The 288,358-nt window shown below is 44.8% G+C and overlaps 2 protein-coding genes across 4 annotated transcripts in view; both read right to left on the bottom strand.

The window, feature by feature from the left end:
- ADAM12 (ADAM metallopeptidase domain 12) overlaps positions 1 to 10,150 on the bottom strand; it is a 395,851-nt gene extending 385,701 nt beyond the window's left edge. The window contains exon 1 of one of the 2 annotated variants that reach the window (XM_067709072.1): positions 10,105 to 10,150. In XM_067709072.1, the coding sequence (XP_067565173.1) occupies positions 10,105 to 10,135 (31 nt within the window). In that variant the 5' untranslated portion in view covers positions 10,136 to 10,150. Of the gene's footprint in view, positions 1 to 8,235; positions 8,746 to 10,104 lie in introns of those variants that run through there. The other variant, XM_067709071.1, reaches the window with a different exon arrangement.
- Positions 10,151 to 58,007: 47,857 nt separating this feature from the next.
- Positions 58,008 to 285,651, bottom strand: C16H10orf90 (chromosome 16 C10orf90 homolog). 2 transcript variants are annotated; one of them, XM_067709070.1, is made up of 8 exons: positions 284,868 to 285,000; positions 137,729 to 137,820; positions 127,949 to 129,071; positions 86,716 to 86,900; positions 84,426 to 84,603; positions 62,351 to 62,414; positions 58,258 to 58,357; positions 58,008 to 58,169 (listed from the first exon to the last, which is right to left on the bottom strand). In XM_067709070.1, exons 1-8 carry the CDS (start codon positions 284,872 to 284,874, stop codon positions 58,131 to 58,133), a joined length of 1,788 nt encoding a protein of 595 aa, XP_067565171.1. In that variant the 5' UTR covers positions 284,875 to 285,000; the 3' UTR covers positions 58,008 to 58,130. The 2 variants fall into 2 exon arrangements, with proteins under 2 accessions (XP_067565171.1, XP_067565170.1); XM_067709069.1 differs by lacking the exon at positions 137,729 to 137,820 and having other exon boundaries at positions 284,868 to 285,651.
- Positions 285,652 to 288,358: the final 2,707 nt, after the last annotated feature.

The following is a 288,358-nucleotide window of genomic DNA, read 5'->3' as shown; positions in this document are numbered from 1 at the left end:
TTGCACCAGTGCAATATCAAAAAGTAGGGGAAAACAGATATTTATCCACACAGGAGTGTACAATTTATGGTTTAACCATTCAATTAAAAGGAATGAAGCAAGCACATGTATGAGTAAGAATAAGTCTTTAAAAACACACTGATTTTTAGAAAAGTGAGTTGCAGGACTTCCCTGGTGGCGCAGTGATGAAGAATTTGCCTGCCAATGCAGGGGACACAGGTTCGAGCCCTGGTCCAGGAAGATCCCACATGCCGCGGAGCAACTAAGCCCATGTGCCACAACTACTGAAGCCCGCATGCCTAGAGCCCACGCTCCGCAACAAGAGAAGCCAACACAATGAGAAGCCTGCACATCGCAACCAAGAGTAGCCCCCGCTCGCTGCAACTAGAGAAAGCCCGCGTGCACCAGTGAAGACCCAATGCAGCCAAAAATATACAAAAATAAATAAAGCAAGTTGAAGAAGTCTGTTGTATACGGTAGGGTACCATTTATATAATATTTAATACATAAATAATATCAAATATTGATTAGAGATATATGTATACACACATATATATATATTCTACCAACCAATTTCAGAATAGTGGTTGTCTTTTCAGAAAGAAGGTGAAGAACTAGATGGCTGGAGAGAATCAGGAATGATTGCAAATAAGCTTTAACCTTTAACATCTTTAAATTTTAAAAATTCTGAAGCGTCTATAGTAAAACTTGGTTGGCAACAGTATGGATATGTAACTTATTCTGTGTCTTTTTTTCAACTTTTACAATATTTCACATTTTGTGAAGGAATGGATAATGGGGCCAAAATTCTTTTCCATGATCATATCTCAAATTATACTGAAATTGGCTGAATACATTATTTCAGTTTAGAAATTTTGCTTAGCTTGCCTCATTTCAGGAATACATGTGTTCCATCAACCAAAGTGCAGCTGCATTTTAAGGTATAACCTAGACTCTTAAGTTCTGACGCAGGTTCCCGAGAACACCACCAAACCCCCAGGATTTAAGAAAGTAAAACCAGGTTCTCTGATGACATTCAGATCCATGTGAACATAGATCTCATGAGAAATGCTCCATCCCATCCTGGCTTTAATCACAAATATAGCAAAACACAAAACAAGGAATCTTTTGGTCAAACCACAGGCCAGTATTTCCCACACCCTGCCAAGAGAAGATGTCAGGGTATACCAACAACAGTTCTAAGAATGGATCACCTAAAGGGATCAGGGAGGCCAATGTTTCCAGGACTGACAGAAGGTCCAGAGTTAATCCAATGAGGTTGCCCAATTCTTTAAGCAGTTGCCTAGAAACTGAGCTCTTAGTGTCACCTGGGGATGACATAAAAGCTTAAAGGATAAAAAATATCAATATGATGCTGAATTATTTGGCTTCTCCATCTCATCGATCAATTGGAGGCAAGGTATACTGAACATTAAATAAAGCACAAGACACCAGGATGAAGAACGAGCTGGGGTAAATATAAGGACTGAAATGGCAGCCTGTCAGAAAGCATGATATTCAAGGCACACATTTCAACTGGCAAGTAAAGTTCATTTGAACCGCGTTATCATTCCGTTTCAAAGCAAGCTACGTCACAATCTCATTGCTATAAACATTATAGTTATTTCAAAGATAAAGTATATAGATGACAAAATGTTTACTACGCCTAGGCTAAGACCCAGTCCCCGTCATGAGAGCGCCTAGAGATGGTCCTGCATCGGCCACTTAGCAGACACTCAACCATCCGAAGCCATGGTTTCCTCCTCTGTAGAGTGAGGGCAATAACAGGACCAACGGCAAGATTCTTCCCCAAGGACTGAATGAGACAGTGCATGCAAAGATCTTGCAATAGCTCCTGGCACCAAAGCACTCAACAACTGCCTTTTTAAGTAACCGTGTGCTGGTATGAAAACTTTAGGTTTCATAAAATACTACAGAAACACACATAAAGAAACAGCTACTACAAGTGCACAGAAACTATTTCCCAAAACATTCCGTATAGATTATATCAACTTCACTTTCTCAAACCCAGAGAGCTGATAATTAAAGGACTGCACACATTGCAGAGCTGTTTCATACAGCTTTCAGTGGGCACGCAGCCAAAGGACTATAGGCCTGGCCATTTGGTACAGAAGGAACATCTGAAGATGTTTCTCACACCTGTCTTTATAAATCATAGATAGTGCGGGAACAGTTTAGCTTTAAGAGGCCTCTGGAACATACTCTGATACAAAAAAAAATTTTTTTTGCAACTGTAATGAATTCATTACAGCATCATCTACACCAGAAAGAAATATGCTTAGCTTCTTTAGATGATGTCGTTGCATTCCTCAGGAGAAAAAAAAAAAATCCTTACAGCTTCCACAGCTGCAACATCTATCCAATTAGGTATATGTTGACTTTGAGTATTTATAGATTTTTAAAAGAAAGTTTTGAAACATTTAAAAATGGATGTAATTTTTGTTTCCACAAGGAAGGAATAGAAAAAGCCAAATGACATGTGAGAGAGAGGGAAAAAAAAACCACGTCTGTGTACAGAGTGCCGTGTAAAAGCCTGGGCTGACTTTTAAATGTTTATGGCAGACTCACAGGTGTTTATCAGCACTCCCTCCTGAAAGCCTACAATATAAATAATAACATAAAAATAATTTTAAAAAAACAAAGAATTGGAGAGAAAATAGCAACAGGTAAGAGAAAGCAACAAGGCTTTAGAAGAGGTAAGACAAGTGGTTACCTACTCAGCAGAGGAGAGAGAACTGGAAACCTGTTGCCTGGAGAAGAGAGAAGCCATCTAGAAGGTGAGACGGATGAGGAGAACCTTGGAAAGACTTGGAGATGGGAGGCACTGGGCACCTCTGATGGTCAGTACAGGCTGGGCTGAAAGACCATCCAAGGAAAAGTTAGAGCTGTAGGTCCCTTGCAAAGCCAGCACAGCTAGGTGACTGCCCCTCCCACTTCATCAGACAGGAGATGTATTTTCTGCAGACACTAAAGCAGAGAAATTCTGTACACGAGGATGCCCGGCATAGCTGAGAGTGAAGAAGTGGCTTAGGTCCTCAGCAGGGGGCTGCAAAATTCTTCTTTGGGGAAACTGACCAGCCTACGAAAAAGACAGTCAGTGATGTATGGAGGTCCCCCAACCCAGTGAAGGACGACCAGTTACTAAGCCCGTCTTTGAAGCACACAGAAGTTTCAATCAGCATTTTAGCGTCTCATTGTTAAATGTAAACAGACAGCCAAAATACAGACATTTGAAGAAAGCCAGAGACTATAACAAACAGGAGTGGGGGAGGATCTGAGAGCTGATAGTGAGAATAAAGTCAGCCAAACAATGTTTAAAAAGTAAAAGTTAATGCATGCCAAGAGTTCACCAAAACCTTACATCCATTATATATATATATATATATATATATATATATATATATATATATATATATGAACAGAACCTTATTTTAAAAAAAGGAATATTCATGGAACAAGAAACACTTCTTGGAAATTAAATATGTAGTAGCAGAAATAAACAACTTGAGTAGCAGGGTTGGAAAGTGAAATTAAACAAACTCTCCCAGAAAGTTGAACAAAGAAGACAATTAGAGGATGTTTTCAGGAGGTTGGGACATTCAGCTAAGAGCAGTTTCAGAAAAAGCATGACAAAAACGGTGAGGAAGAAATCACTGAAGAAATAATAAAAGAAAGTACACTAGAACTTCACAGCATGAAAGTTCAAACAGAAAGTCCCAGCACAACTACTGATAAGAGCTTAGCTAAAGCACATTATCATGAAATGTAAAAGTACTGGGGATTAAGAGAAGATGAGAAAAGCTTAAGAAAACAGACTACATATAAAGGATTAACAATCACCATGCTATCAACTTCCCAAGTGGCAATGGGCATAGAGACAATGAAGGAATGCCTTGTAAAATAGTGAGGAAATACAGGGCTTCCCTGGTGGCGCAGTGGTAGGGAGTCCGCCTGCCAGTGCAGGGGACGCGGGTTCGTGCCCCGATCCGGGAGGATCCCACATGCCGCGGAGCAGCTGGGACCCGTGAGCCATGGCCGCTGAGCCTGTGCGTCCGGAGCCTGTGCTCCGCAACGGGAGAGGCCACAACAGTGAGATGCCCGCGTACCGAAAAAAAAAAAAAATACTGAGGAAATATGATTTCCATCTTGAAATTTTATTCCTAAATAAACTAACAATCAAAGGTGATATATATTACCACCTTTAATATATATATCCGGGGTGAAATACATATATGTGTGTGTGTGTGTATATATTTATATGTATAAAATTGCTGATTTGCATATATATATTTGCATGCAAGACACACATTCTAAACTTCTTTCTTACTCATAAAACTCTGTTTCGATTGAAACACCAAAGTATACAACTAAAATTATTTACTTTTCTATCTTCCCATGCAGCAAGCAGTGGCCCTGTGTCACAGTCTAGCCAAGAGAAAATCTGCTACAAAGGTTTCTGGAAATACTTTTATTTTCCCAATAAGATAGATTTGCTGACTCTGCTTTTTGCCTCTTTTGCCTTATTACGGCCTAGAATGCAGATATAATGCCAAAATGCACAGCAGCTACCATAAGACCATGAGGCATTAAGCATAAAAGCAAAAGCCAACATGTAAGTATGGCAGAGACACAAGCAAAAGTGAAAGCTCGGGTCCCTAGTAGTATTACTGACCCACTACACCAGCTACAACACCGCTTACTTCACAAACGCTTGGGATGTAAAGATTAAAAAAGTCCCCTACACCCGAACCTTCAAGCTGCGAACTTTCAAAGACACGAACGTGGGTTCCACTAAGGTCAGGTGTGAGTGAAACTGCAGCTTGCCCTCCGTCTCCTATTGCTGACAATCCTTCAGCTCTACCATCTCCCACCTCCTCTCCCTCCTCCAGTCAGTAACTCTCCTTGCCTGTTCACTCGATGCCAGCCCCTGGATGCCAGCTGTTGTACTGTACCACTGTACTTTTCAAGGGACTGTACTGTAAGATTAAAAATGTTTTCTTCATATTTTGTATTTATTTTTTAAAGTATTATTTGTGTGAAAAGTATTATAAACCTATTACAGTATGGTACTATATAGCCCATCGTGTTAGTTGGGTACCTAGGCTAACTTTGTTGGACTTATGAACAAATTGGACTTACGAACGCACTCCTGAAACGGAACTTGTTCGTATGTACGGGACTTACTGTGGTCAGGTTTTCTGTTACTTGCAATGGAAAGTATTTAATCATTCCTAACAAGTTATCAAAAAAAGTTATCTCCCACATGCCCTTTTAGGAAGTTACTAGAAGATGTGCTCCACAAAAATAAGGCATAAACTAAATAAAGAAAGTTATGGTGCTCAGAAAACAGGCGATCCAACACAGGAAGGATGTAAGAGGAGCTTCCAGCATCTTGGCAAGAGAGTAGTCCTGAGACAACACTTGACATGCAAGCCTAAAAAGTAACCAGTTCACACTGGAGCAGGAAGAAAAGGGCTCCAAGAGAGATAATACCAAGAAAAATAAATAGTGAATAGATTACCTGATGTGTTTGATCATATTGGAAGTTTACCAATTCTCCCAGAGGGTTTGGAGGTAGAGATTGGTACACAAGAAACAAAGCAAAACGGTAAAAAAAAAAAAAAAAAAAAAAAAGCAAAAACAAAAACAAAGCAATGATTAGCTCTAGGAAAAACAAAAAGTTGAAAGAGGTGTGAAATGGAATTACAGAACACTGTGTGGCTCAACCATAAGCAATATTTGCTTCATGGTACAAACATTAAATATTGGTTTTTTATTATGGCGGTTTTATACTGGAAAGTCAGAAAGAAGAGAAGCCAGTGTGGATGGAGTCGTGAGCATGGGAGAGAGTGGTGAGACAGGAGATAACAGAGGAAAACAGGAAATACGTTATACTGAGGTTTGGATTTTCTTAAGAGCCCTAGGAAGCCACTGGAGAGTTTTAAACAGGAAACCAGCATGATCCAACTCATGACTGAGACTGATGACTTTGGCTGTGGTGCTGGGAAGAGTACATTGAGCAGGGACAAGAGGGGAAGCCAGCAGATGAGTTAGGAGGCTACTACACTAGGGATAAGAGGCTCTGCAGAAGAGATCAAAAGAAGTGGGAAAAAAAGCAGCCAAGGCTGGGGAAGGCCCACTTGAAACAGGGGGAAGTGGGTAGATGAGAATACATTTTGGAGGGTGGTGGCTTGTGGAGGGAAAGGAGAGACTCAGGATGACTTTCTAAGTATTTGCATGAGGCATCTGGAAAAGGCAGAGGATGTTATTACCCAGTTGGAAAGATGGGGGCACGGGGTGGAAAATGGATTCAGGAGTAGAGAGTTTGGGATCTAGGGTTCTGTTTTGGACCTGTTAGAGCTGAGATGCCAATGAAGGGTAACATGCAGAGAGACAAACCCCAAAATATGCTCTGTCTTAAACAAATAGTAATTCCTCCCTTTTTCTTGCCAACACAAAGAAATGTTTCATTATATGCTGTGATTTGGTGCACTGATCGATTTAAAACTCGATACCGAGAATCCAAGGATAAACAAGCAGATATCCTGGGATATCACAGCATGTAACCCATTCTAAGTGATTAGGCTTAACCTGCTTTCTATTTTGAGTCATATCCATCCTAAGGAAAAACTACCTCTACCAAAGCTGCAGTCATAAAATAAGAAGTCCTTCCTCCATGAAATAATTTCCCATTATTAGCTTGATTTAGTAAACATTTTCCTCTAAAAAAAAAAAGTATTGTTCATGCTCAGTGAACTTCCGTTTATGTGTACACAGCATGTGTCAAGGCCAAGGCCACCTCGGGCACACTTTGAGATTGTTTCAGGTTTTTAAAAGTTCTTTCTCAATAAATACTCGAAAGGACCCATTTGTACAAAAGTCTTTCAAAACATTTTTGACAACTATTATTTTCACTTGCAGGTCAGAGTTTTCTAACTAAACAGTCAGCAGTATTCTTTCTTGGCATTCTCATTGCTTCTTCCTTCCTTTGAGCAATCTTTTTACTTAATCATTAATTCCCAAATTGGTCTTCATTGCCCTGTGGATTTTATCGAGATCTGGGTTTTAACCACATTACAGTAGATGCGGTGGGGTATGGAGGTGGGGTGGTGTGGAGGGCAGCAGTGGCAATTACAAAATTAAACGTACCATAAGGTGGTAACGGTTCGCGATTGAGGCCAGCTGTTGAAAAATAATGCCTGTTACACAGAATCACAGAAATTTAGAGCTGGAGGCCAAGGCAAGTCTTTCATTGGTAGGTCGACAGCGCCTCTAGCGGCAGAAAGACGGCGGTGGCGGTGACGGCGACCGGCAGAAACTTCCGAATTTTTAAAAAGGCACCTGCTGTTTGAGTTCTCATTGTGCAAAAAGAAAAGATCCACAGGTACCCATTTAAGGGGATACAACTTGGGAAAACCTAGATCTATAAAACAGCTATAATAGCCACACTTCGGCTTAACGTGGAAATGAGTTGTCGCTTTACACAAGGTTGATTTAAGCGATTATTTAGCTGAGAACCTGACGGAGTGGCGGGAAACAAAGATTCTGCTCAAATCTAGCCGCCACTGACAACTACGCAGGTATCCGGAATTAGAAAGAGAGGGAAAGAAAATTAAAGAAGTAGGCAAGAGAGTCCATTTTTAAAATGGAGAGCGCCGTGGAACGCCGCAGGCACACCTGCGGGCACGGGGATGGCTCACCTGCGCGGTTACTGTGCGTCCCCCCAAGTGTATCCGAGGGGGAGCAGGGGTGCACAGGAAACCTCATGGAGGGCTGACCAGTCAGAGATGGTGGGATTCACTAAGGGACAGGGCAAGATGACCCAACGCGCATCATCCCGGGCGACACGTGTAACTGTCAAGACAGATATCTTGGCAAATGATCCCCGAGATGGGAGGACACGCGGCAGCGGCCCCGTGGCTGGGCCACCCGGGCTACGCGCTGGCGGCTTCCAGGCCCGGAGCCAAGTGCTCCCTCCTTCCCCCGGGAATTGGCACCTGGGGTGGGGGCCGGGCGGGGCGGGGGTCCCCTCCGAGCCGGGAGCCCGAGCCCGGGGGCTCCGCAGCTGCGTCCCCGCGCGCCGGGTCGCGGGACAATCCCGCCACTCGGCGTCCCCCCCAGTGCGGCGCGTGGTGCCCCCGGAGGGCGAGTCCCCAGCGGGCGGGAGGGGACAGCGGGGGACCGGCGGGGAGCCGCCTGGGCTCGGCGACTTACCTCGGGCCGCGCGCGGCGCCAGCAGAGCCCCGGCCAGGGCGAGCAGGAGGGCGCGGGCGGGGGGCGCGGGCAGCGGGCGCGCTGCCATCGTCGCCGGCCTTCCGTGCAGCAGCAGCTCTCGGGGCCGGGCGGCAGGCGCTGCACCATCCCCCGCGGGCGCCGAGAGGGGGCCGGGCGTCGCGGCCCGAGGGACTTCCTGCTGCGGGGAGTCAACTCCGAACCCCTCGCGCAGCGCCCGGCCGCTGAAGAGCTAGTCTAGGCTTTCATTTTTTTAAAAAAGTTTTCCCCGGCGCGTGTGTGTGTGCGTGTGTGTGTGCGCGCGCGCACGCTGTTCTGGCACGAGCCAGCCTTGACCGTTGCAATAAACGAGCAAACTGTCCGAGTTGGCCCGGGGACGAGGAAGATCGTTAGGGAGAGGAGGCAGGCCTGTGAAATGGATCCACAGCCAACAGTCACCGTTCTCATCACCACGGAACAAATTATGGTCTCCCCCGCACCCCCGCCCGCCCGCCCGCGGCGTCCCGCGGGTCCTAGAGACCGGTCAGGGGCCCCCGCCAGGGTCCCGCCCAGAGCCGGCTCTGGCCCACCCCCGGGGCGGCTCGGGGCAGGGCGCCTCCCGGGCCGCGCGCCCCGGCGGCGGCACAGACGTGGCTCGGTGGCGGCGCGGGCGTCCGGAGCGCACACATCCCCGCCCCGGGATGATGTGGCCGCGGGGCCCCAGGCGCCCGGCTGCCAAGAGCACACGCGGCTGCACCGTCCAGCTTTCCAGTCTGAGGCTGGAAATGATGACTCGGCTGCTCGCTCCCGGAACGCGGGTAGCAGGTCGGCAAGGCTGTCCGCCGCCCAGGAGGGCGTCCCCGGGCCCCGTCTCCTAAGCCCCCAAACGGATATCTCGTGCGAGAGAATGAACTTGGACCTGCAGGCACGCGACGTCTGGGCATTCTGCTTTAGATGCACTGCTTTAGGTTTTATGTTGATAGACTGGCTCAAGTTTCTCCTCCATGGCAGGACCCACAAATAAAAGCGCGATTTCCCCAGACTCTCCTGATCGTGAGAAACGTCTGCGTTTGTCTGTTAAGAATACAGAGTCCCAGGTGCCCTCCCACGTCCTTGAAATGAGCCTCTACAGGCCGCGGGGCCGGGGGCCACCCGGTGTTTGGGAAATACCAGTGAAGTGAATGGAGGGCCTTACCTCCCAGTCCTAGTTCTTGGCGGTCTCCTCCTCTTCTGCCTAGGAAGGCCTCAAAGAGACATAATAGCAATTTTAACAACGGGACTTGCCCTCTCCGAGACCGCGGGAAGCAGCAAGGAGAGGGCTACACAGAGTACAGGAGGGGGTCGAGGATGGGTGGCCCCCACCTTGTGGAACCACCATAATCTCCAGGCGTGGCCACCTAGCAGAACCCTAAGGGCTAGGGAAATATTAACACCGCCACTCAGGTTAATCAGAATCTCCTGCCATGGGCGGAGCCGGAATAGTTTCCAAAGCCCCAGGTGATTCTCATGTGCAGCATGGCGGGAGAACCACCTGCAGAAATCTGTCCTGTGACCTCTCACCGATTTCTGAGGGAAGCCCCATTCCAAGAGGTGTTTAGACAGCATCTGAGGGAACTCTCTTCCTCACCATCTCTTTTTACTGCAGAGTGGCTTTTCTCCTATCTTCCTCCCACCCCCCAGGTTTCTGCAGTGTTCCCAAGGACCAGCTCAGCCCCTCTGAACAACATGCAGGCCTTTTTTTAAAATAAAAAAACCCAAAAGCCAGAGGCACTGGCCCCAGGACCCCCTTCTCAATGCCAGGACATCTCAGCACTCCATCTGGAAGCCAGGCCTGGGTCCAAGCCCCAGTTTAAATCCAGCCCTACTACTCACCCCTCTGCCTCTCCTTTCTTTGTTCATTCATTTGCTCAATCAGCAATTAGCAACGCTCTGTTAGGGACTTGGGAAACCAGACGGATGAGAACTACCTCTTGCCTTCAAAGACTCTTCTGTCTGGTAGGACAAACGGATCAATCACAACTATTGAATGGTGTGAGCTGCTCACTTGGCCTCTTTCATAATCATTAGGTTGTTTGTTAACCACTACGTTATTTATTACACATTCATATAATCGGAGTACTGTGATGGAGTGCTTCCCGTGCACTGTTTCATTTTAAAATCCTGAAGATCCAGATGAGGAAATTGCAGCGTCTAGAGGTTAAGTAGTTTTCCTGTGGTCACAGCACTAAGAAGTAGGTCAGAGCCCACACCAGATCTATTTGCAGATGCAGCCTGTGTCTTTAGTTCTGATTTCCAAGCTTCAGGTTTAGCATCTGTTAAGTGAAAGTAAAACGCAAACCTCCCAGGTGGTAGTGAGCATTAAATGAGCTACCACGCCTCCCCAAGCCACTGGATTCCTGATGGTTGTTCAGAATTCAAATGCTCTGGCATTTACACTGGCGATCCCTCTTACAGAGGTCTGGGAAGGACAGTTGCAGCGAGTACCCAGGTGATTCTGATGCTCCGGTTCCACAGAACTTTCAGACACTGCACAAGAGCATTTTAAATTGTTTCCTTTGAGATCAATGAGGGAGACTCACTTTAGGATGAGCCCAGCTGCTGGCCTCTTGAATCTTTCTGACGGGTTAAATTGTTTACTCATTAGTGGAAGTAATACGCACTGTGCACTGGACCGGGGGCTTTATACACTGTCTCTCCTAACGGTCCATTTCTTTTTCTCCTTTAATATTCAGCTCTTGACGATAGAAGTCCAATTTTTTTTTAAAAAAACCTGGAAGCTGCAAAGCTCTCTCCAAAGGGCTAAATGTGCCCCCAAGACTGTCCTTGGTTTGTTTTTGACTGAATGAAACAAAACAGTCAATGCAGAGGGAAAAAAGAAAGATAGGGAAGAAAATCCTATCCACTAGCCCTAGTTTCTCAACCTTCTAATCCACCATCTCTGCGAAGCAAGGAGCCTGGGCTGACACTCTATCCATAATGACTTCATGACCCTCAGTAACAGCCAGCTAGGCAGAGGGCGGATCCCATGTCCGGCAGATGGCCGGCCTCTGGCAGGGAACTCTGCCTCCGCCCCCGCAGGAAATGGAAGCTGACATGGCATTCAATACTGGATTGTTGGGTAATGGCATGAGGTCAGAGGCCAGGGTCTGCTCATTAAAATTTCAGATAGATGGCTTGTTGTCTTTTCCTTTCCAGAAAAATTGCCCTTTGCCATACCGTTTCCTGTGAGCTATTTTTGCCCCGCAGCCTGGTCATTCACAATGAACCGGGCACTTATTTCTCACCCAAACTCACATTAACTCAATCTGCTTTGAGTCCAAGCAGGTGAAAAAATGGAGGCAAATGTTCCTAAGGCAGGACGTTACAGGCAGCCCCTCCTGATTTCTGCTGTAAGGGAAGGGTCAGCCTCCTTGCCGCTCTACCTAGTGATGGAGCTGCAGACACAGGCTCGCAAAACAGCTTTTATCTCTCCAAGCACGGTTACCAAGGCTTGCTGCAAAAGTAAACAAACACAATCGCCCCATGATTAAGATTCTTGGAAATCGCTTTAATTCCATCTCTTGGGGAGATTGAAACTCATGATTGTCTCAGCCTATAATAACATGAAGCCCACTTTTGTTTTCTTAGATCTTCTCACTTCAAGAGCCTATTATGTCTTCACCTCTAGAAACTTGCCCCCAAAGAGCCTCCTCTGGACAGATTAACCCCTCTTGGCTCTGATGCTTCCATTATTGCACAGAACCAGTGCTTAAGTAGCCCATCTGAACTCCAAAGGAAGAATGCTCTTGGGGGGGGGGGGATCAGGGACTCAAGGATGCTCAAGCTAGAAGGGACATGGAAGGTCACTCAGGCTGGCTCCCTTCCCCCATCTATACTTATCTGTGTCACCCTGTCAACTGACCATCCAACTTCCCCTTACATGCCTACTGTGGTACGGAACACATTACCCACCAGGAGCGCCCATTTTAAGTACCGCAAGTGATTGACAACACCCAAGAGGAACAGAGAGCCACATGGCCAAGTTGCCAGCTGCTCAGATAGCCCCTTGGCTGCACTGGTCCATCCACTCCCACCATCACTAGGACAGGCAGAATGAAAGGACAGTGCTCGGAGAAAGGCAAACAAGGAATCTCGAAAACAAACATACCTCACAACAAGAATGATCAAATATTTGTAGACCCTCCTTCATTCAAGAAATAAAGGTTCAGCTCCTTCCCTTTTCATGCAGGCTGGGCTTAGACACTCATTCTAATAAATAAAATAGGGCCAAAGTGACCGTGTGTGAGTTTGGAGACAAGTCCTGAAAGGCATGAGTGACCCAGATCACTCACTGGTGGTGGGAGGAAACCAGCTGCTGTGTGGTGAGGACACTCAGGCAGCCCAATGGGGAAGAAATGAAATGAGGAACTGAGGTCTCCAGCCATCGGCCACGTCAGCTCACCATCTTGAAAGTGGATCTTCCAGCCCTGGTGGAGTTTTCAGATGATTGTAGCCCAGGGCAGCAACTGACTGCAACCCCCAGAGAGCCCCGGAGGCAAACCCATCCAACTGAACTGCTCCTGAATTCCTGACCCACAGAAACTGCATGAGATAATGACTTTTTGTTGTTTTGAGCCACTAATCTGGGGGATAATTTGTTATTCAGCAGTAGAGGACTAATGCATATTTAATAAAACAAGCATTCCATTACTGTTTTTTCTAGCTTCCAAGGATTGCTGATAATTTCAATATCAAGGGAACCTCCCTTCTTGTCTTTGAGCTTTGAATAAGAGTTATAGATAGGGTGGCCATAGGTCCCAGTTCTATCCTAGCATAATTGTCAGTGGTGCCCCCCATTCACTTTTACAAGGGTCCTGGTTTACTAACAGATTGCCCTGTCATCCTATCTGTAGATACGTGTGTCTTCTGTATGGTGTTTTGGGGGCAGAAAGGGGAGACAGGCACATAAGCTTCATCCTACATCTTGACTCTCTTCCTTCTAGGGATGACGGTTGAATGAGTGACTGAACTCACAGTGATGGATAGTACACCTAACCATGCCAACAGTGATGACAACCAGAGCGAGCTCTCCAGCAGTATATGGAGTTTCACAAGGTTCTCTGAGTATTTTCACTACATGGTTGGCCAGTCACGCAGTGATCTGATCTAAGCCGCCACTGCCGGAAGTTGTAAGACATTTTTTACCAGGTGCCAAAGGACTTGCAGGCGTTTGCTGTTGACTGTATTGTGAACACATCACCGAGAAAACGTGATGAAAGGTCATGGAGGAAGAGACCCACCAGAGAAAAGCAAAGATGCTCCCACTGTCCAGGCTGTGGCCACTCACTTGTCATCTGAAAAGATGCCTGGGCTCCCGGAAGCCAGGAGAGCTGGGATTTGGGGTGGGGGATAGTGCTTTGGAGACAAGCCAGGGCCTCCACACCTCCCCATCTCCAGCAGGTTTTCTCCCTGGGGAGGCCAGCCTTATTGTACAATAACTCCACGGGAGCCCACTCCAAGGCACGCAGACATTTATGAAACCCTTCTTTACCTGACCTCTCCTGTGACAAATTAGGCCATTTGCCTCTCATTCTGTGCCCTTGAAATTGGGCAGTGACTGGCCAGCGGCCCCTCTTCACGTATTTGAATGCAGTTCCCATTTTGTCTTTACTGTTTTAGGCACATCAACCCCAATTTCTTTAACTTGCCTCTTGGGTCCTATTCTTACTCTCTTTAATCATGTTTTTTTGCTCTCTTTTGGATCCTCTCCAGTTTCTTGATTTCTCTTAAACTGCGGAGGCCAAATGTGCCCGCAGAGCTCCAAGAAGGATCTGCATGGGGTCGAGGGAAGCAGAGGGTGGGTTTCCTGCATCTGGTTTATTGGGCAGAGCGGGGCGTGTCTCTCTGTAGTTGAGACTTTTAAATTCTCTTCGGAGGCCTGGACTGGTTTCTACTTTGGGGCAAAGGAGCAATTCTGGGTGGCTCTGGGGAGGCTGGCTACTCTGATACCGGCGTGTTTGGCCCTCCATCCCTCCGTCCCTCCGTCCATCCATCCATCCCCTGCATGGCCCCGCTTCTTCACCGTAGCTATTTCAGTCCAATTCCTGGACCTCAATTTCCCACGCTTCTTTGATGGACACTTTCAGGCAGGGCTCTTGTCTGCCATTAACTTCTTGATGGACTCAGGCAGAAAAGCCAACTCCAGTTTCTAGAGCCTGGGGTCCATTGCTCCTCCTGCAGGAAGCTCCGGTCTAGGGTCTGATTGTCACATTTTTCGTTACCATCACATCCTGACTCAGCAGGTCCCCCATTACCATCAGCCTACCGACACCTAGCAGTGGGGCAAGTACACCACTGCTTGCCTGGGTATGTGCATTGCTGGCATCCCTTTCCCGCCACTATTCTGAAGCAATACTCACAAGCAACTTTTCAGCTTTCTTTGTCCTCGGCTGGGCTGAAAACTAAAGAAAAGAAGTTGAGCAAACATCCCCAGAGCTCCTTCTGTATCCTGTGCAGGTTAGAGAGATAGACAACGGCCCCCATTCTCATGAGCCCCTAGCCAGTGATGCAGAGAAGACCTAAAATGATCACAACAGAGAGCATCTGTCCTGCATCTACTTGCCCCAGGCCTCCAGGATCTCATCAACCCTCAGCAAATCTTGCTAATTACTCTTCTTTTAAAAGAGGAAACAGAGGCTCTGGAAAGTGACTTGTCCATAAATGCAAAACTTGAAAGTGGTACAGCTGGAATTGCACACTGGGTCCTTCTGACTCCAAGGATCCTGTCTCCTTTCCTCCCTGCTGATTCTGGCCCAAAACACAAGTCATATCTGACCCCTTCCTTTCTCTCTCCCTCAACCACATCCTTCTAATAAGTTATCACCTCCTGTTCGTTCAACCTCAGAAATCCGTTCTGAGTCTGACCCCTCCAACCCCTGCCCCTGGGCCCCAGGGTGGGGGAATCATGGTACCTCCCTCAGTGAGAGTCACAGGCTCCTGGAGCTGGGCTGCTGTCATTCTATTTTTAAATGAAAGTATCATATGATATCACTTATATGCAGAATCTAAAAAAAATGTTACAAATGAACTTATTTACAAAACAGAAACAGACTCACAGACATAGAAAACAATCTTATGATTACCAAAGGAGAAAAGTTGGGGGGAGGGATAAATTAGGAGTTTGGGATTAACATATACGCACTACTATATACAAAATAGATAACCAACAAGGACCTGCTGTATAGCACAGGGAACTCTACTCAATATTCTATAATAAGCTAAATGGGAAAATAATTTGATAAAGAACGGGTATATGTATATGTATGGCTGAATCACTTTGCTGTACACCTGAAAGTAACACAACATTGTTAATCCACTGTACTCCAATATAAAATAAAAGTTAAAAATAAAATGAAAAATGAACATCTGACAACCTTCACTGGATCCTCATTGCCTTCAGTAATATATTGAGTCTCCTTCATGGGATATCCAAGACTACCTGGGATTTGACCACAGTGTTCCTAGCGTCATCTTTCTCCCAGCCCTGATACACAGCCCCATCCTTCAGCCACATGGGGCCGCTCAACATTTGAAAAGTGTTTGACCCTGCACGGTTTTCCATATGCTTCTCTCAATGTCAGAATGTTCTTCTCCCCCTTTCTACGAACTGATTCATTGTTCAAGGTCCAGAGAGGTACCATTTCCTCTGTGTTGTCTTTTCTATGACTCCAGACAAAGGGGGGCCTTCCTCTTTTTGCCTGCACGGTTCTGGGGATCCACTGCTGGCCTTATTGTTGTCTGAGCTTGCTCGCCTTACTAGACAGGGAGCCCCTTGGCGGCTGGCCTCCTTCACTGGCTCACTGTTATACCTGATATGCCCAAGCCCAGCCCCGAGCCTGGCGAAGAGATGGGACGGCAATTTCTGGCTGAGTAGATAAATGAACCAGTGTGTGACCACGTTCCCACTTGGGTCTTTACTACTTTTCCTCTCTATACGGCTTTCCACTCCAGGCTCAAGAACAGTGATTCCCTGCAAGTGTATTTATTGTTGCGGTCTAAGAAGGTGAGTAGGCAATATTTCATTTCTTTCCCAGCCAATAACCAGCATCTCCCAATAACCTCTATAATTATTCCAGTTAAGACCCATTACCACTGCAAATCAAGTTAGATCTGATTTCCACAGAGCTTAGCAATCTGCACCAGGACATGCTTTGTTTCCTAAAATCTTCGATTTTTAACTAAGTCTTTTACTTCTGGTACTATTTTCAATTTAATAGAAACAAAATAAAATTCTCTTCAAACTCCCAACAACTTCAAACTGTGTTTTGTTCTGGTAATCAGACAATGGATAAGGATTGTGGTTACTTGGAGATATTGCCAACAATGGAAAAAACAAAAGCATGAGTCAGAATAATTTAAAACCAGAAATGTGTGTTGGTAATAATTCAGAAAGTCACATGGAAGAGCCTGGGTCACAAAATCAAATGTGATGGTTTTTTAAAAATCATAATCTCATATATTAGAGAGCCGCTTGCACCTGGGAGAGTGCCAAGAAGCCTTACAAAACCTAGTCTTGGGAAAGCAAAATCCTGCACCATCAGGAAAATGCTGTCTCTCTTGAGACAGGATGTAGACAGTCTCATGTGCTGTATGGAAAAATGAGCCACCGTGGTAAGGAAGCAACGTGTCATTAAAGAGGAGACCATTGAAGTAAGGTAAAAGCCATCCCTGCAGCCTAATCCTTTAGGCTCCTTTCCAGCAGCACAGAGGGAACTGCAGCATCGCTCTGGGCGGGGATGATGTGGGATTGGATCCTGTGTCCAGCTGCAGTGCCTTGGAATACCAGAAGCATTACCCAGAAGTATGGTTTTGCTATTCAAAGCCAGCTACTTCCCTACCTATCCACAGAGGGGGAAAAAAGTCCCCTGCTTATTCATCCTCAGGCAGCATGTTGTCCCCAAGCCTACAGTGGGCTTTCTAATGACCATCGGGCTTAAATCTACCAGCTTGGTCCCGATGACCAGCACCCATGATCTCCATCCTAGAGGTGGCCAACCCGGAAAAGCACATGCATGAGGTCAGCCAAGGTACAATAGAGTATCTGATGTCCCCCTCCCCACAGATGGTCCTTTAGGCATTATCAGAGCAGGTACCACAGGTCTAAACATGCAGTCTTTCTGGAGCTGAACCCCACTTCCTTCTTCTGCTTAGATTTATGGCAATTGACCTATTTTACAGCTCTTTTACTGACCTACTTCTGAGTCCTGTTTTGGAAAGTGGCACAAAATTTCTCAGATCCCTGGTAAAGAAAAAGAGGAAGAAACATAGGTATAGGCGCACATGTACACACACCCCAGAAATCAAGGCTGCAGTAATTTTCCTCAAAAGAGCGTTTTGGTGTGTTTTTTTTTAAACTTGTCAGAAAGCACTTGAAAAGTGTCAACAGTTCTTTCAGAAGTAAAACAATATATAAGTTAATGAATTAGATGCTTATTTTCTGGTAAAATACCTATAGGGTAACCTCAATGGCTGCTGATGGAAAGCCTCATCTTAAAGATGCCAGGAACTAGGGCTTCCCTGGTGGCGCAGTGGTTGAGGGTCCGCCTGCCGATGCAGGGGACACAGGTTCGTGCCCCGGTCGGGGAAGATCCCACGTGCCAAGGAGCGGCTGGGCCTGTGAGCCGTGGCCGCTGAGCCTGCGTGTCTGGAGTCTGTGCTCTGCAACGGGAGAGGCCACAACAGTGAGAGGCCTGCGTACCACACACACACACACACACACAAAAAAAGTTTAAAGATGCCAGGAACTGATGTGTTAGTCCAGGAGACTGGGCGATAAATGGCCCCCTAAAATCGCCCCTGCTTAAGGCCACTTAAGCAGAGGTTGCATATCTGAGTTGTAACCCCATGGTTAGCTGCTGGGATAAAAATTGCCTATCTTTTTTATAAGAGAGAATTATATTCTGGATAGCAGATGACCAGACATCCAGTCAGTCCCCAAGTGCTAGTTATAGGTCTACCAACAATGATGATATGAGAACGGCTATTATCATTGATTGAGCTCTTCTTATAACCAAACACCTCACACATATCATTTTATCAACTTTCATATTACCCTGTGAGGTATATTTTAGTTTCCCATTTTACAGATGAAAAACTAAGGCTCCGTAAATATTCAAGACCTCACAACTCCTAAGGAGTAAACCCAAACGAGGCCTCAAATCCAGGTCTGCCTAATTCCAGAGTCTGCATTTTCTTTATCTAAACCAGATTGTCTCTTATAAAAGCAGATTCCACCAAGATTTGGACTTAAATCCTGTGATCATCCCACTGCCAGTAAGCCTTTTGGTTTCTGTCCCTTATCACCTATAAAATGAGAACGCTCTTTAACTTTGATTGATTTTTAGGTCAATTAAAAATGGAAAGATATTAAATGCAATGTGGTATCCTGAGTCTGATCCTGGAACAGAAAAAGGACATTAGTGGGAAAATTAATGAAATTTGAATAAAGTCTGGAGTTAACAGTAACGTACCAATGTTGGTTCCCTGGCTCCGCCAAATGTACCATGTTATTTTAGATGTTGACGATAGGGGAAACTGGTAAAGGGTATACGAGAACTCTCTGTACTGTCTTTGCAACTTTTCCGTAAATCTAAAATTATTCCAAAATTTAAAATTTTTTTTAAAGGAGGACATCTAAACAAATAAAACAATTAAAAATCAGTTTTTCTTCTTTTGTGGTTTCTGATTGTTGAGATTTGCACCAAGTATTATTTATTGTAGGCTGAACAGACATGTGGACTAACATTCTCCAATTATATATCAATGCATCAGGATTAATAAGTTCATTTAAATAAATCTATTTAAAAGTGATAATGCAATGAAGTTTTTTTCCTTCTTTATTTTCTTAATCAATGAATGCCCAAAGTGGAACTACTAACCAATGTTAACATTTTTAACATTATAAAGTGGTGTCAAGAGCTAAGTGGAGGGCTTCCCTGGTGGCGCAGTGGTTAAGAATCCACCTGCCAATGCAGGGGACATGGGTTCAATCCCTGGTCGGGGAAGATCCCACATGCCATGGAGCAACTAAGCCCGTGCTCCACAACTACTGAGCCTGTGCTCTAGAGCCTGTGAGCCACAACTAGTGAGCCTGCGAGCCACAACTAGTGAGCCTGCGTGTCACAACTACTGAAGCCCGCGTGCCTAGAGTCCCTGCTCTGCAACAAAGGGAAGTCACCACAATGAAAACCCCACGTACCACAATGAAGAGTAGCCCCCGCTCACAGCAACTAGAGAAAGCCCAAGCACAGCAACAAAGACCCAACGCAGCTAAAAATAAATTCACTAATTTTAAAAAATTGGATATATTAAAAGAAAAAAAGAGCTAAGTGGAGAAAAGTGTGTATAGTATACTACCATGTATCCATGAAGATGTGATATGAATGTATGTGTATGTGTATAACGTTATACTATTATTATGTTGTTTTTTAAAAGAACAAAAAACCATAAGTATTTTAAACTTATTCCATATAAGGGCAAGAAAGGATCATGACAGAGGGGAAGGAATAGGTGAGACTTCTTTGAATATACTTTGATTTGTAGATTTTATTTTGAAACTGTAAAAACTATTCTTACATAATTATAAAACAAATTGAAATGTTCAAAAAAGGAGTCCCTAAAAGTCAAAAGCAAAATGAACAAATAAACCTAGCTACGTATTGGCTTGTGGCATGACTTCTAAGGTAGAAACTAGGCCATGTGACTTTAAAATTTGACCATACATCCTTAAGACACACCCTAAGAATGAAAAGAACATACGAAAGATAAAACAACTGAAAGGGTTTTTAACAATCATATTATTGACTGTAGGGTTAGGGTGGTGATTCTGAGATTTAAGATTGATGGCATCAAATAAAATATCCTCTAAATTCTAACTGAAGTAATCTTTAAACTCATTACATGTTTTATTTAAAATTTTTTTTCTAGTTTTATTCCCTGAAAAGGTCTGGGAACAATGACCAACCCATCACTGATGAATGCTTCTAGTATCTAGACTGTGGTCTCTATGTACCATCTCATATTAAATGCAACCAGGGCTCCTTGGAGAAATGGCCAATTCCAGCTGTGGGCCAAGAAATGTATCAGGCAAGCCTGGAAAGTCTTGTCGTATGGAAAGAAAGGAAGCTAGTGAGTCACTAGAGTCATGTCACAAGGACCCAGAAGCTAACCTGACAAGGCTCCCATCAGTCAGAGACGGGGCAGTTCGAGCATCAGAAACAATAACTGAGTGAGTTGAAACACACCAATGTGTGTGTATTTATGAATTCACTAGGACAGATAAAAACAAGCAAACAAACAACATCTCTTTAGTGTCTCAGGATGCTAGGGAACCAACGCACTATTTTGAAAATGGGTTAATGAAGAGAAAGATTAAAGCATTTATCCTGCTTTCTGTATAAACTCTATCTTGGGATAGTCATATGCTTGATAAGGAAATGGCCCTCTTTATAGAAGTAGACACCAAGTAATAAATGAAGAAGAAACAACAGAATTAGTGTGTCACCATCTTGCAACCCCGAAGGAAATGACAGATCTAGGAATAATCATTGGAAGCTACTAATGAATGTCTCAAGGAGAGATGACCAGACATTGTGTGTCTTGATGAAAGCTTACAAATACTATGTTTAAACGTAGCCAAGTAAATTTTTTTTAAAGTATAAAGAGCAGAGAAACATATTCAAAGATACCCTGGAGATGCAGCTAGTTAAATCCGAACTGTGGGAAACTAGAGCAATGCTAGTCAATATGGGTTCACAGACTGGCATCAGCATCACTTGGGAGCTTGTTAAATGCAAATTCTCAGGCTCTACCCCAGAGCCACTTATCCTGGGCTGGGGCCCAGGGATCTGTATTTTAAGAAGCTTTCTAGGTGATTCTTTTGCATGCTAAAGTGTGAGAAACACTGATATGCAGGACAAGGCTACTTCAACAAAGAACTGCAAGAAAAATAAGGGAAACATATGGATTCAAAAAGAATTTTTAAAAATAGCAACAATATGCAGTATGTGAACTTTGGCTCCTGACTTGAACAATCTGTAAAACTCTTTTATAACAGAAATGTAGAAATTTGAATATTGAATTCATACTCGATATTAGGAAGCTATTACTAACTTTTAAAGGTATGATAGTGGTCTTGTGGTTATATTTTAAGAGAGTTCTTTCTTTTAGCAATATGAACTTAAACATTTGTACATGAGATGATGTCATATTTGAGATTTGTTTCTAAATAATTTGGGGACGGGAGGTGGAAAAGTAGATGAGGTTATAACAGAAACGAGATTAGCCATGACTTCATAATTATTGGGACTGGGTGTTGGGTACATGGTAGTTTGTTACACTATTCTCTCTTTTATATTTTTAATATTTTAAACTTTCCATAATAAGATGGATTTTTTAAAAAGATTAATTCAGGAAAACAATATAGCAAATATAACAAAATGTCAACATTGTTAAATGGCTTGATGGATGTACTAGTGTGGTTATTATATTTTTCTTTCTACTTTTCTCTATGCTTGAAAATGTTTATAATTAAAAATAAAAAAATTCATTGGAAAAAACTGAAATAGGTTTTCACACTTAAAAAATGTGGGAGTCACCATGGAAAACACTGACATATTTGCTTCAGCCATTATTGACGTTTTTATGTACAGATACTATATTAGAAAATTTCAGATGTTATTAGCTTAAATGTTATTAACGCCAATTTAAAACTGCAGGAAGTGAGGTCCAGGAAGCCATTGTCCAGGGCCACTGTCATGTGGATGAGGTCAGTCCCAAGGTGCTCTCTATCCCCTGTGTGCTCTTCCTAGAACTATAACATTTACATTTAAAAATAAAAGCTTTTTTCCCCCAACATATTGTTCCTAATTCCTACAAACTTGGGGATCCTTTGTGTGTTCTTTGACATTAAGTGATCACATTCTGTTTTTTGTATTTGTTACTTGATGTTTGTCTTTAAAAAATTTTATTGAGTTATAACTTAAATGCAGTAAAGTGTCTAAATATTAAGTATACAGATTCATGAGTTTCATGTATGTATGAAACCCATGTACTGCCACCTAGATAAGGGTGTAGAATATTTCCAGCACTTCTGCCCCATGTAATGACTATGCTGACTTCTACCACCATAGATATAAATAGTATCCTAGCGGGTGGTCTTTTGTGTCTGACTTCTTTCACTCATCATTATGTCTGTGAGAGTCACACATGTTGCCTGTGGCAGTAGGCACATTATTTCTTTTGTATTGCTGCATAGTAGTCCACTGTATGAATAGGCCTCAATTTCTTCATCCACCCTATTTGATGAAAATTTGTGTTGCTTCCAGTTTTAACTATTGTGAATAAACCAGCAATGAGCATTCTCGTAAATGTCACCTGGTAGGTATACGCACACACTTATTGTGGGTGTAAGCACAGGAGCGGAATTGCCGGGTCATAGGAATATGACCATATATTTACCTTTAGTAGGTAAATGCCAAGGCATTTCCAACAAAGTTGTACCAACTGTTACCCTCACCAGCAAAATGTGAAAGTCCCAGTTGCTTCATATTCACAGTGATACGATTGTCATTATTTCCAACTTTGTGATATCACCCTGTTTTGGAAACCTCCTCTGAACGGACCTGTGTTCTCCTGCAGAATTAGCGCTACCTCCTCTGGCCCCACAGCATTTTTGCCATCTCTGTCACAACTCGTAGCACCTCTGGCAGAATCCTTTGTTTCCTGTGTGTGTCCAGATCCCTCGAGGACAGGGCAGTGTCTTATTCTTTTTGGTATTCCAGGATTTAACACAGGGCCTGGGACACAGTCATTGCTCAATCAATGTTTGATCCAGTGAAGGAGTGAATGAATGAATGACTCAATCAATTGATCAGGCAATATTCTTAAGAGCCTAAAACCTACTTACCTGGGAGGACTTGGCACACATTTTATATAAACAACTAAATTCTTTGGACCATGGGAACATATTTCCATAGCTGTAACACACAGGGAGAGTTTGGCCCAAAAGTCTCAGAGCTCTCAGGGATTGGGAAACATTTTCCATCCCCAAGGCCACATTTGCACCGGGCCTGGAGTCACAAAGGAGCAGAACTCAGGTCCCAGGAGGAAGCTGCCCTGGTTGGCACAGAGCTTCAATAATGTGGATCTGTTTTGAAAAGTCCACCTCTTCCCCTCCAGCCACCATGTTGCCATGATCACAGAAAACAGCATTTACGCACTCTTACGTTATCAATACTTGCCAAGACCAGCAATCTTCTCTGTATGGAGGCTTGATGGGATGCAAATACCATGCCTGCCCTGGTTCTGTGTCTGAGTTCAGAATTCCCAGCAGTGACTTCATGGTCCAAATGCACACGCCAAGAGGAGGATGATCACGGAGATGTGCTTTTGGTCTGTAATAGACACGTCCACCTGAAGCTCGCCATTTGCATAATGGGGGATTGAGAATCCACTGCTGTGTTAAAATCACCTGGGTGCCTACATAGATAATTGTAACCACCGCCAATTAAACTGAAAAGCCCATCTTTCAGGCAAATATTTGCTTTCATTGAACTTCAGCAAAATGACTGCACCAGTGGGCTGACATCTGTGACTCTGGCTGTGAGCATTTCTGCATGTAGGGACTACTACAGAATGAAAACACAGACAGCTTGAGTGCTGAGAAGAGGAGAGCTAGGAGAGAGACTGAGGAAACGGAGATGAATGTAATTCCAGTCTCATCAGTGTTTCTTTAAGTCACACCAGCCTGGAGGTGAGAACGAGGCTGCATTCCACACCGCATTGGACTGCATTTATGTGTGTCTTTACTGCATTTCCTAGGCTGGCTCTCATGCCCACACAAGGGCACAAGACTCAGCCCTTCACTTCCAGGGGGCCCCTAGGACTGTCACACGCGTGCTTCTGAGCAAATGCCCTTGGCCTCCACTTCCCCCACCCCAGCACTGCCTTCAGCCCCGTCTCCCTGGAGCTGTGCACAAGCAGACGCCAGAAGGGCTGTGTGACCACTGCTGTGACACATGACACCAGTCTCCCCTGGGAATTTTAGAGAAGCTAACACTTGCCAGTCCAGGCTGAAAACAATCTATGGTTGTGGAAGTGTTCTCATACTTCCCTTCCCCGCTCCCACAGGGAAAGGAAACCCTGTGTGGATGGCCCTCACTCCTCCAGCCTGCTGAGGGTAGTTGATTTCTGCCGGGCAGATTCCTGGGTTTTTTGTTGCAGGAGGAGAGGTGGAGCAGGAGAGAGGCCAGCAAAGGAGGAAAAGGCTGGGCCTCCCTGGTGGTGCAGTGGTTGAGAGTCCGCCTGCCGATGCAGGGGACACGGGTTCGTGTCCCGGTCCGGGAGGATCCCACATGCCACGGAGCGGCTGGGCCCGTGAGCCCTGGCCGCTGAGCCTGCGCATCCGGAGCCTGTGCTCCGCAACAGGAGAGGCCACAGCAGTGAGAGGCCCGCGTACCGCAAAAAAAAAAAAAAAGAGGAAAAGGCTTCCCCCTGAAACTTGTCAATATGATTTGGAACACCCGCCATCCCCACCTGCCTATGAGTTTGTTTGCGGCTCTTGAACCCCGTTTTTGAAAGCGACCCCAGCCGTAGGTCACATTCAACATGCCTCTTCTCCTAGGTCTTGGATGGGAACAAATCTCATCACAAGGCCCATGCTCTTAGAGAAGCCAGGCCTCCCTAGGAGACCTGTGACTGGGGGGGCTGGCTCCTCCCCCAGAGTGAGTTCCATGCAAGAGGTCAGTGTCCCAGCAGTGAGTGAGGCTGGGGGGTAGGCTGCTCAGGAGAAAACATCCAAGAAGGACTTCATCCCCGCAGCTCTTCCTGCCCACTCAGGCCGGGTCCTGCAGCCAGGGCGGTGCACACATCACAGGAAGGCCAAGGTTGCAAGAACTGTCTCCTGCCTCCAAGGACAGCTTTGCCCAATCAAAGCTCCAGTCCCAGTCAATTATTCAGATACGTTTGGATGGCATCAGATGGCCTGTAAAGGTCTGTTCCATTTTAAGCCAATTAGACTGAGAGTGTATGCTGTTTGGATGCACAGGTACACAACCGGGTAAAGGAACTTGTACGCATGACTGATTACAAGGGAAACCATGGTTGTTTGAAAGATGTTTCCAAGTTCATGAATGCCCTACTTTCCAGAAAAGGTTAATGACATGAAATAATGCTAATTAGTAGTTACAGGGGGGAAAAAGTAAGATTTAAATGATATAACACATATAAATTCTGTGTGTTTCTATGACCTTTCTATTTATCACTCTTCTCTCACTCTCTAGCTATGTAACTAACTAAATATAAAAATTGATGGATGTATTGTACAAGGGGAGTACAGCCAATACTTTGGAATAACTATAAATGGAAAATCACCTTAAAATTGTATAAAAAGTTTTAAAGAAAAACATTGATAGAAAATACACTAAATAGTCACGCTGGTTATATCTGGTTGATGGAATTGTGGGTGACTTTTTTTTTTTTTTTTTTTTTGCGGTACGCGGGCCTCTCACTGTTGTGGCCTCTCCCGTTGCGGAGCACAGGCTCCAGACGCGCAGGCTCAGCGGCCATGGCTCACGGGCCCAGCCGCTCCGCAGCATGTGGGATCCTCCCGGACCGGGGCACGAACCCGTGTCCCCTGCATCGGCAGGCGGACTCTCAACCACTGCGCCACCAGGGAAGCCCATGTGGGTGACTTTTGTTCCCTTATTAAACTTTTTTACAATTTCAAATTTTTCTTAAATTATATTCAGTTAGACTTAGCTATGTAACAAATGACTCCAAAATTTGGTTGCTTGAAATAAGAAATAGTGAGTATTATGTCTCATGACTCTCTGGGTCAGTAGGGTGTTTGTTGGGTGCAGGCTGGCTTGCTGGGTCTCTATGGCTGGCTGGTAGGTAGGGTGGGTCAGGATAGCCTAGCATGGCCACATTTGAATTTCTGGCAGCTAGCAGATTGCTTGGTCTCGGGGCTTGAGCTGGGCTGGGCGTCTCTACATAGAGTCATCTTTCATTCTCCTGTGGGCCCAGGCTCATCACATGGGGGTCTTGGGGGTCCAAAGAGTAGGAGGAAAGGTCCTACTGTGCAAACTCTTCTCAGACCTCCGCCTGCATCACCTCTGCTCCTGTCCATTGGCCAAAGAAAGTCACACACCAAACCAGCAGGGCAGGTGAGACTTCTGAAGGACTGGCACGTGGGGTGGGAGTTGGGGGTGGCCATGTGGGAAAACATGCCTGTCACCGAGATCAAAGACGTTCCTTCTTAAAGGAAAAAGCGGAAGAAAGTTTGGCCAAGAGATTTGGAATTTTGCTTGAGAGTTCAAGAAGCCAGAGGTTTCTAAGAAAATTAGATATTCACAGAAGTGATGGGCCCTCTGTAGCCAAACTAGACTATTATTGATTTTACAAAGTCTAAGAGATGGTGGCCACTCCTTCACCTCATTGAACTTTGCTCCCTTTTCAAGGACTTATTTTCATTAATTAAAAATAAACATTTGCGGGAGGCAGGACTCAGTCCCATGATCTTCATTGCCTGCAAAGAGGTTACAAGGCAGAGGAGGATTAAGCTTGCAGACGGATTAAGTTTGCTAATCAACAGACTTTAAAACAGGGAGATTGTCTTGGATTTGTTGGTGGGCCCAGTGTCTGTAAAGGCAGTGGATTTGTTCTGAGAGATGAGAGGGACAAAGAGGCAGGAGAGATTCGAAGTGGCTTTGAAGATGAGAAAGGGGGCTGGGAGCCGAGGAGCGTGACCGGCTTCTAGAAGCTGAGAATGGCCCTCAGCTGACGGCCAGTAAGGAAACAGGGACCCCAAGGGACCCCCACCACAGGACACTGGATTCTGCCATCCACCTGAACGAGATCACGAGCGGATTCATCCCCAGAGCCCCCAGAAAGGAATGCAGTCCTGTAATACCTTGACTTTGCCCGGGGGAGACCCCTACCAGACGTCTGACCTACAGAACTGTAAAGTCAAATATTTATGTTGTTTTAAGTTTTTGGTTATTAGTTACAGTGGCAACAGAAAGCGAACACAACGTTCACGATAAAAATTCTTAAACTAGATGAAAGTACAAAGAAAAAAAAGCAAAAACCACCTCGACTTCTATTATCTCTAGATAATCACATTTTAGTCCAGAGATATTTTTATACATTTAGCTAAGTAGACAGGGCTGCACTGAAGCGCTGGGAAAGCACCTCTGAAAGGCTATCCTCTTATCTGGGTCTGATCACTCTCCTTCAGGAGATGCCTTTTTGAAAACTGACTTATGACTTCCCTCTGAAAAAGAGCCCCCGTCGCTATTCCGGAAAAGAACTGCGCCAACCAGATTTTCCTAGAACAACACCCCGACACCAGAAAACCACAGTCCAATGACAGCGGCATCCATACAGTCACGACCTTGAAGGCTTTTTTGAAAGATGGAGATCATTCTAATCTGTGACAACAACCCGCTGCGGAAGTGAAATTCGCTGACACAGAAATACGCGCGTTTAATTACTACCAGCTCACACGCACGTCTCGGCAGAAAGACAGCCGTCATCAGGTACGATCTGCCAGTCTTACAGGTTCTCGAGCCATGAGCCACAGAGCGTTTTCTGGTCTGCATTTTCTTATAAAAACTTGACTTCCAAACAGCTGCTTAAATGGGCAGCAGACGGTTGGGTGGGGAGTTTGTTTTCCTCCTCTGAGCCACCGGAAGAGAGTCGGGGAACTCTCTGCCAGGGCTCCCTTCCAGGCCAGGTTTGCGTATCTTTGCCAAGAGCTTCAGCCCTAGAGGCCACTTTTCCTCGCTCTCTCTCCAGGAGAGGATGGGAACTTCAGCGTCTCTGTTCATCGTAGTTGGAAGACTTTCTATCCTGGAGTAATGAACCAATTCCTACTCTGGTCTCCAGACTCGGGGGGCGGGGCGCGGGTGGGGGTGGGTCATGCTGGACATCACTGTCCTTCTGGGACGTTTCGCATCTTCCCAGGCAGGGGAGATAGCAGACAGCTGCCCGTGGCCCTCGCTTTCTCTGGGGCGTGTCCGCGTGTCACACTGTTTGCAGACAAAGTCTGCAAGTGTCAAATGCTTCCTCTCATCCTCTTTCCTCAACTCTCCAGATCCAGCCGTAATTCCACCTGGGCACTCTGTCTGCTGCCCTTTCAAACATCAAAGAACAGCGGCTCTGGCCCACATGACGGTTGTTTTTGCTACTCTTGAATGGCTCGAAACTTTAAAATGTCACTTCCTTGCAGATCTCATTCGGTATAAATGAAACTGATTTTAAAGTTTAAACTTGCACTTGGAAATTTATTCCTGGGGATTGTGTCTTTTTTTGCCTTTCAGAGGGCTCACCCCTTGGATCCAACATCCTGACACAGATGTAGAGGGCTTGCTTGCAAATCCTTGAGACTCCTGCAGCTTCTAAATCTTTCCAATCTGAACTTAGAGGCATCCCTGAGGACATTCAACTGCTGGGACCTTGTGTTTGGCATTGAGAATATCTATGTTTCATGATTTTCTTTTCAAGCAACTGTTATGGTTCTGTTCATTTTAGAAATGATTGTTTTTTGTAAGATTGGACGAATCATATTAGAGAATGACCAATTTCTTCACATCCTGGCCTGGCATCCACCAAATTTGTGTCAGCAGGTCTTTCTGTTCTGCGCGGGGCCATTGGCTACCTGTCGTCTGCTCAGGAGTGAGAGCCTGCATCCCCGTGTTTATCCTGGACCCCGGCAAGAAGGATAGCAAAGAATAGCATTCCGATTTCAAAGTCACGGCTGCATCAGGCCATGTTCACATACAGTTGAACATCCACTGAGCAAACCAAAGGGCTAGGCTCAGGACCTTGGGAGACAGCGGCCCCTCCCAAGGACACTAAATCAGGTCATTAAAGTACCCTTGAGAAGAAGGGTGGGCGCAACCAAAGAGGCCTACGTAGCCTAGAGTGAAATGAAAATGAAATCATGACCATGCACATGATTCTTAAAGAAACATTTTCCCCAGGTCAGTGACCACTGTTTCTGAAAACTGAACTTTTTGTAGGTGGGCCTTTCCTATCAGGGTACTGATGGCCCTGGTTATGGTGAACTTGCCCCGCCACCAACACGCTCCACCAGGATTAATGGCCCATGAGTCTCCACGTGCACTTTTACCTCCAAGGCTTGGCTCGCAGGTTTATTTCATAGGGTCACTTCCAGGGGGCGCAGTACCTTCCAGAATGCTGTATGGAGAATGCTTCTGAGGCTGCAGGTGGATTTAGTGGGAGAGGAGGCAGCCGTTGGTTATGGAAGGGCCTTGGGCAGGGAATGAGGAGAAAGGCAAGTCCTCTCTGCTGTGCTCCTGGGGGGTGGGAGCCCCTCCCTGCTCGCTGGCCCTGGCAGACGGGTCTCCCGGCAAGCGTGGCTTGGGACTCAACGGTTCTCTCTGGCCTCTCCTTCCCAACAGGACCGCTGAGCCTGGCCTGCAGACCAGGTGGCCTCCCCATTTAGGGGGGGCTCTTTCTGGGGGCCCCCGAGCCTTTTCAGTATGATCCCCCTACACACACCCCACCCAGCCAAACCATCAGTCACGTGTTGCCATTTATTTCCCCGTTGTAATAAGTTCTTCACACGTGTGATTTTGACACATATATAAGGTTTCTTCACATGGATAGACTAGTTTTCACTTCTCTCTTGTTGAACATTTGGCTTATTCAGATTTTTTTCTCTTAAAAAAGAATACTGTAATTAAATTTTTAAAATAACGCCCTTTTGAAATTTAAAGGAGTTTCTTAGAATAGAATCCCAGAAGTAGGATTATTAGTTCAAACTAAATGTATATTTTAAAGTTTAGATATGTATTTCTAAGCTGATTTCAAAAGAATCAACTTAACATCTTATTGTCTAGCCAGTAGTTATTCAATTATTTTAAAAATTTGAGAGGTAAACAGTTGTGAGTTATGTCTTAGGACACAACAATAAGTTATTTTTTATCTTTTTTTTGTTTGTTTGTTTGCGGTACTCGGGCCTCTCACTGTTGCGGCCTCTCCCGTTGCGGAGCACAGGCTCCGGACACACAGGCTCAGCGGCCATGGCTCACGGGTCCAGCCGCTCCGCAGCATGTGGGATCTTCCCGGACCGGGGCGCGAGCCCGTGTCCCTTGCATCGGCAGGCGGATTCTCAACCACTGCGCCACCAGGGAAGCCCCAACAATAAGTTATTTTTATCTAATTACAATGGTAGAAAGTTTGGAAAATATAGAACAAAAAAGAGGGAGAAAATAAAAACAACAGATGCCAAGACCTTCAACGTGGCGGAGGAATGAGACGCGGAGATCACCTTCGTCCCCACAGATACATCAGAAATACAGCTACACGTGGAACAGCTCCTACAGAACACCTACTGAACGCTGGCAGAAGACCTCAGACCTCCCAAAAGGCAAGAAACTCCCCACGTACCTGGGTAGGGAAAAAAAAAAGAATAAACAGAGACAAAAGGATAGGGATGGGACCTGCACCAGTGGGAGGCAGCCGTGAAGGAGGAAAGTTTTCCACACACTAGAAGCCCCTTCGCGGGCGGAGACTGCGGGTGGTGGAGGGGGGAAGCTTCGGGGCCGCGGAGGAGAGCACAGCAACGGGTGCGGAGGGCAAAGCGGAGAGATTCCCGCACAGAGGATCAGGGACGACCGGCACTCACCAGCCCGAGAGGCTTTGCTCACCCGCCGGGGCAGGCGGGGCTGGGAGCTGAGGCTCGGGCTTCGGTCAGAGCGCAGGGAGAGGACTGGGGTTCCGGCATGAACACAGTCTGCAGGGGGTTAGTGCGCCACGGCTAGCCGGGAAGGAGTCCGGGGAAAAGTCTGGACCTGTCAAAGAGGCAAAAGACTATTGTTTCCTGGTGCGCGAGGAGAGAGGATTCAGAGCGCAGCTTAAAGGAGCTCCAGAGACGGGCGCGAGCCGCGGTTAACAGTGCGGATCTCAGAGACGGGCATGAGACGCTAAGGCTGCTGCTGCTGCCACCAAGAAGCCTGTGTGCGAGCACAGGTCACCATCCACACCCCCATTCCGGGGAGCCTGTGCAGCCCGCCACTGCCAGGGTCCCGGGATCCAGGGACAACCTCCCAGGAGAACGCACGGTGCGCCTCAGGCTGCTGCAACGTCACGCCGGCCTCTGCCGCTGCAGGCCCGCCCCGCACCCCGTGCCCCTCCCTCCCCCCGGCCTGAGTGAGCCAGAGCCCCCGAATCAGCGGCTCCTTTAACCCCGTCCTGTCTGAGCGAAGAACAGACGCCCTCTGGCGACCTACACGCAGAGGCAGGGCCAAATCCAAAGCTGAGCCCCGGGAGCTGTGAGAACAAAGAAGAGAAAGGGAAATCTCCCCCAGCAGCCTCAGGAGCAGCGATTAAATCTCCACAATCAATTTGATGCACCTGCATCTGTGGAATACCTGAATAGACAACAAGTCATTCCAAATTGAGGAGGTGGACTTTGGGAGCAAGGATATATATATTTTTTAACTTTTTCTCTTTTTAGGAGTCTGTATGTGTATGATTCTGTGTGTGATTTTTTTCTGTATAGCTTTGCTTTTACCATTTGTCCTAGGGTTCTGTCTGTCCAGTTTTTTTGTTGTTAGCACTTGTTGTCATTGGTGGATTTGTTTTTTGGTTTGGTTGGTCTCTTCTTTCTTTTTTTCTGTTTTTTTATTACTTTTTAATTATTCTTTATTTTTTTTTAATAACTTTATTTTATACTTCTTTCTTTCCTTTTTTTCCCTTTTCTTCTGAGCCATGTGGCTGACAGGGTCTTGGTGCTCCGGCCGGGTGTCAGGCCTGTGCCTCTGAGGTGGGAGAGCCAAGTTCAGGACATTGGTCCACCAGAGACCTCCCAGCTCCATGTAATATCAAACGGTGAAAGGTCTCCCAGAGATCTCCATCTCAATGCTAAGACCCAGCTCCACTCAACGACCAGCAAGCTACAGTGCTAGACAACCTATGCCAAGAAACGAGCAAGACAGGAACACAACCACACCCATTAGCAGAGAGGCTGCCTAAAATTATAATAAGTCCACAGACACCCCAAAACACACCACCGGACGCGGTCCTGCCCACCAGAAAGCCAAGATCCACCCTCATCCACCGGAACACAGGTACTAGTCCCCTCCACCAGAAAGCCTACACAGCCCACTAAACCAACCAAAGCCACTGGGGACAGACACCAAAAACAAGGGGACCTACGAACTTACAGCCTGCGAAAAGGAGACCCCAAACACAGTTAGGGCAGCAAAACGAGAAGACAGAGAAACACACAGCCGATGAAAGAGCAAGGTAAAAACCCACCAGACCAAACAAATGAAGAGGAAATAGGCAGTCTACCTGAAAAAGAATTCAGAATAATCATAGCAAAGATGATCCAAAATCGTGGAAATAGAATGGAGAAAAAACAAGAAATGTTTAACAAGGACCTAGAAGAACTAAAGACGAAACAAACAATGATGAACAACACAATAAATGAAATTAAAAATTCTCTAGAAGGAATCAAGAGCAGAATAACTGAGGCAGAAGAATGGATAAGTGACCTGGAAGATAAAATAGTGGAATAACTACTGCAGAGCAGAATAAAGAAAAAAGAATGAAAACAATTGAGGACAGACTTAGTGACCTCTAGGGCAACATTAAATGCACCAACATTCGAATTATAGGGGTCCCAGAAGAAGAAGAGAAAAAGAAAGGGACTGAGAAAATATTTGAAGAGATTATGTTGAAAAATTCCCTAATATGGGAAAGGAAATAGTCAATCAATTCCAGGAAGCGCAAAGTCCCATACAAGATAAATCCAAGGAGAAACACGCCAAGATACATAATAATCAAAGTATCAAAAATTAAATACAAAGAAAAAATATTAAAAGCAGCAAGGGAAAAACAACAAATAACACACAAGGGAATCCCCATAAGGTTAACAGCTGATCTTTCAGCAGAAACTGTGCAAGCCAGAAGGGAGTGGCAGGACATATTTAAAGTGATGAAAGGAAAAACCTACAACCAAGAATACTCTACCCAGCAAGGATCTCATTCACATTCGACAGAGAAATTAAAATCTTTACAGACAAGCAAAAGCTAAGAGGATTCAGCACCACCAAACCAGCTTTACAACAAAGGCTAAAGGAACTTCTCTGGGCAGGAAACACAAGAGAAAGAAAAGACCTACAATAACACACCCAAAACAATTATGAAAATGGTAATAGGAATATACATATCAATAACTACCTTAAATGTAAATGGTTTAAATGCTCCCACCAAAAGACGTAGACTGGCTGAAAGGATACAAAACAAGACCCATATATATGCTGTCCCTACTTCAGACCTAGGGACACATACAGACTGAAAGTGAGGGGATGGAAAAAGATATTGCATGCAAATGGAAATCCAAAGAAAGCTGGAGTAGCAATTCTCATATCAGACAAAATAGTCTTTAAAATAAAGACTATTACAAGAGACAAAGAAGGACACTACATAATGATCAAGGGATCGATCCAAGAAGAAGATATAACAATTGTAAATATTTGTGCACCCAACATAGGAGCACCTCAATACATAAGGCAAATACTAACAGCCATAAAAGGGGAAATCAACAGTAACACATTCATAGTAGGGGACTTTAACACTCCACTCTCACCAATGGACAGATCATCCAAAATGAAAATAAATAAGGAAACACAAGCTTTAAATGATAAACAAGATGGACTGAATTGATATTTATAGGACATTGCATCCAAAACAACAGAATACACTTTCTTCCCAAGTGCTCATGGAACATTCTCCAGGATAGATCATATCTTAGGTCACAAATCAAGCCTTGGTAAATTTAAGAATACTGAAATCGTATCAAGTACCTTTTCCAACCACAACATTATGAGACTAGATATTAATTACAGGAAAAAAATCTGTAAAAACTACAAATACTTGGAGGCTAAACAATACACTGCCATATAACCAAGAGAACACTGAAGAAATCAAAGAGAAAATCAAAAACTACCTAAAAACAAATGACAATGAAAACACGACGACCCAAAACCTATGGGATGCAACAAAAGCAGTGCTAAGAGGGAAGTTTATAGCAATACAGTCCTACCTCAAGAAACAAGAAACATCTCAAATAAACAAACTAACCTTACACCTAAAGCAATTAGAGAAAGAAGAACAAAAAAACCCCAAAGTTAGCAGAAGGAAAGAAACCATAAAGATCAATAAGAAATAAATGAAAAAGAAATGAAGGAAACAATAGCAAAGATCAATAAAACTAAAAGCTGGATTCTTGAGAAGATAAACTAAATTGATAAACCATTAGCCAGACTCATCAAGAAAAAAAGAGAGAAGATTCAAATCAACAGAATTAGAAATGAAAAAGGAGAAGTAACAACTGATACTGCAGAAGTACAAAGGATCATGAGAGATTACTACAAGCAACTCTATGCCAATAAAATGGACAACCTGGGAGAAATGGACAAATTCTTAGAAACGCACAACCTTCCCAGACTGAACCAGGAAGAAACAGAAAATATAAACAGACCAATCACAAGCACTGAAATTGAGACTGTGATTAAAAATCTTCCAACCGGCTTCCCTGGTGGCGCAGTGGTTGAGAGTCTGCCTGCCGACGCAGGGGACACGGGTTCGTGCCCCGGTCTGGGAAGATCCCACATGACCCGGAGTGGCTGGGCCCATGGGCCATGGCCCCTGAGCCTGCGCCTCTGGAACCTGTGCTCTGCAACGGGAGAGGCCACAACACAGAGAGGCCCGCGTACTGCAAAAAAAAAAAAATCTTCCAACAAACATAAGCCCAGGACCAGATGGCTTCACAGGTGAATTCAAACATTTAGACAAGAGCTAACACCTATCCTTCTCAAACTCTTCCAAAATAGAGCAGAGAAAGGAACACTCCCAAACTCATTCTATGAGGCCACCAACAACCTGATACCAAAACCAGACAAAGATGTCACAAGAAAGAAAACTAGAGGCTAATATCACTGATGAACACAGATGCAAAAATCCTCAACAAAATACTAGCAAACAGAATCCAACAGCACATTAAAAGGATCATAAACCATGATCAACTGGGGTTTATCCCAGGAATGCAAGGACTCTTCAGTATCCGCAAATCAATCAATGTTATACACCGTATCAACAAACTGAAGGAGAAAAACCATTTGATCATGTCAATAGATGCAGACAAAGCTTTCAACAAAATTCAACACCGATTTATGATAAAAACCCTCCAGAGAGTACTCATAGAGGGAACTTACCTCAACATAATAAAGGTGTTATATGACAAACCCACAGCCAACATCATTCTCAATGGTGAAAAACTGAAACCATTTCCACTAAGATCATGAAGAAGACAAGGTTGCCCACTCTCACCACTATTATTCAACATAGTTTGGAAGTTTTAGCCACAGCAATCAGAGAAGAAAAAGAGATAAGAGGATTCCAAAATGGAAAGGAAGAAGTAAAGTTGTCACTGTTTGCAGATGACATGATACTATACATAGAGACTCCTAAAGACTCTTCCAGAAAACTACTAGAGCTAATCAATGAATCTGGTAAAGTAGCAGGATACAAAATTAATGCACAGAAATCTCTTGCATTCCTACACACTAATGATGAAAAATCTGAAAGAGAAATTAAGGAAACACTCCCATTCACCATTGCAACAGAAAAAATAAAATACCTAGGAATAAACCTATCTGAGGAGACAAAAGACCTGTATGCAGAGAACTATAAGACACTGATGAAAGAAATTAAAGATGATACGAACAGATGGAGAGATATACCATGTTCTTAGATTGCAAGAATCAATATTGTGAAAATGACTATACTACCCAAAGCAATCTAATGATTCAGTGCAATCCCTATCAAACTACCAATGGCATTTTTCACGGAACTAGAACAAAAAAATTCACAATTTGTATGGAAACACAAAAGATCCCAAATAGCCAAAGCAATCTTGAGAAAGACAAACGGAGCTGGAGGAATCAGGCTCCCTGACTTCAAACTATACTACAAAGCTACAGTAATCAAGACAGTATGGTCCTGGCACAAAAACAGAAATATAGATCAATGGAACAGGACAGAAAGCCCAGAGATAAACCCACGCACATATGGTCACCTTATTTTTGATAAAGGAGGCAAAAATATACAATGGAGAAAAGACACCCTCTTAAATAAGTGGTGCTGGGAAAACTGGACAGCTACATGTAAAAGAATGAAATTAGAACACTCCCTAACACCATACACAAAAATAAACTCAAAATGGATTAAAGACCTAAGGATAAGGCCAGACACTATCAAACTCTTAGAGGACAACATAGGCAGAACACTCCATGACATAAATCACAGCAAGATCCTTTTCGACCCATCTCCTAGAGAAATGGAAATAAAAACAAAAATAAACAAATGGGACCTAATGAAACTTAAAAGCTTTTGCACAGCAAAGGAAACCATAAACAAGATGAAAAGACAACCCTCAGAATGGGAGAAAATATTTGCAAATGAAGCAACTGACAAAGGATTAATCTCCAAAATATACAAGCAGCTCATGCAGCTCAATATCAAAAAAACAAACACCCAATCCAAAAATGGGCAGAGGACCTAAATAGACATTTCTTTAAAGAATACATGCAGATTGCCAACAAACACATGAAAGAATGCTCAACATCACTAATCATTAGAGAAATGCAAATCAAAACTACAATGAGGTATCACCTCACACTGGTCAGAATGGCCATCATCAAAAACTCTACAAACAGTAAATGCTGGAGAGGGTGTGGAGAAAAGGGGACCCTCTTGCACTGTTGGTGGCAATGTAAATTGATACAGACACTATGGAGAACAGTATGGAGGTTTCTTAAAAAACTAAAAATAGAACTACCATACGACCCAGCAATCCCACTACTGGGCATATACCTGGAGAAAACCATAATTTGAAAAGAGTCATGTACCACAATGTTCTTTGCAGCTCTACTTACAAAAGCCAGGACATGGGAGCAATCTAAGTGTCCATCGACAGATGAATGGGTAAAGAAGATGTGGCACATATATAAAATGGAATATTACTTAGCCATAAAAGAAACGATATTGAGTTATTTGTAGTGAGGTGAATGGACCTAGAGTCTGTCATACAGAGTGAAGTAAGTCAGAAAGAGAAAAACAAATAGTGTATGCTAACACATATATATGGAATCTTAAAAAAAAAAAAAGTTTCTGAAGAACCTAGGGGAAGGACAGGAATAAAGACGCAGATGTAGAATATGGACTTGAGGAGAGGGGAAGGGGGAAGGGTAAGCTGGGATGAAGTGAGAGAGTAGCATTGATATATATACACTACCAAATGTAAATAGACAGCTAGTGGGAAGCAGTCACACAGCACAGGGAGGTCAGCTCTGTGCTTTGTGACCACCTAGAGGGGTGGGATAGGGAGGGTGGGAGGGAGATGCAAGAGGGAGGAGATATGGGGATATATGCATATGTATAGCTGGTTCACTTTTTTATAAAACAGAAACTAACACACCATTGTAAAGCAATTAGACTCCAATTAAGATGTTAAAAAAATTTTTTAAAAAGAGTTCGCATGCCACAACTAAGGAGCTGGCAAGCCACAACTAAGGAGCCCACGAGCCACAACTAAGGATCCAGCGAGCCACAACCAAGGAGCCTGCAAGCCGCAACTAAGACCTCACGCAACCAAATTAATTAAATAAATATTTTAAAAAGTAAAAAATAATCATAAAAAATAAAAACAACATATGAAGGTCACTAGGGGGAGAAGGGCATGATTTCTTTAACCTCCTATCAAACAGTTCAGAAAAAAGTACACAGTTTTAAATAACGTGTAATATTATGTATATAATAACATACATTATACACACGTCATTCATATAAAATATAAATTGTGTACATCTGAAACATACATTCATTTAAAATTATATACAAATTACACAATGTACCTATTATACACACATGAAATTTTATACAATATAAAGTTATATATTATTTTATAGAGAGTTATAATGTGTGTGTGTGTGTGTGTGTGAGAGAGAGAGAGAGAGAGAGAGAGAAAGAGAGCACAATAAAGCAACCATTGGCAAAATGGGAACAGCTGGTGAGCCTGGGTGAAGTGATGTGAGAATTCTTTATACTATTCTTGCAATTTACCTATAAATGTGATATTATTTCAAAATAAAACATTAATAGATTTTGGGTAATATACTTTCAGAGGTTTTTTTTCTTTGCATAAAAACTCCATTTTCTGCCAATTTGGAATTCACATGATTTAGTGTTTTTAGCAGCAGGCTGCGTAACATCCCATCTACCATCAATATGTTGCCATGACCTTTATAGATCATCTTATGAATGTAAGCAATTTCTTTCCTGTGGAACTTTCAAGTTGTCTCCAATTTTTCACGATTAAAAATATTTCATTAAGTGTCCCTGGAAGAAATCTATAGTCACATCTTTGGTAAATTCCCTTACTGAGAAAGGTTGCTAACACAAATTGGCAAATGCCCCGGACAGGTTTCTGCTAATTAACTTCACCACTCGAAATGCAGAAGAATCGCTTCGTCAATTGCCAGAAACAGAAGCTGCTTAAAGCAGCCCAAGACGGAAGCAGGGTCTCCGCTGGTGCTGGGGGGAGGGGGACCCTCAGGGGCTCCAACTGCAGGGAGTGCAGCCTGGCATTTCCGACCCGGAGGGCCCGGAGCTGCCATCTGAGTGTGACCTTCTGCAGCCGTCTCCCCCCACCCGCCTCTCGGCAGCCTGGCAGCTCCGTTGCAAAGCTCTGAGTTTTGATTCCCTCCACTGCCGCTCCAAGGGAGTCTTTGGCCCGCACTCCGGGCCTTGTAGTTTAGCTGCTCCTCGTGTGAGGGCAGGTGGGCAGGGGGCTGGGCAGGGGACAGATGTCTTCGATCTGGGCAGGAGCAGGGAGGGGGTGACCCACACCTTGGAGTCACATTGTTCCCTGTGAGTTCACTACAGTTTTTGTTCAATCTTGAAAAAAAAGAAGGAAATGTTGACAGGTTTAGCTGTTTCATCGTTTTATAAGCAGTTAGGGTAGGGGTCCCCCGAGAAAGAGAAGCAGGCATGGATTTCTTGACATACGAGAAGCTGTTTTTGGCCTAAGCCACTTTGTGATCTAAGCCTGGCCACAGTGCTTGCCCTTGAACAGCTCGTGGTAATCAGTGATCTCAAGGGAAGTCAGGGAAAGCAGGAACAAGGGAAAAGTAGTCAAGAAACAAGAGGTCAGAGATAAAACAGTCCTAGCTCCTCCTCAAGGGACGTACGTGACATCTGACCCAGTCTCTGAGTTCTGCAGGAACTCAGGCCCCCACTCAGGGGGAGGACGGAACGATGGTGCTGACCCTCCAGACTTCACTCAACCAAAGATTGGACTCTGTTGACCTTCGCCCCAATTCTAGGCTGAGTTCTCCCCTGCTCAAGCCCCTTCACGAACATGCACGAACCCTTAGCTTAAAAGTTCCCCAGCTTGCTGTTTGGGGGAGACACTGCTTTGGGAAAGACCCCTGGTGTTCTCCTTACTGGCTGCAAATAAGAAATCCTTCCTTCTCCTAATTGTGGTTGTGTCTTTTGGCTCGACACCCAACAAGAGGTAAACCCGGTTTTCAGCTAACAGTTTTAATGGCATTTCTTCGAATACTCGTGATGTTTAGCATTTGTGCGAGTTTCATGACCGTTTCCCTTTCTTCTGTAAAGGGCCCGTCGGTGTCCTTTCATCATATTCCTATTAGAGTGTTTTTTCCTTCATTGACCTGCATGAAGCCTTCGTAAAGGCTATTACCCTTTGTCATGTAGCTCAAATATTTGTCCCACTTTGCTATTCACCGTTTATATTTTGCTTACAGTGTCTTTTGACATTCAACAGTTTGTCATTTTGTACAATCAAATCTGTCTTTTTTTTTTTTACTACAGCTCAACATTTATAGAAATGCTTCTTCCTTTGCCTTCATCTGAGAGGTTTTGCCTTCCACATGCTTATACATTATGTATCTATATGTTTTCTTCCAGCCACTTTGGTTTTCCGCCCTGCATCCCCTCTGGTTTACCCCCATGGTACCCCAAGGAGGCACTCGATCCATGAGTGATGGCTGTTGACTCGAATGAAGGGTAATGAAAAGTCTCTCTGGTCTAATGACTTTTGAACATTATTTGCGAGGCTGCAAATGAGAATTCAAGAAGTCATGTCCTCAGCGATACCCTAGTGCCTCTCAGAGGATCTGGCTAATTGAATTCAAACCATATGTGGGAGCTGCCCTTCCCAGGGCGACGTGCTCAGAGGCAGTGGGAATGAGATTTTTCCAGATCCTGGGAGCCCCACAAGAGGAGCAAGTGAATCTGGAAGGCAACAGCTTCCTTCTTTCCCTTCAGAGATTTGGATTATGTTGTGCATCTTCTAACAGCAACCATTTCTGAAAATTCATAGAGTTGATAACACGCGGCGCTGTCAGCAAAGAGCAAAGTCAGCTCATTGTTTTAAAGTGGAAAATGGTCCACACGCTCAAGGCAACGGGTCGACTGTTACTACTGATCTTTTCACGATGTCTTTGAGCGCATACATGGGAGACCACAATAGCATCCCCGTGGTGGGCCTTACAGTGGTTCCAGGACCTTAGATCCTATTTTTAAAAGTGCCCACAGAAAACAAAAACAAAACCAGAAACCATGTAGTACATTTCTAAAGACATACTACTCCTACAGTGTCCTCTGCTTTCTCAACTTTGGGGAGCAATCTTTGGTTTGAAATCTTGCTTTTTTGACAGAATTATTGATTCTGTCTTGACTCCTTGACTACAAGTTCATGAATCATTACAAATCAACAACTGTAGAACGGTCTCTTTCACCAACATCAGGAAAAAGGGAGCTTGGGTTTTCTAAATAAAGTGTCTGGAGAAAACCAATGTGTGTATTGCACAGATTATGTTGTTAATAATGCATTTTTCGGTGAAGTTAACATTTTATGGGTTATTAATAATATATGGATTTAGGAAAATATATATTTCTACAGAAAGAAGGGAAAGTTATAAACCTTGAATCTCACATCTTTGTAACAGTGCAGTTGTGACCTATATTTGATGAAAGGTTGCTGTTACTTTTTATTGAGAATTAAGTTCCTTCACTGATGTAAGCTGGAGGTTTCAGAATCCAGAAGTTTGTTTCCACTTCTGGTCAAGACTGTGCTGACGGTACCTCCTCGCTGCCTTACCCATCGTGCACGTCACTCACGGCTCTGAGCACCGTCAATGCCAAAACGTCGGCTTTGAAGAATCAAGCCAGGGCATGTGAATGTCACTTTTCTACGTGTATATAGAGGAAGTCTCTCTCACTTCTCAGAATGTGATTTAAACTTGGCAATTTCTGTTTAGAACTTGAAAAGGGTCTGTCTGTCCTATTACCTTCGACTTTGAAGAGAGACTTCGTGCAGTGTTCACTTTCCCAGATGGAGCAAGACACAGAAGGAAGAAAAGTGAGGAACAGCTGGTGAGGTCCAGATGTAATGGAAAAAAGTAAGCCCAGATGGCTGATAATCTTCAAATGAGAACATCCTGACACCCATGGGTGCCCAGCTCTCAGCCAGGTACTGGGGAGGAGAAGCAAGACATACCCCCGCCCCTGGGGTGCTTTCAGTCTGTCTGAAACATCACATTTTTTCCCAGGTCATGAGAAAACGACTTAATTCTTCCTTACTCTGCCACACCTAACATCTCACTGCTAAGGATGCAAATTTCCAAGGCAAATATTTTCTAATTTTATTTCCCTGACGCTGTGAGGAATCTTATACCATAATTAAAGTCTGCTGGAGTTCAGAATGTGCTATCCCAAAATACGGCAAACTGAATATTTTAAGTGGAAAGAATTTGAGAAATGGCTGGTGCAGGTGCTTCCTCCCTGAAGCATCATAAGAACCTCATGGGAGAGATGCCCTCTCTGTACCCAGAGGAAAGGAGCATCCTTATCTCAGAGACGGACACCAAGGGGAATCCGAATGAACAGGCCTCACTAAGTTCCCCACAGCTTCCCACCCTTAGCTCAGATCCTCTGTCCTACTACATTTTCCCATGACTTTCACTCTTCATCAAAGCTAATAAAAGGCTCAGGGTTAACCATTTCATTAACTGTTCCCCTTTTTTTTTTTAAACATCTTTATTGGAGTGTAATTGCTTTACAATGGTGTGTTAGTTTCTGCTTTATAATAAAGTGAATCAGCTATACACATACATATACCCCCACATCTCCTCCCTCTTGCGTCTCCCTCTCACCCTCCCTATCCCACCCCTCCAGGTGGTCACAAAGCACCGAGCTGATCTCCCTGTGCTATGCGGCTGCTTCCCACTAGCTATCTATTTTACATTTGGTAGTGTATATATGTCCATGCCACTCTCACACTTCATTCCAGCTTACCCTTCCCCCTCCCTGTGTCCTCAAGTCCATTCTCTACGTCTGTGTCTTTTTTCTTCTTCAGCCCCTTGGTTCTTCAGAACCATTTTGTTTGTTTGCTTTTTTACATTCCATATATATGCATTAGCATACGGTACTTGTTTTTCTCTTTCTGACTTACTTCACTCTGTATGAGAGACTCTAGGTCCAACCACCTCACTACAAATAACTCATTTTCGTTTCTTCTTATGGCGAGTAATATTCCACTGTATATATGTGCCACATCTTCTTTATCCATTCATCTGTCGATGGACACTTAGGTTGCTTCCATGTCCTGGCTATTGTAAATAGTCTGGCCTTACATTTAGGTCTTTAATCCATTTTGAGTTTATTTTTGTGTATGCTGTTAGGGAGTGTTCTAATTTCATTCTTTTACATGTAGCTGTCCAGTTTTCCCAGCACCAGTTATTTAAGAGGCTGTCTTTTCTCCATTGTATATTTTTGTCTCCTTTATCAAAAGTAAGGTGACCATATATGCGTGGGTTTATCTCTGGGCTTTCTATCCTGTTCCACTGATCTATATTTCTGTTTTTGTGCCAGTACCATACTGTCTTGATTACTGTAGCTTTGTAGTACAGTCTGAAGTCTGGGAGCCTGATTCCTGCAGTTCCATTTTTCCTTCTCAAGATTGCTTTGGCTATTTGGGATCTTTTGTGTTTCCATATAAATTGTGAATTTTTTTTTGTTCTAGTTCTGTGAAAAATGCCATTGGTAGTTTGATAGGGATTGCACTGAATCTGTAGATTGCTTTGGGTAGTAGAGTCATTTTCACAATATTGATTCTTCCAACCCAAGAACATGGTGTATCTCTCCATCTGTTTGCATCATCTTTAATTTCTTTCATCAGCGTCTTATAGTTTTCTGCATACAGGCCTTTTGTCTCCTCAGATAGGTTTATTCCGAGGAATTTTATTCTTTTTGTTGCTGTGGTAAATGGGAGTGCTTCCTTAATTTCTCTTTCAGATTTTTCATCATTTCCATATAGGAATGCAAGAGCTTTCTGTGCATTAATTTTGTATCCTGCTACTTTACCAAATTCGTTGATTAGCTCTAGTAGTTTTCTGGAAGAGTCTTTAGGAGTCTCTATGTATAGTATCATGTCATCTGCAAACAGTGACAGCTTTACTTCTTCTGTTCCTATTTGGATTCCATTTATTTCTTTTTTCTCTCTGATTGCTGTGGCTAAAACTTCCATAACTATGTTGAATAATAGTGGTGGGAGTGGACAACCATGTCTTCTTCCTGATCTTAGAGGAAATGGTTTTAGTTTTTCACCATTGAGAATGATGTTGGCTGGGGTTTGTCATATATGGCCTTTATTATGTGGAGGTAAGTTCCCTCTATGCCTATCCTCTGGAGGGTTTTTATCATAAATGGGCATTGAATTTTGTCAAAAGCTTTGTCTGTATCTATTGAGATGATCAAATGGTTTTTCTCCTTCAATTTGTTGATACGGTGTATCACATTGTTTGATTTGCATATATTGAAGAATCCTTGCATTCCTGGGTTAAACCCCAGTTGATCATGGTGTATGATCATTTTAATGTACTGTTGGATTCTGTTTGCTAGTATTTTGTAGAGGATTTTTGCATCTATGTTCATCAGTGATATTGGCCTGTAGTTTTCTTTCTTTGTGACATACTTGTCTGGTTTTGGTATTAAGGTGATGGTGGCCTCATAGAATGAGTTTGGGAGTGTTCCTCCCTCTGCTGTATTTTGGAAGAGTTTGAGAAGGAAAGGTGTTAGCTCTTTTCTAAACGTTTGATAGAATTCACCTGTGAGGTCATCTGGTCGTGGACTTTTGTTTGTTGGAAGATTTTTAATCACAGTCTCAATTTCAGTGCTTGTGATTGCTCTGTTTATACTTCGTATTTCTTCCCGGTTCAGTCTGAGAAGTTTGTGCTTTTCTAAGAATTTGTCCATTTCTTCCAGGTTGTCAATTTTATTGGCATAGAGTTGCTTGCAGTAATCTCTCATGATCCTTTTTATTTCTGCAGTGTCAGTTGTTACTTCGTTTTTCTTTCTTTTTTAAAAAAAATTATTTATTTTATTAATTTATTACTTTTGGCTGCATCAGGTCTTTTTTGTTGCGCACAGGCTTTCTCTAGTTGCGGTAAACGGGGGCTACTCTTCATTGCAGTGCGCAGACTTCTCATTGCGGTGGTGTCTCTTGTGGAGCACGGACTCTAGGCACACAGGCTTCAGTAGTTGTGGCACATGCGCTCAATAGTTGTGGCATGTGGGCTCTAGAGCGCAGGCTCAGTAGTTGTGGTGCACGGGCTTAGCTGCTCCACGGCATGTGGGATCTTCCTGGACCAGGGCTCGAACCCATGTCCCCTGCCTGCATTGGCAGGTGATTCTTTTTTTTTTTTTGCAGTACTTGGGCCTCTCACTGCTGTGGTCTCTCCGGTTGTGGAGCACAGGCTCCAGACCTGCAGGCTCAGCGGCCATGGCTCACGGGCCCAGCCGCTCCGCGGCATGTGGGATCTTCCCGGACCGGGGCACGAACCCGTGCTCCCTACATCGGCAGGCGGACTCTCAACCACTGCGCCACCAGGGAAGCCCAGCAGGTGATTCTTAACCACTGCACCATCAGGGAAGCCCGTTACTTCTCCTTTTTTCATTTCTAATTCTATTGATTGGAGTCTTCTCCCTTTTATCCTTGATGGCTAATGGTTTATCAATTTTGTTTACTTTCTCAAAGAACTAGCTTTCAGTTTTATTGATCTTTGCTATTGTTTTGTTTCTTTCATTTATTTCTGTTCTGATCTTTATGATTTCTTTCCTTCTGCTAACTTTGGGGTTCTTTTGTTCTTCTTTCGCTAATTGCTTTAGGTGTAAGGTTAGGTTGTTTATTTGAGATGTTTCTTGTTTCTTGAGGTAGGATTATACAACTTCTTATACATCTTGTAAGAGGGATTATAAACTTCCCCCTTAGAACTGCTTTTGCTGCATCCCATAGGTTTTGGAACATCGTGTTTTCATTGTCATTTGTTTCTAGCTATTTTTTATTTCCTCTTTGATTTATTCAGTGATCTCTTGGTTATTTAGCAGTGTACTGTTTTCCTCCATGTGTTTGTATATTTTACAGATTTTTTCCTGTAATTGATATATAGTTTCAGAGCATTGTGGTTGGAAAAGACATTTGATATGATTTCAAATTTCTTAAATTTACCAAGTCTTGTTTTGTGACCCAAGATATGATCTATCCTGGAGAATGTTCCATGAGCACTTGAGAAGAAAGTGTATTCTGTTGTTTTTGGATGGAATGTCCTATAAATATCAATTCAGTCCATCTTGTTTAATGTATCATTTAAAGCTTGTGTTTCCTTATTTATTTTCATTTTGGATGATCTGTCCATTGGTGAGAGTGGAGTGTTAAAGTCCCCTACCATGATTGTGTTACTGTCGATTTCCCTTTTTATGGCTGTTAGTATTTGCCTTATGTATTGAGGTGCTCCTATGTTGGGTGCATAAATATTTACAACTGTTATATCTTCTTCTTGGATTGCTGCCTTGATCATTATGTAGTGTCCTTCTTTGTCTCTTGTAATAGTCTTTATTTTAAAGACTATTTTGTCTGATATGAGAATTGCTACTCCAGCTTTCTTTTGATTTCCAATTTGCATGGAATATCCTTTCCCATCCCCTCACTTTCAGTCTGTTTGTGTCCCTAGGCCTGAAGTGGGTCTCTTGTAGACAGCATATATATGCATCTTTTTTTTTGTATCCATTCGGCCGGTCTACGTCTTTTGGTTGGAGCATTTAATCCATTTACATTTAAGGTAGTTATCGATATGTATGTTCCTATTACCATTTTCTTAATTGTTTTGGGTTTGTTACTGTACGTCTTTTCCTTCTCTTGTGTTTCCTGCCTAGAGAAGTTCCTTTAGCCTTTGTTGTAAAGCTGGTTTGGTGGTGCTGAATTCTCTTAGCTTTTGCTTGTCTGTAAAGATTTTAATTTCTCCATTGAATCTGAATGAGATCTTTCCTGGGTAGAGTAATCTTGGTTGTAGGTTTTTCCCTTTCATCACTTTAAATATGTCCTGCCACTCCCTTCTGACTTGCAGAGTTTCTGCTGAAAGACCAGCTGTTAACCTTATGGGGATTCCCTTGTATGTTATTTGTTGTTTTTCCCTTGCTGCTTTTAATATTTTTCTTTGCATTTAATATTTGTTAGTTTGATTAATATGTGTCTTGGTCTGTTTTCCTTGGATTTATCCTGTATGGGACTCTCTGTCCTTCCTGCACTTGATTAACTATTTCCTTTCCCATATTAGGGAAGTTTTCAACTATAATCTCTTCAAATATTTTCTCAGTCCCTTTCTTTTTCTCTTCTTCTTCTGGGACACCTATAATTTGAATGTTGGTGCATTTAATGTTGTCCCAGAGGTCTTTGAAACTGTCCTCAATTCTTTTCATTCTTTTTTCTTTATTCTGCTCTGCGGTAGTTATTTCCACTATTTTATCTTCCAGGCCACTTATCCATTCCTCTGTCTCAGTTATTCTGCTATTGATTCCTTCTAGAGAAGTTTTAATTTCATTTATTGTGTTGTTCATCATTGTTTGTTTGCTCTTTAGTTCTTTTGGTTCCTTGTTAAATGTTTCTTGTATTTTCTCCATTCTATTTGCAAGATTTTGGATCATCTTTACTATCATTATTCTGAATTCTTTTTCAGGTAGACTGCCTATTTCCTCATCATTTGTTTGGTCTGGTGGGTTTTTACCTTGCTCTTTCATCTGCTGTGTGTTTCTCTGTCTCTTCATTTGTCTTAACTTACTGTGTTTGGGGTCTCCTTTTCACTGGCTGTAGGTTCGTAGTTCCCATTGTTCTTGGTGTCTGCCCCCAGTGGCTAGGTTTGGTTTAGTGGGTTGTGTAGGCTTCCTCGTGGAGGGGACTGTTGCCCGTGTTCTGGTGGATGAGGCTGGATCTTGTCTGTCTGGTGGGCAGGAACGCATATGGTGGTGTGTTTTGGCGTGTCTGCGATCTTATTATGATTTTAGGCAGCCTCTGTGCTAATGGATGGGGTTGTGTTCCTGTCTTGCTAGTTGTTTGGCATAGGGTGTGCAGCACTGTAGCTTGCTGATTGTTGAGTGGAGCTGGGTCTTAGCATTGAGGTGGAGATCTCTGGGAGAGCTTTTGCCCTTTGATATTACGTGGAGTTGGGAGGTTTCTGGTGGACCAATGTCCTGAACTTGGCTCTCCCACCTCAGAGGCACAGGCCTGACACCCGGCCGGAGCACCAAGACCCTGTCAGCCACCCGGCTTAGAAGAAAAGGGAGAAAAATGAAAGAATGAAAGAAAAAAATAAAATAAAATAATGTTATTAAAATACAAAATAAAAAAATATTAAAAATTTAGAAAAAGAATGAAAGAAGGGAGCAAGCAAGCCAAAAAACAAATCCACCAACGATATTAAGTGCTAAAAACTATACTAAAAAAAAAAATCCAGACAGAACCATAGGACAAATGGTAAAAGCAAAGCTATACAGACAAAATCACACAAAGGATACACATACACATTCACAAAAAGAGAAAAAGGAAATATATATATATATCTATATATATAAAAAAAGGAAGAGAGCAACCAAATCCATAAACAACTCTACCAGTGATAATAAACTCTAAACACTAAACGAAGATAAACGTAAAACAGAAATAAATTAGATGCAGAAACTAAACCCCAAGTCTACAGTTGCTCCCAAAGTCCACCGCCTCAGTTTTGGGATGATTTGTTATCTATTCAGGTATTCCACAGATGCAGGTGCATCAGGTTGATTGTGGAGGTTTAATCCACTGCTCCTGAGGCTGCTGGGAGGGATTTCCCTTTCTCTTCTTTGTTCGCACAGCTTCTGGGGTTCAGCTTTGGGTTTGGACCCGCCTCTGCACGTAGGTTGCCTGAGGGCGTCTGTTCTTCACTCAGACAGGACGGGGTTATAGGAGCAGCTGATTCGGGGACTCTCGCTCACTCGGGCCTGGGGAAGGGAGGGGTACAGATGCGGGGCGAGCCTGCGGCGGCAGAGGCTGTCATGATGTTGCACCAGCCTGAGGCGCACCGTGCGTTCTCCCGGGGAAGTTGTCCCTGGATCACGGGACCCTGGCAGTGGCGGGCTGCACAGTCTCCCCAGAGGGGGGTTGTGGAGAGTGACCTGTGCTCGCACACAGGCTTCTTGGTGGCAGCAGCAGCAGCCTTAGCGTCTCACGCCCGTCTCTGGGGTCCACGCTGTTAGCCGCGGCTCGCACCTGTCTCCGGAGTTCATTTAGGCGGTGCTCTGAATCCCCTCTCCTCGCCCACCCCAAAACAATGGTCTCTTGCCTCAGGCAGGTCCAGACTTTTGCTCAGACTCCCTCCCAGCTAGCCGTGGCGCACTAGTCCCTTCAGGCTGTGTTCACGCAGCCAACCCCAGTCCTCTCCCTGGGGTCCGACCTCTGAAGCCCGATCCTCAGCTCCCAGCCACTGCCCGCCCTGGCGGGTGAGCAGACAAGCCTCTGGGGCTGGTGAGTGCTGGTTGGCACTGATCCTCTGTGCAGGAATCTCTCCACTTTGCCCTCTGCACCCCTGTGGCTGTGCTCTCCTCTGTGGCTCCAAAGTTTCCCCCCATCCCACCCCGTCTCCGCCCACAAAGGGGCTTCCTAGTGTGTGGAAACTTTTCCTCCTTCACAGCTCCCTCCCACTGGTGCAGGTCCTGTCCCTATTCTTTTGTCTCTGTGTTTTCTTTTTTCTTTTGCCCTACCCAGGTACATGTGGAGTTTCTTGCCTTATGGGACCTCTGAGGTCTTCTGCCAGTGTTCAGTAGGAGTTCTGTAGGAGTTGTTCCACATGTAGATGTATTTCTGATGTATCTATGGGGAGGAAGGTGATCTCCATGTCTTACCCCTCTGTCATCTTGAAGGTACTCCCAATTGTTCATTTCCTAATGAAGGCTCCCATGGCATGGAAAACTGAAATAAATTTGCTTTCTCCTATTAATCTGTCTTTGTCAGTTTAATTTTCCGGCCCAGCCAGGGACCCTAAAATCGTCAAGGATAATCTATTCCTCCTGGTCTCTTCATTGTCAGTAATGTTACTTAAAATGTTAGTGAAATGCCAAAGTACGTCTGCACCTTTCATTCTTAGACACATGTGCACACGTGCAGCATGGTGTCAGCATGAAGAGCTCGAACATTCTGGAGGGAAGTTGGCATGGTTCAGGACTCAGCCCAACCCACCCACATGAAATTACCTGGGCCACTTACACCGTCCTCCCCCGCTTACTCCACTTCCTCATGTAAAATGGAGATTATTCCGGGGGTCACACCACACTCGTGGGCTTTTCTTAATTCAGAGACCAGCTCAGAGGAGGGAGGGGAACAATTTAAACAGCAAGGGGTGATGCCCCAGGCCTCTGCCCTGCTGGGGGACCAGATGGGAGGTGGGAATCTCTGGTCTCGCCTCACTGTGCTGAGTGGGATTCTAGTAATTTTAAAAGAAACTTTTTGTGTGTATCACATCCCCTAAACATGCTGGTTTCTTTAGTTGCTCAATCGATCTGTTTCAGAGCATGGAGAGAAGTTAGTCTGCCTTCCAGATAGATAGCACTTAGGGATTTTTAAGGGTGATTTTAACACCATAACAGTCCATTCTTATCTGACTTAGAAACTGTCTCCGTCCCCTAGCCCACACTCATGCACACACAGACCACCACTCCACCTCCTATTAAAAGGAAGCCAGTCCAGTCAGAAGCCTACCCACCTACCCGCCCATGTGAAATGTTAATGATTTGTCAATGTGTCTGTTCATTAGCCTTGAGACTTTTTTTCCCCCAGGAAAGAAAGGAATGGTGACATCTCAGAAAACAAAAAGAGACCCTGGAGCAACTTGAGCCCTGAAACCCACTCTCTCAATATATTTCATGAGACAACAGTCTTGAAAGCCAAGCTCTGCGGGGGAGGAGAAGGTAATTTTCAGAATTCCTTGGGTTTCATTAGCATGGCAAGGGCTCCACCTAAGAGACTTGATCTTGGAGATTATCTATCTATATGTCAGAGGCAGAGGAAATCTAGAATACGACATAGAGGAGAAATCCACTTCCTCTAGTTTGGACAGAAGAAGGGCTTTGTTTCTCCAGCGTGTTTCCAGACCTTTCCATGGGGCATGCAGGAAGGTGTTGGGAAGTTCCTGTATGCTCCATGGGTAGACAGGGAAGCTAATGGTACTGATTGGCAAACTAGCAAGGGAGTTATGCCAGTGAGAGCAAAGTGCCCTTGTAGACAAGGGATGCAAGCACCGGGACTGGGGGTCTAGGGGAGTCTCCGTGTAAGCAGATACGTTAGGGGTCCCCGGAGAAAGAGAAGCAGGAATGGCTTTCTTGACATAAAAGAACTCATTTTGGCCTAAGCCACTTTTTGATCTCAGCCTGGCCGCAAGGCTTGCCCTTGAACAGGAGAAAAGTCAGTCAAATAAGATTGCAGTGATAAAACAGAGTCCTTGGGCCTCCTCAAGGGATATACATGACAATATATCTTTGAGTTCTGCGGGAACAAAGGCCCCCAGGACAGAATGATGACGTTGACCCTCCTGACTTCAGTCAACTAAAGCTTGGACCTGTGGACCTTTGCCCCAATTCTAGGCTGGATTCTCCTCTGCGCAAGCCCCCTCATGCACATACTTTTAGCTTAAAACTTCCCCAATTCTGCTGTTCTGGGAGACTCTGCTTTAGGAAGGATCCCCAGTGTTCTCCTTACTTGCCGCAAGTAATAATAAATCCTTCCTTCTCCCAGTCTTTGGCTCGGTTGTGCCTATTGGCTTGACACCCACCAAGAGGCAAACCCGCGGCTCAAGCTCAGAGAGCTCACCTGCTATGGACCTGGATAGCAGATGCCGGTAGAACAGGCAAGGAACAGCGTGGATGCAGAGGACAGCAAGGGTCCTGTCTTAGTCTACTCGGGCTGCCATATGAGATACCGCATACCGAGGGGCTTTTCTAACGTAAATCTGTCACATTTCTGGAGGCTGAGAAGTCCAAGATCAAGGTGCTGGCAAGGTATGTTTCACTTCAGGGTCTCTTCCCTTGGCCTGCAGGCGGCCGCTCTCTTGTTGTGTGCTCACACGACCTCTTCCTTGTGCCCTCGGAGACACAGAGTGCCAGCCCTCTGCCATCTCTTCTTATAAGGACACTAGTCCTGCCGGATCAGGGCCCCACCCTCGCGTGACCTCACTTAGCCTTAATTATTTCTATAGATGCTCCATCTCCAAATACAGCCACAGGGAGTGAAGGCTTCACAGAGTGAGTTTGTGGAGTTACGAACATTCAGTCAGTAACGGGTCCATTGCTATCTGAGGACCTGAAAGCACATCTGAGACTCTGTTTGACTCATCTCTGAGTTCTTCCCGTGTGTATATGAGACTACATGTTAATAAACTTGTTTGTCTTGGTCTTCTTAGTCTGTTTTTTGTTACAGAGCCCTGAGAACCTAAGATGGATAGAGGGAAAATGTCTCCCTGTGTGACACGTGGTTAACACTCAAAAAAAAAAAAAAATTCTAAGCTATTATTTTTAGAAACACTTGGATGGGATCCTGGGTTCAGCAGTTTTCTGTTCAAGCTCTCCTCTTTTCTGTTCGGAGGATGCTCACTGTCGACCAATCCAAGACCACTTCGTGGGGGGCGGGGGCTGGGAGGTAGAGGAATCTTGCTTGACTGCTAATTGAGAATTAGGGTTGAAACACCCCAATCTGAAACAAGTTCCGCAAAAGCATATATCACCAATTAGGATCAATTTCACCATCTAGAAATATTGATGTCTACACACCCCAGTTTAATCCATGCACAAATCTTTCTTATCCATCGCAGAGACGCAGGCTTAGCCTTGCTAATGAAATGTCACGGGCTACCAAAAACCCAGAAAAATATCCTGGATTATTTTGTCATTTTGATTTAATAAACGTTTCAACTGAGAGAGAAAGACTTGCACTTGCAATTATGTCAGCATGTAATAATTAAATCTGGCCTAAGCAGCCTCCAGGTATATTTTTAAACAAAAACAAACACAAAACTTCTGTACGTGAGCTTTTAATGGTAAGCACACACTTGGCAACACATAACCGTTAAGTGGATCATTGCTAATTCCTTCAGTATCCGTGTAATAACAACAGTCACGAGGAACCACAGTGGATTTAACACACAGTGTGGGTTTATTTCTTTATAAATAGGCAGCAGTGAAAAGATTTATAATTTCCCTCTTGCTGACATCAGTGGGCAAGTAAGGCAGGCGGCCCCGTCGGCTCTGATGAAAAGATATCACACGTCGTATCCAGTTAACATGGGTAACGGTTGTAATATCTTTCCTCTGATGTCAGTTACAGCTGTTGCCCCATTTCAGGCATGTCAGCAAAGTTCAGCTATTTGCACAAAGGGAGGATGTTCTGAAAGTCATCCACAGGACATTTTTCCTATGTCTTTCACGCTTGGCGTTGTCTCATCCAAAAGATTTAAAGAAATCCTTAATTGTTTTTCCCCAGCTGCAAGTCAGACCCCAAAACTTCTTTCTCTTCCCTTTTAAGCTTTGATAAGAACAAGCCAGCCTTTTTGAAGGTCCTAGAGGCAAGGCAAGTCTCCCCACCCCCGACCCCTTTGTCAAGGTCCTGATGTGTGAAGATCTGAGAGAAAGACCACTGCTGAAGTCACGTTTCCAGCTGCAGTCTGGCAGGTGACAGCAGCCGCCCTGAAGCGGATGTGAAAACCTTCTTAGAGAAGCAAGAGAAACGGGAAGGATTTCAACGCCTGCCCCGCTACGCACACCCCAGACAACTACCTCAGACAGTCTCTTGGGGTCCCAGCATCAGAACTCTGCCTGAGGCAGCCGACGGACTTGAAAGAAACCCTCCATTTGGGGGGGCAACGTGCCAATATCGTCACTATGCTCCATGTGGAGAAAACATCTGCGTGGAGGAGCCCTCCTCTCCCAGACCAGCAGCCCGACGGTGGGGAGACGGGCCGTGGATTCTCAGGGAAGCTTCTGACAGCCTGCTCTCCAGAGAAGTGGGGGACATCGTGTCCACGGGGGACAGAGGAGGCTGGAGCGACTTCCAAAGTGTTTCAGCCCTTGGGGTGGCTCGTGCAGCTCAGGGACAGCCGATTCCAAAAGGTTTCTATTTAGCTAGACATTCGTGGGTCATTACCAAGTACTGATGAAAGTACAAATACAGTGAACTCTGTAACGGAGAACCATCTGCTGATAGACTCATTTTAATCACTTCACAGGTCATCTCCTTTGCTTTTAATGCACATGCCCACACTCTCACACAAACCCACAGTGAATCCTTTTTGTTTTTGCCATCACGTTCTTACTTCCTTAACCCAGAACCCGCCTGTCCCTGCTGTCAGAGTCCCTCCAGTGGGGCGAGGTGGCCGCACATCCCCTTCCTCTTGTTCTGCCTCATGCTCAGACCGTCGGCCACTTGATGTGGTTGGAGACCAGGTCCATGGCCTGCAACTTTTATACCGACAAGTGCTGACGTGGGAGGACTTCTGAGGGAATAGGATTTTCAAACGCTCTTCAACAATTGGTTGTTTCGCAAATAGTTCTTTCAATGAGCCTTGTTTCATCTGAGCAAGCATTTGCTGACTCACCCAGGGAGCACACAGCTTCCAGGAAGTTGGATTGGCAATAGACGCTGGCTAAAAAAAACCCAGGCAATTGTTTTTCCATTATTCCATTACCAGCTGGCAGAGAGGACAAATCACCAAAAGAGGCATTTCTCCTTCGACGTGAAGTCATGGAGACCACAGGAAGGCAGGCTGGTGCTGGGACCGTCTGGTCTGTCCATCTCAAATGTTGCCTGGTCCGAGCTCACAAATACCAGCTACAAAACTTTAACTCCTGCTACTTGCATTATCATTGAAGGATTGCTCCATGCCAGAACCCAAACAAACTTAGTGGTAAAGAAATCGGCTCTATGGGCTTCCCTGGTGGCGCAGCGGTTGAGAGTCCGCCTGCCGATGCAGGGGACGCGGGTTCGTGCCCCGGTCCGGGAAGATCCCACATGCCGCGGAGCGGCTGGGCCCGTGAGCCATGGCTGCTGAGCCTGTGCGTCCGGAGCCTGTTGCTCCGCAACGGGAGAGGCCACAACAGTGAGAGGCCCGCGTACCACAAAAAAAAAAAAAAAAAAAATCAGCTCTAGGACAGAATTTGATTATTGAAGTTACAATGATAAATTCTACTTAGAATTTCAAAACCCTAGTCTTTCCCGAAGGCTGATTTTAATACGAGAATCCAGCACGTGGGTGACCAATTCCTGACAGAACTAGAGGGACAGCTATTATGATTCAAACCTTTACTTCCATATTTATTATAACATTATTATATTTCTGTTACAACCTCATTATAACAGAAAAGAAATGCTGGATACCTGAAATTCACTCATCAGCATTCAAAAACAAAAAAAACAACAACTACAATAATAGAGAAGAAATCAGTCGAGCGGAAACCAAAACTTTAATGTTCAGCCTTGTCCTGAGCTGGCTGTCCAGAGGGAAGCCCGGCTCAAGCCAGACAGCGTAGATTCCTACCCACTACTTACTTCAGGCACCTTAGCTAAGACCGGCCTAAGAAATACATTATTCAGTGGCATTTAATCTCAGGTGGGCTTTTTGATTTAAACACTTGGCATCAGGTCTGCAAAGAGGGGGAAGCCCTTCGTGGACACTGTTGAAAGCTGGCTCCGTTGAGGCATTCTGAGATATTCAGATGTTAGCTCACATAAATCCACTTTTTAGAAAGTGTCACAGAACTGTCTAGAAGTGGTGGGCCCTGAATTTAAATTATTGGTTAGGGAAAGCTTTGGAAACTCTCTGAAGATATTAAAGAAAAATAAGAAAAAGGTGTGGCAGGACAGCTACCCAAGAAAGACTGCCCTAAACTAATATCAGATTCGGTGAAAAAAAAAAATCCGGAAGAGGCCTAGTAACTTCACAAAAGCCGAATTAAGCTTAAGGGCAAGCCTAACCATGCTGTTGAAATTGTCTCTAAGAGTGAGAAGAGCTTGAGAGACAACACTTTGCAAAGCGTCCGGTTTGTACGACTGATTTTTGCTGTAGCAACGTCTACAAATTCAACAGTCTTTTTGGTGCACCTTCTCAGTGCCAAGCTGAGGGGTTATGAGAATGAACAACTGCTGGCTCTGTGCTCAGGGTTTATCAGGACACTCTACTTCCACGTCTATGTACCTATGACAGGACACACTCAGGCTATTTGCTTTGGGCCAGGTACCCTTCTAAGCACTCAGCTCACACTTATTCCATTCCTATAACAAACCTATCTCCATTTGATAGATAAGCAAACTGAGGCAAGGTTAAATAACTGGCCACACCAGTCAGTTTATCATCCCACACCTCCAAAGGCAGCCTTTTTGCCTTCTCTGTTAAAATGGATCCAGGCCCTTGCAATGTTTCCCCTCTACCTGCTGGCACACTGCCATGCTTTGCCAGTAGAGGGAGCGGGGGAGACACTGCAGGAGGAGAAGGGCATGGTTCCCACACCAGGGACAGTGGCTCAAGGTCCCTGCAAACGTGCACCCCCCCATCCACCCACCCGGTTCCTGCAGGTCAAGCTACCGGCGGCACTCGGTGGCCAGCTGCCTACGCCAGCACCTCCCTCAGGTGGTGCTGTAGCAGAGTGCCTCCAAGGAGACAGTTTCCAACAATATCTAGATCTTGGCCCAGGAGCCCGGGGAGTACCTGTCCTCAGGGCAGCCCTGCTCCTTTAACTGCTATTCCCACCTGTTCTCTTTACTGCTCAGTAGCCAATCCCGCATCGCTCCAATCCTCTCTTATGGTTTATAACCATGTACATTAAACTTCCCTGTTCACGTCGCTGTGAGGTTCCGCTCTCCTGAAGGGGTCCAGACTGATACCCTTGCCTACAGCCACAGAGCAGGCCGCAGTGCAGCCAGGACATGAATCCGGAGTCTCCACTCACAGTTGGCATGTGGTCAGATCATCTTGCTGGGCAACACGGCACAGGTTCTGATGCCACGTGCACCCAGAGTGAAGTGCCCATCCATACCGAGGGCAGGGCAGAGGAGACGCGACAGGAGAGAACTCAGGCTGAGCTTTCAAATAGTTTTCCAGCAGATACGCAGAGGAAAGGCATTCCAGGAAGAGGGGATGGTGTATGCAGCCGTGGGAGGAGGGAAAGGGACAGAAGTGTCACCAGGGCTCCTGCCTAATCCCCTAAACCGCCTTCTCATTCCCGGGGAGATTCCTGGTGAGATGTGGGGACCTCAGGATCCTAACCTTGCTCTCAACAACATCCCGACACCTCTCAGGCCAGCTCTCTGGGGAAAACCTTCTCCCCAGGCCTCGGGAAGAACAAGGGCCCTGACCTGGGGGCTGTGATGGTCAGAAGGCGGTGGCACAGGCGCAGGTCAGAGGTCCCCACTGGACCTTGGTGACATTTCTCTCTGAGCACCATCTGTACTGTCTGCTTGGTTCATAACACAGAACACGGAAAAGAGCAATACTTTAATTTTTGTAATAATTGCATTTATTTCCATTTTTGATAAAGCTATTGCTCTTCACTCCCCAAATGCACATTTATAAATAATGGACATTGTAATTGTTTGGAGGAACAAACGTTAGAGTTGGAGCCATCAGGCCATTTTCAGCAACACAGCTCTTTCTGGGGGCTGGACGGTTTACGGAAAACACTGAAGTTACCTACAACTTTTTTCAGCCAATTCTGCCCTCATGGCTTCCATGGAAATAGGCTCTTCTGCTAAACGAAGGCAGGTCCTGGGAGTAGGGTGGGAGTAGTGAGGGCTGCTCTGATCACCCCAGGTCACAAAGAAACAGGTCACTTGTCCCCAGCCCCTGGCAGAGCGCCCGCCTAGTTCCAAAGTTTGCCTTCAGTATTACATGACACACACACCCAGAGAGGTTGCAAACATACTGTGTGATATTCCCAAATTTGGAGTTTGCAGAACTGGCAGAAGTTGAGATTGGTATTTTGAAAGTGATGTATTTTAGGTCCTAGAAATTCGATGAAAAAAAAACCCCCAGCTCCCAGGGATCTAAGCCCGCTTGAGCACAGAAGACCTTTCTGCCTGAGTGGAAATGGTAGGGGGAAAAACCAGAAGCAAAAGATAAAATTCAGAAGTAAAAAAAAAATGAAGGGACCGTATCGAGTGGGTTCAGTTGAGTTGATTACCCCACTGCGGTCTGATGATCCATTTCCTCAAGGGTTTTTGTTTCTGCTCGGTTTGGGTCAGCAATTCGGGAAGCTATGCTTTCCTTTATGAAAAAAAAAAAAATCAAAAGTAAAATAAGTATTTCACGTCATGAAGATAATGCTAAGTTTAATGGCTTATCCAGCGTTTGAAGTCGTCCCAGGTCCAGGTAGAGGGTCAGCAGGGCAGCCTGTGGTTAGACTGCATTCCTTTGAAGGAGCTGGTCCAGTAATTGCTAGGGAATTAGAGACAAAGAAGTCAAGTTCAGAGTCAGCATCTGGGCACCACACACACGTCACACCTGCTGGCGGCCGGGCCATTACCTTTTTGAAGACTTCGGCCCGGAGTCTGTTACTCTGTAAGATCACCCTTTTCTTTTGTTCTTCTTTTTTCTTTCTAACTTCCGGCAAGTTATTATAGATTCTGAAACAGATTCAGAAAACATTCTGAATGGTAGCGAGATAGCGTGTGTCTGCTGTGGATCTGTGTCCTCTCTTGTCAGCAGGCTCTTCCATTTCAAAGGGACGATCAGCTGCATATGGGCCACCTCGCATCTGTGAGACCCCAAGACCCGGGGCTCCCCTGACCATCTCCAGATGGGACTGCCCAGGCAGGGGCCACGCAGCAGATGGAGCCCCACCCAGGGCAAAGCTGGAGAGGCCGGGTGTTTAATCAGAAGTCACTTTTCTTGTCTCTCCATCTTCTACGATAATTAACCACTTGCTTGTAAAATGAGAGATTCTAGACCTACGCTTCGCCACTCTGAGCGTAAACTTACCTTTTACCAAATACCTTTTTGCCACTCAATTTTTGTCTCCCTATGACTTAGAAAAAGAGCAGCGAATCAATGGAAGTAGCAGGAATTGTACTGGAATGACACACACATAAAATATGTGTGTGTCTGCCTCTTTACCTACTGCATTCCTAATTAAGCTGTTTCCAAATACCTCTCAGGCATATGTATTGATATTATGTTCTTGTCCTGGTGTAAAATTAGCAGCTTCCAAGACACAAGCAGGGCCTGAGGGACCCTTCTTCTGGGCCCTTTCTTCTTACTTCCCTACAGAAATTGTTTATGTACTGATGCCAAACAAGATTTCTGCTGGAATCCACAGACACAGAAGAGACACTGTAGCCTGAGCTTTTGGGGTGCTGTACACGTGGCACTTGGATTAACATCTCTTGTTTTATTTTCTCTCATGTTTGAAAGCCAGACAAAATTTGTTTAACATGTTGCCCTCTTAAAATAATAATTACAAACTATACAAGTATTGATGATGACAATATTAGCAGGTGACACTGTCTTGGTTATAGGGCACTAGGCTAATAATCTTTTTATGAATTTACCTTTTAAAAATTTTTATCTATTTATTTTTTATTGAAATATAGCTGATTTACAATGTTATGTTAGTTTCAGGTGTACAGCAGTGATTCAGTTATACATATATATTATTTTTCAGATTCTTTTCCTTTATAGATTATTACAAAGTATTGATTCTAGTTCCCTGTGCTATATAGTAGGTCCTTGTTGGTTATCTATTTTATATATAGTAGTGTGTATGTGTTAATCCCAAACTCCTAATTTACCCTTCCCGTCCTTCCCCCTTTGGTAACCGTAAGTTTGATTTCTATGTCTGTGGGTCTTTCTGTTTTGCAAATAAGTTCATTTCTATCATTATTTTTTAGATTCCACATATAATTGATATCATATGATATCTGTCTTTCTCTGTCTGACCTACTTCACTTAGTATGATCATCTCTGGGTCCATCCATGTTGCTGCAAATGGCATTATTTCATTCTTTTTTATGGCCGAGTAATATTCCGTTGCATATGTAGACCACGTCTTCTTTATCCATTCATCTGTCAATGGACACTGAGGTTGCTTCCATATCCTGGCTACTGTGAATAGTGCTGCTGTGAACACTGGGGTACATGTGTCTTTTCGAATTATGGTGTTCTCTCAATATATGCTCAGAAGTGGGATCGTTGGGTCATATGGTAGTTCTGCTTTTAGTTTTTAAAGGAACCTCCATACTGTTCTCCATAGCGGCTGCACCAATTTACATTCCCACCAACAGTGCAAGAGGGTTCCTTACTAGGCTAACCATCTGACATGAATTTCCCGGGTAGCCCTCACGACAGTTGGAAGAGACACCGTCCAGTGTCCTGCTGTTATGGGAGTGAGGAACCCATCCCCAGCGAGGTCAGGAGGCCAGTGGCGTCCCTCGGCTGGTGAATGAGGGGCTGGGAGTCCAGCCTCGGTCTGTCTGACTTCATGCAACACTGTTCCCCAATCATGTAGTGTAGAGTGACCTGGGAATTGCTGGCACATGGCACAGTGCCTGGCACACTGAGGGCATCGACATGATCTAAATGAACACACGATTGCCACATCGAAGAGCAATGCTAGAGGGGACCAGGAGAAGTCTGTCAGGGTCAGCAGGAAATCTGACATGTCCCAAAGCCCCACAGTGGAACTCCTTCTGGATCCACAGACACGCACCTTCCCGATCTTGACCATCTGATCTTGTGGGGAGTTTAGGATAAAAATTCCCAGGCCTCAGCCCTGGAGCTTCTGCTGCAGTATTTTCTTAACATCCTCAATAAATTATGGCACGTCTGTACAATGGACCACTCTGCATCAATGAGGAGAATCACCCATGTCTTCTGACATAGAAAAAGACCTCACAGACACAAAGTAAAAGAAGCTACAGAAAGATAATATTGCATATAGCATGATCCCATTTATGGTTAAGAATTAGATAACTAGTAATAGTTATCTAATTAGATACTAAATAGTTCTCTAATTTGTACGTCTAAATAGACGTACAAATAAACGTCTATTTTCAGGCAGAGAGAAAGGCCTGGAATGATATATAGGATGCTGATAACTGCGGTGTCCCTGGAGAAAGTACAAGGCTGGGAGGTGGGGCAGGAGGGGGGCCAGTCAGTCACGAGGGACTTCAGCTCTCTCTCTTCTGTTTGAATTTTTTTTAATGAAAATGTAATTTAATAACATAACTGATAACAAAGAATACAAAAGAAAAGGAAGCTCCAGTGTGATTCTGTGGGTGCATGAGGTCTGAGAACCGGGGTCTGAGCCCACCCAGGGCACAGCCCACAGAGCAGAGTGGAAGTCCCGTTACTGACCGCATCTGAGGAGACCTGGCTTCCAGCCAGGGAAGCCATGGTGTGGGGAACAGCATCACTCTGCCCATCGGTCCTCTCAGAGCCTCAGTCTCCTCTCAGTAGAATGATATGGTGATGCTCTGTCCACGAAGGCTGCTTTGAGATCTACATTTTAATTTCAGGTCTCCATAAGAGCAGCTCTGGACTCAGGGACCAGGAGGGGAAGACGTGGCTGCATTTTCCACCAAATGGAAAAAGGAATACTTTGGGCGTGACGTATACACAACTTCGCACTTCCGCAACGGCAGGTCTTGAAACCCAGTGGCCCTTTAAAAACCCAGTTAGAAAGCTGCGCAGTGGGTCATTAATGGGATGCTCCCCTTTCTCCTTTTACTGTTTTATTTACAAAGAGGTTCCCTGCAGATAATCAAAGTTGGCTAATCGTCACGGAAACAATACAGTCATGGGGAAGCAGAGATTTTGCGCGGGGAGTGGGGAGAAATGTATTCTCCCTATTTTAACGGCTTCTCTAAGCTGTGCTATCAATTTGGTTAAATTGTTATAGGTCCTCCCAGTACTAGATACTTCATTATAAACTAATGGCATTTTACTTGGATGAACTTGGCAAACTCTGTCAAGTTACTACATTTGGGTTGGGAGGCCAGGTCTCAGAAAGAATGGCAGCCTTTGTGTGTTGGTGAGAACGAGTGGGCGTCTAGAATAGCAACCAGCCAAGCAGGACAGGGAGAGTTTGCGGGCAGCAGGGCCGCCAAGCCCGCCGGCGATGCGGTGCCAAAAAGGCCGGCTCGTGGCCCTCTGTGGCTTCGCTGGCCCCACGCGCCATCGGCCTCCAAGCCTGGATGCTTTTCTCCAGGCTCTGCCACTGTCAAGGCCCTCAGGAGACCTAGCTTCTCTCCTCCTCATAAAATTACCTGCAAAGGTTCACAGTGACAAACAGCACCTGCCCAGAGCAACGATGGGAAAGTGCAGAAGCATTCCTGTTATGAGTCTGGGGATCTCTTAGAGACCAATTACAGGACTGGCTCAGAATCCAAGACCCACCACGTTCCTAAGGTTTTTCCAAGAACGACATTAGCATTCAGAGGCGCGATTCAACAACTCCACTTCTTTCAGCCACAGCTTTTCAAATCCACGGCCAAGAAGACCTCAGAGCTTAAACGTGGACCTAGAAATAGTGGCCCAGCTGGACAGTGCCTGGATCCATCAAGCCATCCCTCCTCCCTCCTCCCCCACTTTTTTTGACCGCACACAATATAATCGAGTACCTTTTAGATCGCATATGCATCTCCTTCTCTGAAATGTACCTTTCTTTCGGTTTGAACAAGTTATCTGGGAAAAAAAAAAAAGTGGACAGAGGATTAATTTCGGAAGGTACAGATGTTGCACATTTCTAGAGAAACATCGTGGTGGGCTTAGTTCACTCTCTGTTATCCATCCTTAATCTAAGCCCAGTCTGTTACAAACACAGCAGGACTCAGTAGACACACACACCACGCACAGTTGTATTGAAATCAACGAACAGTTAAACATGGGCATGAAGTTCAAGGTTAACATCTAATCGACTTTATGGTCAGTGACTCCTTTGCATGCCGCATTTAGCAATAAAGAGTCAGAGTTTACTGGGGTAGTGCCACTGCGGCACGAAAGTGTGTTTCAGTGTCGCTCTGGGTGCAGGGCCCTGGGTGTGAGGTCATCCCATCCACAAAATATCTCCACACTAGGTGTTTGGTGCCTCTGAGGACAAGGAAATCTCCCACAATTGCTAGAACACTTTCAGAGCAGGGACTTTCACTCACAATTGTAGTCTCCATCAGGGATGCCCGGCCTCTGCATCCTTTCTAATGGAGGGATTAGCCCTTTCCAAGCTCAGAAAATGTAACGGACAACGTAAGAGTGATGTCTGCCTAGTGCCCTTTAAGAAAGTACACGGTGGCTAAAGATGACTGTGAGTCTGGAATTTTTTTTAATGAAAGTACATACTGCTCATCACAAGATGTTTACAGATGGCACGCTTGAAAATGGTCTGTGCTTTTTCAAAAACAGTGTATACCTTTCTGCGATAACTCTGAAATCCCCATGAGACTCAGCCCTACGGGTTAGCCAAGAGGCTGGCACCCAGAAATATTGCATGGGGGTGCTTGTTGCATGGGGATGCATCTGAGCAGCTGCCACACATACTGTCTGCAACCCCTGGACGGTAACCAGCTCCCCTGCCTTCATTCAGCACAAGCAGACAGGTGACTCGATGTCCTTCAATCAGGGAGTTGCAGAGTGGGCCCCCTGTGGCCCCCAGCCAAGACTCCACCATGTTTCTATGAGTCTCCCCCACCTGGGCCTGTCCCCCCTCGCTCAATACTCCAGCAGAGCCACCGAAGATTTCTCAGGCTTGAGAATATACCGACTTTTCCAGGAATATACAAGAAGGTGGGATAGAGGCGTGGATGCGAAGACATCTCTTCCCCTCTGGGGAACTGTAACACAGCTACCGATTTACAAGATGGAAACAACACAGTGGCTGAACTTGAATTCTGTCTGGTTAAAAACATAAAAGAAAAAGGTGGCGCCATTATTCAACTTCAGAGACAAGATTCAAAGGAAAAACAGAAGAAAAGAGAAAGAAATCAGAAGAGTTTTCCCAGGGAAGGGAAAACGTCCCCAGTGTTTAGAAAGGCACTGGGCCGTGTGAACCAGGAGAGTCAATGTCTCCATGAAGACTGATCTGCAGAGACGCCTCCCAGCGCCCGCCCTCTGCTCACCCTCCAGACAGGGCCCGGCCAGAGCCCAGGACCTCAGGAAAATCCCAGCAGCATTCCAAAGAAATGGGCTGTCACCTTAAGGCAGTCAGCGTCTTGGACAAGCAAACACGCGTCCGCCTGAAGACCCCCACTGAGGCAGGGAGAAGGAGCCTCCGACAGAGACTCCCCCGCTGGGTCTGCACCAGCATTCCTCAGGAGCCACTCAGGATTAGGGGAAGGGTGACGTGAACAGATGCACGGTACCCCAAGGGAACAGAAACGTTACAAAGTGCATTTACAATATTTCCATAATCTCAGTTCAATCGTATGTGGTCTCCCCTCAGAAGTTAGTTCTGTTTTTGTTTTGGTTCGGTTTGATTTGTTTCTTTTGAGCACCTGATACCACAATGAAGCTCTGGTCTTACTTCCAAGAGGAAACAAAAGCAAACGTGAGCTATCTGGCACCTCCACTGTTTTGTTTTCTGAACTCTTCTCCGCCCGCTGTGTCTCAGCACAAGTTTCAATTCTGGGCCCAGCAGCCCACGTTAGGTGCAAAACAAGCATGTCTGTATCCAAGAGGGCCTGCCCCAGCTGGCGGGCTCCACCCCGCACCTCGCTGGTTGCTGTTGATTCTGAGTTTTCATAACAGCACCAGGCCCATGTGACAGATAGTGGGGATGCTTTCTGGATGGGATGGAAGAGAGGAAGAAAGCGAGGCTCTACCTTCCTGGAGGAAGTTGTTTGAAATAATCAAGTGTGTCGCTAATGGCTCCCAGCCTCGCTGGAGTAAAAAGAACCCTATTTGGCACTTTGAGAGGGAAAGCGGCAGGAAGAGGGGAGGGGGCGGGGTGACACCTGACGGTCAGCATTACTACTTATAATAAACAGCTAGTGTTTATTGGATCGCCATAGATCTTCACACCAACCCTGTGACATACTCATATTTCTTTTGTATTTTAGGGTTGGAAAATCAAAGTTCAAAGTGCCAAGGGTTTCCTGCTCAGGTTTATGCAGTGAATGAGTGAGTGGCAGAGCTGGATTTCGGTCCAGATCAGTCCAGCCCTGTCCACACATGCCCTCAACCTCAGAACACGGCCACCAACCCGTGGTTGCAGATTTCATCTTTTGGTCGCCCTGACACGTGTTGGTCCATTTCCCAGGAGACCAATCCAAAATCCCTTTCTCTTCTTCCTTCTTCCTGCCTCCTACATTTAATGAGCCACTACTATGCCTCCAGGAAATGCTCAGAAGAAAATAAAAATGATAAGATCTTGCCACCATGAGACTTCATTATTGAAGAAGGAGTCAGATAATTAACAAACCAGCTACAAAGTATCAGGTAGGTGCTGTGATGAAAAAGAATCATGGCCACATGGTCAAGGAGGACCAGGGTGGTCAGGAAGGCTCCTCAGGGAGCAGTTATTTAAACCATGACCCAAATGACCACAGGAGCCAGCCATGGGGGCCAGTAGAGGGAAGAGTGAGGAAGGATCCGGGACACAGTGCATACAGTGTGAGGGAGGGGGCATGAGGGCATGAGAAGGCAGGCCGGGAGTAGAGGTAAAGCAAAGACACTGTGGTTCTCCACCCAGGTTATACACCTTACCACCGCCTGCAGAGTCTAACCACGATTCCCACACGTGGGCACTGGAACCTGAACCAGAATCTCCAATGATTCTAGGGGGCGCCATGTAATAGGGAAGAACGAATCTGACTCCATATCAGCAATGTTTCTTTTACTTTAACCTTTGTATTCCATTGCTTTTGCTCTGAGTTAAGAATGTTGCCTATAGCCTGAAATAGACAGGAAAACCCATTCTCAAGGCTCTGACCTTTAAGGGTATAATACTTTTCTGTTCATATAGAGATGAAAATTTGCAGAACAGAGACTAACATTTGTCTTGTTGGAGGTTTACAGGAACATCGTGACCTGACCTACACCGACAGCTGCAAGAACAAAGGATTCCAACACCAGGAAATCTGCAACAACCAACCACACCCCTCCCTCAGGTTGCCTTTAAAAAGGCTTTGCTGAAACCCTTTGGGGAGTCTGGGCTTTTTGGGGGCATGAGCCGCCGTCTCCTTGCATAACCCTGCAATAAACCTTTCTCTGCACTAAATCTCTATGTTTCGGTATTGTTTGCCCTAACTGTGGGTCAGGCACACGAACTTGCATTCTGTAACAGCAGGCGACAGGAAGCATCAGTGTTGGGTTTTGCAAGCCTACTAAGGAGATCTGCAAGTCTGTTGAGTTTTCCTCCAGAGTAAGAGATGGAGAGCCAGGTGGGTTTTTTTTTTTTTAAATTTTATTTTATTTATTTTTATAAGCATGTTCTTATTAGTTATCTATTTTATAAATATTAGTGTATACATGTCAATCCCCATCTCCCAATTCATCCCACCACCACCCCCCACTGCCACTTCCCCCCTTGGTGTCCAAACGTTTGTTCTCTACATCAGTGTCTCTAATTCTGCCCTGCAAACCGGTTCATCTGTACCATTTTTCTAGGTTCCACATATATGTGTTAGTATACGATATTTTTCTCTTTCTGACTTACTTCACTCTGTATGACAGTCTCTAGATCCATCCACGTCTCTACAAGTGACCAAATTTCATTCCTTTTTATGGCTGAGTAATATTCCATTGTATATACGTACCACTTCTTCTTTATCCATTTGTCTGTCGATGGGCATTTAGGTTGATTCCATAGCCTGGCTATTCTAAGTAGTGCTGCAATAAACATTGGGGTGCATGTGTCTCTTTGAATTATGGTTTTCTCTGGGTATATGCCCAGTAGTGGGATTGCTGGGTCGTATGGTAGCTCTATTTTTAGTTTTTTTACGGAACCTTCATACTGTTCTCCATAGTGGCTGTATCAATTTACATTCCCACCAACAGTGCAAGAGGGCTCCCTTGTGTCCACACCCTTTCTAGCATTTGGTGTTTGAAAATTTTCTGATGATGTCCATTCAAACTGGTGTGAGGTGATACCTCACTGTAGTATTGATTTCCATTTCTCTAATGATTAGTGATGTTGGGCACTCTTTCATGTGTTTGTTGGCCATCTGTATGTCTTCTTTGGAGAAATGTCTATTTAGGTCTTCTGACCATTTTTGGATTGGGTTGTTTGTTTTTTTAATATTGAGCTGCATGAGCTGCTTGTATATTTTGGAGATTAATCCTTTGTCAGTTGCTTCATTTGCAAATATTTTCTCCCATTCTGAGGACTGTCTTTTCGTCTTGTTTATGGTTTCCTTTGCTGTGCAAAAGCTTTTAAGTTTCATTAGGTCCCATTTGTTTATTTTTGTTTTTATTTCCATTTCTCTAGGAGGTGGGTCGAAAAGGATCTTGATGTGATTTATGTCATGGAGTGTTCTGCCTATGTTGTCCTCTAAGAGTTTGATAGTGTCTGGCCTTATCCTTAGGTCTTTAATCCATTTTGAGTTTATTTTTGTGTATGGTGTTAGGGAGTGTTCTAATTTCATTCTTTTACATGTAGCTGTCCAGTTTTCCCAGCACCACTTATGGAAGAGGCTCTCTTTTCTCCATTGTATATTCTTGCCTCCTTTGTCAAAGATAAGGTGACCATAGGTGTGTGGGTTTATCTCTGGGCTTTCTATCCTGTACCGTTGATCTATATGTCTGTTTTTGTGCCAGGACCATACTGTCTTGATTACTGTAGCTTTGTAGTATAGTTTGAAGTCAGGGAGCCTGATTCCTCCAGCTCCGTTTGTCTTTCTCAAGATTGCTTTGGCTATTTGGGATCTTTTGTGTTTCCATACAAATTGTGAATTTTTTTGTTCTAGTTCCGTGAAAAATGCCATTGGTAGTTTGATAGGGATTGCATTGAATCATTAGATTGCTTTGGGTAGTATAGTCATTTTCACAATATTGATTCTTGCAATCTAAGAACATGGTATATCTCTCCATCTGTTCATATCATCTTTAATTTCTTTCATCAGTGTCTTACAGTTTTCTGCATACAGGTCTTTTTTCTCCTTAGGTAGGTTTATTCCTAGGTATTTTATTCTCTTTTTTGCAATGGTAAATGGGAGTGTTTCCTTAATTTCTCTTTCTGATTTTTCATCATTAGTGTACAGGAATGCAAGAGATTTCTGTGCATTAATTTTGGATCCTGCAACTTTACCAAATTCATTGATTAGCTCTAGTAGTTTTCTGGTGGCATCTTTAGGATTCTGTATATATAGTATCATGTCATCTGCAAACAGGGACAGTTTTACTTCTTCTTTTCTAATTTGTATTCCTTTTATTTCTTTTTCTTCTCTGATTGCTGTGGCTAGGACTACCAAAACTGTGTTGAATAATAGTGGTGAGAGTGGACATCCTTTTCTTGTTCCTGATCTTAGAGGAAATGGTTTCAGGTTTTCACCATTGAGAACGATGTTTGCTGTGGGTTGTTGTATATGGCCTTCATTATGTTGAGGTAGGTCCCCTCTATGCCCACTTTCCAGAGAGTTTTTTATCATAAATGGGTGTGGAATTTTGTCATAAGCTTTTTCTGCATCTATTGAGATGATCATATGGTTTTTATTCTAAAATTTGTTAATATGGTGTATCACATTGATTGATTTGCATATATTGAAGAATCCTTGCATCCCTGGGATAAATCCCACTTGATCATGGTGTATGATCCTTTTAACGTGTTGTTGGATTCTGTTTGCTAGTATTTTGTTGAGGATTTTTGCATCTATACTCATCAGTAATACTGGTCTATAATTTTCTTTTTTTGTACTATGTTTGTCTGGTTTTGGTATCAGGGTGATGGCGGCCTCATAGAATGAGTCTGGGAGTTTTCCTTCCTCTGCAATTTTTGGGAAGAGTTTGAGAAGAATGGGTGTGAGCTCTTCTCTAATGTTTGATAGCATTCACCTGTGAAGTCATCTGGTCCTGAACTTTTGTTTGTTGGAAGATTTTTTACCACAGTTTCAATTTCATTACTTGTGATTGGTCTGTTCATATTTTCTATTTCTCCCTGGTTCAGTCTTGGAAGTTTATACCTTTCTAAGGATTTGTCCATTTCTTCCACGTTGTCCATTTTTTTGGCATAGAGTTGCTTGTAGTAGTCGCTTAGGATGCTTTGTATTTCTGTGGTGTCTGTGGTAACTTCTCCTTTTTCATTTCTAATTTTATTCATTTGAGTCCTTCTCCCTCTTTTTCTTGATGAGTTTGGCTAATGGTTAATCAATTTTGTTTATCTTCTCCAGCTTTCTTTTGATTTCCATTTTCATGGAATATCTTTTTCCATCCCCTAACTTTCAGTCTGTATGTGTCCCTAGGTCTGAAGTGGGTCTCTTGTAGATGGCATATATATGGGTCTTGTTTTTGTATCCATTCAGCAAGCTTGTGTCTTTTGGTTGGAGCATTTAATGCGTTCACATTTAAGGTTATTATCGATATGTATGTTCCTATTACCATTTTCTTAATTGTTTTGGGTTTGTTTTTGTAGGTCCTTTTCTTCTCTTGTGTTTCCCACTTAGAGAAGTTCCTTTAGCATTTGTTGTAGAGCTGGTTTGGTGGTGCTGAATTCTCTTAGCTTTTGCTTGTCTGTAAAGCTTTTGATTTCTCCATCAAATCTGAATGAGATCCTTGCTGGGTAATCTTGGTTGTACGTTCTGCCCTTTCATCACTTTAAATATATCATGCCACTCCCTTCTGGCTTGTAGAGTTTCTGCTGAGAATTCAGCTGTTAACCTTATGGGAGTTCTCTTCTACGTTATTTGTCGTTTTCCCCTTGTTGCTTTCAATAATTTTTCCTTGCCTTTAATTCTTGTCAATTTGATTACTATGTGTCTTGGTGTGTTTCTCCTTGGGTTTATCCTGCCTGGGACTCTCTGTGCTTCCTGGACTTGGGTGGCTATTTCCTTTCCCATGTTAGGGAAGTTTTCGACTATAATCTCTTCAAATATTTTCTCGGGTCCTTTCTTTCTCTCTTCTCCTTCTGGGACCCCTATAATGTGAATGTTGTTGGGTTTAATATTGCCCCAGAGGTCTCTTAGGCTGTCTTCATTTCTTTTCATTCTTTTTTCTTTATTCTGTTCCATAGCAGTGAATTCCACCATTCTGTCTTTCAGGTCAGTTATCCGTTCTTCTGCCTCAGTTATACTACTATTGATTCCTTTTAGTGTATTTTTCATTTCAGTTATTGTATTGTTCATCTCTGTTTGTTTGTTTAATTCTTCTAGGTGTTTGTTCTTTAATTCTTCTAGGTCTTTGTTAAACATTTCTTGCATCTTCTCAATCTTTGCCTCCATTCTTTTTCTGAGGTCCTGGATCATCTTCACTATCATTATTCTGAAATCTTTTTCTGGAAGGTTTCCTATCTCCACTTCATTTAGTTGTTTGTCTGGGGTTTAACTTGTTCCTTCATCTGGTACATAGCCCTCTGCCTTTTCATTTTGCCTATGTTTCTGTGAATGTGGTTTTCCTTCCACAGGCTGCAGAATTGTAGTTCTTCTTGCTTCTGCTGTCTGCCCTCTGGTGGATAAGGCTATCTAAGAGGCTTGTGCAAGTTTCCTGATGGGAGGGACTGGTGGTGGGCAGAGGTCAGTAAAACTTTAATCTACTTGTCTGCTCATGGGAGGGGCTGGGTTCCCTCCCTGTTGGTTGTTTGGCCTGAGGCGACCCAACACTGGAGCCTACCAGGCTCTTTGGTGGGGCTAATGGCAGACTCTTGTAGGTCTCATGCCAAGGAGTACTTCCCAGAACTTCTGCTGCCAGTTTCCTGTCCTCACGGTGAGCCACCCCCTGCCTCTGAAGGAGACCCTCCAACACTAGCAGGTAGGTCTGGTTCAGTCTCCCATGGGGTCACTGCTCCTTCCCCTGGGTCCCGATGCGCACACTACTTTGTGTGTGCCCTCCAAGAGTGGAGTCGCTGTTTCCCCCAGTCCTGTTGAAGTCCTGCAGTCAAATCCCACTAGCCTTCAAAGTCTGATTCTCTAGGAATTCCTCCTCCCGTTGTCAGACCCCCAGGTTGGGAAGCCTGACGTGGGGCTCAGAACCTTCACTCTAGTAGGTGGACTTCTGTGGTATAAGTGTTCTCCAGTTTGTGAGTCACCCACCCAGCGGTTATGGGATTTGATTTTATTGTGATTGCGCCCCTCCTACCATCTCACTGTGGCTTCTCCTTTGTCTTTGCATGTGGGGTATCTTTTTTGGTGAGTTCCAGCGTCTTCCTGTCAGTAATTGTTCCGGAGTTAGTTGTGATTCCAGTGCTCTCACAAGAGGGAGTCACCACGTGGGGTTTTAAGCAGGGGATCTGATTTGAATTCTTAAAGGCCGACTCCAGCAGCTGTTCAGAACACGCGCCAACTGGGTGGAGAAAATTCAAACGTGGCAGCAGGGAGATAGGTCAGACCATTGCAGCCAGGTAAGCAAAAGATGACAGCAGCGCTCAGCACAGCTGGGAAGTGGGAGGACTCAGGACTCACCTACACTCACCGAACATGAGCCATGAGAGTTATGAAGGTGGAAGAGAAAACCAGGCTTTACGCGGGAGGGATGGATTGGGAGTTTGGGGTTAGCAGATGCAGACTATTATATATAGAATGAATAAACAACAAGGTCCTACTGTATAGCACAGGGAACTATATTCAATACCCTATGATAATCCTTAATGGAAAAGAATATGAAAAAGAATGTGTATGTATGTGTGTGTGTGTATATACATATATATATATACACACACACATATATATATCTCACTTTGCTGTGCAGCAGAAATTAACACATTGTAAATTAACTATACTTTTTAAAAAGAGAAAGAGAGAGAGAGCAGGACCATGGGGACCAGCCTGCAGCAAGAGACAGCTCTTCAGGGAATCATACAGCAGGACCTCATTTCATAAGATGGAAACCATCCTGCACGCACTTTGCTCAAAAATACAGTGAAAGCTCATCTATCAATTCCCTTTTCATGGAAATTCTACCTTTATAAAATTAAAGTGACTGGTGAGAACAATTTTCTGCTAGCTTATGGGTCTTTTCTGGATTTTCCTTGAAGCTGTACGTGTTCTAATTCACTAACACAGAGGAAAGAACAGCCCTTGTATTTTTACCTCCTGTTTTATCATTCAAACACAGCAGGGGTTTTCCCCACCCCCCAAGCAAATTACTAAGGTAAATTGCCTATTTCTGCCTTCCTGGAAAACTCTTCTTCTTCTTTTTTTTTTTTTTTTAAACTTGAATCTCTTGTGTCTGGCTTATCATCGTATCCAAACTACTGGCCTGTTGCTAACTTCGCGTGGCAAAGGCCAGACACACTGAGCCCGATTCAGGTCAGCAAACAACGAGCTACCGAGAGTCTGGTGCTCCCGAGGCTGTTCTTGGGGAGCAGCTGAGTCAAAGCCAAGTCCTGACATCCCATTAATCTCTATAAACACACGCGGGTGTTTATTACAACCCTCACATCACACACGTGCAAACATGCATGCACAGATGGGGACAGGTGGCCTCAACATCCAGGCAGCTAGCTGACAGTGTCAGCAGGAGGCAGCAGGGATCCCCCAGACACCAGCATGACTGGTTGTTTATGAGGCCAGAGCTCATTTTCCTCCACACAGAGTCGTTATCTACAGCTGATGGCAAAGCTTCATTTTCCCTATTGAACAAGTCATCTAAATGATAATCAGGTTCACACTGGATTTATTAGTGCAGTGCCCTCGCAGAAGCTGATGTTCTGCAGTCACCCTGAGCACTTTGAAGCGTCTTTTAGAATTTGCTTCCCCTAGCTTAAAAACACCAAACCCAAGAGATGCCTGTGGGAGAGAATCCAGCCGGGAGCCAACAAGCCAGTTTGGAGGGTAGATGCCAAGTCTACACTGGCCGGCATCTTCTAGGAAAGACAGGGCCTCCCAAAACGAATGGAAATGGGATATGTTTTAGGGAAGAAGATCTCTAGAGGATTCTTCTCCTGAAAAGGGGCTCCAATACACGTGTATTCGAAGGTCACGAGGCTGTTCATTATGTCAGTTTCCAAGCCAGGGAGCAGCTGGCCCTCCTGCCTCTGGAATAATTACATCATGGCCTTCAGGAGTTACATCCAGTTACTTGCACATCATTTCCATTCAGCTCACCTCGCTGGGACCTCCAATTTGCTGACGTGGGTAGCAGCCGAGTGGCCTGCCTTGGACCAATTAACCCTCCAGAAACTAAACGGTGTGCATTACACTGTAGAAAAGCGAGTTGAAGACTCATAGGTTGTTTGCCTTCAAAATGCTCTTGTGATGATAAAGTCTTGTAAACATCCTCGTTCTTCTGAAATCCCTTCTATCCTTCTGTGGGATCCTGAATGACAGTTTGTGGATGAGCAACCCATTCCAGGGGCCTGGAAGGCCGGCGGAGGCTGCACGTTTCATTTATATAAAGATAATGCTCAATTCCCATTCGGACACAAAAGAGAGATACTAACGTCACAGTTCAGAGAGGCAACGAGCCTCTCCGATCCTTCAGGTAAAGGCATACAGAATTAAGAAATGAAAAATCAACCAGAGGTCTGTGGGGAGATCTACTCCTCTTTTCATGCTCAGGTCAAGAAATGAGATGGACCACAGGCTCCTGGTTAAGATGAGTGAATAGTGCTCTCTGCAGAGAGCTTGGCTCCTGCACAGACAGACTTATCCTTGAGTCTAGAGCAGGACTGAAGCCCGTTTCAGGGCTTCCACGAACAGATAGGGCGCTGGGAGCTAAAGGATGGATTTGAGGAAGGGTCTGCCCTTGGCTGACGGGGCCGGTGATGAGAAGGATCGCGGGCTTGCCAGTCTGCCAAGCGCACTGGCAGCCCACGAGCCTCCCTGCAGGTCCTCGTAATAGAATCCTTGATGCAACACAGGCAGATGAGGCCCAGGGACCGTGGCTTCAGCTCCTCCACCTAGAGGAACCAGATCCCCAAGTGAAACATCTCTGCTTCAAAGGAGACTTAATACAATCCCCGGTGCCATCCTACTCTCTCTCTCGGACCAAAGAGCTCCATCGCAAGCTGCTTTCCCCCCTGCCCCCCAGGGTCTTCTCCTTTATGGTTCTAGATTCACTTTACTTGGCTGTCAGCCTGGCCAACTCTGTTCCCAAGGAGCCACCGAACAAGCTGATAGCATGAATATTCAGCTTACCCCACTGTCTACAGCATCAGAGATTCACAAACTAACCCAGATCCCTACTCAAGACCAGACACTCACAAATTGAACCCTCGTCAAGGGCTCCCATCAGTTGCCTAAAACGTGCATTTTTCTGGGGCCAGCAAAGCGATGCACAGCATTTCCCACAATGAGCACACTGGTGAATTTAAAGGCAAACCAAAGGAGCTGGACAACTCCACCTAGACTGTAAGACGTAATGACCCCTGTTCTTAGTGACCTCACTACACACGGCAGGAAATTCACTGTTTCTGCTTCATGAAAATAATACGAGCATTAGTACATTAAACATCATGCTTCTATGATGTACTTTTTTAAATTAATTAATTTTTTGGCTGCATTGGGTCTTCGTTGCTGTGTGCAGGCTTTCTCTAGTTGCGGGGGCTACCCTTCGTTGCGGTGCGCGGGCTTCTCATTGTGGTGGCTTCTCTTGCTGCGGAGCACGGGCCCTAGAGCACGGGGGCTTCAGTAGTTGTGGCATGCAGGCTCAGTAGTTGTGGCTCACGGGCTCTAGAGCGCAGGCTCAGCAGTTGTGGCACATGGGCTTAGTTGCTCTGTTGCATGTGGGATCTTCCCGGACCAGGGCTCAAACCTGTGTCCCCTGCATTGGCAGGCGGATTCTCAACCACTGCGCCACCAGGGAAGTCCCTATGATGTACATTTGATGATGCTTCCTTTGGCCCGCCTGACCCTCCATACCATGAAAAAAGTGTCCATTTGGGATCCGAGTCTGCAGGTCTGGGTCAGTCTAGGCCTCAGCTCGGTGCTCTGTGCCCTGGGACAGGCCACTCAAGCTCGCTGACCTTCTGTACCTCCTCTGCTTGGTACGGGGACAGTATCTGCTTTAAAGGTCCTTGGCAGGTCTCATGGGATGGTTCGTATGAAAGTGCACTTTAACCGTGGAGATGCCAGTGACAGCAGCAATGGTAACTGGCACCACTCTCCGTGAAAGCAGGTCTTCCGTCTTTATAGATGAGCAAACTGAGGCCTTGCCGTTCAGTAGCTTAGCCTAGGTCTCAGAGTAAATAGGTAAGAGGCCTGAGAATTGAGTCACTGATGGAATCAATGGACTGTTTATTCTCTGCACAAGACAGATGGTTGTGGTTCTCAAAGTGAGGCTAATATTTTCACGTAAATGCTAATAACATCTGTGTGGCTTCTGCTTCCCTTTCCTCCCCTGAACCGGCAGCCTCAGCATCACTTGGGAACTTGGTACAAATACAAGTCCTTGGCCCCGCCCCAGGTTAGCTGGACCGGAAATTCTGGGGCTGGACCAGTGGTCTGTGAGTTCACAAGCCCTTTAAGTGATTCTGATGCTTGCTCACGTTTGCGGAACACTGAGAGAAGGTAAGAGTGATAAGGAAAAAAGCCAAGTCCCTACGTGGGTTTCCAGGATTTGAGGAAGGATCGCCAAATAAGGATGCCCAGTTAAATTTGCATTTCAGATCAACAATGAAACATTTTTTTTTAGCGTAAGTTGTATCCCGTGCAATATTTGGGACATACTTAGGCTGAAAGGTGTTTTGATGCTCTGAAATGCAAGTTTAACTGAGCCTCCTATACTTTCATTCAATGCATCTGGCAACCCTATTCTGAGGGAATGGAGAACCTCTCTTTGCCATGGCAACAGACAATCAGATCCCCAGCCCCAGAGACCCCAGTGGCATAGTCTGATTCAGCTGCCTGTGTCACTGTCCTAGTTGCACAGTTAGCCCTCCGGCAGCTTATTGCTTCCTCTAGCCATTTTCTCAGCTCTTGGTATGGACAACGCCACCCTCCCTGGTTATTTCACATTATGACATTTGTGAAGTGATTTCCAAAGGGATTTTGACTGGTTCCTCTTTCTCTGTTGGACTCTGTGCTGGGTGACAGCATGATGGCACTGTTACAGATGCCAGGGGAGCCCACGTGGAGACAGGTCCAGGGCCTGTCAATGGACAAGCTTCCAGTGAGGCAAGCTGGCCACAGACTGTGAAATCGGCACCACAAGCCCACTGCCCAGAGGTTCCCAGGGTCCTCAGTCATCATCTTCTGGAATTGCTGGACCAAAGGGATTAAGATAGGAGAGTAAGACCTCCTTCTCACAGTCCCAGATTCCTGTGGGAAATGGCAGATTGAAACTCCAGTTGGGGTTTCTTTGGCAAAACATGGTAGATATTTTTATAAGCAGACATTCCTAGAGCTATATTTCCAAAGTGGAGTCTCAAGAGTCAGGTAAAAGCATTCCAAGGTCAAAGAAGTTTAGAGAACTTATCAGTGCCCTTGACATACATGAGCATTGTAAACCTCCCAGAGAACACAGCATACAAAACAGTCTGAAGGGATTGGTCTCCCTCGGGAACGCATTTTGGATAGTCTAGGCTCAAGGATGCTGGGGAGAGAAGTGACAACTGCAGAATGTTAACGGTTATGATTCGTTCTCAGTTTTCAAAGTTAGTATTTGTGGCTACAGAATAGGACTTCATATATATGGATATATAAAATCTGGCGCACTTTCGCCACATTTTCTTAAGAACGTGTGTGTTTGAACAGCAAGTTTAAATCACCCATATAAAGGAAGCGTGACAATGGCTCAAATCGCACTTCACCATAAAAGAGCAACATCTAGAACATGTCTGAAAGGCTAGCTGTTGATGTGAGATTCACTGCTCCAATTTCAGGGTTTCCCAGCATTATCTAGAGCAGGGGTCCCCAACCCCCAGGCTACAGACTGATACCGGTCCGTGGCCTGTTAGGAACCGGGCTGCACAGCAGGAGGTGAGTGGCGGGCGAGCGAGCAAAGCTTCATCTGTAATTACAGCCGCTCCCCATCGCTCGCGTTATGGCCTGAGCTCCGCCTCCTGTCAGATCAGCGGCGGCATTAGATTCTCATAGGAGCGCGAACCCTGCTGTGAACTGCGCGTGCGAGGGATCTAGGTTGCGCGCTTCTTATGAGAATCTAACGTCTGATGATCTGAGGTAGAGCTGAGGCGGTGATGCTAGCGCTGGGGAGCGGCTGCAGGCACAGATTATCATTAGCTGAGAGGTTTGACTGCACAGAGACCATAATAAATCAATTGCTTGCAGACTCATATCAAAACCCGACACAGCAAGATCCTTTTTGACCCACCTCCCAGAGAAATGGAAATAAAAATAAACAAATGGGACCTAATGAAACTTCAAAGCTTTTGCACAGCAAAGGAAACCATAAACAAGACCAAAAGACAACCCTCAGAATGGGAGAAAATATTTGCAAATGAAGCAACTGACAAAGGATTAATCTCCAAAATTTACAAGCAGCTCATGCAGCTCAATAACAAAAAAACAAACAACCCAATCCAAAAATGGGCAGAAGACCTAAATAGACATTTCTCCAAAGGAGATATACATATTGCCAGCAAACACATGAAAGAATGCTCAACATCACTAATCATTAGAGAAATGCAAATCAAAACTACAATGAGATATCATCTCACACCAGTCAGAATGGCCATCATCAAAAAATCTGCCAACAATAAATGCTGGAGAGGGTGTGGAGAAAAGGGAACCCTCTTGCACTGCTGGTGGGAATGTGAATTGGTACAGCCACTATGGAGAACAGTATGGAGGTTCCTTAAAAAACTACAAATAGAACTACCATTTGACCCAGCAATCCCACTACTGGGCATATACCCTGAGAAAACCATAATTCAAAAAGAGTCATGTACCAAAATGTTCATTGTAGCGCTATTTACAATAGCCAGGAGATGGAAACAACCTAAGTGTCCATCATCGGATGAATGGATAGGGAAGATGTGGCACATATATACAATGGAATATTACTCAGCCATAAAAGAAACGAAATTGAGCTATTTGTAATGAGGTGGATGGACCTAGAGTCTGTCATACAGAGTGAAGTAAGTCAGAAAGAAAAAGACAAATATCGTATGCTAACACATATATATGGAATTTAAGAAAAAAAAATATCATGAAGAACCTAGGGGTAAGACAGGAATAAAGACGCAGACCTACTAGAGAATGGACTTGAGGATATGGGGAGGGGGAAGGGTAAGCTGTGACAAAGCGAGAGAGTGGCATGGACATATATACACTACCAAAAGTAAAACAGATAGCTAGTGGGAAGCAGCCGCATAGCCCAGGGAGATCGGCTCGGTGCTTTGTGACCACCTAGAGCAGTGGGATAGGGAGGGTGGGAGGGAGGGAGACGCAAGAGGGAAGAGATATGGGAACATATGTATATGTATAACTGATTCACTTTGATATAAAGCAGAAAATAGCACACCATTGTAAAGCAATTATACTCCAATAAAGATGTAAAAAAAAAACAAACCCATCAGTGACAAGTGACAATTGGCAAGTGACAATTAAGACGGGACACAAGCAACACACTTCGGGTGTCACTGTCTCCCATCACCCCTAGATGGGACCACCTAGTTGCAGGAAAACAAGCTCAGGGCTCCCACTGATTCTGCATTATCGTGGATTGTATAATTATTTCATTATATATTACAATGTAATAATAATAGAAATAAAGTGCACAATAAATGTAATGTGCTTGAGTCATCCCGAAACCATCCCCCCACCCCCCAGTCTGTGGAAAAATTGCCTTCCACGAAACCAGTCCCTGGTGCCAGAAAGGTTGGGGACCGCTGATTTAGAGAACCACAAAATACCGTGATTTATAGATGATGAATAAACTTTCATTCTGGTTGCCAAGTAGATTTATATCCTTAGTGTCACTGCAAGGTTTATTACTGAACTGCACTGTGGGATAAAAGGGAAATCATTTGGAAAATAAAATCCAGGCAATTGGGAGAGTTCCCATAAAGACATTTTCCCTTAACATTCTACAATTCTGTGTTTAATTATTTTAATTAGAATAAAATAGGTCTACTTCTAATCAACAGACATAGAGTGATCTTTTTTTCCCTCGTTTCTTAGAAAAAGACACAACACGAAACCTTTATCATTGGTCCGAGAAGGACACCAGTAATAGTGTACGTGCAAATATCTCTGAATTAGGGAAACAGTCTTTTAGCTAAATCATGCTTCTTGTTTTCTTTGCAGACTGATGAAGTAACAATTGACTTTTATCTGATAAGCGCATTTAAAATTCCTTTGTGAGTAATATTGGGAGAACTAGGCCCAAATATTTATTCAGAAGATTGATGGAAAAACATTCATGAGATCAGATCAGCACTAACAGGGGCGGTGTGGCCAGTGCTAGCTGCGTGATGAACAGCACATTTTTATTACTGCAATGACTTCCCCAGCCATCTCATATCTGCTGGGTCACTTTTCTAGCTACATGCTCAGAGAATGCAAATTAATTTTAATACCTGCTCCAGCCAAAAATCATCAGCGAAAGCAGATCAGCCGGAGAAGGAATTCTGCAGTGCCTTCAGGAGAATTCCGCTCCTCTGCTGGTCTGTGAGTTAAATGGCTGTGCTTGGCTCACCTTGGGAAGTACGGATAATGCAATTCAGATTAAGTTAGTCTGCTTTGCTACATGCGGCAGAGCTTCCCAGAGTGACCTGGTGTGGTGTGTGCCCACTGGCACTTAGAATCCAGGGAGGTTCTTCCGGCACACTCACATGGCTGTAATCCAAAGTGAAAAGGTAAGAAGGTAGACCGTGTAGAGAGATACAAGAGACAGGAGTGCTCCCGTGGAAGAGGTAGGGAGGTGGAGACTGGGTGGGAGCAGTCAGGGAGGGCTTCCTGGAAGAAAGGTTTTCCTGAAGCCATCTTCCTGATGGGTTTCCTACACACTCACAGGTTAAGACGACAATCTGGAAGAGCCAGGAGGACCACGCCAAACATTAGAGGGGACATAAACTGAGATGGAGGCAAGCCAACCCGAGCTGCGTTTGAGCACTGCCCAGCTTTCCTAGTGGCTGCAGCATTGAGTACAGAGCAGCGAGCAGCAGTGATTCCCAGTGAGCAAAGTGCTCAACTGAGAAGTGAAAGTCAGCACACAGCCCAGGTCATGCATTACAGGAGTCACGGGAAAGAGCCTTGGGGGTAAGATAGTAAGACAGAAGCTAGACTTGAGATGGACTGGGGGGGTTAGGCAGCATGTTGCAGGGCAGAGAGGAAGCGGGACAGACAGGGCTTCTGTCAGGTAGTTTGGGGGCACTGATGGTGAATGTTCCCGGAGATAAAGAAGGACAGCCAATGAGACCAACTGGGACAGGTAGGCAGGTGGGCAAGCTAGGCTGGGAGGGGTCTGGGCTGCAGGGTGAGCATGGAATCCAGGGAGGCTCAAAAGCTGAAGGTGGTGCGGCCCCGGCTGGGGGAGTCGCAGTGAGGGCAGGATCACGCCACAGACTGGTCACCAGGAGATACTGACTGAGCCCCTACCTACGGGTGCTGTACCACCTACTAACTGCAGGTGCGAAACTGCCTACTACCTGGGGGTGCTGTACCTGATGCTTCCCACGTGCTTTCAGCCCATCCTCCCTCAAATGCATCCTGCCGGGCAGAAGCAATGACTGACTCTGGAACTCTCTAATTCCAGGTTATGGTCAGCCTTTCAACATGACCAATCCCTCCCCCCGGGACCCCAGGAGCTGTGCAGAGACTATGGGGAAGCCCCACCTATGTCCCAGGTAACTCAGGGGACATGGGCAGGTGGAGCCCTGACTGGGGAAGGAGAGAGAGGCCCACAGGTTAGAGAGTCAGTACCTCAGACGCTGAGAACACAGGCCGGCCTCCCGCCCTTCCCCCAGACTCCTCGAGGCTCATCTTCTCCCCATGACTCGGCAGTCACCAGTCCCACCGACCCCATCACCTAGGAACCGCTGCGTCCGTCGCCCTTCGGCACTCCACTGCCTTGCCCTAGACTGCCTTCCTCACGTCTTGCCTGGAGCTACATAGCCTCAGCTTTGACGGCAGAACAAGGAGAAACCCAGAAGCAGCATATACAGTGCCTGGCAGCCCCCTGGACTCCCCTTCGGCGCTTCTGTCTCCCCCTCTGCTCCCCACCCCCATTGTACGGTCCAGCCATAGCTGATCTGAGCACCCAGCGACCTCTCCCTACAGTGCTTCCACACCCTCCCCCAGCACATCCTGCCCTCCCCACCCTGCCCCACGACGCACCCTCATAGTCTCTCCTCATCCTAATGCAGTACGAGGTCTCCTCCGTCAGGACCGTATCCCAAGGTGGGAGCGAGACCACCACCCGTGGTTTGCCATGGCACTTAGCAAATTCCAAGGTCATTGCCTCTTTACCTGTGTGTTTTCCCCAAGAGGTGGGGAGGTCCCTGAGACCAGGGACTGTGGCTGGCACACAGTGGGTTCTCAAGAAGGGTTTGCTAAGAGATGGGTGAAGATGTTCCTCGTGTCACTGCTGGAGCCAAGCCCAGGTGGCCCAGGTGGCTCCTGGACAAGGAAAGAGGCCAGGCATGTGTTGGCTTTGGGAACTCAAGCTACAGAAGATGAGGTATTAGGACAGGCTGGGGCTGTAGGCAGGACCTTTATAACGCTGCTTCCCAGACTCGCTCTGGTCCCAGCTGGTCCTGAAAATCCCCCATCTCCACACAGGGAGCCAACTGAAAACTCACACACGTGAGCATGCACACGCGTGTCCGCACACGTGTGTCACTGCCCCTGTGCGTTAGAGGCTGCTCAGGATTCATGAGCCAACAGGAAGCCGAGCCGGCCCTCTGGCCCTCACTGTAATTGTCCTGGATATCAGGTGCGCACTTTCCCGGCAGCCCCTCCGCAAGTGGGTGTTTGTCAGCTGCCGGAGGTCCCACCCGAACCTCTCAGGTCTGTGCCAGGCGGGCCCTGATCAGAGGCAGCTATCTCAGCTCGGAAAGCAATCCGAGTCTCCCCTCTAACAGATGTCTTGACACTGTAGCCGGAGCTCGTTCACGAATATGATTTATTAACTAATTTAGCATGTAAGAAAAACATCTGCATCTTGCTTTTATCATCTTGCCAGCAGACAGGCTGAAGACAAGATGTGTACTGCAGACTCGATTAATGGAGCCTTAAGCACTCCCTGCGCTTGTCCAGAGCTCGCACAAGGCTCTCGTTTCAGAAGTTGTCTGATTGAGCCGACCTAACACAAACAAACATGAGAGTAAACCTCTCATCAACCATAAATACCGCGGGGATCGGAAGAGCGGCCATAAAATCGTGCGCTGAAGCCTGCCCAGAGCATTCTAGTCAACAGGACCGTCTCGGAATTTGGGTAATAAAAAGGTGCCTCGGTTATTTAAGACTGGGTCTGATCACCTTTTATTATATACATGATTTTAAGATTTTCATTCAAAGGAATGTGAACATGTAAGGATAATATCTGTTTGGGGCAAAACATCACCACAGGCTGATGGAGTGGATAGAACTGTCTCCCCAAAAAGATATGTTCAAGACCCCTCCCTTGTATCTGTGACTTGATTTGGAAATAGGGTCTTTGCAGTTGTATGCAAGTTAAAATGAGGTCATACTGGATGAGGGTGGACCCTACTCCAATGACTGGTGCCCTTATAAGAGGAAATTTGGACACAAAGACACACAGACACAAGGGAGACAAAGGCGGGGATTAGAATGACGCATCTATAAGCCAACCAATGCCAAGGAATGCTAGAAGCTGCCAGAAGCTACCGGAGCGAGCAGAGGGGCATAGGATGGATTCTCCCTCTGAGCTTCAGGAAGGAATCGGTCCTGTGGACACCTGGATTTTGGATTTCTGGCCTCCAGACTACGAGAGAATCAAGTTCTGTTACCTTAGCCACCCACCCAGTCTAGGGTCATTTCTTCCAGCAGCCCTAGGAAATGGATACAGATGACCGAGGCAGCTTCCCTCTGATATTTGAGATGATGATATTCCAGGACACTGAGGCTCACGGTGTGGCACGGCCGGAAGGCAGCTGGCCCAGGGGACGAGCAGGAATGGCCCCACGCATAACAAGTTCCCAAATGTCCACGCGTCTCCATTTTTTTCTACACAAAGTGACGGGAGCTGACCGAAAAGGAAGACTCTTAGACGCCATTTTTTGTGTATACGTATGTTGAGCTCTAACGTGACACTGTTTTATATTTGTTGACAACACATCTGTTTATCTAACCATTTTCATCAAGCAGGATCTTCAAAAACGTGGAGGCCAAGTGGCCCACACACCACGGGCACCCTGGCAGCCCTCCCCAGAACAAGCCTGGACACTGAAGGCCCTGGGGGGAAGCCCGGTTGTAACTGACACTTGGTGCCTCACGGCAACCTGAGAAATCTGTACCCGAACCCAGATTGCGCTCTGTTGAGCCAGAAACTAAGGAGCCGCCAGAGAACACACCCAAATAGTCTATAGCTGCCAATCGGCTTCCAAAGCCGATGAGAGACACATTTTCAAGCAGGGAAAGTCTTTGCACGTGTATTTTGTTGATTTCCTTTTCTTAGCATCCTGGGAAGTGTTACTGGGGCTGAGGAGCAGGTGTGCTACTAAATCCTTCACCGTGAGAAGGATGCATTCAAGTTTGCCCTTTCTGGGGTCTCGGACGACTCCCCCAGCAGAACTGCGGGGGGCAGAGGGGGACCTAGCCTGCCCGTGGTTAACAGGAATCCTATTCCAACCCCTCTGTCCTCTGTCCCCCCCATCCCCCCTGTAAGATCTTGGTAATATTTGCTAAGCTGCATTTTATTGAATATGGTTATTTCCCCAGAGGACTTTTATTCAGAATTAGACCCATGATTTCACCTCCTGGGGGCCGGAACATTTTCCTAGGAAGAAAGATCTTGTTCGTCTATCCAAAGAAATAAAACGGAGGTTTCCCCAGGCCTCCAGATTTTAAGATTTGAGTTGGCAGGCCATCAGAATGTGCTCCCATGTCCCCATCTGTGCCCTTGTCTCTTCTTATTCTCGCTGGTTTAATAGTCTGTTTATAAGCTCCACGAAGAAAGGACGGAGGCCAGCCTTGCTTACTGCACTCTCCCCAGCTCCCAGCACGGAGCCTGGCCCAGAGAAGGGGTCTGGCCACGACTTCTCCAGTGAGTCAATGAGCGCTGCCCTTGCAGGGTCAGTGCGACACCAGCCCCCTGGCGCTTGGAAAGCTGGCCATCCCTTCTCTGAGCTCACGGCAGGAAAGGGGTTTCAAGATGATGAATGTTGATATAGACAAGCTGGAGTCAACCTCTCACCCCGAGACCTGTTTTGCAATCTATCAGGGGCAAAGGGCACCTCTTGCAAGTATCTGTTAAGAAGCCAAGAATCGGAGCCGGCTACCCTGGGCTGCTGCTTTCCCGGCTAAAAGGGTAAATTTGGGTCCCAAGTTATCTCTGCTGAGTCCAGTGCCCGTACACAATCTCTCAGGACGGGCTGGCTTCCGGGGCAGGCTGTACGACCCTGAGGTTTGGGTACTTGGGCGAACATGAGTCCTGCACAGGGCAGGGGCACCATCTGGACCACCGGCCTGGGTGAAGGTCGCGGCCCCAGGATCTGGCAGTCTCGCCAGCCCTCCCGAGCCACCTGTAGCTTACCGCTAAGAGGGTGGGGAACGGTGAACTGCTTCTTATTGGCGCGGACAGGAAGGAGACTCTGCTTCTGGCCCAGGCTCTCCTTCTGCTGGGCTTTTCTCTGCTGTACCATGTGTTCTAGCTTCTTCAGACGTTCTTGCGAGCGAGAAATGAACTGAGGTTTGCGGACTTCCAGGGCCTCCTAAGAGGAGCCAGGAAAGCATTTTCTTTTTAAGAGAGATGACGCAGAAAGGCAACACACCTGTCTGACTGGGTCGAGAGGCTGATGCATCAGCACATCCCAATTTTCTCCCAACACCTCATGGAAAGATGGCAACAGACACGCTGGTAACATAGGTCTCAGTCAGCACCAGGGGCCCCACTGCAGCACGACTGACAGTCACCAGCAGCAAATTGTGAGTGCAAAGGCACACCTCCGCCCGTTCCTTCTCCTCCCTGTCAATTAATCCATTTCCAAAATCTGAATGCCCTAAATTCCATATTCCAAAGCGACACAGGTGGGAGAGGAATGGAGGCGTTCCGAGTCAGCTGCTTCTGCAGGGAGCTGGATGCCTTAAGAAGCACAGAACCAGATCCTCCTCCCAGCATGAAGCATGTGTCTTTTCAGGAGAAACAGTAATCATAGCTAACGGAAACAGCTTCTCCTCCCAGGAAGAAAGAGCCGGCAGGAGAGCTCTGCCTTTGCAGAATGGTTCTGCAAGCTCCATAGGGGAGGTCAGAATTCCCGTATTTCCTCTTCGGCCTCAGCTCTCACCGCATCCACCACTCCGTGCATGGACGAAGCCCCTAACACAGATTTACTGAAAAGGAATAACCACCGCTGACGCACTCTGCTCTGTGCTAGACACTAAGCTCAATGCTTCATGTGTATTTGTTGGCTGAGAATCCCCGCACTGATTCTGGAAGGCAGATACATTTATCCCCATTTGACAGAGGCAAAAACTGAGGCTCGTCGTCATTTGGTAGATGGCCTGGCGACCCTCAGCTGGGGGTGTCCCATGCTTTTCCCACCCTGCCTTTCACTGTCTTAACCTATATTCCTTACAAACCGCTGTTCAAGTTGATCCCCTGCCTGGAGTACCACCCCCAGCTACACCCATCGGCTCAAGTCTCGGTTCTCCCAGTAAACTTCCAGGTCTCCCTGTTCAGCCTGAGCCTACTGGTCCTTCACGGACCACCCCGCGTGAGTGATTCATGCACATGTATTGTCATGCTAGGCTGTGAGCTCCCGGATGGCAGGTGCCCTGTCTCCTCCACATCGCATCCCTTACAGCCACTGCCCAGCTCTGCAAATAGCAGGTGCTCGGCACAGGCCCTCTGGAGGTGCTGCCACAGCGTAAACGTCCTCTGCCTCATTCCTCTCCCAGCCCTCGGGGAGCTCAGGGTTTCCAGGGAAAGGGCGACGCGGGCTCCATCCGTGTCGTGTTCGCGCCCCTAGCTGCTGTGCCCGGAAAGGAGTCTCTTGGCCAGTTGGCCTCCAAGGTGCCAGCCCCAGGTCCCAGGCACGAGTCACTGGGGCCTGGAGAGATGGCCCCTGGGGACGGCCTGTGGGCCCAGGCGTGGCTGCTGCGCCGGCTGCCCGCCCTGAGGATGGAGGCTTAAGCTGCTTTGGGAGCACGTGAGTCTCTTACGGTGGGACCACCTGGGGGACAGGGGCGCAGGGCCGGCAGGTGGGGCCTGCTGCACACCAGCAGGGCTGCTGACACGCATCGTGTGTCCCCCAGAAGGCGTAGCTGGCTTGCTCCGGATGGTCTGTCCTTCTAATCTTTATACCTACGTATTTTTTGAACTTTAAAAAATGTGTACATATTACTTCTACAATTGGGGAAAGACACAAAATGAGAGGTTCCATACCCTTGAACTCAAGGCCATGACTCTGGGACTTCCTTAGTCTTTCAAAGGCTTATGTTCTTATCTGAAGATAGGGCTGTAGGGACTCCAGCCTCACGGGGGTGCCATGATGATGCAAGGCCCTGACGCCCATGAAGTGACCCTCTCCGTGTCTGGGTACCAGAAAGTTCTCAACAAATGCTGTCATTGCTCCAATCACGGTCACTACTGATGTTATGCGATCCCCATCCTAGCCCGGGGGAGTAGACATCATCATCTCCTGACTCACATGGTGGAACAGAGGCCCAGAGAGGTTAGGGGACCTGCCCAGAGTCACACAGCCACCAGGAAGCTGAGTCAGGTCTCCAGCCTCAGAAGCAGAAGTGAGGTCATGTGCCCACAGGCTCCCCGGGAGAAGTCTCCCCTGGGCGGGAATCACGCCGGGACGCACGGAAGGCCTTACCTGCAAGGTCAAGGAGCTTGTGGGCATTTGCAGGCTCTTGGAACAGTCTTCCGGCAGTTCGTGGGTCTCTGGTCCCTGGGGGGTTTCTGGCTCAGTGGGTGCTGGCTCGGGCTCGGGCGTGGTGGGCTGCTCACTCTTCTTGCATTCCTTTATTTTAACAACCAAGTCACAGCACGTGTAATCTCCTGGGAGAGAAGATTAGGATTCCATTTAGAGAGCGCCCAGTGATTTTCTCCTGGTTCCTCAAGGCCATGAGACACAGAAGACAATTTTGAAAATAGAAACACCAGTGGGTTATTAATGGGCCTCGTTAAGCCCACGAGATCACGCCTCATCACAGATGCCCAGCTGCCCTGGTCACGGGGAGGCATGTTCGTAGGCAGCCAGACCTTGAGACTGGCTAGTGATGCTGTGGAGGTATTCCCTTGGCTTCTGACGTTCAAAATGCCTTTGCTCCCGATGCAAAGAAACTTTTTCTATTCTGCGCTTCCTATTACGTGTGTCCTGTACAATTATTTCAGTTGGGTTGTTTGGGGACCATGTATTAATTTACCTTATCTTTGCTACGCTAATGATGTAAGACAGAGGAACGGTGTTCAATTATCTATCCCTCCCCTTCATCTACCAGAGACTAGCCCTGGCTTTACATTCATAATTGGAACTCTCTCTGTCTCAGCGCGGGACTGGGCTCCATCCTGAAGCCATTTTGACATTCCTTTGGTGGAAGAGATCAGAGGATGAGTTCATGCCACAGCATTTCGGGCAGGGTTGCCTTGGGGGTGGTGAAAGTGGGCGATTCATACGTATTCACTTAGCCCTCACTGACCCACTGCTCCACTTGGAACACAGGGTCTGTCCCAGCCCACTCTTCCCATCTGGGCTCCCTGACTCCCCTCACCACACGAGCCCTAATCACAGCCTTACCAACCCTCTCCGGTTCTGAGACTCACTGGTGGTGCCCTCACTCCTCGTACACATGCCTTCCCATCTCCACGAAGCCCCTTTGGTGCCCACCCAGTGACCTCCTACCTCTAGGCTGAGTTTTTCAGGAAAACGCCCCCTCCTGCCTCCTCTGTGTACCTGCCGTGGAGCACACTTCACACACTCAGCGGCATCAGTGGGCCCGTCACAGGATGCTTTAACCCCTTGAGGGCTGGACCATGTCATGCTCACCATGCCTCTCTCCACACTGCCAGCCCAGGTGCCCAGAAGCAGCTAGTTCTGTTGGGCGTGGAGAGGTGGCCACAGGACGCATCTCCACGGTCCCATGAATGTCCTAACTGACCCCCCATCATAACCTCTGCCATTCACACCCAGATCCTCTGTGGTCTGGACCAGCTGTCCTGTCTCCACCCCAAATCCATCAATGTTCCCTACTACCTACAAGCCCTACAAGGAAAGCAGACTTCGCATGGCTTGTTCATGGTGGGTGTTGCCCTCCAGCCACCAATTTTGATGCTCTACCAACAACATGCTGCTTACAGGTTCGCAAATCCTTCTCCTTGTTCTTCTAAGCATTTGCTCCAGTTTTTTTCTGGAGATTTCCCTGTTGCTCCCCCATCCCTGCTTCAGGCCTAACCACTAACCCAGATATCTGTCTACCAACCCCCTACGGCTAGAGCTAATTACACTTTCTGTGGTACTGTTTCCATCTCTTGTGAACCTTTATTCCAGCTCACCCTATACTCGGGGAAGCCATGGTTTCCTCCCATCCTTCCCCTCCACAGATCCAGTGACGCAAGGGCAGTCCTAACACACTCATCTTCTCCATTACTCATGACAAAGCTTTGTCCATTATCTTCAAAGACTCTACTACTGTGGCCAGTCCTCCCCAGCGGCATGGTCTGTACTCATCTCTAGCCAGTCTCAGCCTCCCTGCCTGGCCCTCTCCCATCCGGCCTCCACATTGTCCAGGAGACAATCACCTTCAGAGCAAATCTAATTAGGTCTCTTCCCCTTCAAGGACTTGGCCCAGGCTTCAGTCCAGACTCTTTTAGTGGATTTATACGGACTTTCCAACTCGACCCACGGGACCCTGGATTCACACTAGCCCCCCCTCCACCCCTGCACTCCGGTCCCCTGGACCCCTAATGAGCCATGCTCTTTCCATCCATTCTTTGTTTTGTGTGTGCTTTTCCCTCAGCCTGCAATGCTCTTCACCTTACGGTCTGATTTTTAAACCTCTAATCAGCTTTCAAGTTCTTTCTCAAAATCATTTCCTTGAGGAAGGTGTCTCTGTCCAGCCCCTCCTTGCAGCATCTGGAGCTGTCCTCCGCTTCCTGATGGCTCATCACAGGCACAGTTACAACCCCGATGTCTCCGGTACCGGACTGAGAGCACCTGGAGGGGAGGAAGCACTGTGCACAGTGCCTGGCACACAGTAGGTGTTTAATAAATGCTTCTTTGATGGTATACAGTGGGTATTCAATACATACTCCTTTAATGTACTGATGAATAATGAGCTAGAGATTCACTTGGGTTTCAGGAAAAAACGTTTTTATCAATTACCATAAATATGTTAACTTTTATAATCCAAAGCTCTATAATCTTTTCCTTTCTGTCCTTATCCACAGCTCTTCGGGAAAATCTTTAGAGTGGTAGGAAATCTAAATTTTCCTCTGTTATAACTGGGCACCACAGATCTTTTTTCTATTTTATTCCTATGTTTTTTTATATATCAATGGTCGCTGCAATATTCGTAGGGGTCAGCCACTTGGCCTTTAGAGAAATGATGGCCTGGTTTGACTTCTGTGAGAGGCTGAGACGGGGACCTATCTTCAAGGCACTGTGAGGTCAGTGCACTCTGTTTGTTGAGAGCCTGGCACATGTGGGGTCTCCACGCCCCGGCCATTATCCTGGCCAGTCAGTTACTGAGGACCACCCTCAGTCTGGCGCACCCGCTGCCTTCAGGGCAGCCACCCCAGGTCTCAACTCTTCCCTAACGAGGCCCGAGAACCTGCCGGGCACCTGGGAGTGGCCTTCTTCTCAGCTTCAGGCAATGCTGGCCTCGTGCACAGTAGGGCTGGGATTTCCTGACCCATGCAGTGCTGTCTTCTCGCTGCTTGGGAGGTAGAACTTGCCCACTATTTAAACCTGCTGGTCCTGCTTCTTCTCTGCTTGTACAGTTGGAGAAAAGGCAGATTCCTAAAGGAAGCTCAAGTGAACCAGGGCCCAGGAAGACCCTGCACCATGTTCCCTATGAAGATTAAGGAAGAATCATCTCAACCCTATACCTCCCTCGCTCCTTACCTTCCAGGAACTCTCTTTCTGTCTGAACACTGCGGTCTTCCTGCAGAGATGTGCATAAATCTTGGAAGGGGCAAAGGGACCCAGGTAAAGGGAAGCTGAGTTTCGGGACGCTTTGCTGTTGACTCTTTGCGGGTTCAGAGAGGTCACTAGACTGACAGCTGTTGCTTGGAGAGCTAGACCCATCAGGAAGGGGATCTTTAACCAGCTTCTGTTCCACTGGGGAAGCAGACACAGTCACGTGTGCTCCCTCTTGTTGCTTCTCGCGGCTTCCAGAAAATACTTTTGGTTCTACTAAAAATAAAATGAGAATTGTGCTCAAAACATCTGATGAGCCCGCGTCTAACGTGCTGACTTCTGCACGCCACGCTCTCCCAGAGACAGGCAGATGGGCTGCAGTGCTGCCTCGAGGGGACAGGCGTCATCGATGCCGACGTGCATGTGCTCACCCAGCAACGACATGTGGTCACCAGTTCTGGCCAGATGTCCCCGGGGTTCACTCGGGAGCCCCTCTACATGCACTGCTCTCATGCACGTGGCTCTGAAGAGACCGTGCTCCCTGGTACCCTTAGGAGCTCAAAAGACCTTCCAGACGGTAGATAATTGACTGGGTGGTTTAGCACCTTGACTCTGGAGGAAGATACCTTGGGTTCAAATCCCCCCTCCACCACTTATATGCTATCTGGCCTCATCTATAAAATTGAGATAATACTATAACAAGGTAATAATGTTAAATATTATGTTTAATTTTAATATATTTATTTTTATAATAAATTTACCTATTTAAATAATAAGTAATATATTTATGGAATGTATATAATCGTATTTTATATGATAAACAATGTAAGCATATTATTAATATAAATACTAAATGTTAAAATCAAGGTAATACTATAACAAAATAATGATCCAGCTAAGGTGTTTAGCACAGTACCTGATACACAGTAAACATTTAATAAATGTCCATTATCATTATTATTCCAGAAACAATGATGCTGGGTTACGTCCTATGGCAAGTGCAGATGCAGGATGTAATTTATCAGCTGTCTGTGCTCAGCTCTAATAACGCAGTGGGTCTAAAAGGTGTACAACGTGTTGCTTGTTGCCACATTGTAATATCAAAGGTCTGGAAACCACCTTGTGCTCATCAGCAGGAGACCGTTAAATAAATTACAGCACTTCCCTGCTTCGCAGCAGCGAAAAAGAATAAGACACACGCTCCTGGGTAGAGGGGGAATCATCTCTAAGATTCATTATCAAGTGAACAGAGTGTGGACAGTGTGCCAGATCCGCTTCCCCAGTCAGTGCTTATCTGCTCAGAACATCTCTGGAAGGACCCCAAAGACCCTGGGAACTGGATTGTCTTGGGAGAGGGCAACTCAGGACCAGGAACTGGGGGCGGAAGAGAGACTTGCTTTTCACACTTTGCCTGTGTGGTACTCTTTGCTTTTGCTTTCTTTCTTTTTCTTTTGGAATACTCTATAAAGTTTTAAAAGTTATTCACTTTAAACAAGGCAGTGACTCTTGACCAGGTGTCATCTCTTCCCTATGCTGAGGCCACCTAAGGGGAGACAGGCACGGCTGCCAGTGGGGGTGGGACACATCCAGACCTCCTGCGTACGGGGGGCAGAAAAAGGGTCCTGGGAACCACTGGAATAATCGAGATTCTTGGAAGATTCTCATCATATTTTCTGAGATGTCTTGTACACAAAAAGGAAACGAGCCCATGACTACCAGGCACTGATGAGAGTGGTGACTTCTCTTAAAATGCCAGTTGTCTGCAATTCCTTCCAGCCTCTCTGTCCCTGAGTCCTGGCATCCCAGCCAGTGAGGATAGGCTGAGCATGGTGAGGCTGATGCTTGGAGGGGCTGGGGTCCCACAGGTTTCCTTTCAACAGCCACAACCTCCATTCCCTTCTCTAAAACGCGATACCCACTGGGTTGATATTCTATAGCTCAACTACTCACTAGCTAAGCTAGTCAACTAGCTCCAGCAAACTCACCTACTCAGAGCTGAGCTAGGCTCTAGGACGTAAACCAAAACCAACCAAAAGATCTGCCCAACAGCCATGAATTCCCTCTATTAAACTCTCATCTTTGACTCAGAGACGAGCTCCTCGGACCATTACACGGTGCTTCTCTGTGCTCCTCCAAAGCTCATTTTTTGTTGTGAAATGTATTATATTTGTAATTAAAGATATTAGAGCACCTGTGAGCCTCCTAGATTAAGAAGCAGAACTTTCCCTGGGCTTCAGCTTTCCTATCTGAGCCCCTTCTGGATCATACTCACCCAGACAGAACCACTTGCCTAAATTTCGTGTTGCCTGACTCACTGCTTTTGTCTATAACGTTCCCACCTATGTAAGTATCCATAAACAATATCCTTTCAATACCAAAAATCTGAATAGCGAGCACAAAGCCAGCTGTTTTAAGGTAAAGACATCACTGTATCCATTAGGAAAAAAGCTTTCAGGAGAAGAGAGTTCAGCATCTCAGGGCCATTGCTTCCCTGAGACTTGATGGGGTGTGATTCTGGGGAAGGTAGTGATGAGCCGTGAATGAGTCCTGAAAACGAGGGGCTGACCACAGTCAGGGCGTCAGGCAGGGCCGGCGGGCAGCAGTACAGTCAGGGCAGCGGGCCGTGCTGGATTTTCTGTTCCTGACCTCACCATGTCCAACTGCAGACCTCAGGGCGAAGTTCCAGCAGGGCGCTTCTCTGCGCTGAAATGTGGGCCCTGAGCTGCCCCAAGTGCAGGGCAGGGAGGGGAGAATGGAGACCTCACCGACACAGCATCAAGACCAGCCAAGAAGAGACTTGAATCTGGGGCCAGGCAAGGGCACCCCCAGCACACGCAGACCCTTAGCACAAAATGAGGAAAAGCTGCCCGAGCCTCAAGACAAGGTGCCTCCACGGGCCAGAAGTGTCACAATGAGCCCATTTGATAGAAAAAGACCCTTTACTGCTTCTTTCCAAGTACTGAGGTGATACATAATCTTTCGTGTTCTCAGACGAGCCCCACCCTGTCACACAATTCTAAAACTGTGGCAATTCGGGCTCACGATAGGAAACGCGCAAGTGGAGGGCGGTTGCTAAGCAGCGGACCAGCACAGTCGCCAGACTCTGTCAGTGGAATCGCAGAGGATGAGCGAGAAAACCATGAAACCCACGCACAGTCCCAGAGAGCATAGCTGTGTGGGGACCCTGAACAGCCCAAGGCAGGTAGATAACATAGGCAACACATCTTAGAGTCATTTATCTCCAAGTTAGCTTAGAGTTGTTACAGGTGTTTTGGTGTCAAAACTGAAACCAGCTCTCTAGAAAGATCTTCTCTTAGGGTTTGGGTCTCAGCTCCGTACACCTTCCTGCCTTCTAACACCAGCCAATCAACCAAAGAGATGTTTCCAAGCCCAGTGGGCTTCCTTGAATCCAAGGCCACATCTTCTCCCACATTTTAATGTTTCGGGAAGTTATATTTTCTCCCCTCAAACGCTAGACCATCTTACAACAGACTGTCTTAGAAATAACAGTAACTGAAGCTTGTGTTGATATTTCTGGGTCATCGATAAAAATACCAGTTTCTAAATGCAACTACGGTGGGTCTCAGGCTCTCCTAAAAATCTCATGTTACTTGCCACTACCCTGAGTGGCCCCAGACTGCCCTCCACCCATCACCACCTTTTTAAAGCTCCTGCATCTAACTTTTATGTATAGCTTACCTACCTGATCTTCCTGCCTCACCTGTGCGCTTTCCTCCAGCAAACCCCATAACTGTGCATCTCACTGGAAATCAAAGAAGTGAGCTGGAGAGGACTGTGTATCCATCAAGTGGAAAGCCACTCTGAACAGCGCCCGGGGGTGAATCGCGGACCCCCTCACTTTAGGCAGGATTTTGCTGTCCCCAATTTTGACACAGGAGGACACAGGAGGGACATGGGAGGCTGCTGCTGAGGGGAAAGGCAAGATATTCTCTGCTCAATACATGCTAATTCGTGGACACAGATATCGCTAAAGAGGAAGGAAAAGGCGGTAACCCTGGGTACTCAAAACACACACAATTTCTTCAGCAGGTGAAATTCTCTCCCCTTTTAACAGGAGAGAAATCCTCAAACTACCTGCAATTACAGTACACAGAAGATGACATAAAAGAGTCTGTTGATGACCCATAGAGAAATAACCAACAGAGAAAGCAAACGACAAGCTTTTACAATGGACGAGGCTGGTGGGTACCTTCTCTGCTTTTTAACTGGTCAAGGCTTCATCTTCTGGCAGCAGATGAAAACTTGATTTCCTCATGGAAAGAGGTGTCCACTTGGTACCCTGCCTCCCACCCGATCTAGACTTCTGTTTAAAATCAGCCAATAATTGTTTCAGCATATTTCTGTTAAATTTCTACACAGAGATGTTGCAGCCCAGGCAGGGAGTCAGAAAGGGGGGAAAGAGCGGGGGCAGCAGCAAATGAGATAAACGGCTCCTGAGAGGAGAGGAGAGGATCGGGAAGAGAAGCTGTGTTTGGGAACCTGCACGTCCCAAAGCCCATCCACTCGGCCGGAGCAGAGCTGGAGCTGGCGCCTTCAGGAAGAGAAGAAAATCAGGGGAACAGACAGCAACTTGAAGATCAGACAGCAAGGACGAAGGGGCGTCCAAAGGCAGCGGGGCCAGCGGAAACACACGAGCGAGTCCTTTCCTTTCCAGGAAACGAGACTTCCTGTCCATATGAGCCCTTCCTAGACAGTAAACAGGTTTCTTCTGCTGTAAGCGGTAAATATTTCTCCCTAAAGAAGGAGACCTAAGTGGGGAGGGGCGACGGCCAAGAAATAAAACCGACTTGGGAAAAGTGGTGGCAGTAGCTCCAGACCTCTAAAAGGAGCCTTCCCTTTTTGGAACCTGGAGCAGATAGGGGCGGTGGGGGGTGCCGACAACTGCTGTTAAGATGTCAGTACGGTGTTAGGACAAAATAGGCAAGCCCTGCCATTGGAAGAACGCTGTATTCAGAGGGAAAAGGGGGAAGATGCAGTATGTTCATTGTTATTGTTCTAGGGTCAAGTTTCAAGATACCATGTGGGTTAAAGCCACTGTGGAGAACTGTATGGAGGTTCCTTAAAAAACTAAAAATAGTTACCATATGATCCTGCAATACACACACACACACACACACACACACACACACACACAGAAAATGGAATACTACTCAGCCATGAAAAAAGAAGGAAAAGCCATTTGCAGCAACATGGGTGGACCTGGAGATTATCATACTAAGTGAATCAGAGAAAGAAAAATATTATATAATATTGCTTATATGTGGAATCTAAAAAGAAAGATACAAATGAACTTACTGACAAAACAGAAAGAGACCCACAGACATAGAAAACAAACTTATGGTTACCAAAAGGGAAAGGGGGAAAGGTATGAATTAGGAGTTTGGGATTAACACATACACACTACTATACATAAAACAGATAACTAACAAGGACCTACTGTATAGTACAGGGAACTCTACTCGATATTTTGTAATAACCTATAAGGGAAAAGAATCTGAGAGATATATATATATATCTATATCTGAATCACTGCACTGTACACCTGAAACTAACACAGCATTGTAAATCAACTATACTTCAACTTAAAAAAAAGATAATACGTGGGGAGTTTGCACACAGCTTTCATGTACAGTAAAGGGTCATTCATGCATTGAGAGTATCTAGAATGGACACTGAGAAACTGGACGGAGCTCTTTTTCCAATTATGTTATTATCCTACAGTTTTAAGACTGTAGAACAAAAATCTCAAAACATACAAACAAATATTTGGAAGGCAAAAATAAAACCCACACATACATACACACATGCACACATGAAAACACACACAAACCTGCCTGTTTTCTAATAAATGAATTACCTGGACTTTCTTGCAGGTGATGAGAGACACAAGTCCCAGTCAATGATTAGATCACACCTTTCTACCTGACACCAAGGAAACAGTCCCAAAGTATCAGTTGTCCCATAATCCTTTATCCCAAAGCATGACTCAGATTCCTGAAGCACAGAAAACACATTTTAAGCTTTTCTCAAAACTTGCTGCTAAGTTTCCAAAAGTGACTATTTGAGGTGATAATTTTTTTCAGTAAGGCGTATTTCCTTTTAAAAATCATTTTGTAAATTATAAAAGCAATTAATTATCACTGTCAAATTTGAAATATTAAAAAAATAAAAATCATTGACAATCTGTCACTCATAAAAATGTTCACAGTGGTTTTCTTTGGGAGGTATAGCACATTTCTAGTCGAGTAATGCACGGCTGTTTCCCCCTTTCGTTTCCATTTTGGGTACAGCTGATAACTAGACAGGACCACCCTGTGCCATACCAGTGGTGCACAAAAGCACGGGTTCATTATCACACTGTTATTTGGGAAATTTATTGCTGTTGATGGCCACCTTTCCATTCTGTTTAATAATTCTGTCAGGCTTTCATCTCTCCTCCTCCTCTGGCTTTTCCTGGGTGCTCTGAGAATAACCAAGCAGGTTATGCTGCACGGTAAAAACTGATAAAAAAAATCAAACCGACCTGCCAGGGGTCAAAGGGAGCAGCAGAGAAGAATCTTAGTTAAGGCTCCTGCAGAGTGAAATGCCCACTCAGAGCCAGGTCTCATCCCAGAATCGTGTGTGTGTGTGTGTGTGTATGTGTGCGCGCGCATGTGTGCGTGTGTGTGTGTGTATTACCTACTCTTTCAAAGAAACTGCTTGACCTCTTTATCTTCAATTCAACAGCTATCCACTGAGTACCTACTATATACCAGGTACTGATACAGAATGCTTGGGATGCAGCAGGAAAAACAGTAAAATTCCCGACCTCACATCAAGGACTGCTTGCTCCAGCCCCTCCTACAGCCAATGACCATCATTTCCATCCAGCTCCCAACCAATGACATCACCTCCACTCCTACGGCCAGTGACCATCACCTCCACTCCTACTCCCCTCCCAACCAATGACATCACCTCCACTCCTATAACCAGTACCATCACCTCCACTCCAGTCCCCACTCCTACAGCCACATTCCATACCCGAAATATACCCATACCCAGAGCTGCCTCTCCCCTGAACCAGTAAATTAAAACCTCCTACTCTCTGACGAGATCCAACAACTCTTTCAGCTCACAGAATGCTCTCTCCATGCCTTTAACATCATCACTGAAGACCTTAAGTCCCCACCACCTCTGGTAGACTCGGCTGGTTGCCTACTCAATATCCATTCTTATCTTTTTTCTTAACTTAGAGAATCCTCGTTTTGTTCAAGATGATAATGGGCCCAGCTAAAAAATCACACTTTGCTGTGGTGTGCTACTGCTCCAACCAGTGAGATAAAAGCAGAAGTCCTTTGGGAGAACTTCCGGGAGGGTCTCAAGAGGGGATGTTCAGCTGGTATTCACTGTGGATGTGGACGTGATGGCTGGAGTCCTGGCAACTATTCTACAAGCATAATGATGAGGGTCACACCTGAAGGAAAGTGGAGCAGAAAGCAGAGGCGTGAGCTCCTGAGGACACTGTGGGCCTGCCATACCTGCCCCAGATTGCCCACCCCTAGATATCTTTTTTTAAAAACTGAAGTACAGGGCTTCCCTGGTGGCGCAGTGGTTGAGAGTCCGCCTGCCGATGCAGGGGACACGGGTTCGTGCCCTGGTCCGGGAAGATCCCACGTGCCGCGGAGCGGCTGGGCCCGTGAGCCATGGCCGCTGAGTCTGCGCGTCCGGAGCCTGTGCTCCGCAACGGGAGAGGCCACAACAGTGAGAGGCCCGCGTACCGCAAAAAAAAAAAAAAAAAAAGAAAAAAAAGTACAAGTACAAAGGGAGAGAGAAATTAGGAGTTCGGGATGAATAGATACACACTACAATATACAAAATAGGTAAACAACAGGGACCTACTGTATAGCACAGGGAACTATGCTCAATATCTTGTAATAACCGATCATGGAAAAGAATATATATATAACTGAACTGCTTTGCTGTACACTTGAAACTAACACAACATTGTAAACTAACTACAATTTTAAAAAGGTACCAGTGGAAACGTAATGACTAGAACGAAGATCCAAACCTTCTTAAAAACTAGGAAAAAATTATAAATAAAAAGCAATGAACACATATGTTAGAGATGAAGAGATATAGCAAATATAACCAAACAAATTATGCATTTATGACAAAGTTGGCACCAGACATCAGTCTTTCCATGAATACAAATGGACTTAACTCGCTTATTAAAAGAAAAAGCCTTTCATTACAGTGTGCAGGGCAGGGAACTTTGGCAATGCCCAGCAGAATCCCATGTGAACTTACTTTTCAGCCCAGAAATGCCTCCACTAGGAATCCACTCTAGTGGGCTCCCAAGATGGTCCACAGACCTGGCCTGCATTGGTGGCCAGTTTGCTCTGGTCCTCTGTCGGCAAACAAGCCAAGGGCAAAAGGCACAGATCTAAGGACGAGGGCTCAGTCCCCTGGGGAATAAAGGCCCTACCACAGAATCAACAGACATCACTCGGACAGACCAGGCCTAGAACCGCCAAACAGCTCATTCTGGCTCCCGCACCGAACTGAGGGTGTTGTCGCCTGTTCTGAGAAGTCCAAATGACCGAACGATGAATGAAGCCGCTGTGTGGGAGCTGACTAATGGAGCCCAGAGGGGTCTTCTAGCTCATGAGCATGTCAAAGTGATGTAGAAAAGGCTGATTTGAAAGCCAAAGGGCAGCAAAACACAGAATGTGTTAGTATCTGTAATGAGACTAACACTTCCAGGCAGTTCAGGGAGGCCTCTGGCTAAACCAGCAATTGGGGGCTCATCCACAGTAGCTTACGGCCAGATGAAAGCCGTGATCCCCTTGGGCTGATCTGACGTGAGCCCCCGGGTGGTCCGCACACAGGCACATCCTGACATTCGCACGTTTTAGAGCAACAGCCCACGACGGCTTCCACGCTCAGAGGCTAAATGTTGCCGTATCACAATGCAGCCCCCAGCAACGGCACGGCTGTCATCCTTGTTTGGACTGCCTGTTCTCCGGCCATCATTTGAATATACACTGCGTTTCCCCTTCTTTTCAAAAATGAGGAGAAAATGGGCCTATGAATCTGCTTGGGACTCATTTAATATAATTAAGATGAAGATAGAAATCATCAGGTGTTAGAAGAAGCAAATCTTTAACCTTAACTCAGCGGTCACTGGACGTAAGCCAGAAACTGGTTGATTCCGTGCTGAGTTGTGAAGGAAATGAACAAAATTAATGAGCCAATTTGAAGTGCTTAAAATGATCAAAGTCTGGGCCCAGAGAGTGAGCTACAAAATCAGGGATTTTAGAATACTCTTGAGGGCTCTGATCCCAGAATTCCCTTTCTCAAAGTGTTTTCCTGTACACAGTCAATTTCCACGTGTGGTTTCAGGACTCTGGCTGTAAAGAATCCCCTATTTCTTTGCTTTGTGGTGCTGGGCCAGGAGGAGAGGCGATCGCCTGACATACGATACTTCCACTTCCCGCCTTCCCAGGTCAGGCGGGTTCCTCCCTCCAACCCCAGCCAGACCCTCATTTCCACTCCAGGATCTGGAAACCCCATTTGGAGAAGATATAAATACCTCCGAGGGTTCCACGTCAGAAAAGGAAGTGAATTCCAAGGCTGCGGGATTCCCGTGGAAAAGGCTCTGGGTTCTCCTTCTCAGCGCTATTGCCACCCGCTGGAAGCACTTCCTTGCCGGGCTGACGGCATTCTTCTGGTTTTCTCAGATGCTTTTTACAAACCTCAATCATGTCAACCCAAACTCAGCTGGAAACATGTGGCCCTGTGTGCATCTTCTTCTAAGAATGCTGCACCCTTTGAAGAACTATTTTTGAAAATCAGAATTGGAGAGACTCCCCAAGGCCTCTGCAGAGAAGCACAGGCCACGTGAAAATAGTAACAAAGAATAAATCCAGCAGCCAAGAGAGCCTGAACCAGAGCCTGCCAGGACGCAGTCTATACGCAGAGGATGAGACCCTGAGGCCAGCTGGTTTTCTCCGTCTCCATCTCCCAAGACTATGAGGCGTGTACAGCACATGTTCTTTCATTCCCCACCCTCTCCCCCCAAAGGCCATCATCTCCCTATGAAATAAACAGGTGGCGTTGCACCCAACAAGTGCTCACTCTCCAATCCCTCGGGTTTCACGTGGACTTCCTCACTTATTTACTTCTTGTCAGAAGGAACAAAACATATTTAGTTTATGGGCTTGTCCCAAGAAGCCACTTAGGTACGGAGAAACGGGAAGATATTGAATTGTTTCTCATTGCTACAGTGAGTATGTGTGTCTGGCAGAAGCATCTCCCTTATATCCGAAAGAGGGGAGGGATTTCTTTGCAAAAATAAACTTGTCACCTTACTGAAAAATCATTATTTTGGAGCAAAGTGGAGGAGGCAAAAATCACAAAAAATTACAAGCTCCTTCTGAACCAGTATCTAATACACGAGCCTGGGGAACGGAGAGAGGCCCCATGTATTTTTATTCTTTCTAGCTGTCTCATATTGGCTAGAATAGGAAATCACTTTCTTGTGACATTTTTAAATGTTCAGTTAATACAGCTGAGTGTTGTTTTATATGAACTGGCACCTCTGGCAGTGAATTATACAGAATGATGGTAGGATGTGCACTTTTTTTCCCATACCAAAACTCCCTCCCATTTTTTTTGGTCAGAATACCTAACTTATTCTTGATCTCAAAGCAGTAAGAAAAAAGGGTAGTGGATTGGTTTTCACGGGCTTTAAAACTTCTGAACACCCCAAACAAGATCTCCACAACTTCTCTTAGGAGGGTGGGTCACTGCATTTCACACTCTCTGGTTCTGTCCAGTTCCCTCCTGTCCTTGGAGCCACTCTGTTTCTCCTGGTGTTTTTCAAAGGACTCTTTGGGGTCAAGCTGTGCGCTAAGTACAGCATCCCTTAAAAGTGACCTTCCAGGCAGTTGGTCTTTAGGCTGCATTGCATCTTGCTGATTTAAGAAAATGTTTTTTAAAATGGTCATTGTTAACATCGTACATCTTAGCATTAGGGGAAGCAGGGTGACGGGTACAAGGAAACTCTGTGCTACCTTTGCACTGTAAGTTGAAAATTACCTCAAACTTAAACTTTTAAAAAAGTCATTTGTGATACGTTAAAAAAAAAAAAACTTCACAGAGTAACAGTTTTCAGATAGTTGAAAGTCACTTCTCAGTTACTCTGTCCTATGACTCGCTATCTCTGTATTTGCTGATTCACCAAAAACGGCACAGACACGTTTGTAAAATCCTGCGCCATGCTTATTAAAACAACCTGGTGCATCTCAGCAGGGTTTACAGTTTCCGTCAATTTGCTGGTGAGCAGAGATGGGTCATCAGCTGCCTGGAATCCCACCAAGGTCGGGTCCCTTTACCTGGTATCTGCGTGATCCCTCAGCAAGGGAGGGTCACCAATCTGCCCAGGATGTCAAGTTTGTACCGAGATGTCATCTCAGAAAGATGGAAGACATTTGGAACGCAAATGATGGAAAGAATTCAGAATACACACCAGAAACCTGGAGCTCTACTCCCTCCTGGTTCTGCCTCCCCCTAACCAGTGATGGTGCACAGGTCAGCCCGTCCATCTGGCCTCAAGTTACTCATCTATACAATGGGATAATAACCATCCTGCTCTGTGAGAACACAGGACAATGTGAAAACTCAGAAAGAATAATGCATTGGGCAAAGGTGAGCCTTCATCATAGTTTACGCAGCCCTAAGGTGCTCCATGTCTAAGGCACAGCCTTAAAAACATGATCCATAAGGGATACAGATAGACTTTATCCTTCCTTTCAAATTTAGGAACAATATACACACAAGGAGGCATAGATAGGCAGGAAGACAGTCTGTTCAGTCTTTGACCTATGTCCTCCCCCCATGCCCGAAGTCTACTTCCTGCCCATTCTGCCAACTTACTGGATGAAGGCCAGTGAAGGTCAATGTGGGTTAGGTTTGGGGCCATCTTATATAGTGGGATGACAGCTGTCCTTTGAGTGGGACAAACCGAGCCATCCTCCTGGCCCTGCAGGAGCGCTGGGGGAGGGGTCTCTGCTCTCCAGCCCCAGAGGCCTTGGTCTGTCCCTTGACTGTGCCCGGGCCCCTCCTTGTGTCATGCAGCGGCTTTTCTGCTGGGGAGCAAGGAAGAGGGAAGGACGTGGAGCCACCTGCAGGGAGATCAGAGGCCCTCGGGTGAACTTCAAATGCGAAAATGAGCCTGAGGCGGGGAACACCAGCCCCGGCCTCTTCCGCATTTTTCCTTTAACGCTTCTCACCTCCGAAGATGCCCTGACCACTTCAGTCAGATTTAAAGGGATGCAAATATCTGCACCGGGGTGGGGGAAGTGGAGAGGAACACACAGTGAGATTCATGACAGACCTCTGCCGAGCCCCAGGCCCCTGACAGCAACCAACACAGTCAACCCTGCATAGAAACAGAATTTCTGGGCCAAGTCCCGTCTTAAGCTCTAGGGTCACATACGTAAGCTCCAGAATCGGGGAGAAGAATGTAGTGAGAAGGGGGTTCAACCAGCAACGGATAGGTTTCCCAATAAGCACAGCAGATCCCACCCTGCCCAGAGCTGGAGGGCTTCAGGTGGGCCAGAGGAGACTCTCTGGGTGCTGAGCTCCCAAGAGACCCTGGCAGTTCAATTCCAACACATCCCCAGCGGGGTCTGACTTGGGAGGACCCTCCCCCAAGGACACAGCTGACGATGGGCAGCACAGATAGTCCTCACTGTGGCCACCAGCCGGCTGTTCTTTACACACTCAGGGATGATTCCTTTCCTCCATGAAGAGGCCTTTCTCCCATTAAGATTAATAGGAGTCATGTGGCTGAAATGAAGGCATTTCATTTTCCAGATTTTCTAAAAGTAAAATGTGGTGATGGAAAACATATGTATTGTTTCTATTTGGGATTGTAAAAACACAAACCAAAGGAACCAGGGAGATTCATGGCCCAATCCTTCTCGATTATCACAGCAGATAAGGTTACTCATCATTAAGTAGGTTTAGGTGTGGGGCGATCTGAAGTCCTGGCTCAATTTGTTATATGAGCACAGTTTAAGTAATGCTTTTTTTTCTTTTATCCCGTGAAAAATACATCCCGTCTTTTCTTTGATGACCAGGATACCAAAAGGTTTTTTTTAGTAGACTATGGAATGGTCATATGTTATGGTTCAAAATAAAAGGTGTATTCCAGAAAAGTTTACTGTAAAGAAAATGACTAAAAAGGGAATTTTATTTTCCTAATGACTTTCATGATTTGCTCATAATTATGTATAGTAAGGATTTTAAAATTACCTCTTGGATATGAAATAAAAAATCACAGTTAAAAACACCAACATCCTTTTGTAGTTACGCGGTTAAAGAAAAGGTGGTGATAAAAATGTCAATAGCATTCAAAATACCAACAGCACCCTGGGCCAAACTCAAAACTTAGCAACACTGAGAATGAACTTCTGGTCCGCCTTGTGTCACATAAGCATAGTATTTTCTAAAAATTGGGTAAATTTTCTCAATCTTCTATTGGCATTAACAGTTCTAATTTCCATCTAGAAGCATTTCACTGTTTGTTTTACTTTTTCCATCACTTGAATTTATGGGCATCTTTAAGCATGGCCACCCCTCAGTGCAGAATTTGGTCCAGCGCTTAGAACCTATAGACACATCCAGTCTGTCTGGCAATGAAGGTTTCTCCCAGGGACCTGTGAACATACGGCAGTCTACTCACCACCTCATACATTTGAAAATGACTAAGGAGGACCTGAGCTAAGCACCCTGTCCCTTAATTCAGTGTCTTATTTATGCCCAAATCTAGGCATTACCTTGATTCCCTCCCTCCTTCCTCTCCGCATGGAATCCATCAGCAAGTCCTGCTAAGTCTACCCACCTAGAACGTACCTGGACCACTCCCACTTCTCCATCTCCACTCACACCACTCACCTGGCTGGCTTTCCTGCTCTGCTGACTGTCCTGCTTCCACCTGAGACCTTGAGAAACTGTAAGTCAAACCATGGCAATCCTCTGCTCAAATCCCTTCCATGGCTTTTCCATCACACCTAAAATAAATCACAAACTCTTCCCCACAGTGATCTGCTCACCTCCCTGAGCTCACGTGGCCCCTCCCCTGGCCCCTCTGCCCTCTGCTTCCCACCCCCCCACCCCAGCCCCACTGGCTTTCGTCTTGTCCCTTGAATGTACCATCTCCATTCTTTATCCCATCAAGGGCTTCTCACCAGTCATTCCTCTTGTCTAAAATGCTCATCCTCTCTACCTTCACAAGGTGGACTCCTCGTCAAGTAGATCTCGGCTGAAATGTCACTTACTCAGAGACGCCTTCCCCGGCCGCCCTAAAAGGCCAGCAAGTAGCCAACTCAATCATATCACCTGATTCTAATGCTCTGCAAACGCTGTGTCCCCACCTGAAACTTCTCACGTTAATGCTTCTATTTGTGGCCCATCTCTAGCCACTCAACAGTAAGCTCCATGAGAGCAGGGACCTTGCTTTGCTTACCGCAGTACCCAGATGACACCTGGCAAACTCAGTAAACACTTCTCAGGTGACACATCATCATTTAACTGATGGCTCCTGTCTTCGCAAGCTTTTAGCAGGTAATAGGAGATAATGAAGAGATACAGAATTCCCACCCAAAAGTATCATCAGGGGCATTTTGACGGTTTCTTAGGGGTGAATATGAACTTGATAATTCACAAGTCTTTCTTAGGTACCTCCTATGGTCAGGCACCCTATTATGAGCTAGGGGTATGATCTGAGCAAAGAGACGTGGCTACGGGGCCCACAGAGTGGGCAAGATGGAGAATTGGTGACAGAAGGATAAATGCCTTAAATTTGGGGATAATTCCATCCTCATTCTTATAACAAAAACATTATTTTAGAGGAGGCTGAGTTCTCTCAATTTCAATGGCCTCAAGGAAAGGAAACATTGAGACCAAGCCTAATTCCTGAATAGCACAGCCATTTCAGTACTCTTCCGGCCCTTTGTTTTTCTAAATCATTCACACTGCCCAGGAGGGTTTGGAAACCCTGCTTGTCTTAACTGGGCTACCATATTGTCAGGGCCTGCACATCCATTTAGCAAAAAGGACAAGGCGGGAGGGGAGAATGTTGGGTTGTGGGCATCCCCGCCAAATGGAGACTGGACATTAGCAAAAATTCAGAGGTACAGATCCCATTATAACCATTTCACCCTGGACATCAGTTCATGCCCTTTTCTTTTCCAAAACTTTCATAATTGAGTGGCAAACCTGACCAATTCCAACTTCACATTCTCTCCTTGCATGCTATCTTAGCAAAAGCACAGATGGATAGAAAATTAGACAAAAGCCAGGTGGAGAGAAGAGGGGAGATAGAGAAGCAAAGAGCTCAATTACACTTTGACTGAAATCACTTACTTCCTAAACAGCTAGTGGTGGTCGCTATGACTTTTCCCTGGATTTGAAATTACACATTTTTCATTTCCGACACGACCACCAGACTAGCCATGTGAGGGCAATTTTCAGGAAGGAAGCAGCAGGTCAGCTTTCCAGGCCACGTAGACCAGACAGCAAACCCTGATGTGTCACTGGGGAGACAAAGATGGTCAGACTTTGTCTGAGATTAGAAGGTCGGGAGGTGCATTTCCTCGCAAGAAAAACGAATCCAAATTTTAAAGGGAAGTTTCTCTGCTGGAAAAGGAGTTAAGGAACAAGTTTGGTTTGGGCGACCCTTAATTTTAAGTTTCCTGCACCTGTGACATTAGGCACTCTTGCCGAATAATAGGCGAGAGGCAACGTTCGGAAATTCAATGCATCTTAAGATTACCATCTGGAAGACATTGCTGGCCGAAGCAACACAATGCAAGACACTTAAATGGTTTATACCCCAATGAAGCTGTTATTAAGTAAATCTTTTAAAAAGCAAGAGCGTTCACCCTGTTGATAGGCATGTGGCCGGCAGGTTTTGCACAAGGCCAGGACAGCTGGGAGTTGCACGGTATTAAAGTAAGAGCACTTCATGCTTGGCAGGTGGAGCCTCAGTGAAATCTGCTCTTGAACACTTAGCATTCTGGTCTTTGCTAGTCTTTTGACTTGTAGTCTGATCTCTTTTGGTTGAGTAACTAATTCAACTCAGCTGTAAAGACCAGGTTTTGTGCTTTAAGTTCTGTAATGTAATTAACGATTCACATCCAATTACATCATGTTAAAAATCCTTTTCCAATCTTTTCTCTACTAATCCTGGGCGCGGTGCCTGTGTGCTGACTGGATCAATGCTCAGGAGAAAAGCAGAAAGCTCATTGGCAAGCACAGAGCTGAGCCTGCCGTGATCGTTGATATTTCAGTCTAGTCCAAGTTGTCTGAAAATACATGCCTGCTTTCAGCTTGTGATTTGAGACCACCAGATGCCTTTCTGTAAGGAAAGCCTAAGAATATAGGACTATATCTTCAGAATGAGGTTTTCACATTAGCTCCAAGAACATGGCTTTCATACCAATCACTTCGTTTCTTGGAGCCCTGGAGAGCACCACGATGCCCCTGAAGGAGGCCTGAAATCTTTGCTGTGCGTCACCCTCCATGCTGGGTCCTGAACCTCTCTATTACCGTATCCTGTTTGCAGTGCTTCAAGCCTCCAGGGATCCAAATATACATTCTATTTGTCATTCTCCAAGATGTCCTGCATGTCTGTAACTGCCATGGGCTCCATCGCACGAATGGCACCTTCTCCCTGGAATTCACCCGTTCGCTCATTGGAAGCCAGTCCCCCTCGCTCTGCAGGCTCAGCATAGAGTTTGGATTTTATCCCATCAGCCTGACTTTGACTCACTGTGCATTTCTATCTTTCTCATTAGCCTGTGTGTAACTTGGGACAGAGAATGTTCTTTTTCTCTTCCCTGTGTTACCAGTAGTGCAGAGCACAGTAGTTCTGTTTTCAACAAAACTTTAAAATGTGTTAAAGTTACATTCCAGGTCTCTCCACATACCTGCCAGTTCCCTCTAGATCCATCATTATTTTCTGTTGTCACAACAGTTCCAATTCTCTAGAGACAAAGAAGTCAGAACTCGGTAGTGGGAATGTCAGATGAAGCTCAAAATGACTTAGGGCTCAGGATGAAGTGGCCCAAAAGGGGCAGGCTAATCACTGAGGTCCCTAGTGACATAAAATAGTACATTAAAGACTCCTAGGAAAAACCCTAACACTCAAAGAGCTGAAGGGAAGATAGAAGATAATTTCCAAAGCAGGAAATATACACGGCCAATAAACAAACAAATACAGTTGACCCTGTAATACGGGGGTTAGGAGCACTGACTTCAAAAATCTGCAAATAACTTTACGGTCAGCTCTCCATATATGCCGTTCCACATACACAGATTCAACCAACTACAGACCGTGTGGTACCGTGGTATTTACTATGGAAAAAATCTGCGTATAAGTGGACCCGCGCAGTTCGGACCCGTGTTGTTTAAGGGTCTACTGGAATTCTGTCTTACTTGCAATTTGAAATTAAACAAGAAGAAGATAATTTCACCTATCAAATTAGCAAAGGGTAAAGATATATGTACTCAATTCTAGAGAGAATATAAGGAGACAGAAACTCTCCTACGATGCCGCTGGTGGCACACACTGCTGCAACATTTTTGTAAAGCAATTGGCAATATAGAATCAAAGGCCTTAAAAAATTTCAAATCATTTACCCAACAATTCTCCTTCCAGGAATACAGCTTAAGAACACAATCAGAGTGTGGTCAAAACTGTACACACAGAGATATACATTAAGTATTATTTATAGTGGTGAAAATTAGGAAACAAGCTAAATGCCCAACATCAATGGTTTAAAAATTTATATCGCCACATTATCTACATGTTAGACAGTTATCTCATACGTTTGCAGAGAAATTTTAGTAATTCATACCTTGATAAAAACTATAATGATGTTAGAAAAAGCTTAATAATATCAACAACAATAAAACTTAAAGAACAGACATCATTTGTCTACTTGTATGAATGAAGAGGCATTCAATACAGGAAAATTAGTATTGTAATGATGACCATTGAATTAATCTACAGATTTAATTTTTGAAACCCCCCCCCAAAATCCTAAAATTATTTTTTTTATGGATGGCCAACTTAACAAAATTCTACTAGAAAAAACATAAATGAATGAGATCTTCTATTTCGTGTAATATGGTACATTAGATAGATAGCCAAAAACCCTTATGCTACAAAACAACTAAAAGCCTTGGGCATAAATATAAATATATATTTTACCTGTATAGCTCAGCTTGTAGAAAAGTAAAGAAACCCTTCAGAACTTAAGTTCTTAAGAAGAACTCAAGTGGAGAACAAATCCAGTTGCCCTAAAGGCAACTGCTGATTTACGGTCATCTGGAGCTTTGGATTTGAGGACAAATAGAGGGAAGGAGACAAAACCTGGCCCCTGAGAATGTGGGACTGGACACCACTGCATAGATGCTCAATTCATAATCACAGGCTCAGGGACAAATTCACACAACTTGCCTAATGTGAGCAACTACGAGCTGAAAAGGTAGCGTCATGTGAGCCCACCTGAGAGCATGGAAGTCTCTGAAGGAACTTGTCCTCTATCTAGGACTCAGAGAATTTCCACAGATAGAGTTCCAATGAGCATGAGTTCAGAATTACAGCAGCAATATGTATGAAACAGAAATCACAACTCATCCAAGGGAAAACCACCATATAAGCAAGACTGTAGAATCAGACCCACAGATACCCTAGATATCAGAAATACCAGCTACAGGACATAAAATAATGCTATGTTTCAAGGAATAAAAGAATTAACCAAAATTATGAAGAACAGGAGACTACAAAACTCACCAGAGTGATTTCAAAAAGAATAAAACACACTCCTAAAAATAAACTTAAAAAAATACAGCAATTGAGACTTAAAACTCTGATGAATGTAGGTACAGCTGAAAGTAGAACGAGTGAAGTAGAATACAAACCTAAAAAAGTTTACTGAATGTGTCACAGAGAGTCAAACAGAAAGTGTGAAAGACAGGCAAGGAGAAAGGAGGATGGAATGGGACAGTAGGAAATACACCTGATCAGAATTGAAAGGAGATAATAGAACAAATGAAGGAGAGGAAATAAAGAAATGGCTGGGAAATTTCCAGAACTATGAGAAAGAACCATCAGATTCATGAAACACAATTCTGAAAATAACCAAAAAGAAACCCATATCTAGAAACACCATAATGAAGCATAACACCAAACACAAGGAGACCTTAAAAACAGCTCAAAGAAAAGGTAGGCAGGTGTGATGATTAGACTTATAGTTGCCTTCTCTATAGCAACAGCAGATGCCTAAGGCACTGGGATAATATTTTCAAAGGACTGAGGGGAAATAATTGTAAACATAGAATTGTATACCTTGCAGTCTTCCTTCAAGAACACAGTGAAATGAAGGTGTTTTTAGAATTCCCACCTTTCCCAACTCCCAAACAAACCTGGGAGAGTTCACCACCAAAAGTCCCTTCACTTGACGCATCACCAAAAGGAACATCTAAAACATGTACTTTAGAAAGACGAAAACTGCTATCAACAGTGAAGATCTAACATTCAGAAAGAAATGGAGAGCACGAAAATGGAAAACATAAGGTAAATCTAAACACTGATTTTATAAAAGTAACAGTCAATTTGGAGGAATCAGAAAAACAAAACAAGATAGAACCAAAACATATAATAGCAGTAATGTATCTTGAGTGATCGCAGCTAAAGAGCTCTAAGTTAATAAGTTGTTTGAGACATGACTAAAAATACTGATCACCTTTGGGCTTTGTTAAGTTCACATGTCAAGCAGTGACTGAAATGATAAAAATAAATAGTATAACTTCCAACTAGCAGAGGAAAAAATAGAAGGAGAAAAAAATTAATTGAATACAAGGCTATTAAAAAGATAGAAAGGTAGGACAAAAAGAGAACCTAAATAATATGATAGAAGTAAATCCATATATATCAATAATAAAAATGAGTATAAATGGTTTAGATTTCCTAGTTAAAATAAATACATAAGATAGCTAATAAAATTTTGCAAAAACAAACAAACCAAAAAAGAAGAATGGTTGTAATCTAATCTTTCCCTGTCAGATATTAAAGCTTACTATGAAGCTATAATTTAAAAAAAGTGATATTGTAGCATACACAGAAAATATCTGGAACTGAATGAAAATGAAAAAATACATTTCAAAATTAGGAGGAAATTTATATCTTGAACTGATTATACAAAAGCATTTGACATGAGCATTTCGTCTAAGCTTCCCCCTTAAGCTAAAAAAATTAAAAAGAAGAAGAAGAGGAGGAAATTTAGGAGAGAGTAAATAGAAACACGGAAATAATAAAGCTAAAAGCAGAATCAATGTAATAGAAAATCAACAAACAACAGAGAAAAATCAGTGGAACAAAACCTAGATCTTTGGGGGAAAAAATCAATAAAATGGATAAAGCTCTAGCTAGACTGATAAAAAGAGAAAACACAAATTACCAGTATCAGGAATAAAAGTGGGGACATCACTACACATCCCAGGATAATAAGAAAATATTATGAACAACTTTATGGCAGTAATTTCAACAACTGTGATGAAATGCCTTGAAAGAAGGTAAATTTACAAATTACCAGACTCAAGAAGTTGTAGCAACCCTGACTAGTCATATAACAATTTAAAAAAATTGAATTCATAATTAAAGCTTTCCCTCAAGGAAAACTTCAAGCCAACATGACTTCACTGGTGATTTCTATAAAACACTCAAGAAATAATGTTAATCTTCCAAAATCTTTTTCAGAAAGAGAACACTTCCCAGTTTATTATATAAAGCTGGTATTTTCCTGATATCAAAACCAAAAACATTTCAAAAGGAAAATGACATGCCAACATTCCTAAAGAACACAGATGAAAAAAAAATCTCTAAAAAGATTAGCAAATAGAATCCAGCAATATGTTTATTTTTTAAAAGTATAATGCATCATGACTAAATAGATTTTAACCTAGAAATAGTTAATTTAACATATGAAAATCCATGTAATTCCCCATACTTATATAATGAAGGAGAAAAACTCTATTATTATCCCAATAGGTGCATTAAAAGTATTTCAGTATTCAACATCCGTGCATGATAAAAGCTTTCACCAGGTTAGGAATAGAAACAAACAACAAAAGAATCTGAACATAAATTGGCAAAGGATTTGAACAGACACTTCTCCAAAGAAGATATACACATGGTCAATATGCACATAAAAAGATGTTCAACATCATTAGGGAATCATTAGGGAAATGCAAATCAAAACCACAATGAGATACCACTTTACACCCATTAGGATGGCTATTATAGAAAAAAGAAACCAGAAAATAACAAGTGTTGGCAAGGATGTGGAGAAACTGGCAGCCTTGTGAGAATGTGAAATGGTGCAACTGTTGTGGAAAACAGTATGGAGGTCCCTCAGAAAATTAAGCATAGAATTATACATTATCCAGCAATTCTACTTCTGGGTAGATACCCAAAAGAATTAAAATCAGAAACAAACATTTTTACACCTATGTTCATAGCAGCATTATTCACAACGGCCAAAAGGTGGAAGCAATCCAAGTGTCCATCAACAGATGAATGGGATAAACACAGTGTGGCATTATCCGTACAACAGAATATTATTCAGCCTTAATAAAGACAGAAATTCTGACACATGAGACAACATGGATAAACCCTGAGGACATTATGCTAAGTGAAATAAGCCATCATAAAAGGACAAATACCGTATGATTCTTATATATGGTGCCTAGAATAGGCAAATTCATAGAAGCAAAGTAGAATGGTGGTTACCAAGGACTGCGGAGTAGGGGGATGTAATTAATGGTTAACGGGTATGGAGTTTCATTTTTGCAAGATGAAAACATTTCTGTGGATGAATGGTTGTGATGGTTGCAAAACAAAGTGAACATACTTAATGCCACAGAACTGAGCACAGAAAGATGATTAAGGTGGCAAATGCCATGTTATGTATGTTTTATCAGAATGAAAAAAGAAAGAGAATAAATTAGGAGTAGAAGGAACCTGGTAGATGAAACCTATGTATGTATGTATGTGTCTATCTATCTCTGTTAAGTCCTTAGAGCTAACCAGGGAATAAGTCAAAGGTGCCCACTTTCATCACTTCTATTCAACATTTACTGTGTCTTACCTGGTGCAATAAGGCAAGAAAAAAACAAATTAAAGGAATCAAGATGGAAAAAGAATAAGTAAAACTTTGTTCGTACATAATATTGTCGAGTATATAGAAAATCCTAAGGAATCTACAAACAAAAAACCACTACTACAATTAAGTGCTTTTAGCAAGGTTGTAGGATTCAAGGTCACTATACAGATATCAATTATCTATATTTCTACGTGTAACTAAAAAAAGTTGGAAACGAAATTTGTAAAAATCAGTGTCATGCATTTACAGCAGCATTCAGAATATGAAATAAATAAGGATACATTTAACAAAACATGTGAAAGATCTTTATAATGAAAACTACAAAACATTGTGGAAATTAGAGATAGATGCAGTGACATGGAAGAATTTCAAAGGCATTTGTCTGAGTGAAAGAAACCTTATACAAAGAAAGCCCAAGTTGCCTTAATATGTATAAATTCTAGAATAACAACAGAAAAAAAATCAGTGATTTCCTGAGGCTGGAGGAGGGAGTAAATTGACGGAAAAGGAGTCAAATGTTTCTCTGAGGCGATAGAAATACTCTGTATATCACTGTGGTATTGGTTCCATGGGCTTATATACAGTAAATGTGTGCACTTTAATGTGAGTAAATTATACCTCAATATAGCTAATCAAAAACGAAAAGCAGAGTGTAGGATCAGACTGAGAAGGCCTTCTTGAAATATAAAATTAAAATTTGAAAAATGTGTAATGGTGGCCAGAGTCTCTCACCACCTGAATCGTGCAGTAATGCAATATATCAAATGCCAACATTTTACACTTCGGAGTACCTGAACGATTCCCCATCTTTCAAGTCGATAGAGAGTAACAGGATAGCTTTTGCAAGTCATACAATATTCAAGTGGCATGAAAATTTCTAGAAGAGAACAACTGCATAAGTCAGGAAATCCTTGTATAAACACAACTTCTATATATGATTGGCATTTCCGACCAGTAAAGAAATAATGGATTACCCCATCAATAGTCCACAGACAACTGGCAAACCATTTATGTAAAATAGATCCCAACCTTACACCATCTGAGGAAATATATCCAGAGGGATTACAGATTTAAATAAAGGAGCAAGAGAGGAAGGTAGGCTAGAAAAGGCCATTCTAAACCTGTCAGTGAAAATAAAAGGAAAAGGACAAAGAAGGTAATAAAAACATCTGAATGTCAAAAATTACCATAAACAGACATGATGACTAAATGCCGCGTGGTATCCTTGGATGGGATTCTGGAACAGAAAAAGGACATTAGTGGAAAAATTGTTGAAATGTGAATGAAGTCTGTAGTTTAGTTAATAATACTGTAGCAAAGTATCAATTGCTTAGTTCAGACCAGTGATTCTCAAAATGTGAGTGATTTTGCTCCCCAGGGAACGTTTGGCAATGTCTAGAGACATTTTTGTTTGTAAAGGGAGAAAGGGGGAGGTGCTACTAGCATTTCATGGGTAGAGGCCAAGGATTCTGCTAAGCATCCTACAATACACAAGACAGCCCTCCACAACCAAGAGTCACCCAGCCCGCAACGTCGGCAGTGCCAAGGATGAGAAACTCTGGCTTAGATAGAAGTCCTGCGACGACAAGGAGAAGCTATATATACAGGATACTCAGGAACTCTCTGTACCACCTTTGTAACTCTTCTGTTCATCTAAAATTATTTCAAAATCCAAAGTTTAAAAAAGTACGATAAACATTAAAATATAAATACAAAGGGATATTTTTAACATAAATAAAAATTCAAAAGGAAAAAGACTAAAGAAAAAAGGCCAAAAGAAGAATAGAGGAAACTGAGAAAAGAAGAAGTATAGCTGTACAACAAACACATGAGAAAGTTCAACTTCTCCATCAAAAAAAATACAAATTAATATCTCATATATATTATAGTTTTCACGTATCAGAATCACATGGAAGTTTTTGTCATGTCAATACCCAATGCATGCTTAGGGCAGCCACTATTTAGGTACTGATAGTCTAGCCTGATACAACTGTTACAGAGTATCATTTGGAAACCTATACTAAAAAGCCTTAAAATTGTGCCTCTCCTTTGACCCAGAAATTCTAGGCATGTGGCTTAAATAAATCACATGAAATGCCCACAGAGATTTCTCTATGAGGACGTTTATCAACACGTTGTTATAAAAATGCAAAAATGGAAACAATCTATTTAACAAGATTTTCAAAACATAGCTTAGGTAAATCTTTATAACAGAAGCCTATAGAGCTGTTAAATGATTAATAGGCGAATATGTAGGACATGACAGGAACTTGACAATCTACTGTTAAGAAAAAGCAACCTCTAATGATGCTTTTACATGATCCTCTGTTTGTTAAGAGAAGGAAAGAGAAATTAAAAAATAAAATTGTGTTTCATACATGAGAGGATCCAAGGAATCTACTTGGGAAGATGCCCTGAAACATTAACAGTGATGTTATCTGTGGACAGTAGGATTATGGTTGGTTTTAACTTTCCTCTTTTTGCTTATCTACATTTTAATTTTTACAATGCACGTGTTTTACTTTTCCAATAAGAGAGGGAAAAAACATTACAAAAGCAATGGAATTGAAGAAGAAACTGATTACATTTACTCCCTATTCTAAGGAGCATCTTCATGTATGATTTTAGACGTGGAGAGAAACCACACAGTGCAACCGGCAGTGCCAACAGCCAAGGTAGACCTTGGGGTGGAGAGAATCACGACAAGCTTTGCGACAACCAATCACATCATCACAAATTCTCCCCGATGTCTCCCTCAGCTCTGTCTCCCAAATGCACAACACTGTGATGTTCAGTGCGTTTTATGGACCCCCCCCCCAAAGTCTGCTGCCTGGGCTCTGATGCTCCATTCTTCACAGCTCCTTTGCTACCGTTTCTGAACTGAAGTGGGTCACTTGGTCTTGCACACACACGTGTATTTGTAAGGGCGCAAGACAGGATGCCACAGGACCTCAAAGTCATTTGTTCACTATCTACATAGGCCATCTGAACAGAATCACCTAAATAATGTCCACCTATACTCAAAAATGGATAAGCCTCTATCTTCTTAAAACACCAGAGCCATTTTTCTGCTGAATAGACACCAGAGATTCCATATCACCTCATTCAACCGCAAGGCTGGCCCTTCACTTCAGCCCCCTGCCCAAGGAGGGAGCAGATTTTAAGTAAAACTCTATACTTTTTCCCTTCATTTCAGCCAACTTATAAATTTATACATGGGAAAGACAAGACAAGGCCAGAGCACCAAATATCACCATAACATTCTGCGTATTTCCAAGAGGTGGGCCCCAAAGTTGTCTCTGAATTGTCTAACAGATAATGTAGAAGGAGAAACATTAGGAGCTGCAAGGGTTAAATGCTCTGAGAGGTTAAAACTCAGAGTTGCTCAGGAGATGCACAACTCTCGAAGAGGGAGAGTGGAGATTTTTGTCCCTGTGGGGCCCAGGTCAATGGTCTGTATAATACGAATGACCCCATCCTTAATGTAGGCTTACGACACAAGACCAAAACACAATGAAAACAAGGGTAGTTCTACAGAAGACCAAAATGGCGCAGTCCTTGTATGCAAATGCTTCAACTAATTGAGAAACTGATTTTTAAAAATCTGAATTTGGGTAGCGTTTGTCTTTAACTTCTGATTCTACAGACAACCACCACCTACTGGGCCAATTTATACACTCCTCACCTAGACTATGTGTTTGAGTGTTCCTTCGGGGCACTTGTCACAAAAATCAGAGTGGGAAAGAGCAGGCAATTGGGGGAGCAGGTTCTAACCGCAAGTGGCGTGACAAAGGCTGTGTTCCCTGCAGAGAGAATACCTGTGCTGTGCTCCTGCCCTCAGGACCTCTTGGTGACTTCAACTTTGAACAGCCTGACCATTACCCCTAAGTAGCGAGAATTAGGATGCACAGTAAAGAGGACATGCTGACCTGCAGGGAAGAGCTATCCTTGAAGAGTAGCAGAACATGCCACCCCCAAAATATGCCACTTGGCGTAAGGATTATTTTGAGCTGAAGGCAACTGAGGAAGATGACACCAGAGGAATCAACATAACAAACTTTACTAACTAGGCTTTATCTACCATTAGTTTCCTCCCATATATCTACCCTCCCACTTTGACAACCTTGAAAGCCTAAAACTGCTCTCCTTTGTCTTTTCACTTCTCCACAAAACTACTGTTCTTTGTTGAAGATGCTATATAAGCCAGAGCTCTAAACCACTGCTCTGAGTTACTCACTTTCTCCTGATTATCTCCCATGTACATATGAGGGATACATGTTAATAAACTTCTCTTTGTTTTTCTCTTGCTAATCTGTCTTTTGTTATAGGTGCCCCAGAGAGAACCTGGAAGGGTGGAGGGAAAATTATTTTCCCTTCCTTACACTCTCCAGAACAGAGCTTTTAAGCAGGGAGGCACTGACTCAGATTCCAGAATAGGGTCTAACAGAGACAGTTTGAAAAAGCATCCCTAATGTGTCTGACGCCCTCCCCTGGTTAAGAACACCTTTTCACACTCTCTGATAACAGCCATGAACAGTGCAGGATCGCTAGAATGCCCCTTATGTGAACTGTGGTACTTCATCCACAGTAATGCCTTCATGTGGCTCCAACCTAACATGGAAAACTAGTGACTAGAAAAAAAATCTCCCCTCCCAAAAAAACCCTTCAAAATATTTTTGTAACATTGTTCATGCATTTTCTGTCTTTTACATTAAATTTGACCATCTGCAGGATAATAAAATTCTTCCTTGACAAAACTTGATTATTCTTACTAAGTTCTTGGAGAGAAACAATATTTTGAGACTTTCTTCCCTCCATTTTAAAAAGAAGTGGGGGTGCTATAGACTTCACTTTACTTTTCACAACCTACCTCTGGACGTGGCTCCCCACCCTTTCCTGGCCAGAGAGGTTTTGGATATGACCATGGGGAGAGGTGGTTTGAAGAAGGAAAGGGAGTGACCTTTTAAGTGACCTGACATCAGCAAGGCTTTGTTGGGTCATCAGAATGACCTGTCCTCTGCCCAGCACCCAGGTCCTGAGCAAGTGTGCTGTGCTCCATGGCTCACTGCCGGGCATGGAGAGCTCATTGCCATTGCCTCAGACTTGGATTCTGACCTCCAGGTCAGTGCAGTCTAGAAGAAGAAAAATGCCCCCCATGACATGGCAAGTATGTCACATTGAAAGGCAATAATATTCTTGGGAGTCAAGTGCTTGAGAGATGGAACTGGGAAGATGCACTGAGGCTACGTACGTCACAGTCTGGTGAGTGATGAGAATTGCCAAGCAGGTGGTCCACAGTAACAGTGGGCTATAGGGAGGTTAGGGCACAGTGCAGGCCAGTGGTTCTCAACCAAGATGATTTTGTCATCTCTCCCCCGATCCGGATAATGTCTGGAGAGGTCGGTGTTTGTCACAACTGGGAGGGAGGGCTATTGGCATCTCATGGGCAGAGGCTAGGGATGCTGTTAAACATCCTATGGTGCAGAGAGAGCCCTCACACAGAGAATCGTCTGGCTCCAAATGTCGATCCTGCCAAGACCTAGAGAGGGAAGGCAACACTGGGGCGAGGGGGCCAAGGTCAAGGTGAGGGGCAGGAACCATGAGGCAAAATGTTCCTTTCTACTAGCAACCAAAGAGATGCCAGCTCAAACTGCAACAGAGCAGTGTTTTTCATCCGGAAATTTGGGAACATTTACACACTAATACCTAATCTTGGCCAAGCACATACAGAAAGGCCCTTCACCTAGATTTCTCCTGAAGTCCAATTTGGCATGTGTGTCAAGAACTTTAAAAAGGCTGATGCTTTCTGATTTAGATACATTCCATTTTCGCTACATTCCATTTCAAGGGTTTTTGTTTTTTCAGAAGGAAATAATCCAGTATACAGAAAAGCCTCCTATGCCCAGTGTTCACATTGATATGATTCCAAAAAGTGAAAAACAAATAACTACTTTAAGGACCAACAATGAAGAAACAGTTAAACTACAATACATCCATAAAACACACCATTTCATAGTCAACAAAAGTTACCTCTGTAAAGTACTGTTAATATCAGGAAAAACTTATGATATGGCACTAAGTGGCAGAGACCCAGAGGGAACTTACATGTGCAGCAGGATCTCAGCTACTTGTAAGAACATAGACATGCATAGAAAGGGAATGGAAGAAAATATACCAAAATATAAACCGTGATTATTGAAAGGGACTGAACTTTTTATTTTGTTTTTTTGTCGTTCTCGGTTGCCTATAATGTATTAATTTTATAGTCAGGAAAATAAATCTACTTGGGCATTGAAATTTCATGAAGATAATAAAGGCTTGAGTGAGGACAGAGGCTGTAGACATGGGAAAGAAGGGATGGGCATGAGAGACTTTCCACCTTGCCAATGATCTGATGAGGCAGCAAGGGAGAGGAAGGAAGCGTTCAAAGATGACTCCAACTTGGGAGCCTGGGATCCAGGAGGTAAGGGAACCGTTACTAAGAGCAGGAGAAAAGCTGAGCAGAAAAGTGACAACAGTGGCCTGGGAGGTACCATTGGAAGGCCGCGGAACACAGCCAGATGCGTGAGCCTGGGGTCTGCCCCACCCCCACCCAACTAGCTGTGTATGCCTGGAAGACGAACGTAAATAACGGTACATTTGCTATGGACTTTTAGGGAGGAGTAAATGAATTAAAACCCATGGAGTATATGGAACAGCGCAGGACACACAGTAAAACGTTAGGAACGAGAGCAGGGGCCGTGGTGGTTGCAGCACTGGTATTGAGTTGAAACACAGTTGCTCCTGCCGGACCTCTAAATGCCAGCATTCCCAGACCCTTGTCGCTTCCTGTCCTTCTCATTTCCTAGGTGTTCTCAAATACTTCCGTGGCATGAAACACCAGCTCTAGGAATAACATTCCCCAAACCATAACTCTATCCTAGAGCTTTGTTTGGGGCTCCAGATTCATGGGTCCAACTCCCAGCTTGCCATCTGCACCTGCTTGTCCCATTGACGCTTCAAACATAACCTGTCCTCATGACACCTGGGATCTTCTCCACCCCTCCTCACATCTTCCCCACCTGGATATAAACCTTCTCCCCTGTTATTCACAATATATGAAGAACTCTTAAAATTCAACAGTAAGAAAATAAGTAACTCAAATAAAAAATAGACCAAAGCCCTTGACAGATATCCCACCAAAGAAGACATACAGATGGCAAGTAAGCAAATGAAAAGATGCTTCTCACCATATGTCATCAGGGAAATGCAAGTTAAAACAACAAGGTACACTACGGAACTATTAGACTAGCCAAACTCCAGAACGCGGACACTACCAAATGCTGGCAAGGATGTGGAGCAACAGGAACTCTCATTCACTGCTGGTGGGAATGCAGAATGGTGCAGCCACTCTGGAAGACAGTTTGTCAGGTTCTTACTAAACCAAACGTACTCTTACCTTATGATCCAGCAATCACATTCCTTGGTATTTACCCAAAGGAGCTGAAAACTTATGTCCACACAAAAAACTGCACATGGATGTTTATAGCAGCTTTATTGACACTTGCCAAAACTTGGAAGCAATCCAGACATCCTCGTTTAGGTCAATGGATTAATAAAATGTGGTACATCCAGACAATGGAATATTATTCAGTGCTTGAAATGAGCTGGTACACAATGGAAAGACATGCAAGAAATTTAAATGCATATTAGTAAGTGAAATTTAAATTTAAATGCATAGTAGTAAGTGAAAAAAGCGTTTGAAAAGTCTACATATTGTATGATTCCAAGTATATGACATTCTGGAAAAGGTGAAATTATGGAGTCAGTGAACGGATCAGTGGTTGCCAGGGTTTGGGTGGGGAGGGACGAACAGAGGGAGCACAGGGGATTTTTAGGCAGCGAGAGACTCTATGTGATACTGTCATTGTGGATACGTGTCATTATACATTTTCCTAAACCCATAGAAGGTACAACACCAAGAGTGAGCCCTAATGAAAACTATGGACTTTGGGTGATAATGATGTGTCAGTGTAGGTTCATCAGTTGTAACAAATACGCCACTCTGGTGGGGATGCTGATAGCAGGAGAGGCTGTAAACGTGTGCAGGTGGGGTATATGGGAAACCTCTACACCTTCCCCTCAACTTTGCTGCGAACCTAAAACTGCTCTAAAAACACGAAGTCTTTTTTAGAAGCCCCCCAATCTCCCAGTGCCCAAGCCGGAAGGTCAGATGTCAACCTTGCCGTCCCCCCACTTCCCCCATGACCTCGCTGACACTCAAGACTTGTGAATTCCACCATCAGGCTCTTTTTCCCTCCTCTCAAGCCTCCAATATGGTTCTCATCTACCCCATGGCAATAATCTCCCCCCTTTCCATCCCTCACCTTCCAATGAGTAAGAGTGATCTTCTTAAAGCGTACACTATATCATAGCATCTCACTGCTGTTAGGAGAAAACTGTAAATCCTTATTCTGGTCTCAAAGCCCCAACGCAAACCGTGTCCCGAGCTCATCTCTCCAGCTTCGAGCTTCAGCCCCATGGCACTACTTGCTATGTTGCAGCCACACTGGCCTTCTCAGCTCCTCCAAAATGCCAAGCTCATCTCTGCCTCAAAACCTTGACACAGGCTGGTCCCTGTACTTCTATGCTTTGAGAATCACATACACACACTCCTACATATAAACTAGATAACCAACAAGGACCAGTTGTACAGCACAGGGAACTCTACTCAATATTTTGTAATAACCCATACAGGAAAAGAATCTGAAAAAGCATGAATATATGTATTAATATAACTGAATCACTTTGCTGTACGCCAGAAACACAACATTGTAAATCAACTATACTGCAATGAAAATTTTAAAAATAAAATAAAAGTTCTTCCCTCAGAAATATTTTCTTGACAAACTCCCTCTTCTAAATGAAGCCTCCCTTGTTAAGCTCTCTCACGGTCGTCTCCGACCCTTAGAGCACTGAGCACGATCTGTAATGACATACGTTTTTAGGGGTCTCAGTTGGATGTCCGTGTCCCCACCAGACTGTAACCTGCATGGCGGGGAGAACACACTTGGGTTTCGTTTCAGCTCCGTGGAACCAAAGGCTCACCCAGGGTCTGGTAACCATGGCTGCCACAATGAATGTCACGTGAGTGAGGGAAGGCTCTCTAGATGGGACTCTGGTCTGACACAAGCAGGAGGTTCCAGGGTTGACACATGCCCCAACCACTTACTGAGGATGGTGGATGACGCAGAAAGGCCTGATCTTTCTGCTGACATGAAAAGAGGCAGGAGAGCCACGTGCCAAGGATGAACCTTAGTGAGCACCTGCATCTGGGGAGGGGGAAGAAAGAATCAGAGGAAGCCAGGAAGGGAGTGGTGAGAAAAGGCAGAGGAGAACCCAGAGTAAACAGTGTGATGGGGGTCGAGGGGGAGAGAGCTTTGCCCCTAGACTCTGAGCATCTCTCCTACCTGAAAATTGGACTTGTCTAAACAGCCATTGTGACAGAAAACCAGAGGCAGAAAAGTGAGTACACTAATGGACTATGAGAGGAGAGTTCAAGGGAGAATCTGGTTTACATCTCTCGTTCCACAGAGGAAGAAGTGGAGACCATGGGGGGAAGAGACCTGCCCAAAGTCACCCGGAGCTCGCCCTTGAGCAGGGCTGGCACACCTGTCCTGTAAAGGCTCAGGTAGTAAATACTGCAGGCTTTGTGGGTCACATGGTCTCTGTCCCAACCCCTCAACTCGCTGCGCAGCGCAAAAGCAGCCACAGAACAGCGTGTGGATGAACGAGCACGGCTGTGTCCCGATGAAGCTGGATTTACAAGAACAGGCGGTAAATCCCTGGGCTGAGGTTTGCTCATCCCTGCTCCAGCTGTTGCTGCATGCCAGGGGTCCCGTTTCACTGTCCATTTGTCAGCTGATTCTAACACTCCCTAGCCTCTCTTGCTATTAATGATAAAACAAAACACACACACTCATTCTGCCCAATTCTCTTGTTAACAAACTCCCAATAAGAAGGCACCGTCCTGAGATCGTTCGCCTCGTCCTCAAAACCTCCCCCACAGCAGAAGAGCACGCAGTCCTGGTGTGAGTGCTGGCCAGGCACTGGCAGGGGATGGAAACGTCCCCCTCTGGTTGGGAATCACTGCGAGGCGAGTGGCCTCAGGAACCTGCAGAGGGTTAGATATACCCTGCGGGCACTTATGGTCACCACGGGCGCTGCCAACCCATATGATCATTGGCAACCAGGCGGGTTTTACCCTCCAGTCTGACCGCTTCTCAGCACCACTGCCAGCCTGTTCCAAGTCACTGCTCCTGCGCCACTGCTCAGTAGACATTTGTTGAGTGAATGATTAAACATCAAGGGTAGGACCAGTCAGGAAGTGTGAGAGCCTTCCCAGAAGGCCAAGAAAACATCAAAGGCTTCAGAAGAATCAGCACCTGCTGAAGAGAGAAGGGGGCTTTCCTAGGCAAAGGGAACAGCAGTGCGAAGGCGGAGAGGGCAGAAAGAGAAACGGGTGCCTTTGGGGAGTGGGGCAGCGAAGAGTGCACAAGCCAGAGGAATCCAAAGAGCTTAGATGTGTGGAGTGCCTGTTAAAACACCAACAAACCAACCCGAAAATCACCCGGGGTGGGAGAGCAGAATTCTCTGCACACAGGCGCTAAGGTCCACACCCCACTACCCCAGGTTCAGCCTTGCAAGATCCTTGACTTGTTTTAGAGATCTCTGAGGCCACAGAGTGGAGAGAGTAGATTAAACGGCAGAAGAGCTGTGATGCACGCAGATCCCCCTTGGGAATAAAGGAGGTAGCCGCCCCCCCACCCTGCCCCCAGTTGCTTGAAGTCCTGCAGGAAGACGGTCCTCAGAAGTCCAGCCCAACTCTGGCAACCGGAAGGCTCACCCTTTAGATCCCCTTCCTAGGGTTATAAAGGCCCAGCCTCCTCACCCCCAATCAGAATAACTCTGAAGGGCCACCCTAAATTCAGAACCCTCTAAGCCCTTCATTATGACTGCATCACAGAACACTCATGTTCTCTGCCCATACCTACCTCCCTTCCCATCCACAAGTGCCATTCCCACTGCATAACAGATGCCCATTAAATGCCCATTCATCTGCACAATAAATGCCCATTCATCTCCACCTCAGAGCTGGACTTCCAGAGACTCCAACGTGGAACATAGGCAAACAGGGTAAACTTTGCCTTGGAGGATAGACAACAAGGAGCAGGTAAATTACAGCCCACTGCCTGTTTTGTAAATAAAGTTTTATTGGAATAGAGCCATGTTCATTTACTTATGCATTGTCTTTGGCTGCTTTCCTTCTATAATGGCAGAGCTGAGTAGCTGCTAGACAGACCACACGGCCTGCAAAGCCTAACTTAATTGCTACCTGGCCCTTTCCAAAAAAAAAAGTTTGCCAACCCCAGTTCTTAATCATTAAAGAAAAAGCACAGCTGTAAAACAAGGGTTCCTCCTCAAATGTCTTCTGGCATCTCTAGCAGGAAGTCTTCACGGGCTTGGGGAACTGAGTGTAGCGCCCGCTTCTCTGGTAGACTTCGCCTGTGTACGTGCAGCGTCCCGTAGGCTTCCCTTGAGCGGTGTACGTGCTTTCTTCACGAACGAAACCTCACTCACTACTAATGTGCTAGATTATCGCGTCAGAACACTAGTAAACACGGCATTCCTTCCGTGAACTGGCAGAGATATCTTCCTCTCCAGTCATTCCCGTCTTTGGCCACTAGCGATACTAAACTCCACTGGGGTCTTCCCAGACCAACGCCACCAGAGCAATTCTAAGACAGAGGGTCCACATAGAACATTGGTGTCTGGGGCAGATGTGGGCAAACAGTGCATTCAGCAGTGTCTTCTCCAAAAGCATCTAACAAAATCAGGTGGTTTTGCTCTATCTACTTGGTTGTCTTAGGAACAGGGGAAAGCTTCAGATCTTGGCCACAAATAGGAAATGAAACTGGCAGTAAGTAACGTATCGAAGTCAATACTGGTTTAGCAGGACTTCCCTGGTGATGCAGTGGTTAAGAATCCGCCTGCCAATGCAGGGGACACTGATTCGAGCCCTCGTCCGGGAAGATCCCACATGCCACGGAGCAACTAAGGCCATGCGCCACAACTACTGAGCCTGCACTCTAGAGTCCACAATCCACAACTACTGAGGCCATGTGCCTCAACTATTGAAGCCTGCATGCCCAGAGCCCGTGCTCCGCAACAAAGAGAAGCCACCGCTCACCGCAACTAGAGAAGGCCTGTGCAGCAACGAAGACCCAACGCAGCCAAAAATAAATAAATAAATTTATTTAAAAAAAAAATACTGGTTTAGGCATGGAACACCCAGTGAGGAGAGAAACGTTCAGATCAACACTGTACATCCCATGGAACACCAGGAGAACAGATTTCAGGCTGGGAGGGATTTCTGAGCCAATACGTTTTAACTCTCAAATGGCACGGCTTGTTACATTTAGTTAGAAATTAACTGTGTAGCTTACTCTCCTAATAGATTTTACCCACGGTACCTGGGCACCAAGTGCTGATATTATTTATATGCCCGTGAGCAGTCTCTGAACATCACCTTTGACGGTGATAGTGGAGATGGGGCCCACCGCTGAGAGAGTCCCCACCATCCTACCTGCTCTACTTTGGGCTGTCACTGAGGGTGGCACAGTGCGAGCCAAACACACACGACTGTTCTCAGCTCTGGCACTCCATGGCCAGGCGGCCTTGGCAAGTTATTTAATCTTCAAGCCCCGTTTGTCTTGTCTGCAAAATAGGAATAATGGCGTTCTCTTTACAGAATGATTTGAGTGATTCAAAGTAATAAATACAGTGGAAGTAGCCCAGGGCTCGGCATCTAGGATTCCCACAGTAAATGTTGTGGGTATTGATAGGATGATGATGATGGTGGTGGTGGTGGTGATGGTGACATTCTTCCTCACAACAGACGCAGGGATTTGTACAATGTCCATCTAGCAGGTGCTAGCAGGATGCTTCTAACAGTGGAGATGTAAGTAACAAACTTACAAGGACCAAGGAAAGGAACAAAGAGGGAACCAATTCACAAGCCCTCAGCCTCTGAAAAGAGAACAGGTACCCCTGGGTCTGTTAAAAATGTTACTTCCCAGCAGACACGGCCAGTCTGCGCTGCACAAAGCATTCGATGGCATCCCGTTTTCCCTAATCTTAGCAATCTTTCTGGGTGCGTGTCCTGGAGGCTCATTCAACAACACAATTTATAGGACTGTCTGCCTGAGGACCCAACGACTAGAGCTAAAATTGCTTTGCCTCCATTTGTAGAGTCTCCCAGGCTGCACCTACCTCGCAGCTGAATGTAAGTTGGCTAGCAAGGATACCGCTCATTCTGCATTTTGGAATCTTTCAGATACAAAGAATCAGATTCAGGAACTATAAAGTGTGATGACCACTAACAGCACATGTAGCCACAGGAGGCTGTCAAGAATGTCTCAGACAAGATTCCAGTTTCAGACGAGAAAATACAAACAGTTCATTGGAGTTTTAATGAGCATCGCCACTGTCGAAAAGCACTCGCATTAAGGTTTAAAAGCTTTGTCAAGACTGAAGGTCAGAGAGCTCACCCTTGAAGCTTTGTGTAGATTATACTAGGACAGACTGTGGTACTTAGAATCTGTGAGTTGTGCTTATAAATTTCAGGCAAGAATTCTACAGCATGGACAAGAAGTGCTTTCTTATCACCCGGGAAGAAATGCATTCCATCGCAAATTAGTTTCTAAATGAGAGAGCACAACCGTACAGGGATGTGTGTGTGCATGCGTGCGTGTGTGTGTGTGTGTGAGTGTGCATTTGTACACATGGACACGTGTGTCCTAAACAGTGAGCCCAAGGTTGTATAGCTTTGAACTTCATGACCCAGAGTCACCTGGAACCTCTTTTCCTTATAGATTTCATCTCAGAAAAATAGAGCAGAAATTTTTTCAAGCTTAAGGGGAACTTAAGCTTGAAAAATTGAACACCAAATCCAACCCCTTCTCTAGTTACCCAGATGAGGAAACAGAATCAGAGTTAGTGTGGCATGTCCACGTTCCACGTGCTGGAAAATAATAGATCAGCAGCTCTAAGAAAGGTGACCTGGCCGCCATACATATCTCCTTCCTCAAATGGTAGAATGAGGTCACGTGCTTTAGGGCCACTCAAATGCTCCACAGATGAATCTTTGGGATCAGACCTATTCTGGGGGAAGTCGGCCCATGGGAAGTAAAAATTAACGTGCACTCTTTGCCTAAGAAAATCAATTATAGGAGTAGTCATCTCACAAAGTCACAATCAAAAATCTTGTCTGCACCAAAGCCAAAAATAAGACGCAGGGATTTTCTCTGCTCGTCCGCTCCCCTCCTCTGAGATGAATGTTTGAGATCTGGCGCTGGTGACTTTTAAGGCTCCTTTGGTGAAAGTGCTATAAATCCAAGTTACCATTTCATAGCACAAAGACTAGGGTATGCTTCAATGGGGGAGCATACAACAGTGTAGGTTGTATAGTTCCAGACTCTTCATCAACGAGGAAGAAGAAACGGTTGGCTTGAGAAATGTCTTTAAAACCCAGAGTGAAGCCCAGCTTTGCAACACTGACGGCTGCTTATGTTTCCCCTCTTGCAATAAGTCTGCCAGACTCAGACGCATTCAACAGCCTAATCAGTCTGAAAGCCGTGTCAAATTGCCTTAAAAATCTCTGAGCATTCAATATATATACACTTGTTAAAATTCATTGCATCATTTAACATTTCTATGCACATGACAGCTTTAAAATGTTTTACAGTCATTTTTATTAATTAATAAAGCTTTTAATGGACAAAAATTGCGCTGTAAAATTATTATGCATATGCCACATTTTCAATTTTGCCACTATTATATTTGAATATTTCCCCCAAGTGGAAAGTCACTGATTCGTAACCCAGAATCTCTTGCGGAAGTGTACACGGGGAAGGAGAGAAGTCTGGCCTCTGGCTAAGGCCTGTTCCCCCCTCTACCCCCGATCTCCCAAGAAAGGTAAAGGGTGCCCAGGACAGCTGACCTTGGGAATTCTGCCTGGCCCTGGCCGTGGCGGAAAGGTATCAAATCCCAGCCGAGTTGCCCCAGAAAACACAATTCAAGAATCAGAAAACTACCGCTTCTGCTGTTTGGTGTGGAGAGTCCCAGGTTTGCCTCTTTTTGAAGATGTCCCATAATTACTATACACACTCTCACACACAAACACTCCATTATTGAGCTTTGTGGTCTAGGTTTCTAAGGCCAACCCATCAGCATCAACTACCCGATTGAAAAGTTAAAAGTGCAGAACTCTGGAGACTTCCAGATGTGCAGACGTTCATACCAGAGGGACAAAACATCTGGGAGTGGACGGCCCCTGGCTCTTCTCATCCTGTTTTGGAATGACAAGGGCCTAAATGAACTTCACTTGGGGTAGAGTCCCCTACTCATTATATATGGTCTGGAGCTACTGATGGAAACAAAAGTTTGAGGGAAGGCCTTTCACGATCTACAAAAGCATTATCTAAGAAAATCTATCCAAACCAGACATCAACATGGAGCTATCAGCGGTCAACTCTGAGTGGAGCAGATGAAGCAATTACTGAGAACTGCTTCTTGGAATAAGTCACGTAGAAGAAACTCACTCACTACGCACCTTGGCAATCACACCAATTACCTGAAGTGGGGAGGGGTCTGCACTTGGCGGCGGGGAGGATGGGAGTGTCACTCACCTGCCGTGTAGCTCCAGCCCGGGATGTGAATGGACAGTTGCTTGGCGTGACCATGACCACCGGTGTGACAACGAGCTGCGTGGTCCTCCTTCCCTTTTCTCACAGTGACCTGGTTACTTCCCGCAGCTGTATTTTCCAGTGAAGGAGAGCCTCTCCAAGGACACATGCCGGTTCCCGCGGTCCCCAAATGTACCCGCCCCAACGATGGGTTTTCCTTCAAGAAACTTTCTTGCAAACCTAGGTTCCAGCGAGGGCCTAGGAGGTTCTGGTTTCCCTCCGTGAGCTCCAGCTTCAAGGCGCTGCTTATTGGCTCTCCGTTAGCTGTGCCATCTACGCCATCTGGTGTCAGTCTGTGTGAACTGCAATTTAGGTTGAGGGACAGAACGGATCTGTGCATCTTAGGGCCAGCGAGTCGAGGTGGCTCAATGGGGACAGACAGGGACCTGTCCAGATAGTAGACGGAATTTGGACACGGCTGAGACACTCTGAGATGGACACAGGAGCTGAACACCAGCGGGCTCTTTCCCTCCTGTGACCGTGGGGTGCTTGGAGAAAAATGGTCCTCCCTGCTGTCCACATTGGTGATCCAGTACTCGTGTCCCTCACACAGCCGTGCGTGGGCTTCAGGGACCTTCAGCCCCATCACAGAGCTGTTTCTGGAGAATTCTGTACAGGTGAAAGGTCCATGGTGCCGACTTGGATCGGCACCACCAGCCAGAGCAGAGGGGTCCCCAAGCAGAGCATCCTGGGCCCTGCACTTGATGCAGAGCGGGTCCCCGACAGCCTCCCACACCAGGGTGCTGGCAGGGGGCCCCACGCGCCTGGCCGTGATGGTGATGGAAGCAAATCCCTTCTGGGAGCCACCGCACGGCTTCTCCTCTTTGCGCAGCGGCTCTGTCGCAGGTCCTCGCTCCCCCGCCGGCGTCTGAATTCCTAGTCTACCGGGAAGGAACTCGAAGGCCCTGTTAATAGTGACTCCGCTGCGATTAGCCAGCGATAGCTTCATGGGATACGCACACGGCACAGGCAACTCGGCCCCATTTTCTTTTGATTTATTCTCATCAATCAGCTGTGAAATGACTATGGATGAAATCATTTTTGTGTTCTGAGATGCCAGAGTCCCCTGCAAATGGAAAAAGACGGCAATTATTCAAGCAGTTCATTGTAATGCAGGCAGGGAACTCGTTCAAGGGCCAGGAAGATGCTGGAGATCTTTGTTCCTAACACTCAAGTGTTTCTCATCTCAGGCCTTTCAACACGCACCTGACACCCAACACCTCTGAGCATCTGAAGGGCAGGAAACCCAGATCTGTTTGTGAAATGATTAAACATTCTGGGAAAATTCCTCTGACTGGGGAATTAGTTTTTCTCTGCTGGGCGTCTGTTCTTAGTTTATTTAACGGTGTTTGTGTCCATGGGGATCGCCAAATTTCGATAATCACCTTCACCAGGCCCAGGAGCACCTGAATACAGGTTCACAGCCTCACAGAGGCGGGAAGACAGGATTCTGGAGGAGGCCTGGGATTTGGGGGCACAGGTACATGGGAGATGAGTCCATGCTCCTCCATGCAAACAGTAACTGTGATTCCAAGGAGCCCCGCCCAACCCTCAGTCCCCAACTCCCCAGCACAACCTTCCACCTTTGCTGGTCTAGACTGGAATTCAGTCACTCACTCAGGCTTGGCATCACAGGGGTCAAAGTCCAGAACTCAAAACAATGGAAATCAAATGCCCAAGCTTGACAACTGCCCAGACTAACACACTGATGACCATCTCATAACAGAATGGGATGGGGGTGGGGATTTGGAACAAGACAGATGCGACGTTCCTGCATTTCAATGCTCAGTTGCATAAGCAGGAGTTTTTGTCCAGTATAATGATCAAGGCGTCGCATGCCTCCTAATCAACAGACCCTGCTTCCTAATCAGCAGATCCTATGGCCCTGACAGTAAATCACTAGTGTGTCCAAAACAATGTGCTGTGATTTTTAATAAGGCATCTAACCAGGCTGAGACCAGGAGGAAGGCTGCCCTCATTTTGTTTTCGTTACGTGGGTGCACGAAGCAGCGCAGAAAGCGACCCGGGAGCCTGAGTGCCTCCAGCACTGGCGAATGCAGGATCCTGAGCCTCTATGTTGACACTCATTGACCTACGTGCTTAAAATGAACCCTCGCGTGAGCCGCACAGCACCCAAAAGAACCCTGGGAACTGCTCACCGCACGCTGCCTGCAGAGTCTTCACCTCAGGAGCCCGAAGGCGTAACTGCTCGGCACGTAAGCAGCAGTTCTCAAAGGTATCTGAGAAGCACCTGAGATGTTACACTTGCAGGTTCCTCAGGCTGCAGAGACTTTGATTCTGTAGGTCTGTGGGTAGGGTCCAGGCATCTGCATTTTAACCAACATCCCTGGGACCCTGCTATAGGGGATCCAGGGAACACACTTTGAGAAATGCTGACAGAGTCATGGGACTGCCGGTCTTTTCAAAAAGGGGGAGGGCCTGCGTTTCATGAGAGCAGATTATTATCGTTTCCTAAGATGGGATAAGAAAGCACAGTGGCCTTGTCTTTAGAGCAGGATGAATATTCATTTACTCAACTAGGGGAATGCTCTCCTCCAGCTGGGCTTCTGATGGGAAGACCCTCACTCATGTGATGTTAGCCCACCAGTCCTTACTCACTGCGTCCTTACTGTTACTCAGTGGTCCTTACTATTAGACAGGGGAAGAGGGGCAGCTGGTCCTTCCTGTTTTGTGCTTTGTTTTCTTGCTTTCCTGGCATTCTTCATCACCTGACACGTTGTTATATTTGAAAGATACATGGTAACATTGTACATCAACTATACTCCAATATAAAATAAAAATAAATAATAAAGATACGTGGTAAGTTGCAAATTCAAAAGATGACGAGAGATAGGTGAAGAAGAAGAAGAAATGGATAGGAGCATCATTTTGAAAATCATTTTTTAAAAAGTCAAAACACCATGGCTGGGGCTTCCCTGGTGGCGCAGTGGTTGGGAGTCCGCCTGCCGATGCAGGGGACGCGGGTTCGAGCCCCGGTACGGGAGGATAACGCGTGCCGCGGAGCGGCTGGGCCCGTGAGCCATGGCCGCTGGGCCTGCGCGTCCGGAGCCTGTGCTCTGCAGCGGGAGGGGCCGCAGCGGTGAGTGGCCCGCGTACCGCAAAAAAAAAAAAAAAGAAAAGAAAAGAAAACAAAAAACCCCACCATGGCTACCTTTTTCCAGATGACCAATGTAAGCCGGGCTCTGCTTGAAACCTCCTCTTTCAAGACAGGGCCTCCTCTTCAGCGGTTCTCAGCCCAGGTTACACACGTGAGCCACCCGCGAGCTTGTAAAAACCCCAACGCGCAGGCCTCATCTCCAACAATTACACTAGAATCCTTGGGGGTGGGGCCCCAGGCATCGGGGCTTTTAAAAGCTTCCAGTTGATTGCATAGGCCAGCAATGCTGAGAGCCACCTGGATGCCTGAGGCACCTCCCTCTCCCCTCCCCCTCTGTCTCTCTCCCCACCCTCCACCTAGCACGTTCCATGGCTGTTGTTTACCCACAAGAAAACTGAAGTTCACCTGGTACCAACCCCAGGCTGTTTGACTTGAACACTACCGCTCCCGTTTTAGTTAAATTCCGTTCTGATGATAGTTGTTCCCGCGCAGTCTGCAAAGTGCGTAGTCACACCCAGAAGGAACTCCTTTGACACTGGTCTTTGAAAACAAATACCCATCTTGGAAACTGGGCAGCACTGGTCTTAGAGAGCATTGTTTCCCGAAGTTTGGGCCAGTGATCACGTGCATAGAAAACACCTAGGATTTAAGTCAGCATTTTATGCAGATTTCTAAACCCTCCCCTCTGAAGCCCTAAGGTGAATCAGGATCTCGGGGCATAAGGCCCAGAAGTCGTATGTTTAAGGATCTGCCAGGTGATTCTTCTGCACAGATAAGACAGAAAGGATGCTGGGCCAGAACCTGGACCTCCTGGAGTCCCTCCTGAGCCTGGGGCTCCCAGACTGGCCACAGGACCTTGGAGGCGGCTTTGGATTCCACAGCTATACCGCAAGGAGCAAACAGTAATTCTTTTGGGGACGCCAGGCTTCCTCGTACTCTGGTCTCCAACATTAAGAGGGTACCCCACCCTTTAGGCTCAAGATCCCATGGCCTTGGCCTTGATATAAACAATGAGTGTCAGAAACAGGGGGTGTGTGTCTGGGAACGAGTTAAGGCCATCTCAGCCTGGAACAAGGGCAGACAGGGCGCTGACTCGGGCTACATCAACCTTACTGCACACCTGAGCTGAGTCGGGGAGCCACGACCCGGAGCCTGGGGCCACCCACACTGGACAGACGCCCTCGGGGCTGTGCTGGGGCTGTGGGCGTTACAGTAGGAGGTCCTAGAGGCCCAGAAGGACGGGCAGAGAATCAACCACCATTTCATTACCTTAGGGCTGGCAGGTGCTACTGTGACTTTGATCCCATCCAACGCAAACAGATAAGGGAAGAGACATAATGAATGATGTGAATCTGAACTTATTGCTGAAGCTCCGTCGTTGCTCAGGATGTCAGGGTGACACCGTTCCTGGGGGATCAATGCTGAAGGAAGCCCAGTTCCAAAGAAATATCTGTTTGCCTTCTCTACCTCATACGGAAGTTGTGGAAATCAAAACCAATGATGGGTGTGAAAGTACCTCTCAGGATATGAACATGTTATGTAACTCCAGGGTATGACTTGTCCTGTGAGTTAGCAGAAATCAGTGGATATCTGATATAAGCAAACCTATGGAGGAATGAGGGGGTATTTATATCAAAATTATACATATTTCACAGGAGTTTATAATGAATGCATTTGAGTTTATTTGAGTTGCATAACCCACTACATACCCAATACAGTGAAATTTTGTGAATGTGAATGTAGAATGAAAGTATTTTAGATGCAAATTCTGTTATTCATAACATAGAGTCATGGTCAAACCATTTATTTATTCACTCATCAGACAAATATTTATTGAGCACCTACTATGTGCCAGGCTCTGTGCTGGGTGCTGAGGGAACTTCCTGGACTCGTGGAATTAACAGACCGGACATAACATCAAGCAGGTCATCAGATTGCCAGGCCAGGGATTATTAGGTTAAATTCTACTGAGTTTTTTCAGGTGTTTAGACTCAGCTTTGACAAAAGCCCCCACCAATAAACTGAGAGAAATTAAAAAGGAAACACTGCACTCTTTGCCCTTCAATCTATATCATACACTTGTATGGGAAGTTCTATTTACGAAATTTTATTTTCTCGTTGAGATCTATTAAATAACTAAAGATAAGGTCTAACCTCTTAAAAATCAGTATCAGTTTGCCAGGGCTGCTATAACAGAGTACCACGGTCTGGGTGGCTTACACAACAGAAATTTTATTTTCTCACAGTTCTGGAGGATAGAAGTCCAAGATCAAGGTGTCAGCAGGGTTGGTTCCCTCCGAGCCTTCTCCCTGGGTCTTCACATTTTCTTCCTTCTGCGTGTGTCTATGTCCTAATCTCTTCCTATAAGGACGCCAGTTGTATTGGATTATGGCCCATCCTACCTAACTACCTCACTTAACCTTAATCACCTCTTTAAAGACCCTGCCTCCAAATATGCATTCTGAAGTTCTGGAGTCAGGACTCCAACACATAAATTTGAGGGGCCACGATTCTGTCCGTAACAGACTACACGACATCACTTTGGGTCCTGCCCTTCTTCTGGAGCTGGGAAACCAAGAAAGAGATGAGGCAGAGGGTCTACTTGATATTCCTATCCACCAACTACTTTTAAAAGAGGACAAATTTTCTTAAAAAGTAAGCACATCTTTTATATCAAATACCTTCCCCAATTAAGCTATTTCAAGGTGTCACTCCATCTGTCCTTTGATAACTGAACATGGCTTTGAAAAAAAGATGTCTTTTATCTAAAATAAAATTAATTGATGTAAGATTTGATTTGAAAGGAAGAAAATACTCTTCTATTTAAGATTAGATAAATAATCTTGTATTTAGAACATTCAAGGTCAGAGAGAGGTCAGATGAAAAGAGTTGGGGTTTGTGTCTGGCTTTTGTAGTCAACCATCCATGTCCTGACCAACACCACACAACACTACCTTTGTACACTCTCTCTTTCATAAATGTTGCTTTAAGATATTGATTTCTTTTAAATGTTTCAAGCATGATTTTGTAGTGCTGGTAGCTGCTTTCATAGCTCTATTCATTTTATTGACTGTTTTTAACTTTATATTTATGCTTTAAGGCATATTACTAAGAAGGACTCCCTTTCATAAATTGAAGTGAGAGAGAGATAAACAGCAGATGATCAGGGAAATCATATCCTGAACCACAGGAGTTAGGATGCTTTCATTCCTGTAGCAATTTATTTCTCTAAAGGATAAGCACCGAATCCAATCTATAGCTTTGAAACCTGTATTTTTCTCCATGAGACAGTTCTTTCCTTTTCCATAGCTGTTCTGCAGCGTACAACTGTATTTGCCAGTGGAGCCTTTGGTCCTGTCTCTCCACAGATACAAACTGAAGTTACCTTTGCATTAGCTGCAAGCATGCTTACTCCCACTTGGTTGATCTAGTATCATCATCACTAGGTAATCTGCCAACATAGTGGTATTCCATCCTGAATGTTAGAGTGTTTTCAAATGTATGGGTTCACTCCGGTATGTAACAATAGGGAAAGATGGTTTTAAGACAAAATGGAAAAATTGGAAATTGGAAGATGGGGATTGACACATACACACTAATACATATAAAATAGATAACTAATAAGGACCTACTGTATCATACGGGGAAGTCTACTCAATACTCTGTAATGACCTATATAGGAATAGAATCTAAAAAAGAGTGGATATATGTATATGGATAACAGATTCACTTTGCTGTGCACCTGAAACTAATACAACATTGTAAATCAACTATATCCCAATAAAAATTTACAAATAAATTAAAATTTTTAAAAAAAGAAAAATTGGAGATTTTCCCCCTCTCCATCCTGCAACTTTTATCTTTCCACACCTTTACTAGAATCCAAAGGATTCAATGCAGTGTAATGTATTACAGTGAAAACCTGGCAAGAATCTAAATGAACTTTAAAAGGGGACTGGGCAAGTAAATCATGGCATGCGTGACTGCATCATATTCTGTTGAAATTAAAAATAAAGATTACAGGGCTTCCCTTGTGGCGCAGTGGTTGAGAGTCTGCCTGCCAATGCAGGGGACATGGGTTCGTGCCCTGGTCCAGGAAGATCCCACATGCCGCGGAGCAACTAGGCCCGTGAGCCATGGCCGCTGAGCCTGCGCGTCCGGAGCCTGTGCTCCGCAACAGGAGAGGCCACAACAGTGAGAGGCCCGCGTACGGCAAAAAAAAAAAAAAAAAAAAAAAAGAAAAAGAAAAATAAATAAAGATTACAAAGAATTTAAATGATACGGGAAGTTGCCAGTGATGTTATGTAATAAAAGAAAGCTATAAATGTTGATATACATTACAGTCTTATGTCTAAAAATGCATGGGAAAAATAAGGGAAAGAAATATATACATATTTTCTTATTTCTATATTCCTGTATTTTCCTAAGTGTCTGTATGAAGTTGCCATTATTTTTGTTATAGGGAAAATTTAAACATTGTTTTTTAAGAAAGAAAACTCTGTCCCATATTTCATTCCTTTTAAGTAATCACTTGGCTGGAGAAGTGGCTGAATACCACTTCTATGGCTTCGATGAATTTGAAAGGAAAAGCGATCAGTCTTGTGCAGGCTCTGGAGGAGAGGCAGAGACTCACGGCAGTTACAAAGGAAGGGCATCCGGCTGGAGTGTTTCATCATCTTACAGCACCCTTATAACAAACACACAGGGACAAGCTTTAGAAGCTCAAAGTTAGGAGGGAAATGTGAAAGTCACACTGCTGCTTTGATCAGAGTAGACGAGCCAGATCACTACAGAGCAGATGCTTAGAAGGTATGGTTTCTGGGCGTTAACTCAGTCATAGATAATAACCAAGTGTGAATATGTGAATGTGTGCGTGGGCGCGTTACAGAGACCCAGCCACATGGCCCCGGAGATCTATATCATTAATGACCAAACTGATTAATTTTAACATCAACAGGAAAATGCTGAGCTTTACCAGCTCAATGTGAAAAACAGATGGGAAAGATCTTCAGATGGTATCTTTCTTTAAAAAAAAAAAAGGAGCAGTTGACCTTCACATTATCCTCCCCTTCTTAACGGGGCATCTCCTGCCAGGGGTGGTTCTCGATGGTCCACGGCTCCTGCAACTCATTCCCTCCCTGCAACCTGGGCTTTCTGCTCCTGTTCTCAGGGAACACATTAATTAGTGCCACCCATCTCTGCATCTTCAGACAGGGAGCTCCGTGTTCCACATAGAAATGGCTTTAAATATTGATGACTAAGTCTCAGGTCCCAGAATAGTGTCTTTTCTCCATCATGTGAGATTTCAGGCCTGGGGTCTCTGAGAAAATGTTGAACTTTCTTAAACGCAAAGCTAAATCAAAGGATAATACCTAAGATAAGCATTTAGGGGGCAAATTATTTTTTACAGATACCCTCGCTACTTTAATGTTATGAAGGATCAATTCTTACAATTCCACCCTCTCTTATAATTACAAAAGTTGGAGGCAGAATTTCATTTGTGAAAGACAAGAGATGCCTTGTAAACGGTAACACTTCAGACAATTCTTTCAGGCAGGAAAGTCCATGTTTTCAGTTCTGTTCACTGGAGTGAGCCTTTGTCTATGCCAGCCCTTTAGGGCAGGATGAGAACAGAAGCTCTGGAGCCAGACAGCTTGTGAGCTGCGAGATTTGGGTCAAGTCAACTACTGGAGCTATTGAAGCTTTAATTTTCTCATCTGCAAAATAGGTACAATAACAGTACAGTTGTCCCTCGGTATCCAAGGGGGATTTGTTCCAGGAACCCCCTCAGATACCAAGATCCAGGGATGCTCAAATCCTTTATATAAAATGGCAGAGTGTTTGCATATAACTTATGCACATCCTCTTGCATACTTTAAATCATCTCTAAATTACTCATAACACCAAATACAATATAAATATTATGCAAATAGTTGCTGGCGTGTGGCAAATTCAAGTTTTGCTCTTCGGAACTTTCTGGAAGTTTTTTTCCAAATAATTTCAATCGGCAGTTGAGTGAACCCGCAGATGAAGAACCTGTGGATATGGAGAGCCCATGGTACCTCCCTCCCAGGATCATGGGAAGGACGAAATGAGTCAGTTAGACAGAGCCTGGCATGTGATACATTGTCAATACTACCACTGTGTACAGAGTTTTTTATTGTCTAGAATCAGAAACATTTCATTTTGTAAATATGATCTCTAATTTTCTTCCCCCAATGAGACTACTGACACTTTTTGCAGTTATAACGGCCTGTGGTAACTTAGATTTCAAATTACCTCTTCTCCACCTTCACAATGCCAAATGGCATCATCCTCTCTCTCCAGCAGATTAGTTTTGGTTTAAAATTGAGATTCAATCACCATACTCTCTTTTGATACTGCAAATCTACAAATTATAGGTCAAGATTATAAAGGACTGATTGAATACACACTGCATACTTTAACGTAAAGCCTTAGTCATTGATGGTGAGATTTTCTGCTGCGTTGATTCCCTTTTTGACTAAACAAAATAAAATGCGAACACATAACAAGTAGTCCGGTGACCATGTTTTACAATTAGCTGCGTTTTGCTGGCCACTCTAGAAGTTAGAAACATATGTTACCTCAGCGAAGTCAGATTTCTTCTCTGGAACATCAGACTGGAGATTTCTAAGGGCAAAGTGATCGAGGGGACTGTACTGGTTGTCCCGTAATCCTAGGCAAAGGGAGATAATATTGCTAGTTTTTAGTATACGAAAGGATAAAATGGAGTATATAACTTTACTATAAAATTTAATGTCATCTACTCAAGTATTATATGAACCAATAGTGAATCCAGTGTACTCTGACCCTTGATAAAACCTTGTCTGTTTCCCTCATTCACTCCACCCCTCCATGGAGGCTCTGAGTTCCTTATTACTTAGTTTATCAGGCTGCAAGATTCCTTCTTCCATACCATTGTTTATGTTCCCAGACTCAGGAATAATTGAACAAGTTCAGCCCTCACACATTCGCCCATGTCCTGAGTTTACACCCAGCAGAAGGATCACTTCTATGGATTTCCCAACAGCCCTGGAGTTAAGAAAGCCTGAACTTGCAAGATCGACTTTCATCCAACCTCTTAACACAATCATTTTAGAAGGAGTCTTGAGCGACTCAGACACTGGTATTGAAACTGCTTTGGAATATCTGAGGATAATTTTGTGATGATATCCGTGAGGATAAATGAGACCCCGCAGACCACCCTCCACATAAATATCGGCCACAGCGATAGCCGAGAACATCATCAGATCCAAAAGCACAAGGCAGTGGGCCAAGAACTGTAGAACCTGGGCTCTGGTCCTGGCTACCATCCACCAGCTTGAAAACAATGGACGAGTCTACGGAATCGCTCTACGGAACTTCCTCATCCAGCCAGCCTGCCCCGCACACCTCGCGGAAAGCTGGGTAGAGGAACAAAGCAGTCTGTGAGGCAAACCAGCGGTATGAGGACGTCTCGCTGCTATTGCAGGAATGTGAGTCAAACACAAGAAGGTGGGGTAATGATGAGAGTCTGTGTGGCCCCATCCCCACAGCCCAGGGTCACAGTGTCACTTCCACAAATGCAGATATTCCGGGGAAAGTGATTTTCCAAAAGACTACAAAGAATGCTTTCCCAGCGGGTGGTGCTGGTGATGAGAAAGAAGAGATCTGAGAAAGCCCCTCTCTAAATTAGCATATTGTCTTTATCAACTCATGAGAAGGGTTTATTAAAGAATTCAGATAGAATTTAAAGCATTTTATGGGGAAAATGATACGCTATAGTATTTTTCAAGTTTGCAAAGGGGTCAGGACATGGCAATTTCAAGGGCTACCACGGACCCGTCCGAAGCCTATGTCTCGTCTTGTCCTTGGGTGACAAAAGAACCCCCGTCAGCTCGACCTCGACTTGTGGCTTGTCTCCATCTATCCCTGTTATTGAGTGACAGAGACAGTCATCCAAGATGATGTGCACAGATTACTTCCCGTGAAGCGCAAATATAAGACCTGAAAGATGTCATGGATTTCTGTGCAGAGTCGATACATCATGATGAACTGACAATAAAGCTGATGAAGACGGAAACCTCCTGGCTCTGGTCCTGTGGCACCACGTTTAAGAGCTCCACAGTCAGCACAGGCCTGGGGCCAGACCGGCCTGGGTCTGCATCCCAGCTCGGCTTACCTGCAGGAGGGGAGTTGCTCACCCTCTCTGAGTTTCTTTATCCATAAAGTGCAGATAATAACACCTCCTGCCCAGCCTTGCCATCTGGGCACTAAGGGTAACGTATGTAAAGTACTCAGGCTGGGGTGGGATGCGGGGTTAATGCTCGATAAATGACCCTGGTTATGACTGTTAATGAGCAGGACCAAGGCATCCGTGCGCACTGGAATCAGGCCACAAAGTCCCAGCGTCTCTAGCTACCTGTGAGACTCTGGGCAAGTGACTCAGCATCCCTTGGTTCCTTGCTATGAAATGGAGATCGTGGTGCTTACTTCACAGAGTTCCTTAAAAAAGGGTAAGTGACCTAAATCGCTAGCCCGTAGCACAATGCCCAGATTATAACAACACGCAACAAGCATTAGCTGTGGAGAAGTGAAATCATCTCTAGCAGGGAGGAGGGAGACTGCCGCCATCAGACAAGCAGGGGCTGTGTATGAGTGTCTGATCGCTGTTGTAACAAATGGCCACAAACTTAGGGGCTTAAACAACACAAACATATTATGTTACAGTTCTGGAGGTCAGAGTCCAATATGGGTCTCCCTGGGCTAAAATCAAGGTGTCGACAGGGCTGCACTCCTGTGGGAGGGGCTGGGGAGACCCTACTTCCTTGCCTTCCCACCTTCTAGAGGCTGCCACGTTCCTTGGCTCATGGCCCCTCATCACTCCAAACTTTGTTTCCATCATCACATCCCTTGTGATTAGATTGGGCCAACCAGATAATCCAGAATAATCTTCCCATCTCAAGGTTCTTAATGCCACCTGCAGAGTCCCTTTTGCCATGCAAGGTAACATATTCACAGGTTCTGGGAACGAGGACGTGGACATATTTCGGGGGGCCATTATTACGCCCATCACAGCCTGGTTGGGGAACCTGAGGTAGATGTATTGGTTGGAACGTAGGGCCTTTAAAATGATGACACTATGGGAAAGTACTTACAATGCAACATTAACTGAAAGAAAGGAGTCAAAGGCTTACGAACCCCATGATTGCAACATTCAAAAATTTTTTTAATGTGTGTGGGAATTCACACAAATGGCAAAGCTGTAACTGAGAGTTATGAGCGTGTTTTTGAGTAAAACTGAGGTGTGACTACAGCCATGCATGCGGGCACCTGATCAATTAATGATGACCCCAAAGGCCTCAGGAGGGGGACTACCAGAATGGTTAAAAGTACAGACTTTGGGGAAAGAAAGACCCTGATTCAAGTCCTTCTCTGACACTAACCATTTGGGCAGTTTAAGTCATTTGGGGCAAGTTCCTTAAATTGTCAGAGTCTCATTCTCCCATGTGTCAGAGGAAACACAAGACCTGTCTCCTAGCGGGGTTACAAGGAATCATGTGATGACAAATATCAAGAACTTAGCAGAGTGCCTGTCACGTGGTAACGCCTCCCCGTCCCTTCCCACCTGACCACATAACTGTCACTACTGATAGAGCCCCCCTCTATTGGGTGGCCCTACCCTGGCATCTCTGAGTAAGGCAAAGCCAGTGGACATTTGGGGCAGGTTACCGAGAACAAGACTGACAGGAGTTTGGGCATTTTCCAGCACCTGGGATTGGTGTCCCCAGTACAGAAATTTGCAGAAGCCAGGACACATGGCACCTGGCCTTGGTTTCTGGAAGAGATCCTGCTGCGAGGGCAGGAGGTGGCCAAGTCAGTCTGCTCCCTCTCTCCACAGTGCGAGCTGGTCTTTCCCAGAGCTCTCAGGGGCAGGTGCCTGTCCCAGGGCCAGCAGGTCAATTTCACTCTGCATTGGGAAATGGTTCCGGTTAAAAGGAAACTGGCAGAGGGTGGGTGGGCCCTGCGCACCTGTAGGACAGACAGGGCTTCGTCACAGGTGTCGGGCAGTCCATGTCCAAATACTAGTTGTGTGCCTCTGTGTAGTTTATGTAACTTCAGGGCCTCCAGTTTCCCTGCTATGGATCTAGGACACTGAGCTGACTCTATTCCTGCCCTGCCCCGTTGCCTTGCTGCCCCCGGCTGCTGGGAGAGTAGCAGTCAGAGGCTCACGGCTTTGCTCGTCTCTGAGAACCGTCCTCGACAAAGGCTATACTTTTCTGCACCTTGGCCACAGCCAGTGGTGACTCTGAGGGGTACAAAGGCCAGGGTAACTCTCTTGTTTGTTCCAGAGCGTAAACCAGACTGCACCTGAGACCCGTCCTTCCTCAGCACCTTCCCCATCAGGCCTCCCTCACTCTCTCTCATGGTTCTGTCCTGAAGAGCACCCCCTCCCTCATGCCCCCTAATCCCTGCCTCAGGCTCTGCTTCTTGGAAGCTCAACATAGTTCCAGCTCACGGTGCTGGCTAGTAGTGGGGGCTCTCAACGTGGGTCCCCATGCCAGCAGCCTCAGCGTCACGGGGTGACTTGTTAGAAATGCACATTCTCTGAAATAATGCTATTTGCAGCAACATGGATGGACCTAGAGATTATCATATTAAGTAAAATAAGTCAGGCAGAGAAAGACAAATATATGATATCACGTATATGTGGAATCTAAAAAATGACACAAATGAACTTATTTACAAAACAGAAATAGACTCACAGACCTAGAAAACAAACTTATGGTTACCAAAGGGAACGGGGGGAAAGGGATAAATTAGGAATTTGGGATTAACATATACACACTACTATATATAAAATAAACAACAAGGTCCTACTATATAGCACAGGGAATATATTCAATATCTTGTAATAACCTACAATGGAAAAGAATCCAAAAAAGAACATATATTTTATATATATATTTAAATATATATATATATATATATAAAATGTATACCCAAAACATTCAAATCAACTATACTTCAATAAAAACATTAAAAAATAAAAATGTTTATAGAAAGAAATGCAGGGACTTCCCTGGCAGCCCAGTGGTTGGGACACCGTGCTTCCACTGCAGGGGGCGTGGGTTCGAGCCCTGGTCACGGAACTAGGATCCCAAATGCCTCCTGGGGCGGCCAAAAAAAAAAAAAAGGAAAGAAATGCACATTCTCAGGTCCCACCCACTGACCTGCAGACCTACTGATTCAGAAACTCTGGCGCAGGACTCAGCCTTCTGGGCTTTACTAAGCCTTCTAGGACACTCCATGCAGCTCAAGTCCAAGAACACTGCTGGTCTTAGACTAACAAGCTCCTGTACGGATGGTGACTTTAGGCCCTAGAAGGTGATGGCAGTGCTTCTGATTCACCATCATCCCACGGCTTTTAGAAAACCACACCCAGGGGATCAAAATGGGGCTTCTTATCAACGCTTCCGAGTAGAATGAAGCCGTCAGGAATGGCAGCAGGCTGTTAGTTTGAAGCAAACTAAAACTCAGCCTGGTGAGCCACCCACCCATGGCTGGTTAAAGAATTGATTGTGTGCGGTGTTCAGGGCCCTCTGTGTCTGGGGAGTGTCAGTGCACGGGCACATATGATGAGGGTTTCTCTCCCGTGATGGTTGGAAAGATGGAACTCCTTCTGTCTCCACCAGCCTGAGACATTTCTCCACAGCCACTCCTGCCCTGGAGGCCTTCCCGGAGGCCAAGCGCAGAACAACATGAACTGAGCACGAGGTCCTGACCCAGGTTCTCCTGGCATCCAATGTCCTCCCTGGAGGGAAGAGTGCTTCAGGGACGGGACCCACCTGAGCGGGAGTTTATGCCGCACTCAGGGTGATGGAGGCCCCGGGCTGGACATAGCGGCAAAGGCAGTGAGAGGCTGTCCCCTCCCACAGCTCTAAGAGAAAGTCACAGTCTGGCTACTTCTGGCCCCAGTAAGCCACCGGGAGAGCCCTGCCAGCCAAGGGACCCAGGAAAGGTATGGGATGGGGTGGATTTAGACAAAAGTGGACGTGGGGTGGGAGAAGGCGGCGCAGCCCAAGCAGAGGCAAAAGAGAAAAGCGGAAAGGGCTTAAGGGAAAGTGTAAGAGCAGAGAAATCCAGCCAATCTGGGAAATGGCAAGCAGCATGTTGCGTGAAGCCTGGGATACGGGGAAGGCATTGCATACAATTCCCACGCGGCACCTAGCATGGCTTGAGCTGTCTATACAAAAATAGCCGACGGGCCACATCACGCGTTGACTAATGAACCCACCCATCAAAGTCGTGTGCAAATAACGAACGCCCCAGCCTTTCGCTGGTACACAGAGCTTGCTTGTTTTCATATCTCTATCATGTGTATCAGGGACAGAGATGGGACAGTCACATTCCCGCTTCATAGACTGTAAACGCTTCCCTCATTTCTAGTCTGATAGGAGGCAAGGTTTCCTCGGTATTTTCACCTGCCCTCAACGATACCCCTTTCTTAATATTCTAAGTAGATGTTTCTCAGAGACAATCGCTTTTCAGATTTGAATTAAGCTAATCACCTCTGTGAGATCTGACCCTGTTAACCACACGGTGCCTCTGGACCATCTTTTCATGGTTGACTTTTGGAACAACGGGGTCTTCTTACTAGCTTCTCCCTCTTGGCTACTGTGTCTTCCTTTCTTTAGTGGATTCTCTCCTTGACTCCCTCTGGGTCCTCCTACCAAATCTCAGATCAGTGCCAAGGAAGGACCCAGACCTCACCTGTGGGCACCAGCCCTTAGAACCAGCTGCCTTCAAGGCCCCTCAAACTCAGCTTTTCCAAAAAAGGAACCAATCAACTCCCCTCAAGCTGCTACCACTGCAGTCTCCTCCTTCCCCTCCCCTTCCTTCCCCTCCCATTCCTCTCCCATATCCATTTTCTTGGCAAGTGGCCAGCATCCTCCCATCACGCACAATAGAAATTGAGGTGCCCCTCCACACCCACCCTTTCCTTCACTGCCCATGTCCAGCTAACACCCAAGTCCTGATTTATCTCATGAAAAAGGCTGTGCTACATCTCATCAGCTTAATCTTCCCTGAACTGCCTGGTCTCAGCAAGGTCACAATCAAGTGGGGACCCCACCAGCCTCATCTCCCGTCAGGTACTCCCAAATCCCCTTGACATTGCCAGTCTGTGACCTTGTGAAGGTCACATGCTCCTTTGAAAACTCTAATGAAAGGGATACATTTAGTGGAGAGAATCCACTAAAGAAAGGAAGACACAGTAGGCAAGAGGGAGAAGCTAGTAAGAAGACCCCATTGTGTATACGTTGTATATACACATAACAATCTGAGCCCATGTGCATGGGGTGCTGGGGCTCAAGGAGACCAGGATATAGGCATATATCTGGACAAAACTATAATTCAAAAAGATACATGCACCCCTATGTTCATAGCAGCACTATTCACAATAGCCAGGACATCGAAACAACCTAAATGTTCACCCACAGATGAATGGATGAAGAAGATGTGGTATATATATACAGTGGAATATTACTCAGCCACAAAAAAGAATGAAATAATGCCATTTGTATCAACATGGGTGGACCTAGAGATTATCATACCAAGTAATTCAGACAGAGAAAGACAAATACCTTACGATATCACTTATATGTGGAATCTACAATATGACACAGACGAACTCATCTACAAAACAGAAATAGATTCACAGACATAGCGAAGGTTGCCAAGGGGGAGGGTGGTAGGGGACGGATGGACTGGGGGTTTGGGATTGGCGGATGCAGACTATTGTATATAAAATATATAAACAACAAGGTCCTACTGTAGAGCACAGGGAACTATATTCAGTACCCTGTGGAAAACCATAATGGAAAAGAATGTATGTTTATGTATAACTGAGTCACTTTGCTGTACAGCAGAAATTAACACAATATTGTAAATCAACTATACTTCAATAAATAAATTCAAAAAAAGAAATCATCCAAAGACTTTGAAGTTTAAAAGTCTATTAAGTAAAATTATTTCCATGAAAGAATTCTCTAATTATTCCCTAATAAAATCTCTCCCAAGTTCCAAAAAAGAATTTAAAAAAGGAGATCAGGATAGAAATCCTTAAAATAAGCCTCCTTCTCCTTCCTGGATATGGCTGCTTCATCGTCTCTGTGACTTTGGCCTTGGATGACACCTGCCCAACTTTCCCAGGGGGCTAACTCCCCTGCACAGCTCAAGATCACCTCCTCTCAGAAGGGATCCTAGGCCTGCCCCCACCCCACATGCCTTCCAACCTGTGTTGCCACCTGTATTCATTTCCTAGAGCTGCCATAACAAATCACCACAAACAAGGCAGCTTAAAACAATGGCAACTTGTGGTCTCACGTTCTGGAGGTGAGACGTCTGACGCCAAGGTGCTGGTAGGGCCGTGCTCTCTCTGAAGAATCCAGGGGAGAATCCATCCTCGCCTCTTCCTAGCTCCTGTGGCTGGGGCCGCGCTTAGCACTCCTTGGCTTGTGGCAGCCTCACTGGCCTACCTCCATTCTCACACGGCCTGTGTCTCTGTGTCTCCAAGTCCCTCTGTCTTTATAATGACCCCAGTCACTGGATTGAAGGCCCATCCTAACCCAGTATGACCTCATCTGCAAAGACCCCATTTCCAGATAAGGTCCCATTCACAGGTCTGGGGGTTAGGACTTGAACACGTCTCTGGGGGGCCACAATTCAACCCAGCACAGTGCTCCCTGACAGGCTGGCATCACTGTGTGTCCCTGCTACACTGTCCTGTCTGCTCTGAGTCTGTCCCCCAAGTTGACAGAGGCCTTTGGAGGACGTCTCATCATCACCTTCGCCTTGTGCTCAGTACCGTGCCTGCCAGCTGAAGACATTTGCTGAGTGTTGACTGAACGAACAAATTATATATATACATATATATATATATATGTATATATATATATATTTGGCGGTACGCGGGCCTCTCACTGTTGTGGCCTCTCCCGTTGCGGAGCACAGGCTCCGGACGCGCAGGCTCAGCGGCCATGGCTCACGGGCCCAGCCGCTCCGCGGCACGTGGGATCCTCCCGGACCGGGGCACGAACCCGCGTCCCCTGCCTCGGCAGGCGGACTCTCAACCACTGCGCCACCAGGGAAGCCCCAAATTATATTTTGATAAGAGTTTCATCTATGGGAAAAAATCAGAACATACCTTCCTCTGACAGTTTGATCATATTCCACTGACGTTTCAAAGACATTTTACTTAGATTCAAAGGTCTTTTAATGACAAGGATGCGCTCGGCTAAAGGAAAGAAAAGTCGGCCACAGTTGACATCTGTAATTCCTCTCAGAATGAGTCAGGCTCCCACCTTCCATGCTGGCCTGAAGAACCTCCAAACGCTCTACCTGTGATGAAGTCACCAGAATGTTTCCATGGCACCTGGGAAGGGGGTGGGGAGTCCACCCTGTGCTATTTCTCCTGAGCAGGAATAGCAATCATCACTCTGACATTTATATCTGAGGCTTTGTTAGCAAGTAAAACACGTTTGCACAACAATTAAAGTTTTCTGCAGAGCACTGTTAGATGTGAGACAAAGAACTGCTGCCTACAATCAGATACACAAAGAACTACTGCCTACAGTCAGATACACGTTTCCCCTCAACTTCTCACTTTTACTTTTTTATTTTTCACCTTGTTTTGATGATGCTGGTTCTCTTGCCAGGCAGCATTTTTACTGTGGAAATGTTCCCTTAGTATTAAAATACATTCAGATAACACCACAATGTTAATTTGTTTACCCTGCTTGTAATATGTGTTACCAATGTTTGCAAACCGGTTTATCTAGAAAATTGGGCAACACAGCAGTCTGTTTACCGTGCAAGCTATTAAAAGAATGATCAATTCCTACAATTTAATAGAACACCTTTGACACTAAATTAGAATGAATATTGTTTTCTAATGTATACCCAATCACGTTTGAGGTAGCTTATAATTAATAACACAGATAAAAACCAGCCAAACTGTGATAAAAGAAGCAAATAATGAGCTGGAGAACTCATTGGACCATAAAGCCTGGGCTAAAGATGACCCTGGCACAGAAGAATCACAAACTAAGGGTGCGTTTGCAGCAGCCAAGGGCAAAGGGGGGGGACGTGATAAATTGCGTAACTCATTGCCTTTCAAATGAAATACACCGTTTCATAGGGAGAGTGGCGTTATCCCCTGGGACAAGGCATCGATAGCATGGGTCTTTATATAAATGGACAGCACCTTTGTAAGCTGGTTCATAAACACCAGGACAATGTAAATTTCACTGGACAACCCCAAGGTGCTTTGAGTCGGGTCAGTGTCACTATTACGCCATCATGGCTAAAATTTATTGTGCGATCACAGCAAGACAGATATTGGATACAAAGGTTATCTCCTTTAACACTCAGAATGACCTTTGGAGGAGGGCACAATTATTATCCCCATTTTACAGATGAGAAAGCTGGGCCTAGTTGAAGTAACCTGCCAATCATCACCTGTCCAATAAGCTTCAAGCTGAGAGTTTGCAATATTAATGATCACTGCACAGGTAGAAAAGGTAGAAATGGAGCAGAATCTGTAGGATCTGATAACCTCTCCTATGAAGCTTGAGAAAGTGGACGGAACAGACTGGGTTTGGGTGTCAGAGGAGCTCCCTCACTATCGCTGTTTGCTCCTCAGTTAAAGGGGCAAGCTGAAGGGCTGAGAAATATGAAAAGTTTTCACGGGCCCAGCACACTGCCTGTCAACATCGGGACCCCCCAGAACGGAATGTGTTATTAGCTGCAGTTTTACATAATTTTCATCTCTTCCAGAAAATGACGGAGTATAATAAGACCTGCCCAATAACGAATAAAAACCTGCTCACTAATTCTGTCTACTTGGGCTCTAGCTGATTTCTGAGACACCCGGAACTGGAGGCACCGTGCCTCTGCCCTTGGTGCCCGGGCATGGCTCTGGGGTCTGCCTTTCTGTGGCAGGAGCAGGGTCACCCCTGGAGGACCGAGTGAGACCACCGGGCGCAACTCGCGCGCATGCGTCACTCCTCTAAACCGCGAGGCCCCGCTCACATGCGCGGCACTGGCGGGGTCACGCCACAACCTCAGTTCTGCCAACAGTTACTGGGAATCTGACGTCTTTGAGGACCTAGGTCAGGTGCTGGGCTAACAAAGATGAATAGAGCACAGGAGTTCCCATCTTTAAAGAGCTCAGAGTCCGCTGAAGGAATGAGACGCATCACGAGACCTTTTTCAATGCAACACGGATTTGATTATTTCCTCTTACGGGCGTCCCCCCTCCCCTTACTTGTGGTAAAATACACAAAACACAAAATTTACCATCTTAGCTATTTTTAAGTGTCCAGTCCTGTGGCATTAAGCACATGCATCTACACCGTGTTGGGCAACTGTCACCCCCATCCATCCACAGAACTTCTTCATTTTCCCAAACTGGAACTCTGTCCACCTTAAGTCATAACCGGTTCCCCCTCCCCCAGCCCCTGACCACGGCCATTCTACTTTCTGTCTCCATGAATCTGACTACTATAGGGACCTCAGATGAGTGAAATTATACAGTGTCTGTCTTGTTGTGCCTGGCTTAATTTACTCAGCCTAATGTCTTCAAGTTTCATCCATGTTGTTTCATGTGTCAGAATCTCCTTCCTTTTAAAGGTGAATAGGAACTTCTCTGGCAGCCCAGTGGTTCAGATTCCATGATTCCACTGCAGGGTATGCGGGTTCGATCCCTGGTCAGGGAACTAAGATCCTGTATGCTGCACAGCACAGCCAAAAAAAATTTTTTTTAATAAAAATTTAAAGAGGTAAATAATATTCCATTGTATGGATGGGCCATACTTTGTTTAGCCATTCATCTGTCGATGGACACTTGGGTTGCTTGCACCTTTAGGCTATTATGAATAATGCTGCCGTGAACGTGGCTGTACCAATATCACTTCAAGTCCCTGCTTTCAGTTCTTCCTACAGGTTGTCTTCTGCCCTTCATTCTGTGGTCCTGCCTTGGTCATATAACCCAACATTTTCTTAGCAATCACTAGAGTCTTTTTTTGAGGGGTACATATGGCAAAGAGATAGCCACGTGGGTAGATAAGTTTAGTAGTCATCTTCAAAAAACTATCCTTTCCTCCCTTCCTACCCACATGCACGGGGAGAAGGAGTAGGTCTTGTTTTAAGCCCTTGACAGGGGGAAGCAGTTAAGCACAGGTTGTCTCTGACATGTAACCCAAACGTCTTCAACATGGGCTCCAACCTGAAAAGGAAAGAAGGTGCCCCCTCCCCACCCCACCCCCCCACCCCCAGAAAGGACCCTGTGAGCTGGGAGGCAGCCCAGGTCAGAGCAGCCCAGGGCCTGCGCGGGGGGGCGAGGGGGCTGCTGAACGTTCTGGGAACGTGCAGCCTCACCTAAGCAGAGGGCCTGTGTGTGGGCAGCAAGTGGCAGCAGTGGGAGAGGCGGAAAGAGGAGGATTTTTCCTTTCTTTTGGTCCTAACACAGCACGATTCAGCAGGACAAGTCCAGACAAGCAGCTAAGACACTGTTCTTGAGCCACTCAGCACCTCTTGGGCTCAGCTTCCCCATCTGTGACACGAGGAGTCATGTCACACGCGTGGCTTCCAGGACACCACCGGGCTCTGCCAGGAGTCTTGTCCATGGTGGCTGGGCCGTGAGGCGCCGGGTACATTTGAGGGAGGGGGTGTGGCGCCGGGTACATTTGAGGGAGGGGGTGTGGCGCCGGGTACATTTGAGGGAGGGGGTGTGGGAGCGGCATCTCCACTTCAGCTTGCTTCTTTCATAAACTGGAAAATGGCATCGTGACACCCTCTCTTCTTCAAGGAACATCGAGCTCACTGAACAAGCATCATCACTACGTTGTATTGAACGTCATGGAGTGGGTTGATTTCAGAGGTGACCGCTTCTGCCGCCCCGTCCCCCCAGTTGAGATCCAGGCTGCAGTGGGGTCCCGATCACCTGCTGGTTATACAGGCAGCTTTCGGCAGGAGGAGCAGGGGCGGACTGTGTGCCTTTAGCCCAGCGCTGGATCACAAGCGACACGTGAAGAAGAAAAATGGGACGTCGTTGGAACCTCCTGCAGAAGAACCTGGAGCCACATCTGGCCCAGCTGCAAAGCCACATGCTCCAGACAGACCAGGAGAAGCTGTCAGCTCAGGGTTCATTCTATAAGCAAGCCACCGAAACATTTTCATAAGGTGTCAGAATGGATTTCCTCTCCTCCGGGAGGGCGACGTAACTCTTGTTGGTGGGGTTGTAGAGCTTCTTGCTTCTTGTGCTTTCAGCTGCCTCGGCCAGAGCCTGTCTGGAGCCTGGGGCAGGAGCCCACAGAGATGATTACACGTTCTGCCATGAGCTGGACAAAGGAGGTCCGTGCGGTGTCTGAAGCTCCAAGTTGTAAATCTCCCATTATAGGAGCCATTGGCCACGCACTGCACATCGGGGGTCTGGGGAGAGAGATGCTGTCACAGGACCATACCCAAGAGCCTAGCATTCAAGGAAAATACCCGTGCTTGGAGATGCTCACACCCTACTGCCATTATCCTGTATTCCTACCTGGAAAGCCAAAGTGGCCTCTCTACTGAATTCGCCAACAGCTCATCAGCTGTGCTGAACAGTTAGAAGAAGGCTGTTATTCTCTCTGGCTGTGATTTTTGTTTTGAGCTGTTGTTGTTTAATGGAGAAAAGATCCTATTAGCACTCTGTGTCCCCTACTAGCCCCTCCTGCTGTAACAGATCCAAAACTTGGGCAAGAACAACTGTCCCCTTATATGTATAGCCATGTCCTCACCTGCCGCTTTACAAAAAAAGGAAACAGAGGCTCAAAGAGGGGCACGGCTTGCCAGAGAAGCTCTCAGCTGGGAAGTGGCAGAGTCAGGCTTGCTCAGTTGAGTCTATAAAGACCCCGGATTGCTGGCTGTCCGTCAAGTCACCTTCTAACCACACCCTGTCTAGCTAGGCTGAGCTGCTCTCTCCCTGGCGTTGATTCTTTAAAAAATATAATTCACATACCATAAAACTTATCCTTTAAAGTGTAAAATTCAATGGTTTCTGTATATTCACAAAGTTGTGCAACTATCACCACGATCTAATTCCAGGACATTTTCATCGTCCACAAAAGAAACCCCATACCCATTACTCCCCATCCTTGGAAACCACTAACACATGTTTTCCAGATTTGCCTATTCTGGACATTTCATATAAATAAAATCATAAGTCTGTGGGCTTTTGTGTCTGGCTTCTTTCACTGAGTAACATGGATTCAAGGTTCATCCGTGTTGTAGCATGTGTCAGAATTTCATTCCTCTCTATGGCCAAATAATAGTCATTTTGCTTCAAGATTCATACTGTATGGATAGAGCACATATTGTGCATCTGTTTATTAACTGATGAACACTTGGGCTGTTTCCACTTTTTGGTTATAATAAACAATGCTACCATGAACATGTGTGTACAAGGTTTTATGTGGACACAGGTTTTCTTTCTCATGGGATATATACCTAAGGGTGGAATTGCTGGGTCATATGGTAACTACATGTTTAACTTTTTGAGGAAATGTCAATCTGTTTGCACCATTTTACATCCCCACTAGCAAAGTATGAGGGTTCCATTTTCCCCATCTTTGCCAACACTTGTTATTATCCATTTTTTTAATTACAGCCTCCTAGTGGCTATGAGGTAGTATCTCATTGTGGGTTTGATTTGCATGTCCCTGAAAACTAATAATGTTATGCATCTTTTCATGTGCTTCCTGCCCATTTGCAATCTTCTTTGGAGAAATGTCTATTCAGGTCCTTTGCTCAAATTTTAAGTTGGGTTATTTGTCTTTTTACAAAAGCAGCTCTAGGAAAAGGAAGACTATCATGGTCTCCATTCACCTTCCCCTCAAATGAGTGAAAGGAACAACAGTGATTCCCAGACCCCCCTAAGGCAGCATCTCATTTCTATGTACCTTCAATGATAGCAGCATTACTGCATGAAGGCTTAAGAGAACGTTCTTGGGGTTCCACAGATATGGCTTGAATCTAGCTTGAACACTTACAAAGTTTGTGAGTTAGACGATCCACCTAACTTCTCAGCTTCCCCATCTCCCAAACAGGGATCACGATATCAATTCACTGGACTGGCGTGAGAGCTAAGAGAGGAGACATACTGAAAGCCCTCAGCATGTGACTTGTCACGTGGAAAATACCCAATAAAATTCATTTCTTTATGTATCCAGCGAATATTTTTATAGCATCACCATGGGCCAGGCACTGGTCTAGACCCCAAAGTCACAGCAACAGGCAAAATAGAGAGAAAATTTCTGCCTTCATGGAGATTATATGCAGCTTAACATTCTGGCAAAAGTTAATGATGCTGTTATTATTATAATTCAACATTTTTACTCTTGATTGCAAAATAAGTACATGCTCATCAGAAACTAGAATGACAAGATAAAAGAAGTTTCACTAATGAACTTGAACTTTGGAGAGACTCGGCATTAGCTTCAGTAATTACAGCTCTTCTGCCAGTGCCCCAGCGTGGCCTTTCTTCTATACTTGCACAGAGACATGAAAGGGCAGAAGCCACTGGCAGTGGCTCAAGAAGGTGAAAAAAGGTGCGAACACCAAGATGTAGCGCTTCCAGGTGTCCAGGGAAAAGGAGGGATAATACACACTTACCAATCTGGGGGAGGGAGTTAGAAACCTAGGAACAGATCATTAAAACCAAAAATAGGATAAAGAAGTAAATGAGAAGTGTGCTTGGGAAGAAAGAGTGAGCAGAGCCGCTCTTGCAGCTAGAAAAGCCGGTCCAGTGGGGCTGGGTGGGACTGAACATGAAATTGAATGAAGAGTCAAACTGCTGGCCTTGAGAACTCTTCTGGGGAGTGCGAGCAAAATCCACTGCGGCCCATGAGGTTGAGGAATCACGGGAGACGCTGCTGTGTTTGCAGGTCAGCAGCTCTGCGCTGGAAACACAGGAAGCTGACCTGCACTCAAGGCCGGCTCCGCCATGGACTAGCCGTGTCAAGTAACGAGTCACTGACCTTCTCTTTGTTTGCTCATCTGCAAAACAGGTTCAGCAATTCTGACCTCATCAAGCAGGTTAGACTCCCGAGTCCTTCTAAAGAACATTCCCACCACCTGGGAAGTAAGGCCTCTAGCATGACCCAGTGGTTGATTCCCAGCTTACTGTGGGGTTTTCTGAGACGTCCGGATGACGGCAGTCTCTTTGTGAGTGTGAGGCGATATGTCAAACCTAGTTAGAGAGGAAAATCAATAAGGCTACTATTTGGAGAAAGATACACAAATAGGCAGGGGAGAGGTATTTGCCCTGTCAGATATCAAGTTACTTTAAAGATGTAGAAAAATGATAGTGCACTGCTATAGGAATAAGTAGAAACAGACTAATGGAAAATAATAAAGAACCCAGAAGGAGACCCTTACATATATGAAAATGTGAAAAATAATGAGGTGGTTTGGATAAAGACAAAATATAAAAACTGATGCTGGGAGAATTAGTTATTACTTCAAAAACCAAATCAGTTCCATACTTCTTACCACACCCACAAATCAACTCCAGAGCATCTAAAAACCTAAATATGAATGATGAAACTTAAAGACCTTTAAGGGATAAAATAGTTCATATCCTTATGATCCTGGGTAGGAAAGGACATCTTTAAAATGTTCCCAAAGCAAACACTACTAAATAAATTCAAGTCTTTGTCATTCCAGAATTTCTGACCATCAATAGATGCGATAAAGAGAGAAAACAGACGACAAATCAGAAAAGGGTATTGGGAACCCAGATAACAGACAATGAAAGGGTTATTAGCATCAAAACTAATTTTAAAAACTCCTGTAAATTAATTTGAGAAATACTAGTAACCCAATGGAAGAAACAGGCCAGGACAGAACAGACACTTCTCAGAAGAGAAATGGTCACTGGGCAGCTGAAAAGATATTCAACCTCATTAGCAAATAGAGGAAGGAAGAGAAAATCACAGCAAGAGACCATGTCACATCTATCTGACTGGCCAAAAATCAACAATATTAGATATCAGTAAAGCTGTGAGGTAACAGCAATTCCCGTGCACGGCTGCTGAGCATAAACTGATACTTGAAAAATAACCCAGTAAAGGTGCGGATGAGCAATTTTGCTCTTATTTACAGTATTTCATCAACATCTAACAGTTCGTTGATTATAAGATGTACAATTACTTTATGCATCACCAAGAAACGGAAAAAAACTGCTAATTTATATCCTAAGATGCCACTAATTTTAATACACATTCTGATTTCAGATATATTAAAATATAAAAATACATCTTAGAATTAGTGAAATATGGTATGTAAGTAAAAGAAACTCTTCCTCATCTGCACTGGGGTCTATAAGACTGTCCGTAGCATCATTTTTTTTTTTTTTCCACCGTACGCGGGCCTCTCACCGCTGTGGCCTCTCCCGTGGCTCAGCGGCCATGGCTCACAGGCCCAGCCGCTCCGCGGCACGTGGGATCCCCCCGGACCGGGGCACAAACCCGCGTCCCCTGCATCGGCAGGCGGACTCTCAACTACTGCGCCACCAGGGAAGCCCCAGCATCATTGTTTTTAATGGCAAAAAAAAAAAAAAACTGGAAACAACGAAAATGTTCTTTGACAGGAGAATTTATAAATCAATTGTGCGATAGTTAACTATCCATCAGTGAAAATATATAAACTACAGGTACATATATTAATATGGATGACAAAAAAACAAATTAAAATAAGAGTAGAAATCAATGAAAGAACAGAAAAAAGCACAATAACAGAAAAAAACAACAAAATCAAAAGTTGGTTTTGGGGGGAAGGGAAAATCAACAAAATCAATCAGGAAAATATTTAAAAACACATATATTGTATGTTGTCATTCCATCCCAGCCTCCTTGTCTCTAACCTGACCTCTGGCTCTATCTGCCTTTGGTGGGTAACTTTATGATGATTCTCTTGGGTGGTCGTGATGCTCAGTGGGTGAGCCGCTGCCTCCTTGCCAATTTCACCTTCCAAGAGGCCATGGAGCCTGAGCTCTGCGGCCCCCTCCCGGTGGCTGGCATCACCACTGCAACTTTTTCTCATTCCCAGCGCTTCCTTGGCCCCAGAAACTCAGAGAAGACAATTCCCTCACGCTCTCTGAGCTCGAGCCTGGTGTCTTTAGTGGGCTTGATCAAAGCGGGGTCACCCCAGATCAACCCCAATAAGTGGAGTCAGGACTCATATGCAGAGTGAGCACAAAGCAAGTGTTCTTAAAAAATATATATCTTGCTACTATATCGCTAAGCCCCATATAAAGCCAGCAGGACTCCCGACAGCGGCGTTCTGGGATCCTCTCTCGGCTTCACAGATAATACTCACATATGCTTATGCTTAAATCTCTTCCCAACCATATCATACCCATGTCAAGGTGGTAATATCTTTCTTAAGTTCTCTAAACATAGAAGTAAGTCCCTTTCAACTCAGTGGAAATCTGTCTTATCATTTAAGGCTCGGCTCAAACTATTTCCCTCTAGAAGCTTTCACCCCCAGAAAAAAACAAACCAGTTGTTCTTCTGTGTTTCCAGGGCACTCTTCCACATTGCGCTGTGGTCCTCAGTGTACCGTAACCTCCTGGGGGCAAGAGCCTCCATCTTTGTATCCCCCCCAACCCCAAATCTTGTGCTTGGGGAGATAAAGCAATGAGCAATGGACTCTGACATTGGAGGACCTGACCCCAACTCTGACTTTAGCAAACTTAACCTCTCAGAGCCCATTTTCCATCTGTGAAATGAGAATTGACGGAATTGCTTCCTGCACGGGAAACTCTCAGCACAAGCGCCTGGCACACGGCAGAAGCTGAGAAGTGGCAGCTGCCTGTCAATTTAAGAGCTGATGACATGTTTGCTGAACTGGGCTGAATGACATGTGCTGCTTCTCCAGGGGTGGGACCCAAACCACGGTGTTCACCTGGCATCTCTTGAGGCCAGGATCCCCGGTAAGAGCTGGGGCCAGACTGGACCAGAGCCCCCAGGATGTTATCTACATATAAAGCGGGAGGAAGGAGGAAATACAGTGACCTATTGTGAGCGCGAGGAGGCCCCTGCTCTCTCTCCCTCCCCTCCCCTTCCTTGGAGCTCCAGACACAGCTACGCCCTCCTGCTGAGGAACCTCCCCCTTGCTCACCAGATCAGCCTCCCTGGAGAAGACCTCGGCTTTTCACATCCAGGGTACAAGTCCCGTCCCACCAAGGCCCCACCCCGACCCCTGAGACATCGGGGGCCACCTGCTTGCGCAAACCCAGTCTGTTTGGCGTTTCATATTCTGTGCTTCCAATATAGGCCTCAGCACGCCCACCTCTTGTGCCCTAACTACTTCTCTGGTTTATCCCTTGAGAATTTCTGGGCATCTTCTCTGCCATTTCATTTTCTTTGGCATCACATCTGCCATTCTCCACCACGCCTGCTCTTAACATTGTAACTGGGCATGTCTGCTTCCAAATCTCTCAGTTCTTTGGATATGGCTGGAAGCTGTTCTGCCAAACAGTGGCTACTGCTGTGTTTGGGATACCCGGTCCCTCATTTCACAGGAGTATTGCTGGTGTAACCAAGATCCAATAGACACAGACAGCTGTTTTATGACATCCGTAGAGACAGCTTCCCTCCAGCTCTCTTTCACTCCCAAAGGGAGAAAAGATAATAGTGCCATTGGGTCCACATGACTTTCATTTTTCTCATAAGAATATAGAAATTTCTAGAATGAACTCCAGGTTTCTTTGTTGCTGTTGTTTTCCTTCTGCTTCCCAGCCACCCCGCTAATGGACAGAAATGGGGAGTCTCTGGTGGATTTGGAAACTTCCAGCAAGCTGCCGTTCGTCATGCACCCACACAGTGGGAACAGAGCACTGCCTTTCCATACCCAGGGGTCTGCACATGGCTGTTTCCTTCGGTGAGTCTATGTGGAAGTCACAGCCACCCCTTTAGCACCTTCCCCCCATGCCCCCTCCAATCCCCCAGGAGCAGAAACAGGCCACTTCCACCTCACTGAGAAGAAAATGGTACCCAGGTAGCCTGCGCAGGGCAACCAAGCTCCCGCTCGTGAAAAGCTACCTATTTTCATTTCGGTCTCAGGAAATCTGTAAACAGATCCCCACCATCTTAACAGACTCCTGCTACAAGACTGTAAAACACGAACTTGTGCTCACACCTCTATCAATCAAGTGCACTGTTCGAGTTGACTGGATGGAAAGCAAATACTGAGGAAAGTATTCACAATTTAAACCATGGCTACAGGAATGCTGATTCAATAGAGAGTTTTTTCTAAAAATTCATTTTTCTTTAGTCTGTCTTGCATCTTCCCATCAGAAATAAATGAGGAGAAAATAGGGCTATTTCTTTTGCAGGTGACAGAGACGCAGTCTCCTTCTTCGCCTTCCTCAGTCAGGACTTTCCCTTCTGAGCATCCGCCATTAGGCAACACCGGATGAATAGTGATGAGCCATAAAACCCCCATATGAAGCACGGCTGCCCTTGAACTTCTAACGCCTGCTGGCTCAGGCCCACATTAGGCATGAGTGCTAAAAATTCCTGCCAGGGGTTCCTCATCTCCAAGAACAATCTGAGCTGTCACTGCAGAGCCCACGATTAGGTGACAGGTAGAGCAGAATCCTACAAGAGGGTGGCGACCAGGAGAGCAGGCAAGCCCCCAGTTGCATGTTACCGGTTCTGGAAGGGGTCTCTGCGGTGGTCCTACACTGGGATCAGGGGGCACTGAGATCAGAAACCAGGTCTTCAGTCTGGGACACCCAGACCCAGTGTTTGTCACAGAACATCCTCTCTCTGTCAATGTGGGGCCATGATACAACTTTGAACTTGGCCTTGATACAACTTTGAACTTGGGAGAGGGCTGAGGTCAGGGCGGTGGCAGTAAGAGGCGGTGGGCAGTGAACACGCCTTGCCTTAGCAAACACTCTGCCAACAGTCATCCCTAGTCTCGATTCTGTCCTGGACTTCAGGAAAGAGTAAAGGTTGCTCCGCTTTCCTGAGTGCAGCTGGGATTCAAACCCAGCCCTGGCTCGACTCTAACCAAACTTCCCCACCAAGCTACACTGGCCTCAAGAAAAATCGTTTCAGCCTGTGGTCTCGACACCGAGACCGTCCCCCGCAAACCATGCGTAAAGCTGCATTTGTGTTCTTCCAGACGAGATTGCCCTTGAATTCTTTCAGAGCCCGAGTCTGATAAAACATCTGCCAATCAAAGGCAGCCCTGAAGATCCCGCAGCAGGAAGCCTGGCCTGTGAGGAGACTCGGGGTCCTCCATCAGGCAGCTTTTGTATTTCCCCTAAAACAGAAAGCTTCCAAGGGCTGGATTTGACAAGTCCATTATACTGCCAAGTCCTCAGAAGCTGGAATAGGAATGCCTGAGATTAAACAAACGTGGGGACGTAAAAATAAAGGGTAATGCAAGTGGGTTTGGTGCTTATCTTCTTTTCCAACAAAAGATAACAGGTAATTGCTTTTTTATCACTAGCACTTGAAATCTGAAAGTAAAGAAGGAGAGAGGCTCGACATCACACCTAAACTTTGCAGCCCATAGATCCTTAACTTCCACGTCTGCTATGGACCAATAGTCAGACTGCCCTGGTGCTCACACAACCCAATACAAAAAAGGGCCAAAAAGCAACAAAGGACCTGTCACCATGTCATTTCCAACAGGAGGGACTTATATTTAGGTTTTGTGAACTGATTACATATATACATTCCCTTCCCGCCCTGCACCCCTCCCCCGCAAAAGTTCTAAACTATCAGCAATTCTCTAAACGTAACCTTTACCAAAGAAGAGACGTTCACAAGGGGAATGAGATGGTTTGTGGATTTCCCAGGAAATGATAAAGCTGTTGCCTAGCAACCCAGCCCCCCCACAAGACTCCAGCCTGTTACCTGGCTCTTGTTAAAATGGAACATCTTTAATAGACACAGCTATTGCCTGCAGCTGCCTGAGCAAAGGCTTTGCAGGGGAGCCTTCCTTTCTCTCCTCCCTCGCGCTTTCCCGGTGACAGCGGGTGAGCACCGAAGTCTCCTGTCTGAGCTTCACTGGCTGCTTTCCTTTAAGATGAAGATCCTTGGATTTCTCACCACTTTCAAGCTTTCCCTGTGACTCGGCTCAACAGAAATTGACTCTTCTGTCTAAACGTTCTCTGGCTGCTCAAGAATGTCTACGGCCCAGCGGAGAAAGTGCATCTTTCATCTGGTGACAATTCTCCAGGCTTTGATTTATTATGGAAAATTTTGAAATGGATAATATGTACTGTATATTGTCTCGGGTTGAATTATGTTCCCTGCCCACCCCAATTTATATAATGAAGTCCTAACCACCAGGACCTCTGAATGTGACCTTCTTTGGAGACAGGGTCTTTGCAGATGTAATCAGGTCGAAATAAGTCCTTAGGGTGGGCCCCTAATCAATATGATTGGTGTCCTGATAAAGAGAAAATTTAGACACACTGACACACAAGGGAGAGTACCATGGGAAGGTGAAGGCAGAGATCGGGGTCATGCTTCTACAAGCCGAGGAAAGTCACAGATGTGCCAGGAAACCACCAGCAGCTGGGAGAGGGGCCTGGAACAGACTCCCCCTCACGGCCTCAGAAGGAACCCACCTTTCCAACACACTGATTTTGGACTTTCAGCCTCTGGAACTATGAGAGTAAATTTCTATTGTTTAAGTCACCCAATTTGCCACACTTTGTTTTGGCAGCCCTCGGAAACTGATACTCATGTTTCCCATGGACTGTGTACTGCTACAGGCGTATTATTCTTCTTTCTCATTGAACTCTCACAGCGACCCACGTAGGATGAACTGTCTTTAGCACGTAAGGAAGCTGTGGCTTAGGGAAGTGAACTTACTTGTCCAACAACCCACAGTTCCTAAGTGAAGGAGCTGGAATTCAAATTCAAGTTGAAACCCCACGGAAACCCATGCTCTTAACCGCCATGGTGTTCCCCCTCTGCTGACTAGATGTAGCTTTCCACGTCATCCCACAGTGAGGGGTTTCCTCCCAAAGTCGCTAACAGAACAGCCAGCTGCTAACAGGGTAGGGAAACCCACAAAGCCACAGCACTATGAAATATTCAACATGTTGACAGGAGGCACATTGCCAGCTGAGTGGGGGCCAGGAACTGCTCCTTGGCTGATGGGCAAGAGATTTCTGCTGCAGAAAGCTGAGCCTGGAGCGCAATTAGCTTTGAAGTTTATTAAATCTTTGTGTCTCTCGGGCCATGGGGAGAAAGAGCCAGGGGGTGGCTCCTGCAGTCCTGAGCTGCGCAAGGCGGCCTGGAGGGGCCTTTCTACCCCACGGGCAGAGCAGGGCATTCTGGATGTATTTTTCACATTTGGAATACTCAGCAACTCTACTGGAATTCGGATTCGTGCATTTAGCAGGAAAAGCAAAACTGCTGGGAACACAGGCAAAAATCCACGCTAGGGTTCTGCTCCACAACGGAAAAAGGCTGAAATTACCATGAGCAGGTGAAGGTGAATGTATACTACAAACAAGGTCACCGCATTTGGAAACATAAGCAGAGAGGGGAGGGTGTGGAAGAATTCTTTACTGTTAATGGGAGTCTCTGTGGTAGCATTTTATGACAGGGGCAAAGGTTTCATATCAAGGAAGCTACCTCCATCTTCTACATTATTTAAAAGGTGAGATCGGATAAAGAAATGCATTTTTGTGATTCTTCTATCCACACAGACCTTCAGCCAAACTGCTGTGTAAATAACTCTATTATATAAATATAGTATAAAGGAAATATAAAAATCTGATTGAAACACTTAATGAAACAAAATAAATATAATGCTTATTTTGTGATTTTTATAAAACAGGCAAAATTTCTAAGACCAATGTATTTGGAAGAGCTTGTAAGCTAAATTTTTTCCCAGCATGCAGTCATTAAACACGCTACTTGACTTCTGGATATCATACAAATAATGATACTCGTTGTGACAAAACATGAAATAGCAAATAATGAAACTTTAGGACCTGGGGAACCAAGCACACATTCCCAAGGTCACCGGGGTGCTGCCAACACCGGAAGATAAAGAAGGAAGAGGCATGATGTTGAAACGGAAGAGACAAAGCTCTCATTATTTCAGATGATAGCACTACCTGCTTGTAAACCCAAGGATTTCAGCTGAAAACTTTGACAACTGCTAGGAGAGCTGAGTGATTTAACCACAATCAAAAGCAACCTCCAAGAATCAATAACTTCATAAAGAGGGGAACTAATTAATTATAAAACATCAGGAGAAAACAATTAACAATGGCAAGAAGACCCTAGTACAGCCAGGAACACATCTAACATGAAATATGAAATACCCATATCGAGAAAATCGTAAAACTGTACTGGAGGAAATAAAAGAAAACCTAAGTGAATGGGGAGACATGACATGTTTCTGGATGAAAAGGTCAAAGGGTAAAGTCAATTCTGCCCAAATTAGTTTATAAATTCCACATTTATCTAAAAACTGGCAATAAATAACTAAATAATAGACGATCTGATTCATAAATGTATGTGGAAGAGAGAGAATGCATAAGAATACCAAGACAGCTCTAATAATGTACAGTGAGCATGGGATATTGTCATACTACCTATTAAAACTCACTCTAATGCTGTATTACTTAAAACCGTGTGGTCTCAGGAAAGGAAAAAATAGATACGTCAATTAGATGAAACAGAGAGTAAGACATCCACGTACATTTGGGAATTTACTCTATGAAGAGGACATTCCAAATCAAAGGGAATAGGACAGCATATAAAATTAGTAATCCATTTGAGGATAAAATAATGTTAATAACGTTATGGTCCATATTTAAAGCCATACACAAAACTAAATTTAAAATGGATTACAGGTGTAAACGTCAAAAAGCGAAATTAAAAAACAATAATAGAAGAATATTTTTTGTAACAGTGGAAGTCTTCTTAAAGAAGACAAAATATCTAGAGGCCATAAAAGATTAACAATTGAACTATAAAATAATGCGTAAGTTTTATATGACAAATGTTATTACATACAAAATGAAAAGACAAGCAATAGACTGAAAGAAAATATTAAAAGGATTAATACCCAGTCTATAAAAGTAACTCTTACGATTATATTAGAAGAAAACACTTTAGAAAAGTGAGTAAATGATTTGAACATGGATTCTATAGAAAAATAAATACAATAGGATAACATACATTGAAAAAATGATAGGGCTCTTTAACAATGGGGAAACTATAAACTAAAAAAACAACATTTAAATAAAATAAATTAATACCTTGGGCAGCAAAGAATATTATCAAGAAAGTGAAATCTACACAATGGGAGAAAATATTTGCAAATCATATATTGGATAAAGACTTAGAGTCCAGAATATATAAAGAACACTTACAACTCAACAACAAAAAGACGAGCAACCCAATTTAAAAACGGGCAAAGAACTAGAACAGACATTTCTCCAAAGAAGCTGTACAAATAGCCAAAAAGTACGTGAAAAGATGCGTCATATTATCAGTCATTAAAGCAATGCAAATCAAAACCACAATAAGATACTACGTCATATCCACCAGGATGAGTATAATTAAATCTAAAAGAAAGCAAAACAAAAAACAGAAAATAACAAGTGTTGGTGAGGATATGGAGAAATGAACACTCCCTTACAGCACAGGTGGGAATGTAAAATGGTACAGCTGCTGTGGAAAACAGTTTCACAGTTCGTTGAAAAGTTAAACATATAATTGCCATGTGACCGTATTACCTGACATACATACTCAAAAGAATTGAAAACAGGTACTCAGACAAATACTTGTACACAATATTCATATCAGCACTAATCACAACAGCCAAAAGATGGAAACAACCCAATTGTCCCTCATGGGATGAATGGATAAACAAACTGTCGCACATCTATATGATGGAATACTACTCAGCTATAAAGAGGGATGACGTACTGGTACCTGTTGCAACATGAGTGAACCTTGACGACATCAGACACTAAAAGTCACATATTGTATGACTCCCTTTATATGAAATATCCGTAATAGGTAAATCCACAAAGATGAACACAGATTAGTGGTTGCTAGGGACTGGGGGGAGGGGAGAAGAGGACATGGCTGCTTAATGAGTACCGGGTTTTCTTTTGGGATAGTGAAAATATTCAGGACTAGATAGAGATGATGGGAGCAAACATCATGAATGTACAAAATGCCACTGAATTGTACACTTTAAAATGGTTAGATTTTTGGTCCTTGTGAATTTCCCTTCAATTAAAATCAACAATGAGATACCATATCTTTCTGTTAGTTTGGCGAACACACGCACCCCTATAAAAATCCAGTGTTAGGGTGTTGGAAAGTGGGTTCTTTCCACACTATTGGCTCAAATATAAATGGGCAGAGCATTTGGGGGAGGTAAATTTGGCAAAATCTATCAATATTTAAGATGCACATGTCTTGTGAGCCATCAGTTTCAATTACAGGATTCAATTCCACACATGCCCCAAGATGTATATGTTCACGGGTGCTTTCTTTGTTTAAAAAAAAAAAAGAAACAAAATTAATATCTGGCAATGGCTGGTGTTGATTTTGTTGAGCACCTCAAAGAAAAACCCAAAAGGCCATTTGGTCTCTAACCGCCCTTGAACATCCCTTAAATCACCCATAAATTACGTACATATGATTTGTGCAAACAACTTGGTACAGCAATAACAATGTAAAAACATAGAATTTACACTACAACATATAATACATAATTCTATAAAGTGGTTGTAATAAAAATTAAATCACTCCAGTGCTATACTGCTTAGATACCCTTCAACAAATTTATAAATATTCAAACTTGCCAGCTTTGCCCATTGATGGATAAATGTCCCCGTACTTTGGTTCCTTCATCTGAATTAACTCACCGTGTCTTCTCTGTGCCCCTTTGGGGCAACACCCCTGCCCCAAAGGGGCACAGAGAGGACACGGTGAGTTAATTCAGAGAAGGCCTGGCACTCTATTGGGTGCATCTTAAGTCTTCCAGTAAACATGGTATATTACTAGCCATTCAAAGGGTTGACATTCTGGAAGAGGAGGTTGATAATTGACAGATAATTTTAGGTGATGTGACATGATGAGGGCTCTGGCGGCTGTGGGCACAGGTCCTGTGGAGAACAGACAAGGAGCCCCGAGGGCAGGCTGACCACCCAGAGGACCCTTCCCGTCACCTCAGGCCAAATGAAGCTGGTCATCAACCCCTTCCCTGAGACCAACGCTAATATGCTGCTCTCCACGGTCACAGATATCATTTTTCCATGCCTGTGCTAGCTACCGTCAGCACATATGTTTAAGAATTCTCTGTGTTTGTTCTCTAGAAAATAAACTGTTAGAAAGAAAAATCAATGTTCATTAGCAGAGCCATTACTTTCAAGAAAATCCTTTCTCAAGGAAAAGTGGTAGAGGACACTCGAAAGCTGGTATCAATCTGACCTTCCCTGCAGGACTGAATGTGTTACTGACTCAGCTTCAAGGCCATTACTTTCAAGAAAATCCTTTCTCAAGGAAAAGTGGTAGAGGACACTCGAAAGCTGGTATCAATCTGACCTTCCCTGCAGGACTGAATGTGTTACTGACTCAGCTTCAAGGCTGTCATCTCGCCCCAGCTGGACACCAGGGGCACACAGTGATGCTCAGGCAGCAGCAGCAGGTGGGTGGGGCTGGGGTGAAGCAGAGAGCCTCCCAGGAGGGTGGGTGTCCTCAGTTCAGCTGATGGAAGCACAGGTCTGGTGTTGCCAGACCTAGTTTTTTAAGAGAAACTCTAAGCCTGAATTTTCATTTGAAAATTCCCAATTTTTTAATATTGTCAACAAATTCGAAGTAAATAATAAAACAACACTCTTAGAGCCTGACAAAGTAATTCTGCGGGATGAACCCCGCCCCAGGGCCCCAGTTGGTAACTTCTGTGACACGTTTGGTCTTACAGGTTGGAAACCGTGCATCCAAAGGTGTCACAGACCATGGCTGTGGATGTCACAAGAAAACAACCTGCTCCGTTCTTCGGGTCCAGCAAGCCCATCCTTGCATGTGAGTTGATTTCCCATCCCCAGCCTGTCAATCATCTGCCCCTGGGACTCGGCTCTATCCTCCCCTCCACACCATGCTCCCTTGCTGGGGGATCATCATTTGAAATAACATCTGTAGCTCCGTACAGCACTCCACATACACCTCACTGCACAAAAATAAATCACAAGATGGTTTCCCCACCGAGAAAGCACATGAGAGTTTTGTTTTCCTTTCTACTTAAACAGTCAACAGAATTTGTGATATTCGGCATTTCCCCTTTGTCAGAAGAGCTTTTAGAAACATTATCTTAAATGAATACACAGAAGAATGATGGAATCAGGGGGGGAAACTACACAGTCACCAGGCAGTGCTCAAGCAGAACTGATTTTTCTTAGGTGAGGTGAGTGAGTAATCACATAATGAATGGCCTGGAGAGAAACTCTGAAAGCCACTCTTTCCCAGATGGTGTGATGTGCCTGCCCTGCCCTGTCGATCCCACCACATGTGCTGTCCAAAGGGTGGAGGACCTTTGACCCTCTGGTGATTTTTACTATCTTCTCCTCCCTCCTCATTAGCACTGGCAGGGTGACTAATGTTCAGGCCAATTTCTAGGCTAGGTTTTCCCATCCCTGGTGTAGGCAAAGTGATTTTTAAACACCACAGTCATTTTTAGAAGAGATAAATGCTGAGCCATTATTTAAAAGATGTGTTGAGTGTTATCCTGTGAGTGAAGGTGACTTAGACACCAGCCAAGGTCGTACATAATCATCCCACCCCCACCCCTGCGCCACCTCACAGAGGGTGTGACTGCACCCTGAACACCCTCCTTCATCCAGCCCTCCTCTGACCTCTCCCATCCAGAGCCAGGTCCCCTGTCCCCAGGGACCCGTGGGACATGGGATGAGACTGAGCACAGTAAAAATCTCCCCATAAACTACTCTCCGGGCACAAGATGTATAAGCCATGGTTGGTTTTCCAATATCCTAAGCCCTCTTGGTCAAGGTGTCTCTGTGGCCTTAATCAGTTCCTTGTCCTTCCCCTTTCTTTATGTTAAGGAAGCATCGTGTCCTGCATTTCTGGCCAAGTTAATGGCACAAATACTTTGATTTTTTTTGTTGTTCAGTGATTAAGAATCCTTTAAAATTATCCACTTTGTTTTTACCAAAATGCTATGGCTGTTTCGGGTTGTTTCTACTCATTTCCTGTGATTACAGAATAGATGAGGAACCTGGAGGCAAGCATTTCTCATAATATTTAAATAGCCCTTCCTCTCTCCCTTTTTCTCCCTTTGGCAAATCCATTTACTGGAATCTGGAATTCCTGAAACCACAGCATCCAGAAGGAAGTGACAATATTTTTCAAGTGCTGAAAAAGAACTTTCAACCTAGAATCCTATACTTAGTGAGAATATCATTCAGGAATGAAGGGAAAATCAAGACATTCTCAGATAGAAGAAAAAAAAAAAAAAAAACGAAGAGAATGTGTGGCCAGCAGACTTACCCTAAGAGAATGGCTAAAGGTAGTTCTCTAAACAGGAAGAAAAAGATGAGAGAAAGGAACTTGGAATGTCAGGAAGAAAGAACACAGTGAGCAAAAGGATGGGTAAATAAATTAGGCTTTCTTATCCTGTTGGGTTTTGTAAATTATGTTTGATGGCTGAATCAAAAATTATAACACGGTCCGATGTGGTTCTAAATATATGTAAAGGAAGTATTTTAGGTAAAATTTCTGTACTTGAACTGACAAATGATGACGTTAAGAGACAGTAATTTTATATATTTATATGTCTGTGTGTGTGTATATAATATAGCTACTCCTGCTTTCCTTTGATTAATTTTTATATGATATACCTGTTTTCATCCTTTTACTTTTAATCTGCCTATACTGCTCTATTTGAAATGAGTTTCTTGTAGATAACCAATGGTTAGGTCATGTTTTATAATCCACTCTGTAAATCTCTTTTACCTTGTGTATTTAGATTGTGTATATTTGCACTATATACATATTGATACATTACATATACATAATTTAAATGCATACATTATATATTTATTATATATATGTGTATATATATCATATATATATACGTATATATATAAAATATGATACCTAGAGTATCACACCTAATACCTTTGACTAATCATTAAAAAAACTATACAAGACATGCTGAAAAAACACTATAGTTAAATCATGATGAAATTCCTGCCACAGGAAGGCAGGGGAAAAAACCCCTACAGAAATGAAAAACAGGGAAAAGCAGCAGAAAACAATAAATAAAATGGCTGACTTAAGCACTAACAAATCTAAATTACATTAAATGCAAAGGGTCTAAATACACAAATTGAAAAGCAAAAGCTCGTGGAGTGGATTAGAAAGCACGACCTAACCATTTGCTATCTACAGGAAACTCACTTCAAACAGAGATATATAGACATGTTGAAAGTAAAAGGATGAAAGCAGATATATCATGCAAATATTAATTGAAGGAAAGCAGGAGAAGTTATATTAATATTAGATGAAGTAGACTCTGCAGAGCAAAGGAAATTCACCAGAATAAGAGGAACAATATTTCATGATAAAAGAGTCAATCTATCAAGAAGACATAGAAATCATAAATGTGTGTGTTTCAAACAACAGAGCTGCAAAATATGTGAAGCAAAAGCTGACAGAACTGAAAGGATTAATAGACAAATCTGAAATTATACTTGGAGATTTTAACATTCTTTTCTCAACTGTTGATAGGACAACTAGACAGAAAATCAGTAAGGATACAGAAGAACTCAACATCACCGAGAACCAACAAGATCTAACCAACATTTACAGAATACTGAGCCCAACAACAGCAGAATGCCTATTATTTCCAAGTGCCCATGGAATATATACCAGAATACACCATATACTGGGCCATAAATCAAATATCAACAAATTTTTAAAAACTGAAATCATAACGAGTACGTTTTCTGGCTACAGGAAAATCAAACTAGAAATCGACAACAGGAAAATCTCTGAACACTTGGAAACTAAACAACACACTTCTAAATAATCAGTGAGATAAAGAGGAAGTCTCAAGGGAAATAAGAAAAATAAAATGAACTGTTTGAAAATGAAAATACAACGTAGCAAAATTTGGAGGACACAGCTACAGCACTGCTGAGAGCAAAATTTATAGCACTAAATGCATACAATAGAAAAGAGGAAAAGTTTTAAATCAATAATATGAGCTCTCACTTCAAGAAACTAGAAAAAGAAGAGCAAATTAATCCCAAAGCAAGCAGGAGGAAGGAAATAATAAAACTTAAGAGAAAGCAATGGAAAAAAAAAAAAACTCAGAAAAACAATAGAGAAAATCAATGAAACAAAGAGCTGGTGTTTTGATTAAGACCAATATAGTTGACAAACTTCCATCAAGGAAATAAAAAAAACAGATTACCAACTGGTAAACTGGTAATTACCAACAGATTACCCCCCCAAAAAAAACAGATTATCAATTTCATCAGGAATGAAACAGGGGGATATCACTGCAAATTTGATAGACATAAAAAGGATAATGAAAGAATACTACAAAAACCTCTATACATATAAATTTGACAACTGAGATGAAATGGGACCAATTTCTTGAAAATACAAACTACCACAACTCACTCAATATGAAATATATAATTTGAGTAGCTCTATAGCTAGCTATGAAAGAAACTGAATTCAAAAGTCAAACCTCTCCCCCACAAAGTTTCCTGGCACAGATGGTTTCAGGCAAGAATTCTACCAAACATTTAAAGAATTAACTCCAAGTCTACACAATTCCTTTCAGAAAGAAGAACACTTCCCAGTTTATTTTATGAAGCTAGTACTACCCTGCTACAAAACCAGACAAGGACAGCAAAAAAAGAAAAAAAAAAACCTAAAAACCAATATCCCACATGAATATGGATGCAAAATTCCTTAACCAAATATTAATAAATATAATTAAGCAATACATAAAAAAATTACACATTATGACCAAATGGGGTTTATTTCAGAAATATGTCTAGTTCAATATTCAAAAATCAATGTAATCTACCATATCAATAGGCTAAAAAGAAAAAGCACATATTCACATCAATGGAGAAAAAGCATTTGACAAAATCCAACACCCATTCATGATCAAAACTTTAAGAAAAATCTTCAAAATCTATAAAAAGCCTAAAACTAACATTATACTTAATGGTGAAAGACTGAATGTTTTCCTCTAAGATCAGTAACAAGGCAAGTATGTCTGCTTTCACCATTCTTATTCAACATAATTCTGGAAATTCTAGCCAGTGCAATAAGGCAAGAAAAGGAAATAAAACGCATTCAGACCGGAAAGAAAACGGTCTCTATGTGCAGATGACATGATTGTCTACATAGAATATCCCAAGAATCTATAAAAAAGTTCCTAGAACTAAGTGAGGTTGCACATGACAAGGTTGCACGATACAATATAAACACACAAAAATCAATTGTATTTTTATATATTAACAATGAACACATGGATACCAAATGCTCAATTAAAATACCATGTATAATTGTTAAAAAAATGAAATTCTTAGGTTTGACTCTAAGAAATCACATACAGAGCATGCTAAAAATGACACAATACTGATGAAAGAAATCAAAGAAGATATAAATAAATGAAGAGACATTCCATGTTTATGGATTGAAATAGTCAACATGGTAAAGATGTCAATTCTCCCCAAATTGACATACAGGTTTAACATAAATTCCACCCAGTAAACTTTTTTTGTAGATAGAGACAAGATGATTCTAAAGTTTATATGGAAATACAAAGAATTTAGACTAGCTAAAACAATGTTGCAAAAGAAGAATAAAGTGGTAGAAACCAGCCTACCTGATTTCAAGACTTATTATATAGCTTTAGCATTCAAGACTATGTGGCATTGGCAGATGGATAGACACATAAGCCTATGGAACAGAATGAAGAGCCCATAGATATATCCACACAAATGTGTTCAACTGATTTTTGACATAGGTGCAATAACAATTCAGTGGAGGAAAGATGGTCTTTTTAACAAATGGTGCTGAAACAATTGGACATCCATTGGCCAAAAAATTATCCTTGACATAAGTCTCACACCTTATACAAAAATTAGCTTAAAATGGATTATGAACTTAAATGTGAAATGTAAAACTATAAATATTTTAGGAAAAAATAGGAGAAAAGCTTCAGGGTCTAGGGCTAGTCAAGGTGTTCTTAGACTTGACACTAAAAGAATGAGCCATAAAAAGGAAAAATTGATAAACTGAACTCCATCAAAATTTAAATACTTTGATCTGTGAAACGCTTGTTCAGAGGATGAAAAGACAAGCTACAGAATGAGAGGAGATATTGGCAAACCACATATCCAACAGAGGGCTATTATCTAGCATATATAAAGAACTCTCAAAACTCAACAGCAAGCCACAGAGCAACTAAGCCCATACACCACAACTACTGAGCCTGTGCTCTAGAGCCCACATGCCACAACTACTAAAGCCCATGTGCCTAGAGCCCGTGCTCTGCAACAAGAGAAGCCACGACAATGAGAAACCACACATTGCAACAAAGAGTAGCCCCCGCTCGCCACAACTAGAGAAAGCCTGCGCACAACAACGAAGACCCAACACAGCCAAAAATAAAAAACAAATAAATTAATTAATTAAAGAAAAATCAACAGTAAGAAAAACAAACAATCCAGTTACAAAATGGTCAAAAGGCATGACGATACATTTCACCAAGGAACATATACAAGTGGCAAGTAAGTGTGTGAAAAGATGTCAACATCATTATCCATGAGGGAGATGCAAATTAAAACCACAATGAGATAGCATTACATATGCATCAGAATGGATAAAATAAAATAACGACATATATATATATAAAACGGAACATTACTCAGCATAAAAAAGAATGAAATAATGCCATTTGCAGCAACATGCATGGACCTAGAGACTATCATATTAAGTGAAATAAGTCAGACAGAGAAAGACAAATATCATATATCACTTACATGTGGAATCTTAAAAAATGATACAAGTGAACTTATTTACAAAACAGAAATAGACTCACAAACATAGAAAACAAACTTACAGTTACCAAAGGGGATAGACGGGGGTACGGGAGATAAATTAGGAGTTTAGGATTAAAACATACACTACTATATATAAAATAGATAAACAAGGACCTACTGTATAGCACAGGGAACTATATTCAATATCTTGTAATAACATATAATGGAACGGTACATACATACACACACACACACACACACGTCTGTATAACTGAATCATTTTGCTGTACACCTGAAACTAACACAACCTTGTAAATTAACTTTACTCCAATTAAGAAATGGTTGTTAAAAAAATGACAACATCAAATGCTGGCAAGGAAGCCGAAAAAGTGCCTCACTCAGACGTTGCTGGTGCGAATGTAAAATGACACAGCCACTCCGGAAAACACTCGGGCAGTTTCTTGAGAGCTAAACATGCAACTACCATACAACACACCAAATGCACTCCTGGGCACTTCTCCCCCCAAAAATGAAGACTTGTGTTCCACAAAAAAAAACCCTATATATGAATGTTTCTAGAAGCTTTATTCATAATAGCCAAAAACTGGGGGAAAATAAAACGCAGATGACCTTCACTGGGGGCATGGTTAAGGACACTTGGTACATCCGTGTCATGGGATACTGCTCAGCAATGAATAGGAATGGGCTGTTTATACATGCAACAACATGAAAATGAATCTCTAAGGAATCGTGCTGAGAGCAAAGCCAATCTCAAAAGGCTGCAGGCTGCATAATTCCATTTATATAACATGCTTGGCATTACAAGATGGTAGAAATGGAGAACAGGGAAGGGGTTGCCATGGGTTGAGGAGGGAATGGGAGCAAGAGGGAGGTGGGTGTGGCTACAAAAGATCAACAGGAGAGATCCTTGTGGTTTTGGAAATATTTTGACGGTATCAATGTTAATATACTAGTTGCGATATTGTGCTGTAAGTTCTGTAAGATGTTACCATTAAGGGAGAATAGAGTAAAGGGTATATGGCATGTCTCTGTGTTACTTCTTAAGGCAACCTGTGAACCTACAATTGTTTCCAAAATTTTTTTTCAATTTAATTAAAATCATCTCCAAACAACAAGAACCTACTGCACAGCATAGGGAACTATACTCAATATCCTGTAATAACTTATAATGGAAAAGAATCTGAAAAGGAATATATATATATATTTTTTTTCAGATCCATATGTATATATATATGAATTGAATCACTTTGCTGTACACCTGAGACATTGTAAATCAACTACACTTCAATTTAAAAAATCATTACCAATGGCACTGCTTTTTATCTGGCCCTTTCTGGGTTTTCTCCCTCTTGGGGTAAAGGGTGGGGAGTGGGACGGGAGAGCCAGTCTTGGATCCACAGGTGGCCCTGCACATAAGTCTTTGCTCTTCCTATGCAAGTTGCAAAACCTTGAGTATGGCTTTCATCTCCTTCAGGCCTCAATGCTGTGAAAAGATAATTAAAGCTACTTTGGGGCTTCCCTGGTGGCGCAGTGGTTGAGAGTCCGCCTGCCGATGCAGGGGACGCGGGTTCGTGCCCCGGTCTGGGAGGATTCCACGTGCCGCGGAGCGGCTGGGCCCGGGAGCCATGGCCGCTGGGCCTGCGCGTCCGGAGCCTGTGCTCCGCAGCGGGAGAGGCCACGGCAGTGAGAGGCCCATGTACCGGGGAAAAAAAAAAAAGCTACTTTGAAGGGTTGACCGGAGGTTAGAGAGAACATTTGCAACGTGTGCATGGGGTGCCCAGCACATAATAAATACTCAATAACTAGTAACTCTTTCCACTGCTACTACCACCTCTGTGTGGATTCAGTCAACTTGTTTGGTACAGTGGTTGATGGTATATGGGTTCCTCCCCACTAGACTGGAAACTCCTTGCACAAAGTATTCGGTCCCATTCATTAGCTTTTTTATATGGTGCCTATCATAGTCTTTCATATGGGAAATACCTCATAGGTGCATACTGCATTGAACTCATGGAATAAAGTATCATACAGGGAGGAACTGGGGGAAAAAAACTGAGGCAGACAAACTAAAGATGAATAAGGAGAGTGGAAACAATCTTGTTAAATGAAACCGGCTGTATCTCAGCAGATCCAAGGAGCATAAGATTTCTATACAGGACACAATTTCTCCAAATTCGTGTCTTAGGTCCCAAGCTCCAGTTGAGGTCATTTTATATAATGTCTTAAGGAAAAAGGACCTGGAGAAGAGAAACCAGTGGTTTGCAGGATTAAGTCCAAAGATGGCTTCCGTATTGATAAGGCAGGCCTTGTACTCTTGCTAAAGGCAACCTTGAAAAGGTCTGCAGAATAAAGAAGAGAACAGCAATGTGTCACGTATTGTTGGCACAACAACGAACAGGAATGCCTACAATTGAATTCACCCACTAGAACAAGCTAGGATCCACTGTCTTTCCAAGGCATTTCAAGGTGCTCCTTCCATTTTTCAATCTTTAGAGATAAAGCAGAAATCACTAGAAAATAGTTAACAAACTGGGAGACTATTTAGGGTTACAGCCTAGTAGAACTGGGTTGTCAAAATGCCAGTGAGGGCGGAGAAGCTTGGGGGAGAAGGGAGGGAGGTTGTTATGGTTCAGCTGATCTTTAAATGAAACAGGTTTCAGGTTCACCAGCTTGAAAGTACCTTTATAGCAAGATTCTTCTCTGATTATCAGCTCCTTGAGAGCAGGGGTCTCCATCTGTTTTGTTCACTGCCATTTTGCAAGTGCCTGCACTCAGTAAATATTTGTTGAATGGATGAAGGGTCCGCCTTTGTTACCCCCAAGTGCCTCGGGGTACCGATGGTAGCACGAAATGTGGTCTGCCTTTGTCTTTGTTAAATCCAGTCCCAGGACAGAAACCTCCACCCTGACATCTCCACATTGGTCCAGAACCTCTGTCCACAAAACTCAAGGAAACACAACTGCAATGGAACCCGGCATGCTCCGTCAAAGGAGATCCTCCTGGCAAATCGGGAAGGATGGGATAGATGGTCCCGTATCTGGGTGTTCTCTCCACAAGGGCGGCACCCAGCTACACCTTCATAGGCTGCTGAACTCAAAGAAGGCTGGTTTTCAGAATCTTTACTTTCTGATATCAAAAGCAGCTGGTGCCAGGCACTTAGCCAAGTAGTGCCAATGCCTGGGACAAAATGACCATTGGTTGAACGCTATGTCCTGTAATCATTTCAGATCATCTATCATGATGAAGAAAGGATACCCGGCCTGTGATACAGAAGACTGCAAAACATCAAGAGCAGGTACTAAGGAAAGACTAAAATGTATGAAGCAGGGACAAGAGTGGACCCAGCAAAGGGAACCAAAGCGACACCATCTTCTTTCATGCGCAAAACAGAGCACCTATATGCTTTTCTAGCTGCAAACTCATGAAATGATCCTTGAAATTATATTACCCAGAGAAATTTTCCTTCATTGCTTATTTTGATATAATTTCAATAAATGTACAGTATGTGGAAATTATTTCTTCATTTCATCCTGGTTCTGAAAATGAAATTCAATTTATGAGCCAGCGTGTGGAACTCTCCAGCTGAGCGCACCCCACCAGCAGTGTATTGTTCGCTGCAGGACTCGGTTTCTGGGTGAGAACAAATAACCCTTTAAGGGCAAGACGGTCTTCAGGTTTATTTCCAGTGGGTTGAATCATGGATTTTGGATGCTTAATCAATAGTGGCAACTCAGACACTCTACTTCTTCAATCTGTTTCGTGATCTCTGAAAAGAAGGGCGTAGAGAGACCTCACAGAAGCCAAGAGGGCTAGACCCCAGGGTCACATCTCTGCACCCCCAAGTGTGACCCCAGACAAGGAACTTGGGTACCAGCCAGAAACCCTGACCTTCAGAGGGATGGGTAGGGCTATAGGGCCCAGGCTATCTCTGTGAAGGCTCTGGATAAGAGAAGACCCAGGTCAGCGCCCACACCTGGCAGGTGCGGGGGGAAGGTTGGATGAGCTACATCAGTCTGTCTGGGGGGAAAGTGATGGCCACAAGCCTTTGGAGACCCTGAAGTGCAATCATCTCACTACTGGGATTATTGAGAAATGTGGCCCTCTGAAAAGGTAGATTTTCTCCATAAACAAAATTCATCCCTTTGAGCCAGAAATACCTTTATTTAGTAATTTATTGAGAAATTTTTCTACAAATAGTATATGCCACTGATATTTGGCCAATATTCTCTGGTGTGCCTGGACCATTGTCTCCAGCCACATTTTTTTATTTCTCATTGATAGTCAGTGCCTATGCCCTACAGTTGTTAAACATTTTGAAAATCACTCGATTATTTGCTTTCTCGAATTTTTAAAGGAAGCAATGAGATGTTTCCAACATCTCATGCCCCAATACTATGAGCATTCATCCTTCAGTGGCAGAATCCACAGCAGGCTTGGTCCCTACATCGTGGGTCCCACACGGCTGAGCTTTTATATGTATCGCTAATATCCCGTCTGTCAATGACCTTCTCTGTCATCGGTCACTTCTCAGTCGACAAGGGAGAGTCCTGTGTTTGCATCAGGTATCTTTTACTGCTTTTCAGAGCTGCCACTGGGAGCAAACTGAAGGAGGCCAGGAAAAGCCACACCTCAGTGCAGCGGCGGGTCCAGGCCACTAGCCTGACCCTCTCTCTCTCCTTCCTCCTTCTGCCCCAGAGCCTGGCAGGGTATCCTGCAACTGTCACAACTGAGTCAGTGCGGTTGTCATTGGTCAGAAGATGGGTACCACAGAAGCTGGATCATCTCTGCTGTATCTAAGCAGCAGCCCAGTGGCTTAAAAAACCAACCAACCAAACAGCCAACCAGCCTTACCTTGTTCTTATATGATGCCAGCTGGCAAAGTTAGGATATTTTGTATAACAGCTTAACCTAGAATTGGCTTTCTTGAGTAAGCAAGTCAGGAATATTTTTCTTGCAGTTTATTAACAGCCCTTGGCCATGCTCAAATATTTGGTGGGAACTCTACTGAAATTAGACCCTCGACAGTTTCAGAGCAAGTACACATTAGATTATTTTTCTATTACTGACAACAGTGTGAAATTAGACACCTGAGAGAACTGCATGATATTTGGATTTTCCCTTCACAACAGCAGCTTCTATGATGTCACGTTGTCTGACGGTTGCACTGTTGATTTTACTGTATTTGTTCCTAATAATAAATGCCATATTTGGACACAAGCACTCCATACATTTCCCCCAATAATCTTAAGCTTGTTCTTTGCGCAAAGCCACATATAAGAGAGAGATTTTCCCTTTTCACTGGACAGCGCTCATGGGCCAGGAAGAATTATCTTCAGAGTAAAGTAAGCAAGGGCCTCCCCACAATTTTTAAGTGGGTGAGACTCAGTCTGAGATGAAAACCCATCAGTGATTAGAGACTTCATTTTCAATTTCTGCAACAGGCGGAAAACTGAAATTAATTTTCCGCTTTACTTCATTGGCAAACTATTTTTTACTTCGTTGAATGTTCACAGCACGGTAATAAATGGCAAATAATAAGCCACCAGTGCTCTCAGCGCAGGGCTGGAGGCCCCTCAACTTCATCTGAATGGACACAGTTGCGTGGTCCCCGCTCTGAGAGGAAGTCTGGCTGTGGGTCTGGCCCTGATTCACAATGGCCTTCAATGCCACTGGAGGGCAAAGGTCTCAAACCAGAGTGACCTCACGGACCTCGCCCCAAATACAGCTCTTCACTGCGAGAGAGACACCTGCACAGAGGTCCTCGAGTGATAGCGAGGGACCGAAGTCATCCCTATCTACGCACCCGCTCCTCCATACCAGGGCTCAGCAAATATTTCTGCAAAGGGCCAAAGAGTAAATATACTAGACTTTGCAGGGTGCATGGTCTCTGTCACAACTATTCATCTGCCACCGCAGCACAGAAGCAGCCGTGGACAACACGAAACGATGGGCCTGGCTGCATTCCACTCAAACTATACTTATGGGCACTAACATGTGAATTTCATATCATTTTCACACGTCACTAAAGATTTTTCTTTTATTTTTCCAACGACTTAAGAGGGTAAAAGATATATATATTTGTAGCCCAGAGATCTTACCAAAACAGGCAACATGATTTTCTAGGACAGCATCTACGGGTCCTGCAAAGCCCAAGTAGAAAGTGCATCCCTTAAGGCCTGTGGAGTAAACTCAGACCAAACTCCAGCGGGTGATTTGAGATGCTAGCATGATGCGTTGCTTTTTGCCCTGGCTTCTCTCACAGAGGTGTTCACAGTGGACAAAAAATTGAGTCAATGTGTGCAAAGATCAGAATGGCCGGAAAAAAATTGGGAGACATTCTGGAAGAAAGAATCCTTGAAAAGTGCACTGAGATTATCATTCCCAGCCCGCCGCCAGTTCTAAAGTGTGGGCCCTCACCCCCTAATTAATCTTAATAGCAGTGCTGCCTGCTTCTGCTCATGATATCATGATGAAAATTCAGCACACCTTGCATTCAAGCATCTGTGAGGCTTGAATGTCTTAGGAACTGACGACTCCGTGGTAATGAAATTGCAGCCCGGGAGCCTGGCCCTCGCTGGAATTCTGCAGGAGCACAGGGAATGTGGGTGTGAGATTGCGGGCAATTACATGTTACCCCTGCTACACAAGCTTCTGCTGAATTCATTACAATTTGCTCTCAGGATGGGGTTGGGGGACTAGAATTTCGGTAGTCCTAATGACAACATTCAAAGCCAATGTTCCTTCTCCGTGCCGCGGGCAACGGCAGGATGTCCACACTGCAGTGAGGCTCGGATGCGACGGATGCACGTTACCTCCTGGAACTGCAGCTGCCAATTAAACAAACGAAGGGCAGAGACAGAGGCCAGGCAGATAGCAGGCAGGCGGAGGAGACACGGGCCAGAGGCGGTGGGAAGCAGCCCCTCCCCCCAGAGGGCTCTGGGTCCCCACTGGACGCTCAGCGCCCATCAACACCTCCAGATAGGACTGCAGGGAGAGCGGGGAGGTGTACATTTGGAAGCTAAGTGAGAGAGAACCCCCGACTGGCAGCTGAATGCGGAGGGTAAGAGCTGTGACTAGGAAGGTCCCCGCAATTAGGAATGAGCCGTCATACAGAGCGAAGTAAGTCAGAAAGAGAAAAACAAATACCGTACGCTAACACATATATATGGAATAAATAATAATAAAAAAAAGGTCACGAAGAACCTAGGGGTAAGAGGGGAGTAAAGACACAGACCTACTAGAGCATGGACTTGAAGATATGGGGAGGGGGAAGGGTAAGCTGTGACAAAGTGAGAGAGTGGCATGACCATATATACACTACCAAACGTAAAATAGATAGCTAGTGGGAAGCAGCCGCATAGCACAGGGAGATAAGCTCGGTGCTTTGTGATCGCCTGGAGGGGTGGGATAGGGAGAGTGGGAGGGAGGCAGACGCAAGAGGGAGGGGATATGGAGACATATGTATATGTATAGCTGATTCACTTTGTTATACAGCAGAAACTAACACACCATTGTAAAGCAATTGTACTCCAATAAAGACGTTAACAAAAAAAAACAAAAATGAAAGTAGGACTGAGCCCTGACAGAGCCCGGGGCCTGGGATGGAGCTGAAGAGCCAGGGGCCCCGCCCACCAGCGGAGGTGCTGGCTGGCTTCCCTCCCCTCTGTCCCAGCAGGACGGGCTGCCTGGGAGAGTTGCAGGCCCAGCAGCTTCCCGCCTGTCCTGGTTTATCCGCAGTCTGTGTTGGCAGAGCTCAGAGGCGCCCTGGCAGAGGGGGGGGGGGAGGAGGCCCCGCCCGTCACCGTCCTTAGATCCAAGTGGACTTGCCAGCCCACCCCTCCCCTCCCTCAAGCAGGCGGACGCGAAGCACACAGGCCAGGCCTCTGCGCAGGACAGACATCTGATGCTCCAGGCATACATCCTCCAGCAAGACCAACAGAAAGGCCCAGGACTGGAGCACGGGAGACATTCTTCTGAGCTGAATCCTCCAGTTTCTGCATAGTCCATGGGACAGAACAGTTCCAGACACAAGAGGGGAAGTCTGGCTCTGTTAACTGCTACCTCGCCCACCCTGGGAGGCCCAGGTGACCTTGCTGATACGCAGACTGGCCCCACCTGTCATGTGGGACCAAGGCAAAGATGCTCGGCTACTGGTGCCTGCGTCCTCACCTCAGTAATGAACATCAATTGCATGGTTATAGCGGACACTCCTACAGCCGCTAAGGGCCCTATACCCCATCTGAGGGTCAGTAACATCTAGGGAGCAAGGGCTCCCCCATCGGGGCAGGCAAGCTGTTAGGAGGGTCCCTTCTTTATAATTTATCAAATGCACATTACACGTCTGCCAATGTGAGGCTGCATCCTCACACTCTGTTGAAACTGAGACTCCCAGGGAGTGGGGTGTTTGATCCAGCTCCATCCCTACAGCGGCTGGAGCGGCTGGCACGGCTGTGAGGGACTAGCCTGTGTAGGGCTTCCGTGTTCAGGCATCACACGGATCCTCTGAAACCAGCCAGGAGAGCAGGATTCACGTCACAGAAAGTGGCAAATACTACAACTCAGGGCAACTGCACCCACCCCCACCCCGCCCCCAAGCCCGGCACATGGCTGGGCGCGTCCAGGCACCGCTGTGTGCTGGGTGGAAAGCGCTCATCCAGCAGCACAGCTGCGTGTGGCCAAACACAGGGGACCTTGGCCCACAGCACGCCTGCCACAGAGCCCACAGCCACCATGTACCAGGTGACACAGTGCGGCCTGAGGCCCCAGCTTTTGCCCCGAACGCACAGTGAAATGGATCCAGGGCAGCACAAGTAGAGTTCCACCTTGGCTTTACCAGGGTGGCACCAGAAGCCACATGGCCCCAAGGCAAGGCCCCCACGCTCCCCGGATGGACCACGTGGGCGAGAAGAGCTCTGGCTTCCGGAGCCCATTCCTCCACTTATGAGAGGGGGACAATCATGGCCTGTTCCTTAGAGAGCTGCTGTGAGGAATGGATGAGGTCGCTCCCGGGAAAACATGCAGGCCCCCACGTGGCACTGCGCCCAGGCCATGCTGCTGGCGTGGCAGAGGGAGATGTGCGAGAGGCACCCGGCCGGCCTGCACAGCTGAGGGACCCGCGAGCTCAGAGCAGAAGGAACACAGCCCCGGCGTCCCACATCTAAAAAGCTCGCGCCTTTCTGCCTCCAGGGAAGCAGCCTGGTCCTTAGACCAGAGAAGGAGGCAGCTGCGGCCAGTGTGCCGAGATGCACACCTTCCCCCCTCCCTTCCTCCAGTGCTCACCAAGCATCAACCGGAGGCAGTCCCCGCCTTCAAGGGACTCAGTCCAGGGCAGGGGCAAGAGGCGCAGAGGCCAGAGCAGGAGAGCTGAGGACAGGCTTTCTCCACCTTAGCCCTGGGGACATTCCGGCCAGGGCATTCTGTGTCGGGGGCCAGCCTGGGAAGCCTCCCTGGCCTCTACCCCCTAGATGCCAGTAGCGCCCCCTTCAGCCCAGTTGTGACAACCAAAACTGTCCCCAGACGTGCTGAAATGTCTCTTGGGGGGCAAACTCGTCCTGGTTGAGAACCGTGGCGTCGGCTCCAGGGGCTGCGAGGGCTGGGAGACTGAACTGCCAGGCTCTGCCGATCTCTGTGCTCAGGAGGAATCTGGAAATGCATCACCAAAGTGTTGGCAGTGACTTTCCAAAGCGAGCAATTTTGGTATTGTTTGGCCTTTGTAAACATCCTTGTGAATAACAAGGTGAAACCCCGCCCCTAGTTGCCGTGAGCCTAGGAAGGGGGTCTAGAGGCAGTGACCAAACCTGAGAGCTGAAGGCCAGGGTCTAAGAGGCAGCAAGGGCAGCTCCACCAGGGCAGCAGCAGGGACGCAGTTCCCTCCCCCCGCCACGGGTGCTGTCTTTCTCCCTCCAGGCCAACAATCAAACCTAAAAACCATCAGTGAGCAAGGGGCCTGGCTCTCAGAGGGACACAGGCTTGTCCCCGCAGCTGGGGAGCTGGGTCCCATCAGGTTCTGTGTCCCAGGCGTCCACCAACGTCTGGCTCACTGCCTGAGCTCCTGCAGTGTTTATGGGACCAACCCCCTCTTGATTAGCAAGCAAGGACACTGGTCCCAAAGTGACTTTCCCAAGGCCTCAGAGCATGTTAGTAGCAAACTAGGGTAAGCAGTGAGGAAAAACAATGATGACAGCTGATGGCTAGCCCCGCCAAGTGCTCACCAAGGCCCAGGCTAAGGGTACTGAAGATGGGATAGTAGCTGGTCTCCAAGGCCCTCTGTGAGTGAGGGAGGGGATTATTCCCAGCATTCTACAGGGTGTAAGTGACTGTCAAGTTCCCACAGCCAGAAAGGGGCAGATCTGGAAATGAGACTTAAGCAGAGGCAACACTCCTGATCCCAAGTGGCATAACTTCGCCCTAAGGAGACAGGTGATGGACAGGTAGGGCCGACAGCAGGGTGGTCATTATACAGAAAGCCACCAAATCAGGCGTATTTTCCCAGCCACCCCTCACCCCCAATTCTGCTTGAAAGGACCTCGGCACACACTCAGAGCACTTGTCCCCGACAGGAAAGAAAGGACCTGCCTGTTGCAGTCGGAGAAGTCGGCTGATTGAAACCAAAGCAAACTCCTCCGCTCACGTGGGAGCGGCCAGCCTTGCCTCATGTCCAGTCTGGCAGGAAGAGTGGCTTTGTTCCTCCCTTTCCCTGCCTCCCACCGTGTGTGGTGTGACTGCTAAGTGCCTTCCCTAAGCTACTCCCTCCCCATCCAATTAAATATTATAATGTAGACATCTTTGGGTTGATTCAATTGTAAGTTTAGGAACGAGACTCTGACCCGAGGCTTAAAATATATGTTTATGTATAACTTTCAGACTGGTACATCAATCCATTGGCTGCCACTCTCCGTAAAAACAAGGCATGTATAGGAGCCCCAAGCTCTGCCTTTAAAAATATCCTTCTGAATTAGCATCTGGGAAATTGGCCTGTTTCCAGTGAAAAGGGAAACTTCTCACCACTCATTGCTCCTGGGCCCTGCACTGGGCTGGTTTCAGGCACTTCAAAGCTCCCCGTCATTTGAACAAATTGGAAACAGAAAACAGAGGGATGAGAAAGAAGCTATGTCCGTGCAAGCACCCTCTATCCAAAGTCCCGTCGGCCTTTGATGTGGCCCTGTGGCCACATTCCTCTCTCAAAGCTCCAGACGCTGGTCCCAGCATCCCGCCTGCTGCTGTTCTGAAACTGAGCTAATCCAGCTCTCCAGACAGAGTGCAGCACCTCATATGATGTTGCTGGCCGTGAGGCAGACGATGGTTAAACTCAGTTTTGCTGCTCCATGTTTCCATCCCATTTCAACGTCCACATCGAAGGCCATTTCCCTTGTTTCCTCTCTGCGTATTTTCAAACTACTCTGTGGTCATTATTACTCATTCCCCTCAGGAGTAGATCCTGTGAGTGGACTCGTCACCCAGCCAGGTGCGGGACGGAGAGGCAGGCCCCGGAGCCAGGATGCCTGCCTTCAAGCCCTGGCTCTGGCACTAGTAAAAGGATGACCTCGGGTGGATTATTTCACTTCATTCTGATTCGGTTTCTTTACCTTTTAAATATTCATGATCCCAGTACTGAGGTGATGGGGTTATTGAGCGGATCAAATAGAATATCTGTGCTCGAAAGATAACGTGCAACAATTCAGGTTGCTCTTTTTTTAAAAAAATAAATTTATTTATTTATTTATTTTTGGCTGCATTGGGTCTTTGTTGCTGCACGTGGCCCTTCTCTAGTTGTGGCGAGCGGGGGCTACTCTTCATTGCGGTGCGCGGGCTTCTCATTGCGGTGGCTTCTCTTGTTGCAGAGCACGGGCCCTAGGTGCACACGGGCTTCAGTAGTTGTGGCTCACGGGCTCAGTAGTTGTGGCTCGTGGGCTGTAGAGCGCAGGCTCAGGAGTTGTGGTGTACAGGCTTAGTTGCTCCGCGGCATGTGGGATCTTCCCAGACTAGGGATTGAACCCGTGTCCCCTGCACTGGCAGGCAGATTCTTAACCACTGTGCCACTAGGGAAGTCCGAGGTCGCTCTTTTTATTTTTGATTCAATTAATATTATTTGAGGACCCCCATGTGTCAGGCATCATGTTAAGTGCTGGAGACAGAACAGCAAAGAAACTGGACTGAACCCTTGCCTTTCAAGAGATAAGGGGGGAAAAAACAGGCAAAAACATGAAGAATTACTTCCGAGTTTCAGGAAGTTCTACGCTGGAAACACGAGGGGTGAAATAAAGGGCAGCGCGGCTGGTTGAGTGGACAGGGCTGGCCTCTCTGCAGAGCCAGATGAACGAGGAGGATGCAGCCGGCAGGGAAAGGGAGAAGGGTTTTCCGAGCAGGAAGCCGTGACCTTGGTAGAAGCAGGAAGGACCGTGGGCAGACAGAGGATCTGAGGGAGTACAGGGACTGGGGCTGGTGAGCTAGGAGCAGCGGCGTAGACGGCCAGAGGTGTCGACACTTTCAGAAAAGCACTTTGGCTGATGTGCAGGGAACGCGCCGAGAAGGGCAAAAGTGGAGGCAGGGAGACCAGGTAGGGAATACACTTCAAGGCAGGATGTGCGGAACCTGGTGATGAAGCACACACAGGGAAGATGGGAAGGGATTAAACATGACCTAGCTTCCCTACTGAGGCAGGAAGACTGGGGAGGAGATGCAGGGGGGCAGGATGGAAGGAAGTGGGACATTTCATTTAGACGCGTCCAGACTGAGATGCAGATTACCGTCCTAAGGTGGCATGGAGTCTCGGGATAAAGGAGATATTTACATCCGTAGGGATGTCCAAGCAGAGACGGGGAGGAGCAGGGTCAGGGCTGGGTTGGGTAAAGAAGGCTGAACAGCAAAGCAGACCCAGAAGACATGACCAGGGAGGTGAAGGAGACCAGCCAGGAGAAGGTTCTGTCTTCGAGTCAAGAGAAGAGGGTAGCTCGCTGTCTTCTGCTGCTAGAAGGTCAAGTCATTCTGGGACAGAGGGTGTTGCCATCGTTGGCCTTGGTAAGAACAAAGGCCAGAGCGGCAGGTGTAGGAGGACTGGGGACGCTTGGGAGAAGCTCCCCTGAAGAGAGGCAGGGAACTAGAGTGGTGCCTTGAGACAGACGCACGCTCCAGGAAGGGTATCTTTTCTTTTTTGCTTTTTTTTTAAATTGAAGTATAGTTAATTTAGAATGCTGTGTTAGTTTCAGGTGTACAGAAAAATGATTCCATTATATGTATTCTTTTTCATTTATTTTCCATTACGGTTTGTTACAAGATATTGAATACAGTTCCCTGTGCTACACAGTAGGTCCCTGTTGATTATCTTTTTTTTTTTTTTTTTTTTCCCTGCGGTACGCGGGCCTCTCACTGTTGTGGCCTCTCCCACCAAGGAGCACAGGCTCCTGACATGCAGGCCCAGCGGCCATGGCTCACAGGCCCAGCCGCTCTGCAGCATGTGGGATCTTCCCGGACCGGGGCACGAACCTGTGTCCCCTGCATCGGCAGGCGGACTCTCAACCACTGCGCCACCAGGGAAGCCCGATTATCTATTTTATACATAGTAGTGTATATATGTTAATCCCAAACTCCTAACTTATCCCTCCCCCCCACTTTCCTCTTAGGTAACCATTAGTTTGTTTTCTATGTTTGTAAGTCTGTTTCTGTTTTGTTCATTTGTATCACTTTTTTAGATTCCACATACAAATGTTATCATATGATGTTTGTCTCTGTGTGACATACTTCACTTAGTATGATCATCTCTAGGTCCACCCACATTGCTGCAAATGGCATTATTTCATTCTTTTTTATGGCTGAGTAGTATTCCATTGTGTATATATATGTCACATCTTCTTTATCCATTCATCTATCGATGGACATTTAGGTGGCTTCCATGTCTTGGCTATTGTGAATAGTGCTGCTATGAACAACGGGTGCACGTATCTTTTCGAATTAGAGTTTTCTCCAGATATATGCCCAGGAGTGGGATTTCATATGGCAACTCTATTTTTAGTTTTTTAGTTTTTTAAGTATTTTACCACACTGTTCTCCATAGTAGCTACACCAATTTACATTCCCACCAACAGCATAGGAGGGTTCCTTGAGAAAGGATATCTTTTAAATGGGACAGGTTTGTACGGTGATGGAAATAGTCCAGGAGAGAACAGATGAATGCTGTCATATGGGGAATTCTAGGAGAGATGCTCGTGAGAAGGCAGAGGGGGTGGGAGCAGAAGCGGAGTAGAGGCTTAGGCCACAGACCAAAAGATGGGCAACTCTCATGGCCATAGAGAGAACATCTTAGTTTTCTGTTGCTGTGGACAGATAGCCACAAAGTAAGCCCTTAAAACCACACAAGTCATTATCTCATGGTTCTCTAGGCTGGAAATTGGGCAGGAGTCACCTGGGCTCTCTGTTCAAGGTCTCCCAAGGCTGAGACCAAGCTGTCAGCAAGGGCTGTGCTCTCATGGGGAGCTTGATGTGCTCTTCCAGACTCATTCAGGTTGGAAGAGAAAGGAGACACTGTTTCTTGCGGTTGTAGGACTGAGGTCACCATTTTCTTACTGGCTGTTGGCCTGGGGTTGCTCTCAGCTCCTAAGAGCCACTCACCACATGGCCCCTTTAACTTCAGAGTCAGCACAAGGAATGTCCCTCATGTAGGAATGTCTCTGACCTCAGCCAGGACCTGTCCCTTTGAAGGGGTCCCCTGATTGGGTCAGACCCATGGAGATAATCTTCCTTTTGACTGACTCAAATTCAACTGCTCAGTAGCCTAATCATGGGAGTGCCATCCATCCTATCCACAGGCTTCGTCCACACTTAAGGGGATTGTATAGGGCATGTACACCAGGGCCAGGAACCTCGGAATTCTGCCCATCGGGGAAAGAGGGAAAAGATGGAGAAGGGCAGAGGCACGTTGCGGGCGCAGAGCGGCGAAGACAGGAGATTTTGCAGCTTGCAGTGTTTATTTCCCAGTGCAAGATAAGGCAAGTGCATCTGCTGAGAGAGTTGGAGGAGAGAGCATGGGAGGCTTGAAGAATGAAGACAGGAGGTGAAGGAACCGAAAGGCCAGGACGGAAGGAGGAGGCTGGAGTTGCTGCTGAGTTGGAGTGTGTGATGGGGGCGTGAGTGGGCACCGGCAACCAGGGAGAGGGGAGCATGGCAGTCGGCGGGCAGCGCTTCACTCCAGCCGGGCTTTGCCAAAAGGCAGGAAAAGACATTCCGGAGCAGTAGTGGGGCTAAGAGGGGCCCAAAGACACCTCCTATAATTCCCAGCAATAGTGCAGCTGCAGGGAGGTACGAGCCAGAGGGAAGCCATGGGCAGGCACAGGTGTACGAACCCTGAGGGCTCTGGCGTAACCGGAGAACCTGTTCTTAGCGCTTGACGCAAAAGCAGCAGCCCTTCCCGGATCCAGGGAGACTCCCGCCTTCTTGACGGCAACACGAATACTTACAATAAACTGGAAGGAACTTGAGCGGGTCTCTGTTCCCTAAAACCTGAAAGACCACTCACCCCACCCATGCCAGGCTCTGCATCAAGTACAGGGGGGATGGGGACACATCCTTCCTTGGATCGCTGGTCATTCCTTAGAGGATTCCACAGCCTCATGCAAACTGACCAGAAGGTCGTCACCACACAGACTCAGACGGACCACAAAGGGGGCGGAAGCCAAGTGTGTATCCTTGGCAAAGAGTTTTCAAAAGAGGCATGAAAGTTAAAAATGAGATGTCAGCATGGTGAATCTGCGCCCCTACAGAGGGACATCCCGATGGCGCTGGCGGCCAGGACAACTTCAGATGGCCTTCCGAGCAGTACTCTGATCTGGCCTCCGTTCTCAGTAGCCTCAGCTCCAGAAATAACACTATAGCAACCTATATTTATACTACGTGTATTGCTCACCCTGGAACACACCAGGGCCCTCCATAATCTTACTTTGCCCCTGCTTTGATGGCCCTTCCCTGCTGTGCAGACCCCTGCTCCCCCTTCCCACTTCTGAGAAGCCTCAGGGAGAGCACCACACCCTCCAAAATTCCCAAGAGAGCCCATAGCTCTGCCCAGTAACCTCTGCCGCTTCCCCCCTGCACCCATCAGGACATCTGCGCAAGGAGCAGCTAGAAAGTATCTCACAAGCAGAGGAAAGATATATAAACTTTGCCTTTTTAACCCTTAATAAATGTTGATTGCCATTTGAGAGATCTGTTCAAATTCTATCTCCTGCACAGAGCATGCATGTGGATAGGACCATGAAGAAGACAGGCTCAGTCCTGCTCTGGGGAAACTTATAGGTCTAAGTTTATTGTAGTTCACTTTGATTTAGCAGAAATGTATTATGTTCCTTGTTCCAAAACAAATTCTAGTAAATAAAGACTTAAACAGTAAAAACTGAAGTCTCAGAATTATGAAAAGGGGAATATTTTAATAAACTAAGCCAGAACATTTTTCAAAGCAAGACCCCAAGTCCAGAAGTGATGAAAAACTGAAAACTTTGACAACTGGAAGAATTAGAATGTTCTGCATGGTGACAAAAAAATATACCATAAGCAAAATTCAAAGATAGATGAGAAACTGGAAGAAAGATTGAACACTCATATGTTAGACAAAAGATGAATTTCCTTAATGCATAAAGAGCCTCTATACTCAAGAAAAGGAAAAACAACAGAAGAGAATAATAGGGGACATAAATGAGTAGTTCACATGGAAAAAGTTAGCAATGGCTCTTAAACATATGAAAATACGTTTACTGCATTATGAAGAAAGAAACACAAATTATGACAACCTGAAAAGAATATTATAAGACAGGAAAGTTAGAGGCAAGTCTCTCTCTTTAACATATATGCAAAAATCCTAAATAAAATATTAGCAAATTAAAGCCACTGATATGTAAAAAGAATGATACATCAAGATCAAGTGAAGTTTACTGCAGGAATTCAAGGGTGGTTTAACATGTAGTACACCAATCTATGTAATATACAACATTAACAGGGAAAAAGAAAAAAATAACACAAACATCTTGAAAGATATAAAAATAATCTGACAAGTGCTATAAAAGAAATCCAGAGCAAATTTCATTCTCAATGGTATAACAGTAAAAGCTTTCCCTCTGAGAATCAGGAATGAGGGGAATGTGATTCACAAGTTGATTCACTTTTATCCAACATGATACTAGAGGCCCAACTCAATAAAAGAAGGCAAGGAAAAGAAATAACACACAGAAGTATTAAACAGACAGAAATCCCTAATTACACAGAGGTAACATGATTATGTAGATAGAAAACCCCAAAGAATCTAACAACTATTAAAATTAATAAGTTGAAAGAGCAAGGTGTCTGGGTGTTAAGAGAGCAGGATACAACATTTAATTGTATTTCTATTTACTAGCAACAAACAAATAGGAAACAATAATTTTAAAAATTCTGTTTACTTATAACAGCACCCCCAAAAAACCCTAGGAATAAATCTAACAAAAGCCTGCTAGACCTCTGGGCTAAAAACTTTAATATTATTGAAATAAGAGGAGAGGCACTGAGAAGACCATAATTCAAAAAGAATCGTGCTCCACAATGCTCATTGCAGCACTGTTTACAACAGCCAGGACATGGAAGCAACCTAAGTGTCCATCGACAGATGAATGGGTAAAGAAGATGTGGCACATATATACAATGGAATATTACTCAGCCATAAAAGGAAACAAAATGAGTTATTTGTAGTGAGGTGGATGGACCTAGAGTCTGTCATACAGAGTGAAGTAAATCAGAAAGAGAAAAACAAATACCGTATGCTAACGCATATATATGGAATCTAAAAAAAAAAAAAAAAAAGGTTCTGGACTTCCCTGGTGGCACAGTGGTTAAGAATCCACTTGCCATCGCAGGAGACACTGGTTTGAGCCCTGGTCCAGGAAGATCCCACATGCCACAGAGCAACTAAGCCCGTGCTCCACAACTACTGAGCCTGCGCTCTAGAGCCCATGAGCCACAGCTACTGAACCTGCATGCTGCAACTACTGAAGCCCACGTGCCTAGAGCCCGTGCTCCACAACAAGAGTAGCCACCGCAATGAGAAGCCCATACACCACAACAAAGAGTAGCCCCCGCTCGCCACAACTAGAGAAAGCCCACGCACAGCAATAGGCCCAATGCAGCCAAAAGTAAATTAATTATTTTTTTTAAAAAAAGTGGAATTATTTTTTTTAAAAAAAGTCAGAAGAGGAATAAAGACGCAGATGTAGAGAATGGACTTGAGGACATGGGGAGGTGGAAGGGTAAGTTGGACGAAGTGAGAGAGTAGCATTGACATATATACACTACCAAATGTAAAATAGATAGCTAGTGGGAAGCAGCTGCATAGCACAGGGAGATCAGCTCTGTGCTTTGTGACCACCTAGAGGGGTGGGATAGGGAAGGTGGGAGGAGGCCCAAGAGGGAGGGGATATGGGGATATACATATACACATAGCTGATTCACCTTGTTATACAGCAGAAACTAACACACCATTGTAAAGCAATTATACTCCAAAAAAGACATTTAAAAAAATTTTTTTAAGTAGCAAGAGGGAGGGGATATGGGGATATATGTATACATATAGCTGATTCAGTTTGTTATACAGCAGAAACTAACACAACATTGTAAAGCAATTATAGTCCAATAAAAATATTAAAAAAAATTTTTTTTAAAGTGGAGGCAAATAAATGGAAAGATATACTACGTTCGTGGAGTAGAACCTTATATTGTAAAGATGTAATTCTCCCCAAATTGACCCACATATTCATCACCATCCCATCAGTATTCCAGAAAAACTTCAGGAAGACTTTTTGTGGAAACTGACAAGTTGATTCTAAAATTCATACGGAAATTCAAGGCAATCTTAAAGGATAAAGCTGGAGGAATTACACTACCAGACATCAATACTCATCCTAAGTTAAAAAATTAAGACAGTGTGATAACTCATGAAAGGATGGGCAAACTAACCAGTGGAAATGAATAGCGTCCAGAAACAGAGCATTACCTCATGTATGATGAATGTGGTCCAGCAATGTAGTGGGGGAAAGGATGGTCTTTCAATCAAAGGGATTGGGTAACATGGATATCCATGGTGGGGAAAACATTTCTGGACCCCTTATCTCACACAATACACAGGAATCAATCCCAGATGGATAGGGTCTTAACGGTAAAAAATAAATAAATAAAGATTTTAGAGGAAAACTTAAACAACCTCTTGATAACCTTAAAATAAGCAAAAAAAAAGTCACAAACAGAAAATAATTCCATTATTCATAATGCATTCATAATGCATAATACAGTAAGAATATTAAACTAAGAACTATTCATGAAAATACGCCATTTAAGAGAGTGAAAATACAACCCACAGGGCGGGAAAAGGTATTGATAATACACATATCCAACAAAGAATTCATATCGAGAGAATATAAAGAATTCCTACAAATTAGTAAGAAAAAGACAATGAATGCAATTTACAATGAGCAAAGGACTTAGGCTTTTCACAAAAGAGAATCCCCTAACGGCTAATGAACGAAGGGAAATGTGTTCAACGTCATCAGTTACCAGGGAGAAGTTGGAACCACTACGGGACATCTTGGTTTGTGCCAGCACTGTGCTAAATACTACTTTTGCCCTGATTTTTGTTTATAGCAAAAAAGAAAAAAACAAACCACCGCTATGAGAAATCACTAGACGACTATCAGAATGGCCAAAGTGAAACAGTTGGAACGTGGCAGGTGTTGGTGAAGGTGTGGAACCACTGGAATTCCCATACGTGCTGCTGCTGGCGTGTCTGAGTAAAATTACTTTGCAAAATTGTCTGGCGCGCCCTATGACCCACCTGGGTCACTCCTGGGCATGTGCTCAACAGAAATGCTTCCTATGTTTACCCAAAGACATGTACAAGAACGTTCCTAGCAGCTCTTTTCATGATAGCCCCAAACTGGAAGTTATTCCAACGCCCAGCAACAATGGAACGGCTGCACACACTGTACTTTGGCACAAAGAAATTCTACTCAGTCAACCACAGCAACATGCAGTAATACGGATGAATCTTCACAACGTCTGAAGGAGGCCAGACAAGAGGAGTACCTACTGCGAGGTTCCACTGACACAAGGTGCAAAACAGGCCAACCACGTGGCCAGTATATCAATCCCGGGAGTGACAGTAAGGGAGACACGTCCTCTGTCTTGATCTGGGTCCTGGTCACATAGGTGTGTTCGCTTTGTGAAAATTCGTGGAACTGTACGCTTAAGATATGTACATTTTTGTTTGTTTGTTTGTTTGTTTTTTGGTTTTGGCGGTACGCGGGCCTCTCACTGTTGTGGCCTCTCCCGTCGCGGAGCACAGGCTCCGGACGCGCAAGCTCAGCGGCCATGGCTCACGGGCCCAGCCGCTCCGTGGCACGTGGGATCTTCCCGGACCGGGGCACGAACCCGTGTCCCCTGCATCGGCAGGCGGACTCTCAACCACTGCGCCACCAGAGAAGCCCCAGATATGTACATTTTTACGTACAGTGTACCTCAATTAAAAGTTTGTTTTTTTAAGTCAGTTCTGCTTTTACGGGCAGGTGTTTAGTGCCAGCTGCCCAGGTAGCAACGGCACAGCCCGTATCCTCTTCTCTCGGGAAGCAGGGCCAACAGGTCGAACATACCAACCACTTGCATACAGGTGTTTCAGCGAGATTTCATTGTGAAAGAGTTTCACAAATCCATATTTCTTGATGCAATTTTACCCTAAGCAAATTTCATTGAACTCTGTTCAAATCAAGAACTGTTTGAAACTTGGAAAAAAGGTTAGCGTGTATACTATTCAGACAAAAACAACAGAAGTAACATTTTCCCGGAGCAATCTCTTATTGAAATCTACCATCATTTCATCGCAAAATATTTCCTATTGTATTTCATAATATATTATATAATATTTCATATTTATATGTTGGTGAAGTAACAGAAGAGAGCCGATTGTTACCTTGGCACCCCTTTGGAAGGCGTTCATGCAGGTACTGGCATGTATTAACCCACAGCCATCCGCAGGACAACCCACAGTGTAGGGTTACTATTAGCTCCATTTTACAGATGGAGAAGCTGAGTGGATAAACAGTTGCTTCACAATCACAGATCTCTTATATGAAGCTGAAGGGACACAAATCCAGGTGCCTGTTTCCTGCACTTGCGATTCTGTCTGGGAATGATTTTCGCCCATGAGTGTGAGCCTACGGGTCTCGGCGCCGTATCCGCGTGCCTCTCCTGGGCCACAGTGGATTTCTTAGGGATAGACACCTGATGGCTGGGAACTGATCCATCTGCTGACCGGAATCCAGAATCTGATCTAAAAGCTACCAAGTAAGAGGGGTGGGATGGAGGTGCATGAAAGATAAACAGGTGAGGGAAACCCAGGAGCACCTGAAATCTTATTGCTAGAGCGTCTGAATGCCCTGACTCTCTCTTTCTGAGACCTGGATTTCCAACTCTTCCTTTTTTCTTTTTTTTTTTTAAATTTTATTTTATATTGGAGTATAGTTGATTTACAATGTTGTGTCAGGTTTCAGGTGTAAGCAAAGTGATTCAGCTATACATATATGTACATATAACCATTCTTTTTCAGATTCCTTTCCCACATAGGTTGCCACAGAACACTGAATAGCGCACTCTGCGCCACACAGCAGGTCCCCGTTGATCATCCATCCCATATACAGCAGTGTGCATGTGCCAATCCCAACCTCCCAATTTATCACTCCCCCTGATTGAGGAATTTTTTTTTTTCTTTTTTGGCCATGCAGCATGCGGGATCCTAGTTCCCTGACCAGGGATCGAACCCGTGCCCCCTGCCGTGGAAGCTCGGAGTCCTAACCACTGGACCACCAGGGAAGTTCCTGACTGCAGAATTCCTGATTGGAGCAGGCCAGAGGGCAGGAGGGGCAGAAGTGGATTTCTGGGCTGAGTTTTATTGGAAGAAGAACAATTTGAAGCAAAACAGGGAAAGCTGGGGCCACTGTGTATTTCCGCCTGGTCTCTGGTCCCACATCTACCTGCTTATATCATGTGACAACATAAATTGTTTTCCTTACCTTCCTACCCTCGATCTTTCCTTTTTTCTTCACGCATTACATTTTCAATTTACATTCTGTAAACCAGAACCAAGCACTGCAGACCAAGAAAAACAGATCTGCTTTGGTTCTCAAATACTAGAGGAAAGAGCATTTTCCCAGGGCATTTTGGTTTACATCTGCAATGGTTTTCGGGACCAAACATAGAAGAGGCTGTTTTCTACATTCTGGAGCTAGGCATACTCTAGTTACCACCTAGTTACCATTCCACATTATGAAAAAGGATTCAGCAGGACTAGTTAGGTAACCACCACACAGATACCAGTATTGCAGACAGCTGCAATCAGAGCCAGGGTGGTCTCCTCTGGTAGAGCCTCCTGCCGGAAGAGAGAGGATGCTGGCAGTTGCCTCATCCTCTGAGAAGTGTCAATGCCTGTTGCTCTACAGGGAAATACTCTGAGTGAGTTTCCCCTTAAGAAATAAGGGAAGCATGCAGCACGTAGGTCCCTGAGATGCAATAAAACACCACAGGCAACAGAAAATAATGGTTTCGGGGGAGGATGTGTTGGTGGACCTGAGTGCTAATTTCTTCATCCATTCAACAAATATTTATTGAGTGTCTACTACGTTTCAGGCACTGTCTTAGGAAATGATGCTACAGAAGAAGATAAGACATACAGAGCCATCATAGCAAATCAGGATCCATTCCAAACAATACAAAGACCTAAGCATAAGACAAAGAAACCCTGAAATACTATGAGTATGGAAGAGTATTTTTTTAAATTAATCCCAGCTTTGAGGGGGTCTTTCTTTGTATGATGTCATAAAATTTTTAAATGTTCACATTTTTTAAAAGAATGAAATAATACCATTTGCATCAACATGGATGGACCTAGAAACTATCACACTAAGTAAAGCAAGTCAGACAAAGACAAATACCATGATATCACTTGTATGTGGAATCTAAAACATGACACAAACGAACCCATTTATGAAACAGAAACAGACCCACAGACAAGGATAATAGACCCGTGGTTGCTAAGGGAGACGGGGGTGGGGGAGGGGAGGATTGGAAGTTTGGGGTTAGCAGATGCAAACCACTATATACAGAATGGACAAAAAACAGGGTCCCACTGTACAGCACAGGGAACTGTACTAAACATCCTATGACAAACCATAATGGAAAAGAATATGAAAAAGAATACATATATATATGTATACATATCTGAATCACTTTCCAGTTCAGCAGAAACCAACACAACAATGTAAATCAACTGCACTTCAATACAGTAAATTGGAAAAAAAAGAAAGTCTCCCGGTTCAAAGCTCCTAAGGGTAAAACGCTAATTGGAAACACCTGGATGTTTGATTCACCCAGCTAAACTTTAGAGCCCCCCAGATGGCCGTTCTGTCTCTCCTCCATCCCTTGCCTGAAATTTACTCAATGGCTTTTCACAAAATGGGAAGGAAAAACTAATCAGCCCTTCAGTTGGCATCAGTGAGAAGTTTTTACTCCTTCCCTGGAGCAAATGGTATCTTTTTGCCTGACCTGTCAAAAGCAGATGGTAAAGAAGGGCAAGGAAGACAGCCACCCTGGGCAGGACTCTTTCTCCATTGGCAATTAGATTTTATTAACTCCCTATATCTTATGGCTATAAATATGTCTTTATCATTACTCACATGTCTCTCATTGGATCAAAGCTTTCCCATTGTAAGAGGACCACCGTTACTATTATCCGTAAATTTCTATTAGAATGATGTTCCTCCACCTGGGAATTCCTCTTGCCCTGTCTGTTGAGTGTGCAAGTGGACTATTAAATGTAAAATAACCTAACTTTATTTTTTTATTGGAGTAAAATTGCTTCACAATGTTGTGTTAGTTTCTGCTGTACAAGGAAGTGAATCAGCTATATGTACACCTATATCCCCTCCCTCTTGGACTTCCCTCCCACCCGCCCCCATCCCACCCATCTAAGTCAACACAGAGCACTGAGCTAAGCTCCCTGTGCTATGCAGCATGTTCCCACTAGCTACCTATTTTACACGTGGTAGTGCATATATGTCAATCCTAATCTCCCAATTCATCCAACCCTCCCCTTCCCCCTGCCCCATGTCCACATGTCCATTCTCCACGTCCACGTCTCTATTCCTGTCCTACAAATAGGTTCATCTGTACCATCTTTCCAGACACCACACATATGCATTAATATATGATACTTATCTTTCTGCCTCCAGCCCACCCCACTCTGCATGACAAACTCTAGGTCTATCCACATCTCTACAAATGACCCAACTTCATTCCTTTTCATGGCTGAGTAATATTCCATTGTATACATGTGCCACATCTTCTTTATCCATTCATCTATAGTTGGACATTTAGGTTTTTTCCATGTCCTGGCTATTGTAAACAGTGCTGCAATGAACACTGGGGTACATGTGTCCTTTTGAATTATGGTTTTCTCAAGGTATATGACCAGTAGTGGGATTGCTGGGTCACATGGTAGTTCTATTTTTAGTTTTTTAAGGAACCTCCATACTGTTCTCCATAGTGGCTGTATCAATTTACATTCCCACCAACAGTGCAAGAGGGTTCCCTTTTCTCCACACCGTCTCCAGCATTTATTGTTTGTAGATTTTTTGATGGCCATTCTGACCCGTGTGAGGTAGTTTTGATTTGTATTGTAGTTTTGATTTGTATTTCTCTAATAATTTGTATTGTAGTTTTGATTTGTATTTCTCTAATAATTAGTGATCTTGAGCACCTTTCCATGTGTCTCTTGAATCAGCTATATGTATACCTATATCCCCTCCCTCTTGGACTTCCCTCCCACCTGCCTGCCTCCCACCCATCTATGTCTTCTTTAGTGAAATATCTATTTAGGTCTTCTGCTCATGTTTTAATTGTGTTGTTTGTTTTTTTGATATTGAGCTCCATGAGCTGTTTGTATATTTTGAAGATTAATCTTTTGTCCGTTGCTTCATTTGTAAATATTTTCTCCCATTCTGAGGGTTGTCTTTTCATCTCGTCTATGATTTCCTTTGCTGTGTAAAATCTTTTAAGTTTAATTAGGTCCCATTTGTTTATTTTTTGTTTTTATTTTCGTTACTCTAGGAGGTGAGTCAAAAAAGATCTTGCTGTGGTTTATGTCAAAGAGTGTTTTTCCTATGTTTTCCTCTAAGAGTTTTATAGTGTCTAGCCTTACATTTAGGTCTTTAATCCATTTTGAGTTTATTTTTGTGTATGGTGTTAGGGAGTGTTCTAATTTCATTCCTTTACTAGTAGCTGTCCAGTTTTCCCAGCACCACTTATTGAAGAGGCTGTCTTTTCTCCATTGTATGTTCTTGCCTCCTTTGTCATAAATTAGGTGACCATATGTGCCTGGGTTTATCTCTGGGCTTTCTATCCTGTTCCATTGATCTATATTTCTGTTTTTGTGCCACTACCATACTGTCTTGATTACGGTAGCTTTGTAGTATAGTTTGAAGTCAGGGAGCCTGATACCTCCAGCTCTGTTTTTCTTTCTCAAGATTGTTTTGGCTATTTGGGGTCTTTTGTGTTTCCATACGAATTGTAAAATTTTTTGTTCTAATTCTGTGAAGAATGCCATTGGTAGTTTGATAGGGATTGCACTGAATCTGTAGATAGCTTTGGGTAGTAGAGTCATTTTCACAATATTGACTCCTCCAATCCAAGAACATGGTATATTTCTCCATCTTTTCATGTCACCTTTGATTTCTTTTATCAGTGTTTTATAGTTTTCTGAGTACAAGTCTTTCATCGCCTTAGGTAGGTTTATTCCTAGGTATTTTATTCTTTTTGTTACAGTGGTAAATGGGATTGTTTCCTTAATTTCTCTTTCTGATTTTTTGTTGTTAGTGTATAGGAATGACAGAGATTTCTGTACATTAATTTTGTACCCTGCAACCTTACCAAATTCACTGATTAGTTCTAGTAGTTTTCTAGAGGTATCTTTAGGATTCTCTATGTATAGTATCATGTCATCTGCCAACAGTGACAGTTTTATTTCTTCTTTTCCAATTTTTATTCCTTTTATTTCTTTTTTCTTCTCTGATTGCCATGGCTAGGACTTCCAAAACTATGTTGAGTAATAGTGGTGAGAGTGGACATCCTTGTCTTGTTCCTGATTTTAGAGGAAATGCTTTCAGTTTTTCATCATTGAGTATGATGTTTGCATGGGTTTGTCATATATGGCCTTTATTATATTGAGGTAGGTTCCCTCTATACCCATTTTCTCGAGAGTTTTTATCATATATTGGTGTTGAATTTTGTCAAAAGCTTTTTCTGCATCAATTGAGATGATCATATGGCTTTTATTCCTTAATTTATTAATATGGTGTATCACATTGATTGATTTGCATATATTGAAGAATCCTTGCATTCCTGGGATAAATCCCACTTGATCATGGTGTATGAGCCTTTTAATGTGTTGTTGGATTCTGTTTGCTAGTATTTTGTTTAGGAATTTTGCATCTATGTTCATCAGTGATATTGGTCTGTAATTTTCTTTTTTTGTGATATATTTGTCTGGTTTTGGTATCAGGGTGATGGTGGCTTCATAGAACAAATTTGGGAGTGTTCCTCTCTCTGCAGTTTTTTGGCAGAGTTTGAGAAGGATGGGTGTTAGCTCTTCTCTAAATGTTTGATAGAATTCGCCTGTGAAGCCACCTGGTCCTAGACTTTTGTTTGTTGGAAGATTTTTAGTTACAGTTTAAATTTCATTATTTGTGATAGATCTGTTTATATTTTCTAATTCTTCCTGGTTCAGTATTAAATTGTACATTTCCAAGAATTGTCCATTTCTTCGTGGTTGTCCATTTTATTGGCATAGTCTCTTATAATTTTTTGTATTTCTGCAGCGTCAGTTGTGATTTCTCCTTTTTCATTTCTAATTTTATTGATTTGAGTCCTCTCCCTTTTTTTCTTGATGAGGCTGGCTAAAGGTTTATCAATTTTGTTTATCTTCTCAAGGAACCAACTTTTCGTTTTATTGATCTTTGCTATTGTTTTCTTCATTTCTATTTCATTTATTTCTGCTCTGATCTTTATGATTTCTTTCCTTCTACTGACTTTGGGTTTTCTTTGTTCTTCTTTCTCTAGTTGCTTTAGGTGTAAGGTTAGATTGTTTATTTGTACTTTTTCTTGTTTCTTGAGGTGAGACTGAATTGCTATAAACTTCCCTCTTAGAACTGCTTTTGCTGTGTCCCATAGGTTTTGGGTCACCGTGTTTTCATTGTCATTTGTTTCTATGTATTCTTTTATTTCTTCTTTGATTTCTTCAGTGATCTCTTGATAATTTAGTAGTGCACTGTTTAGCCTCCATGTATCTGTGTTTTTTTACAGTTTGTTTCCTGTAATTGATTTCCCATCTCATAGTGTTGTGGTCAGAAAAATGCTTGATACGATTTCAATTTTCTTAAATTTTCCAAGGCATGATTTGTGACCCAAGATGTGATCTATCCTAGGGAATGTTCTGTGTGCACTTGAGAAGAAAGTGTATTCTTCCACTTTTGGGTGGAATGTCCTATAAATATCTTTTTGGATCCTGCAAGATCTGTCTCTTTTCTTTTCTTTTTAGCTTTTGACTTCTTTCTTTAACTTAAATTTTTCTGGTTTCATTTAGAAATAACTGACATCCATCACTATATAAGTTTAAGCATGATGGTTTGATTTACATATATTGTGAACTGATTACCATAATAGGTTCAGTTACCATCCATTTTCTGATATAAATACAATAAAAAGGAAAGAAAGAAAATGGAAAAAATTCTCTGTGATGAGAACTCATAGGATTTACTTTCTTAACAAATTTCTATAAATAACACAGCAGCGTTAGCTGTATTCATCATGTTGTACATTACATCCCTAGTACTTATGTACCTTATAACTGGATATCTGTACCTTTTGACCACCTTCCTCCAATTTTCCCTTCCCCTACCCCCCACTTTTGCTAACCACAAGTCTGATCTCTTTTTCTATGAGTTAGGTTTTTTTTTTAAAGATTCCACATGTTAGTGAGATCATACAGTATTTTATTTTCTCTGTCTGACTTATTTCACTTAGCATAATACCATCAAGGTCCATCTATGTTGTCACAAATGTCTCTTTTCTAATAAATCTATTTTTCCAAAAGCTAATTTGAGTTGGTTTCTCTCACTGAAATGAAAAAAAAAAAAAGAAAGAAAAAGACCACCAGGACCAGATGCTAATCCTCTACTTGTCCACAGCATAAACAAGAAGTGTGTGTGCGCACACACCTGTGTGTTTCTGGACAGATTTCCACCGTCCTTCTGCCAATGTCACAGAGCCACATTGTCAGTTTTCTCTCACATTCTCTACCCTATTTTTCCAACAGTCCTGACTGACATTTCCAGTTGTTACAGGAGGCATTAATTTACACTAACAAGACAAAACGGCAGGTGTCCAACCAAAGAACTCACTCACAGCTTGGCTGAGAAATAACCTGCTTAGACTGGCTGCACTGGCAGAGTGGGAGCCCTGGGAATACTTGCCGCACCTTCTGCTAGATACGCTTTCTCACTCCTTGGCCTCACTTAGCCCCTTTGGCCAAATGGGACTAAGGAATATTCATGCTGGGAATTTTGTTCAGAAGAACTCACAGGAATTAGAAGGGAAAAAAAAATCACATTATCAGGAGAATTCCAGCCCCAGACTTTGACCTGCAGGTGTGCAGCAGGACAGAGCCTTTTCCCTAGGAGCACATCCTTGAGGTGGGACAGCCAGGAGAAGGCTGTTAGAGGGCCACCCAGTGGTGTGGAGTTCCTTGCTGGCCAGCCTGCCATAGCGTCGTCCAGCTCACATTTGCCAGTGTTAAATGTGGGCTTGTGGACAACTCTCACATGTAAAATATGGCGAACACCTTCCCCATGTCTTGCAAATTCCCCACGTTGTGAATCCTACACTCATAGCGTAGACTCTTACAACCAACCAGAAAAACTACATTTCCCAGCATACTTTGCTGCCAAGATGCAGCCATGTGACTCAGAGGCCACCAATCAGACACCCCATTATAGACTGGTTCAGAGAACAGTCACAGAAGGACACTTGCAAGACCCTCTTACTGGGGACAGTGGCAGCATCCCAGTCTCAGAGGGCAATGTGATTCTGAGGTTGGTGGCTGTGGTACCAGCTTCTGATTGTAGCCTGCTCCCAAGGCCCCTCCAAGAAAAAATAAATAAATCCCCTGAACCAGCAGCAGGAGACTTTGTGGTTTGCAACTAAGAACCCAGGCCAATTCCCCAGGTCTGTGCTGAGCCTGTATTAAGAGCACTTTGAAAGATTAGGGCTTCTTCTCCCTGCTCCCCGTCTTCAGTAGCTTCTACAATTTTTATTCAGAGTGTGGGGTTGCCTACCTTACTCTGCGTCCCTGGTTATGTCTTTTGATTTCCTTTTTCCTTTTCCACAATTCAGATGAAACCTAAGACAGTTATTAAGCCTGGACGGAAGGTGTGGAAAACACAGGGGTGTGGATGTGCACGTTGGAACCCTGCTGCAAATCACCAGCATTCGCTCTGGACGTATCTGCTGTGATCAGGGTATTAACCCACAGAACAGGGAAAGAGGTCTGGTATCTCCAGATTCCATATTAATTTCCATAGTTAAATGTGAGACGAAGGCCCTCAATTTATTTGAGAGGGGTGGAGGGTACGTATATAACAAAACAATTGTGGAAATGAATGAGGAGATTCGTATCTTCCTCTTTGGTTCTTTTTATTGTCTTCTCATGATTATATTTCTTTCCTGTTTCCTAAACATCCTAAACAAGATGTGGTCCAGTGATCACTCCAATGATCTCAAGGAGTGAGCCAAAGTCTTGCGATGAAAGGTGTACTGGACTACTGAAAAGTTTAAAAATAAGTAGCATGCATCACTCTTAGGAAGAGGGGATGGGGTCCCCAAATCACAGCTCAAGAGACTGTTCCCTCAAGTCCAAAGTCATTCTAAGGAGGGTCTCTCAAACTTGGTTGACACTTTTGACATTTGGGGCTGGATAATCGTCAGTTGTGGGATCTGTCCTGGGCATTGTAGGACATGTAGCAGTATCCCTGGCCTCTACTCATTAGATGCCAGTAGAACCCCTTTCCCCAGTTGTAAAAACCAAAGCTGCCTCCCCCTGCCACCTGATCCCTGAGGGACAAAATCACCCCTAGTTCAGAACTATTGCTCAAAATCTGTGATTTTGTCAAAAGCAGACCACTTTGTCCAACCAAAGGGCAGGAAACACTTTGTGTGCTCACATGTGTGTCTGTGCGTGCACTTACACAAGTGTTTTAGCTTAAGGAATAATGCTTTTCAGTCACACACTCAAGAACTGTACATTAAATCTCAAGGTTATTTTCTTTTATCTCTGAAACGTTTGGAGAGGGAAAATCATTACAAATTCTAATACAAAGAGCTCAAAAATCTCTCATCCTCAAAAGTTATTTCCCTCTATTTGAGATTTTATATTGAAAACAGATCCTAGGTTGTCTAAAAGATCCCTTATCCAGGTTTATATTTTGGGCTTAAAGGTGCTGAATTTATATTTTTAAATTTCACTCTGTTTCCTACGTATGTATAAGGGTGAGCAATACCGTTTCTGTTCTTTTAAATAATCATGTCTTGGCATTATTCTGCTCAGATTTCAGCCTGGCAACGGTGGGCAGTTCCTCTCAGCATTTGGAAGGAGCTGTGCCCTGTCGAAGCTCGAACTCTGTAAGGACAGATGACAGGAGCTGGCCCTGCATCCCAGCCGGCCACAGCTGCCAAGTGTTCCCGCACTCAGCTCTCTTGGCTCTTCCAGCATTTGGGGCCACCGGCTACACTGTCTCAGGAAAGATGTCCAGCTCCCCAGCTCCCCAGTGCCCAACAGGCCAGTGGGAATGACAAACAAAACTGGATAAAAATTCAGGGCTCTGACCTGGAAGGGAACCCCCCTCAAAACAACAACAGCTCATCTGTAGATCCATCCAACACGCCCAAAGGACACCTCCATCTGGCACAAGGGGTCTAGGACCATGCATGCAGCCTCATGCGGGCTGTGGGCGTGCTCTGTGCGGGGTGGGCAGCACCAATAAAGCCAGCTGGGACCTCCCCACCCATAGGAGACCTCCATCATTTTTGTTTGCCCCACAATTTGTCCCTCTCCTTGTGGTAACAGCCCAAGAGACAGCTCCCACCCCTGCTCCCTCCCAGAATCCAGCAGACTTGAGAGTGGCTGACATTCATTCATTCCAGCATAGAACCTGGAGGTGAGGGTTGAGGAATATTACCACTTTTTAGAATTTTAATTTATTTTGGAATTTTAGATTATTATTACTTTTTTAAGAATTTTTCACAATTCTTATACCCTTTCACTCCCAATCCCTGAGAGACACTGTATGATGTTTGTGTGTGTTTAGAAGAGTTCCATGGGTGGGTCAAACAAACCCTCGCTTCCCCTACAAGTACATGCATGTGTGTGCATACACACACACACACACACACACACACACACACACACACCAGCCTGGCAAGCTTTGGCTGTGGCCAACACAGAGCCCCGGGAGGAATCCAAGCAGAAGAGCAGACATGGAATCAGATTTCTATCTGGGAGATGCCTCCCAGCAGAACGGAGGATGGATGGAGGGGGACGAGGCTGGAGACGGGATTCCTTCTGGGATGCTTGTCTCCAACTGTTCAGGGAAAAGATAATAAAGGTAGGAATTAAGGTGATGTTTGAATTCTCAAAGATGGGATTTGGGCATTGGAAGAAGAAAGGGAGGGAAGGAGGGAAGGAAGGAGGGACGGAGGAAAGGAGGGAGGGAGGAGGGAGGAGGGAAGAAAGGAATGGTCAGATCCAGCGTGTATGGGGCAAGTATCAATACAAAGAACAGAGAGCATTCTATTTGACTCAAGCAAAGGATGTGTGAATTGGAAACCAGATTGGAAAAGTAAATCAGGGCTCGATAACAGAGAATGTTCAGTGCCAGGTTATAGCACTCCGACCTTATGCCATAAGCTGGGGGTTTTCTGAGTGGGGTCCCCAGACCACAGCGCCAGCCTTAGCTTCAGCAGCATTACCCAGGAACTAATCAGAAACTCAGATTCTCAAGTGACCTCCTCCTTCCCCCAGACCTAAAGAATCAGACACCTTTACCATGAGGACCAGCAATTTGAGTTTTAAGAAAGCTGTCTGGGTAGAACCCTCCAACACTGTTGGTAGTAATGTAAATTGGGGCAGCCACTATGCAAAACAAAAGTAAACTTTAAAAAAACTCCTCAAGGGCTTTCCTCGTGGTGCAATGGTTAAGAATCTGCCTGCCAATGCAAGGGACACGGGTTTGAGCCCTGGCCCAGAAGCTCCCACATGCTGCGGAGCAACTAAGCCCGTGTGCCACAACTACTGAGCCTGAGCTCTAGAGTCCGCAAGCCACAACTACTGAGCCCGCAAGCCACAACTACTGAAGCCCGTGCTCAGCAACAAGAGAAGCCACTGCAATAAGCAGCCTGTGCAGTGCAACGAAGAGTAGCCCCCGCTCACCGCAACTAGAGAAAGCCCATGCACAGCAACGAAGACCCAACACAGCCAACAATAAAAATAAAAATAAATAAATAAATTTATTTGAAAAAAAAAACAAAAAAACTCCTCAAAAAACCCTAAAAACAGAGTTGCCATATGATCCTGCAATCCCACTTATGGGTGTACATCCAGAGAAAACTGAAATTTGAAAAGATACATGCACACATGTGTTCACTGCAGCACTATTTACAATAGCCAAGACATGGAAACAACCTAAATGTCCATTGACAGATGAATGGATATAGAAGATGTGATACACACACACACACACACACACACACACACAGTGGAACACTAGTCAGCCACGAAAAAGAATGAAATAATGCCATTTGCAGCAACATGGATGGACCTAGAGATTATCATACAAAGTGAAGTAAGTCAGAAAAAGAAAAAGAAAGACAAATACCATATGATATCACTTATATGTGGAATCTAAAATATGACACAAATGAACTTATCTACGAAACAGAAACAGACTCACACACATAGAGAACAGACTTGTGGTTGCCAAGTGGGGCGAGGGGAGGGATGGATTGGGAGTTTAGAGTTAGCAGATGCAAACTACTATATATAGGATGGATAACCAACAAGGTCCTACTGTATAGCACAGGGAACTATATTCAATATCCTGTGATAAACCATAATGGAAAAGAATATGTAAAAGAACTTATATATGTATAACTGAGTCACTTTACTGTACATCAGAAATTAACACAACATTGTAAATCAACTATACTTCAATAAGATAAATTTTAAAAAAAGAAAGCCCTCCAGGATGCTTGCTAAAATTTGAAACCTACTGCGGTAAGCAAAAGGAAATCGTTGAAGATTATTAAGCAGAGAAGTAACGTAACTCTGTCCTAAAACTGAAGCAACATTTTTTCCAACCTCTCAAAATAGGAATGGTAAACTCAAAGTTTAATTTGTTTTCATGTCCTAATTCCGCATCTTCGCCTTTGGCACATTTTCTAATATTCAGCCTTAATAATCTGAGGAATGGTTTTGCTACTATAATATTTACAACGTAGAAACACCTTCCTGGACCAATATCCAGCTGTGATGAACAGGAGCCACGGGAAATCTGTTCAAGGAAAAAGGGATGTGAGGACGCTGTCTTGAAACCAAAGCATTTAGCATCCTCAACAGCTGTAGCCTGTAAAACCTTTGCTTTAACGAAGCAAAAGAGCATCTGTGGAGCCCTGACGGAGGTGGCCCCTCAAAGCGTTCACTCGAGAGGTCGATGAGAACATCGGAAGGTAGTCTGAGCAAACATGGCGCCCCCTGGTGAGTAAATTCACAGTATGTGTGGCTGCCAGGATATGTCTTTGGTTTTTTTTTTTTGCCTCACTGTATTCAAAACAATAACAGATGAAAAAACCAGGTCAGTAATCGCTGCCCCAGCACCTTTCAAACGGCCATTTGCTTCTGTTTCTGTGCTGAAGGTCTTACATTTCCCACAGCGGCTGGAAATCTGCCTACGGAACATTGTCTTAATTGGGTCCCTTAATCCCTAAGAGTTAAGAGAAAGAAGAGTCAGACGTGGAGGGTGGGAGACTCCAGAGAGTTTCTAAGTTCCTGGATAAGGTGGAGAGGGGGATATATCCAGAGGGAGATCAAGACAGCGGTTTAATGAGGTGGCGCTTCAACGCTGAAGTACGTGTTTTGTCCTGCCACCGCAGATTCTGCGCCAGGTGACTCTCCACTCCCCCGCACCCACCCACAAACCTCGGGAATCCGACTCTGGACCAAATTCCAAGATGAAGAGGTTCTCAGAGGCCAGCGCAGAAAGGACCCTCCACGGCCTCTTCTCCATCGACAAAGGAGGCAACCAGCTTACAGTAGCATCGGGACAACGGGACCGATCCCAAGGTGATTCATAATTATCCATTTTTACAGTCACACCACTGTAATAGTTGAAGAAATGTTAGCTATGCGATTTCATGCCTAGGGATAATGGAATCCATCAATCTATGGCCACCAATGATGTCACAGCCCAGTGATGTCATAGCAGCGGCATCAAGGAGGCCTCACTGTTCTTGGCCACTTTTATATTGTATTGGATGATTAACGTTTGAAAGCATAGATGGGATCCAGAGCATCTTAAGGCTTTTGTGAGTCACATTTTATGAAACATATTAAAATGCCCCCATAGAACTTTAAGAGGTGAGTGGAGAGATGGTTGATTAGTTGACATAATGTGATATTTTGTAGGCATTTAATTAAGCAGTTATTAATTTTATACTTTTTCTTTTCACATTTTGGAGCCATTAAATTGATTTTTTAGGTCCCAACCAGATCACAGATCTTTGGAACGCAGTCAGGCTGAGGCCTGACTTTAACTAAAGTTAAAAAGCCCTTGTGAATTGCAAGTGTGAGGCATGTAATCTGCATCCCAGTCCTTAATCCACATCAGAAAATGAGTTGCCAAGAGGAAACTACAGAGGATTCCGGGGGGGGGGGGGGGGGGGGCAGTGGGAACAAGAGAAAGAGCATTGAGCTTGCTGTCTACAGATGCTGAAAGGATGGTGAGAAATCATAGGGTGAGCCTAGCTCAGAATCATCAGGAACATGGTTTCTAAGATGTATAGTATTTTTAAATTATTTATTTCCTGTCACACATTATGTGCTCTGCTACCTTGTAGTCTTTAAAAATCTTTCTCGTTTGTTTGTTTTCAAACATTGTGTTTGGGGGCGGGGGTGAGTGTTAGACTATCTGTGCTCCAGGAATAGCTTTCTTGGCATTCTGGACAAGATACTGTCTACCTTAATTCTGCATTTAATTCTGCACGGGGTGGGTGGGGGAGACGCAGGGAGGGCCATGTGGAAAAGATAAGATGAGCTCCGTAAAGCAGGACTAGCCCAGGGAGAGAGTGGCCGGTGAGTTCTAGAACTACGGGAGCAGAGACAACCTGGACATCCATTGATGGTTGGATAGTTACCTATTTGGAGAAGACCAGGCGGACTTTGCCAAGAATGAGGTAGATCTCTCTGCGCTGAAGTGGTAAGATTCCCTCCAGGCACACTCCTGGGTGATAAATGCGAGCCCCAGGACAGTAGGAACAGAAAGATCTCCTTTACGTAAAACACAAAAGAGGAGCCAAAAACAGACACGTCACCTGTGTGTCCAGTATAAGTACGTATATAGAAATGTAAGTGTCCAGAAAAGGATTGGAAGGAAATACATGAAAATGTGGACAGCGGTCGCCTCCGGGGAGGCAGTTTGGATGGGGAAGATGAGGGCTGAGGGTGAATGTCCTCCTGAATTGTGGGATCCCTCTACAGACCTCAGCAGGTATCAACATCTCACCTGTCCTGGATACCATTCTTGATGCTACACAGGGGTGAATGGCGCCACCAGGTGGTTACATTCTGGTGGAAGGAGAGAATAAACACGGAGAGAGGTAAACCAGGGACAGACCCATGCTATGGAGAGGAGTGAATGGAGTACGTGGTAGAGAATGCAGGCTGGGGCGCCGCAGCTGAATGACAGCGAGGACAAAACACGGCAGGTTCAGAGTAAGAGCACAGGGAAGAGGGTCATCCGGAGCAAAGGTCCCAAGAGAAGAAGAACTCACCAAGTTCAAGAGGCAGGAAGGAGACCAACAGGGCCAGGGAGCAGTGAACAGAGACGGTGGAAGGCGGGCTCCACGAGCATGGCCGGCGGTTTGGATTGTATGCAGAACAAAATGGGAAGACTGGGGAGTTCTAAGGTGGGTGGGGAGGGTAGACGTCAGCTTTGTGCCGAGGAAGACCACTCTGGCTGTGCAAGGGCAGGGCGACAGGCTCACGAGGAGAATATTCCAGTCGCCAGGGTGGGGCAGTGCCGGGGGGTGGGGGGGGGTGGGGGGGCATGTTTGACAAGGGCGGTGTCAGTAGGAATGGTATAAAGCGGTGGTTTTCAAGATCTATTTTTGAAGGAGGATTTGGCAGCACTTACAGACGCATTCATTGTGGGATGCGGCGGAAGAGAAGGATCAACTACAATCTGTGGGTGAATGAAGACCTGAGTAACTTGATGGAAGATGGTTTCACTGTTGAAATTCTGTTACGAACTCGGGTCCAGTTGCTTGCCGCTAGAAAATCAGTACTCAAGAAGCAAGTGTTAGTAGAAATGGAAAACGTTGCTCTTCATCAGAAAGTTGGCAGTCTGGGAAGAAGGCAGACTTGCATCCCAAAACCAAGTCCCAAGATTCTGCTCGGCCATGAAAGCTTTTAAAGGGAAAAGGGGGACTTCCCTGGTGGTCCAGTGGTTAAGACTCCCTGCTTCCAATGCAGTGGGTGTGGGTTCAATTCCTGGTCGGGGAACTAAGATCCCACATGCCGTGTGGCGTGGCCAAAAGATTTTTTAAAAATAAAATAAAATAAAGGGAAAAGGGGAAGTAATCTCAGTTAATCATGGAGATGGGGGGCAGACTTTCACCATCCCCCACTGCACGCAGGCGTGTGTGCAGGCTTGCTGACTCCTTGTGACCTTTCTTTAGATGCTGTCTTGTTCACACAGATAGTTCGTTTGTGAGATGACCGAAGGGGAAGCTAGGAAAGAGGTCTGGTCATCTGTTAATTACTTATTCTTCATTTCTACTTCTTTGATCTACAGAAGGAACCAACAGGTTAGGCAAGGCTTTGTGTGATTGAAAGATTTAAAAGGTGTGCTCAGGCCAGAGATGGGTAGGGTATGGGGGCCTTTAAGGTTAGTTACAATATAGCTTTGCCAAAGTGACAAGAGGGCTCCAGCAAAGAGTTCTTTCCTGCAAAGAGCTGCTTACAATTGGTCAGACTGGGGAGGGGAAGGAGTGTGGCAATATTTGGAGGGGAAATCAACAGAGGTGCCAGTGTGCATTGCCACCCAAGAGGAGATACAAGTGGACAGCCCTCTGGGCAGGTGTAGACACGGAAAAATCAGCAGCACCTGGATGGTGCTTAACACCACGGGGCAAAGGTGATGTAACTCCAGAGATAAGCCGGTGGAGGAGAGAATGGCGCTCAGGGCCACACCCAGATGTAGGGTCTGGGGAAGGGGGCGGAGCCATCAAGGAAGACAGAGAAGGAAAAGGAGCAGCAGGTGACTGAGTGGCTTGAAAGCTAGAGCAGAAAAGGTTCAAAAAGAGGAAGGTGACCCACTGTCTCAGCCACTCCTGAGTGGGGGGCACGGTGGGCGGAGATACGACCACACGACCGTCACTGATGACCTGGACATCATTGGTTTCAGGGGCAGGAGGGAGAGGAACTGGATGGAGCGGGTTGCAAAAAGAGTATGTTCATGTTCTAATCTGCCATTGAAAAGCCCTCATTAAGGACTCGGGAACTCTCTGGCCTTGTGAGCTAGGGGATTCAGCCCTTATTGTGCCCCCACCTGCACTCACGGTTATTAGTTAGGTGGCAAGAATGCAGAGTCTTTGGAAACCCAAGTGGATCATTAGAATGTCAGGCTGCATTTCAGGAAGTGGGGGAAAAACTTCCTAATTGATACCCAGGAAGCTGACCTCTGCTCCACATTGGCTGGTAGATTGAGCTCTTCCACTGAGATTCAGAATGTGCTTGTGTAGCTTTTGGACAACTGCCACCACTCCCGACAAAGCCATCTTTTATCTCCCTTGCAAGTGACAGCATCAGAAAAAAAGTATCTAAATTACTTGCTGTATGGGTTGCCCGTTTTCAATGTTTAAAATGCTGAAAAGGCCAAGTGCAAATAAGGGATTTTGTGGAATCTCCAGCAGCTGTCAACCAGAAGCAGCATGGGGGGCTGGGGGAGGGGCAAGACGTGGAGAAAGCTCAGTACAGGTGGCAGGACACCTGCTCCAGCTCCAGTTCTAGCAGGATTCGCCTGGGCAAACTATAGCCTTTCCTGTAACTTAGGGTTTAGACAGAATCCTAACGTTGTTAGATGTGGGACCCTTTGTTCAAGTGAAACCCTCTGCAGAAGACCCATGAAGGCAGAGATAAATGTGGAGTGTGTGGCTGGGTTTAGGTAAGGATCCGGGATCCCCCAGCCCTCGCTAAGTACCCCTTTCCATGGACGCATGCATATCCCAGCATCCCTCCCAATCTTGGTCGCCGGAAATCCTCAAGCTTACTGGACTATTCATTTAGGAAAAACGCAAGCCTCAACCCTTATCTCACACCACACACAGAAATTAATTAGAAGTGGATCATAGGCCTGAAGGTAAAAGCTAAAACTATAAAACTTACAGAATAAAACATAAGAGAAAACCTTTGTGCCTTGGAGTAGCAAATATTTTGTCGTCAAAAATGCCAAAAACACTGACCATAAAGGAAAAATTGATAACTGGACTTCATCAAAATTAAAATCTCCTGCTCTTTGGAAAATACCATTAAGAAAATGAAAAAGCGAGGACTGATTGGAAGAAAATATGCGCATTACAGTCATCTGGCAAAGAACCTGTGCCCACATTATATAAAGAGAGTTTTATAACTCAATAAGGAGGCAAACAACTCAATTTTAAGAAATGAGCAAAAGGTTTAAACACATACTTTATAAAGAAAGATACAGAAATGACAAATAAGTGCATGAAAGATATTTAACATCTTTAGTCATCAGGAAAATGCAAATTAAACCCACAATGAGATACCATTAGACACCTACAAAAATAGCTTAAGCTAAAAATGCTGACAATGTCCAGGGCTACATTGCTGGGGGAACGTGAATAGTACCGTTCACTTTGGAAAAGAGTTTGGGAATTTCTTATAAGGTTAAACATAGGTTTACTACACAACCCAGCAATTCCAATCCTAGGGATTTACCCAGAAAGAAAGAAAACCATCTATCGTCACAAAGATCTGCGTGAGAATGCTCATAACTGTGTTCATCACTCCAGTGGTGCGTCGGTGCAATGGGATATTACTCAGCAATCAAAAGGAACCAGTGGATGTTCTAGGCTGGCGGATCAGCATGTTCCTGGGCCTGGAGGTGAGAGAACACAGTGTGTCTGAGGAACTGTCTGGCTGGGGCAGAGAGAGTGGGGAGGAACACGGAGGCTGGGAGGAGGCAGGGCGCCAGATGCCTCGCGGCTTGGGAAGCATGCCAGTCGGCCTGGATTTGTTCTGAGGGCAGCAAGAGTGGTGCAGCTGACGAACTTGATCAGATCTGCATTTTTAAAAGACAGCTGGTGGCTGGAAAGAGAGTAAACGGGAAAGGAGCAAAAAGAGTAAAGGCCGAGAGACCGACAAGGAGACCCGAGACGACCACGGCTGGGACCGGGATGGTGATGACGGAGGAAGATGCGTGCAGTTGGGAGAGCCTCACGTGATTACATCAACAGAACCTAATGACGGGCTGGACTTAGGGAAATGATTCTACTTATCCCTATTAAATGTTGTCTTCTCAACTTCTACCCTTCATTTTGGATTCTGTCATCCGGCACAGAAGCAACTCCTCGCAAATCTGATCAGCGTTTGTATGTGTCACCTGAGTCACTGCTGCAAATGTCAAAACAAGATCAGGTGCTTTACAGCAGGACAGACACAGCATGAGAAGAAGAAGGAGAGTTACATGACCCACTCTTTTGTAAACGGTCCTGGCCCCCTGGAGGCCTCATGGCCCTCCTGCATCCTCAGCAACCAGTGGCAGAGATGGTCCTACACACACAATGCCGAGCATCACTTGCTCCCCGACCCCTCCTCCAGCAGCTCCAGCACTGAGACGACAGATCTATCAGAGCTAGCCCTTGACCCTCCTGTGCAGTGTGCTATACACCCAGGCGAATAATTGCATCTGATGTGCTTTTCTTAGAAGGGAGAAAGAAACAGCAAATATCACCTTGACATCTTTCCTTTTTTGAACATCCTATAATCTGACCATCAGGGCATTAACATCTTTGGACAGCAAATCCACTGGAAGCAGATAGTTAGAACAAAGCGTGCCTGGTCCTCCCGCTGTGCCGTCCAACAGGTTATGACTTAAGCATCCATCACACCTGTATGGCTGGCTTCACACCCCTTGCCTGCAGGCTCCTCAGTCTTACACATTTTCTGTGTCTTCCTCGTCCAGACCTGTAATTAAGCTGCTCTTTTGGTGTACCGTTTCATTTGCATTTGGCATGTGAGCTGGTCTTTAGCGGGGAAGCAATCATCAACTCGTGGATGGGCTTATTCAGTGGCAGCACTTCTGAGCTGATTTAAGCAGGCTGTCGAAACTGAGTGAAAGTAGTAATGAGCTTACAAGGGAGTGTTCTCATCTCTGGCATTGGGGTAAGGAGAGAAAAAATGAAAACAGACCTACTGTTTTCCCTCCCTTCCTTCCTCCCTCCCTTCCTTCCTTCCTTCCTCCCTTCCTTCCCTCCTCCCTTCCATCTTTCCTTCCTTCCTTCCCTCCTTCCTTCCTCCCTTCCTTCCTTCCTTCGCTCCTCCCCTCTCTCCCTCCCTCTCCCTCTCCCCCCCCACCCCACTAAATGATGAAGGATTGATTCACTGGCTTGTCATCGTCTACAACTCAGCCTTGCTCTATCTTCTAAACAGACCTGCACATGGACCTGCTGGCAACCTTCTAGTTGCTATTTTGTTGACAATAACTTAGAAACTCAAAGACGATACTGTTGGGGGTCAGTGGGCCTCAGCTTCAGCCTGTTTCACGTTTCCCCAGTCTCTGCTCTTTCTGGTAAGGTCTCCCCTGCACAGGAAGCGGGACTCTCTGTGCACTACAGAGGTAAGGTGCTGGGTCCCGTTGGAGTTCTACTCATGAGAAAGCTAGGCTGGAAGCAGCTCACGGAGCCATCGGTGGGTGGATAGGCAGACCCATGGGAAACACCAGGAGACGGAGGCTGGACGGGGCCCAAGTCGCTCCCCCGAGACACAGGGCAGAACGGCCACCCTCTGGCGGCTCCTCTGCTTTGTAGTGTCTTAGGTGCTTCACACATAGCCGCGTGCACAATTAGCGACGGATTAGAAAAGCTGCTAATAGGGGATTGGGGCCCTAATCCCCTTCCAATTGTTAATATTAATTAAAGTGCTGTTTCCTTTCCGTATGCAACAAACACTAACTACTCCTTTTAAAGGAGGAAATGGAGAATGCCATTCGGTTAGGGTAACACTTGGCTTGTTTTTTCCAACCAGGAAAGCATTGTGTGTTTGTTTCCATTCTTGGAACAAAGCTTTGTGATGGATGGGAAACACAGGAGGAGGAAGAGAAGCCCATTCACTTTCCACCATTTCATTGGTGAGACATTTCTTAAGTTCTAAGACATAATGCCTCTCATTTTCCCCAAGAATTTTCTTACTGGCCACTGCGAGCAAATTATTTAGATTAAATCACACAGAGGGCTCAGTTAATGGGAACCAGGCTTTCATGGGGGGTGGGGTGCAGGTGGGTGACTTTCCTTGTGGCCAAGAGGGCCAGCAGGTGGCCGGTTCCCCACTAAGCTGGTGTGCTGAGTGCAGGGATTCTGAGCTGAGTGGGTCCCATCTTCCCTGGAGAGATGCTATGGAAAATCTCTCACGGCCAGTCCAACAAAAACACCCACTGAGCCCTGGCGTGTGCAGAACCCCGCGCTGTGTGCAAGGAGGGGATACTCAGGAACAAAAGATGGACACAGTGAGAAGCTCACGAGCGTCCACATGGCAACCAGAGCAAAACAAACGCAAATAAGTAAAAGCCAACCACGTGTAGACTCCGGAGGCACCGGGGAGAGTGAGAAACACCCCTACATCCCATCTAGGGAAAACGCATCTCATTAATGCTCTGAATTTCAAAACAGAAAAAAAAAAAAGATATCTAAATTCTCCTTTCTGCTCAAAGCAGAACGTTTACAAGATGTACTGCAGGCCCAGCTACACACTAAAAGACTGTGTGTGTGTGTTTCTGAATGTCTGTGTTTAACTGCAGTATCTTCCCTTAATTAAGGGACACAGAAGACAGGGTCTGTCTTCTTTTTTTTTCTCCCAAAGCACTGTAAATGATGCCTGACCTCAATCAGCCAGCTTTTCTGGTTTCTCGCCATTTTGGTGTATTTATGAGCCAATTATCTCATTTGATCAAAATGACTTTTTAAAAAAATTTTAATAGAATAAGGTGATTTTCCTAGTTATGTCCTATAATTCAGAGGCTGGATCAAGTTCCATGCTCTAAGGCTCCTACCACACAGACATTCTTCTGGGACCAGAATAACCAGCAAGCCTCCCCCTAAGGAGCCACAAGAGCGTCCCAAGAGACCAGGGCAGTGCACCTCTCACCATGCAGGGAGCGTGGCCCGCACTATGCCTGCCCACGTGCTTTCAGGGAGCAGGCAAACACCCTAAGACTCTCTGACACACCAACTCTGTCACATGTAAGTAGTCTCAATTCTAAATGCCACAAAGTACCCCGTAGGATGAATAAACACCAAGCAAGTACCCGGCATTAGGCAAAAGTGGGGCTAGGCAGACAGCCATCCTTCTTGTTGCTATGCAAAAGTCCTCTCTACAGCCAGCCTCCTCCCACCTCCTCCAGGTGAGGCCCCCAGACCTGGCTGCAGGAAGAATGGTCCCTGAATTGTCTGCTCACCTTCCAGGATGAGCCCTTTTGATGAATCACATCACTAAACCCAGGCATTAGTTGTGATGCGCGTCACCGTTTCCTAGGCTCAGAGCTACAGCTACGGTGCCAGTATGTTCTTCCCTTAACCCCTGAGCATCCACTTTGGTAAACAGACCCACCGTGAGCATAATAATAATGGCAACAGTAACAAAGCTAATACTCAGTCAGCAGGTGCTGCACCCCCAGTCCCGTGCTTTACCTGGAATGTCTCATCTTGGACCCACATGGGGAGGCGAAGCAAGGGCAAGAGACCTGTAGGTCACCCGGCCACGAGGGGGCTTGCCTGCATCTCAACTCGGGTGGTCCAGCTGCAGATGCCCTGCTCCGAGATGCTTCCCTCCAACACACAGTGGGATCCCAGGAGCACACAGCCCCTTACGGGTGGGAGCAGCGCCAAGCACTGCTGTCCCAGTTTGGTCAGAGCCCACGTCAGTACAAGCGCTTGGGATACGATTTGTAAGCCTGGCTGCTGGGAGCAGGTTAACTTCTCCAAAGTCAGGGCCCACAAGTGATGGTGTGTCAGAGTATAACTGGCAGGTTTGGGGGTTTCTCTTTTGGTCGTCCTTAGGGGCACATAAAACAACGGTGAATCTCACAGTCGGTGGATCTTGGATTTGATGAAATACGGTGATGTTTATCCAGCCCGCTATTGAAATCTATTCCAAATGGGCAGTTTTCAAACTTCAGAATAACAAACAATTGGTAAAATGGATAAGGCAGATCCTGCAGAGTAGCCACCGGGGAGACGGACAAAGTGGAGGGAGGAGGTGCAGAGACAGACAGACACTAGAACACGGGCAGGCTGTGGAGGAGGTGACAACACTTTGCATCAATCACATCTGAGAAACCAGAGGAGAGCTCCAGCCTGGAGGTACAGATCCGGGCGTCCTCCGTGTCATCTGATGTCTTAGACAAGACAGCATCCTGGGTTTGACACCTGGCTGCCCCACCTGCTAGCTGTGTGACCTTGGGAGGGCCGCTGCAGCCCTCCATGCCTCAGTTTCCTTATCTGTAAAAGGGGCTGAGAGTTGCACCTAGCTGCTAGGTTAGTGCAAAGTGGAGGTCTGCTCATACCTTTAAAGTGCTGAAAACAGCCCCTGGTAATTATTTCTAGATCTACATTTTATCTATGAAAGGATTCTTATACCACTTCCAGGCCCAAAAGGCAGTCACAGAAGCGTGGTTGAATCCACACAGATATTTGGATTTGGGGAAAGCTTCTGCTGAGTGATGAAAAGAACTGTAAGCGGCACTTCCCTGGCGGTCCAGTGGTTACGACTTCGCCTTCCACTGCAGCGGGTGCAGGTTCGATCGCTGGTCCGGGAGCTAAGATCCCACATGCCTCATGGCCAAAAAAGCAAAACATAAAACAGAAGCAATATTGTAACAAATTCAATAAAGACTTTAAAAATGGTCCACATCAAACAAATCTTTAAAAAAAAAAGAACAGTGAGCACAGGATGGCGAGGGAAAGACAAGGAAGGCAACGTCAGGGGCTGCCTGGTAGCCACCCTCACCACTGGATTCAGAGACGAGGCAAGACACACGCTCGGCAGTACAAAGGCTGAGACGAACTCCATCAGATGAGCTCGAGAAGGGACCCTTGCGTTCATTTTCCCTGAACCCGGCTCTCCACGGTGTTCAGTTCCACGAGGATGCTTTTATTTCGTCCCACCTTGACAGGACCCCTCCCAGAGCCAGCTAGGCTCCTTCCTGAAATGCTGATTGGGAGAATCCCTCTGGCCCCTCTCAGCAACCCCGGTGGCAGCCCAGCTGGCCCTGACCTTCTGCCTGCCTGTCCCTCAATTCCTAAGTAAAACTGTGCCACGGGGGAAAACGCAAACCCCGGGGTCAGCTGGGAGCCCTCGCCTGTGTCGCATTTTTATAAAGAAATAAAAAGCCTTCAGGTAATTTATCCAATATTTTTGCCTGAATTGTTTGGCTGTCTTGATCCTTCATTTCCTTTCTCAGACTTGATCTTTGATTGAAGGAAAAGAAGTACAAACCCGTATATATACATTTTTTTAAAAAAGAGAGAAAATTGCTTAAGCAAAAAAGTCTTTTGCCTTCAGGGAGAACACCATCTCTACTATTCAAGTCTGGGAAGATAATCTACAAAACACAGAAATGCAAAGGCAGATGTGGCATCTTCCCCTCTCCCCAAATAACTAACAACGTTCATTTTAGGACTTTTTTTTTCCCCCAGAAGCCACAGAGTAAGGCCACTGGTTTTTTACCACATTGCTCGACACCCCAAGGGTCGGAAAGGCTGAAGTTCTGATAATAGACACAGGTTCTACTGCAGTAACAATTTATCTATGCTTCTCTGCAAGGTCCACCAAGCTTGAATTTCTTTAGCTACATGGATTCATTTTAATAAGAGCTGACAGCTTCATCAGGTGAGATAAGGCTCATTTTCATAATAGGGCACAGGAGGGATGCATATTCTCCCAGTATCGGATCTTGGGACTTGGTCACGTAGCTCCCGCATAAAATGTAGACATTTCACCCCAGCGTACCTTCTGATCCGCTGCCACACCAGTAAAGCACAGAAAAAAAGGCAAACTGGCTGGAAAAGGTATTATAATAAAATGGATGGCACAGATTAAAAAGAACTCGCTCTTCAAATGAATGTTACTTGGTGTCTTCAGTCACGCTGATCACTTAACGGCCAGTTTTAACCTTATAACTAAGACGGGGAAAAATAAAACCATGAAACTTCACTCTGAAAAATGGCTTCATATTTATTCTAAGTAGAGACAGGATGCGGGCCAACAAGTCATGAATATGGATGACTGTAAACGCCTCCAAGGAGCACGCACGTCCGACAGCCAAACCAGAGGCAATGAGGAGGTGGGGGTGCAGCTCCGTGACTCCTGTGCTCTCCTCTCCCACCCCCAGTGTCAGCCCAGGTCCCTCTTCTGAGAGGCGCAGCCACTGGGCCAGTGGGGAGTGGGCAGGGCTGGCCCTGAGGGGTTCCGTGGGGGACTTGCTTGCCTCTGGGGGCTGGTTGTAGAGGACCCCGGAGAAGTCCCACTGGTCCTGCAAAATAGCCACCCCTAGGTGACCTCTGGGCCCCTGGTGGGAAGAGGCTGTGTAAGTGGTCCTGGGAGAACATACAGGAGGGGGGTAAAGATGGGCTGTATCTCCCCAACCCCTGGTCCCAGAGCCTTCGTAGCCAAGGAGAAAGGCCCCGAGGTCTCCTGGTTTCCTGCAGATGCCTTGACTACACCTGCTCTTAAAGATGGAGGCTGAGCATCCCGCCAGGTGTGACATCGCTGCCTCTGGAACTGGACCCAGAGCCTAAAAAGGACTAGGGCCTGGGATTAGGGGACCTGACAGCCCAACAGTGGAAGAACCACCAGAAACCCCGAAAAGGTGGCCCCTGATGAAACAGAACGACTAGAGGAAACAAAGGAAAATCTTTAAAAAGCACTACTATTACTACTGCTACTACTGCTACTACTACTAATAATAATGAAATTCAATTACAGGATTTTTAAAATCACTTTCTCTAACTAAATTTTAAAATTCCATCTATGAATTGAAGTAGAGGGTGGCCACTGTTGAGACCTGAATAGTAGCCTTGAAATTAAATGGAAGAAATAATTCAAACTACAGAGCAGCAATTCAGAGGCAATGCACTTTGGGGTTAGAGTATATCAACACTATCCCACCACACCCTGGGGGCCCAGGGATTCCCAAGAGTTCTGCCCGCAGTACGGAAAACAACTTTCAAGACAGGAGAGTGCCCATCAGGGATTGTATTACTGTTATGATTAAAAGAATGTCCTTTGACTACTGTATAGCATAGAGAACTATACTCGGTATTTTGTAATAACCTATAAGGGAAAAGAATCTGAATTCTTATAACTGAATCATCTTTCTGTACACCTGAAACTAACAAAGCATTGTAAATCAACTATACTTCAATTTTTTTAAAAAAAAGAATGTCCTTTGAGACATGAAATGATATTAAAAAGATGGATAATCTCACTCTTGTAGGTTATAATCAGTGTGAGAAACGATTTTGGTTTTAAAACACTTGGGGGAGAAAACAAGCTTGGCCCATTCCCATGACACCATGAGTCAGTCTGGTTCTACCAGTGGCTGCTGGGCTGCCTCAAGTTGGTTGGTGACCATCCCATCTTTCTTTCTCTTTGAATAACATGAAGATGCTACAGGTCATCCACGCTATTTGTGAAGGATATTCTGGAGGGAACTGCCCAATATCAACTCTCCTGGTAAGTAAAATCAGGAACTTTACAGCCAGAAAAACAAAAAAGGTCTAGCATTCCATCTGCTGTAGTCTGATTCCAAGAAACACTGAGGGGTTCTAATGATTGCTGTTAGGATACAATCCTTCTAGGATTCAGGAGTAGGACGTGGATGGAAGCAGAACCAGGAACTGCTCAGCTCTTGATTGAATCAGTTTCGATCATTTCAGTCATGTAGCTGTCTTGGTTGGGGTATTTCTGGACGATGTGCACAAATGCAGAATATCCCTGCATTTCCGTGATGAACCTGCTGGACGTGGAGGAAGCAATATAGCTCCCGGATTTCATTGCCAAACCCCACGTTCAATTTCACGATGAAGAAAACGACCAGGGACAATAGCCATCGGAATAGTCAAGGCAATGACCTAGAAGGCTTAAAGGGGAAGCTTTTAAAAGTGAGCATCTCTTAAAATTGCGATTCTTAAAGTATGGGGACCCCCGTGATCCTTTCAGAGCTCCACTGGGTCAAAATTATTTCTATAATATTACCAAGGTATTATTTGCCTTCCCCACTGAGCTGACATTTGCACAGAAGGTACAAAAGTAATGATGGGTAAAACAGCTAACGCCTTAACAAGAACCAAAGCAGGGGCACCAAACTCTACTAGCAGCCATTGTATTCTTCACTATACACCACTATATGTCAGTACTTGTATAAAACAAAACCAACGAACAAAAACACTTTAGAATGCTTTAATTGACTCTCGTAGTCATGACTTGAATCTGATAATCAAACCTCTACCCACCCACAGTTAATAAATGAAAAACAGACTCATAACAAGTTAGCAGAGAGAAGAGCTCAAAGGAAGCGTCATCTGGAAATTTCCCGTAGGGCTCCACGCCCCACACATGTGCCTGTGGCTGGGGAAGGGGTGGAATCCTCTGTATCTGTTCTGGGTGTTTCTCTGTCTTTCTTTTTCCTATTTGCCTTTTAATTTCATTTACGGTTATTTTAACATAACTTGCGGAAGAATATAATTCACATACAGGAAAATTACCCACTGAAAGTATACAATGTTTCTGTAGTATATTTACAGAGCTGTTCACCCATATCCATGATCAATTTTAGAACGTTTTCATTACCCCAGAAAGAAACTCCATACCCAGGACTTCCCTGGTGGTGCAGTGGTTAAGAATCCGACTGCCAGTGCAGGGGACACAGGTTCAAGCCCTGGTCCAGGAAGATCCCACATGCTGCAGAGCAACTAAGCCCGTGCGCCACAACTACCGAAGCCCGTGCGCCTAGAGCCCATGCTCCGCAATAAGAGAAGCCACCGCAGTGCACTGCAACAAAGAATAGCCCCAGCTCGCCACAACTAGATAAAGCCCGTGCAGCAATGAAGACCCAACGCAGCCAAAAGAATTAATTAATTAATTAATTTTTAAAAAAGAAAAGAAACTCCACACCCATTAGCAGTCATTCCCTCTTTCCCTCCAACACCCCAGCCCTAGGCAACCACTGTCTATAAATTTGCCAATTCTGGAAATTTCATATAAATGAAATAATACAATATGTGGTACTTTGTGATGGCGTCTTTCATTAAGCATAATATTTTCAAGACTCATCCAGGCTGTAGCCTGTCTCAGTCCTTCATTTCTTTTTACTGCGAGATAATATTCCACCGTATGGATACACCACAGTTTATTGATTCATTCATCAGTTGATGGACATTAGTGTTGTGTCCACTTTCTGGCTATTATGAATAACGCTGCTGTGAACATTAGTGTACAAGCTTTATGTGGACATACGTTTCCATTTCTCTTGGGTGGGATTGCTGGGTCATACAGTAACTCTATGTTTAACCTTTGGAGGAAATGCCAGACTGTTTTCTAAAGCAACTAAACCATTTTACATTCCCACCACCAATGTACAAGGATTCCAATTCCTCTACACCTTCATCAACACATATTATTACCTGTCTTTTTTATGGTAGCCCTATACTCACACTTAAATATTTCCAGGAGATGGGATGTTTGTTGAAGGTGGCTTCAATCAGCTATCTGGGTTCCCCACTGAAGTGACCACATATATAAGGGACTATTCTAGAACTGATTCCCCGGTACCTCACAATTTCTGGAGTTCTGTCCAAGCTCCAAGGGTGCTGAGCAGATGTAGGAAATCAAGAGTCCAGTTATATTCCACAAAGGCATGAATTCTACAAGCTCTAGAGCACAGAGCCATCCTGTCCAATAGGTTAACCACTAACCTTAGATGGCTATTCAAGTTTAAATTAATTAAAGTGAAATGAAATCTGTCACACCAGTCCCACTTCAAGTGCTCAATAGCTACCTGTGACTAGTGGCTACCACATTGGACAGAGCAGATGTAACACTTTTCCATCACTGTAGAAAGTTCCAATGGACAGCATGGAAGAGGAAAGACAAAGGGCCAGACACATCACCACCTGTGAGAAACACCCATCAGAGGGGCTTTGTCTCCAGACGCCTCCATTTAAGAACCCCATGACACACACGCCCAGAGCCCATTTTTCCAGTCATCCAAAAAAGCTCAGAGTTCTTAGGGATGCCAGAGAAAAGCTGGATGGGTGTGTATTTTGATGTAGAAATGCCAAAAATTAGATCTCAAGACCTTGCAGGTGGACAACCACGTTTTCCAATCAATTCAAGAACATTTAAACTATTCTTTTCACTCCTCGGGTCCAACTACCCAAACCTCAGTGTCTGGGATGAGAAATACTTAAAATATAAAATGATCTCTTTCTGGAAACTCCTCTATGAAGGATTGCCAACATTTATGCATTTCCAAAAGAAAGAATGTGCTGCTTATGTGCTATTCATAATTAGCAGTCAATTAACACTTTTCAGCTTCCAGCATGTTAGAAATGTTAACCAACATTTTTTTAGGAGAAAAAAGTCATCCTTGAAGCAGCAATAGCATATCACATACTAAAGCAGATTAGCCTTGAATTCTGGGACTGGTATCTGATGGGGAACACCAAATACTGGATTTCACGCATCTTTGTCATTATTAACATTCAAAGAGTACATTCTTTATACCCTGAAAGGGAGGCAAATACTCCTTACTATTTGTACAGGAGATACCAGTGGGTACCGGCCTTATCTATACTTTGCCGCAAGTTATATGATGTCCAAAGGCCAAAGCTACAGGTGGACATTTCAATCCACTTATACAAAAGTTTGCAATGACTAATTCAAATCTGAAAAATTATATAAAGCAACTTAAAAGTCAAGTTCCCCACAGAGCTTTCCCCCGCTTTAAATCACTGTAGACAAACTAACTCTGGCCAGGTCTTGTTTTAAAGAAGAAACCAGTAACTTCTCCATCAGGGCAAATCAAATTCACAAGTACGTGACCTTCAAGTAAAGGTTGAAGGGCGGCCAGCGAAAGCATCTGCCTGAATATGAACTTCTAGTCTGTGCATGAACCCAGGTGTTCAGCGTCTTACATCTGAACAGAGCATGAGAGACCCCATGAGAAGCTTCTGATTGTGATGACCTGACATCTACCACTTGTTCAGTAAGAACAGCCTCGCCCCGTGCTCCCCCGCAAAAGGCGGTCGAGACAACGTGAACTCCTGCAGCTAGCACCATTCTCCCTCCCTAAAGGCCTAGGTTCTGTATGCTGTAAGAGCGGATTATGTGGTCTCTTCACACATTTAATCTCCTTGTGTGGTGGGTCCCCAAAGCAGCAGCAGGATACGGAGAAAAGTCAACGTAGTTGTGAAGCAGGTTCAAGAGTGGGTACAGGGCTTCCCTGGTGGCGCAGTGGTTGAGAGTCCGCCTGCCGATGCAGGGGACGCGGGTTCGTGCCCCGGTCTGGGAAGATCCCACATGCTGTGGAGCGGCTGGGCCCGTGAGCCATGGCCACTGAGCCTGCGCATCCGGAGCCTGTGCTCCGCAACGGGAGAGGCCACAGCAGTGAGAGGCCCGCGTACCGCAAAAAAAAAAAAAAAAAAAAAAAAGAGTGGGTACAATCTGAAGTTTTTAGGGACAGAGAGAAAGCTGAGTAAGACCATAGAGGTCGCTGCTCTGAGCTCCTGACTCTACCTGCCCACATTCGAGGAAGTAAGGTCTTATTGTCCCCACTTTACAGAGAAGTTCACAGAAATTGAACTACTTACTCAAGGTCATTGGGATAGGACAAGAATTGAGGTGTCTGGTCACCATGTATAAAGCAAATAAAAACATTCATAAAATGCGGTGACCACCTCCAAAGAATATCACAAGGTCAAGAATAAGCACAGGACTCAGGGCTACAGAGAGGCAGCGGAAGTCTGTAGGGCCTGTAACACCTTCTGCTCAATCCTTAAACTGAGCTGTCGGTTCCAGATAACCCCTGCCCTTCCCATGTCTGTGGACTGAGGGGGTCATGTGGGTGTGGGATACTGGGAATTTAGATGACAAAGCCAGTTATCCCATTCTGAAGGTGGGTCCCAGGCCAGGGCTAAGACCCTTCCATGGTTTTCTATCCTCAGGTCAGCCTTTTAACACCAGCGAAGGCTCAGGACCTGCAGTCAACAGAGAGGAGTGTTGGCCCCAAAGGGCCTCATTCCTCAGAACATAACATAGGACCAGAAAGGGGAGTGGCATTAGCTTCTGTTGAATAGATTTACGTACTTTGATAATATCTGAGATCATCTGTGAAATATAGCAGCGGAAATACTTTTTTCTACACCAGCTTCTGGGCTCAGTTGTGTATCAGTTGGCACTTAGAACATAACGAACGCCTAAAGCAATATGTATTTATTATTTCTCATGATTTTGTGCACTGGCTGGATGCTGATTCTGTTCCAGTCCAGCTGGCTGAGGCTAGACTGTCTAGAAGGGCGTCACTGACATGTCTGGGTTCTCACCTGGGACCCTGGGGCTCCCTCCGTGTGCTCTCTCATCCTCCAGGAAGCTAGCCTGAGTTTATCCACATGGAGGCACAAAGGTTCCCAGAAACTGGAGGGGATCAGCCCTGCCTCCCAAGGACTTTTCTAGTTTCTGCTTGCATTGCAGCCCCTGATACCCCTTCGGCCAAAGCAAGTCACATGGCCCAGCCCAGAGTCAGCTGGGAGGAGCTACCTAAGGGCATGGCTATTAGAAGGCATGACTCATTGGAGGCAATTTCTGCAGCAATCTATCACAAATTACCTTAGATGTAACGGGAGGACCCTAAACCAGCAAAGTACATCTCTTCTGTTAGATGAAACGTAGACCTGAAATCATATCTAAGACAAGTTATTATACTTATTAGTAATATTTCATAATACGACTTCAGTAACTATTACTGAAAGAAGACACATTTGAAGCAAAACTATTAAAGTATAAGTCTAAATAAGATGATCTGATATGACTCGTACTTTTAATTTCCTTACATTTTATTCTCTAATGAAATCTCCTTAAGATTTCTTTCAGTTATTCAGCAAACATCTTTTTTCAGTACCTATGATTATAAGGCATTGTGAAGACTCAGAGATGAATAAGATATGATCTCTCCCCACTGGGAGAGATACAGTCGCTACTCAGATCACTGTATTTGCCATAAGAGAAGGGAAAGGCATCATGAGAGTAGAGAAGCAGAGGGAAGTCCAAATAATGTCAAGATTGAACTTTAGGTGTATCCCATGTATGTCCTGCTGTAGCTTCATGGAATCCCCAGTTTTCATCTGTTTCTGGCACCTCCCATCAGGGCACCACCGCCTTTATTGGTGTCTGAGACCTTAGCATCAGTGATAGGGGACTTCTGAGTGACCCGGACCATTGGACAGGGGATTATCCTCCGCGATGGCTAGATGTGGGGCTGAGCAATGTCTCAGGGCGTCAATGAGCACGTTTCTGCTGGATAATTGATACATGAGCCCCCGCACTGCTGGCGCTTGCGGTCAGCCTGAAGCCGCTCATCTCTTGATCCCCTGCCATTCTTGTCTGACTGAATCCTCCTCCCAAGCCTGTGAGCGTTTTATCTGTTCTGGGGCTGGAATAAACTAGCTCTGTAAATGTGCATTCAAATCTGTCTGCCTCACACTTAAACCAATGGCCGTTAAACTTGCATTTGCCACCATCTGTGCTTCTATTTCTCCCCCCATCAAGCAGTAGGTGGCCCACGTCTAGCTGTCCTAGGGGAAAGGTTCGCAGAGCTCACCTGGGTGGCAGGTGAGGCACACCAAGAAAGCACTCAGATATGACTGCATCCATCCCACTGAGTCTCCCAGAGAGCCATGCATCCAGCGGGCATTTGTCCAGACGGGAGGTGGAACACGAGCTGGGGCTTGGAGGAGTTCAAGAGACAGGAAGGCCTTGTAGACGCGGGCAAAGGTAGAAAGGCTGTCCTGCAGCATGGACCTTCTAGCAACTTCCGGCATCCGTTGCTCAGCAACCTGGTGGCTCTTTGTCCGCTAACTTAACTTTGAAGGGCAGGGCAAGGCTTTGGGTTATTTGAACCTCATCCTTCTGGTCTGTCCAATCCATCTCCTTAATTAACAGCCGTTCATGATGAAGGTCAAGCTTGTGGCCATTCATGTCACTTGAAGAACAAAACCTTTGATCCTTGCTCTTTGCTTGTCTCCTCCTAACCGAATCTCAGGCAGAAAGAAAAATAACATCAAGTCCTCCCTCCTTGATCCAGGGACCTTTAGTGCCCCCGCAAAGTGGGGCCGCAGCATTGATATGTGACCTGGCTTCTTGCTTCCTGCCCCTCCCCCTCCTACCCAGAGCTACTTCATCTAACTTGAAAGACAACAGGAGACTTAAATCCCTGGACTGTGTTTCTGCTAAACCTGTTGGGCACCATCTGCTGTCAAAAAACCAAACTGACTTAATTCCTGCCCAGAGAAACGTCCTCCTGATTCTCATGACCCAAAGAGGGGCAAAGTGAAATACACACTGTGCACAATGAATTGCACAAATTTCTCTCTATATGCCAGACTGATTTCCTTTGAGCTGCCTTCTCTTTAACTTCCCTAAATTATACACTTACACCCACCCCAAATGAGAAAATCTGGGGCGTTTCTTCCAATTTGATCTCCAACTAGAGAGTGTTATAAGACAAGCGCTCAATCCCCACTCCTCTCCCCAGGGTGCCGATGAAAAGAACGTTCTACTTCCAGATTGGCAAGAACAAGCACCACTGCAAAACAACACCACCGACCTAAATACCCACACAGAGATTCTATGCCTTCCACCCATAACGGCTGGTTTGGATTCTTCTAAGCCATTGGGTCAAGCCATCATAGCTCAGTCTCTGACACTCCTCCAGCCCAGGGCCAGTCTTCCTAGCAGGCGTATATTTCATGGTTGAACATTCAGTCTTTGGGTGTCAACACACACTGATACACAAGCCCCTTGAGTCGTTCTCTGCAAGAGAAGCATTTCCCAATGCTGTGTCTCATTTGCTTGAGTATCTTCTGTGGTCTTTGCCAGGGCAAGGAGCCTTGATATCAAGGCCTTTGTCCTTGTCTGTGTCCTGGGATCCTCTCTTTCTGTCAGGCTGATCTGCCCCCTCATCCTCCTCTTTCTCTCTACAGAGAAAAGCATCATCTACCGTGGACTCTCTGTCCTACTTTGGATGTGCCATTAAGAATGTGGATTATATAGTGAGAGGGAGGGAGGGAGGGAGGGAGAGCATCAGTCACAAAACCCACGAGCAGTAAATGTTAACGTATGCCAGCTTTTATTCAGAGCTGGCTGTGCGCCACGGTTGATGCTTAATATTTATTGAATGTTCATAATGGATGATGTGCTTTCCGATTTCCTTGCGGAACAATCCTCAGGAGGGATAGAAAATGCTTTCCTAAGGGAATAAAGCTCCCTCACTGTGAGGCTCAGAAGGGAATCTTGAAGCTAGAAGGGGTTTTATCACCATATTTAATCAAACTGAAGGTGCCTTTCAATCTTACAATCTTATATTGATGCACCATTATTTTCTGGACCTAAGAAGAAAGACACTACAATTAATCGCAAAGTGCTATGGTCTATACGATGCATCTAGGTTTCAGAAACGTTAAAGTGTGCCAAGATGTGCATCTTAGAATCAATGCATTATGTTATTTTATCCAGCTTTGCCCCCGACTTTGATATGGAAGCTTTTTAGTCCTGGGACACTATTTGTTTCCTTCTTGAAAATTCTAAGACAGAGGCCTCCCACCTCCCCACAAACCACTGTCGTATTTGAATCATCCTTATTCTCAGAAAGTCCTTCTGCCTGCCTGGCCTAATTCTCTATTACTTTAATGAATACTTGTTTGACTTTCCGCTTACCTGGATGTACGCTAGATGTCTCTTTCCTTATTTTAAATAAAACCCTGTATTTGCTTAAAGACAAGCATCAAGCATCCCAGTCTTTTCTCCTATGAGTCAAACGACGTCGATCCCTTTTTACTGAAGGGTGACACATTCACACAGAAAAGGACGAATCACAAGTGTGTAGCTTGATAACTTTTACAAAGTGAACACATCTGGACAATCACCACACTGACCCCCTCACATCTTCCCCGCTTCGTTCTCCACCCCACGTTGATCATTCCGACCTCACGCAGAACCAGAGGTTCATTGTGCCTGTTTTGAACTGTATATGATGGAAGCATACAGTGTATACACCTTTGCACCGGGTTTCTCTTGCTCAGCCTTTTGCTCACCATCTTGCAAGGTGTGCCAGAGGTTTGCTCCTTTTTATTTCTACAATATACTTATCCATTTCACTCTTTATGGACATCTGGGTTGTTTCCCACTGATGCCTGTAGGGACAAGATCATGTCATGGATATTGTCATAAATGTCTCCCAGGACACAGAGGCATACATTCCTGCTGGGAATATACAAAATAGTTGAATCACTTGGTCATAGGACACGCATATGTACAGCTTTAGTATCGACAGTCAAGAGTTTTCCAAAGTCGTCGTGCTAGTTCATACTCCCACAAGCAATATGCGAGCATTCCAACTGCTCCAGATCCTCACCAACATTTGATGGTGTCTACTTCGTTTTAGCCATTAGTGCATGATATCTCACTGCAGTTTTAATTTGAATTTTCCTGATGATTAATGGTCTTAAGAACCTTTTCATATATTTGTTGGCCATTGGATATCCTCTTTTATGAAGGACCTGTTCAAGTCTTTGGCCCTTTAAAAACTGGGTTGTTTTTTCTTATTGATTTATAGGAATTCTTTATATATTCAATACGGGTTACAAATCCTATGTTAGATCTATCTACTTATCAATCACCATTATCATCTGCCACTCTCTGACTTGCTTTTTTTCCATTTTTTGGCCACGCCTCATGGCCTGCGGGATCTTAGTTCCCCAACCAGGGATTGAACCCACGCCCCCTGCAATGTAAGCGTGGAGTCTTAACTGGTGGACCACCAGGGAAGTCCTGATGGCTTGCCTTTTCATTATCTTACGTGGTGTCTTTTGATGCTCAAGAGTTCTCAATTTTAATTTTAAAATAATTCAGTTGAACAATATTTTCCTTTACAGTTGGTGTTTTATGTTTTACTGACCCCACAATCATGAAAATATTTTCCCATGTTAACTTCTAAAACCTAGTTATTTTAGCTTTTACATTTAGGTAAAACATTTTACAATCCCCCTGGAACTGATTTTTTTTTTTTTATATAGTTCCAACTGATTCAGGATGACTTTTCCCCACGTCATCGCTGGTGCCCCTTTGTCACACATCAGGTGATTCTGTAAATGTGGGTGGCAGTTGGGCTCTCTATTCTATCCCTGCTCAAATTCCTCACTATCTTGACTACTTTAGCTTTTATGCCTTCATTAATAAAAAACAACCTAATTTTTTAAAAAAAGGCAGATGACCCAAATAAACATTTTTCCAAAGAAGACATACAGATGGCTAATAGGCACATGAAAAGATGCTCAACATCGCTAATTATTAGAGAAATACAAGTCAAAACAACAATGAGAAAAAATTACCTCACACCCCTCAGAATGGCCATCATCAAAAAGTCTCTATAAATAACAAATGTTGGCGAGGATGTGGAAAAGAGGGAGCACAGCTGGTGGGAATGTAAACTGGTGCAGCCACTATGGAAAACAGTATGGAGGTTTCCCAGAAAACTAAATATACAGCTACCATATGATCCAGCAATTCCACTCCTGGGGGTATATCCAAAAAAATATAAAACCACTAATTTGAAAAGATACATGCACCCCAATGTTCATAGCAGCATTATTTACAAGATATGGAAGCAACCAAAGTGTCCATCAACAGACAAATGGATAAAGAAGATGTGGTGTGTGTGTATGTGTATACACATTGGAATATTACTCAGCCATAAAAAAGAATGAAATTCTGCCATTTGCAGCAATGTGGATGGACCTAGAGAATAGTATGCTTACTGAAATAAGTCAGACAGAGAAAGACAAATACTATATGATGTCACTTATATGTGGAATGTAAAAAAATAATACTACAAATGAAGGTATATGAGAAACAGAAACAGACTCACAGATATAGAAAATAAACTAGTCAAAGTGGAGAGGGAATGGGTAGGGGCAAATTTGGGGTATGGGATTAACAGATACAAACTACTATGTATAAAATAGCTAAGCAATAAGGATATATGGCATAGCACAGGGAATTATAGCCACTATCTTGTAATAACTTTTAATGGAGTATAATCTGTAAAAATATTGAATCACAATGCTGTATACCTGAAACTAATATAATACTGTAAATCAGCTATACTTCAATTTAAAAATAAACATGCTAACAAAAAATTAAACCATAATAAAAATTTGTTAACAAATTGTCACCCATGTGATTCACTTGCAGAACAGTGTCTTGAGCAAAAGAATATAGTCCATTGAAACTAAAGGAATTTTAAAATAATGCAACTTTATTTGTATTTCTTGAGCATCATTTCCTGAGCATCTTTCTCCACCCCAATTTAGTCCACTCTCCTGTTTTTCATCACAGAAGTCAGAAAAAAAATACAAGACCCTCGTTGGAGGGTGGAAGGGGCAGAGGGAAGGAAAATTCAGCAAATCCGGACTGGTCAGAGAGGAGGAAAAGGCTAGAGAGACTGTTAATCACCTGTTTAAATTTGTTTGGTTTTAAACTTATAGAAGCCATACAGACATTTTATAAATTTCAGTAAATGGAAGGAGAAGAATAATTTATATTCCAAACTAACTCAACAATTATAAATTTAATGCATCTCTGCCTGGTATTTATTTCACGTGTTCAATTAGTCATTGCTTTTTAATTTGACATAAGCATTACAGCATGTCTTGTATTACTGCAACTTATTCATAACTTCTATTGTACATGAACACAACATTTGATTAAGTGTATTACCAAAATTTACATCATCTTTTCCCTACTCTTAAGCTTCTAGGTTGCTTCTGATTTTTCTTAATAGATAATACTGCAATGAACATCTTCAAGTATATGGTTGTTTTCCTCCTGTTGAATTATTTCTTCCCAGTAGGTTTGATTAGTTAATATGACCACTGGTAATGTTCAATTTCAAAATACATATTGTGAATTTAAATTTTTAAGATGAGGTTAAATATTTTTCTATGTGTTTTCTAGTTACATCTTTTTTGTCCTTTGCACATTGATATAGCAAGGTCTTAATATGTTTCTTTTCAATTTGCATGACACACCTTTAGATGACAAAAATAGTCATTGTTTGTCTTTGTTAGACCTTGTGCTCCTTCAAGTCAGGGCCAATGTGAATTTATCTACGTGTCTTGAGTGGCTGCTTGACACACAACAGGCACACAGCATATGCTCAATCAATCTTTGCTGAGTGAACGAAGTCATATTTGTTTCGAGTGTTCCTCCCCATCTATTGTTGCCATCTGTGCTTCGTGCATGGAAGGAATTAATAAATGTTGATTGTTTATTATGATGACATATGGTATATTTATTTTTAGTGGCATCTGTCATGAAAAAGAGTCCCCAATTTAGTTATTTCAGTCTGACAATCTTACAGATTGTTTTGCTGAGCCATTCCACTCATTCTTGATATTAATCAAAATTCCTCTATGTGATTAATTTAGTATAAATAGGAAAATTTAGAGAGAATTCCGCTGCCTTTCTTAACACATCAATACCCATTTTTCTTTTTTTTTTTTTTTTTTAGATTTTTTTGACGTGGACTGTTTTTAAAGTCTTTATTGAATTTGTTACAATATTGCTTCTGTTTTATGCTTTGATTTTTTGGCCGCGAGGCATGTGGGATTTTAGCTCCCTGACCAGCGATCGAACCGGCACCCCCTGCATTGGAAGGTGAAGTCATAACCACTGGACGGCCAGGGAAGTCCCAATACCCATTTTTCATACTCTACAATTATTTTGCATTTCAGTGATGCTAAACTACCTGAAGTCCTCTGAATGTGAAGGCACCGCACTCTCTCTTGCTTCTTGGCCTTTGAATGTACTGTCCTCTGCCATTTCTACCACCCCTGCCCCATCTCCACCCCCTAACTGGCTTATACTCAGTGCCTTCTGTTGCCCAGTTTAGCAAACATCCTCCTGGGCAGGTTGGGGTGTTCCTCCCCTCTGCCTTCCTAGCACCCCAACTTTTCCCTTACCACAGCCCTCTGCAGCAAGTAGTAGAACTGTCTGCAGGGGTTGCGTCTGGCTCAATCTCATTCTAACTCCCACCCTTTGCCCTGGGACATGGCAGCAATCAAAACTTTACCGTTGGGTGAATGAAAATAATTAAAATAAAATTCATGTAAAACAGACGTGTGGTTGCCAAGGGGGAGGGGGGTGCAGGAAGGATAGATAGGGAACTTGGAGTTAGTAGATGTAAACTAGTATATATAGAATGGAGAAACAAGAAGGTCCTACTGTAGAGCACAGGGGACTATATTCAATACCCTGTAATAAGCCACGATGGCAAAGAATAGGAAAAAGAATGTATGTATGTGTATAACTGAATCACCTTGCTGCACAGCAGAAATTAACACAACATTGTAGATCAACTATACTTCAATAGAATTAAAAAAAAAAAAGAAAGAAACTCCATGTAGATCAACCTTGTCTAGCTCAACCGATGAATAATGTTTTCAGGCTTAGAAAGGAGACCCAGACCCAACTTTACACTCTTTATCACCTGTCCATTGGCAGGTGCTACCCTCTCCTCCCTGTGAATAAGAAAAAAGATCTGATTTTTCTGTCTATTTAGTGTTGTTTTTAAGTCTGGACACTCTAGGTTAGTAGTTCTCAGCTGGGGCGATTTTACCTTCTAGGGGATAGTTGTTGGTGTCTGGGGACATTTGTGGTTTTCATAACCAAGGGGAGGAGGTGGTTGGTAGAAGCCAGGGATGCTGCTAACATCCTGCAGTGCCCAGGACGGACCCCACCACGCAGAATTACCTGCCCAACGTCAGGAGTGCTGCGGAACCCTGCTCTACAAAGTCCTTCCCCATTCCTTCAGAAGCCCCCCTGCCACCACTCAGCGGTCTCCATTTCCCCAGAAACCACTAGAAGCATGCAGAATGCCCCTGCACACGGCCACAGTCCCCGGCTCTGACAGGGCCAACCCAGCTTAGTCAGAAAGGTGCCCATACTCCTATTATACAAAGAAACTCAACAACCCTTCAGATATCTACTTGACATAAAATCATTTAATTTTTAAATCCACATTTTCCTACATACCTATCATTGCCACAAATTAAGTAGCAGTACTGGAAAGCCTCACATGAAATATTAACTGTGTAATCTGGTTTCAGAATGCTCTATGCAACTGCCCTCCAGAGGAGACACGGAAGCTAGAACAAACGGCACAGCCCACAGCCTCAGGCCCCGTCCCTGCCCCACCAGTGCTCTCCGAGAACTACTGGATAAGATCTGTAGACCACAGAGGAATCTTCTTAAAATACAAGTAAGAGCACGTCTTCCCCTGCTCAAAGCCTTCCCTGGGCTCCAGACTTCAACTTGAGTAAAAGCCAAAAGCCTTACCATGGCCTCAGGGACCCCCCCATCTGTGATGTCATCCCCACACCCCCTGTTCATCAGCTCCAGACTGGCCTCGTGCTCTTCTCAAATACTTTATGCTTGTCCCAGCCTCAGGATTTTGTCCTCCCCCAAATTTCTACATAGCTCACTTTCTTCATTCGTGTGTCTCCAGTGTCCCTTTATCCACAAGGTCTTCTCCGACCACCTGTACAAGGCAGGGCACCCCCAATCCTCTCTACCACCCTCCTTTGTTTCTTTTTCTTTGCATAGACTACTGCCACTTGACAATTTATATCTCTTTTTTCATGTCTTTACTTATATCTCATTCTCCCCAGATAGAAGGAGAACTTATGTGGCGGGGTCTCTGATTGTTCCTGGCTATAGTCCCAGCCCTTAGAATGGTTTCTAGAACACAGTGTTGACTTCATAAATATTGGTTGAATGAATGACTCCACCACTGCAATTTGGGGTCCACCCCCATGATGCAAAGAGATGAGGAGCTTCATTGGCCAACTCAGCAAGTAGGTATTAAAATCTTCCTAGGTGTTTGCAAGTGCTAGCACTGGAGGATAATGACAAGATATAAAACCTGGTCCTTTTCTTGTTTGTTTTCCGTTCAGAGTCTGCATCGAGAACTGCCTCTGGCTAACCTAAGCCAATGAGACTTGGGGAGCTCACAGAATTGCTGAGAAGACTGAGAATGTGGACCCTGCAGGAACCAAGTGGGCTCCTGGGAACTAAACGGCCAAGAGAGTCAAGAATGGTTTTATCAACTATACTTCAATTTTTTTTAATTAAAAATAAAAAATAATAATTTAAAAGAGAATGATTTTATAGCTGCTGCACAGTCAGAATAAGAACATTGAGCCATGTGACCTGTGATTATTTCTTTTCTCCTTGATACTCATTCCAGGGTCAAAGTTCTAGAAGAGAGCATCCGATGGGTCACCTGGGGATACATGGTAAATGTACAGAACAAGAAGAGGAAGGGTCTGGCACGAAATCTGCCCGGGGACCACATTACCTCCGCTGGTGGGAGCAGGCGTCCATATTTATCCCCACAAGGCTGGCCACAGTGAGTCAAGTCACCCCTAGAAAGACCTTGGCATGCTGGTAGGAAATGGAAAGAGACCCTGGGCAGACAACAATAGACAAATACCCACTCTTCCCTTTCCTTCACGGAGCTGTCAGCTCTTTAGTGTTAAATCACAAGTGAAGGATGCATCAGGTCTAGGGGCCAATGGCCATGCCAACGTAGGGAGCTGCAGGGCTTCTGAGCAAGGTGTCCAGTGGGACCCTAGAATCCCCTCCCCTACTCTTCCTTACTGGAAGTAGGAGGTTATATCTAAGCAGTCTGTCCTTTCCCACTGGAAAACACCTAAAGTATCCAGTAAATGTCTCCGGAGCCCTTGGGCCAGAACAGCCCTTCCTAATGTGGGTTCCTCATGACACTTGTCCTGCAAGATGTTCGTCATGCAAAGGCCAGGCAGGTCTGCAGAAAGTGCACAAATATGTCCATTAGCATAACGAGGGTTCTAAGAGCCTCTCAGTGAAGAAGGCAGCTCACTTCACTAACCCAGTGTTTCCCAAACCGACTTGACCAAGCGATGTTTTCATAAAATACGATAAGAATTTAGCATCCTGCTTAACTGGCGCTCAGTGGAGTGTCCTCAGGGAAATTGACCCAGAAGAGAATGTTCTTGCAGGGTGTGTCCCCCCACCCCCGCCCCCCATCTCACACCTGACTGGTTCTGACATATCCTGGGAAAGAAGAGGAGCTGGGAGGACGGAAGTGAGGAGGAAGCGGCGCTGGATAAACCAGCACACGTTCTTCAAAGAGTTGACTAACCCCCTTTGGCGATTTCTTCACCTTCTCTAAAGCTGTCAGAGACTCACGTGAAGTGAAGAGTGGGCATCATAGAAATTTAACTGAGGACTGAAATTCAATCACTTCATCTCTTTACACTGTTCACCAGAATTCTATCACCATCTTTAATTCCTACAGTGGATGGTTTTGAGACTAGAGACTTTCACAGAATGCTGGATTCCCTCTCAAAATGCGGGAAGGCCTCAGACCGCTTCGTTTTCCTGGTCAGTCACCCACCCTCCTCTGAACTAAGGACAGGTAATCACAGAAAGTAGGCTACTACCTCCTCCTTCCTGTCCGTCCCCCTTAGGCCAGGCCAATCCTGCATCTCACCATCCTCCAGAGACCCTCTGCCCCTCAGAACCCACAGCGGTCCTGGCTGAGGAGGCAGGGAAAGCGGACACCTGGCTGGCTGGACTGCTGATGCAGCAACTTCAGTCAAGTTCACGGGGGTGGGTGCTTCGGGTCAGTTCAGGAACTGATGTGTCTCCTACCCCGCCTGCCTGTGAAAGGCTCATTACTGTGATAATAAAATCTTACCCTGGCTTTAGGTATGTTCTTCCAACTGACGAAAGGATTACTGCATCTTTGATATCACAATTCAAATGGATCAGCAGGGAGAAATATCGATTGATCCTTGAACTACGGTGCTGATCTGTTAAAAGTGCTAAAACACGCCTCGAGCAGAAACACCGAATCATGGGGATCAGTAACTGAGCTCTGTCGGTGCCACTGCTGCAGGCTGCCCAGGGAGGCTGGCGCTGGCGGCGAAAGGAACAGGGTCGACATAAAGACCACTTCACCAGGAACGTGGAACCTTGATTTCTGAGTGAAAGTGCAACTGTCCTTGGGGTTGTCAACATGCCTCGATTCTTCTTTGGCTGTTTGCAAGGACATTTCCATCCAGCAGCTACCTCGGCTGCTGTGACAAAGGCCATCTTGCTAAACTGAAACAGAGCTCAGTGAAACCAGGTAAGGGCATGTAAGAGAGATGATTTGCTTTTTAATAATGGAGAATAACTGCTTATTTCCATTTCTAAGGAATGGTTCCACTTTAACGTGCCTCGTGGACGATTAGGAAAACCTCAGTGCGGTCCATGTTGGTGAAATAGCAACGCAATAGCGTCTGATTTAGGGGAGCAGCACACCCAGAAGGAAACCTACAAGGTCCCCTTGTCTCTTGTCTCTATGTGCTTTGTGCCTCCGGTCCTGAAGCCATCCTGAAACTCCAGAGGTTTGGCCGCTCCAAGTTAAAAAAAAACAACAACAACAGAAGGCCAGGCATGGGATAGAGGGCGATCCACTGTTAGAGAAATATCACATGTAGTTCATTTCTGCATCTCGGTAGTTACAGGTAAGAAGGGGCGGTCTAATGGACTAAGGTGACACATTCTCATGTCTCTTGGCTCCCCCAGCAAAGAGAAAACCAGGACCCCAGCTGCTTGGCACATTGTCTTTTCATGTCAACGTGAATATATCTGGTTGACTTCTGAACATCCCTGGCCAGGTTTCCCTGAATCAGAGGCCTGCTTATTCTCCTTATCAAAACTAGCAGGTGTCTCTTGGAAAAAGGCGTGGAATTACACCCAAGCTATGACGCACACATTTGCTCCCATCGTGAAGATGGGCTGCATGAAAACTCCTTCACCCTCCAGTTAGGAGGCCCGGCTTCCAGCTCAAGCAGATTGGGTCCCTCGTCTGTTCTGTGACTCAGTTCTCTTATTGGTCAAATGGGGCGAGGAGGTCTCTACAGAAGTCTTTGGCGTCCACATTCTTGGGGTCTCCCAATGTCCGTTTGTTGTAATAAATTCAAGTTTTCCAGGTCTGTGTCTTATTTATTTAGGTATTTTCAGGGCCTTTCTCAAAGTTGGCACCCATTAGATGTTGGGTGGATGGATGAATGTTTGGAAGGATGGATGGATGGATGGATGGATGGATGGAAGGAAGGAGGGAGGGAAGGAATGAAGGAAAGGATGGAGTTGGGTGATTGAATGCTGTGTTTGTCACTATTTCATGGGTTCCTTATTTGTGGAGAATTCCAGCATTCATGATGAGCCCTCTGCCTGAGCTCCCAGTGTCTCTGAGAATGCTGAGCCAGAAGGAGGGGTGCTGATCATGTTAGAGGTCAGCCTCCCAGATGAGTTTCATTGGCTCCTGCCTCTCAGCATCGAGAACAGCTCAGTAATAAGTAATTTGGGGCTGGTTTTGCTGAGTGGACCATTCTGAGTACTTGGCAGTCACTGCCCCTCAGTCGGGTGTCTCCTTGGCCACGTAACGTCACCTTCCTGTCCACCATCTGGTCCCTGCAGCCTCTCCGAGACCAGCCCTCCCCACCTACCCCTCACTCTCTGTTCTCCTTCCAGGTGGGAGTGCGACTGGTGATCCCAGTTCGTTCCAGAGGGCCTGGGCTGTGACTGCCCTGCTCCTTCCAGACACCGAGCTGCTGCCGTGTGTCCCCCACCGCACATAGCAGCACCCCCATTTGCCATTTCCTCTACTGGGTGGCATACCCTGGCCTCTGAGAAGACCTCTGAATGGCCTTTGTGTAAGAAGATGGGGTCTAAATAGGCCTCCCTGCAACACTGCCAGTCCAGAAATCAAGATTCCAGCCACGAGCCAGGGTACCATATAGTCACATCCTCAGTGGGACTGGAAGGCGGACGCAGCCTTCAGATGTGGCACGTAGGGCGCCAACGGCTCGGGGATGATGAAAGCCGATTTCTGCAGCACTAATTTTCCATCATTGACCTCTCCCTGCATTAATTGTGAAGGGGGAAACCTTTTATGACGATAGCTTCTTAAATGCTAATTCCGTCTCTTTGGCGAGGGAACAAGAAGCCCAGCTTATCCCACGTGAGGAGCACAGAGGCAGACACCCTCCGGCAAGATTTCTGACGAGCCACGTCTGACGGACACATTCTAATGAAGGGGGAACATCTGGCCGAAGATCAGCTTTGGCACCCTCAAATCAGACCCCTGCTTCACGCACAGCACATCTCAATTATCAGGAAAACCCGGTGCGGAGAAAAATGACAGGTGTTAAAGACAACAGCAGGAGGCGCAGCTTCCAGCTGCCCGACAGATGCAGACATCTGAAGGGATCTATTCTTTCTACAATGGCTTGAAAGGGGGAAAGTTTTCAAAGTCATTTAAAATTCCACATATTTAAAATTTGAGTCCAACTTATCAGAAAAACGGATGCTCGCCAGGGAAGAGAGGCCATTTGTAGAAAAATGAACTTACAAATAATAGGGCTATGCACGCTTTGCATTCTGTGTGGATATGACATCGTTTCCCATTAGTAAACCCACATACTTTGTATTCAGTAAGGACAGGAGCCACCAGCTCTGCAAAGCTCTGTCCAGGGCGGGGGCCAGGCCATGCAGGGTTTGATGAATGCCAGCTGCAAGGAAAGGTGAGTGGGGGGAGGGGTCTCAGACCCCAAAGACTTGTCTGTGAACTTCGCTGCTCGACAGCCTCATTTTTGCATTCACCAATCTCTCTTTTAACTTGCAAATATACCTTAGAGTTTTATCTGGCATTAACTATATGATACTGTTCATCTTTCTTTCCTCTTAAAATACAGATAATAAAAAGAGCCATCGCCCACGTGTGCACTCTGCACTGGGCATGGTGCCAGCATGACTCTGATTAATCCTCTCAATGACCCCGCGATGCAGGGACTCCCACTGTCCCATTTTTAATAAGCAGAAAACAGGCTGGAGGAGCTTTAATCCCTGGAGCCCTTGCACGGCATGAGCTTTTGCTGCTCCACCTTTATGTCAAAGACCTTCACTCGGCAAAACCTGACTGGATGCCTACTGGGTGCTGAGTCCCAGAAATGCTAGGATGAAGGAGTCCCCACAGTGTGGTCCCAGTGTGGCCACTCTGTGAACAAGCTAATGGGGTTGGGGGTGGGAGGCAGAAGAGGAGGGAGAAGGGACCACCTAGATGAGATGTGGCCCAGGCGGGCTCTGAGAAGTCAGGTGAGGGTCCGCAGTGGGAGAAGAACGCAGAGTGAGAACAAACAGGAGAAGGAAAAGGAGTCTTTTCAAGTCCTTCTGACACGGTCTGCGCACGTCTAGTCTGAAGTCAAGTGCCCCCATGAGTGACCACCCGCCGCAGCTCTGCAGTCCACCCCCCCCCCCCCCGAGCACATGGTGACAGGGGCTTACAGGCAGCTGTGTCAGGGCAGCCCTGCCAGGGTTCAACCTGACACTGGGCAGTTCTGAGCCCTGTGCAGGTTACGAAGCCTCCTTACTTCTGGACTTAAGACAATCACCAGATAGAGAACAAACTAGTGGTTCCCAGTGGGGAGAGGGAAGGGGGAGGGGCCATATAGGGGGAGGGGACTAAAGGTACAAATTGTTATGTGTAAAATAAGCTACGAGGATATACCGTACAACACGGGGAATACAGCCAGATTTTACAAGAGCTACGCTTGGAGTATAACCTTTAAAACTTGTGAGTCACTATATTGTATGCCTATAACTTATATAATATTGCATATCAACTATAAGGCGATAAAAAATAATTTTAAAAAAATGTCATCACCAGCACGTCCTGCACGCACGGAGAGGATTAAAGGAGAGGAGATGCTTCGTGTGATGTCATCTTCAATTCCTCCATTCCCCTGCTGCCCACACCCAAGCCTGGAGCAAAATCTTTGGATTCTATTCCCAACACCTGTCTGAGTGCATCTAGCTCTCCAAGGCCAGCACCCTGGTCACCACTCTCTCTTGTCTGGACGGCTGCTACATGCCTTGAACTCATCCTCCTGCATTCACTCCTGCCCCCCTTCATTCATACATCAAGGGGGACCCAGTGCGATCCAGAGGGAGCTTCCGGACCCTCACCCACATGGACGCCTTTCCCAGCCTCTATCAGGACCCTGCACTTTTGTACTTGCCATTTTGTATGCTATTTCTTAAACAAGTTTGCCCAAATTATATAGGCTTTAGGCCTCAAAACACCTGAATCTGGGCTTCCCTGGTGGCGCAGTGGTTGAGAGTCCGCCTGCCAATGCAGGGGACACGGGTTCGTGCCCCGGTCCGGGAAGATCCCACATGCCGCGGAGTGGCTGGGCCCGTGAGCCATGGCCGCTGAGCCTGCGCGTCCGGAGCCTGTGCTCTGCAGTGGGAGAGGCCACAACAGTGAGAGGCCTGCGTACCACAGAAAGAAAAAAAAAAAAAAAACACACAAACAAACAAAACACCTGAATCTGCTCCAGCTTGCATAAGTGGTCTTGTCACAAAGCAGAATGAGTCCCAAAGCTCCCTCTTTTCAAATGCTTTAGTTGCTTCTGCATTAAACAGAAAGCTCACCCCTGTTAGCACAGCCCTCCAGACTGCCTGATCCACCTCCTGTTCACCCCTCCGAAGACCCATCCTATCACTTCTCCCTTCCTCCGTACGATCAAGCCACACCGGGTCTCCTTTCAGCTCCCTGAAAGCACCAGGCCCTTCCCTTCCTCAGAACCTTTGTACATCCTGCTTCCTCTTCCTGAAGCATCCCCGACCCTGGCGCCTGGCATAGCACACACTCCTTTTTAACCGTCCTGACCTGAAGTAGGTGTTCCTCCTTTTATCTCTCATCTCCTGGTCTCACTAATGTTGCTTGTTTGCCTGTTTCCTTGATTTTTGTCCATCTTGAACCTCTAGAATATAAATTTCAGGAGGGCAAGTTCCACTGATGTCAAGTTCAACACTGCATACTCAGCACCCATCACAGTTGCTGGCACACAGTAAGTGCTCAGTAAAAGGGGGGCTGCCATTCTGATTCACAACCTCTACCTCCCAGGCCTTTGAGATCTCCAAACTTCCTTGATGGCAGGGACTTGAAGAGTGGATGATCAAAATCGAGGACTGGCAATGTAAACAGCAAGACCTAAGGAGCAGATCCTTGGATGAGAAACCATCCTTAGGAGCCATGGTGCAGCTTCCCAACTTGACCGGTCAAGGACCAAGCCACTGCAGAAGTGGCAAAAACAGACGGGGCAGGCGTTAAAGGGGGATGAGACACTGTCCGCATTTATGGAGCCATGGGTGCCCCAGGAGAGCTGGAAAACAGTGGCCCCAGGGAACAGAATTCCAAGACATATCAACTGGCAACATTCATACGGAAGAGATGAGATTGGAAGCCTTTAAGAGTGACCTTAAAGGATACCGTGACTCCAAAACCCAGAGACCTCACAGCTAATGAATGACTAATCAGACTCAGACCCAGATCCGCCTGACCTTGAGGTGTTGCCTTTCCAAGACCCTCTGCGTTGTCATGCAGCCATTGAACAGTTATTTATCGGGTCCTGTTCTCTGAGCCAGGCACTGGGGCTGCATTGACTCGGGGACACATGTGGTCCCTGGGCGTGTGTGGTTTCAGGTCCATGGGCAGCTGGCATCTATGAGGATTCACTGTGTGCCAGGCACAGATGCCGAAGATACGGCCCCAGTGTGTTCACCCCCAGAACTCGGGGTAGACAACATGACCCTCACCTTAGAGACGAGCAACCCAGCAACCGCATAAGTTAGGGACCGTTTCTGAAGCTCAATATTCTTATGTATCAAATGGACACATGTGTCCCTTCCTCTTGGAGTGGTTGTGAAAAGCCACACAAACGCTGCTCATGCCCAGCAGACTGGTAGGTGGACAGCATTAGGAGCTGCCCAGTTCTCCACCCCCTCAGACCCCACCCTTTTCAATGGGCTTTGCCGCTCCTTCTGTCAAGAGTGGGGTCTATTTTTCCACGTCTAGATTCCGAGTTCTGCCATGTGACTTACTTCAGCCTGAGCACGTGTTTCTGCACTTCTGTTTCCTGTTTCTGCTCTTGCCCCCAGCCTTCACCCCAGGTGACCTGCCTGAGTGGAGCCGTTGCCCCAGCTGACAGCCTGCCAACCCCAAACACACAAGCAGGCCCAGAAGAGACCAGAACCATCAGCCAAATTCACCAACTTGAGGCTCCAGAGATGAAGAAATTCTCATTCTATGAGCCACTGAGTCTTGGGGATGGTGAGGTTTTCAGCATTACCATGGCAACAGATACATGCATTCCATTACTGTTGTTCATCCCTCGTCCCCCTCTGAGTCCTCTGACAAAGTGGCACCTCTGGATCTACGTGGAGCCCCATCTGACTCCGAGGCCTGCTGCCACCATTCAGACGCTGCCCCTGCCTGCCGCCACCCACTTGCTGCCACCCTGCCTGCGAGGTTGCAGCGCCCAGGCTCCTGGGGCATTTTTCATCATCTCTCTGCTGATTTCCCAGAGACCCACAAGGCAGCAATTTTGCCAATAGGCAAGAAGTGGTGTGAAGAGAGATGTAGGATGTTCCAGGGCCAGGAGAGGGCATGGCAGTGTCTGCCTGAGATGGGGCAGCACACAGGGCAAGGAGGTCCCCAGACACCCACTGAAGCGCTTAGGAAGCCCAGGCCAGGGGCACAGGTCTGATCCATCCTGGGACAGGATGGGACAAAGCTGCAGGGATAAGAAGGAAGGCAGGCATGGGGATGGGCTGAGCTTGGTGACCCACTGGATGTGCCCATGGTTTCCTGGTGTGGCTGACGTGGAATCCACAGATCACAGGCGGTCCTTCTGTCCACGTGCCCCACGTCAACTCACCATCTCTCTCCTTCCCCCAACACACAGCTCAAACAGGATGCTTCAGCAAAAGAAATATAGCCTGTGAGCATCTATACAGAAGGTTGATATCCTGAAAGCTAATTTTTAAATCAATGATTAGGATCAATCACTAGTCATCAGAGAAACGCAAATCAAAACCACAATGGGGTATCGCCTCACATCTGTTAGGATGGCTCTTATTTTTTTTTTAAAAAAAGGAAAAGACAACAAGTATTGGCAAGGATGTAGAGAAACTGAAACTCTTGAACTGTTACTGAGAATGCAAAATGGTGTAGCCGCTATGGGCAACAATGTGCACGTTCCTCGGAAAATTAAAACTAAAACTACCCTATGATCCAGCAATCCCACTTCTGGGTATGATCCAAAGAACTGAAATCAGGATCCTGAAGAGATATCAGTGCTCCTGCGTTCATTTCAGCATTATTCATAAGAGCCAATATGGGGAAACTATCTACATGTCCGTCAACAGATGAATGGATAAAGAAAAAGGTGGTCTGTACATCCAATGGAATATTATTCAGCCCTAAAAAAGAAAGAAATCCTGCAATATATGACAACATGGAAGAACCTTGAGGTCATTATGCTAAGTGAAATAAACCAATCACAGAAAGACAAATACTGCATGAGTCCACTAATATGAAGTTTCTAAAACGGTCAAATTCATAGAATCAGAGTCTGGAAGGGTGATGGCCATGGGCTGAGGGAGGGGAGCTGGGGAATTTCTAATCAACAGCATAAAACTTCAGTTAAGCAGGATGAATATGCCCTAGAGATCTACTGAACAACATTGTATCAAAAGTCAACAACACTGCACTGAACACTTTAAAACATTTGTTAGGAGGGTAGATCTCATGTTAAGTGTTTTTACCACAATAAAATTGTTTTAATCTTCAGGATTAGTGTTTTATACGTATTATAACTACTCCTCAGAACAACAGTCCAAGGGAGGTCTTATCATTCCCACTTTACCAGTTGTGAAGCTGAGGTCACTCACTCATCCCATGTCCAAGAATGAACAGTAAAAGAGCTGGCATTTTCCAAAGCCTCTTAGTTTCACCCCAGAACTTGGATTCCAAGCTTGTCGTCTCTGAAGGCAGAAACATTATCCTTTGACCCCAATTTTAATTCATGCTCAGGCCATCCCCAGCTCAGAATCCACGTTCCCCCACCCGCTCATGTGCACAGCTTTCTGGAAGGGAGTCCCGCCCCCCCGCATGGCTGGCTCTCAAAGCCGCCCAGGAACCAGGCTTGGCCATCTTCCCCGGGCTGCCTGTCTCGATGTTCCATCGCCCTCATACAGGGTTCCTCAGTCCCATAAAAAGGACAAATCAAACTTAAGCACACGCCAGGCCTTAGAGAAAGCTCCGTTTGGAGTTGAGTAAGTAGCTGGGGGCCTGCCAGGGCTGGTATGAAGGATCTAAGAGAAACTCTGAGCTGAGGGTCATTAAAGGGAAGCTACTTAATACCGGAAAAGGAAGGGAATTTTAAAAGCACCGTCCTATTATAGACTCTTGCTCATCCCATCTTCCAGTTAAAACCCAGAGCACAGTTCCACCTCTTCTCCCTTCCCGGGATGCCACAAGCGCCAGCCCTCCGCCCGGAAGCACCTACAGCATCAGGTCCAGCCCTAAGGCACTAAGATAATCACCATGATGAGAGCCATTAAGTGAAGAGGGATTTAAGAACTCCAGTGCAGATCAATGAGGAAAGCAGGTTAAAACGGACTGCCCGCAGGGATAAACCTGCTCATCCCACAGGGCTGCAGGTTAACTGTGTGACGTCTCAACATTCAAAGAGGAAACAATCCGCTTCTTATAGAAACGGTCTGTGCTCTCCTCCCAGGCCTCTGCCGACGATCGCTTTCGAATCAGGCTCCCAGACACCAGCAGACTTCCAGAACATCTCAGGGGAGAGGGCCCACCTGGGCATGTGTGCCCACTGCCCGCCTTCAGCCAGAGCTCCTGTGTTTCTGTTTGACAAACTGGCTTCCCGTAAGATTCCATTTTCAGAAAGAGTTCCATTTTAAAAAAACCACATACACCACTTGAAGGAAACTCAGCCCCCCGTGGTCCAGGTAGTTTGTGAAGAACAGAAACTTCACAGCTCAAGCTCTTCAAATAAGATTCAGGAGCTCTGCCCTCGGCACAGAGGTCAGACAGCAGCGTTGTCAAATACCAGTCTAAGGGGAGAATGTTCTGGAAACTTTTATAAACAGAAGGGCTCCTCCGGTGCCAACGCAGGCTCGTGACATGAAGCCAAGGCCCTTCAAAGAACAATGGCACCTTCGAACGAGGAGCAGATCTCACCTGCCTCCTGCTTGAACCCAGGAATATGGTTTGCACCAGGAGATGAGAGTCTGCCTTCCCTCTGAAGCTGGAAAGGGGTGTCGACCCTAATTTTCCTTTCCTGGTGATGATGCCCACTCATAACGAGCTCTCTCTCAGCCAGGCAGGTCCTCCCTGCCTACTGCATTTCACCACCTGAGCTAAGGGCAAGCTGTCAGCCAGCGACCCCACCCAGAGAGAGAGAGAGAAGGAAGCAGTTTCAGTCATCTGTTCACAAATCAACGCTTTACAAGAATGAGCTTATGTTCCATATATATGTATTAGCATATGGTATTTGTTTTTCTCTCTCTGACTTACTTCACTCTGTATGACAGACTCTACGTCCATCCACCTCACTACAAATATCTCAATTTCGTTTCGTTTTATGGCTGAGTAATATTCCATTGTATACGTGTGCCACATCTTCTTTATCCATTCATCTGATGATGGACACTTAGGCTGCTTCCATGTCCTTGCTATTGTAAATAGAGCTGCAATGAACATTTTGGAATATGACTCTTTTTGAATTATGAAGAAACTAGGGGTAAGACGGGAATAAAGACACAGACCTACTAGAGAATCGACTTGAGGACACGGGGAGGGGGAAGGGCAAGCTGTGACAAAGTGAGAGAGTGGCATGGACATATATACACTACCAAACGTAAAACAGATAGCTAGTGGGAAGCAGCCGCATAGCACAGGGAGATCAGCTCGGTGCTTTGTGACCACCTAGAGGGGTGGGATAGGGAGGGTGGGAGGGAGACGCAAGAGGGAAGAGATATGGGGATATATGTATATGTATAGCTGATTCACTTTGTTATAAAGCAGAAACTAACACACCATTGTACAGCAATTACACTCCAGTAAAGTAGTGGGGGATTTTCCAGCTATTTTTCTGTTATTGATTACTAGTTTAATTCCTTTGTGGTCTGAAAGCAGACATTGTATAATTTCTATTCTTTTTAATATGTTAAAGTATGTTTTATTGCCCAGAATGTTGTCTAATTTGGTGAATGTTTCATGTGAGCTTGAGAAGAATATATTCTGTTGTTATTGAATGAAATATTCCATAGATGTGAATTAAATTTTGTTGATTACTAAAAAAAAAAAAAAAAAAAAAAAAAAAAAAAAAAACAGTGAGCTTATGGCCAGCACTGGTATTTTTACCAAGACATAAAATAAGCGATGAGGGTAGACAGTTCTGTTTTGTTGGGAAGATGCTTTCGTCAGATCCTCGGACCCTCTGCCTCCATCACATAACAGCTGCCAGATAAAAATTCCTTTTGTGCTGGAAAGCTCGACACTAACACGATCATGATATTAAAAACACAATAAGCTTCAAAAATACATTTAATTCCATGTGTCGCTTTCAATTGCAAAAGCTACTCGAAAAAAAAAAAAATACCACTTTAGCTTTTGACCAAGTCAAATTAACAATATTTCACCGAAACAAGCAGCATTCCGCACAGCGGGGCCCACAAGCGTTTGGGAAAGTGCCTTCTATATGCAGTCTTTCCCCAATAATATACAACCCTCGGAAGGAGTGTGTGACTTCCGACAATTATTCGTAAGTGTTATTTTTCTCTTGGGGGGCTCTTGATCTACAACTAACAATTAATAAGGAAGTAGAAACCAATAAACCTTTCTAATTTAAAGCAGCCTGAAGTCGCACCAATAACAATGTCTGAGCCCCATACAAGTGTCTGCACAGGCTGGGGTTCGTGGCTCTGGGGCCAGGCAACACTGGGAGGAGAGAGGGTGATGACGTCAGAGGAAGGAGATTGAGAAGATGGGGGTCAGGAGAGAGGGTGGGATCAATTCAGAGCGTGGAAGAAGAGAAAGCAGGAAGGGAACTAGACATAACGTCTCAGCATGGCACCTCAGAGTCCTTCCGATGTCAGCCACGGTGATGTGTCTAATTCCCTGTCTGCACAGCTCTCCAGGCTCTCCTTCCTGAAGCCAGCCAGCTCATCCCCCAAACAGGTGTTTACGGAGCACCTGGGCTTGGCACGGGGGCTGGCAAGCAAAATCTAAGCTCTTGTGCAGCTTACAGTCTGGATGAGGGGACAGATATTCATCAAATACAAATAAACATCACATGACTGTGACAAGGGCAGCAAAGGAGAGGAAGGTGGACTCCAGGTACCTGAGGTGGGGTTGGTCTTGAGATCAGGGATGGCTTCCCTAGGACACACGGGCGAGGATCTATAGGATGAGTCAAGGTCACTTAGTGAGAAGGGAATGAGTGGCATAGCTCAAGCCGGAGGACCAGCTCGTACATTATTAATACAAGGATCCCACAGCAGAAGGCTCATGGAGAGCACGAGTGGATTAGAGAGAGGGAGGTGGAGGTGGTGGAGCTCAGGGGCCAGGGCCCCCAGGGCCTTTCAGACCACAGCAAGAACTTTCTTTTTTTTTTTTTTAATAAAATTCAACATCCATTTATGATCAAAACTCTCCAGAAAGTGGGCATAGAGGGAACATACCTCAACATTATAAAGGCCATATATGACAAACCCACAGCTAACATCATACTCAATGGTGAAAGACTGAAAGCATTTCCTCTAAGATCAGGAAAAAACAAGGATGCCCACTCTTGCCACTTTTATTCAACATAGTATTGGAAGTCCTAGCCACAGCAGTAAGAGAAGAAAAAGAAATAAAAGGTATCCAAATTGGAAAAGAAGAAGTAAAACTGTCACTGTTCGCAGATGACGTGATACTATACATAGAAAATCCTAAAAATGCTATCAGAAAACTACTAGAGCTCATCAATGAATTTGGTAAATTCACAGGATACGAAATTAATACACAGAAGTCTGTTGCATGTCTATACACTAACAATGAACAATCAGAAAGCAAAATTAAGGAAATAATCCCATTTATCATCGCATCAGAAAGAATAAAATACCTACGAATGAACCTACCTAAGGAGGCAAAAGACCTGTACTTTGACAACTATAAGATGCCGATGATGAAAGAAACTAAGAACTTTCTTTATTCTAAGAGCAACTGAAAGGAATGGAAAGATTTTTAAGTGGGGAGCAACATGGCCTCAACAGCTCATTCTGTCTATAGGTGGAGACTAGGCAGAAAGCATGGACTAGTGCAGGAGTCCAACCAACACGGCAGCAGGGATGGAGAGAAGAGGGTGGATCCCAGAGATGATTAGGAGGCAAATCACAAGAATGTAGTCAGGGATTGGATGTGGGAGTGTGAGAGACACAGAAAGACTCCTTGGGTTCCAGCTTGGCCGACCAGATGGATGGTGGCACCATCTCTGAGATGGGACAGCAATCCTGAGCTTAGAGAGACTGCACAGTGGATGAAGGGCTCATACCCTCTGGGGAGAAATGAACTGAAACTCATTCCCCCTTTCTAAGAATAGGACACAGTGGCCCTCAGGGACTGTCCCTGTCGTGTCCACCCCAGCATCCGACTCCCTCAGATCTGGATGAGGCGGTGTTGCTCCTCAGTACACAAGAGGCGGTAACTAAGTGTCCATGCCTCTGAGAGGAAGCAGTTAAATCCGCCTGGATGCAGTTCTCTCTAACACAAAGCTACACAACTGGGTAATCTTCAGCTGAGCTCTTTGTTTAGTACATTATTTCACCAATTATTTTTAAAATTAGATTATGCACCAGGTGATGGGCAAAGATGAAGCTAGAGGCAGAAACTCGTATAAGGGGGAAAATTGCTTATTGCACTATTGATTGGTGATTGCAGCAACACTGAGGGTCAAGACCCAGGCAGCCTCTAAGCAGAATTCAGGAGAGGATGTGAGCAGAACGGTTATTCATCAGAGAGCAAACAGGGACCATCACATGTCCCTGTGACAAAAGCAACTTGGTCTATTTTCTTTCCAATAATGTCCTATACAAGTTGGCATAACTGACCCAAACATGTCTCTTTATGTCTTGCTCAGAAAGCAGGAATAAATGTCCTTTCTTCTCCGGGGACCAGGAGTTGGGCTGCTTTTTCCCACCTCCCTCTTGCAGAACAGGGTGGAGGCTGGGTGGATAAAGCAGAAAGGAGACACTCAGTGGAAGGCTGTCCCTCTCAACAAAGGAAGCTGAGTCAGAGGACAGGTGCCTGTCATATAAAGCCCTTGAAAGAATCTTGGGAAAATCCAAAGACGAGGACATCCCTGGTGGAGCAGTGGTTAAGAATCTGCCCGCCAGTGCGGGGGACATGGGTTCAAGCCCTGGTCCGGGAAGATTCCACATGCCGCGGAGCAACTTAGCCTGTGCACCACAACTGCTGAGCCTGCACTCTAGAGCCCGTGAGCCACAACTACTGAGCCTGTGTGCCACAACAACTGAAGCCCACGCACCTAGAGCCTGTGCTCCGCAACAAGAGAACCACCAAAATGAGAAGCCCACACACCGCAACAAAAAGTAGTTCCCGCTCGATGCAACTAGAGAAAAGCCCACGTGCAGCAACAAAGACCCAATGCAGCCAAAAATAAATTAATTAATTTAAAAAAAATCCAGGACTTCCCTGGTGGCACAGTGGTTGCGAGTCCACCTGCCGATGCAGGGGACACGAGTTCGTGCCCCGGTCCGGGAAGATCCCACATGCCGCGGAGCAGCTGGGCCCGTGAGCCATGGTCACCGAGCCTGTGCATCCGGAGCCTGTGCTCCGCAACGGGAGAGGCCGCAACAGTGAGAGGCCCGCGTACCACAAAAAAAAAAAAAAAAAAAAAAAAATCCAAAGACAAATGCTTTCCCTGTCAGGGTCTCAGCGGCCGTCACAGGATCCAATTCCCAGCCTGCTCTGTGGGCTTCCTGGGAGGGGCAGGTTGGATTCCTGGATGCAGTAGGCTCCACGTCAATCCTTCATACTAATAATGCCATTCAATCTAGTGAACAACTGGCCCAAGTTCATGGGCCAGTCCCTGAACTTGGGATCATGGAGATGAGTGGGACAAGGTCCCTGCTCTCCGAGCCCACAGTCTTTAAGGGGAAAAAACGGACAAATCTACAAAGGAAACAAGAAAACACTGGAAGAACTGATTGCTGAAAAAACAAAATGCTCTTGGGAGACTAGGGGTGGGGCAGGTTGATTCAGGGAATTAATCTGAAAAAGGAAGGATTTTCTCAACAGAAATACATAGAAGTCAGTTTCAGGAGAGTCTCACCATGGCCAAGGAGAGACATAAGCAAGTGTTGAGCACAGGTGTTGCAAGGCTACCCAACTGGAGAAAAATCTAGAAGAATGGACTATAGTCAGGGGGGAAAGGAATGCTGGGCCAAGGAGTTTATACTTTGCTCTCTGAGGACTGATGTGATTTCTGACCAAATAAATTGTTTTGATTAAAGACACTCTTAAAATATAATAATAATGGGCTTCCCTGGTGGCACAGTGGTTAAGAATCCGCCTGCCAATGCAGGGGACACGGGTTCGAGCCCTGGCCTGGGAAGATCCCACATGCCGTGGAGCAACTAAGCCTGTGCGCCACAACTATTGAGCCTGCGCTTTAGAGCCCGCGAGCCACAACTAGTGAGCCTGCGTGCCACAACTACTGAAGCCCACGTGCCTAGAGCCCATGTGCTCCGCAACAAGAGAAGCCACCGCAATGAGAAACCCACGCACCACACTGAAGAGTAGCCCCCGCTCGCCACAACTAGAGAAAGCCTGCGCGCAGCAACGAAAACCCAAGACAGCCAAAAGTAAATATGTTAATTAATTAACTAATAATAATAATTTTTTTAAAAAGACACTCTTAAACATTGCTCAAGAGAGGAATCCTCCCCATGGGCAGGGAGGAATCTATAATAAGGCAGATAAGCACAGTGTGATGAAAACAGCTCTGTACAAAAAGTATCCACATCGTCTACTCCAACAATTAGAGCCTTAATTTAAAAAAGTTTTTTCAGGGAAAACAAACATAAACTTGGTGTCCCTCAAGTAGACTTATTTATGAAACAGAAACAGATTCACAGACATAGAAAACAAACTTATGGTTACCAAAGGGGTAAAGGGGATGGAGGAGGGATAAATTAAGAGTTTGGGATTAACAGATACACATTACTATGTATAAAATAGATAACCGGGGCTTCCTTGGTGGCGCAGTGGTTGAGAGTCTGCCTGCTAATGCTGGGGACATGGGTTCGAGCCCTGGTCTGGGAAGATCCCACATGCCACGGAGCAACTAGGCCCGTGAGCCACAACTACTGAGCCTGCGCGTCTGGAGCCTGTGCTCCTCAACAAGAGAGGCCGCGATAGTCAGAGGCCCGCGCACCGCGATGAAGACTGGGCCCCGCTTGCCACAACTAGAGAAAGCCCTCGCACAGAAACGAAGACCCAACACAGCCAAAAATAAATAAATTTATATTAAAAAAAAATAGATAACCAACAAGAACCTACTGTATAGCACAGGGAACTATACTCAATACCTTGTAATAACCTATAATGGAAGAGAATATAAAAAAAGAGTATATATATTTATATATATGTATAACTGAATCACTTTACTGTACACCTGAAACTAAGGCAACAGTGTAAATCAACTATAGTTCGATTTAAATAAATAAATAAATAAAAGTTTGGTGTCCCTTCTATACCTCATTCATAGAGAAACTGCAGAAGAGAAAAGAAACACAATTCACATCAGATCCAGGGTGGTTTTTAAGATATAACAGAACAACCCTTCCTCAAAGTGTGGTCAACGGTCCGTGTTTTATTGGGGCAACTGACTGTCTGACTCTATGAAATAAAACTGAAACTATGATTATGACAGAAGCAAATCACTGTTCTTATAAAAGCTGGTATAAAGGCACAATTATCCTCAAGTTTTAAGTGGAAATACAATCACTTCATCCCACTCATCAATCAAAGACCCACCCTTCAAGAACTGCCACTTGTAAAGGTCAGGCTTAATTGATCAGGAGGGAGACAATTTCATGCTGTCCCACCTTCTTCTTTACCTAAGTGAATTACTAATTGAAACAGTGACCTTCGTCAATCCCTTTTACATACATTTCCTACAAGTGATTTCACCAGAAATGGCTTAAATGTGTGCCTGATTCTCCCAATCCTTTCTAAATCCTTAGAGCAAGCAGTCGCATAGGCAGACAGGTAGCACAGTGATGGGGAAACTGTAAACGGAATCGTTTTATAACACGGAGAATGGAAATTTGAAAGAGACTTCCTACTTCTCACTGATTTTGAAAACAGATGTAAGTCTGGGCAGAAATAGTCATCCTAAAGGGCAGACTGCAGAAGCAAGAAGAATGACAATCCTGCAGACTGTGGAACAAAAACCACATTCATAGAAAGACAGACAAGATGAAAAGGCAGAGGGCCATGTACCAGATGAAGGAACAAGATAAAACCCCAGAAAAACAACTAAATGAAATGGAGGTTGGCAATCTTACAAAAAAAGAATTCAGAACAATGATAGTGAAGATGATCCAGGACCTCGAAAAAGAATGGAGGCAAAGACAGAGAAGATGCAAGAAATGTTTAACAAAGACCTAGAAGAATTAAAGAACAAACAAACAGAGATGAACAACACAATAACTGAAATGAAAAATACACTAGAAAGAATCAATAGCAGAATAACTGAGGCAGAAGAACTTATGATAAGTGACCTGGAAGACAGAATGGTGGAATTCACTGCTGTGGAAGAGAATTAAGAAAAAAGAATGAAAAGAAATGAAGACACCCTAAAAGACCTCTGGGACAACATTAAACAGAACAACATTCACATTACAGGGGTCCCAGAAGGAGAACAGAGAAAGGACCCAAGCAAATATTTGAAGAGATTATAGTCAAAAACTTCCATAACATGGGAAAGGAAATAGCCACCCAAGTCCAGGAAGCGCAGAGTCCTATACAGGACAAACTCAAGGAGAAACACGCTGAGACATAGTAATCAAATTGGCAAAAATTATGACAATGAAAAACTATTTAAAGCAGCAAGGGAAAAACAACAAATAACATACAAGGGAACTCCCATAAGGTTAACAGCTGATTTCTCAGCAGAAACGCTACAGGCCAGAAAGGAGTGGCATGATATACTTAAAGTGATGAAAGGGAAAAACGTACAACCAAGATTACTCTACCCAGCAAGGATCTCATTCAGATTCGATGGAGAAATCAAAACCCTTACAGACAAGCAAAAGCTAAGAGAATTCAGCACCACCAAACCAGCTCTATAGCAAATGCTAAAGGAACTTCTCTAAGTGGGAAACACAAGAGAAGAAAAGGACCTACAAAAACAAACCCAAAACAACTAAGAAACTGGTCATAGGAACATACACATCAATAATTACCTTAAATGTGAACCGATTAAATGCTCCAACCAAAAGACACAGGCTTCCTAAATGGATACAAAAACAAGACCCATATATATGCTGTCTACAAGAGACCCACTTCAGACCTAGGGATACATACAGACTGAAAGTGAGGGGATGGAAAAAGATATTCCAGGCAAATGGAAATCAAAAGAAAGCTGGAGTATTAATACTCATATCAGATAAAATAGACTTTAAAATAAAGAATGTTACAAGAGACAAGGAAGGACACTACGTAACGATCAAGGCATCAATCCAAGAAGAAGATACAATTATAAATATATATGCACCCAACACAGCAGCACCTCAATATATAACGCAACTGCTAACAGCTCTAAAAGAGGAAATCCACAGTAACACAATAATAGGGGGGACTTTAACACCTCACTTACACCAATGGACAGATCATCCAAACAGAAAATTAATAATGAAACACAAACTTTAAATGACACAACAGACCAGATAGATTTAATTGATATTTATAGGACATTCCATCCAAAAAGAGCAGACTACACTTTCTTCTCAAGTGCACATGGAACATTCTCCAGGATAGATCACATCTTGGGTCACAAATCAAGCCTCAGTAAATTTAAGAAAATTGAAATCATATCAAGCATCTTTTCTGACCACAACGCTATGAGATTAGAAATCAATTACAGGGAAAAAAACGTAAAAAATACAAAACACATGGAGGCTAAATAATATGTTACTAAATAACCAAGAGATCACTGAAGAAATCAAAGAGGAAATCAAAAAATACCTAGAGACAAATGACAATGAAAACACGACGATCCAAAACCTATGGGATGCAGCAAAAGCAGTTCTAAGAGGGAAGTTTATAGCCATACAAGCCTATCTCAAGAAACAAGAAAAATCTCAAATAAACAATCTAACCTTACACCTAAAGCAACCAGAGAAAGGACAAACAAAACCCAAAGTTAGCAGAAGGAAAGAAATCATAAAGATCACAGCAGAAATAAATGAAATAGAAACAAAGAAAACAATAGCAAAGATCAATAAAATGAAACGCTGGTTCTTTGAGAAGATAAACAAAATTGATAAACGATTAGTCAGACTCATCAAGAAAAAGAGGGAGAGGACTCAAATCAATAAAATTAGAAATGAAAATGGAGAAGTTACAACACACACCGCAGAAATACAAAACATCCTAAGAGACTACTACAAGCAGCTCTATGCCAATAAAATGGACAACCTGGAAGAAATGGACAGATTCTTAGAAAGGTATAACCTTCCAAGACAGAACCAGGAAGAAATAGAAAATATGAACAGACCAATCACAAGTAATGAAGTTGAAACTGTAATTAAAAACCTTCCAACAAACAAAAGTCCAGGACCAGATGGCTTCACAGGTAAATTCTATCAAACATTTAGAAAAGAGCTAACACCCATCCTTCTCAAACTCTTACAAAATATTGCAGAGAAAACTCCCAAACTCATTCTATGAGGCCACCATCACCCTGATACCAAAACCAGACAAAAAGACTACAAAAAAAAAAATTACAGACCAATATTAATGATGAATACAGATGCAAAAATCCTCAATAAAATACTAGCAAACAGAATCCAACAACACATTAAAAGGATCATACACCATGATCAAGTGGGATTTATCCCAGGGATGCAAGGATTCTTCAATATACATAAATCAATGTGATATACCATATTAACAAACTGAAGAATGAAAACCAAATGATCATCTCAATAGATGCAGAAAAAGCTTTCGACAAAATTCAACACCCATTTATGATAACAACTCTCCAAAAAGTGGGCATAGAGGGAACCTACTTCAACATAATAAAGGCCATATACGACAAACCCACAGCAAACATCATTCTCACATTGAAAAACTGAAAGCATTGCCTCTAAGATCAGGAACAAGACAAGGATTTCCTCTCTCACCATTATTATTCAACATAGCTATGGAAGTCCTAGCCATGGCAGTCAGAGAAGAAAAAGAAATAAAAGGAATACAAACTGGAAAAGAAGAAGTAAAACTGTTACTGTTTGCAGATGGCATGATACTATACATAGGGAATCCTAAAGATGCCACCAGAAAACTACGAGAGCTAATCAATGAGTCTGGTAAAGTTGCAGGATCCAAAATTAATGCACAGAAATCTCTTGCATTCCTATACACTAATGATGAAAAGTCTGAAAGAGAAATAAGGAAACACTCCCATTTACCATTGCAACAAAATGAATAAAATACCTAGGAATAAACCTACCAAGGGAGACAAAAGACCTGTATGCAGAAAACTATAAGACACTGATGAAAGAAATTAAAGATGATACCAACAGATGGAGAGATATACCATGTTCTTGGATTGGAAGAATCAATATTGTGAAAATGATTATACTGCCCAAAGCAATCTACAGATTCAATGCAATCCCTATCAAATTACCAATGGCATTTTTTACAGAACTAGAACAAAGAATCTTAAAATTTGTATGGAGACACAAAAGACCCCAAATAGCCAAAGCAGTCTTGAGGGAAAAAAATGGAGCTGGAGGAATCAGACTCCCCATCTTCAGACTATAATATGAAGCTACAGTAATCAAGACAGTATGGTACTGGCACAAAAACAGAAATACAGATCAATGGAACAGGATAGAAAGCCCAGAGGTAAACCCACGCATCTATGGTCAACTAATCTATGACAAAGGAGGCAAGGATATACAATGGAGAAAAGACAGTCTCTTCAATAAGTGGTGCTGGGAAAACTGGACAGCTACATGTAAAAGAATGAAATTAGAACACTCCCTAACACCATACACAAAAATAAACTCAAAATGGATTCGAGACCTAAATATAAGACCGGGCACTGTAAAACTCTTAGAGGAAAACATAGGAAGAACACTCTTTGACATAAATCACAGCAAGATCTTTTTTGATCCACCTCCTAGAGTAATGGAAATAAAAACAAAAATAAACAAATGGGACCTAATGAAACTTCAAAGCTTTTGCACAGCAAAGGAAACCATAAACAAGACAAAAAGACAACCATCAGAATGGGAGAAAATATTTGCAAAAGAATCATCGGAGAAAGGATTAACCTCCAAAGTATATAAACAGCTCATGCAGCTCAATATTAAAGAAACAAACAACCCAATCCAAAAATGGGCAGAAGACCTAAATAGACATTTCTCCAAAGAAGACATACAGATGGCCAAGAAGCACATGAAAAGCTGATCAACATCACTAATTATTAGATAAATGCAAATCAAAACTACAATGAGGTATCACCTCACACCAGTTAGAATGGGCATCATCAGAAAATCTACAAACAACAAATGCTGGAGAGGGTGTGGAGAAAAGGGAACCCTCTTGCACTGTTGGTGGGAATGTAAATTGATACAGCCACTATGGAGAACAGTATGGAGGTTCCTTAAAAAACGAAAAATAGAATTACCATATGATCCAGCAATCCCACTACTGGGCATATACTCAGAGAAAACCATAATTCAAAAAGACACATGCACCTCGATGTTCATTGCAGCGCTATTTACAATAGCCAGGTCATGGAAGCAACCTAAATGCCCACTGACAGACGAATGGATAAAGAAGATGTGGCACATATATACAATGGAATATTACTCAGCCATAAAAAGGAACGAAATTGGGTCATTTGTAGAGATGTGGATTCATCTAGAGACTGTCATACAGAGTGAAGTAAGTCAGAAAGAGAAAAACAAATATCGTATATTAACGCATATATGTGGAACCTAGAAAATGGTACAGATGAACCGGTTTGCAGAGCAGAAATTGAGACACAGAAGTAGAGAAAAAAATGTATGGACACCAAGTGGGGAAAGCGGCAGTGGGGTGGGGGCGGGGGTGTGATGTATTGGGAGATTGGGATTGACATGTATACACTGATGTGTATAAAATGGATGACTAATAAGAATAAATAAATAAATAAATAATAAACATAAAAAAAAAATAGTCATCCTTCCTACAGTTTTTTCTCCCTAAGTGTTAGGAGCCTATTAATCATAGTAAACTGAAATTTTACGCTGGCCAAGAGGTTTCAAAGGTCTGGACAAGAGGACAATTTTACCATAAGAAATCAACTCTCTGCCCTTCCCAGTTCTGGAATTTCCAATGACCGAGGCAGTGAATAGTTGCATTGGGCAAATGAAGGAAACAAAAATGAAAATTCAGAGCTGACGTTCACTTCAGATTCCCTGCATGAGCACTCGGAACTCCAACTGGACCAAATATCTCCGCCGTAGCTTCTGTAACAGAGACTGCCACCCACATCACTGAGTTTTAGAGCCGCCCCCGGACACGGGTGAAGCCTAAACCACCGTTGTCTGAGACCTGAGGAAGTGGAGAGACTTTTCCAAAAATAAAGGACAAACTGAGGGCAAGGTCAACACTGGCACCGGACCTCAAGTTACAGCTCTTCCCACCCCATGCCCGTGGGTACCTTAGGCTTTGTAGCCCACTCTCTTCCCACTTCACACACTGGCTCCTGCACTCATCTCACCTGTTCTCCTCGTTTCTCACATCACCCACCTGCAAATGATGCTCACATCGAGATCGACAACCCTGACCTTTCCCTGGATCTCGACACCAAATTTCCAGCGGCTTCACAGACATCTAGGACAGACGGTCCCTCAGATGCAGAGCATCCAAACCCCACAAATTCAGGATGCCCCCACCAGCACCAGCCCTTGAATCCCCAATTTCCTTCCCCATGGATGGTAGCGCTATTCGCCCAGAAACATCTTTAACTCCTCCCTTATGCAACCGCTTGTAAATAATTTTGCCATTTCCCAGTGCTCCAACGGTCCCAGCATCCCCTGCCCCTGCCCTGGGCTAAACCCTATGTCATCGCCTTCCTAGAAAATCACAATACAGTTGTCTTCCTAGAACACAGATCAGACCACATATTCCAGCAACTTAAAAATATTTAATGGGTCTCTCTGCCTACTCAGTACAGATTAAAAATAAAGAAGGTTATTCATTTCAGCTCAACACAATAGAAAAGCTTTCTAACGACTGCAGCTGTGTGAGCAAGTGATGAGCTGCCTTCAGATGGAGTGAGTCCCCTGGCCTTGGGGCTTACAGAGGCTTCCTCACTCCTGCGAGGGCAGGAGGTGGAGGGGTTTCAGATGTCAGGCATCAGGAAGAAACTGGACAAAGCGACCTCCATGGCCCCTCTCAAACTTGAGATTCCATGGGCCTACTTATGCCTTTGGGACATCAGCTTGGCCTGTGGACCCCTTCTGGGAGAACTGTCCTGTTAGCCAGGCACCCATAAGGTTGGATGCCCAGAAGCCAGGTTTCTAACTTCTGACCTTGCCTCCTAACCCGGGATGATTGACTCAGGATGGAGCCTGAGAAGGTTAACTGACAGACATGTGCTGCAAGAGTCAGGCACAGATCCTGTTACCGCGGGTCTAAGTGAAGGACCACACTTGCTACTGGGTCCCACGGAGTCTCCATGGTTCCTGTACTTTGTGCAACCCGGTGGCCTGTTCTCCTACAAAGTTCACTGGTTTCCTTACAACCGTTTTTCTTTTGTCGTCAATAGTGTGTTTCTGGTCCTTGCAACCCCAAGCCTGACCTAAAACTCTGCTCTCTGGGTTTCCCAAAGCCCAGGGGGCTGAGAGAGATCTCATTCTTGCACTGAGCCCTCCTCAGGAGTGTGGGTACAGGAAGTCTAATTCCTGAACCAAACTTCCTTGTTCTTTCCTGAGGGATCAAGTTGGACCACAGAGAGTTCAAAGGACACAGGTGACAGCTCAGGCCAGTTTTCATAGAAGAGGTGTGACAGGTCTCCCTCCTGGACCAAGCTTTAGTCAGACTCCTCTGAGCTCTCTTCCTGACCAGGCTTCGTCTAGGCCTGCTGCCTTGGCCTGTCAGGCCCAAGAATCCCACTGAGTCCAGTTTTATTCAAATCCTGCTAAGCTGGTTTCACAAGAATCTCCCTGACCTGTGATATCTAATCAGGTTCTTCTCAGTAACTCTCCGTCCGCTGCGTCGTTCACTCCCCCCATCAGCTGTAGGTCCCCAGATGCCTGCCGTACTCAGAGCTGAGCTCGGTGCTGCACTGGAATCTCTCCCCTACTGCAGCAGCTCAAATAAAATCTGTCTTGCAGCTTTCAACCAGTGTCCAGTGCAATTTCCCTTGAACAGGTGGGGATGACCTTGTGGGAAGATGCGGAGGCCATAAATGTCTCCTCAAGGAGTCAGCCCCCCACGGAAGCATGGTGCCCACGCACGCACTGACTCCAACAGAGACCATTCTTGACCTGAGTCAGTCTCCTCTGAGAACGCTTTTCGACAAGGCCACGCTCTTGGGTTCTGTCCCTGGCCCGTTTAGCCCGATTTTAGCAAGAATCCTGCTGGGTCAATTTAGAGGAAATCCCCCGTCCTTGATATCTGATCAAATTCCTCATCCCCCACCTGTCAAGTCACTTTAGCCAAAATTCCCCTTACCCCTGATGTTTCCCCTTAGAAATCTTCCATCCACTGACCCCTTCTGCTGCTCCTAGGCTATAAACTCCCGTTTTTCCTTGTATTTGGAGTTGAGTCCAATCTCTCTCCCCTCCTGTAAGACCCCACCGTTGCAGTCCCTCTGAATCAAATCTGCCTTTTACCCTCCGTAACAAGTGTCGTGAATGGTTCTTCAGCAAATCCTTGCCTTCAGCCTGAATACCCAAGTTTTAAGACTGCCTCAAAACTGTTCTTCCAGAATGAGAACTTTGAAAATATAGATAGAGCTCAAAGGAAGGAAAGAAATCCAGGGGATATGTGTCTTCCCGCTCACCCAGGGTTGCCTGGACACATTCCCGGCAGCCTGACCTTTAACCTCTGGTCTCAGGGCCACCATTAAACTGCTAACTACCACGTGAGCAGGCACCCCTGTCGGAAGAGCTGGAGGAGGCCCATCTTAGCTGACCTAGCCCTCAGGGAAAGAAGACAGACACATCCACATGAGGTCACCTGGGCCTGACGGTTCTCCCAGGCACCTCCGAGTGCCCCAAGGAAACGTGGCATTCATCCCAATGTCCCCAAACTCCCCGTGGGGTGCCGGTGGCCAGTGTGCTTCCTGAGCCGGCTGCCCACACTACCAGAAACTTCTATCTGTGGATTCATATTCTTACTACAAGCAATTTCTGGGCTAGGTTTTTAAGGGATCCACGTTGAAAAGCTGCCACTACTAAAGAATAAGCTTATAAACCATGCTGTGGTGGTCCCACAAAGGATTAGCTAGGAAAGGATTAACTAGGAAAGCTCCTTTCAAATCATATTTTTGTCTTGAGTTGACTGTGTGAGTTAAGGAAAGGATTTCAGATCCCTGATACCTTTGATATAGGCAGGCAGGTGGTGAGGGGTAATGAAAAGAGAGGCTACAAATGTGTGTGTGTGTGTGTGTGTGTGTGTAATCACATACACACACACATTGATACCAACGCATCAGTCACATTTACACACTTAAATTCAAATGGAGATTAAAAAATCGAATTTGCTATGTGAAAAACAATTCTTTCAGAATTTTTGCTACAGTCTCTGAATAGAAATATTCTATTAACCCAGCAATCTTATTACAAGACCGTCAGAAATCTGACCTACACCCATGTGATTTCGCTCATGAAAGGGGGTAAAAAAGCTTAGCTTCACGCCATTTACGTTAACAAACTTAACAAAGTTAGGGACTGGAACCATTTCACCTAGCGTTTCTACAGTTGAGCGCCTATGAATTGAAGCTTCATAAAAAGTGATTTATGAACGCACAGATACCGTGCCTACATTTCAATTGCACTGGCTCCAGCTCTGAGAAGATTCCACATTTGTCCCTGCTCCACGCTGGCCTAACCCCCACGTGCTCGGCGATCTGGGGTAATCTTGGCTTCTGCAGGCATTACCTAAGGCAACCAATATTTCTTCTGCGTTGTTTGTTTTTTCAGAGACTACCAGCCTAAAGGCCTGTGTGTTTGGAAATTCAAATCAGCTTCAAATCTTGTCGGAGTCACTGAGCTCTCATTTCACGTTTGGGGGAAGACTAGTCTCCAAAGCACATTTTCACTGTTAATAAAAATAAAGGAGAGAGAGACTAAATAAAGGCTTGGAGGGAGTGCCACCCGGTCAGCGATGAGTTCTTCACCTGCATTTGAAAGACCCTCATTTCTTTCCCAGGCAGAGTGATCTTTGGGGGATGAGAAAAGCCGACTGTGGATCTGGAAGATAAATAGAAACCTTCCCAGTTTTATATTCTTATTTGCCAGATATATAATCTTCAGTAATGTGTGTTACTGGCTTTAAAAAAAAATCAAGAAATGTCCCTAGAATCTCTCCTTTCTCCTGAGAAAGGACTGCAGATTGTAATGAATATATTTATTTCCATTTCTCCTGTGTTAACTCTGCCAATGAATAAAAGGTGGTTATCTTTTTCCTTTTTTTTTTTTTTTTCTGCTTGTGGCTTTTCTGGGTATTGAAGAAAAGTATTATTATTTTTATAGAAGTCTAGTTGATTTACAATATCGTGTTAGTTTCAGGTGCACAGCACAGTGATTCAGCTATATGTGTGTGTGTGTGTGTGTGTGTGTGTGTGTGTGTGTGTATATATGTATATATACATACACACACACACACTCATATCTATTCTTTTTTCAGATTCTTTTCCCTTACAGGTTATTACAAAATACCGAGTAGAATTCCCTGTGCTGTACAGTAGGTCCTTGCTGGTTATCTATTTTATATACAGTAGTGCGTATGTGTTAATCCCAACCTCCTCATTTACCCCTCCCCGCCCTTCCCCCTTTGGTAAGCATAAGCTTGTTTTCTAAGTCTGTGAGTCTCTTTCTGTTTTGTGAATAAGTTCATTTGTAAAGGGTCTCTTTCTGATGCCTGCAAAATGCACAAGAAGGAAGCAGGGAGGGAGAAAAACTAATCAGTGAACATGGATTTTGCCATGAATTTTGCTAGTAGATCAAAGAACCACATCTCATATTTCTTTTCTCTCCCAGCAAAGTGCTGAATGGGTGTTGAGCTAAAATTGGACATTCGATAAATATTGATAAATTGATTAATCATGAGCCATCAAATTTCAAAAATTAACCTTCAAGGTCCAATGAAAATGAGACTGATGTATACAAACGTGTTCTGCCGTCTGCGAGCGTGATCAGGATACTGACTTTCTCTGCCAAACAACAAAGGTTTATAAGTTTATTCTAAAAGCAGTTCGCTGTGGGAGAGTCTTTCGGTTCTGATTTATCAACTTCTAATCAGACTCCGGAGAACCCATTCCTCATGGGGTCTCCCTGCATGCCCATCGTCCCTCTGAATATCCCATGACCTTTCCCCAAAGCTGAAGAAGAACTCTTTGGACCCCCTAGTAGTGATCTTATCCTGATTTGAAGAGGCTACACAGCCATGGAGCTGGAGCCAGCCTCTAACTCTGAACCCCAGGAAACTGCTTAGTCCCAGGGCGGAGTTAAGCTTTTCGTTGCTCACATCTCGTTTTTGGCCCCTTCACATCCCCGGCATCTGGGCAACCAGTTTAGGGGTAGCAGAGAGGAAGCTACAAGCAAACAATTCTTCTGTTCCCAGCAGGAGCCTGGCCTCTGAGACCTCACAGTGAATTTTAAAGGAACTCCGTCAAGCCTCACAAGTCAGGTGACCTGGGACCTGACTCAGAATCAGGTCTGCCCAGCAATTCCCCTGTGCAACATGCAACGCTGAGAGAGAGCCCAGCCCCAGAGTGTGTGAGGTTACAAGCACTAAAGTGTACTGGTTGCAACCGAGGACAATTTTTCTCTCTCTCGGGTCCCAGTAGATAACAAGCTGACTCAGCCCCGCAGCCCTCTATAAATGCCAGGCTTCTCCGAAGCCTGGAACCGTCTGGTACAGGTTCTGGGTGTTACAGAAACCCAGAATTCCCAACAACAGGGCGATTCAGGAACCTCAGACATCATCTGACCCCGGATCTCAGTCCACCAGCGACGTCCTGGAGACACGTGGCTTTGGCTCTACTTTCTGTGGGTTGCTAACTGAAATCCCTTCATGCAGAAGACAACACTTTCCATTGCCCTTAGGACAGAGCATCAGAAGAGCCCTGTGTAGTCTGCCCCCGCTGATCTCTGTGCATCACTGGGCACCCCTCTCTTGGCCACATGTGCTGTGTGAGCTTCCCTCATCCCCTTGAATCGAATTCCACCCCCTACCACAGGGCCTTTGCACCTGCTGTTTCATCTGCACAGCGTGTTCTTTCCCCGGTCCTCCTCTGACCCCGCTCACATGACCTGCTCGTGTGTCCCTCCATACACCACTCTCAAAACTCGGTTTCTGATTTATAAGCTCTTACAGGAGCACTTTTTCCCTTCAGAGCACTCACTTGTAAGCACGCATTGACTTGTGTGAATCTACGACCGATGTCTGCTTCTCCCCTACACTCTAACCCCTCTGAGAATAAAATTATGTTTGCCTCACTTGCCAATGTATCCTGGCTCCTAATAGGGCTAGATGCATAGTAGGCTTTCAATAAATATTTGTTTAAAAAAGGATGGAAGAATTAACCAAGCAATTAATTAACAAAAGCAAAGCTTCCTCCCCAAGCTAAGTTGCACAGGGGCCTTTAGAATCCACTATCCCATCTCCTCGGAGGCCGTGCACCATCAAGGGTCTCCCGCTCCTCTCCGTCTTCAACTTTGCCCTCCTCAATGTTTCTGTGTCCAAACCTTTCTTTTCTATTTTATTTTTTTTAATTGAAGTATAGTTGATTTACAAGGTTGTGTTAGTTTCAGGTGTACAGCAAAGTGATTCAGTTATACGTGTGTGTGTAGGTATGTGTGTGTATATATATTCTTTCATCATATTCTTTTGCATTATGGTTTATTACAGGATATTGGATATAGTTCCCTGTGCTCTACAGTAGGGCCTTGTTGTTTATCTCTTTTATGTACAGTAGTGTGTATCTGCGAATCCCAAACTCCTAATTTATCCCTCCCCACTCCCTTCCCCTTTGGTGACCGTAAGTTCATTTTCTATGTCTGGGAGTCTGTTTCTGTTTTGTAAATTAGTTCATTTGAATCATATTTCAGATGCCACCAAAATCTTTCTTAGCTTAAAAACGAAACCAAAAAAATCCCTCCACAAACACACGGTGCCTTCCACCTTTCACCTTCCCACTGGCCCCAACCCTTGTTGGCCACTCTCTGTCCCTCTGCCTCGTGCCCCACCAGGCCTCAGTTTAGCACAGCCTCGACTGAGCCACTCTGACCTACGACGCGGAAATTCTTCTCGCTATTCTGGCTGTGCTCTCCCGGCCCCACCCACCAGCCGGCTCCATTGGATGTGCTGTACCAACAGCGCCGGTGGGTTTCGTTCCCTAAATATCTCCGCATTGCATCTCCGCCTCCTTCTCCCCACGGCTTCCATGGAGGGCCTCAGAATTCCTGCCAAGACCACACATTCCAGCAGCCTCCCCCCTCCACAGCATCACCAGTCATGTTTCTCTAAAGCAAATCTGATTGTGTCCCTCCCCAGCTTAAAACCCTTGGATTTCTAACTAATTCAAAATATAGTTAAGCGGGGGTGGGAGAGGGATAAATAAGGAGTTTGGGATTAACAGATACACACCACTATATGTAAAATAGAAAACCAACAAGGACCTACTGTACAGCACAGGCAACTATACTCAGTATCTTATAATAACCTATAATGGAAGAGAATACAAAAAAAGAATATATATACTTATATGTGTATGTATAACTGAGTCACTTTGCTGTACACCTGAAACTAACACAACATTGTAAATCAACTATATTTCAATAAAAATTTAAAAATATGTATCTATAGCTAAAGTCATACGCACAAAAGACATTTCTGCAGTCTGATTCATTATGACAGAACACTGGACGTGTCCAAAATACCCTGCAGCAGGGACTGGCTCTGTAGGTCAGAGCACATGTGTTATGCGTCCATTAACATGGTAACAATGCCCATGGTCCACTCGAGAGCCTCCACATCTGCGGACATAACGGCGTACCACGGCAGCCTTGAACGCTACGCCAATGTGATATTATTTCCTAAGTGACGGGGAAGCTCTGGTGATTTCCGAACAAGGCAAGTCAGTGCCTGATGTTCAGTTGTGTGTTAAAGCTTAGTCCTATGTACACATTAGATCACAGCCTTGTCTCTGGAGCCTTGACTCATGAGCTGAAATTAGCTGCTGCCTGTGTAAGATGCAACGTTTTGCAACTATATTTTACAAAGCCTAACGTGTGATATGTTTACTTTTTAAATTTTAATTCTCTTTATTGTGGTTAAATATACTTCACATAAAATTTAGCACCGTAACCATTTTTAAGTGTATGGTTCACTGGTGTTAAATACATTCACATGATTATACAACCATCACCAACATCCATGTCCATAATTCTTTTAATCTTGTAAAGCTGAAACTCTATACCCATTAAACAATAGCTCTCCCTTCCCCCACTCCCCAGCCTGTGGCAACCACCATTCTACTCGCTGTCTCTGTGATTCTGACTAGTCTAAGTACCTCACACAAGTGGAATCATACAGTGTTTGTCTTTTGGTAACTCATCTCACTTAGCATAATGTCCTTAAGGTTCATCCACGTTGTACCCTATGTCAGAATTTCCTTTTTTTAATTAATTTTTATTGGAGTATAGTTGATTTACAATGTCGTGTTAGTTTCTGCTGTACAGCAAAGTGAATCAGTTATACATATACATATATCCACTCTTTTTTACATTCTTTTCCCATATAGGTCATTACAGAGTATTGAGTAGAGTTCCCTGTGCTATACAGTAGGTTCTTGTTAGTTATCTATTTTATATATAGTAATGTGTATATGTCAATCCCTAGCTCCCAATTTATCCCTCCCCTCCTTTCCCACTTGGTAACCATAAGTTTGTCCTTTTTTAAGACTGAATAATACGCCATCATACGTATACACCACATTTTGCTTATTCATTCATCTGTCTACAGACACGCTTAAGTTGCTTCCATGTTTTAACCTATTGTGAATAATGCTGTACAAATATCTCTTTGAGATCTTGCTTTCAATCTTTTTGGATATGTACCCAGGAGTGGAATTGCTGAATCATACGACAATTCTATTTTTAATTTTTTGAGGAACCAACATACTGTTATTCACAGAGGCTGTACCATTTGCATTCCCACCAACCGTGCACAAGTGTTCTGTTTCCCACCCCCTCACCAACACTTGTTATATTCTGGGGTGGTTTTTCTTCATAGTAACCATTCTAATAGGTGTGGGGTAGTTATCTCACTGTAGTTTTCATTTGCATTTTCCCTAACTATCAGTGATGCTGAGCATCTTTTCATGTGCTTATTGGCCATTTGTATTTCTTCTTCGGAGAAAGGTTTATTCAAGTCCTTTGCCCGTTTTCGAATTGACTTGTTTATTTGTTCTTGAGTTTTAGGAGTTTTCTACATATTCTGGATATTATTCTCTTATCAGACATACGACTCGCAAATATTTTCTCCCATTCTGTGCCCTTTTACTCTGCTGATATTGTCTTTTGATGCACAAAATTTTAAACTCTTCATAAAACCCAATTTGCCTATTTTTCTCTTTTGCTGCCTGCGCTTTTTGAGTCATGTCCGAGAAATCATTGCCAAATCCCATGTCTTGAAGGTTTTACGCTACATTTTCTTCTAAGAGTTTTGTAGTTTTAGGTCTTTGATCTATTTTGAGTTAATTTTTGTTGTTGTTGTTGTTGTTGTTTTTTGCGGTACGCGGGCCTCTCACTGTTGTGGCCTCTCCCATTGCGGAGCACAGGCTCCGGACGTGCAGGCTCAGTGGCCATGGCTCACAGGCCCAGCCGCTCCGCGGCATGTGGGATCTTCCCGGACCGGGGCACGAACCCGCGTCCCCTGCATCGGCAGGCGGACTCTCAACCACTGCGCCACCAGGGAAGCCCTTGAGTTAATTTTTGTACATGGTGTCAGATAAGGATCCAACAAGAGTGATCATTAAGTGACTCCTCATTCAGCCCATTCGAGACTTTATCTCCCTTAGGTCTCTGACGCGTGTTATTTAGTGAACAGCAACAGTAATTTACCAAAGCCACACAACAGGAGGAAAGATTCAAGATCTCTTTGCCACATGTGTTCCCAGAGGCTGCTGAGCCTGGGCCTGCTTCAAGCCTGGGGCCACACCAGGAGCTATAGCACTGAGGGCTCATCGCATGCCAGGCAATTACCTCATTGAATCCTAAGACAGCTCAGGGAGAGAAATATATTTATTATTTCCATTTTACAGAGGTGGAAATGAAGGCACAGAAAGGGTAAGTAAATTGCCCAAAGTCACACACACCTAGTAAGAAAGTGAAGTAGGCCAGACTGGAACCCAGGCAATTCAGATGACTCCTTGGGGGTAAACACTATGACTAGGATGAAGCACATTTAAAGAATCGTGACACCCAACAATCGTAAGAAATGCTCCAGTTTGCTGAGTTCTTTATTATACAGCACCTCATTTGGATTCTCCGAAGTCCCTGAGAGGTGGCCAAGAAAACACAGAGGTTTTTTATGCAAAGAAAACAAGACCCACAGAGGGTAAGAGACATAAATGCCCAAGAACAATACAACGGTGGCTCTGGCACCTACACCAGCCCTCCTGAGCCTGGTCTGGGGTTCTTCCACATCACCTTACCTCCTGCCTCCTTACAGAGTGCAACCTACCAGCAGAAATTCTGGGGTCAAACATGACACCAGCTAGGATATTGATCACACTGACACGTTGAGCTATGAACTCCATCAGGAGCCAGAAGCCAATTTGAACACTGTGGGTACAATAATACTGGAACCTTCCATGTGTATAAGACTAAATACTCTACAAAACAACTTCCACATTTTCTCACTCGGTCCTCCCAAGTCCTGCCATAACAGCTGTGCTCTAATGAGCAAATGTCTTATTGTCTTTTGCTGGATTTTTTGTTTACTGACTCTCCCTTCAAGATATCTGAGTGCTCGCTATGGACCCATAATCCCTTATGTACAATTCTAAACTTCATGAAGCTCTGAAATATGAGAGTTTTCTCTCTGAGCTTGTAGAAAACTAATCTGACAGCAAAACCTTACCTGAACTAACCTGGGGCTATTTATAACATTAATTTATTCCATTTAATGTGAATATTCATACATTTTATTGCCAAAACATCAGTGAGATTAATTACAGGGTGCTACTCAGATCCCCCCTGGGAATGTTACGCAGGATCACCTTTCTGAAATAAAATTTAAAAGTCACCGTTGAATTACATTTGGCCCCAAGAGTTCTGGATGGAGAACTGTGGATGGATACCACAGATATTTAATGAACTTACCAGCCCCTGGGTTAGTGTTTTCCAAATACCCCTCATGCAGTCCCCACAAGACAGACGTTATCTCTGCTTATAGATACAAACACTGGGGCGTGGAGAGATTCTCTAATTTCTTCTGTCTCACAGAGCTACTTAATGCCAGAGCCAGAACAACTAGAACATCATGTTCTCAGCATTCCCCATACTAGAGTGTGTGTGTGTGTGTGTGTGTGTGTGTGCGTGCGTGTGTGTGTGTGTGTGTGTGTGTGTGTTGGGGGGAGGGGGAGGTAGTTAGAGATGGCTTATGGGATTTGTAAAGCATAAGTAAGTAAAACAGAGACTGAGGGCTTCCCTGGTGGCGCAGTGGTTGAGAGTCCGCCTAATGATGCAGGGGACACGGGTTTGTGCCCCGGTCCGCGAAGATCCCACATGCCACAGAGTGGCTGGGCCGCTGAGCCTGCGCGTCCAGAGCCTGTGCTCCGTAACAGGAGAGGCCACAGCAGTGAGAGGCCCGCATACCGCGAAGAAAAAAAAAACAAAAAAAACAGAGACTGAAACTTCATATACCCCAGGAAATAAGAGAGAGGAGAAAACAGGAATTTCCAGGCCTACACAGAACCCTACCTCCACTTTGCCTCTTCTGGACACCTGTCTGGCTGGCAGAGAAAACAGAGGAGATATTCTGAAACTACTTATATCCCAAGTTGTCAACGACCAAGAGTGGATTTTGGCTGGCAGGGTCTTCTTTTTAGGGTAATGGCAGACACTGCTTGGAGTCTGCCAACAGAAAAACAGGAAAGAGGCCATTTTTTCTCAGCATCCCAGTGCCTCCTCCTGGGGATGCTAGAGGTACCACTAAAGGGCAAATAACAAGCACAAGGTGTGGATGGTTCCAGACTGGACCGCCGATGGGTTAACACAGCCTCTTTGGGGTCTGGAATGCACTCTCCATGGCTAATCTAGAAGCATGATTGACCTCTGCCAGTGTTCCATGTTTGTACTCAATCTTCTGAACTCCCTTCTGCAACAATAATTCATGTCAGAGCAGTTTATGGATCAACAGTGCATTTTCTGGTTAATGCAGCCCTGCACCTATAATAACTCAAAGCTGAGATTCATCACTCTGCCGCAATTCCATCTTCATGCTTCATCTCTTCATGTTTACATCTGATTTAGCTTTTTCTAATCTAAAATAGATCAGCATGAAAAGCATTATATTTTCCATTTAGATTCCCAATTGCCTTTTATTACCAAGATAATATCCCTTATCTGACTGCAAATGGTGGGACTGTTCCCTTGTTAGGATCTGAAAGAAGATGCTACAGTTCAATCTCTGTGTCTCTCCCTGCTTCTCCGTCACTTTGGTTTTCAAGGGTGGTGTCTGCTGGGGTTCTGGTTTGAAAATGAGACAAATCAGGATGTAAAGAGGATAGATCATTTCAATCATTCCTCCTCTTGTGAGACTCACAGAGGAAGGCCTCCCCTGGCTGCCTAATGAGGACTGATCTTGGGAGAGTTCACGCTTCATTTCCCCACCAGTGACTTCAGCCCCTGTCTGTCTACAGGCATAAATGGGAGCAGCAATGACGAAACACTTGACTGGAGACTTTTATGCCAACGTCAGGGGTGGGGGGAAAATAACACCATATTAATAGGCATGTTAATTATATGCCTGTTACAAAGTCAATAAAATTTACCATTGCAAGTGTCCAATTCCATGAGATTACGTACATCCACCATGTTGAGCCGTCATCACCATTCTCCATCTCCAGAGCTTTTTCATCTTCCCAAACTGAAACTCTGTCCCCATTAAACCATGGTTCTCCATTCCCCTCCTCCACCCAGCCCCTGGCAGCCACCATTCCACTTTCCGTCTCTGTGAAATTTAACTATTCCAGGCACCTCAGAAGAATGAAGTCAAACAACATAATGTCCTTCTGTGCTTGGCTTGTCTCAGTCAGCACAAGGTCCTCGAGGTTCAGCCACAGTGCAGGTGGGCTGCCTTTTCCTCTGTTGACAGGGTCCTTGGACACACACAGTTTTTCACGCTGATGCAGCCCAACTTATCCATCTTTTCTTTCATGGCCTATGCTTTTGGTATTGCCATCTTAGATTTTTTAATAATTTTATCTGTGAACTTGTGTTTTGTGTATAAACCCCATGGGATGAGCATGCATGTGGGCAGAAAGACGTGTGCCATGTGTGTGTTTGTTGATTTCCTTGCTGCCCCATTCACAGAAGGTGCTCTGGTGATCCCTGATCACAGAATTCGGGTGAACCTACAATGCATGGGAGTTTAGAGAGATTCAAAGTGAATAAAAGTTAAGCAAATTACCCCAAGATCAACTAAACAGAAGGATGACAGCGCCGAGAGGCCATGCTTTCCACTGGAACCAGATTTGCTTCAAATGTAGGAAGAAGGCTATAGATTTCTGAAAAACACAAATGCCTGAGTAACTCTACTGAGACAGACTGGGGCCTGGGATCTGGGACCCTTTGCTGCAGTGCTTGCACCTGAACAGACACATTCTCAAGCAACAAAATACAAAGAAACCATAAGGGACTAAAAATAACTGCGTGCATGCACAGTTGGGGCAAATTATGGACAAGATACAAAAAGACCAAAAACCCAACGGCCATTTCTGAAGAGCCGGGAGCAAAAGCAGGGTGTTGGGGGCAAAAGCAGGGTTCTGCGCATGCCCGCTGCACTCAACACCACCAAAGGGGGGGGGCAGACCAACTACGCCACTGCTCCAGCCTGACCTCTGGACACACCCCTTCCCTCACTCCACATAAGGAACCAGCTCGACCCCCCTTAGGGACCGAGCAAGGGAACCTGTTACTTGTTCTCACTACCCTCCTGCTGAAGCAGGGGCCCCAATAAAGCCTTGCCTGAATTTCTTGTCTGGCCTCTTATCAATTTCAACTGATTACGGAGGCTAAGAACCCTGGTTGGTAACCCCATCATATCTGTTCTTACTCCTCTTACATCCCTGTGTTAGCCAACCACTTACGCTGAAAATAATAGCATAGAAGGAAAGAAGAGATGGGCAACCACAGTCCCCTTTCCTTTTGGTTCTTCCTTACTCATCAGTAAACTAAAGGTAGAGAGTGTTGGTAAAATATGATTATACCAAGGAATGAAATTAAAATCTGAATTGGTTTTGCAGTGTTTCCGTTGTTCTAATAAGAATAGATATATGAGACATTTCTCCAAAGAAGACATACAGATGGCCAGCAGGCACATGAAAAGATGCTCAACATCACTAAGAGAAATGCAAACCAAAATTACGATGAGGTATCATCTCACACTGGTCAGAATGGCCATCATTTAAAAGTCTACAAATAATAAACCCTCCTACACTGTGGGTGGAAATGTAAATTGGTGCAGCCACTATGGAGAACAGTACGCAGACTCCTTAAAAAACTAAAAATAGGGACTTCCCTGGTGGCGCAGTGGTTAAGAATCCGCCTGCCAATGCAGGGGACACGGGTTCGATCCCTAGTCCAGGAAGATCCCACATGCCGCGGAGCAACTAAGCCCGTGCGCCACAACTACTGAGCCTGTGTTCTAGAGCCCGTGCTCTGCATCAAGAGAAGCCACCACAATGAGAAGCCCACGCACTGCAACAAACAGTAGCCCCGCTCGCCACAACTAGAGAAAGCCGGTGCGCAACAACAAAGACCCAACGCAGCCATAAATTAATTAATTAATTAAAACTAAAAATAGAGCTACCATATGATCCAGCAATACCACTCGTGGCATATATCCGGAGAAAACTCTAATTCAAAAAGATACACACAGCCTGATGTTCATAGCAGCACTATTTACAATAGCCAAGACATGGAAGCAAATTAAATGTCCATCAACAGATGAATGGATAAAGAAGATGTGGTATATATATATATAATAGAATATTCCTTAGCCATAAAAAAGAATGAAATAATGCCATTTGCAGCAACATGGATGGACCAAGAGATTATCATATCAAGTGAAATGAGTCAGAGAAAGACAAATATCATATGATATCGCTTATATGTGGAATCAAAGAAAAGATACAAATGAACTTATTTACAAAACAGAAATGGACTCACAAATATAGAAAACAAATTTATGGTTACCAAAGCGGGGTAAGATAAATTAAGAGTTTGGGATTAACATATCCACACTACTATATATAAAATAGGTAAATGAAAAGGACCTACTGTAGAGCACAGGAAACTACTCAACATCTTGTAGTAACCTATAATGGAAAAAAATCTGAAAAAGAATATATATATGTATATAACTGAATCACTTTGATGTACACTTGAAACTAACACAACATTGTAAATTTACTTCAAAAAAATTTTTTAAAAAGGAAAATATATGCATGGATGAGATTAAAAATTGTATCATTTCAATAATTCCACAGATGAGTTAAATGTTTTAATATTTGTGTTAAAACTGAGATCACACAATATAAAGATGAACAGTAAAATTCATGGTCATAATTTAAATTTTTAGTTTTCCTTTACTTACACCAACTAAATAGCAAATAAAAACCATCATGACAAATCAAGAGGAAGACCATGGAGGAAAGGAAAAAGGCTTATACGTTAGAACCTTAAATGACTATTATTCCTGTGTTTTTTAACATGGGGACCACATGTTCATTTTGTTCTGGTCCCCGCAAATGACACAGCCAAGCCTGAGTGAGTGGCCATTTACTGCAGAACTGCTGCATGGAAAGTCATCGCATTCTTGCTCCCTGTGTCTGAGAGCTCACACAGCGGCACACAGGCATTTGGAACATTTGGAACAAATATCCAGGCATTTGTCCCTGGATATTACATCAACAGCGAGGAGCAAACAGTGTGGATCTGAGCCCTCCGCATCTCCCATGCACCGCGGGGCCCTCTGCATGTCCGTCAACCGAGACCCAGTCCCTTTCACACACCTGGCCTAACCCAGCGCCACTGAAAGCAGCTAAGCTGGAGAAGCCAGCAGTGTTCAGAACTCATTAGTGAGGAGCTGGGCACACTTGTAGCTAAAATAATGAGTTTTGTGAAGTTTCTGTAAACGCAGGGCTGGATCAGAGGCTCTGAGCCCTCCACAGGGTAGCCGCTTGAGGGCCCACCCTCTCGGCCCTGGTTGCAGTGGCTTTGCTGGGAAGAGGCTTCTTGCTCTCGATACAAAATGGCAAGCAAGTTGCTGTGTGCTTTAAGAAGATCATGCCCCCATTTTGCCTTCAGCCTTGTTTGTTTCTCTGAAACATGATTATTCCTAAATCCTGGATGTTTTCCAAGATACTCCTTTTTGGAGCTGTCTCCAAGTCTTTTCTGGATGGAGAAAGGATATAAATTAGCCTCACAGGGAGGAAATTAAACAATGTCTCTATTAGGAATTTGATTAATGAAAAGGGGAGCAAATGGAATGACCTCTATTTTGGAGCTTCATTTTGGCAATCTAGAGCTGATGTCTGTCTGTCAATCACTAAGAAATGAGTGAATCTGGAAGCGAGCCTAACGTATCAAATCAGAGGACGCTCTCTTCCATGCCCAAAGTCATCAACCGTCACTCACTCCGGCCTCAGGTTTTCACCCAAAACACACTTCACGCCCTTTTGTTCATTCGTTCATTCATACACGTACCCCACAATGTTTCTTGAAGGCTGACCTGGTGCTAGGGACACAGTCGTGAGCTAGAACAGATTAGGGGCCCCTTTCCTTATGAAGCTGCTAGACAGAGGTTCACACTTATGTGCCTTCAATTCCAAGGGCTCCTATTATTTCCCTTTTTGCACAGATACAGAATTTTAAATACAGTATCGTAAGCAGAATACTCACATGTATCCTATGTCCTCTTTCCTTTCAGTGTGAGCAGAACCTGTGAATACAATGGGCTATCACTTCTACAATTAACTCGTGTTACACGCCAAAGGGTTTTGCAGATTCAGTTAAGGTTGTTAATCAGTTGATGTGGAGTTAATCCAAGGTAGATCATACCAGCGGGGGCTGGCCTAATCAGGTGTGTTTTGTAAAGCAATCAGAGGGATTCAAAGCAGCAGAGATTGTCCTGCTGGCCTTGAGGAAGCAAACAAACATGCTGTGAACTGCCTACGGCCAGAGCCACATGACAAGAACCTGAGGACAGCCTCTAGGAGCTGAGCATGTCAGTCAAGAGCCACCATGACAATGGGGACTTCAGTCCTACAGCCACGAGGAACTGAACGCTGACGATGACCCGGGATCTTGGAAGAGGACTCTGAGCTGCAGATGAGATCACAGCCACATCTGACACCTTGATTCAGCCTGGAAAGACCCTAAGCAGAGAGGCCAAAACTGTGAAATAATAAATAGGTCTTGTTTTAAGCTACTAAGTATATGATCATTTGTTTTGCAGCAGTAGCAGAATAACACAGATAGTATCTGCCAGACTGTTTTGTTTTTTTCTAATAGCCAATCAGAGCTGAAACTATGTATGATGCTGCACTAAACTGATATTATCTCAGTCATAAGTAAATAAACAAGTTGCCTCAGTTAATTTATACAGAGGGAGCACAAGGAAACAAACATATTCCTTGGACTGCAGGATGCTGATTGATAATGCTGTGGACCACCATGTTGGGAAACACTGAAATATATACTGTTCAATGTGACGTGGCCCAATCTTGATGATCTGGCCTCTGCCAAGCATACTTGGTATATAAATTATAAAATATACTTGACAAGCAATGCTTTGACATAAGTTCCACTAAATTAGGAAAAATTTTAGCCATTATTTCTTCAAATATTTTTTCTGCCCTCACCCCATCCCCACTCTTTCAGAGATTCTAACTATATGTGTCTTGGATGTCTTGAGATCGCTCCCTCTCTTTTTTTCTCTCTTCAGTTAGAAATTTCACTGATCTTTTCTTCTATAGCATCCAATTTCCTGTTAATCCCATCTAGTGAAATCTCCATTTCAGAGAGTATTAAAGAATCATTGTTTTCTTCTCTATAAGTTCTATTTGGTTTATTTTTCTATCAATTTCTTCTCTTCCCATTGTGGTAATATCTTCCCTTAAATCCTCGACTGTAAGGGGAAAGCAATATATTTATAATATTTATAAGAGCTTTTTAAAAAGCCCTTGCTTGCTATTCCATCATCTCTCCTATTTAAGGATCTGCTTCTATTAATCGTAATTCCTCCCGGTTAAAATCATACTTTCCTGTTTTGTCAAATACCTAGCAAGCTTTACCTGGATGCCAGATATTTTAAATTTTTTATTATTGCTTTTGATGGATTTTGTCGTAATCTTTTAAGGAATGTTCAACTTTGTTCTGTCCGGCAGTTAAACTACTTGTGAAACGGCCTGGTTCTTCAAGAATTGTGTTTTAAATTGCTATAGGATGGACCTAAGGCAGCCTTTAATCTAGGGCTGGTTTAGCAGACTCCCAAGGCAGAACCCTTCTAGAATCTCTACTGAAGTTACCATACATTCAATGAGGCCTCTACATTTTGGATGGTGGGGAACTTCAATGATCCGTGGCCCCAAGTGAGCACTGAGAATTGTTCATCTGAGAGCTTCCCAGTAACCGTTCTTCCCTTGCTAGTTGTTCTTTGGCCTCGTGAAGTTTCGCGGCACAGGTTGGTCTTCATCTGCAGCCTCAAGGGAGCGTGAAGGAAATGTCTGGAGCTCTTTCTCTGCCTGGCTCCCTCCTCTCAGGAACTACAATCTGTGAATTCTAGCCGCAGTTCTAGAGATTACTGAGTTCTGTTTAGGTTCTGCCTGCCTGTGCACCACCGAGAAGTTGCCATTCCAGCTGTCTGAAATGTCTTCCCCTTCTCCATTCTTACCCCACATTCTCACCCTCCCTGCTGGTCCTGGGAAACTCCCAATCTCCCACGAAGCACATGCCCAGAGGTCTCCTCCCCTGTGCAGTCTCGCTGAGTCCTCTGGGTCTACAGCTCTCTGTAGACCCCCTGACTTGGCATTCATTGGCTGCTTCCCTGACCAGATGATGAGAAGGGGCCGGAACCCTGCCTTTTGCAACTCTGTGTCCCCGGCACCAAGCTCAGTTCCTGGCACATAGTAGGTCCTTGATACTTTTTAAAAAATGATCCAGCCCAATCTTTCCTCTTTTGTCCATATGCTCCACTAGAAAGGGAAGAGAACCTGGGACAGCAAAAACAGAGGGCACTGAGAACCCATGTGGGACTTATAAACCAGAAGAAGGTGCTTAATGAAAAAGCCACAGGAAGGAAAGATGCCTGAAGCAGAAGGAGAGAGTCAGTGGGCTCTCTACTGCCTCTTCCCACCTGATTCTGGCATGGTTTACTTTCTCTAGGACCAACTCTGAAGTCCCCTAGGTCCCCAGCTATTGCTGTCAGGACAAAGGCTGCTTCCCTCTCTTCTCCCCCAACACCTTGCAAGAAACACAACCGCAGAGGAGGATGTCACTAAGGTAGAAGCTCCCTTCTGCCGCTCCTAACCGTGTCTCTGTGCAGCCTGCATCATCTATCTGGGCCTCGCAGAATTTTCTCTTTGGAAAAACAGGGCTCATGTGCCTCGCACAGCTGTGGTGAGGATCAATGAGGCAATTCAGGGACCAACCAACACAGTCCCCTTTGTTCCATCCCCATCTCAACTCTCCTTGCACAGAGTGGTCCAGCCACTCCGCTCTCTGATCATATCTTCCCCCACCACCCCCCCTCCATGCCCCTTCACACCAGCTTTCTCAACACAGGCAATTGGCACAGGTTTCTTTGTCATTTTCTCTTTGGTTCATGCGGTTGGAAAATATCGGTCTGAAACTTCCAGATCAAGGTTTCAGACCTGTATCAGAATCACCTGGTTTTTATGTTAAAAACAGAGATTTTTGTACTCAGCCATAAAAAAGATGACATAATGTCACTTGCAGTAATATGGATGGACTTAGAGATTGTCATACTAAGTAAGCAAGTCAGACAAAGACAAGTATCATATGATATCACTTATATGCTGAATCTTAAAAAAATGATACAAATGAACTTATTTGCAAAACAGAAACAGACTCACAGACATAGAAAACAAATTTATGGTTACCAAAGGGGAAGGGAGGGTAGGGATAAATTAGGAGTTTGGGATTAGCAGATACAAACTATTATATATAAAATAGATAAACAATAAGGTCCTACTGCATAGCTATATATTGAATATAGGGAACCATATTCAATATCTTATAATAACCTATAATGGAAAAGGATACAAAAAAGAATATATATATATATGCATAACTGAATCACTTCACTGTATACCTGAAGCTAACACAACATTGTAAATCAACTATAATTCAATTTTAAAAATGAGAACATGTCACTCCTCTGCTTAAAACTCTCCAATGATTTCCCAATGTACTTAAAATAAAATCTAAAAGCTTCAAAGAAAAAAAAAAAGAACCAGAGATTTCTGGACCCCACCCTTTCCCAGAGCCCAGGGGTCTACATTCTTAGAAAGGTCTCTTGAGGATTCTGAAGGACACTAAAGTATGAGGGCAATTCAATGCTTTATGAGGTGACAAACCCCATTCAGATCCTGGTAGGTCTTCAAGAGAGGGTATAACTTACATGAAAAAATGCCCTGACTTAACTCTGGCTTTACCAGGCAGGAATCAGATGTGTGTGAACACACATTCTCAATAATCTGTTGTCAGATGGAATTTGCAGCTGACCACAGGACTGGGTGGGTTCTGAGTAGAAACTGTGCATTCAGCTCAAGGACAAATTAGTGACTAATCTCTGAATTGCTCGGGGAACAGAGTCAAGGGTAGAGGAGGTCACAAGTCCCTGTCACCTGGCAGTTTCAGTGAGGAGAAGCTAGGAAGGGGATGTTCACCCAGTTGAAACAGGACTTCTGGCACAGGGGCAGCATCCTCAAAGCACTGGTCACAATTAGCTTGGGTCCAGGGGCCATGTCTTCATGCCATGGCTTTGCTTCAAAGTTGGGGATGGCAGAAAAAGGCACATTGGAACTTGAACGCCAACAACGACTCACTTTTACAGAATGCTGCCTCCGTGCCAGGCCCAAGGCTCAGCCTTTATATAAGCATCTCCCTTATTCCTCCCAGCAATCCTATACGGCAGATGTCACCATGGTTCCCATGAACACAGATGAGGAAACTAAGGCTCAAAGAGGTCAGGAAACTTGCCAAGGTCACTCAGCTATCAAGACCCCAGAAAGAGGGCTTCCCTGGTGGCGCAGTGGTTGAGAGTCCGACTGCCGATGCAGGGGACACGGGTTCGTGCCCCGGTCCGGGAAGATCCCACATGCCGCGGAGCGGCTGGGCCCGTGAGCCATGGCCGCTGAGCCTGCACGTCCGGAGCCTGTGCTCCGCAACGGGAGAGGCCACAGCGGGGAGAGGCCTGCGTACTGCAAAAAAAAAAAAAAAAAAAAGACCCCAGAAAGACTCCATCCAATGCCCTGGGTCTTGGTCACACCCCCCTTTCATCTACCATCTCTCCTGCCTTGGTTTGGCGGAAATGTGGATGTAGTCCCCCCACCCATGCACAATTTCCTGATGGAAGTTGGCCAAAATGATGTCAGATAGGTCTTAGGAGGCTTGGCTGTAAATATTCCAGATCAACTTGCACTTCATCTTTCACAGACATTCACAGTGCAGTTAATCTGGAGACCTCAGTCACCAGGTGTGCTTCCTGACACATCAAAACTCATCTCAGACCTCTGATCTCTCGTGCCCCTTCAGGACCTTGCTCCCTGACGGCCAGCCTCCCATTGGCAGGAGCAGGGAGGGGCTGGTGTGGCAAATGGGCAGCACTGATTCCCAAGGGTGGTCGCTCCATCTTTTGCCTCTTGGATTCCCTCCTCCTGCATCTGGACAGAGGCTACCAGCCATTGTCAATGGATGAGTGTTGCAGCTTCTAGGAGATTCTAGGAGGATCACCAAGTACACTCTCAGGTCTTGCACACGAGGCAGAGGTTTCTGACCTGGTCAGTGGGTGGCAAAGCTAATTGAAATATTTATTGTCCTTTGCGAAATGTTGTTTTCTCAGTCCTGACTCTGGAGGGCTCCGTGCCTTCTGTGTAGCCAGAGCCACCAGCATATCCCAGGGAAAATCCCACTCGGAGGCCAAGTCTTCAGAAAGAAAAGTGAAACTCAGAAGACTCTGATCTCGCTAAGTCTCTTCAGCTTGGTTGGGAAATAGGTAAATTGTTTTGCACCTTCTGATCATTGTGAGAAGAAAGGGAATGTTTGTGTCACCTTCTGTTTGGCCTCAGTGACTTCTTTATTCCCTGAATAAAGTAATCTTGAAGCCCAAGCACTTAAAACTTGAGTGCTTTTATTTCATACTACCTAAGGCTTCACTTCAACCACCGGAAAACATCCATCAAAGCCCAGAGTGGCATTTCTCAACTCCAGTGGGGCATCAGAACCACCCGGGCAGACACACCTACTTCCGGCCATGATGGAGGAACCAGACAAAAGCTGTGAAGCAACTGTTTCCAGACACTGGGCACAAGAAATGCGGGGCTACGAGGGGTAACCAGAGAGGTGAGCCCTACAATCGTCCCCACCTAGAAGCAGTTTCCAGGCTGTGTATTGGGAAGGGGACGCTCGAGAGACCCTGGGGTCTCACTGAGTGGACAGGGCAGGGGTGCGGATTCAGAGAGGCTGAGGTAGCTAGAATTTGTGCAGCCACGTACCAAGGAACAGCAAGGAAAGAGAGTTTCTAGCAAGCTGCCAGGGGGCCCACCAGTCTTCGGCCAAATACTCACTTGCACAAGCTTAAGGGAAAAGTGCCTGAATCCAGGAAAAGAACTGCCAGACAGTAGTAAGCTGGACACTCCCAGGGCCTCACCCAGAGCTGGAAACCGTTTGTGTTTCCACTGGCCCTGGTGGAAAGATCTCACGTACATGGGACATTAAGTTGAGTCCTCACAAGGATCATGCCTTAATAGTGGGGCTGAACTATGGAAAACAGTATGGAGGTTCCTCAAAAAACTAAAAATAGAGCTACCATAGGATTCAGCAATTCCACTCCTGAGCATATATCCAGACAAAACTATAATTCGAAAAGATATATGCAGCCCTATGTTCACAGCAGCACTATTCACGATAGCCAAGACACGGAAGCAACCTAAACGTCCATCGACAGATGAATATATATATGTGGTACATATATACAATGGAATACTACTCAGCCATAAAAAAAGAATGAAATAACGCCATCTGCAGCAACATGGATGGACCTAGAGATTACCATACTAAGTGAAGGAAGTCAGAAAAAGAAATACAAATACCATATGATATCACTTATATGTGGAATCTAAAATATGAGACAAGTGAACCTACCTACGAAACAGAAACAGACTCACAGACATAGAGAACAGACTTGTGGCTGCTAAGGGGGAAGGAGGCTGGGGAAGGGATGGAAGGGGAGTTTGGGGTTAGCAGATGGAAACTATTATATGTAGAATGGATAAACAACAAGGTCCTGCTGTAGAGCACAGGCACCTATACTCAATATTCTGTGATAAACCATGATGGAAAAGAATATGAAAAAGGATGTATATATATGTATAACTGAATCACTTTTTTGTACAGCAGAAATTAACACAAGATTGTAGATCAACTACAATTGAATAAAATAAATTTTTAGAATTAGTGGGCCTGAATGAGCACGAGATCAGGCTTCCTCAGCCTCCACACTGTGGACATCTCAGGCTGAGCAGATCTTTGTTCTGGGCGCAGGGGACTGTCCCGGGCACTGCCGGATATTTAGAAGCATCCCTGGCCTCTGCCCAGTAGGTACCAGTAGCATCTTTCCTGAGTTGTCACGACCCAAAATGTCCGCAGACACTACCAAACATCCCGTGGGGTGTGGGTGGAGGGCGAAATCCCCCATGATTGAGAGGCACTGCCCTTGACTAAAATCTGCCGAGAAGTCAGGCTCGAAAGGATCGAAGTGTTTTCAAGGAACGTAACCTCATGCCAGAACCAAGTTCAATGCTCTTTAAAGGAACACAGCAAAAGCAAACACCCGCTCTGGGCCACAGGCATATGTAGTTTGTAAAGGTCACCATGAGAAAACAACCCAAATGTCCACCTGCAGATGAACGGATAAAGAGAATGTAATATACACATACTGGAATATCATTCAGCCTTAAAAAAGAAGGAAACCCTACCATCTGTGACAACACGAATGAAACTAGAGGACATTATGCTAAGTGAAATTAACCAGTTACAGAAGGACAAATGGCATGATTTGTCCTGCATGACTCCACTTATGTGAAGTATAACAACTAAGCAAATTCATCGAAGCAGAAGATAAAATGGTGGTTGCAGGGGCTGGGGGAGGGAGAGGGGGAGGGTGGAGTTGCTACTCGATGGGTATAAGTCTTCAGTTATGCGAGAGGAATAAGCCCTAGAGCTTTCCTATACCACATAGAGCCTACGCTTAACAATGTGGTACTGTTACTTCAGAATATGTTAAGAAGACAGATCTCATGGTGTTTTTACCACCAAAAAACAAACAAAAAAGCAACACGCAAAAGAACACAAGGAAATTTTTAGCAGTGATGGGTATGTTTAGTACCTTGATTGTGGTGATGGTACTATGGGTGCGTGCATATGTCTAAACTCCTCAGAGGGTAGACATTATCAAAAAGATAGATAAATATAAAAAAATAAAAGTTTGCCATGATTCTTCTATTCAGCCAGAATTGAGCACCACAGCCAAGTCCAAAAAAAAAAAAAAATGGATGAGTAGGAAGGGGAGATGGAAATGATAGAGGTTTGGGGAAATGTTGAGAAGCATGGCTAAATGGTGATCACCAAATACAGAAACTTTCCCTGGTCCGTCTAATGATTAAATGTATTAGAAACTGTCATCTACATGAAGACAGATGGGTGAGACTTGGCTGGCGTGCCCCAGCCCACGCCTATCATCAGAATGGTCTCCTCGATCAATTAACAGATGCCCACTCACATTCCAACTCTGGGAGATGTGAGCACGTCTCTGAATTCTGCGTGGCTTCCCTTCTAACATCAGGGAAACTGTCCACACCCTGCTTCACAGGGAATCTCAGAAGGTGGCCAGGCTTGCAATGTTGACAGCGACCAGAGCTCAAATAAAAATCCATCTCCTTGGCCAGTTATGGTTATTTTGATGTCCGAAATTTATCAGGTATGTCTGCAGGAGGAGAAAGGCTCTGAACATATTGTGGCTTTAATAGTTTGGGGCATGTTGGAGTCAGCAGGGATCAACGCTTTGCAAACATGCAGAGCATGACCTTTAGCCCCCTCACCGCCACCTGCTTCCAATCCCTGCTGCCTTTCAGACGTGACAGTACATACGCTTGTCATCCCTATTACAAGGCAGTTTAAGCAAGGGAATGAGTATGGCTGGACCATCCCTGGGCCAGAGTTAGGTCCGTCCCAGATGAGAGGCAGCATCTCCAAGCATTAACACAGCTCAGGAGTCAGGTCACAGTTTTAGACTTTAAACTCAACTCAAATACACCTGTATGTCTTCCTGAGGAGGACTTGAAATCCATAAGGTTTTTACAGAAACAAAATCTCTCAAACTCACTCTTCCTGGAGAACCAGCCGGTTCCTTTAACCCAGCACCTTTGTGCGTTGAGAGTTCACCCCGGAGACCGTTCTCATTTTTCACCCCATCAGGTACTTTATGGTTAAGCCCTGGCAGATGAACCAATGGCCTTGGAGTCTTCGAGAGAGAGAGAGAGAAGGGGTCACTGGGCCAAGTGTAACAGGACCCAGAGGCTGTTAATTGGGCTCTCGTCAGTTCAGCTTGGAAACTGAGCAAGAAAGCTGCCTTCTTGCTGGGTTTCCTAACCTAAATGGCTGACATGCCCCAGTGGGAATAACATGAACAATTCAATGGACGTGGAATATTTTAAAGTGAAATGTTTTTGCTAACTAAAAGAACAGAGCTCGGAATTCAGAGGGATCAGAGGCACAGATCCTATCTGAGCTTTCAAACTTGGCCTGCCCTTGAGTGGAGGAAGCAGGCCCTGCCTGGAACGCCTTTCAAATCACAGACATAGTGAGGACTGTCCAGCTGACCAGCCTGATTGCTGTGGGTCTCAGACTCACCTGAACATAAGACTTTAGACTCCAGGTTACGCTCAAGCAGCAGGCACACAGCCTCAATTGTTGGCTGTATTTGGAAATGTGGCTTGGGGGGGAGCTGAGTCACACAAAAAAATGCTGTAGCTGCAACTGTCAGTATAATAGATGTTTTTTACAATCTCCTACAAAGGTGCACTTTTCCACACTGTTACCTTCAGTGTTGCTATAGGAATAAACAAAGCTTTATGCATACCAAAGAAAAAAAAAAAGGAACACAAGAGCCGCTCTTTGCCATTGAGGGTATAAAATGGAGCCATGAACACTTTTTTTAAAATGCAAGCTGAGGGCTTCCCTGGTGGCGCAGCGGTTGAGAGTCCGCCTGCCGATGCAGGGGACACGGGTTCGTGCCCCAGTCCGGAAAGATCCCACACGCCGCGGAGAGGCTGGGCCCGTGAGCCATGGCCGCTGAGCCTGCGCGTCTGGAGCCTGTGCTCCGCAACGGGAGAGGCCACAACAGTGAAAGGCCCGCGTAACCGCAAAAAAAAAAAAAAAAAGCAAGCTGATATAACTCAACAAGTTTTTCTCTCTCTCTGGAGGACTGAAAACTAACCTCAGTGAAAATGATACAATGATAAAATTCTGCCCCATCTGATTAATTCCTTGTGAATAATAACATCTCTGGTTTCCTTCAATTATATTCTAATTGCACACCTCTTGCTCTGGTCGATTAAGCAATGAACCAATGAACAACTATTACTGAATTTAATTAACACCATTATTTCCATGGCCTTTATATCTCTGTGGCGACCGTGGAAATTCACAATCCCAGGGCTGGCACTGGGAGAAGCCAGCCTTGAACCCTGCAGAACAGGTTCTGACATTGCTCTGGAATAAGGAAGCCCAGTGTGGGGAACGAAAGACCTGGAATTTTTGCCAGCATATTCATGGGAAGCCTTTCCTAATAACAGCATAAGTATTCAGAAAGGTTGCCTTTCCATAAAACATTAGCAATTCACATGTTACATTTATCAAAAGGGATGGGCAAGTGAGCTCTATGGGAATCAATTACAATGTCATTCATAATTTAGTACATGTACTATAAAGCACTGATCAGATTTCATGTGTGTTTACCTTCTGAAGGATAACTGCCTGTGGCTTCTTCTAGTTTCAGAATACAAGAATGTTTCAGAGCAATGTGTTTATCTCACTTTGACATTCTAAATCTCCCAAGTTCTCCTTTTTCTCCCAGAAAAAGTCATTTCTGCTTGAAAATAAGAGCTCACCCTCAAAGAAATAAAAGCCCTTTCTTACTGGTGTAACTTAAATCATTCTACTTTAACTTCATCGAGGCAAGGCATAGATATTCTCCTGCAAAACCCATCAGGAAACAAACAGGAATTTGTTTTTAAAAAGAGATGACTGCAAATTTACAGAGCTAAGAATATTTAACTCCCAGAAATGTACCACAGTTTCTAAAGGTGGATACAAATTATCCAACTGTTTGGCGCACTATTAAATGTTGTAGATGCAGACGTGTATCACGTGTAAATTAGTTATCCACTATGCTCCCGCCCCCTCATATTTCAAAAACTGAAGTAAATTAAGAGATGAGAAAGTCTTTTCCAAACACCTCAGGAAAAACTACAAACCGACGATTTATCAGACCAGATAGAACATCTGGCCTGTCCGTTTGATAACGCAACGCTCCGTTTCTCTGAGCGAGCTGTGTGCCCAAATCCAACCTTACCTCGCATCTGCTGGCTGTCTGCTCAGCTGTCTTCAGGCCTTGATACATGTGGATGATACAAACTTTGGCTCTTCTCTGGGAGGGAAACCAGTTCCTCTTCACAAAATCCATGACCATCACATGGTTTTTCAACTCTGTACTAAACGTTTTGATCTGAAAAGTCCGGTGGACGGCTGTTTCCGCGTGGCGGGCAGCATACCCCTTCTGAAGAGTTTTTGTAGAAATTCCAGACTGCTGCATGATACGGGAATCCTGTGACTTCAGCGAGCGCGCCTGGCAAACACAATTTTCTTTGTTTAATCCAGGTATCGAGTGCAGCAGGAGGCACTTGGGAAGCGCCTGGGCTCGACCTCTCCCGGAGTTTTCCAGCTCCACACCTAGTTGTTCTCAAACCCCAGCTGCAAAGAATATAGGATTTGCACGTGGGAACCTCGAGGGTGACCTTTATGTGCTATAAAAATACTCCTTCTGGTTGCTGTCTGCCCGGCTCCAGCACTTCCACCTGTGTTCTCAGGTGCTCAAAATCTTCTCTGATTTCAAAGGCACATTTCTCTTTCCCGCTGCATTCAAGTTCTGAACACAAGATCCACCTGGTTACCGCGAGGTCCAATATGTTTTTCAGTCTCCAGCCCCTCGAATCCAAATAAATTATTCACGGGGTGCTGTACAAAGGAACCAGGAGTGATAATTGCCGCTTTTTAGAATTCCTGCTTTTTCTTGCCAGGACTGAAAGGAACAAGAACAGACTGCTACTGACACAAAGGGTGACCTCAGCCCTGGAGAAGATAAGAAACACATTCAAGTGAAAAAGAAAAGTCGAGCACAGAGGCAGTGATGGGTACAAGCTGGCATCAGAGACACAGAGCTCGGGTAGGATGTCCTGGTTGCCACTTGGGGGAGTGGCCTGGCTTAGCTGAGGGCTCTGGTCCCCAGCCAACCCTGGGAATCCCCTCACCACCCAGAGCCTCAGTTTCCCCATGAGGAAACTTGGAATAATAATGCCTGCCACTCACAGCATTGTTAGGAGGATCAGGTGAGCGAAGTGGTGAGCAAATAGCATGTAATAGAGTCGCATAAGGCATCATTTCCAAAGAACAGTTGCCTTTTTTCTGCCCAAATTAGGCTGAACACAGTTCTCCTCATAGGGAAGAACAAATCCGCCTCTGAATCAGCTCTGTTTCTTTTACACTAACCTTTGAATTCTATTGTTTTTGCTACAAGTTAAGAATGTTGCCTAGAGCCTGAAATATACAGAGAGCCCATTCTCAAGGCTCTGACCTTTATGGGTGTAACACTTTTCCATTCATATAGAGATAAAAAGTTGCAAAATGTTGCAGAACAGAGACTAACGTTTGTCTTCAAGGTTTATAGGAACATTGTGACCAGACCTCCGTGGACAGCTGTAAGAACAAAGGATTCTGACACCAAGAAATCTGCAGCAACCAACCACACCCCCTCCCCTTCTGGTATAAAAGAAGCCTGAATTCTACCTTGGGGAAGGTGGTTCTTTGGAATAAAGTTGCTATTTCTTGCTGAAGCAACTCCTCTCTCAATTTATCAGCCTGTCCTGCAGCAAGCAGTACGAGCTTGGACTCAGTAACATTCTCTCTACACATATAATATATGGTAAGTCCCCTACATACAACCCTTCAAGTTGCAAACTTTCAAAAATGCACACGTGCGTTCGCATGTCCAATCACGTAAGTTAGTTCACATGCCTGGCGTACATTGTCACGTGCATGCATCCTCAACAAGTGGTTGTGCTTTTGTGTACTTTACTGTACAGTACTGTATAGAGTCCAATAGTACAGTATCTTTATTTCAAGCTCAGGATGTCCGGAAGCAAGTGTAAAACAGCAAGGATGTAGCTGGTACTGTACTGTGCTTTTCAAGGTACTGTACTGTAAGATTTAAAATGTTTTCTTTATTTTTTGTTTTTTATGTATTATTCGTGTGAAAAGTATTATAAACCTATTATAATACAGTACTATATAGCTGATTGTGTTAGTTGGGTACCTAGGCTAACTGTGTTGGACTTACAAACAGATTGGACTTATGAACGTGCTCTCGGAACGGAACTCATTCATATGTAGAGGACTTACTATAGTGGAGATTTAAAGGATGCTGAAAATTATTGGATTCTGAATTTCAGATCATTCAGAAATGCCGATGATATACTCCTTTTCACTTCATTTCACGTTTTGGTACTATTTCTGTTAACGCGGTCATTGAGAAGTGGGAATTACAAGCCTTGGATCAGGGGTCTGGGCCAGGAGAGGGCAGGTGACAAGCACCTGGGCTGTGCTCTGAGCCCACATAGGACTCTCTTCTGCAGGCAGCCTCCTCTCAGCTTTTGGCAAATACGCGCCTTGAAGAGTTCTCCCTCTCCACACGGAAAGCCGTGGGGTAGACTGAATGAAGACATGATTCCAAATGACTTTCCTGAAAACAGAGCATCAGTCCCTGGCCCAGAACCGAACCCTTCCTGCGGCAGGCGGGAGCTCAGCCAATCACACTCAGCGGTGCTGGGACTTGGAGGGTGGAATGTTAAACTTGCCCCTTTGGAGGCAATGGGAATGTTGAAGCCGAGAACGAAAACAGAGTAGGAGATAGAGAAGACTTCAGAGGTAATTTAGGCCAACGTTCTCATTTGAGTGTTAAGACAACAGACCCCGAGAGATTAAATGCCAACCCAAGACCACACAGTGGAGTTCCCTATTCCTTAAACAGAATACTGTCCGGATCTGCCTGTGGTTCTCCCAAGGAGGTCAATGAGAAGGTCAAGACCAACTGATGGCAGTCATGTTTCCAATGAAAACACAGCACAACCGAGATTGATGCCCAGGAGGCAGGCTGGACATGCCCCAGGGAGCTGCATGGGGGTGCCATCTTAGATTTGGAAGCTTCCAGAAAAAGCCAGGGAAGACATTCAATCAATAAACAAATTAAAATTAAACAAGGACAGCAAAGGAAGAGGGTACCACTTGGCTCTTTGGGGGCTGTGAAGGCCATTCCTGAGACCCCACAGTGACCATCTGAACCAGCTTTTGCTGGTACCCATCTGTTCCCAACCAGGAGCTCCTGCAAACCTGGTTAAAAAAAGAAAAAAAAAAAAAGGCCAAGTCTCTCCTGTCACCACAGCACACCAAAGGACCCTGGGCAACATAGAGGCCAGTGCACTGCCCATCCAACTGCTTTGACTAGCAATGAGAGGTTGGCTGAGGGGTGCTGGCCGCTGGTGAGAGCCGCCTGTCATAGGCCGTGTCAGCCAGCAGTGGCTACGGAGGCTCCTAAGATCGTCACGGCTGACTTTCTCTTCCCTTGACCACAGACAGGGCTGGGCTTTAACCAGCCTTTGCGGCCACCAGAGAAAGCAGTCACGTTGTTACCAAGTGCAAGTCCGTGTGCCCGGTGCACAGTGAAGCCAAAGGATACCAAAGCGTCGGAGTGTGGAGCAGAGAAAGTTTTGTTGCAGGGCCCCAGAAGGAGAC

Source organism: Pseudorca crassidens, chromosome 16 (assembly GCF_039906515.1).
Source record: "Pseudorca crassidens isolate mPseCra1 chromosome 16, mPseCra1.hap1, whole genome shotgun sequence".
Taxonomy (NCBI): domain Eukaryota; kingdom Metazoa; phylum Chordata; class Mammalia; order Artiodactyla; family Delphinidae; genus Pseudorca; species Pseudorca crassidens.
Note: the sequence above shows the minus strand (reverse complement) of the source record. Positions and strands in the feature narration are given on the sequence as shown.

Excerpts from the sequence above, each read along its gene's own strand:
- C16H10orf90 (XM_067709069.1), bottom strand. The coding sequence starts at position 285,107 with ATGCAGCAGTCTGGAATTTCTACAAAAACTCTTCAGAAGGGGTATGCT. Across the intron at positions 62,415-84,425 it reads CGTTCCCCACCCTCTTAGCG|ATAACTTGTTCAAACCGAAA; the intron begins GTAAGCTACAGG and ends TTTTTTTCCCAG. Across the intron at positions 58,170-58,257 it reads GGGCCGAAGTCTTCAAAAAG|CAATTACTGGACCAGCTCCT; the intron begins GTAATGGCCCGG and ends CTAATTCCCTAG.